This window comes from Macaca thibetana, chromosome 15, assembly GCF_024542745.1.
Source record: "Macaca thibetana thibetana isolate TM-01 chromosome 15, ASM2454274v1, whole genome shotgun sequence".
In the NCBI taxonomy this organism is placed as follows: Eukaryota; Metazoa; Chordata; class Mammalia; order Primates; family Cercopithecidae; genus Macaca; species Macaca thibetana.
In genome coordinates this window covers 18,937,140-19,145,792 of record NC_065592.1, presented here as the reverse complement: position 1 = coordinate 19,145,792, position 208,653 = coordinate 18,937,140, and the positions used below count along the sequence as shown (strand labels likewise).

General features: G+C 40.4%; 3 protein-coding genes and 1 pseudogene across 6 annotated transcripts; 2 read left to right on the top strand and 2 right to left on the bottom strand.

Annotated features, from left to right (window-relative positions):
* Nucleotides 1–8,923: 8,923 nt before the first annotated feature.
* On the bottom strand, nt 8,924–123,548 carry MEGF9 (multiple EGF like domains 9). The gene is made up of 6 exons (XM_050761210.1): nt 122,812–123,548; nt 67,144–67,345; nt 30,930–31,069; nt 20,644–20,784; nt 16,092–16,361; nt 8,924–13,998 (listed from the first exon to the last, which is right to left on the bottom strand). The coding sequence occupies exons 1-6, from the start codon at nt 123,416–123,418 to the stop codon at nt 13,547–13,549; spliced, it is 1,812 nt and encodes a 603-aa protein (XP_050617167.1). The 5' UTR covers nt 123,419–123,548; the 3' UTR covers nt 8,924–13,546.
* A 6,160-nt stretch (nt 123,549–129,708) lies between these two features.
* On the top strand, nt 129,709–132,356 carry LOC126937639 (adenosylhomocysteinase-like; annotated as a pseudogene).
* A 34,325-nt stretch (nt 132,357–166,681) lies between these two features.
* On the bottom strand, nt 166,682–200,670 carry FBXW2 (F-box and WD repeat domain containing 2). 3 transcript variants are annotated; one of them, XM_050761218.1, is made up of 8 exons: nt 200,584–200,670; nt 200,379–200,487; nt 195,009–195,518; nt 184,966–185,160; nt 182,713–182,846; nt 178,942–179,028; nt 177,560–177,729; nt 166,682–172,287 (listed from the first exon to the last, which is right to left on the bottom strand). In XM_050761218.1, exons 3-8 carry the CDS (start codon nt 195,496–195,498, stop codon nt 171,999–172,001), a joined length of 1,365 nt encoding a protein of 454 aa, XP_050617175.1. In that variant the 5' UTR covers nt 195,499–195,518; nt 200,379–200,487; nt 200,584–200,670; the 3' UTR covers nt 166,682–171,998. The 3 variants fall into 3 exon arrangements, with proteins under 3 accessions (XP_050617175.1, XP_050617177.1, XP_050617178.1); XM_050761220.1 differs by having other exon boundaries at nt 195,009–195,426; XM_050761221.1 differs by lacking the exons at nt 200,379–200,487; nt 200,584–200,670 and adding an exon at nt 200,117–200,372.
* Nucleotides 200,671–200,732: 62 nt separating this feature from the next.
* Nucleotides 200,733–207,837, top strand: B3GALT9 (beta-1,3-galactosyltransferase 9). Of its 2 annotated transcripts, none has more exons than XM_050761223.1 (3): nt 200,733–200,884; nt 204,042–204,208; nt 206,505–207,837. In XM_050761223.1, the coding sequence occupies exons 2-3, from the start codon at nt 204,134–204,136 to the stop codon at nt 207,606–207,608; spliced, it is 1,179 nt and encodes a 392-aa protein (XP_050617180.1). In that variant the 5' UTR covers nt 200,733–200,884; nt 204,042–204,133; the 3' UTR covers nt 207,609–207,837. The 2 variants fall into 2 exon arrangements, with proteins under 2 accessions (XP_050617180.1, XP_050617179.1); XM_050761222.1 differs by having other exon boundaries at nt 200,733–201,177.
* Nucleotides 207,838–208,653: the final 816 nt, after the last annotated feature.

The following is a 208,653-nucleotide window of genomic DNA, read 5'->3' as shown; positions in this document are numbered from 1 at the left end:
CAAAGCTGATGCTTTTTGTACTCTAAGCTATTATCTTTTAGAACCAAGAAAAATAGATTTTCTGTTGATGTTCTAGTATGCACCTTTTACTTAGACAGTAATACAGGAAAATAATCTATGTTGTTGGTTGCTGGGCAGCTCATAGCTAAACTGGGTGCCAATTGCTAACTCACCCTTTAGCCTAGGTGTTCTGGTATGTTTCTGCTTCCTCCTTAGTATACTTAACTGATACTTTAACTCTTAATTTAAAGGTTTAATGATCTCTACCTTTTAATACAAAAAGTTGAGATACAGATTATAAGTAAATAAAATTCTTTACCCAGGACAGTACCTGTTAACATTGAAACCTTTTCATTTCAACTGAAGGAAATTCAAAATGTAACTGTTGCCAAATTCCTTGTTTTCAAATTTAAAGGCCTCTCCATTTCAGACAATTCCATTGGGGATTAATGGCCCATTGGAGTCTATACAATTTGCTTAATTACCCTAAAATTATTATCTTGACTAAAGCAGAATCTTAATAGACAACATTAATGTCTTTATCCTTGTCTGGAAGAATCTCATCTCTTTGCAAAAAATAGCTTCTTCAAATGAGGCTGGATAATCCCCCTAGCCGTGGTGATTAAAGATAACAATGGCTCATTTAGAAAATGTTTTGGGGAAATTAAAAAGCTGAGATGAAGCCTGTTGGTTCTGCACGCTAGTGAAAGTAAAGGCAGGAAGGGGAGGGCACCAAAAGCATCCATGTATTGGACTATATTTGCTTCCTACTCAGTCAGCACAGGCCGCAGTGTTGGAGGACACGCAGTCAGGTCTGTGGGTGTGATCTCTCTCTGCACCAAAGGAATGAGCTTCATCAGCACCATTCCATTGAAGGGAATTTTGTGCTGTATGTTCCCGGGGTCACTCACAAACATCCCTACTTACAAGTGACTTGTTGCTTTCCAAAATAACAGTTTATTGGGATTTCAGTTTAAGTTTGCACTAATTCAAAGCCTACAGACTGCAGTATACTTACACACCTTTACTGTACTGACGAGTGTAGAAACTGATACGGCTGATTCACTTATTCATTTACTAACATATAGTGAGGTGTGTGTGTGTGAGAGAGAGAGAGAGAGAGACAGGGCCTCACTCTGTTGCCAAGGGCGAGTGCAGTGACAAGATCATGACTCACTGCAGCCTGGACCTTCTGGCCTTAGCTGGGCATTATATATATAGGCTCATGCCTATAATCCCAGCACTTTGGGAGGCCAAGGCAGGAGGATCGCTTGAGCTCAGGAGTTCAAGACCAGCCCTGGCAGCATAGCAAGACTCTGTCTCTAAAAAAAATTTAAAATTATTTGGATGTACTGGTGTCCACTTACTTTTTTTTTTTTTTTTTTTTTTTTGAGACGGAGTCTCGCTGTGTCTCCCAGGCTGGGGTGCAGTGGCGTGATCTCGGCTCACTGCAAGCTCTGCCTCCCGGGTTCACGCCATTCTCCCGCCTCAGCCTCCCAAGTAGCTGAGACTACAGGCGCCCGCCACCACGCCCGGCTAGTTTTTTGTATTTTTAGTAGAGACGGGGTTTCACCATGTTAGCCAGGATAGTCTCGATCTCCTGACCTCGTGATCCACCCGCCTCGGCCTCCCAAAGTGCTGGGATTACAGGCTTGAGCCACCGCGCCCGGCCATGGTGTCCACTTATAATCTGCCCACTTGTAGTCCCAGCTACTCAGGAAGCTGAGGTGGGGGGAACATTTGTGCCTGGGAGGTCAAGGCTGCAGTGAGCCAAGGTCCCACCATTGTGCTCCTGCCTGGGCAACAGAGTGAGACCCTGTCTCAAAACAAACAAACAAAACCCTCCTGAGCTAAACGTTTCAATCTTCTTTTTTTTTTTTTTTTTTGAGACGGAGTCTCGCTCTGTCGCCCAGGCTGGAGTGCAGTGGCCGGATCTCAGTTCACTGCAAGCTCCGCCTCCCGGGTTCCTGCCATTCTCCTGCCTCAGCCTCCCGAGTAGCTGGGACTACAGGCGCCCGCCACCTTGCCCGACTAGTTTTTTGTATTTTTTTAGTAGAGACGGGGTTTCACCGTGTTAGCCCGGATGGTCTCAATCTCCTGACCTCGTGATCCGCCCGTCTCAGCCTCCCAAAGTGCTGGGATTACAGGCTTGAGCCACCACGCCCGGCCAACGTTTCAATCTTCTAAACATACAGTTGATTCCTCTGGCAACCAGCACCCTCATCTTGAGGGGCTTTTCCAAAGTCACTTCATTAACTCAGGTGTGGTCAACAGGGGTTTACTATAAGTAACAAAAGTTGTTCCTTTCACCTTTATCACCCTGGACATATTATAAGAGCCAGGGACAAAAACCAAATATAACATAAGATGCTACTACAGCTCTTATCATTTAGAAACTTGTACAAAAGTTTAAAAGCTCTGGTTAGGAGATAGACAAAGACCAAAATACATATTTCTTTTTTTGTTTTTGTTTTTGTTTTTTTTTTTTGGAGACAGGGTTTCGCTCTGTTGCCCAGGCTAGAGTGCAGCGGCACAATCTCAGCTCACTGCAGCCTCCATCTCCTGGGTTCAAATGATTCTCCTGCCTCAGCCTCCCAAGTAGCTGGGATCACAGGCGTTCACCACCATGCCAGGCCGTTTCTTTTTTTTGTAATTTTAGTGGAGACAGGGTTTCGCCATGTTGGGCCGTGCTGTTCTCAAACTCCTGGCCACAAGTGATCCACCCACCTCGGCCTCCCAAAGTGCTGGGATTACAGGCATGAGCCACTGTGCCCAGCCTATATTTCTTATTATATCACAATATCACAAGAAAGTATCATCATCATCATCATCACTTTTATCATGAATGAATACTGGATTTTGTCAAATGCCTTTTGTACAGCTATTGAGGTAATCATTATATTATTTTTCTTTCTCAGCCTTTGTGAATTACACTGATTGATTTTTGAATGTTATACCAGACTTACATTTATGTGATAAACCCCCAGTTGGTAATGAAGTACTATTTGTGTGTGTGTGTGTGTGATACAGAGTCTTGCTCTGTCGCTCAGGCCGGAGTGCAGTAGTGCAGCCTCCACCTCCTGGGATCAAGCAGTTCTCCTGCCTCAGCCTCCCAAGTAGCTGGGATTACAGGCATGCGCCACCACGCCTGGCTAATTTTTGTATTTTTTATAGTAGAGACGGGGTTTTGCCATGTTGGCCAGGCTGGTCTCAAAGTCCTGACCTCAGGTGATCTGCCCGCCTTGGCCTCCCAAAGTGCTAAGATTACAGACGGGAGTCACCGCGCCCAGCCTTGAAGTACTATTTTTTAAATTGTATTGTCGTACTTAAATTTGCTTGAATTTTCTTAGAAATGTTTGTGTCTATATTCATGAGAGACATTGGTCTGTAGTTTTCTTGTTATGTTTTCTTTTTTTATTTGAGTAATGCTGATTTCATAGAATGAACTGAGAAATAATTGCTGCTTCTTTAGTTTTTCTGGAAGGGTTTGTGTAGAATTGGTAATATTTCTTTAAATATTTCTAGAGTTCACCAGTGAAGCTATCTGGACCTGGAGTTTTCTTTGTGAAAGGTTTATTTTTTGTTTATTTGGAGACAGAGTCTTACTCTGTTGCCTAGGCTAGAGTGCAGTGGTGCAATCATGGCTCACTGCAGCCTCAAAATCCTGGGTTCAAGTGATCCTCCCACCTCAGCTTCCCAAATAGCTGGGACTACAGGCATGTGCCACCACACATGGCTAATTTTCCTTTTTTTTTTTTTTTCTGTAGAGACGGGGTCTCACTTTGTTGCCCAGGCTGGCCTCAAACTCCTGGGCTCAAGCAGTCCTCTTGCCTTAGCCTCTCAATGTGTTAGTATTATAGGTGTGAGCCACCACACATGGCCTGTGAAAGGTTTATAACTACAGGCCAGGCACGGTGGCTCATGACTGTAATCCCAACACTTTGATAGGCCAAGGAGGGCAGATTACGAGGTCAGGAGTTCGAGACCAGCCTGGCCAGCATGGTGAAACCGCATCTCTACTAAAAATACCAAAATTAGCCAAGCACTGTGGTGCACACCTGTAATCCTACTACTTGGGAGACTGAGGCAGGAGAATTGCTTGAACCCAGGAGGCAGAGGTTGCAGGGAGCTGAGATCACACCATTGCACTCCAGCCTGGGCAATAGGGCGAGACTCCGTCTCAAAAATAAATAAATAAATAAATAAATACATACATAAATGGTTAACTACAAATTAAATTAAAGGTAACATGGCTACTTAGGTTATCTATTTCTTTTTGAGTGAGCATGGTTTGTGTCTTTTTTTTTTTTTTTTTGAGACGGAGTCTCGCTTTGTAGCCCAGGCTGGAGTACAGTGGCCTAGTCTCAGCTCATTGCAAGCTCCGCCTCCCGGGTTCACGCCATTCTCCTGCCTCAGCCTCTTAACTACCTGGGACTACAGGCGCCCACCACCACGCTCAGCTAATTTTTTGTATTTTTAGTAGAGACGGGCTTTCACTGTGTTAGCCAGGATGATCTCGATCTCCTGACCTCGTGATCTGCCCACCTTGGCCTCCCAAAGTGCTGGAATTACAGGCATGAGCCACTGCACCTGGCCGGGTTTGTGTCTTTTAAGGAATATGTACATTTCACATAAGTCATCAAATTGCTTGGCATAAACTTCCTTTATTATCCTTTTTTTTTTTAGAAGGGGTCTCACTCTGTTCTGTCGCCCAGACTGGAGTGAAGTGGAGCAATCTTGGCTCACTGCAACCTTGGCCACCCAGGTTCAAGCGAATTCTCATGCCTCAGTCTCTCGTGTAGCTGGGACTACAGGTGCTACGCCTGGTTACTTTTTGTATTTTTTTAGGAGAGTCGGAGTTTCACCATGTTGGCCAGGCCGGTCTTTCAAACTGCTGACCTCAAGTGATGCCTTGAGGTCACCCAAAGTGCGGGGATTACAGGCAAGAGCCACCACGCCTGGCCCCTTTATTATCCTTTTAATATTTATGGGATGTATAGTGATTTCCCCTTTCTCATTCCTGATACTGTTTTTTTGTGTTTTCTCCCTCTCTTAATTTTTCTGATCATCTGGCTGGAAGTCTATACATTTTATTGAATTTCTCAAAGATCTAGCTTTTAGCTCCATTTTTTATTTTATGCTTTCTATTTTATTTTTGCTCTTGTCTTTGTTATCTCCTATCTGCACACTTTGGGTTTATTTTGCTCTTCGTTTTCTAGCTTTTTAAGATAGATGCTTACATCATTAATTTGAAGTCTTTTTTCTAATATACACATTTAGTACTCCGAGCTTTTCTCTAAGTACTGCTTTAGCTGCATTCCACAATTGTGAAATGTTGTTTCATTTTCATTCAGTTCAAAATGCTAATTTTTCTTTCTTTCTTTTTTTTTTTTTGAGACAGAGTGTCACTCTGTCACCCAGGCTGGAGTGCAGTGGCGTGATCTCGGTTCACTGCAACCTTCGCCTTCCAGGTTCAAGCAATTCTCCTGCCTCAGCCTCCTGAGTAGCTGGGATCACAGGTGCCGCCACCACGCCTGGCTAATTTTGGTATTTTTAGTAGAGACGGGTTTTACCATGTTGGCCAGGCTGGTCTCGAACTCCTGACCTCAAGTGATCTGCCCACCTCGGCCTCCCAAAGTGCTGAGATTATATACCTGGTCTCTATGACTTACTTTTTTTGCTCATGTATATAACTGTATATAGCTGTAATTCATTCATTTTCCATGACTGCATAAAATTCTGTTCAAAGTATATGGATAGACTACAGTTCTTCTACTGACAGATATTTGTATTGTTTCCAAATATTTTGCTATAGTAAATAATGCTGCAATGAAGAATTTGAAATGCAGCTTCTGGTGCACATATATGAGTTTCTCTAAACTATATACCAGGAGTGAAATTACATGCACATCTTCAAAACATATAATTTTTCTTCATTTAACTTTGATTCTGTTTTTAATAATTCTCCCTAATCCCTCTTAGTAACTGTATGTTATCTTATCAAGTATATGCACTAAACTATATCTCTATTCTTTTTTTTTTTTTGAGGAGTCTCACTCTGTCTCCCAGGCTGGAGTGCAATGGCGTAATCTCGGCTCACTGCAACCTCCGCTTGCCAGGTTCAAGCCATTCTCCTGCCTCAGCCTCCCAAGTAGCTAGGATTACAAGCATGTGCCACAGCATCCGGCTAATATTTGTATTTTTAGTAGAGACGGGGTTTCGCCATCTCGGCCAGGCTGGTCTTGAACTCCTGACCTCAGGTGATCCGCCCGCCTCAGCCTCCCAAAGTGCTGGGACTACAGGTGTTAGCCATCGTGCCAGCCCACATCTCTGTTCTTGAACATCTAGAATTTATCACCAATTTTTGAAACTTCATACACCAGTCTGAAAAAAATTTGTGAAGTTTCTGCTTTTTAGGTCATTTCCTTATGAAGAATTCCTAGAAGTGGACTTATTGAAATAAAGACCAATTTACCAATTGTGCCAATTTACATTCAGTGGGAGGATTTTTATTGCTGAAAAATGAATAATCCTTCAATTAGTTGTTTATCCTTTGGGGGTCATGGATCCTTTGGTTTTTTTTTTGGAGATGGAGTCTTGCTCTGTCAGCCAGGCTGGAGTGCACTGGCACGAACTCGGCTCACTGCAAATTCCGCCTCCCAGGTTCAAGCAATTCTCCTGCCTCAGCCCCCTGAGTAAGTGAGATCACAGGCGCCTGCCACCACACCCGGCTAATTTTTGTATTTTAGTAGAGATGGGGTTTCACCATGTTGGCCAGGCTGGTCTCGAACTCCTCACCTCAGGTGATCCACCCACTTTGGCCTCCCAAAATGCTGGGATTACAGGCGTGAGCCACTGCGCCAGGCAGATCATGGATCCTTTTGAGACAATGATTAAAGTATGGGTCTTCTCTCCAGAAAAAAAGAAACACAATTGCATCAATAAACAAAACAGCATGAAATTTCAAGGGTTTCTCAGAACCTCTGAAGCCCATGTAAACTGACACCTCTCTTGAATAAGGAATATTATCCTATCCACTGAATAGAATTTTTCTTGCCATACTTCAACAAATAAGTTCACATACAAACTCTTGTATTGTCAACTACCTTTTGTACATAAATCATCACTTACTGAGCACCCACAATGTACCAGCAACATGCCAGATGCCAGAGGCAGAAGAATAAATGCTACTGATTTCAAGGAATACAGAGTCCACTGGGAAAGGCACAAACTAACAAGTATTTATAATAAAATATGTGCAGTAGTAAAAGTATTCATTAGGCAAAATGGAGGTACAAATTTAAGAATTGATCAACTTTTCTTTATCAAAGGTTTGCAAAGAATGAATGAGCATTCTCAAGGATATTATAGGTAGGGGAAGCAGTACCGGCAAAGGGAGGAAGACATCATATAACCTGGCATATATAGGAAATTGTATGAGTTTAACATGGTTAAATTGGAACAGTAATTAACATTGGAAGAGCTGAGACTTTTCCTTCCTTGGGTCAAAGACTAAAAGAACCAATACTGACATATACAATTTTAGCAGTTTGTCTGACAACACAAAGGAAACCACAAAAGAAGATTTCCTCCCAAACACTTCTTTTATTACCCAAACCTACTCTTATTACATACAAAGAAAACATTTTGCCTGTTTTCTTTTGCAACTGTTTGAAGTGCAGTGTTCCATTCAACAGACAAGGTTTAAAATCTACTTATTATTAATACAAACAAGCAGCACATTGTGAATTTAACATTGTCTGATGGCTTTCATTTTGTACATAGAAGTACTAGAAAGCCTGTACAATTACTACAATAATTCCTCATAAAATTGCCTTGAAAGACTAACTTATAGGTAAAACTACAATTTTAACATTGATTTAGATAGAATGTTGATTTTCAGCCTGTCAATTAACACTCCTAATGCTATCATCTCATGAAAAACATTGTTTTTAATTCAGCTTAACTTTTAAAATATAAGTAAGCACACTGTTACTTTGAAGTTACTGACTTAATTATAATGGAGCATGTGGAACTTTAAAAAACATAGGTGTCTTATACGCCTATGGAAAATGAATACAACCAGTTTTGATAATGCAACCTTGCAAATGTCTTTACTTGTTTGTATATATATATACTTTCTCTTCAAAATGTAATTTGATTAGATTTCTGCCATGCTTATTCTTTTCCCTTAATAACCAATTCATATACATCACAGAACCACATGTATAAACATAAGGTGTTGTTATAAAGTAATAAAACCTGTTTTCTTGTGTGGCTAGAAAAGAAAGAAAATATAAGAGTTTAAAAATTTAAATCTCAACCAACTGAAGTTGAACAAAACAATTTAAGTTTATAAAGCTCTCAGCACAAAGAAGTGCCTGACTTGTTTTTTTTTTTTTTTTTTTTTCAAATAAAGGAATCTCTCAGATGGCATCCCATTAAACACCATATAGCTTTGTCAAAATAAAGGTTCTTCAAGAGTAGCTTAAAATATTAAAAAGATGTACTCTTATTACAAGTTACCTAATAAATACGTAGAATATGGTTTCTCTTCAGATTTCTACCAAAGAAAGGAAATTCTTCATATGTGTGACAAAGAAATCCAAAGTGAGCAAGTTTTCTCTATAAAATCCAATGGATCTCAGAGGGAACAGGCAAAAGCACAAACAAAAATGTATGTTAATATATTTTCTTCTCAGGTTTTGTTTTGTTTTCCTCTAAGAGAAGGAATCTTCTTCATGGATTTTTTTTTCCCCCAAGTAGAAAACATTCTTTAAATGAACTTAAACAAAATGCATGGCCAATAAATGAAGGGTTCAAAGATTTTTATGAAGTGGGCTGAAAATAAATGATCCTTGGCATGTATTTGAAGATATCAAACAACTCTGACCACAAAAAAAGTAAACAACAAATCTACAATAGGTACAAATTATATACATTTATTTTTAATAATTTTAAATAACACTCTTGTATAAATTCTTTCATATATTCAAATCATACACAAATTTAGAAATGCATGATGAAGCCTAGTACAGCATATGTATGAGACATGTTTTTAAAGTTTGTGTTAGAATTTTAGTGACATAAATACAAGTTTAATGTTTCAGAAACATTCCCTAATTGCTCGGGCTATAATTTAATGTATTATAGAGTGCTTATGCCTAGCATTACAACTTGACTTTAAATCATTTAGCTTTTGGACTTAGATCTGAAGCCCTGGGCTCACTTTCTAGGGCTGCTGCTGCAGTTATTGCATATGCATAAGTAACAAGAAAGATTCCCATATTGCCTTTGAGCAAACATCATTCAACCACTGACATTTTAATGATCCATAACCTTTAGTCCGTTTGATATTATTTGACTTCTTCAGATATATGAGTGTATTCTTCCTGCCTTTCCCTTTGGCATAGACACTGGCTCAGGGTTAAACAGAAAAATGCACTAACCTTCCCTTACTCCCCCGCACACACCAAATTCATTTAAGCTCCCAAACTCCTTACTATCAAGAAGAGTATAACAGACCAAAGATTCTTTGTGGATGAAGCCAGAAATGCTTTTCTTGCTGTAACAGGTTACGCTGGGTTGCCTTTTACTTCTCTGAACTTTTTGTCAGAGACCTTGCCTTGAGCTGTGGAAATTCAATTCCTACCCACCTAGCCCAAAATATAAGAACCAGGTATGTTCATTTTAAGTGGTGTTACGTTCACCAAGCGTCCTAAAAAGTGTAGGACAAAAGTGAATGATCTAATAACCCTGTTCCAATCAAAGCTGTCAAGAGGATTCTCTACTCCCAAAACAGCACTTAAAGGGCTAAAGATCCTGATGGCACTCAGCTGACCAAAATAAACTAGTAGGTCAGTGAGTATTGCTTTAATGGTCAATTTACCTGGGAATATTGGCGCTAGAGAATAGTGATATAATTTGAGGTGTCTACAAATGTTGTCTAAAAAACCTCTCTCCTCTCATCCCATGTTTCATCTGTTCTCTACTCTTAAAATCTAGGTATCACTGGGAAGAGTAATGCACTAGGCCCACAGGACCTTAGTATTAATATAAATGAGCTTTAGTTTTCAAGTGTCATTTTTTTCTCTGTAACTGCAGAAATTCCATTAATAAAAGAACCCTGGGGGACAGAGGGTAGAGGGAGTGAGAGGGGAGTAAGGGAAGACAAGGACATACTTAACACTACCTACGGCACCTAACCATCAGAAATGCATAGGCATTAATGAAGATAAAAGCATCGCTTAATGGCAGTATCTGTAATTTCCAAATAAGATTCACATCAGTGCTATCTTATTTAAAAATAAACACATTTCCAATCCTTACACAAACATTCTCCCAATATTAGGCTTTCTTTTTCTTTTTTCTTTTTTTTTTTTGAGATGGTGTCTTGCTCTGTCGCCCAGGCTGGAGTGAAATGGCGCCGTCTCGGCTCACTGTAACTTCTGCCTCCTGGGTTCAAGTGCTTCTCCTGCCTCAGCCTCCCGAGTAGCTGAGACTACAGGCACGCACCACCACACCCAGCTAATTTTTGTATTTTTAGTAGAGACAGGATTTCGCCATGTTGACCAGGCTGGTCTCGAACTCCTGACCTCGTGATCCACCCGCCTCAGCCTACCAAAGTGCTGGGATCACAGGCGTGAGCCACTACACCTGGCCCAATATTAGGCTTTCTGAAGGACAGATGGCATCCTGCTGCTGGATGCCACAGTTTATGGGGCTCATGCCTTTAGAGGAAAGAACATTGTGCAGTGCATCCCATACTAGTTTCCTAGACTGATTTCAGTGGTAGATAACTTCGTGATTGGTTTATATTTTAAAGCAAATTATTTCCAGAAGCAAAAAGCTGGAGACATTAGAGGATATTATTTAAAACAAATGTTAAGACTTTTTTTCCCATTGAGAAAAATTATAACCATAACCTAGGAGCCATTAACAAATATTTAAAGGTAAACTTCCTTTGTGATTCAATTTTTCAATACTTTTTAAGGCCTGTTTCAAGGAATTTCTACATGGTCAAAATCCTCTTAGATTCCAACAAACCTCCTTTCTCTATTGGTTTAACTTCTGTTTAATAAATGTTCACTTCTCACTACCTTTAATCCTGACCTTTTTTGGGGGGTGGGGGGCGGTGTAACTGGGAGAAAGTCGGGTATGCCATTTTGCATAATTTCTTAGAATTGTGCAGTCTGTACACACATATGCAGCAACTGCTAGGGAAAGCAAGTTTTCCCTCCCTGCGTGAAAGATGAGTTCACCTTAATGAAGCACAAAACTGGCAGTTTTGTTTTCTAATCACTAACACTAGCTTCAGAGAGTAAATCTTCCTGTGTTCATTTCGCTAAGTGCTTCATGGTTGTATGGCCCTGGATTGCTCCTGATATTTAAAAAAAATAAAAAACATCCACAAGTAGAACTCTTCCTCCTAGCTTTCTTGTGTCCATGGTTGGCAATTTCTGCATATAGTTGAAAAAACATGTGCTTTAGAGTTAGAAGCCCTGATTCCAAGCCTAATAATGACACACATTGTATAGCCGTGAACAAGACATTTAGCTCCTCTGTGCCTCAGTCTTTTCATCTATAAAATGGGGAGAACAATTACTTCCTCAGGGGGCTATGGTGTGGAAGAGAGGACACACATATGGAAAAGTGCTTTGCAAACTACAAAGGGCTATAGAAAAACTAAATAATTTTCATATAATGTAATATAATGTAACCTCTATTCTTCTGAGCAATGGCCAAATATGCAAAGCACCCTCAGATTACCAGAAGTAGATTATCTGCTTGTACTCCCTCCAGAACATCATCTCCAAACCCTGAGAGCAACTTAGGGGTCTCCTATAAAGGGATGACCAAGTTCTAGTTTTTTCTCTAGGGAAGTTAGGCAAAGGGGTCAGCTTGGATTTCCTAGGTCTAATCTAATAAGTTTTTATTTTTTTTTCTAACCACTTCACAGTTCACTGTTCCTCCTAATAAGTTATATTTGACTTCTGACCACCTTTCCCACCCACCTTGCTTAACCCAAAATGTCAATATCATAATAAATGAGAGCAACAGTAGTTAGCCTCTAGGAAAAAACTGCATCAAAAAGCAAGAACTAACTATACACACCCATCTACAAAGCTACCCACTAACCAGACAAGAAGACGATGGGAGAACTATAGCACTGCAGGGAGATGGCACATACCTCATGGCAAATGAGTGACAGGCTATGTTCACATTTAGGAGATTTTTTATTTGGGGTGAGGGAGAGATTATAAATATTTCACAGGCATGAAAACTACAGATCCCAAGTAATATGATGGCTTTTCTCTTGGAACTAAAATATTTCTATCCTTTGGAAGACTATCTTTTACATTCAAGAAAAACATTTTTTAATGAGGATATGTTTTATATTAATCTATGTAAAATATATAGGGTAGCTAGTGTCTACTTAGATTAATGTTTTTGGAGAATGCATCCTATGTCCCAGCTTAATGATTATTGACTTCAAAATCTATTGCTTGAATCATAGTAAGTCAAAGAGCATGTAACTCTACTTTTAGACTGAGAAAGGAAAGAAAGATTAGAAACATTCGACCTCTTATAAATTTCAGCAATGTCCTCAAGAGGGACTAAAAATGACTGATGCTCACCAGAGTCCCAGCTCTAGCAATATTGCCATCTATTTTACAGTATTTTAAGCAATCCCCATATTTTTCTTTTTACAACACCATTAACTGCTGTACAAATAAATTCCAGATGATAAAATATGACATGATTTTTTTTTACAAATAGATACAAATACAATGTTGACCAGATATGCTACATTAACTATGTACACCTTATTTCTCTAGAGGCAGGAATATTCCTTACTTTTAGACAATTGATCATTTACACTGAGACCCTGAGGAGGACCATCAGCCTCCTGCTCCCCAATGCTGCCTTCCTCCATTAGAAGCTTATCCTGTGCTTTCATCTCATCACTGAGCAAGAATCCTAGGAGGAAAAAACCAAGCCCTTCTGAAGATCTTGGGACTTTTCTATCCCTCTTCTAGAAACTATCAAGATTATTTATTGTGATACAGCCTAGAAACCAGCTTTTCCTCAATGATGTCCTTTTGTATAGTAAAATGAATATAATCCCTGACACTGTTTTTAAAAAAATGTTTCAGGAATGAAGATGAAGTCTTTCAGCAGTCTTTTCCCCCTCCACATCCATCATCTTGTTACCACTGGCTTGGTGAACACTTCCCCAGGAGTCTATCTGGAGGTCAAAGTGGTTTTGGGCTGCACAATGGGGTTTAGCCTTTCCATACTCCCACGTGGTTTAGTACAAAAATATACTTTACTTCAAGTCCTAATGACAATGAACACTTCAGATCTTCATGGGAAAACTAAGAGCAATAGATAGGCTAAGCGCATTACAAATTTGTACCTGAAAATTTCAGATGCACTATTTGCCTTTGCTTTCTCAGCAAACTCTAGCCAGGCTTTGTCTGGCCCAGGGGCTGATGCTTATAAGCACTGTGGTTTAACAATTCAGGAGAATATTTCTAGCTCCTTAGGCTTTGTAGTTATGTATGGGCGTCGTCAGGGTCAGTTGCCCATTGGGAGCCACTTCATTGCCATCATCTTCTAACAATCCCGAAACATCTGCATTGGGAATGCTGTCATGGTAGCTGCTGAAACTGATATTGTCTTCTTTCAGCTCGATGGTCCAAAAGGGGGCATTGAGTTTCCGGTTTTGGTACTCACGGTACATATATACAGCCCCCACAAATCCCATTAGCAGCACCACAACAATGATGATGACTGTCAAAATGATGATGTTAAACTGGGTCCATGATACATCAGCTAAAGCTGAAGTGCTGTTTTCAGAAGTGCTTACTGAAAAGACAGTCTGCAGGGTTGTAGGGGTAAAAGTACTATTTATAACAGGGGTGGGCACTGATGTGGTCAAAGAGGCATTGGAAACCAAAATGGTAGAACCTTCAGGTGTTGGAACAATAACTTCTGAAAATAAAAACAGAGAATGAAATGTAAAAGACAAAATTATCTAGTTTTGAGAAACAATAAAAGAAATGCACATGGGAGTGAATGTTGATGTAGGATGTTGACATGATATTCTGCTTTAAGATAATGCAAGTTAAAAATAATTTTTAAAGAAATATAGTGATAAGGGTAAGAATCAGGGTCTATAAAGCTAGATTATTACATCTATGGCTGTTTTCCAATATGTATAATATCTACATTAAAATCTTTGAGTCGGGTGTGGTGGCTCACACCTGTAATCCCAGCACTTTAGGAGGCCGAGGCGGATGGATCACGAGTTCAGGAGTTCAAGACCAGCCTGGCCAAGATGGTGAAACTCTGTCTCTACTGAAAATACAAAAATTAGCTGGGCGTGGTGGCGGGCACCTGTAATCCCAGCTATTCAAGAGGCTGAGGCAGAGAATTTTTTGAACCCGGGAGGCGGAGGTTGCAGTGAGCTGAGATTGTGCCACTGCACTCCAGCCTGGGTGGCAGAGCAAGACTCTGTCTCAAAAAAAAAAAAAAAAATTGGGAAAATTCCAGTGGAGTTGTCCATTCTTACTCTTAGATAAAATCATACAAATTCCTGCAAAGGCAGTAAATTTGTCACTACTGAGTTCTAAATCACATAGTTAAAAGTGACAGGGGTATATGGCAATCATTTGAACAAAAATGTCTAACAAGTCTGATGGCATTTCATAAAGGTAAAATAATTATCTGCAAAGGAGGTGTAGGCAAAACTGTACCTCGAGTTATGTCTGAAAAACAAATTTTAAATGTCCGAGGCTGACGTCAGCCAAGAGAGAAAACAGCTTTCCTTAATTCCATGTGTAGGAATTCTTCCTTTGTGTAGATTACAACTACTTTATAATTTAGGTACTATACTTTGTATGTCTAATGGCAGCATAGTTTGGTGGAAGGACTAAAGGCTTTGGAATCAAATAGAAGTGTGTGGCTATAGATAAGTAAATTTTTTTAAAGCTCAATTTCCTTATCTGTAGAATGTGAATAACATCAACTTTGCAGAGTTCTTGGGAAGGATTAAATGAAATAATGTACCACACGCATTATCACATTTAATGCTTGGCATATAGCAGATACTCAATAAAATTATTACTATTATTATTATAATTCTTCACCACAAAAGCCATATCAACTTATTCTAAAAAGAGGCAAAGTTTGTACATATTACTTAATAGCTAATAAGAAAAACCATCAGTCCTGTCAGTTAAGTATGGACAAAGTGTGCCTCCCAAGTAGGTAACAGAATTGAGTAGTGGGATCTCTAGCTAGTAATAGGGTTCAATCTGAATCTTTTTGTCTTAATCACAACAGTATCAAGATACCAAGAAAATGGCAGAAAGATGGCACTTGCCACAGACCAACTGCTCATCAGCCTCGTGTTCACAATGTTAGAATATCAAAGAGTGGTTTGTAGAACAGCATGGTCCAATCTCTCTGTGACCTATTAAACCCTCAATATCCCTAACTTATCCTGAATTTATAATCATTAATTTTTAAAATTAATCTTTACTGAGCTTTCCAGTAAGAAATATTTTGCCATGTGAATAAGTTTGCTTTTAAAAATCAAAGGGAATATTATTATTTCCTCCTTTGTACGTGGGGGAAACTTAGGCCCAAAGTTAGGACAGATGCTAGAATGAACTCCAGCTTCTCAGCTAGAACTTCTAACCAGATTAGATGTCCCTACTTCAAAAGACCTTTGATGATCCCTCAAAGTGATGAGAATAAAGGAAGCAAAGAATAAAAGAAATGATAGGATTCTTAAATTATTAACATAAAAATAAAAATAGATGAGAAAAATGTGAGAACATTTTGTCTCACTCTCGCAACGACTTTGTCTTGGTCCTCAAATTTCTGGAGTTGACTGTGGAGTGTCAGAAGAGCAGCAGGAATGGAAAGAAACCTCTTTAGGCAAATATCTATCAAAATCTATTTCCAAAAACTCCTCTGGTAGGGTTGGAAGGTTTTACAAAGCCTTCCATTTTTCACTGCTGAAATTTTCACTGCTAGGTTTAGATATTAAATTTACAATCACTTAGGTGAAGTTTTACCTTTCTTGATGCAATTTCCCTCGAGGTCTTGAACATAACCTTCTAGGCAGTTCTCACACCAAAACCCAGTGGTGTTATGGAGGCAGTTGATGCACTCACCACTCTCAGGCTTACAAATCTTTGGAGTTTTAACTGGGTCCACATGGCCGTGACATTGGCACTTTCTACAGATGCTGTCAAAATTGTAATAACCATTTTCACATTTATTGCAGTTCGGGCCCATGTAACCATCTTTACACTGGTCACATTCAGGTTCCAATTCACTCGATTCTAAAAGAGAGAATGCCAGAATAGTTTAGTACAGTCGGAAGCTACAATTAAAAATGCAAAACAACAACTAGTCCTTAGAAAGATTTATAACCCCAGAACTTTGGAGGCCAAGTGGAAGGATTGCTTGAGCCCAGGAGTTTGAGACCAGCCTGGGCAACATAGTGAGACCCTGTCTCTAATTTTAAAAAAAAGTTTTATAAACCTTCCCTACTGTCTCCTCTCTAGAGACATATAATAATCTCTATTAATTAATTAAACTAAGAATCTATAATCTATTTACTAATTTTCCAGCTTATTGTAGGAATGATGGGGCCATTCAGAGAACCTATTCAGGTGGAGAGCAAAACAAATAGGCTTACAAAAGAAGTCTGACTGATTATGATGAGTTGGCACTCTCGTAACTGTGTTATTCCCTTCTTTTTATAGATGACAGATTGGATAAAATATTGTTTTAACAAAAACTTCCTCCATCCCTCTCATACTTAAATGTTGGTACTCTGCAGACTTCTACTCTTAGTTTCTTTCTCTTCTCTGCTCATTTTCCATGGGTGGACTCATCCACTGACATCATCAACAATTCCAACATGTGTATCTCTAGTCTGTATCTCTGTCCTAAATTCCAAACTATATACTAACTTCCTGTACACCTGGATCCACAAACAGCTCAAACTTAACATGTACAACACTGTCCTCAGTATCTTCCCTTCCTGAGTCCTGTCTTCCTCCAGTGTTCCCTATATCTCAGTGAATGGTACCAACATCTACCCACTTGCATAAGCCAAAACACTGAGAATCATCTCTCAATCCTCCTTCTCCCTGTGTCCCTTCTAAGCAGTTATCAATTCATATCAATTGTACCTGATTAAAGTCTTTCCAATCCACAGATGTCTCTTTTCATTCCCACTGGAGTGATCTTAGATTAAGCCTTCATCATTTCTCACCTAAATTATTGTAGCTACTTCCTCATGGTTCTTTTTATCACAATGCACCCCTACATTCACTTTGAACCTCAAAGTAAATAAGAACATGTTACTTCTCCAGAGAAATCTCTTCAATGGCTCCCTGACTCCTTCAGGATTAAGTGAAAATGTAATAGAATTTTTAGTACCTTTCATAATCTGACCTCTGCCTACTTCTCTCAACTTTTCTCTCTTCACTTCACACTCCACCACCCCCTAAGGTTCAGGCACATTAAATGGCTTAAGAGAACTCCCAAAAACTGCCTGCTTTCTTTTCTCTGAGATTTTGTACATACTGCTTTCTCTGCATGGGACATCCTCTTGTCTCTCTATTTCTAGTTCAGTTAGCAAATTCAATCTGTAGAAATTAACTCAGATATTATTTCTTCTCAGAAGCACAAAAGTTTTCCTTGATTTCCTCAGTTTGGGATAGGGTTAGTCTATGCTTAACTGTAACACATGTCATTTGAAATTGTAATTACCTAATTACTTGTGTGTCTCTCCCATTAAACTATGAGCTACTTGACATTTTTCTGTCTTTATTGCTAATGTTTAGCACAGTGCCTAAAACACAGCATGTGTTCAATATATATATACTGAGTAATTTCACCTTAGGCAGTAGGAACATAACAACTCATACCTATCTGCTTCTTTTTAATTCTTCATAGGATTTCAATTCTGGATTCTTCATTATATTTAATAAATAATTTTTAATAATGAACAAATCATCTTTTAAATCTGCTAGATAGATCTTTTCTTAGAATTTACTATTATAATTACACTAAGAGGATCACTCTGTTATCTAAACACAGACTAATGTTATTATAGCAGGAATACTTTACAGTGGTCATAGAACTTGTGGCAATGAATCATATTTCTGATGCTCTTTATGAAAAATAAATTCCTTTCATCTTTCACTTTTACTTTTTAAAATGGCTTTTGATATAATTTATATACTGTAACATTCATTAAAAGCATACAATTCAATGGTTTGTATATTCCCAGAGTGTGCAATTGATAAAGAATTCTAACTTACCACTTACAATCCTAGTTGGTAGTGTGACCTCAAGTAAGTTACTAAACTCTGAGCCTCAGCTTTCCATATTTCAAATAAGGGAATTAAACCAGAAATACTTAGGTTACTTTTAGCAATAAAAGGTGGCAGCTGAATTATTCATAACCCATGCAAACAACAATATACAGGAAAAAAATAATTAGTGAAAAGGCATATACTCCTTGTTCTCAATGAAGTTATAGCTTACAACAGTACCATATTTTACAGCATTTTTGTACTTCAACAACTATAGCAACAATAACTAATCTAAAGAATTCCTGATGAAATAGATTGAAGGACTGAAATTAAGGTTTGTGAAAGTCTTTCATGCCTGTCATGGGCAGACCAACTGGACCTCAAACATGACATTCAATGTGCCTGCCTCATGTTTCACTCCTTCTGTCTTATACTTTGTTTCTGCCATTCCTAAGTAGTTTCTTGATCAAATCGGCTGTTTTAAGATTTCTGTACCATTGTTCCTATTGATCTTTTTATCTGAAATGACCTTCCTTCTCCTGTCTACCTGCTAAATGCAGACTCCCATCACAAGGCTCAGCTTTTATGTCACATCCTCCCTGAAGCCATTGCTGATATTCCCCCACTTCAGGTAAAGTAATTATTCCCTCTTGGTGCATCCACTGTACATAAATGCATGATATTGCACTGCAGTACGAGAGTTTGAGGGAGAGGATAATTTCCTACTGGGAGATACAGAAAAGTCTTTATGAAGCAGGTAACATTTGAACTGGGCCTTGCTGGGAAGGTCACCAAAAAGCAAGCAAAAAATTAAACTACAAAATAGAAAAAATATTTATAAATCTGTTAAGGGACTTGTATCTAGAACATATAAAGAATTATTTCAACTCAATGATAACAAGATAAGTAATCCAAACTTTAAATGGGCAAAGGATCTGAACAGACATTTCTCTAAATATATAAATGACCAATAAGTACATAACTAGCCATCAGGAACATGCAACTTAAAATCACAGTGGAATATCACTTCATATCTACTAGAATGGCTATAATTATATAAAGGCAGATAGTAAGTGTTGGTGAAGCTGTGGAAAATTTGGAACCCACATACAGGGCTGGTAAGAATGAGAATGTAAAATGGTGTACTCATTTTGGAAAACAGCCTGACAGTTCCTCAAATGGATAAACATAGTTACTACATGACCCAGGAATTCCACTCCTAGGTATATACTGAAGATAAATGAAAATGTATGTACACACAAAAACCTGTATACAAATGTTCACAGCAGCATTATTTGTAATAGCCAGAAATTGGAAACAACACGAATGTCTATCAATTGAAGAACAGATAAATGAAATGGGGTATAACACAATAAAATATTATTTAGTAACAAAAAGGAATGAAGTATTGGACATGTTATAACATGAATGAACCGAAAATACTACGCTAAGTGAAAAAAGCCAGAGACACAAGGCCATACATTGTATGACTTCATTTATATGAAATGTTCAGAATGGGCAAATCCATAGAGCAGAAAAAGCAGGTTAGTGGTTGCCTAAGGCCAGACAAAAAGGGAGTAATTGCTAATGATTATAGGATTGTTTTTTAGGTCCTTTTGATGGGGGAGGTGATGAAAATTTCTAAAATTGATTGTGGTCATGGTTGCACAACTTTGAGACTATGTACTAAAAAAACTGAATTTTGCATCTTAAATTGTATGAAATGTGAATTATAGCTCAAGAAAGCTATTATTTAAACGGACAGGGAGAAAGAAAGGAAGGGAGGAAAGAATTCAAACCAGCACCACCCAGCTAAGCTGCTTTGAAAGTCCTAGTGAAAATATGTGAAATAATGAATGCTTATTGTTTTAAGTCACTAAATTTTAAGGTAATTGGTTATTTAGCAATAGATAACTAATACATACATCAGTATTAAATGATTCAACTATATTTATTAGATTGCCATATATACGCAATTAGTCAACATTATTTGGTATCTAGGAGGAACTAATTAGTAAATGTTACCTTGAAATAGGTGAGCAAAAGTTGCTCAGTCTTGAAGTTCCTGTATTAACTCATTGTGCAGGTTTTTAGACACTTTAAGTCTCATTCACATATATATATTTGAATTAGATTATAAATTCCTGGAAAGGAAAACTTTTGCTGTTTTTTTAACTCCCTTTCACCTATGGCATCCAGAACTTTATTCATTAATGCAATTTATACCTATTGATAACTGATTCACTGATTTTTTTTTTCCCCTCTAAAATGAAGAGTTAGAGAAAAGCCTTACTTATAGAGCAGCTGCCTGTAGATGTCACTGCTGAACAAGGGCAGCGAAGACATTCTTTAGTGGCATCAGGACTCTGATAAAATCCTTCTTTACACTCTTCACAGTGATTTCCTTTGCTATTCTGGCAGTTTAAACAAGCACCTAAAAGAAGTAAATTAATTTTAAAAGTTAAAGATTTACCTTGAAAGCCAAGTAACTTTCAAAAATCATGCCTGCAACAAAAAGATCGTAAGAAAAAGAAAAACTAATAGGGGTTGATAGAGTTAATTTCTACCCCACCTGATTTCTATACTGCCCATGCCTCTGAATTGTGTCCCCTACTAGTTTGTAAACTCCTTAGGAAAAGGTGGGATACAGGATTAGTGGCTCAGGAAACCCTTGCTGGTTGATCTGATTATATACCAAAAGTAGGCCAAGTATACACCAAGGAAAAAATAAAAACAATCCAAATACATATTAATAGAAGAAACTGTGGCATTTTCATAAGTGAACTAATCATACATGCATGAACATGCATAAATCTTTTATTTTTTTTTTTTTTTTTTTTTTTTTAAGAGATGGGGCCTCCCAAGTGGCTGGGACTATAGGAGCATGCCATTACACCCGGCTAATTTTTAAATTATTTGTAGAAACAGGATTTCATTGTGTTGCCCAGGCTGATATTGAACTCCCAGCCTCCAATGCTTCTCCTGCCATCAGCCTCCCAAAGTTTTGGGATTACAGGCGTGAGCCATTAGATTAGCCACCCAGCTTAAATCTTATAGAGAATGTAGGCTGAAAAGCAAATTGGAGAATAACACATACAGAAAGAGAATACTTATTAAAATTTAAAAACCACACTAAGCACGCTAAGCAAATGGATACTAACCAGATGGACATAAATATGAGGTAAAAATTCAAATGTGGATTGCCAGGGTATAGGGGAATTTTATACTCCACTTGTCTCTGTGGAGGGAGGGGGGTAAGACAGGACTAGGGAGGAAAAGAGGACCTCAACTTTATTTGAAATTTTCTATTTCAAACATGTAACTATATACATATGTGTATAAATATGAAGTAAAATGTCAAAATGTTAATCTTTATTATTAATAATTCTGGGTGTGAGTGCATAAGTATTTGCTATATTATTCTCCATAGCTTTATATATTTAAAAATTTAAAGTAAAAATAAAAACAATTAATAAAAAAAAGAAAAAAAAGCAGCAAAGTTAGGTTTTGTAATAATACTCCCTTGGCACTCTATGAATAAGGATGTTCTACAGACATGGAAGCAGCATAACATTTGAAAACAGGAAATGAGAAAGTGTAGCATAATTTACATTCCTTCCTTATGGGGCCACCAAGATTCAAAAGGACACTTAGAACTACTACTATGGAAATTAGTGAGTAAACTCAACATAGAGATCTAGGAAGATAATGACATTTTACAAAGTAAACTAACTACAGTTCAATGCTAAAACTATTCATAAAGTCTTGATTTCTTTTCCTTACTAGTAGAAATATTTTTAAAAAGGGATAGAGAATAAGGCTGTGAAATAAAATGGTCTCACAACTGAAGCAAAACTTGAAAAAAACAAAATAATGAAAATGTCATCAACCTACATGTTAAAAATCTCAATTTTTTTTTTTTTTTTTTTTTTTTTTTTTTTGAGACATAGCTCGCTCTGTGGCTCAGGTTAGAGTGCAGTGGCATGATTTCTGCTCACCGCTCACTGCAACCTCTGCCTTCAGGTTCAAGTGATTCTCCTGCCTCAACTTCCCGAGTACCTGGGATTACAGGAGCGTGTCACTACGCCCGGCTAATTTTTGTATTTTAGTAGAGACAGGGTTTCACTATGTTGGCCAGGCTGGTCTCGAGCTTCTGACCTCAAGTCAACAATTTTAAAAGTTAAATTGTTCCTCAGGTTGGACACGTCAAAACCTGCATTATGTGTGAAATCTGTCTACCTACTCTCCCCCTATTAAAAATGTTCAATACAAAGAATTTTTAAGAGAAAAAGTTCTGATAAAGTGCTAAGCTTTAATATAAAAATACCTGGAAAAAAAAAAAAAAGTTAACAGTTCTGTAATAAAATTTGCATGTTCAAGGTAAGATGCAGTCCAATAATAAGTCCTTTGTGTATAACTGATGTGATAAGAAAAGGTCATGTTGCGACCCTTTATATATATATATAAATATATATAAAGGGTATATATATATATGCCAGGCCTGGTGGCTCACGCCTGTAATCCCAGCACTTTAGGAGGCCGAGGCAGGCGGATTACCTGAAGTCAGGAGTTCGAGACCAGCCTGACCAATATGGTGAAACCCTGTCTCTATTAAAAATACAAAATTAGTCAGGTGTGGTGGTACATGCCTGTAATCCCAGCTACTCAGAAGGATGAGACAGGAGAATCACTTGAACCTGGAAAGCAGAGGTTGCAATGAGCCGAGATTGCACAATTGCACTCCAGCCTGGGCAACAGAGTAAAACTCCTTCTCAAAAAAAAAAAAAAAAAAAAAAAAATATATATATATATATATATATATATATAAATAAGTCACATACTTGTAGCACTTTACTCCTACAGTGCTACTGGGCTTACATGCTTATTATTTTGGGGCTTTTTACTATTCTAAATAAGACTCCACATGTCTGTGACTACCACAATATAATTCTACTCTCTTAAGCCATTTATACCAGAATATTTTTTCCAGAAGAATTTTTTATTTCTGTTTGTTTTTTGCCATACCCTGCAATGAGAAATCAATGAGTAAAAAAAAACCTTACGTGGTAAACAATGCTATCTCAAAAGTAAAAATGAAAGCAAGTATAAGTATAAAATGTAGCCCAACACAGTGGCTCAAACCTGTAATCCCAGCACTTTGGGAGGTCAACACAGGTAGATCGCTTGAGCCCCGGAGTTTGGGACCAGCCCGGGCAACAGGGAAAAACCTTGTCTCTACAAAAAATACAAAAATTAGCTGGGTGTGGTGGTGCATGCCTGTAGTCCTAGCTACTCGGGAGGCTGAGGTGGGAGGATCGCTTGAGTCTGGAAGGTTGAGGCTGTAGTGAGCTATGATCATGCCACTGCACTCCAGCCTGGGAAACAGAGTGAGACCCTGTCTCAGAAGAAAAATAAATAAATTTAAAAAAGGATAAAATTCATTGATTCTTAAATATTCATCACTGTTTACATTGCTTTACGGTGCATGTACCTTAAGTACAACTATAGAGAAAGAAAACTAATAAAGATAGACCAGCCATAAATAACCAAAGTGTTAACAACTGTTGTGAGAGGCAATAGCCCTTTCAGTGTTTTCCCCCTCTAGTCTTCAAATTATCTCTAGTATACATGCATCACTTTTATTTTTTGTTACCTTGATTTTTCTTATTGTAAAATAACACACTGTAAAATATATCACAAACACATTGTAAAATATTTCAAGAACTCAAGCAATTTGAAACACTTCCTATATATATTTAAGAATTATTTATTTTTACAATAAAAATAAAGACCATAACGTTTAAAACCTATATACGGTAGAAACTAATGATGTGAATTTGCTTTTTTAATAGCTTACAACTCTTCTGTGAGAGGCAACATAGCATTTAAAAAATGGTATGGGATTTAATGTCAAATTTGTGTTCCATTTCCAGCTGAATTTCTCACAAACTATGTTACCTCAAGCAAATAGCTTCTCTGATTTTCACTTTTCTAATCTGTAAAATGGGATAATAATTCTTTGGCTAATGATTTAATATAATGTGAGCATTTCAAAGGGTGAAAGACTACTGCATAGGACAAAATGTTTTCTCTTTATGTCTTAATTTCCTCATCTGTAAATTTTAAAAGCTGAACTAGATGAAATCTAAGGTTTCCTTTAAATCTAAAATCTAAGGGTCTTTCTTTTACGATAAATGATATATAAAAATAAACTGAAGTTTAACATTGTTCATTGTGCTCTGCCTGGAACCCCCAAAATATAACAATACTGCCCTAAAACTCACATTCTCACATTCTCATTGCTGAAAGATGGCCAAAGGGTGGATCAAAAGAAAAAGGAATGTTTCCTGAAGATGATTTTTTTCATGCTCCTTGACTAAGCATCTCAAAAATCTTTGTAGAGATAACCAAGAAAATAACTAGTCAAAGAAAGGAAGGTAGGGCTCCTTTCCAGCCAAATTCAGGGACAAAACATTGAAAACATACCTGCAAAAATTGTTACCTGCAAAAAGACCTTTCCTTATTCCTTTATTTATTTTACCATTTCATCATTTATATATAAACCTGTCAGAAATACAGTAATGTGCTTTGTCGTAGGAAGAAATGCCTTACCCTCTTTATAGAACAAAAGGCAAGCTTCAACCTGTCCAACTGAAAGAAGGCCACTATGGAGCCCAGCTTAACAAGGGAGAGAGTAATAGGGCATAAGGTCAGAGAGAAACGCAGGACCCAGAAAATGTAAAACCAGATAGGCCAGGGACAGATGTTTGAATTTTGTTTATTCCAAAAGGGATGAGAACCCATTGGAGGGTTTAAGCATGAAAATGACATGATCTGGTTTTACATTTTAAAAAGATTGCTCTGGGCCGGGCGCAGTGGCTCAAGCCTGTAATCCCAGCACTTTGGGAGGCCGAGACGGGCGGATCACGAGGTCAGGAGATCGAGACCATCCTGGCTAACACGGTGAAATCCCGTCTCTACTAAAAAATACAAAAAACTAGCCGGGCGAGGTGGCGGGCGCCTGTAGTCCCAGCTACTCGGGAGGCTGAGGCAGGAGAATGGTCTAAACCCGGGGGGCGGAGCTTGCAGTGAGCTGAGATCCGGCCACTGCACCCCAGCCTGGGCGACAGAGCAAGACTCTGTCTCAAAAAAAAAAAAAAAAAAAAAAGATTGCTCTGGTTGTTATATGGAGACTAACTGTGGTGGGGTGGGGATCAGGTAAGAGGGAGAGAAGAGAGGAGGCTGAAAGACCAGATGAGACTGTGCCAAAGTAGTTCAAAGGGATGACAGTGGCTTGGGCAAGGATGATGCAATAAAAGTCATGAGCAGTGGTCAGATTCAGAGTATGTTTTGAAGATAGGGCTGATGGAATATACTGATAAGCTGGATATTTGCAGTAAGAAAAAGGAGAAAAATCAAATATGACTACTAGGCTTTGGGACTCAGTAACTTGGTGAAATGGATAGAGCAGGCTTAACTTATAAAGTTGAAAAAAAGTTGTTTTGCATGTGTTGGGTTTATAATGCCAACTAAAACATTCAAGTGAAGATGTCAAGTGGATATTTGACTGTTGGATATTTGAGTGTGGAGATCAAGGGAGAAATATAAATCTGATAATAAGCACATATATAGATGGCATTTAAATTAAATCCAGGGTTAAGGGAGAAAATGAGCTAAAACAAACAAACAAACAAATACAAATTAAATCCAGGGGACTGAATGAGACCACTTAGGGAGAAAGTTTAAATGGCAAAGACAAACGTGACAAGCTCTGAGCCCTGAGGCACTCCAATGCTTGTAGTTGAACTGAGGAAGATGTAGTAGAACTAATAAGAAGGAAAAGCTGGTTAGGTAGCACAAAAACCAGGAAAGCATGATACCCTGAAGTAAGTATCACTGGGGAGTAGATTAGTCAACTCAGTCAAGCTACTCAGGTCAAGTTACTCATCATAGGACACTATGAATACATAAAGGTACACTGGATTTTCAAAGGAAGTATATTATATGAACATAAAGCTCCAGTTTTAAAAATAATATCCCCCCACCTCCATTTTAAGGGAAACATGCTTAATAAAGAAAATCTGGAAAAATACAGGAGTAGAAAGGGGTAAAAAATAATCCTAGGAAATCTCTCATTAAGATTTTTAGGCTGGGCTCCATGGCTCAAGCCTGTAATCCTAGGACTTTGGGAGGCCGAGATGGGTGAATCACCTAAGGTCAGGAGTTCAAGACCAGCCTGGCCACCATGGTGAAACCCCATGTCTACTAAAAATACAAAAATTAGCCAGGCATGTGATGGTGGGGGCCTGTAATCCCAGCTACTTGGGAGGCTGAAGCAGGAGAATCATTTGAACCTGGGAGGCAGAGGTTGCAGTGAGCCAAGATCGTGCCATGCACTCTAGCCTGAGTGACAGAGCAAGACTCAGTCTCAAAAAAAGAAAGAAAAAAAAAAAAACCACACAGATTTTTAGTACTTCTCTTTGTAATCTTTCGTCATTTATAGGGGTTTGGCTTTTGTTTTTTAACTAGTCTAATTATATGGCATATGTCATTTTATACCTTGCTTCTTTTACTTTCTCATATTGCTATACATCATTCTTTAAAACATTTTATCAGCCAGGCACAGTGGCTCATACCTGTAACCCCACCACTTTAGGAGGCTGAGGCAGGCGGATCACCTGAGGTCAGGAGTTTGAGACCAGCCTGCCCAACATGGCAAAACCCCGTCTCTACTAAAAATACCAAAAAAAATTAGCTGGGCATGATGGTGGGCGCCTGTAATCCCAGCTACTCAGGAGGCTGAGGCAGGAGAATCACTTGAACCCAGGAGGTGGAGGTTGCAGTGAGCCAAGATCGTGTCATGCACTCCAGCCTAAGTGACAGAGCAACTGTACTCCAGCCTGGACAACAAGAGTGAAACTCCGTCTCAGAAAAAAACAAAATAAAACATTTTATCGAGAATGTAATAACAGTTACCATTTACTGATTACTTGTGATGCGTCAGACACTATATGAAGGCTCTACTAATGTACTGCATTTAATCTTCACAACATCCCACTAGGCAGTTACTGCTATTATATCAAATTTATAGGTGAAGAAACAGATTAAGTAACTTGCCCAATGTAAGATCAACATTTGGTTTTCTGTGTTTTTAATAACACACTGCCTAGATAACAGTATTTATTTCATACCCTATTGTGAGAAATTGGGGTGTCTAGCTTTTTAAAATTGTAACTACCACTTTGGTGAGCATCTTTGAACATAAGCTTCTTATGAATTTAGAATTCTTTCCTTAGAATAGATTCCTGGAAATAGAATTACCGGATCAAAGAAGAATTTTTAAGATTTCTAACACTTACTATCAAATTGCTTTCCAAAATGTTTATCCAAATATATTTTACCACAAAAAAAAGAGTACTTTGAAAATCTACTTCAATCTAAAACAGAAGGAATAGAAAAACAGTAGAGGGGGTGAAAATAGGACTGTAAAAACGTAGTAAGTGGCCACCAGAGGGCAACCTTATCACAGCACTGTTGAAAATAGACACTTGACGAGTGGTTTTATATAAAGCTTGTAATTTTAAATAAAGTATTTGCACTCCTTCATGTTGGATTCCACTTTTATTATAATTCCAAACAAAGAAACCATTTATTTCTCTCACTACTAGCTGCTTTTAGAAACCATAACCATGAAAAAGAATTATTTTGCCTTAAATTATCTCCAGATCAAGGACAGGTCAGCACTTACATGACAGCAAAGAGAGTGGCCTCATTGCTGTAAGAAAAATTAAAACTGAGAATCAGCAATGTAGACTGCTTTTTGGTACTGTAAAAGATCTAGGGAGTAATTTTAATCAGCTCAATATAATGAAGTATTCCTATTGTTACCCAGTACTGAAAATCATTTTTCCTAGGCTGGGCACGGTGGCTCAAGCCTGTAATCCCAGCACTTTGGGAGGCCGAGACAGGCAGATCACGAGGTCAGGAGATCGAGACCATCCTGCCTAACCCAGTGAAACTCCGTCTCTACTAAAAAATACAAAAAACTAGCCGGGCGAGGTGGCAGGTGCCTGTAGTCCCAGCTACTCGGGAGGCTGAGGCAGGAGAATGGCGTAAACCTGGGAGGCGGAGCTTGCAGTAAGCCGAGATCCGGCCACTGCACTCCAGCCTGGGAGACAGAGCGAGACTCCGTCTCAAAAAAAAAAAAAAAAAAAAAAAAAAAAATCATTTTTCCTCTGTATGTCTTTCCATTCATTTGTTCATTTATTTGATAAAAATTTAGTGAGTGGTTACTGTATGCTAAAGCTCCATGCTAGAGATTGTGTATACAATGTTGAAAAAAAAACTGTTCTTGCCCTCATGAGTGAGCCATATATGACTCAGAACCACAAATAAATATATAATTACAAACTGTGAAAAGTGCTATGAAAAAAATACAAGTATATGTGAGAGCATATAATAGGGACATTACCATTAAAAGCCTAGAGCATCAGGAAATGCTTCCTGATGAAGTGGCCTTTAATTGATGACCCGAGGGAAGAATATGATTTAATAAGGCAGAGAGGTCAAGGATGGAGGTACAGGTGGATTAGAAAAACCATTCTTGGCAGAGGAAAGATCATATATGAGAACCCTGGAAGCAGGGAACATGCCTTGTTTTAGAAATCAGTGTGACTGGATCACAGATGTAAAGAAAAAGAACACCAGAAGATAAAACTGGCAAATAGGCAGGGACAAGATCACATAAAAGAAAAAAAAAAATACACTTTCTTCTAAATCAATTTGTTTCACTATAGAGTATTTGAATGAAGAATAAACTTTCAACCGATTTTTCCAGGGTACTTTCAACTTCAAATATTTTGCCACCCTGTTCTCTTAAAAACACTTGTCAGACTAGTGTGTCCTGATTTTTTTGTTTGCTTGGGAAAAAAAAAAATGTTTCCAAGGAAGGATACTTAATCCTCACATTTAGGAAAACTAAGATCAGAAGTTAATTGGCTTTAGTTTTTAATAGTTTGACTAAGTTTGCCTAAATGTGGTTTTCTTTGTTTTTATACTGCTTAGGGTTTGCTGAGCTTTCTGAATCTGTGGGTTGATACCTTTAATCAATTTGGAAAATTCCTGGCCATTTTCTCTTCAGATATTACTGTGACCCAATATCTCTTTCCTCTCTTTTTAGCTCTCCAATTACATTTATGCTAAACCTTTTGGCTGTGTCCCACATCTTCCCTGCTCTGTTCTTCCCATTATATTTTCTCGAAATGCTTCAGTTTGGATGTTTTTAACTGTACTGTATTCAAGTCTACTAACTTTGTCTTCACTGTGTATAATTTACTGTTAGATTAATGCAATGAGTTATTAATTCACATGTTGTATTTTTCAGTTCTAGTTTGTTCATTTGATTTTTTAGATTCCAATTTCTATTGAAATTTTGCCTCTCTTCACCTATTTTGTCTGATTTTCCCTCTGTTGCATGAAAATACGAATTTTAGTTAAGTCTTTCCATGCTAACTCTAACATCTAGATCACCTGCTTCCATTGTTCATTTTTTTCTCTTTGGTACTGGTCACATTTTTCTGTCTTTGCATTGTCTAGTATTGTCTAGTATTTTTTACTGTATGCCGGACACAGTATATAAAAGAACCAGAGAGGGCTCCCCTTTTATCGATTAGGCAGATATAATAAGAGAATTACTTCAATCCAATCGGAAATTGAGGCGGCCTGAAGGTGGACTACAATTTTAATATGAGTGAATCAACTTCTGATTCCTTACTATTTCTTGGTCATGGCCCTCTAAAGCTTTTGATTGAGAGCCCAGCAAGCCTGTGTCTCCTTGGCCCTAAAAGACTGTGAGAGATCTGTATCGGCCTTTGGTAATTTGAGCCTAGGTCCCACTGCATGCACCTTCAGAGTCTGAGAATATCTTGAGGGGGAGATAATTGAACGTCATAGCAGGCCCTCTCTTTCTAAAGGGATTTTGTCTCCTCAGCACAAGACTGAAAGAGAAAGAGATTTTTTTCTACCTTTCTGGCCCAGCCTTCCATCTTCTGCATAGTCAGCTAATATCCTGTGGAAAAGCTGGCCTTGTGTTTAGGGATCCTCTTGTGTCCAACCATTATGCAAGCCTTAAATGACTGCCAAAAACATTTCTTGTATCTCTTTCCTAAAGAAGAATTCCTTTGCTTGGATCTAGCTCATTCTTTGCCTTTGCTCGGAATCAGCAAATGTCCCCTGGAAAGACAATGGCTGGTGATCATCAGTTTACCTAGGCAGAGTTCCAACCTTTCTGGAATTGTAGTTCCTATAGTTCTCCTTGTCTCCATAGGTGTGTGTATACATACATATATATACACATATATACACATATATATATATATATATTTTTTTTTTTTTTTTGAAATTTACATACTTTTTCAAGTTTGTTGTAGCAGGAGTTTGGCTTGCTGTGATCTATTACATCCTACTTAGAAGATAAAGGCCCTTCCAAACTATTTCAGAAGAATCAACCTATAGCTGAAAGATTTCCAAATGAAAAGAACAGTGGAATAATTATATGACAAAGTTAAGGAAAGTATGTACCTGTGAGGGCATCACAACTGGCAGACCGATTATTGCACTGGCAGGGCAAGCAGCCATTCTTACTAAAGCCATAATATCCATCTTGGCATCGGTCACATGTAGAGCCAATGACACCCACTTTGCACTGGCATTTCCCAGAACTGCAAATAAAAGCAAAGACAATGAATAAAAGTAAATCAGTTTAAAAGTTGTATTGCCTAACATCCCAGAAGGGAAAGAAAGCCCAGCTCATGTAAATCATATATACTTACCATATCTCAAAGCCTTGTGTCCAAAGAAATCACCTTTCAAATTCTGTATTGCTATTAAAAGCTGCCTAGTGTATTGCATAATGCCATTTCTTAGCTAACAATTTTACAGAAAATTTAAAATGGAGGCATTTGAAAGCAGGAGTAATAATTATGATGATGATCATGATAAAAACAATGAGCTATCACTTATTGAGGGCTTATGTAAATAAATATATTTTTTCTCTAATCCTCAAGGTAGTTCTACTTGGTGAGGGTCATAATACTTATTTTACTACCGAGAGAATTCAGATAAAGTTACTGTCCTCAGCTAGTAAGTCAAGTCTATTCACACAAAGCCAGACTTTTCCCTACCATACTATCTATTCCTAAGATTGACTCTAAATTGGTACAAGAAATTTGTCTGCCAAATAACTTGATATTCCTTAGGTATCAAGCTTCATTCTGTAGATCCAAAGCATTACAGTTCACCGTCTATATAGGTCCTGACTGTAGTGATGGTGTTTATGCTCTGTCCAGAATAAATCTTGGTCTCTTTTCTCACTGCAAGTAAATTTCAGGTCTTTAACAAAAGCTGAGAAATCTTATTGCTTAAAGAGAAGCTGCAGCCTAACAAAGTCAGAGGTTCTCAGAGATATAAGCCCAAATATTTTGATGTTTAAAGCTTAATTAAAATTTGTACTGATCATAGTATAGATGTTTTTAAAAATGCAACAAAAATTTACATTATCTAATTTACACTATCAAACATAAATCTATGAATCTTAAGTAATTTAGCAAAGAAAAAAGAAAAGAAGCCACACACATATACACAGTCTTACACAAGAATATCCCAAGGCACTTAAAGATCTAGCAAATAAAATCTGTATTCATAAAAAATAAAATTCAGGAATATTTTATGACTCAATAAGAAGGAACCAATCAATCGAAGCCCCTCTACACTATCAGAAAATTATAAAGAACATAAAGTACCTTTCAAAGAATGGCTTACAACACTTCATTATTTCCAAGGCTTTTAAAATGTTAATCAAAATATGCTTACTCCTCATTCCTCTAAATACATTTATTCAGTATACAAAAGGATAAACAGTTACTTTCAATGATGGTGTCTGCCTAACCCACAACCTATAAAAAGAAAAAGGTATTCCTTTTGAACACAAAATCACTTAATAATATTGTGTAACCATAATATAGCCAATGTTCCCAAAGCAGTCGCTATTTCTAAAGTGAGTTTTCCCTTCATAATTCTTGGGACACTAAAAGACTTTCTACCTGGAGGATCTGCTCCTTAATTGCTGATTTAAAAAAAAATCATGCGTGACTTAATGAATCCTGATAAAGTAGTTGTCTGAGTGTATATATCATGCTTTATTTTTTCCTGGGTGGTTTTTTTTTTTTTTTTGGTTTTTGTTTTTCGCTTTTTTTTTTTTTTTTTTGAGAGGGTCTCATTTAGTCCCCTAGGCAGCAGTGGTGCGATTTCGGCTCACTGCGGCCTCAACCTCCTGGGTTCAGGTGGTCCTTCTGCCTCAGCCCCCCAAGTAGCTGGGACTACAGGTATGCGCCACTATATCCGGCTAATTTTTGTATTTTTTGTGGAGACAGGGTTTTCCCATGTTGCCCGGGCTGGTCTCAAACTCTGGAGCTCAAGCAATCCACCTGCCTCGGCCTCCCAAAGTGCTGGCATTACAGGTATGACACATCACACATGGCCAGATTTTAAAACAAGGAAAAAAAAAAGGTGCTTTTCTCTCTTTTAAAAGAAAATATAGGTCAGGCGTGGTGACTCATAGCCTTTATCCCAGCACTTTGGGAGGCTGAGGCAGGTGGATCACTTGAGGTCAGGAGTTCAAGACCAGTGACCAGCCTGGCCAACATGGTGAAACCCCATCTCTACTAAAAATACAAAAATTAGTCAGTGTGGTGGCGTGTGCCTGTAGTTCCAGCTACCCGGGAGGCTGAAGCAGAAGAATTGCTTGAACTCGGGAGATGGAAGGTGCAGTGAGCCAAGATCATATCACTGCACTCCAGCTTGGGTGACAGAGTGAGACTCCGTCTCAAAAAAAAAAAAAAAAAAAAATGAAGTGAGGAATTTTGGTTGTGAGGCTGCACTACTAGTGCTTTTGCATCATGTTATTCATGGTCCAAGGCCAATTTCTGCATGTATAAGAATTAAATTTGGCCGGGCGCGGTGGCTCAAGCCTGTAATCCCAGCACTTTGGGAGGCCGAGACGGGCGGATCACGAGGTCAGGAGATCGAGACCATCCTGGCTAACACGGTGAAACCCGTCTCTACTAAAAATACATGAAAATTAGCTGGGCGAGGTGGCGGGCGCCTGTAGTCCCAGCTACTCGGGAGGCTGAGGCAGGAGAATGGCGTGAACCCGGGGAGGCGGAGCTTGCAATGAGCCGAGATCACGCCACTGCACTCCAGCCTGGGGCACAGAGCAAGACTCCGTCTCAAAAAAAAAAAAAAAAAAAAAAAAAGAATTAAATTTATCAAGCATGGTGGCACATGCCTATAGTGCCAGCTACTCAGGAGGCTGAGGCAGCAAGCTGAGGCAGGAAGATCACTTGACACCAGGAGTTCTAGGCTGCACGAACTACTCCAACTGCAGTTAAACAGGAATAAACAGCTGGGTCCACTATTCTCAAATTAAACCTATCTCTCATAAAGTCCCATAGGCCAACGAAACACAGGAGACTAATCCTGCAACCACCCAATGGGTTCACCTTGCCCACTGCCTAGACAGAGCTGATTTATCAAGATGGGGGAATTGCAATAGAGAAAGAGTAATTCATGCAGAGCCAGCTGTGCAGGAGACCGGAGCTTTATTATTACTCAAATCAGTTTCCCTAAGTATTCAGGGATTAGAGTTTTTAAGGACGACTTGGTGGGGTGAAGTCAGGGAGCCAGAAGTGCTGACTGGTTAGGCAGGAGATGACATAGGGAATTGAAGCCATCCTCTTGAGCTGAGTGTGCCATGATTGTGCCTGTGACGATCCAGCCTGAGCGACATAAGGAGACTCTTCTCTCAAAAAAAGATTTAAATCAGCTGGGCACAGTGGCTCATGCCTGTAATCCCAGCACTTTGGGAGGCCAAGGCAAGTGGATCACGAGGTCAGGAGTTCGAGATCAGCCTGGCCAACATAGTGAAACCTCGTCTCTACTAAAAATACGAAAATTAGCAGGGCATGGTGGCACACGCCCGTAGTCCCAGCTACTCGGGAGGATGAGGCAGGAGAATTGCTTGAACCTGTGAGGTAGAGGTTGTGGTGAGCCAAGACTGCACCACTGAACTCCAGCCTGGGTGACAGCGAGACTCTGTCTCACAAAAAAAAAAAAAAGAAAAAAGAAAGAAAAGAAATCACTCAGCAAATATAAAGCTTTGCCTGTGTGGCTTCTTTCATAGAATAAAGACTTTACAACACTCCCTTTCATGGTCTCTGTTAAAGACTTGAATGCTTTCTGAAGCAAAGGTCAATGATATAAATGCAATGAAACCAAAAAAAGAAAAAAAAAAGGCTATTAACAGACCACTTATGCTTATCCATAGATTTGAAATGAAAGAACCAAATCCCACAGCTTCATAACTGGAGAATAAAGGTATAGAACTGGATTTTAAATAGAAATCAGACATCTATACTATTGAGATCAGCTAACAATTAATTTAAGATAAAATTAGCTAATCTGGTCTTAATGACATGTTGCTAGTAAAGATAGCACAAAAATTATATCAGAAAAAAAGAATATAGAATTATTCATAAAGGAAGCATAAGCACTGTGGAGTTATGTTGCATTAACTATGCAATACTACACATTTCTTAAATTATCCCAAAAGGGATTCTCAGATTTTCTTGTGGTAGTAATGCTCAATTATGGAATTTACATACTCATGGGTGTGAACAACTCCTGCAAGGTTTTAACACTTTAGAAAAAAGCATTTTTTTTTTTTTTTTTTTTTTTTTTGAGACGGAGTCTCGCTCTGTCGCCAGGGCTGGAGCGCAGTGGCCGGATCTCAGCTCACTGCAAGCTCCGCCTCCCGGGTTTACGCCATTCTCCTGCCTCAGCCTCCTGTGTAGCTGGGACTACAGGCGCCCGCCACCTCGCCCGGCTAGTTTTTTGTATTTTTTTTAGTAGAGACGGGGTTTCACCGTGTTCGCCAGGATGGTCTCGATCTCCTGACCTCGTGATCCGCCCGTCTTGGCCTCCCAAAGTGCTGGGATTACAGGCTTGAGCCACCGCGCCCGGCCGAAAAAAGCATTTTTTAAGTGTATATAAATAATAATATATTTTACAACACTAATAGTCATTACTTTTTCAAAAGAAAATTCTATGTATATTTTTAGGTATCACATTATCAATTTTAACTCAAGCAGTTACAGAATAACTTAAAAATTATACATAGTTCTTCCCTTTTTCTTTTTTTTGAGATGGAGTCTTGCTCTGTCGCCCAGGCTGGAGTGGTGCAGTGGCACGATCTTGGCTTACTGCAACCTCCGCCTCCCAGGTTCAAGCGATTCTCCTGCCTCAGCCTCCCAAGTAGCTGGGACTACAACAGGCAACCACTACCACGCCCGGCTAATTTTTGTATTTTTAGTAGAGACAGAGTTTTGTCATGTTGGCCAGGCTGGTCTTAAACTCGTGACCTCCAGTGATCCACCCACCTGGGCCTCCCGAAGTGCTGGAATTACAGGCATAAGACACTATGGCCAGCCCATAATTAATTAGAGAAAATTAATTCATTTGTGGTCATTTGGGAACTTTGCTTTTCCCCTTTCCTTCTTCCTCAGACAGCATGCATGTTGACACTCTGACATGAAGAGAATAAGAAACACAATAAAGAGATAATGAAATGTATCAATTTTCTTCTTCCTCTACTTTTAAAAATGAACTTAAAAATAACTTTTTAAAGCTATTTTTAAATAACTAAAAAACAATTTAGTTTGGGAGGAGACTCAAACTACTAATTAAAATAGTCTGAAATCAGTAATAGCAAACTGCTGATTATAAACTCTCTCAATATATTAAAATCAAACTTTAAAAGGTAGCTAGAAAAAGTTTTTCCAGGCCGGGCGCGGTGGCTCAAGCCTGTAATCCCAGCACTTTGGGAGGCCGAGACTGGTGGATCACGAGGTCAGGAGATCGAGACCATCCGGGCTAACATGGTGAAACTCCGTCTCTACTAAAAAATACAAAAAACTAGCCGGGCGAGGTGGCGGGCGCCTGTAGTCCCAGCTACTCGGGAGGCTGAGGCAGGAGAATGGCGGGAACCCGGGAGGCGGAGCTTGCAGTGAGCTGAGATCCGGCCACAGCACTCCAGCCTGGGCGACAGAGCGAGACTCAGTCTCAAGAAAAAAAAAAAAAAAAAAAAAAAAAAAAAAAAACAGAAAAAGTTTTTCCGACTAGAAAAAGGAAAAATAAAATGAAAAGTTATTAAAAATTATTAATTTCATGTCTGGGTCACGGTTTTGTAGAGGTAAGAAAATAATAGTTTCTCCTCTTTTGTTAAAAGAAATTTAACAATTGGACTTTCCGGCAAAAGATTATCTGAATTTAGTGTTCTTCTGTCTTTCCACAGTTATGGAAAAGATCATTATGCAGTAAGCGAGGCTTCTGGAGGAAAAAAAGGATAGCTTTATTGCTGAAAACATTGGGCTATTATGCTAAACATTCCTTGTATTTTTGAGGGCAAATAGTCTAAAATATGTTTAGAGGAAATCCATATTCAGACAGAAATTCTTGTGGGTTTTTTTTTTCCAGAGACAGAGGACAGTTTATTCCTCCCAACAAAAGCAGTAGCTAGAGTAGAGTATCAGCATTTGCACCATGTCCCCAAACCTCAATTCCCAACGGTCATGCAAAGAGGGCCAGTGATGCCTGCATATGAGATGGGTTGTTACAGAACAAGAACCCCAAACTCAGAGAATTCAGATCTTTTATAATGGACAGTGAGCTTACCTGATCTTTGCCCAGGAGGGAGACTTTATTTTTATTATATTGGACAGTGGCAAATCTATCCTTTACCCAGAGGAAGATATTAGCTCTATTTTCCAAGGCAGTTTGCTATGCAAATATCCTTGAATAAATAGTCCAGAACAAGGCAGGGCCTCTGCTTGCAAAAGCACAAGAGACCTTTAGAGAATTGTCTTGAAACAATAACCACCTCTCAATGATACAATCGCTTAGTCTCTGTAAACTTTTCTCATGAGTACAACACTCCAGTCATGATGACTTTGTTTTGTTTTTTGTTTGTTTTTTGAGACAGGGTCTCACTGTGTTGCCCAGGCTGGAGTGTAGTGGTGCAATCACAGCTCATTGCAGCCTCAACCTCCTTGGCTCAAGAAATCCTCCCACCTCATTCTCTTGAGTGTGAAACTACAGGCATGTACCACCATGCCTGGGTAACTTTTTGAAATTTATTTTTTTGTAGAGACAGGATCTCATTATATTGTCCAGGCTGGTCTCAAATTCCTGGGCTCAAGCAATCCTTCAGCCTCGTTCTCCCAAAGTACTGGGATTACAGGTGTGAGCCACTGTACCTGGCCCAGTCATGATGATTAATCTGAACAACTGAGCCAAATCCTGCCTGTGACACATTTTAAATAATGTTTTATTGGAACACAGGCTGGGTGCAGTGGTTCATGCCTGTAATCCCAGCATTTTGGGAGGCCAAGGCAGGCGGATCACTTGAAGCTAGGAGTTCGAGACCAGCCTGGCTAACAGGGCGAAACACTGTCTCTACTAAAAATACAAAAATTAACTGGGCATGGTGGTGCACAGCTGTAATTCCAGCTACTCGAGAGGCTGAGGTACGAGACTCACTTGAACCTGGGAAGTGGAGGTTGTTACAGTGAGGTGAGATTGTGCCACTGCACTCCAGCCTGGGTGACAGACTGAGACTCTGTCTCAAAAAAAAATTTTGGCCGGGCACCTGTAATCCCAGCACTTTGGGAGGCCGAGAAGGATGGATCACCTGAGGTCAGGAGTTCAAGACCGGCCTGGCCAACATGGTGAAACCCCGTCTCTTCTAAAAATACAAAATTAGCCGGGCGTGTTGGCACGTGCTTGTAGTCCCAGCTACAAGAGAGTCCAAGGCAGGAGAATCACTTGAACCCAGGAGGCGGAGGTTGCAGTGAGCCGAGATGGTGCCACTGCACTCCAGCCTGGGCAACAGAGCGAGACTCTGTCTCAAAAAAAAAAAAAAAAAAAGGAAAAGTTTTATTGGAACACAGTCATTAATTTACATATTGTCTATGGCTATTTTCACTCTTTAATGTTACAGTTCAGTATACCTTGACTATCCTCCCATTGCTGAGTGGCCTTTTTTGCTATTATTTTTAATTGACAAATGGTAATTGTACATATTTATAGGGTACAGTGTGGTATGTCAATACAAGGCCTATACATATAGTTTTGTATCTGTTAACCAACCTTTGGCTATCCTCCCCCTCCCCCTTTTTCTACCTTTAGTAACCACTATTCTACTTTCTACTTCTGTAAGATGAACATTTTTAGTTACCACATGAGTAAGAACATGCAGTATTTCTGCATAACAACAACAACAAAAAAAAGATAGTGTTCTTCAAGTACATCCATGGTGCCATGAATGATAGAATTTCATTCTTTTTTTATCACTAACTAGTGTTCCATCGCATACATTTCTTTATCCACTCTTCTGGTGATGGACACTGAGATTGATTCTGTATCTTGGTTATTGCAAAGTGCTGCAATAAACATGGGCAGGCAAATATCTCTTTGGCAAACTGATTTCCTTTTCTGTAGATACACACCCAGTAGAGGGATTGTTGGATCATATGATAGTTCTATTTTTAGTTTTCTGAGGAAACTCCGTACTGTTTTTCATAATGGCTGTGCTAATTTACATTTCCACTAGAACAGCATATAAGAGTACCCTTTTTTCTGCATCTTTGCCAGCATTTATTCTTTGTTGTATTTTTGATAACAGACATTCTAATGGCGGTGAGATGACATCTCACTGTAGTTTTGATTTGTACTTCTCTGATGACTAGTGATGTTGAGTACTTTTCATTTGTATGCTTTTGTTTGAGAAACGTTAATTCAGCTCCTTCGCCCATTTTAAAAATTATTTGTTTACTGGTTGTTGAGGTGTTTGAAGTTATCTGGATGTTAGTCTCTTTCAGATGAATAGTTTGCAAATATCTTCTCCCATTCTGCAGATTGTCTTTTCTCTCTGTTGATTGTTGCCTTTCCTGTGCAAAAGTTTTTTAACTGGATCCGATCCCATTTATCTATTTTTGCTTTTATTGCCTGTGCTGATAACGTCTTCATAAAATCATTGCCCAGACCACTGCCCTGAAACATTTCTTCTATGTTTTCTACCAGTAGTTTCATAGTTTTTGGTCTTGCATTTAGTTCTTTAGTCAATTTTGAAATGATTTTTGTACATGGTGAGAGATAAAGGGGTCTAGTTTCATTTTTCTGCATATGGATATCCAGTTTTCCCAGCACCACTTATTGAAGAGACTTTCCCATTCCCAATGAATGTTTTTGGCACCTCTGCTGAGAATCAAGTTGGCTGTAAATACATGGATTCATTTCTAAATTCTTTATTCTGTTCCATTCTTCTATGTGTCTGTTTTTATGCCAGTACCATGTTGTTTTGGTTACTATAGTTTTGTACTATATTTTGAAGTCCAGCAGTGTGTTGCCTCCAGCTTTGTTCTTTTCTTTTTTTTTTTTTTTTTTTTTTTTGAGACGGAGTCTCGCTCTGCCGCCCAGGCTGGAGTGCAGTGGCCGGATCTCAGCTCACTGCAAGCTCCGCCTCCTGGGTTCACGCCATTCTCCTGCCTCAGCCTCCCGAGTAGTTGGGACTACAGGCGCCCGCCACCGCGCCCGGCTAGTTTTTTGTATTTTTTAGTAGAGACGGGGTTTCACCGTGTTAGCCAGGATGGTCTCGATCTCCTGACCTCGTGATCCGCCCGTCTCGGCCTCCCAAAGTGCTGGGATTACAGGCTTGAGCCACCGCGCCCGGCCCAGCTTTGTTCTTTTTGTTCAGAATATTTGAGGTCCTTTGTGGTTCCACATGAATTTAAGGATTGTATTTTCTTTTTCTTTTTCTTTTCTGAGATGGAGTCTTGCTCTGTTACCCGGGCTAGAGTGCAATGGTGCAATCTCAACTCACTGCACCCTCCACCTCCCAGGTTCAAGCAATTCTCCTGCCTCAGCCTCCTGAGTAGCTGGGATTACAGGTGCATACCACCATGCCCAGGTAATTTTTGTATTTTTAGTAGAGATGGGGTTTTGTCACATTGGCCAGGCTGGTCTTGAACTCCTGACCTTAAGTGATCTGCCAGCCTCAGCCTCCCAAAGTGCTGGGATTATAGGTATGAGCCACTGTGCCCGGCCCTGTATTTTCTATTTCTGTGAAGAATGCCATAGATATTTTGATAGGGATAGCATTAAACCTGTAGATCACTTTTGGTAGTATGGTTATTTTCACAATATTAATCATTCTTCTCCTTCTCCTCCTTTTTTTTTTTCTTTTTTTTTCTTTTTTTGAGACGGAGTCTCGCTCTGTTGCCAGGCTAAAGTGCAGTAATGCGATCTCAGCTCACTGCAACCTCTGCATCCCAGGTTCAAGCAATTTGCCTGCCTCAGCCTCCCGAGTAGCTGGAAATACAGGTGTGTGCCACCACACCGAGCTAATTTTTGTATATTTAGTAGAGACAGGTTTTACCATGTTGGCCAGGATGGTCTTGATCTCTTTACCTGGTGATCTACCTACCTCAGCCTCCCAAGTACCCAGCCCACAATATTAATTCTTCCAACCCATAAACATAGAATATCTTTCAATTTTTTAAATGTCCTAATCAATTTCCTTTCATCAGTGTTTTATAGTTTTCCTTGTATAAATCTTTCACATTCTTGGATAAATTTATTCCTAGGTGTTGTTTTTTAGGGGGGAGAGGAAGCTATTTTAAATAGGATTGGTTTTTTAAATTTCTTTTTCCACTATTTCATTGTTGCTGTGTAAAAAAAAAAAAAAAAAACAACTGATTTTTTATGTTGATTTTCTATCCTCCAACTTTACTGAATTAATTTATCAGTTCTAAGAGCTTTTTGGTGGAGCTTTTAGGGTTTTCTATATAAAAGATCATGTCATCTGCAAACAGAAAATTTGATTTCCTCCTTTCAATTTGGATGCCCTTTATTTCTTTCTCTTACCTTATTGCTCTGGCTAGGACTTCTGGTATTATGTTGAACAGGAGTGGTGAAAGTGGGCATCCTTGTCTTTTTCCAGTTCTTAGGGGAAAGACATTCACCTTTTCTCCACTCTGTATGATGTTGGTTGTTGGTCTGTCATATTGGCCTTTATTATTCTGAGGTATGTTTCTTCTATGTCTATTTTTTTGAGTGTTTTTATCATGAAGAAATGTTGAATTTCATCAAATGCTTTTTCTGCATCCATTGAGATGATCATATGGTTGCTGTCCTTCATTCTGTTGATTGATGTATCATGTTTATTGACTTGCATGTGTTGAACCATCCTTGCATCCCTGGTATAAATCCCACTTGATCATGGTGTATTTTCTTTTTAATGTGTTATTAGATTTGGTTTGCAAGTATTCTGTTGGGGATTTTTGAGCCTATGTTCTTTAGGGATATTGGCCTGTAGTTTTTTTGTGTGTTGTGTCCTTGTCTGGTTTTGGTATCAGGATGATGCTAGCCTTATAGAATGAGTTAGGGAGAAGTCCCTCCTCTTTGATTTTTTGGAATAGTTTCAGGAGGATTAGTATTAGTTCTTCTTTGTATGTTTGGTAGAATTTGGCTATGAATGCAACCAGTCGGCTTTCCTTTATTGGTAGGCTTTTTATTGCTGATTCAATCTCATTACCTGTTACTGGTCTGTTCAGGTTTTCCATTTCTTTCTGATTCAGTCTTGGTAGCTTGCATGTTTCCAAACAAGTAGAATTTATCCATTTCCACTAGGTTTTCAGATTTCTTAGCATACAGTTGTTTGTAATAGCCTCTAATGATCCTTTGTACTTCTGTGGCATCAGTTGTAATGTCTGCTTTTTCATTTCTGGTTGTATTTATTTAGGTTTTTTTCTCTTTTTTTCTTGGTTAGTCTAGATGATGGTTTCTCAATTTTGTTTATCTTTTCAAAGCCAACTTTTCATTTAGTTGATTTTTTGTAATGCTTTTTAGTCTCAATTTTAAAATTTTTGCCCTGGTCTTTATTGTGTCTTTCCTTCTGCTAATTTTCAGTTTTGTTTGTTCTGGCTTTTCTAATTCCTTAAGCTGGATCATTAGGTTGTTTATTTGAAATTTTGCTAGTTTTTTAATATAAGTGTTTAGTGCTATAAAGTTTCCTTTTGATACTGTGTTTGCTCTATCCCATAGCATGTTATGGGATGCTGTGTTTCTATATTCATTTGCTCCAAGAAATTTTAAAATTTCCTCATTGATCCAGTGGTCATTCAGGAGTATATTGTTTAATTTTTGTGTATTTGTATAACTTTCCAAAGTTCCTCTAATTGTTGATTTCTAGTTTGATTCCATTACAGTCAGAAAAGATACCTGATATAATTTTAATTCTTTTAAATTTGTTAAGACTTGTTTTGTAGTCTAACAGGTGGTCTATCCTGGAACATGTTCTATGTGCTATTGAAAAGAAAGGATGTACATTTTATAGCTTTTGGATTAAATGTTCTGTCAATGTCTGTTAGGTCCATTTGGTCTCAAGTGCAGTTTAAGTCAAATGTTTCCTTGTTGCTTTTCTGTCTAGATGATCTGTCCAGTGTTGAGACATTAGATATTGGGTATTGAAATCTCCAACTATTATTGTATTGGAGTCTAACTCTCCCTTTGGATCTAATATTATGTATATATGTGGGTGCTCAAGTGTTGGGTACATATATATTTACAATTATTATATCCTCTTGCTAAATTAATTCCTTTATCGCTATATAATGACCTTTTTGTCTCTTTTTACAGTTTTTGACTCAGTTTGTTTTATCTGTTTTAACTCAAAGTTGTGTTTTAGGCATAGCTATTTCTGCTCACTTTTGGTTTCCATATGTGTGGAATATCTTTTTCCATAACTTTACATTCAGTCTATGCATGTCTTTACAAGTGAAGACAATTTCTTGTAGGCAGCACACCGTTAGGTCATATCTTTTTATCCATTCGGCCAGTCCACATCTTTTAAGTGGGGGATTTAATCTGTTTACACTCAAGGTTATTACTGATAGGTAAGGACTTACTGCTGTCAGTTTATTAATTGTTTTCTGGTTGTTTTGTATATCCTTATTTCCTTTCTTCTGCCTTTATTGTTTATCATTGATGTTTGCTGGTTTTTTTGTAGTGATAAGGTTTGATTCTTTTCTCTTTCTCCTTTGTCCATCTTTTCTACCAGTGAATGTTACACTTTTGTGTTTTTTCATAATAATTATTATTGTCCTTTCACTTACAGATGTAGGACTCCCTTGAGCCTTTCATGTGAGGCTGGTCTAGTGGTGATGAATTCTCTCAGTTTTTGCTTGTCTGGGAAAGACTTTATTCCTCCCTTATTTCTGAAGGATAGCTTTTCTGGGTATAGTATTCTTGGTTCACTTTTTTTTTCCTTTTAGCACCTTGAATATATCAACCCACTCTTTCCTGGCCTGCAAGATTTCTACAGAGAAATCTGCTGTTAGGTTAATGAAGATTCCCTTATACATGACTTGACACTTTTCTCTTGCTGTGTTTAGAATTCTCTCTTTGTCTTTGACTTTTGATAATTTGACTATTAAGTGCCTTGCGTGGGACCTTTTCATGTTAAAACTATTTGGGGACCCTGAGCTTCCTGAAACTGAATTTCCATATTTCTCCCCAGACTTGGGAATTTTTTAGCTATTATTTCATTAAATAGGTTTTCTATGCCTTTTCCCTTCTCTAGAACTCTCACAATACAAATACTTGTTCACTTAATGGTGTCCCATAAGTCTTGTAAGCTTTCTTCACTCTTTTTCATTCATATTTCTTTTTTTTCCCTTTGACTGGGTAATTTCAAATGACCTATCTTCAAGTTCAGGGATTCTTTCTTTTGCTGGATCAAGTCAGCTGTTGAATCTCTTGTATTTTTTAATTTAATTCAATGAATTCTTCAGTTGCAGGATTTCTGGTTGGTTCTTTTTTCATGATTTCTATCTCTTTGTTGAATTTGTCATTCACATCATAAATTCTTTTCTGATTGACTGAACTACCTGTATTTCCTGATACCTGTATATCATTGAATTTCCTTTAAAATCAATATTTTGAATTCCTTTTCTGGCAATTAGTTGATTTCCTTTTCATGGGGGTCTGTTACTAGAAAGTGACATTCCTTTGGTGGTGTCATATTTCCATGCTTTTTCCTGCTTCTCGTGTCCCTGTGTTGATGTCTGTGCACCTGGTGGAACAATCGCCTCTTCCTCTTTTTTGAGATGGAGTCTCCCTCTGTCACCTGTGCTGGAGTACAGTGGCACAATCTCGGCTCACTGCAACCTCTGCCTCCCAAGTTCAGGTGATTCTCTTGCCTCAGCCTCCCAAGTAGCTGGAATTACAGGTGTCCATCACCACGCCTGGCTAATTTTTTTGGTATTTTTGTAGAGATGAGGTTTCACCATATTGGCCAGGCTGGTCTTGAACTCAGAGCTCAAGTAATCCACCCATCTTGGCCTCCCAAAGTGCTGGGATTACAGATGTGAGCCACTGTGTCCAGCCTACCTCTTCCTAACTTTCTGGAGTGACTTCCATAGATAAGGACTTTCATCTGCAGTTGGGTTTTAGTTTGCTGGTTGAAAAGGAGGTGGTGATTCTGTTTCCAATTGGTTGCGGTGGTAGAGTCTTCATGCAGATTCTTCATCTTTATTCAATGTCAGCAATAACTGTAAGCATCTCAGTGGCATAGGCTATATACATTTGTGGCAGTGGTGGCCAGAAATTCATAATACTCAAAAAGAGAACTGTTTAAGTGCAAAAATATTTTGTGATAACTGATCTTATCAAAATAAAATTTAAAAATTCAAAAACTCAGAAGTAAAACTTAAAGGCATAAAAATCAAATGTGAAACATTTGCACAACTTGCAACAGTTAACTTAATTCAACTAGGACAGTGATTTTTCACTTCCTTCACTGTTTTCTTTTTAAACAGAAAAAATACAAGCATAAAAATGGTGCTCCAGGCTGGGCGTGGTGGCTCATGCCTGTAATCCCAGCACTTTGGGAGGCCAAGGCGTGTGGATGATGAGGTCAGGAGTTCAAGACCAGCTTAGACAAGATGGTGTTACCCCATCTCTACTAAAAATACAAAAATTAGCTGGGCATGGTGGTGGGCGCCTGTAATCCCAGCTACTCAGGAGGCTGAGGCAGAGAATTGCTTGAACCTGGGAGGTGGAGGTTGCAGGGAGGTGAGATCATGCCACAGCACTCTAGCCTGGGCAACAGAGTAAGACTCTGTCTCAAAAAAAAAACAGCACTACATTATTTGATAGACTTTCTGCATTTCAAAAGTCATTCTGAAAAGAGAAAGTATAGAGACAAATATAGGGTCAGGTATCTTGCAAAGAAGTTGCTTCTCAAATATGTTAATATTTGTATTCTTTTGTAACCACTGTAAAAGAGCTGTTTAGTGAAAGGGTAAATTTTTTTTTAACTTTTTTCTTTTCTTTCTTTCTTTCTTTCTTTCTTTGAGACAGGGTCTCACTCTGTCACCCACACTGAAGTACAGTAATGTGATCACAGCTCACGGCAGCCTTGACCTTCTGAGCTCAAATAATCATCTTGCCTCAGCCCCTCTGAGTTGCTGGGACAATAGGTGCACGCTGCCACACCTGGCTAATTTTCTGATTTTGTAGAGACAGGGTCTCACTATGTTACCCAAGTTGATCTTTAACTCCTGGCTTCAAGTGATTCTCCCACACTGGCCTCCCAAAGTGCTAGGATTACAGGCATGGGCCACCACACCCAGCTGAAAAATTATTAATACCTAATTTTTGAACTTGCTGTATTCTAAGAACTTGTAGTGCCTATAATTTAGAACTCATTTTCTCAGAGAAACAATTGCATAAATGGTGGCTTAGTTTTCAGATCAGCAAACAAAAACCTGCTTAACTTGAAACATTACTGACAGGGTTGAAGCCTAAGTCCTTTATACCCAAGTTCTACGTCTTTGAGTTTTGAATCCTATAGGGGGTAGAGTGGTCAGTAGGCAATATTTGGGCATGATCAATTTTACTGGGCAATGCCTATTTTCCAACAGGGTGGTAACAATTTATACTCCCATCATTAATGGAACAATGGTCTCACTGCTCTATATCCTCGTCAACACTTGACATTATCAGCTTTTACATTTTTGCCAATCTGATGGCTTGAAGTGGCATCACAACATGATTTTAAATTGCATTCTTCGATTATTAATGAGATGGAACATCTTTTCACCCTTATTAGCCATCTGAGTTTCCTCTTTTATAAGGAATCTGCCCAAGTATTTTTTGTTTGTTTTTAGAGATGGGGTCTCACTCTGTCACCCGAGCTGGAGTATAGTGGCACAATCATAGCTCTCTGCAGCCTTGAACTCCTGGGCTCAAGTAAGTCTTCTGCCTCAGTATCCTGAGTAGCTTGGGCTTAGGTGTGCACCACCATGCCCAGTTTGTCCAAGTATTTTTGACACTGATTTGTAAAAATTCTTTATATATTTCTGTAAAAGTAATTATCTGTCAGTTTCATGTGCTGTAATTATCTTCTCCCAGTTCGTGGCTTGTCTTTTCATTTCATTTATAAAGTCTCTCGACAAACAGAAGTTCTCACTTTTAATCCAGTTGAATGTATAAATATTTCCCATATGTTTTTTATATTTTGGAGAGATTTTAGTGAAATAATTAAGAGTAGGAACTCTGGGCCGGGCACGGTGCTCATGCCTGTAATCATAGCACTTTGGGAGGCCAAGGTGGATGGATAATTTGAGGTCAGGAGTTTGAGACTAGCTTGGCCAATATGGTGAGAACTTGTCTCCACTAAAAATACCAAAATAAGCCGGGCATGGTGGCATGTGTTTGTAATCCCAGCTACTCGGAAGGCTGAGGCAGGAGAATCACTTGAATCCAGGAAGCAGAGGTTGCACTGAGCCGAGATCATGCCACTGCACTCCAGCCTGAGCGACAGAATGAGACTCCGTCTTTAAAAAAAAAAGAAAGTAGGAACTGTGGAGCTAGAATACCTGGATTAAAATCCTGGCCACTAGTCATATGACCTTAAATAAATTACTTAATCTCTTTATGCCTCAGGTCCTCATTTGTCAAATAGAGGACTTAGCTCACAGGTTTGTTAAGATTAACTTAGTTAATATGTGTTAAGCACATATATAGAACAGTGCCTGACTCAGAGTAAAAACTACCTAAGTGTTGCTATTATTTTAGTATTATTGTAGAAGAAATCCCTCCCTACCCCAACATCATTAAGTTTTACATTTTGTCTTTCACATTTAGGTCTTTGATCTACCTGAAATTTATTTTTGCATAACATATAAGTGAAAGCTCCGAACTCATTTTCTTCCTAATAGAGAGCCAAAACTCTAGTATGATTCATTGATAAGTCCACCCTTTATGCCCCTAAGCTTGAGTACCTCCTCTGCCACATATCAAATGTCTTTATACATATGATTTACTTCTGGGCTTTCTTTCTTTATCTATTTGTTTATCCCGAACCAATACCACCCTGTCTAGATTACTATAGCTTTATCTATCTACAATGTTTCTGTATAAAAACTTTTGAAAATATAGATAAATCAAAAGAATCGTATTCTGGATATCTGTGTATATATTATGCTTTACATACTACCCCCCTAACTCCTGTTCCCAATTTATATCACTTCAGCCACAATGACTTTGCTGTTGCTCAAATACATCAGGCATCTTCCTGTATTAGGGACTCTACTTGCTGTTCTCTCTATTGGCAATACTTTTCCACAGGGGATCCACATGGCATGCTCTATTACTTCTTTTTGTTCCTTATTCTAATGTCATATTCTCAACATACCTTGCCTAGCCATACTATCTGAAATTGTAATGTCTCTTATTATTTAATATACTATAAATTTTATTTTCTTGCTTATTATCTCTCTTCCCATCTAGAATGTCAGTTCTGTGAAATCAGGGGGGTTTATGTGTTTTTTCCACTGCTATATTCCCAGTGCCTAGCACAGCGCCTGGCATGTGATAGACATGCAAACTTTGTTTAATGATTGCATAATCTGGCTCCAAAGTCTATGTGTGCTGTCTTCATTAACTCTTGATGACTTCTAAGTGCAATATTTGTTTTCATTTCAGTTCATTTAACATTTTCCATGTACTTAATCTTTTTAAAAATTTTATTATTGTTCTTTTGACTTTTATGCAGGTTTGTTACATGAGTAAACTGTGTTGCTAAGGTCTGGTATACGAATGATCCCCTCACCCAGGTAGTACCAAATAGTTAGTTTTTCAACCCTTTACCCCTGCCCACCCTCCCACTTCCAGTAGTACCCAGTGTTTACTGTTCCCATCTTTATGTCCATGTGTACTCAATGTTTAGATCCCACTTATAAGTGAGAACATGTGGTATTTGGTTTTCTGTTCCTGCATTAACTTGCTGAGGATAATGGCCTCCATCTGTATCCATGTTGCTGCAAAGGATATGATTTTGTTCTTTTTTACAGCCGCGTAGTATTCCATGGTGTATATGTACCACATTTTCTTTATCCATTCTACAATTTATGGACATCAGTATTAATTCCATGTCTTTGCTACTGTGAATAGCATGCACTTAATCTTGACACTTTATGACACATTTAAATAAACCTCTTAGAATCTTGGAAATAGAATATTCACTCCAGGTGAGCAAAATGAGACATTTAATGACTAGCCCACAATAGGTCAATCAACCTTGTAAGACAGTGATACCTCAGGTTTGTTCTTTAAAGCATGATAAGTAGATAGGAAAAAAAAGTCCCAGCCCTCAAAGAAAAATCCATTTTGCTCGGCCCCAATATTCCATCATGACCCTACTGAATAGGACCTCTTTAGCTTATACAATTCTCACATAAACAAAGAATAGAGGTTGAAATGCCTCAAACAAATCCCTTCTTTCTTAGTTCTAGTTTGCATCTGCATAAGATGACCTTAGGTTTTGGGGAGAACATACTCAAGGCCACTGACATAGATCAGTGGCTCTGAAACTTTAGCATGCTGATTCTTAGGCCCTATCCCAGATGTTTTTATTCAATATGTCTGGTGTTGGGCCTAGGAATTTGCATTTCTAAGCAATTTCCAGGTTATACTGATACTGCTGGCCTGGGGACCATAATTGGAGAACCACTCTACTAAATTAACTGTACTTATTTCAGTCTATTTTTTATATCCCTATCCCTGACTGGTAAAACTGCTTACTTTCTACTTCCAGGCATAGTGATGAACCCTGAATTTGGTATCAATCCTAACCTAAGAGGAAGGTCCTTAAGGCAATCAACCTCAGTGGTCTGTCAAGTCCTGTTTGCTACTGGTTCCTTTGTCCTCAGTCCCCTATATTCCTAATGATTAATTACAACTATTGTTCCTAGTTTCTCAATGCCTGGCTCCTGGTCTCAGTTGCCCTGCCTCTCCACTTTCCACCCCAATGACTAGGTCCATGACACTTGCTTTCAGACTTCTCACATATCAAATGCCTGCCTTTTAACTTAAACCCAAGCAAGTCAGATGTTCTGACACCCAAACCACAGACCTAGCTTTAAATATTTATAATGCCCTAATTCCTGCCTTTTCCTTTCAAATGATTCTGTATGTATAGTCTCAACAATTTTTATTGTTGCCTTCTATTTAGTATTTATTTTCTTGTAGCCTAGTTCTGATTTCTAGATTTATATTTCCATAGGCCAATATCTAAACTGATGAGTCATACTCACCCACAGCTAGCCTTGCATTTACACTGAGATGCTCACACTGCCATATCTAATCTTGCCTATTCTATTTCAGGGTACAGTGGGAAGAGACTTGGAGCCAGACAGATCTGGGCTCAAAACTAAGTTCTGCCATTTATTAGTTATGCCATGTCGCTAAGTAACTTAGCTGCTAAGAACAAAACGGATGAGTTGTCTGAGAAGTCAGAGAGGTTTTATGTGTAAAATATCAAGAATGGAGGTTTAAAGTGTTCAATGAATCTTAATTTCCTTCTGTTCCTCCTGCTGCCTCTCCTGGATTATGCAGCTTCTTTAGGTGAACATGTTAGTGAAGAAAGCTAATATATTTCTCTGTAAAAATGTTTCCTTCAAATATCCACAATACCTGTTTTATTGGACATTCTATTCAATTGCAGAACCCTTTGAAAATCAATTCAAGGCCAGCAAAAGTAAAACTTAATTAAAGAAATGGTCATGGTATATGTGTTGGAAACTGGCAGAAGAGAAGGAAGAGATTTTGTTATTGACAATATAAGCCATATTTGCATTACTGCTTTTGGCAATGTGAGAAACATGCCTATGTTCTTTCTGTAGTGTATGTAGAAAACCCCAAACTGAAAAACGAAATTGAAAACCCCAAATTGTTGAAACACACAAAATATATCACACCAGAACATTCATTTAATCTACACAGAGCCATAATAATGGAATTCATAGTTTTAAAACTAGCCCTATATACTATGTCAAAATAATCATGGCTGAAGTATTTGTGTCCCTTTTTATGGAAAATCTAAAGAAACTTCAAGTCCAAGTCTCCCTCTAGGATCCACAAATTTAGGTATTTTGAGAAGAAATCACATCCACGGAGGAAAAAACATTGAACAGTCCCATATTTATCTCCATCCTCTAGGAAACATACTTCTTGCTATGAAAAAAAAAAATCTGAGCTGGAAAAAGTCATGATGATTTAATTTTCTTTCAGGGAATAGAGAGGAAGACAAAGCCTTCTCTGTGGGAACAAGAGGCCTTCTATTTTAGCCTAAGTCTACTAACATGTGTCTTAGAAGCTATTCATTTTAAACTGCAGAAAAAAAAAGAATATTAAAATAGGCTATGAATTTGATTGTACATTCTAACCACAATGTCATATATCTAAAATGGCAGGTCAACAAAGTAAGTTTATTTCCTTATCCTAATTTCTCTTCTGGACTTAAGGCTAAGAATTACCATAAGGACCAACTTTGCCCTCAAATAAATAATATTATCTATATTCCCTTGAATGACTGCTTCAAATAACAATTCTATTAACTTTTTATTTTGTAATAATATTAGATTTCAAGAGGAGTTGCAAAGATAGTACAGAAAGTTCTAATATACCATTCACCCAGCTTCCACTGATGTTTCTTTTTTTTTTTTTTTTTTTTTTTGAGACAGGATCTAGCTGTGTTGCCCAGGCTGGAGTGCAGTGGTGCCATCATGGCTCACTAAAGCCTTGACCTCCTGGGCTCAACTGATCCTCATACTTCAGCCTCCCAAGTAGCTGGGACTACTTGCATGTGCCACCAAGTAGCTGGGACTACAAGCATGCTTGACTAATTTGTAATCTTTTGTAGAGGCAGGGTCTCCTTATGTTGCCCAGGCTAGTCTCAAACTCATGGGCTCAAGCGATCCTCCCGCCTTGGCCTCCCAAAGTGCTGGGATAACAGGTGTGAGGCACCAAGAGGCTCAGCCTGTTTAACTTCATATGTAACCAGGACATATTTGTCAAAAAGGAGATATTAACGATGGCACAATACTATTAACTACTCAGATCTCCCTAATTTTTCCACAGTTATCTTTTGGATCCAGAATCTAATCTAGGATATTGTCTTGCATTTACTCATCATGTCTCCATAGCCTCTTCCAATCTGATAGTTTCTCAGTCTTTTGTTGTCTCTTATGACCTTGAAGCTTTTAAGGGAACTTGTCAAGTTATTTGTGAAATATCCCTCAATTTGGGTGTGTCTGATCTCTTGTCACAATTAGAATGAGGTTATGAATTTTGAGGAAGACTGTCACAGAGGTAATGTATCTTTCTCATCTCATCACACTAGGGATATATACTATTCATGACATATTGCTAATGATGTTATCTTGATCACACAGAAGATAATTTTTAATGCTAGGAATCTGTTTGTATGATAGCTAAACTTAAAGGATGGCTATCAGGCTTACTGAAAATAAGCATTGGTTCAGCCAACCAATTAACAAACACTAGGACCTACTGAAGGCAGGATAGTCAGACAGATGTTAATTTGAGCCAGTTTCTGCCACTTATTAGTTGTCTGTTTTGGGGCAAATTAAGTCTCAGTTTCTTCGTCTGCAAAACAGAATATACCACCTTCAATTAATTGTTATTTTATCCTTACAAGACAGTAAATATAAAGCACTTACCCTGGCACATAGTAAACAGTCAGTAAATGTTAGTGTTGTTCATTCTGGAGTTGATAGTGGTAGTAATAATGTCAGGAGCATTTGCCAAGTTGTGTGGTATTTTTGTCTCAGAAGGAAGTCAAACTACAGACAGGAAAACACTACATGTTTGTAAGACTTTAAAACATATTAGGTATAGTAAAATGCCCTATAAGAGAGATGTTTATAAAGATTAAATTTGTAGTTTCTTTCTTCTTTAGCAAGAGAAGTGTGCAACTGCTTTGCCATTTGGGCAGAGGTAGGAAAATAACCTTGAAGCAGATCCTCCTGACTGTGAAAAATCATTTAAGTTGTGTTTCCTTTAGTTACATAAGTATAGCGTGAACAGGCCCTACTGTCCTGAGAGAAGGGTTTAACAAGACTCTGTATATTTTGAGTGATTAAAGAAATGCGCTTAAGCCCTGGGAAGCGAAGAAGGTTTGAGGTTTGTTAGTGAAAATATTCTACAAAATGTCCTCAAAAAGTACTCTTGGGACTGGCTTACACAATGAGATGTGGCTGCACATATAAACTGAAGGAGTTGATTGTTAAGATCTAGAACCTGGGAGACCCAATTTAGAGCATTCTTGAAAGAATGTGGCATTAAGGGAGTGGGTTCATCCTCCCTTAAAGAATCATTGCTGCGTCTGCAAGGATCTGGACCAGTTAAAGCATCATCACAGTTGTGAGCAAGCATCATCCATCCATTAGGTTGTTCAGGGACCAGGCTTCACCCCAGCAATTCCATGTAGCAGTGAGAAACAGTAGGATTAGTGAACTGATCAGAATCACATTCCTTTTATACCTAGCATCACAGAAGGACAGACCCCTAGAGTTATTGGACAATTAGTTACCTGTTGGATAATGTGTTGCCTCAAGAGGAGAGAGTACTTGACTTTATGCTATTTAGGCATATGAGGGCCAGAGTAATTAATTGGAAAAATAAAATAAGTAAAGTTTGTCAATTATATAAGCTTTCAACTTTCCAATATCTATTATGTTTGCTACCCTCAAAGGCCTCCTTATAAAGATTAACAGTTTTAAAAACTCTTAAAAGGTAAAGGGCCTTTGGGTTTCTTTTCAGTAATGCAGAAAGAATATGGGTATGGGGACACGGCTTGACACTCAGCAGCAAGGCTTATGCAGGAATAAAAATCCCATGGGATACAGTGGGTGGTAGCAACTGCTGGAGCATAGGAAAGCAGATTCAATTTCTGCAGCCGGCAACAAAAGAAGAATGGTAAGCACAGGGAGAGGGTGTGGGCCTGAGAAGGAACCTTGTGCCTAAGCATTTCCATAAATTCAACTTAGAAATACAAACTACCTTTAGATTTGTATGTATTAATGCAAAAATCACAAAATTTCCACAGAATTATGCACTGAAACACGGCTGTCATGGCATATCACCCTTCTGATTACTCTCCATATTTTCAATATTCTACCCATTCTCACTAATATGACCCTAAAATATTAGCCAAATTTTGGCCCTTGTTAGTTTTCACTCTGCCTCTAATCTCTCCCTATTTACATCTACTCATTCTCCTACTGCTACAATCCAGTGTTGATCTTTCTCCTGCTTAAAAACTGCTTTGTGAATAAAACCCAAATCATCTGTCTGGCCCTAAAGGCTCCCTGTGACCTGACCCCAACAGGACTTACTAGACTCATCTCCTGCCCCCACTCCTCTTCCACTTGACATCTTCAGTAAGCCCATCTCTGAGACTTTAATCTTGCTGTTTCCTGTCCGTAAAGTCCTTTCTCATCTTTTTTCACTTCTGTATGTCTAAATTCTTTCCTTCCTTCAAAGTTGGGATCAAAAGCTACCTCCTCAATGAATTCAGCTCTGAGTTTTCCAGCTATAAGTGATGTCTCCCAGCTTCTTAATCCCCTTAACATTTTATCTTTATACTGTATTTTGTGATGTGGGTCAATTTTTACTTTGTATTGTAACTATTTACATATATTTAATAGTGTCCTTACTAGACCAGAAGCTCCTTTTGAATGAGACCTATTATCTTATTTATCTTTTATCTCTCACAAGGCTTATTAAATTGCCTGCAGATAAATGCAGTATTTGGTATAAGGTATTTATTTTATTCAACAGAAACCATAATACCAAATACTGCATTTATACAAACTTAATTATTTAAACTATTAGCATATATTCAACTACAGATTTAGAGGGGAGCTTCTCAGAAAAATGAAATAAATGATCTAACACTATAAAGAACAAAATTAATAAGATATTTCTTTAAAAAATTATAAACTGGCCTAAAACTAGCTTAATAAAATGAAATAAGTAAAGGAGTCTGCAACATGGCTTAGGGACAGTAACATGTTTAATTAACGGCAATATCAACAAACTGTGACATGTTAATGTTCACAAAGGTCACCGAGACCTGGAAAGAAGTTTTTTTTTGCTTTTTTTTTTATTCATTTAACTACAGCTGATATCCAGTTAACAATTAGACTAGGAGGGCAGATTATGCCCTGTATTGAATGGAGACTTTAAGACAAAAGTCCACTGAAAAAAACATAGAGCTTTCCAGACTGTATTAGATATGTATTATTTACACCCAAATCCCAACATACTCAGTGCCTTTTTCTGAACAAGCTCTTCTCTGACCATTTATTAACATTCAAACTTAATTTGTTTTTCCATGAACTTAACATACTTGATATCTTCTAAGACATAAGCCATTTGGTCCTGTACAAGCATTTATTGAATCAAATGAATCACAATAAAATCAAGGCTAAGGGCAGTTACCTACTTTTGATCAAGATGGCTACCTTTAAAAAGTCGACTTTCAAGGAAAAAAATATTCAAGTGTACCAAAAAGATAATTTAGAGATTGGTATAACTGCAGGAATAATTGGGGTACAGAGTAAAGTCATCTTAAAATAAAAAAAGAATGAAGTATTGTTCTGCTTTTCTACAAAATAGCATAAGAATATGCTAGATTAGATTTTCAGTTTGACACACAAAGAATATGCAAATGTTTACTTTCAAGTGTCTACCCAGACATCTCTACCTGAATGTCCCACAGTCACTTCAAAATCAACATTTTTGAAACCTAACATCATCATCTTCCTCCAACTTGCTTATCTATCTGTACTCTTTAGTTAGTTATTAATAATAGAATAGCTCTTCACTTATGTGCTCAAGCCAGAAACATGGGAGTCATCTCTCTCTTTCTCTCTCTTGCTTTCTCTCTCTCTCCATAGACAAGCAACCATTTAGTACTGTATATTTTATTTTCCAAATATCTCTTAAATTCTCTCCTTTCCAGCACCATTGTCAATGCCAATATTATCTTAAGTCAGGCCTTTAAGTTCTCTTGCTTAGATTGTTACAACAGTTTTCTCAATCTGGTTTCCTTGCCTGAGCCCACTCTCTCGAACCACCAGACTTCTGGCAGAGTAATTTTTCCAAAAAACAAATCTGATGTCACCTCTTGTTAAATATTCTTCAATGGATAAATGTATTTACAAGGCACATCAGGGCCTTCATGGCTTGGCCCCGTTTAGTCTTCATTCATTCATTCATTCATTCACTCTGTTCATTCATCAAGTATGTATTGAGTATCTAGTATGTGCCAGTCACTGTTGTAGGTGTTGGAGATATAACAGTAGACAAATAGACAAAAATGTCATCCTGTCATTGCCTACTCCCTTTCAACCCTTCTTCCCCACTACTACCAAGCTTTGTCTTCAAGAAATAGTGAACCACTTGCAATCAGTGAAGATGTCTTTTTCTTTTATACAAATTTCTACTCTCTTCAATATCAATCCAAATGCAACTGCCTCTCTTAAGACCTCCCTGACTTGCAAGTCTATCTCTGCAAGTCCACTAGCCAGTAAGTTCCTTGAGAACAGAGATAACATCTTTTGACGTATAGTTGGCAAATGCAATGTCTTTTTAAAAATAAAACATGAATGAAATGACTTTTTTCTAAATTGTTGATTGTTTCTAGCGATCAAATAACCTTTATCTTAATCTTCCAGAATTATAGGCAAAGTAGTAAATAAGAGTTTGCAAAAGCAGCTGTTACTGTCTCATATTACACAAGAGATGATCTTCAGAGCCTTATACAAATGTAAGCCTCCAAGGTGTTTTGTCATCTTTCCATTTGAAATTTATTTTGGCATCAGTTTACCTCATAAGTTTGCCTTCTAACCTGGGGCACATTCCCATAATTAAAATGCAAAAGAGTAAAGACAGTTGTCCCTGAGCATGGGATGGGGGGTTGGTTCCAGGACCTTCCCACCATACCAAAATCTTCAGATGCTCAAGCCCCTTCCATAAAATGGCACACTATTTGTATATGCACATCCTCCCAGATACTTCAAGGTTACTTATAATACCTAATACAATGTAAATGCAATGTAAATAATTATTGTTTTATATTTTCTTAAATTTTCATTTTTTATTGTTGTACTGTTATTTTTAATTGTTTTTTAAAAAAATACTTTCAACCTGCATTGCTTGAATCTGCAGATGCGGAACTCACAGATAAGGAAAGCTGACTGTAAATTTTAAGATACACTATAGAGCTAGTCCTCAAATAATGTAGTTCCAGTACAACATTGTTGAAGAAAAATGATTCCCAGTGGAAGCTACTATCTGTGTGGGGTTTGCACGTTCTCCCCATGTCGGTCTAGGTTTTCTCTGGGTACTCTGGTTTCCTCTCACATCCCAAAGATGTGCATATCAGGCTCACTGGCAGTCAAAATCATCCTAGGATGACTGAGTGTGGCGGGGTGTGTGAATGCACTCTGTGACGGAATGGTGTCCTGTCCAGGGGTGGTTCTGCCTTCAGCTGCTGGGACAGACTCCAGTCACCCATGACCCTAAACTAGAATAACTAGGTAAATAATTTTCTTAGTTGTTATTAAATTTTCTTACATATATATATAGCTCACATTTATTTCAATGTTTGTTATTAGAAGTGTCTTTTGTCTTTTTTTTAGTAGTTTAGTGATGTTTCTGTGACCAGAAACATGCCGTATGCACTTAAACTCTTGTTTATATCTATTAGCCTATGGTAAAATTGGTTTTGTTGTACCTTGTTTTGCTTAAAGTTGCAGTTTCCAAGAACCTATGATGATGAGGAGGACTTACTGTGGAGCAGCAATGACAGATTTTATGGAAAAGGATATTAGACCAATACAGAATTACTTTGTTATCTAAGACAGTCTAAAATGATGCACCTTGTACGCTAACCTACCGTGAATATATTTTAAAAATCTCAAATTAGGCCAGGCACGGTGGCTCACGCCTGTAATTCCAGCCCTTTGGGAGGCCGAGGTCAGGAATTCAAGACCAGCCTGGCCAAGATGGTGAAATTCTGTCTCTACTAAAAATACAAAAATATATTAGCCGGGCATGGTGGCAGGCGCCTATAATCCCAGTTACTCGGGAGGCTGAGGCAGAGAATTGCTTGAACCTGGGAGGCAGAGGTTGTAGTGGCAAAAAAGTCTCAAATCAATATGTAATTGTTTACATATAAAGTCATTCCTGATAACATTTTAAGAGCTATATTGAGATTCACACTTTCACTAAGCATATTGTTTTTTGAGATAAAATGCTACCGGATTTCTCTATTCATTTATTAAGCACATGTCAAAATATAAATCAGGAAAAACATTTGAAATGTGTTCCAAAAGCAAAACTGAAAGGTTCAGATATTGTAGACCAGTTCCTTCTAATTAAACAGGTTGGAACACCAATGGTGATGTGAGGGGGTGGACATCTGTCAGTACAAAAAGAACTTTGTGTTTGCACACAAAGACATTGCTCAACCCACATCTGACTCCTGCAGCCAAAATCTACCCTCACTGGGGCGACTCCCACTAAAATATATGGGCATAAAGAATAGGGAAATGAATTTTTTAAAAGCGAATTGTTAGTTCCACAGACTTCAAATAGATGAGGGAATCAGGATAGAATTGAATCCACTTTTCTACTCTTATTTTTTAAAAGAGAACAGAGAGGTCACAACAGAAGAGAATTTGGTGTTAGGATATCAGATTTCTCATGTCATTGTATAATCTTAGGAAATTCACTGGAATTTTCATGTTTTTTTTTCTCCTGATAGGTCTTCTCATCTCTCTGCCTCTCTAAATCATAACTTGTAAGACCCCCTTTCCTATTTTCCTGTAATAGGAAAAGCCATTCCTATTACACTTCAATTTACTTACTCCTGTTCTTTTTCTACTCTAAACTACTATACTTACAAATTAAGCATATATTCATAAACTATTTTGTATTGTATGTGTTTCATAGTTTTGCACAGATTAGATTATAAATTTCTTGACAAGAGCAAAAGCAATGTTCCAAAGTGCCTAACAAAAAGGAAGGGCAATACAATAGATATTGCAATTGATATTTGTTCATCAAAGGGCTGGTCCTTTCATGTTCTAATTTCTACTAAGCCAAAACTAGGATTAGTCCTTACAAAGAAGAGTTATTATTTACGTAACATGTTATTATTTACAAAGAGTTATTATTTACAAAGAGTTATTATTTATGTAACATGAGCTACATCACACCAGGGTCAGTGTCTGATTACCAAAAGACAATTAGAAGAAATTTCTAGAAAATATCAAGAAGTCTGCACCATAGCATCAAATTTCTTACAATACTCACTCTCTTTGCTCAATATCTGAGATTTTGAGAAAGGCTGTACCAGCATAGCGGATATGGATATACTCTAGATCCAGACTGCAAATGTATTAATTCCAACTCTTTTACTTACTGGCTGTTATGCAGCAAATTAGGCAAATTACCTAATTTGCCTTTTTTTTCCTGTACAAATGAGAATAGTAATAATAGTGCCTACATTATATGGTTGCTATGAGAATTACATAAATTAATAACTGCAAAGGGCTTAGGATAATGCCTAGCAAGTATTCAGTTTAAGCTATTATTATTCCAAAATATATAACATTCCATTTTAAAAGGTATAATAGGTTTTTAAATAAAAATTGAAGAAAATAAGAGAATTTTTTCTGTTATAATGAACAATTTCTTCTCTAGCATACCAACAAAAAACAAATACCCCAATATCTTCTCATACTCAAGGGCGGTTGATTTAATCCTCCTTTTTGGTATAACACTAATTCTATTCCTCACTTAAAAAAAACAAGCAAAAATAAATAAATAAACAAACAAACAAACAAACAGGTCAGGCATGGTGGCTCCTGCCTGTAATCCCAGAACTTTGGGAGGCCAAGGCAAGTGGATCACTTGAGCCCAGGAGTTGAAGACCAACCTGGGCAACATGGTAAAACCCTGTCTCTACAAAAAATACAAAAATTAGGCAGGCGTGGTGGTACATGCCATTGGGTCCAGCTACTTGGGAGGCTGAGGTGGGAGGATCCATTGAGTCCAGGAGGTTGAGGCTGCAGTGCGCTATGATTGAGTCACATTGCACTCCAGCCTGGGTGACAGAGTGAGATCTTGTCTAAAAAAAGAAACAAAAACCAAAAAGAGATTCAACTACTAGAGAGTTATTGAGCTGAATCTATGTGCCAGTCTAAGTAGACACACACACACACCTATGCGCACAATTTAGTTTTCTTCTTTTAAACTTTTTTAATTTTTATGGATATATAATAGTCACATATATTTGTAGAGGACATGTGGTTTTTATATAAGCATGCCATGGGTTGATTTGTGTTGGAAACATTCCAAATCTACTCTTTTAGCTTTCTGAAATATACAAAATACATTGTTAACTATAGTCACCTTATTGTGTTACCGAGCACTAGATCTTTATTCTCCTATCTAACTGTATTTTTGTACTAATTATCAGAAAAATCCTTCATGTTAGATGTATTACAGATAAAAGCACTGAGGTTCAGAGAGGTCAAACAGCCATTTTAATCAACATCACACAGTAAGCCAGTGGCTGAACCAAGAATAGAAACCAAGTTTACCAATTTCAAATTCTACTCCTTTCTATTACACATCATCACACTATTGTCCACAATTTCCTTTCTCCATTTACCCACTCACATATAATTTCTAGCAGAGCAGAACAGAGCTGTTTCCTCATAGTTCATTCATTCATATCTTCTTGCAAAGTACATAGTCCCACAACTTTCCATTTCTGTTCTAGTTTCACGTCAATTTAACTTCCCACTAAGAAATTCAGTGCTTAGGGCTATGTGGATTTAGACCTCCTAAGCCTCCTTGTAAAGACTTCCTTTAAATACAGGCTTTTAAACTACTTTTGTGATACACTACTTGTTCTGACAAATTGCCTGACATTCTGAAATAATATTTTATTTGTTTTATTTTATTTTTTTGATACAGCCCAGACTAGAGTGCAATAGTACTATCTCAACTCACTGCAACTTCTAACTCCCAGGTTCAGGCAATTCTCCCACCTCAGCCTCCCAAGCAGCTGGGATTACAGGCGCATGCTACCATACCCAGCTAATTTTTGTACTTTTAGTAGAGACATGGTTTCACTATGTTGGCTAGGCTGGTCTTAAACGCCTGACCTCAGGTGATCCACCCACCTCGGCTTCCCAAAGTGCCGGGATTACAGGCGTGGGCCACCGCGCCTGGCCTTTATTTTTTAATAATATTTTTTAAAACTAAAAAAATTACTCTGTTGTGACCAACAGAAGTATAAATTTATCTCGGAAGTTTGATATGCCAAAGACAAACAAGAAATAGGGCAAGTAAAGAAACAAAGACTGGAAGGCGCATGGAGGAAAACTTACTGGAAGTAAGTTTCAAGAAACTGAGAAGCCCAAGTATTGTTAGGCTTATCTATAGATACTGCAGTCATCTAAAACTATGGCAAGCGTAGTGTCAGAGATAACAGTGAGCCAAGTGTAAGAAATAAAGCCTGGTGCCCAGGAGTAGAAACAGCAACAAGGAGGTGTGACAGCACAGTCAGCTGCCATGAGCTTCAAAGGAGTTTTTAGGAAGGAGGCTGGGAAGAGCACTCTGAGAGCAGCAATGAAGAGCAAGAGAGAGATCTATTGCAACTCCAGGTCCAGAAGTAAGAGTGTGAGACAGAAAACAGTCATTACTTGCATGGGCTGCAGGGGAAGCAAGGTCCTTCCAGATTTCACTTAGAAGAAGATGATACAGGATTTGAGAAATCAATACACTTTGATGCTATGAGGATAATATAAAATCATGTGTTACCTCATTAAAAAAAAGAAACCTACTAAGGATAACAGAAGCTATCAGGTAGGTACACACAGAAAATAGTCCATATAGAATGGAAAAATAATATAGTCAGGTGCCACATAATGACATTTCCGTCAATGATGTATAGAATATATCATGATGGTCCTTTAAGATTATAATGAAGCTGAAAAATTCCCATCACCTAGTGAGATCATAGCTGTGGTAACACAGTGCAACATATTATTCATGTGTTCATGGTGATGTTGGTGTAAACAAACCTACTGCACTGCCAATCACATAAAAGTATAGCATGTACAATTATACACAGTACATAATACTTAATAATGAAAATAAATGACTGTTACTGGTTTATGTATTTACTATACTACAGTTTTTATTGTTATGTTGGAGTGTACATCTGCATATTTGTTAAACTAAAATTTTTTAACTAAAACAGCCTCAGGCAGTTTCTTCAGGAGGTATCCCAAAAGAAGGCACCATTATCATAGATGACAGCTCCATGCATGTTATTCCCCCTGAAGACCTTCTAGTGGGATGAGATGTGGAGGTGGAAGACAGTACTTACTATTGGTCGTGACTTTGTGTAGGCCTAGGCTAATGTGTATGTTTTTAACACAAAAGTTTAATAAGTAAAAAATAAAATTTTTAAATAGAAAAAAGCTTATAGAATAAGGATATAAAAGAGAAAATATTTTTGTACGACTGTACAGTGGGCTTATGTTTAAGCTAAGTGTTATCAGAAAGAGTCAAAAAGTTTTAAAAATCAGAGATTATAATGTTAAAAAGCTACAGTAAGCTAAGATTAATTTATTATTGAAGAAAACTTTTTAAAAATAAATTTAGTGTAGCCTAAGTGTGCAGACTTTATAAATTCTACAGTAGTGTACAATAATATCCTAGGCCTTCACTTTCACTCATGACTCAATCACTGACTCACCCACACCAACTATCAGTCCTGCAAACTCCATTCATAGTAAGTACCCTAGACAGGCATGCCGTTTTTATCTTTTATATGTTTAGATACAAAAATATTTACCATTGTACTAAAATTGCCTACAGTATTCAGTTCAGAAACATGCTGTACAGGTTTGTAGCCTAGGAGCAACAGGCCATACCATATAGTCTAGGTATACAGCAGGCTATACCATCTAGGTTTGTGTAAGTACATTCTATGATGCTGCGTGACAATGAAATTGCCTAATAACACATTTCTCACAACATATCTCCACCATTAAGTGAGGTAGTAATAATATTATTGTTCTCTTCCACCTCTTGCATGAATCGTCCATCACTGAATATCAGATATTCTACATGAGATACTAACAAAAAACCTATTTATCAATTTTAACTGAAAAAAATTACAGTTCATTTCATGTCAACCCCAAACAACTAACCAAGTTCCTAAAGTGTAACTAAAACACAGTAAAGCACCTATACAAAAGTAACAAATTCCTATGTTAGGATATAAAATGCTGAAAACATCACTTCCTGAGCAAAAACCATTCCTAAGGTTAACAGTGGCTACAAGTAGTAACATGCTACATATCCTCTTTGTTGATATTTGGTGCACCTTTCAAATTGTTGACATGTGATGCTGACAGTCTACCTATTTGGAATTTAACACAGACTTCTCACATATTATTTTGTTTAAAATGCAGTATTTGGCTTTATTTCTGGGACACAAATGTAAATATGTCCCATCTTTTTTTATAATCATCAGCCAAAACACACTGAATTGAGAGGTAATTAATTCTAGGACATTTGGGTGTTAAATATCAACAGGCTTTCTACTAGGAAAAACACGAACTTTGAAGTCATTCTGTGGACTCTGCTTACGTATTACATTTGTTTAAATGGGTTGAATGGCAGCTTTAGTGTATAAACTTAGTCAAGTTAACTTTAAACATCAAAATTCTCAGTCAAAATGGGAAAATAATAATGTTCTCGAGGGAGCTTTTGTAAAGATTAAATGAGATGGCCAGGTGTGGTGGCTCACACCTGTAATCCCAGCACTTCGAGAGGCCGAGGCGAGTGGATCATGAGGTCAGGAGATCCAGACCATCCTGGCTAACACAGTGAAACCCCGTCTCTACTAAAAATACAAAAACATTAGCCAGGCGTGGTGGCAGGTGCCTGTAGTCTCAGCTACTTGCGAGCCTGAGGCAGGAGAATGGCATGAACCCAGGAGGCAGAGCTTGCAGTGAGCCAAGATCGTGCCACTGTACTCCAGCCTGGGAGACAGAGTGAGATGTCGTCTCAAAAAAAAAAAAAAAGATTAAATGAGATAATGCACATCAAGTAGTTAGTAGAGTGTCCTAGCATATAGCATATGCTCAATAAATGGTTCCCAAAATTACTTGTATTATCTGTCTAGCAACTGCAGCTTAAAAGATTTATGCATGCATTATCTTGCTTGATTCTTAAGACAAACAACTTTATGCAGGACAGAGACAGGACATGGGTTATTATCTCCACTTCACAAATAAAAAGACAAACACTGAAAAGAATTCAGCCAGGCATGATGGCTCATGCCTGTAACCCCAGCTCTTTGGGAGGCCAAGGCAGGAGGATCGCTTGAGTCCAGGAGTTCAAGACCAGCCTGGGTACACAGTGAGACTCTGTCTCAAAATAAAATAAAATAATAAATAAAATAAAGGTTAAAGTGAACTGCCTAAAGTTACATGATTACCTAGAAATACCCACCATGATTGGATATAAACCACCATATAAACCAGGGGTTGGTAAACTTTTTACAAAAAGGCCAAATAGTAAATACTTTAGGTTTGTAGCCCATACAGTCTCTATCACAACCAGTCAATGCTGCCACTATAGCACAAAAGCAGCCATAGACAATACATAAATAAATGTGTGGAACTATGTTCCAATAAAACCTTACTTACAAAAACAGGCAGTGGGTTGGATTAGGTTCATAGGCCATAGTCTGCAGACCCCTGCCCTAGGCCTTTAGATTACTAGTCTAGTGTACTTTTCCATTACTTTATGGTTACCACCTATTTTCAGGATAGAGTTTCAGAATAAAACTTAGTAGCATTAACTGTCACAGAAAAGATAAATCAGGAATAATTTGCAGAAGAACTATGAATACAGTAAGACAGTACATAAATATTAGTACTATTGTTTTTTCCTCTTTTACAGCTTCTATTATAAAACTCTCTCTTAATCCTTCCTTTATTTCCTTCTCTTCTAATAAAGCTTTGGGCCTAGAAGTGAACACTTTTCTATTTCTCCAAAAGTACTCAAAGCAAATGTTTGCAGAATATTATTCCAAAGAAAGTAGTGGACATTCCATGAGACACCAGAATGAACAAACTTACATTATCTCATCTTTTAAAATGGTAAGCAATGCGAAACTTCTGAATCTAACTTGCATGAGCATGTTTTGGGGAGAGTGGAGGGAATAGCGTTAAGCTACTACTCTATTCTCAATCTCAAAGAACAGAGTGATTATCAGTTTTCTAACTATATAATCTATATTCTGTGGTATGCTACAGTGGTAAAGACACTGGACTTGGAATTGGAAGACCTAATATGAAATTCTTTCTCTGGCACTTACTATCTTTGTGATCTCGTAACCTACATATAAGGAGTTGCTGTGAAAATTAAGACAAATAACTATTTTAAAATACCAAGCATCAGAAGCATTGATTATTGCTGCATTTCAAATTATAAACTTCTTTTTTTTTTTTTTTTTTTTTGAGACGGAGTCTCGCTTTGTGGCCCAGGCTGGAGTGCAGTGGCCGGATCTCAGCTCACTGCAAGCTCTGCCTCCTGGCTTTATGCCATTCTCCTGCCTCAGCGTCCCGAGTAGCTGGGACTACAGGCGCCCGCCACCTCGCCCGGCTAGTTTTTTGTATTTTTTAGTAGAGATGGGGTTTCACCGTGTTAGCCAGGATGGTCTCGATCTCCTGACCTCGTGATCTGCCCGTCTCGGCCTCCCAAAGTGCTGGGATTACAGGCTTGAGCCACCGCGCCCAGCCTATAAACTTCTTAATGAAGTTCTCTTCTACCTTTTTTTTTTTTTGAGACAGAGTCTCCTCTGTCCCCAGGCTGGAGTGCAGCGGCGTGATCTCGGCTCACTGCAACCTCCTCCACCTCCCGGGTTCAAGCAATTCTCCTGCCTCAGCCTCCTGAGTAGCTGGGACTACAGGCATGCGCCACCACGCCCAGCTAATTTTTTTGTATTTTTAGTAGACACTAGGTTTCACCATGTTGGCCAGGATGGTCTTGATCTCTTGATCTCGTGATCCACCAGCCTTGGCCTCCCAAAGTGCTGGGATTACAGGCGTGAGCCACCACGCCCAGCCTCTTCTACATTTTTAATAAGCTACCATATGATACAATATTCCATAACAGTACAATATCATTTATAAAGCATCCAAAATATTTATTGCTAAAGTATAAAGCACTTCTTTGTCAAGGAGGTAAAAGTTCTTAAAACATGTTCTCTCATTTCAGCCCATAATATTCCTTTGAAATTAAAACAAACCAGAATTTATTGAGTGACATGTGTTAGGCGGTTTATATATATCAACTCATTTAATCTTCACAACAACCTTGAGAAGAAACAAGCTCAGTTCCTTGCCCAAGGAACCCAGTTCCTAAGTAGCAGCAGATCTTGGGTTACACCCCAGGTTACACTGAGTATAAGCTGTCATTATTTTTTTCATTATTTAATACTGTCTCTTCAGTTTTTTGACTTGGGGGTCCACAAAAAGTCAAGTGCCTCATATAAGGTCAAAGAATAATTACTTTCAGTGTGGTACAAGGCAAACGTTTAGATAACAGTACATTATTCCACTAGATTAAATCACCTCCAAATAACATACTATTTTAAAGATAATTCCTGCTTAATCTACTTTTGGTTTCAAAAATATACTGGTAAATAGAGTAAAACCAGTCTACTTACCACTAGTTAAATAAATTAGGGTATTCCCAAGTTAAGCTTTAGTTGTCCAAAGAAACAAATGTAGAATTTTGATTAGAGAGAAAAATAAACCAAAGAACAAATTTCCTCAAACTCCAATGGTATATTAATAAACATAAGAACATTTCTAAACCTCCTAGCAGGTTTCATGCCTGGAAGCCCTTCCAGAAAGCAGATTTCTTCTTCAATAATTTTTTTCCCATGAAATTTACAGAAATTATCCCAGAGAAAAATTGGCAACTCTAGTGCTTTTGAAGAATTAAATCAGTAAATTAGAAGTTTTTAAATCCTGACATTAAATATAACATATAAAGTAAGGGAATAAAAGTATATAAAATATTTTGTAAATCTATGACCCTCATCCCCCTTTGTTTAAACCAGTATGGTCCTTAAGAGTAGGACCCTTTTTTTTCCCTTGCTAACATAAAATAAACTTCAGTTCCACCCTCTGTTGCTTACCTGTTGCACAGTATGCTGAGAGCTCCATGTGGACTACAGTCACATGGCTGACAGAGCCCAGAAGTGTAATTTGGGTAGAAGCCCTCTTTGCAGGTTTCACAGTGAAGCCCCTGATAACCTGGCCGACACTCACACTGCCCTGTGGTCTGGTTGCAGTGATTCACATCCAGGCTTCCAACCACAGAGCAGTTACATACATACTCTGCAAAGGAAAGAAGGAAAGAGACATTACCAACCAAGATTTAAGGCCCTCTTAATAAAATGAACTCTATTTTGTTTTTCTTAATAAATTTTCATGACAACTTTGTAAGGACAGATAAAATTAACTCTAGTTCAAATTTACTTTCTATCCTGTTTAGTTTATTCAAATCAGGAAACATATAGGGTATATAAATTATGGTTTTTTTGTGTGTGTGTGTGTGTGTGTGTGTGTGTGTGTGTGTGTGTGTGTGTGTACTATGTTTTTCTGAATTAGAAGCCACCAAAGGCAGGCTTATCTACACGGCACTAAGGGCACATGTTGGAAATGACAACATGTTAAATAATAAATAATCCCATTGTATAGCAGCAAAAGCCTAAGGCTCAGATGATTAACTTTGGTAACCTTATTCAAGGTCATATTAGATTGTGCCATAGCTAGAATCATAAGTTAATGTGTTCTGCCCAGGAAGAAATTAATGAAGAATAGAAACTTTAAAGTAAGGAAATGATGAACAATAAAACCAGAAGAGAAAGTTTACAGGTTCATCCTGATCTGGGAGTTAAAACCAATCCCAATTTGAATGTCTTTCCCAAATTAAAATATTTGGAAAATAAACATTTCTTTTAAGTATATTTCAAACGGTTCTTTGTTATTTGCTTGTTTGTTTCACTTTTTTCACTTTTCAAAAGAAATATTTTAATTTTTAATTTTTGTGAGTACACAGGAGTATAAGGTGTGTATATTTATGGGGTACCTGAGATATTCTGACAGGCATGCAGTGTGTAATAATCACATCAGGGTAAATGGGGTATCCATCACCTTAAGCATTTATCCTTGTGTTACAAACAATCCAGTTCTACTCCTTTAGTTATTTTAACATGTACAATCAAATTACTGTCCATAAATTACTAAATTATTGACCACAGTCACTCTGTTGTGTTATCAAATACTAGGTCTTATTCATTCTTTCTATTTTTTTTGTACCCATTAACCATCCCCACTTCCTTCCCACCATATCCCTGTCAGATGGTTCTTTGGATAAAAATATTGAGAAGCCCTTAGTTTTAGACTTCTAGTGCAAAGACTCATTTAAAGGTCAGTTAGGATTTGATTTTGCTACTGCCTCTATTCATTTTATCAAAAGGAAAGTGTTTTCAACATAGCTTGACACAGTATTAACTGAGGACTTTGTATTAATATATATATCCTAGGAATAGGTCCCATTCCAAAATAGCCATGATGCTACCCTTAAAGGGTCCTGAGAAATCTATGGTACAAATTACAGTTCTAAATAGGTAAGGCACTATATAAAATGGCACTGTACCGATACAGTTTAGCTTGGAAAAAATAATCTTTGATATTATTTTTGATTACTTCAAAAAGCTACTAGACAACTACAAATCCAGAGTCTCAAATAGAGAGTTATAAAGGGGTTTGCTTCTCCATTCTAGAAAAGGAAATTAAGCTTCAAAATTCTTTATGTAATCACAAGCAGCTTATTTATCCACACAAGTAAAAACAAAAGATTCCTCAAAGAAATTCCCACTTGGCCAACTCTATACCTCCCACACTTCTGCAATTCCTAAACTTTGGTGTCACTTTTTCCCTGCTCTTCACAGCTCTTCTAGTTTGTAAAGATAACAAATAACGAATAAATAGGCCAGGCGCAGTGGCTCATGCGTGTAATCCTAGCACTTTGGGAGGCCGAGGTGGGCAGATCACTTGAGCTCAGGAGTTTGAGACCAGCCTGGGCAACATGGTGAAATTCCATCTCTACAAAAAAAAAAAAAAAAAAAAAAAAAGTATAAAAATTAGCCGAGCATCCTGGCATGCGCCTGTAGTCCTGGCTACTCAGGAGGCTGAGGTGGGAGGATCGCTTGAGCCTGGAAGGCTGAGGTTACAGTGAACCAAGATCTCACCACTGCACCCCCACCTGGGTGACAAAGTAAGACCTGTCTCAAAAAAAATAACTAAAGTAAATAAATAAATATTGGCAACTTATTTGTTTATTTTATGTGTATTTCAAACTTGAGTGGTGCACAAAACCCAAAGGAAAATTCAGATTTCTTCAGCCTCAAGCTTAGGAAAGGAATGAGCTTCCTATTACTTCCCATTTCTTATTTTCACTAGGCTACATAAACATGACATTTCTTTGACAGAGTTACATGTTTTCACATGATATTTACTTTCTGTGTAGGTGTGTTGTGGTTTTTGTAACTAACAAAGCCACGTTCAGTGGTCTGTAAAACTGCCAATGACAACTTCATGACAGGACCTTCACTCCACCAGAAACGACCAGAACACTTAAAATAACATTTTTCTTCTGAAATCGGGCAGAAATTCAACTTACATTCAACTCCTCCTGCTGGACCTATTTTATTACAAGTTAAAGTAATTAAAGTATGTTGATGTCAGTAGAACTAGCTCAAGAAAAAATGAAAATACTAAAAAAAAATTTTCTATAATAAAGACTATGAATTTTATTTCATTATTTCCTTACTAATGTATTTCCATCTGAAAACTGAGTCAATGTTCCCAATGAGTAAGATTAGCAGTATTTTCTAAAGAATCCAATTGAATTTAAGAACTCAGATATAAACACTCAATATTTTTTTCAGTTAAGTTCTAATGGATAAACTTTCAATACTAACCAAGTTCACTGGTTATTTATTATTTCTATAGTCAGTCTAATATCCTCATTATTCCCTGAACATACTCTGGTTAGTCCTGTCTCTGAACCTTTGCTTATTCTGTGCATCTTAGAGTGCTCTTTTTCACATAGTCAAACTTATTCCCTATTTTAAGAATCAGCTGAAACTCACTTCTCCATAAACTCTAACTGTACTGTCCCTATTATAAATCCGTAACAACACCTACTACCTAAACCTCTCAAATGACAATAATTTGAAGAGGCAGTAAAGCAAAGAGTTATGAGCACAGATTGTAGAGGTAGATGGCTAAGATTAAATCCTGCTCTCTCACTAACTTTATACCCTTAGGCAAGTTAATTAAGCTCTGTGTGCCTTCATTTTTTTCTCCTGTAAACAGGGCATAATAGTAGCTATACCACTCAGTGCCAATACTTAAGCTGGAAGTGGTCTGGAGTATTGCAATAATTAATACAACAGCTGGAAAAAAAGTAGAAAGTGTTATCAGATAAAATAATAAATGCAATTCGGATGTTAGATTCACAGGCTATAGCTTCGTTATACCCTGAGGATAAGATCTAAAAGCCTGACAATGGGTTTAGTACCATAGCAGCTTTGAATAATGTCTGGGAAACAGAATTAGTTTCCTATTACGCAGAAATCCATGTTATGGCTCATCTAGGTAGAGAATAAGATGATATTCTACTTATACTAGGCTCCACTCATTAACAATATGCGTGCCTTAAAATACACAGTGGTAAAAACAAGGATTTAGGATGCGGCTTCAGAGAAGATGAAAAATGAGCATTTATTTATTATACATCCTTGGTACTAATCAATTTAACAGTAGCAGCGTGAATGGCAAATGTTTCAGCAAGAGAGACCACCCCAGGGATAAGAAGGGGGCTGACACATCAAGACAAAAAGGCACTATCATGTTAATACTTCTCCCCAAAATAACAAAAGGAAAGGAAGAGAATACAAAGTAAACCAAGTGCCAGGGAGCATGGGCATCTTTTCTGTTTGTAACTCAGAATTTAAGGCCCGTCCCAGTGACTGACCTTAAATGAAATGACGCAAGTTAAATGAATAGTATAAGCAACAGTAATAAATGTAAAACACTCCGGGTATTCATTAAATTGTGCCAGGATAATTTGTTAGCTTGTAAGTAAAGTAAAATCTCAGACCCTTCACAGGTCTAGACATTTGTGCGGAACCAGACAGGAGTTAATGCAGAAATAATGCAGTCCCCTTAGTAAAAATGTGGCAATATGAAAAAGAAGGAAGTTTCAATTGATAGAAGCAATGAGAAGGACCAAAGACAAGAGGAAGTGCTGACTTTTTAATGAGTTAGAATCTTAGACATCAGAACAGCACAAAGGAGTCTGCAACATGATTAATGGAAAGTCACCAGTGTGGATGTTAATGGGAATGAAACAATATGAAGAGGACACCAAAAACTAATTACAGACAAGTATGAATAAGATGCCGAACAGCTCATTCAATTGCCTAAAAGTAAATACGGAATAAACTCTGTCATGTGAGTAGCAGGCTTCCTTTCAGCCCTTTAATTCTTTGGAAAACTCTATAGAGAAATGATTAGAGAAGGGTAATGTAAATGTTCTCAGAGAGAGCAAAATCTTGGCAACATTTTTTCCTTTTGTTGTCTGGCTTCTGAAGAACAATAAAATATAGTGATTTTCACCCTGAAGAAGAATAAGAAACTAAACTCTTTGCCAAACTGCTTTAAGTATTTGAAAATAGACACATAAAGTCCCAGAGAAAATCAAATTCTGCACTTTTTCAAACATTCGAAAAGCCAAGAGTTGAAGTTTTTTAGCCCTAAAAAAATAAGAGTATTTTGTTTACAAATCCCATAAGTTCCCTTGCCACCTACCTCCACCTGCCCTGCCCTTTGTGCACAAACATTTGCCCTGGTAAAAGATTATCTACTTGAACATACTGAAGACCTTTTCTAGGCCTTTCATAAACCTTGTAGGCTCTCTCTTCATCCAACTTTTAACCATCTCACAGAGAATATTTGGTGTGTTCTGGTATTCAGCTTGTTTGCATTTATGATGGGAGTTTTTTAAAAATACTAATTGTGATTGTATGTCCTAATGAATGTGTCCTCTCTGTGTCTCTTTTTGAAGTCATTTCTAAGTGCTAGAATTAACTGTAATGCTCAAGCAGTTTGGTACAATTGTGTATTAAACCTTTGCAGATAAAAATCCATAAAAACAGTAAATGAAAAATTTGCATAACAAAATTTAAAAATTATGTCCTCAGTCATGATGGAAATCTCCTAAACAAATAAATGTTACCCTGACAACAATACTGTTGGTAAACTAAAATGATTACAAAATTATTGCATTTAAGCATAGATACTAGAAGACTACTAGTGGCTATAACTAATACAGAGCACTCACAGGAATCTGGTTCAGGAAGACAGCCTGAAATTCAATTTACAGCCTTTTGCAAAACTGCATAAACACCTTTGCAAAACTCAATTTCTGACTCCTTTTCATTCATTGAACAACAATTTCACCCCTTTTATTGTTAGTTGACGTGTAATAATAATACCTATTTATGCAATACAGAGTGATATTTCAATACATGCATACAATGTGTAATGATCAGACTAAATAGCATATCCATTACCTCAAACATGGATCATTTCATTGTACTATGAACATTCAAAATCTCTCTTCTAGCTTTTTGAAAATATAGAGTAAATTACAGTTAACTATATTTATTTACCCTATTGTGCTACAGAACACCAGTACTCATTTAGTACTATACAGCTATAATTTTGTATCCATTAACCAATCTCTTCCCATCCTTCCTTCTCACCTACCCTTCATGGCTTCCAATACCTCCAATTCTACTCTTTTTTTTTTTTTGAGACGGAGCCTCACTCTGCAGCCTAGGCTAGAGTGTGGTGGTGCAATCTCGGCTCACTGCAACCTCTGCCTCCCGAGTTCAAGCAATTCTCCTGCCTCACCTTCTGAGTAGCTGGGATTACAGGCGCACACCACCACACTCAGCTAATTTTTGTATTTTTAGTAGAGACGGGGTTTCACCATGTTGGTCAAGCTGGTCTTGAACTCCTGACCTCACGATCCGCCCTCCTCAGACTCCCAAAGTGCTGGGATTACAGGCATGAGCCACCGCGCCCGGCTCCAATTCTACTCTTTACTTTCATGAGCTCGATTTTTTTTTAATCTCCCACATATGAGTAAGAACATGCAGTATTTAACTTTCTGTGCCTTATTTTACTTAACATAATAACCTCCAGCTTCATCCACATTTCCATAAATAGCAGGATTTCATTCTTTTTCATGGCTGTATAGGACTAATATTCTAAAGCATTTCCCCTGTGTTTTCTTCTAGTAGTTTTATAGTTTCAGATCTTACTTTTAAGTCTTTAATCCATTTTGAGTTAATTTTTGTATAAGATGAAAGAAGGGAGGTCTAGTTTTATTCTTCTGCATATAGATATCCAGTTTCCCCAGCATGATTTATTGAAGAATATATCCTTTCCCCCAATGTATGTTCTGGGCACCTTTATTGAAAATCAGTTGGCTGTAAATACATGGATTTATTTCTGGATTCTCTGTTCTGTTCCACTGACTTATGTGTCTGTTTTCATACCTATGCCATGTTGTTTTGGTTACCATAGTTTTGTAGTATATTTTGAAGTCAGGTAGTGTGATGCCTCCAGCTTTGTTCTTTTTGCTCAGGATTGCTTTGTCTTCTGTGATTCCATATGAATTTCAGGGTTTTTTTTTTTAAATTTCTGTGAAGAATATCACTGATATTTTGATAGGGATTGCATTAAATCTATAAATTTCTTTAGGTAGTACACTCTTGCTTTTTAATATCTTCAAATACTGTTATCTATTAAGAATACAAAAAACCTGTATTAAGCTATTCCTAAACTTACAATATTTATCAGAGCACTGGCCATTCAAGTTCTAAGTCCCAAAGATATATCATCATTTTAGACAGTTGGAACTACAGTCTGACTTGCAAAAGTAGATGGAAATAGTTCTATTCTCAGCACACACAATGCAAACATTATAGGAACATCCACTCAATGGAAGTCAAAAAGCAAAACTGTACTTTGAAAGGCAATGAGTATCCATCTATTTGAATAGCTAAAGTACACAAACAAAAAAAATTTGACAATACTAATTCCTGGCAAGCATGCAGGACTTTCAAAAATTACTGGTGTAAGTACAAAATAGTAGAGACACTTTGGAAAACAGTTTGACAGTTTCTTATAAAGTTAAATATACCTTTACTATATGACCCAGCAATTCCACTCCTAGGTATGTATCTGAGGGAAATGAAAAGTTATAGTCACACAAAAACTTGTACAGAAATATTTATAAGTGATATTAATAATCACCAAAACCTGGAAATCAACCAAATGTCCTTCAACTAGTGAATGGATACAGTATGGTACATTCTCATAATGGAATGCCATTCAACAATAAAAAGGAATAAACCACTGACATCCAAGAACATGGATGAATCTTAAATGCATTATGCATGAAAGGAGCCAGGGGCAGAGAATAGATCAGGGATTTGCCAAGAGGTGGGGGCAGAAGGGAAGGGCTGACTACAAAGGAGCAATACAGGGGAATTTTGAGGGGGTAATAAAACCATTTTGCATCTTGATTATGCACATATCAAAACTAATAGAACTATTGCACATCAAATGAGTAAATTTCATTGGATATAAATTTTTAAATATGCAAAAAAATTTTTTTAAGCAATGAAGTTTTACTAGATTCAATTTTTAAAATGTTGCTGGAAGGATGCCTTGGTGTCCCACAAGCAACTATTTCAACTGAACTGTGGCACCAGCGTCCACAGGAGATCCAACTAATGATTGAGGCTTTCTCAAAGTGACTGTTACATTTAAGATAGCAGGAAGTTATTAATGCTCCAGCTGATTATTGCATAAGGAGTTGCGGAACATTTTAGTATTTAAAATGCTATTTCACTAAAAGGAGTACAATCTTTTCTTTTCCCTTTGGCTCCAACTTAAGTCTTAGGCTGCAACTGTTCCCATGTACAATGAGAGACAAGAGGAAAAAAATGAAAGATAAAGATGTATAGGATTACCATCCTTTTTTCATACGCAATTGTTTGTTTCCTTTTGAGATTCATCATTAAAAACCCTACTCTGTTTAAACAAAGACCAGGAAAATGCATGTAAATATAACTTTCAATCTATCTAACCTATTCAACAAAGAACGTCACCCATTTTCACAAGCCTAGGATTGGATCCACAAAAATTACATCATTCCTGATTTTCGAATTGAAAAGAAAAGGAAAAATATTGTCAAAATCAAGAGTAGGAATACACAACTCAAACCTCTGCATGTACATCAAATGATTCTTTAAAAAAATCCAACAAACTGGCCAGGTGCGGTGGCTCACATCTGTAATCCCAGCACTTTGGGAGGCCAAGGTGGGCAGATCACTGAAGGTCAGGAGTTCAAGCCCAGCCTGGCCAACATGGCAAAACCCCATCTCTACTAAAATACAAAAATTAGTTAGGCATGGTGGCATGTGCCTGTAATCCCACCTACTCTGGAGGCTGAGGCAAGAGAATCGCTTGAACCCGGGAGGCGGAGGTTGGCAGTGAGATGAGATCGTGCCACTGCACTTCAGCCTGGATTACAGAGCGAAACCCTGTCTCAAAACAAACAAACAAACAAAACCAACAAAACTATATTATCTTGACTACAGGCCTGATTTCCTAAGTATATGGTGTATTTCAAAATGTACTTTTTATTAGGACCATAGTTTATGTTTTAGGTTTGAAGAAAAGGAATCTCAGAAAAGCCTCATTCTAGGGAAAAGGAATTATCAACACAAGAATTTTTGTTTTGAGAGTCTTACTCTAGAGTAACATTAATACTCAAATTACATTTGACTATTGCCAAGGTATTGCCACAAATCTTTGAAAACTTGGGAAACTTAATATTAAAGCTGATGAATTTCTTTAGTTAAACTAGACTTTGTAGAGATGTGTAGTATTAAAGTCACTACTTTTAAAGAAAAGTTTTTTTTTTTTTTTTTTTTTTTTGAGACGGAGTCTCGCTCTGTCGCCCAGGCTGGGGTACAATGGCCGGATCTCAGCTCACTGCAAGCTCCACCTCCTGGGTTTACGCCATTCTCCTGCCTCAGCCTCCTGAGCAGCTGGGACTACAGGCGCCCGCCACCTCGCTCGGCTAGTTTTTTGTATTTTTTAGTAGAGATGGGGTTTCACCGTGTTAGCCAGGATGGTCTCGATCTCCTGACCTCGTGATCCACCCGCCTCGGCCTCCCAAAGTGCTGGGATTACAGGCTTGAGCCACCGCGCCCGGCAAAGAAAAGTTTTAAGCTTTGTTTGAAAATAAAAATGTATCAATTAAAATTCCCAGTCACAATTTACTAGAGCAAAACATTTCTTCAACTTCATGGTAGACATATGAAATAAATGGGGCAACATAATCCAGGTTTTGTAGAAAATTTTCTGTCTCACATTTTAAAATCATGTTGTTAGTGCTTGTCCCTGGCTCACTGCCAGTTTTCCACAATTCAGAGATAATTCATCTAATTAATGAGACAAGATGACAAGTTCTGGAAAAGGCTGTAAAGGCTAGTTTTTACTTCTAATAACAATGATGATATTACCAGCTATTAAGCATATCCTACACATATATCAGATATCACACTAGAAACTGGACACAAATGGCCTCCTTTAGTGTTCACCATAATCCTGTGATGCAGGTACCTTAAGCGAGGAATCTGAGTCTCAGATAGATGAAACAAATCACAGAACTAATCAGTACAGAAGAAGAGACTAAAGCCCAAAATGAGTAACTCCAAAGTCCATGTCTTTTCACTCTGAGAAGCCAAACAATCAGACAGACCCAGAACACCTTAAAATCAAACTTTGCTGCTAATTAACCAGCTCTAGGACAGTTAGTGAATCTAACTGCTCTGAGATTCAGTGTCTCAATGTACAAACTGTGGCTAATTCTTTTCATCTATCATGAAAAACAATTAAAGGTCAAATTATATATGGCCACGTATATTGTTTTTAGTTTACAAAAACTTTCGTTTAATTGAGCCACTGGTGTATCTAATAATCTGAATAAGTAAATCAGAAGGCAATTTCCTTTGAAAATTTTGAATGTATATACTATGTTTTAAGGGAAAATCATAGGTTTTAAATTGCTCAGTGGTGGCAAATTTTCTCATATCTCTACATTTCTCATAGTGGTTTAGCACAGTAGTGATCAATAAATAGCTATAAATGTCAGTTCAAATCAGATTCCATTTTATAAATTAAAATTAGAGCTGGTCAATTTAAAAGACAAAGGTCTTCAAGATTCAATGAAAACCCACAAAATCCAGCTACAAACACATTACAAAAGACATAAAACAGAATTATACATTAAGGTTAAAAGTAACTGAAAGGAAAAAGATGAAGCAGGTAAATATTAACTAAAAGAAAACTAGTATTCCATCCTGGCTAACACGGTGAAACCCCGTCTCTACTAAAAAATACAAAAAACTAGTCAGGCGAGGTGGTGGGCGTCTGTAGTCCCAGCTACTCGGGAGGCTGAGGCAGGAGAATGGCGTAAACCCAGGAGGCGGAGCTTGCAGTGAGCTGAGATCCGGCCACTGCACTCCAGCCTGGGCGACAGAGCGAGACTCCGTCTCAAAAAAAAAAAAAAAAAAAAAGAAAACTAGTATAGATAGCTATATTAATTAATGTAAGACAAAATAGATGTTTAAGCAAAAAAAAAAAAAAAAGCAATATAAGGGGACAAGAGGTCTGGTCACTATATAAAAAAATGTACAATTCATTAAAAATATGTAGTTCTAAATTAGATGTGTATCTAATACCATAGTCTCAAAATACATGAGGCAAAATGACAGCAAATATATTTAATATGGTTATTTGAGGATGAAGTGAGATAAAAATGTGACAGTACCAGAATAGGATATTTACTGTTTTATCTCCCCAGATGTCCCACTTTTCTTGAAATGTAGAAAATACTCTCAGAAATATATATCAGAAACAAGATATGACAATAAATGCTCTAAAATAAGGGATTGGGGAAGATTAGGAATTAGAGTTGGTTAAACTACAGCATTCTACAATGTTCTGGCAGAAGGGACTTTCTTTTAATCCAGAATTAGAATAATTCAACAAATTCCCTGAAGTCATAAAAAAGGTAGAAGAGAGAAGTCTAGTCTAGACTATAGAAAAATATTTACTATACAGGATCATGTACTCAAATACTTTCCTCATTAGCATTCTAAACACCCTTATTCTCCAAAAGTTCTTTTATTTTTTGAGACGGAATCTCTGTCACCCAGGCTAGAGTGCCACGGCACACTCTCAGCTCACTGCAACCTCTGACTCCCGGATTCAAGTGATTCTCCTGTCTCAGCCTCCCGAGTAGCTGGGACTACAGGCAAACGCCACCATGCCCGGCTAATTTTTGTGTTTTTATGTAGAGAAGGGGTTTCACCAGGTTGGTCAGGCTGGTCTCAAACTCCTGACCTCAAATAATCTGCCCACCTCAGCCTCCCAAAGTGCTGGGATTACAGGCATAAGCTACCATGCCCGGCCTCTAAAAGTTCTTTGTACCTTCCACTATGTATCCTCTACCGTGTTCCTAGAGCACTGTTAGAGACAGTTACAATATAAAGACCTGGCCTGTTAAAGGTTTTACTTTCACTAAGTCCCTAGAACTGCTTCTAAATCCTTAGATTTATCTTATTGTTTCCACATATCCATTGCCGGCATTGGCTATTCCAAGCTTCTCTTTAAGTCTTCCATCCCACTATACAACCAGCAAATGGGTGCAACTTCATGGAAACTGAGACCTTATTTTTCTCTCTTCCTCCTTTTTCCCACCAACCTAACCTTCTCTCCAGTTTCAGGCTAGACAGCTCCTTCCAAGACCAAACAATCCCTCCAACTGCACTCTTTATCACATCCTCTCCCAAAGCTCTTTCCAGGACTCTACTCTGCCCACTCCCATTGTCCCCCTCCTTCAGCCTTTTCAAACTTTCACTTTTTACAGAATTCGCCTTCAAATATGCATTGGGTCTCTCACGATTCTCTGTTCAGTCTCCTGTTCCATTTAACTAGCATTTATTTTCTAAATAAAATTTCTCAGACAAAAATACAGACTGCCTCCTTTTCTTCACCACATGTTTTCTTCTTAATGCTCTGCAATCTTTTCTAAACTCTACTAAAAATGCTCTCTCAAAAGTTACTAACCCAAAACAAAACAATAGCCTTCTCAGGCCATATTCTGCTTAACCATTTTGCAGCATTTGACATACTGATACCCCTTCCACTTTGAAACTCTTTCTTTGGTCTCCATGTCATTGGATAAATCCATGAGCACTTATTGAGGATTTTACTATGATCAAGTCCTCTCCTTATGCTTCCACTTCCACATGGCAGACAGATCATTATGGTTTCCAATGAATCCATGGAGAGAGACAAGTCTCAGCTACTCCAGTCATCCCTATCAAGGCCCCAAACATATGGGAGAGGCCATTTTAGATCCTCCAGCTGTAGCCAATCTACCAATACAGCCAGGGTAAGCCCAAGAGAGACCAGGAGAAGAATCATCAGAATGAGAAATAAATCATTGTTATTGTTTTCAGACACTAATATCAAGAATGATATTACTATGGGGAATATTATGCACAACTCTATACATATAAATTCAACAACTTTGATGAAATGGACCAATCTCTTGGAAACCAAGCTATCAAAACCTAATTCAGATTACCTAAATGGTCCTATACCTATTAAAGAAATAGAATTTATAGTTTAAAACCTTCCAAAAGAGAAATTTCCAGGCCCATATGGCATCACTGGAGAATACTACTAAGCATTTCAATAAGAAGTAACATCAATTCTATAAGACGTCTTCCAGATAATAGAAGAGGTAGGAATCCTTTCCAATTAATTCTATACGGACAGCATTATTTTGATACCAAAACCAGATAAAAACATTACAAGAAAACTACAGAACAATATTCCTTGTGAACATCTTGGATCAAAAACCTCTCAACAAAATAACCAGTAATATATAAAAAACAAATTGAACCCTGCAATATATAAAAAGATTAAATGAGATTTATTCCAGAAATACTGGTTCAACACTTGAAAATTAATCAGTGCAATCCATCCTGTTAGCAGGCTAAAGAAAAATGCCATCTCATCTCAACTGATGCAAAAAAAGATTTAAAAAAATTAACATCCATTCATAGGAGAAGTGCCCAGAAAACTACGAATAGAAGGAAACTTTCTCAGCCTAATAAAGGGTATCTATGGAGAAACAACATTTAACATTATACTTCATAGTGAGAGACTAATTACTTTCTCCCAAGATCAGGAACAAGGCAAGAATGTCCCCTCTTGCCACTCCTGTTCAAAATCATATTAGAAGTCCTAGACAGTGGAATAAAGCAAGGAAAAGAAAGAAATGGTCTTCAGATCAAAAAAAGAAACAAAACTGGGCCGCAGTAGTAGCTCAACATGTATAAAATCCCAGTACTTTGGGAGGCCAAAGTGGGAGGATTACATGAACCCAGGATTTCAAGACCAGTCTAGGCAACATAGTGAGACCCCATCTCTACAGAAAAATAAATAAATAAATAAATAAAAGCCAGGAAGGGTGGCCAGGAATGCCTGTAGTCTCAGCTATTCCTGGGGCTGAGATGGAAGGATCACTTGAGCCCACGAGGTCGAGGCAGTAGTGAGCCACGATCATACCACTCTATGCCAGCCTCTATAACAGAATGAGACCCTGTCTCAATAAATACATAAATAAATAAATACTGTCTCTATTCACAGATAACATGAACGTTTATGCAGACAAAAAGTTTAATCTATTACAAAAATTCCTAGAACTAATAAATGACATTAATAAGCTTGCAAGGGCTGGGTCTGGTGGCTCACGCCTGTAATCCCAGCACTTTGGGAGGCCAAGGTGGGCAGATCACCTAAGGTCAGGAGTTCGAGACCAGCCTGACCAACATGGAGAAACCCTATCTCTACTAAAAATACAAAATTAGTCAGGCATGGTGGTGCATGCCTGTAATCCCAGCTACTCGGGAGACTGAGGCAGGAGAATCGCTTGAACCCAGAAGGCAGATGTTGCGGTGAACCGAGATCGCACCATTGCACTCCAGCCTGGGCAAGAAGAGCGAAACTCCGTCTCAAAAAAATAAAAAATAAGGTTGCAAGACACAAAATTAACAAACAAAAATCAACTGTATTTCTATGTGTTATGAATGAACAGATGGAATTTTTAAAATTTTAATACCACTTGACTAGCTCCAAAAATATGAAATACTTACATACAAAATTAACGCGTATGACCTTTATGCTAAAAACTATGAAACATGATAAAAGAAACAAAAAGACCTAAAAATATGGAGAGACATAATGTAAACAATTAGATCTATAGATTTAATAAATCCCAACCAAAATCCCAGAAGGATTTTTTTGTAGATATTAACAAATTGATTCTAAAATATATATGAAAAAGCAAAGAAACCTCAATAGCCAAATAACAAAGCTGGAGGACTCACAATAATTGATTTCAAGACTTACTATAAAGCTATGGTAATCAAGACATGGTGTTATTGGTAAAAAGAAAAAAGAAAAAAACCGACACAAAGGCCAATGGAATAGAGAGCCCAGAAGTAAACCCTCAGAAATATCTAATTTAATTTTTGACAAGATGAAAAGGCAATTCAATGGAGAAAGGATGCTTTTTTTTTTCTCAAATAAATGGTGTTGGTACAGTTGGACATCCATAAACAAAAGATTAAAACTCGACATTAACTCACACCTTATATAAAAATTAACTCAACATGGATCATAGCCCTAAATGTAAAATGTAAAACTATAACACTTCTAGAAGAAAACACAGGAGAAAATATGATTGACCTTGCATTAGGCAAATAGCTTACAAATAAAATACCAAAAGTAAAATCCATAAAAGAAAAATGTATAAGTTGGACTTTACTAAAATGAAATACTTTGTTCTTCAAAAGACTGCTAACAAAATTAAAACACAGCCATAGACTGGGAGAAAATACTTACAAATCACATTTCTGTCAAAGCACTTGCATAAAGAATATACGAAGAACTCTCAAAACTCAACAATAAGGAAATAATGCAATTTAAAAATGGAGAAAAGATCTAGAAACTTTACCAAAGAAGATATACGTACAACAAATAAGCACTTGAAAAGGTACCCACTATCTTTCATTAGGAAAATACAAATTAAAGCCAGAATGACATACTACTACACATCTTAAAAAATGGCAAATTTCAAAAAACTGTCAATACCAAATACCACAATGCTGAGGAAGTAGAACTCCAGTACATTGTTGATGGGAATGCTTGAAAAATAATTTGACAGTTTCTATTTTTCTTCTCTCTCCCTCTTTTTTTTAAGAGACAGGTTCTCAATTTGTCACCTAGGCTGGAGTGCAGTAGCATGGCCATAGCTCACTGTAACCTCAAACACCTGAGCTCAAGAGACCCTCCTGCCTCAGCCTCCAAAGAAGCTAGGGTTACAAGCACACACCATCATGCTTGGCTAATTTTTAAATTTTGTGCAGAGACAGGGTGTTGCTATGTTGGCCAGGCTGGTCTCAAACTCCTGGCCTCAAGTGATCCTCCCTCCTCAGCCTCTCAAAGTGCTAGGATTACAGGTGTGACCACCACACCGGCCAGCAGTTTCCTTTCCTTTCTTTTCTTTTCTTTTCTTTTTTTTTTTTTTTTTTTTTTTTTTTTTTTTGAGATGGAGTCTTGCTCTGTCACCCAGGCTGGAGTGCAGTGGTGCGATCTCAGCTCACTGCAAGCTCCACTTCCCAGGTTCACGCCATTCTCCTGCCTCAGCCTCCTGAGTAGCTGGGACTACAGGCGCCCACCACCAAGCCCGGCTAATTTTTATAAAATTAAATATATACCTACCATATGATCCAATAACTCTGCTCCCAGGTATGAGTTCACACATACATGTAACTGAATGTTTATAGCAGCTTTATTCATAATCACCAAATATTGGAAATAACCCAAATGTCCTTCAACTGGTGAATGGCTAAACCAACTGTGGTCCTTTTTATATTATATATGAGAATATTTCTACACGTCAGAATCTATGTCGGATCTATTAAGTTGATCTAGTCTGGCTAGGTGCAGTGGGTCACACCTGTAATCCCGGCACTTGGGTGGCCGAGGCAGGAGGATCCCTTGAGCCCAGGAGTTCAATACCAGCCTGGGCAACATAGTGAAACCCCATCTTTACAATATAAAAAAACATAAAAAATTACTCGAGCATGGTGGCTCAGACCTGTGGTTCCAGCTATTCAGGAGGTTAAAGTGAGAGGATGGCTTAAGCCTGGGAGGTCAAGGCTGCAGTGAGCTGTGATCACTGTACTCCAGCCTGGGCAACAGAGTGAGACCCTGTCTCAAAAAAAAAAAAAAAAAAAGAGTGGCCAGACACGGTGGCTCACGCCTGTAATCCCAGCACTTTGGGAGGCTGAGGTGGGTGGATCACAAGTTCAGGAGTTCAAGACCAGCCTGGTCAACACAGTAAAACCCTAAATATACAAAAAATTAGCCAGGTGTGGTGGTGGGTGCCTATAATCCCTGCTACTGTGGAGGCTGAGGCAGGAGAATCGCTTGAACCTCAGAGGCAGAAGTTGCAACGAGCTGAGGTCGCGCCACTGCACTTCGGCCTGGGTGACAGAGAGACTCCATCTCAAAAAAAACCAAAAAAACAAAACAAAAAAAAACCTATTCTTATATCAGCACACAGAAAAGTTTTAATAACTGCAGCTTTATAATGTGTTTCACTAATGTATTATCCTTCTTTACATTTTTTTAGTTGTTCATAGTTACCAATGTTTCCACCCAAACTTTATTGCCACATTCCCTCCAAAAATATTCCTATTGTAATTTCCCCAGTAATTCCACTTATCCTAAAAATTAATGTATCAAGAACTGGCAGCTTTACAATATTCAATTTTCAGCCAGGCACACTGGCTCTGGCTTGCATTCCCAGCACTTTGGGAGGCCAAAGGAAGGCAGATCATTTGAGTCCACAAGTTCAGCCTGGGCAACATGGCAAAATCGGTTCCATCTCTACAAAAAATAATTTCAATTTTCCCATCTATGAGCACTGACATGTGTCTCCACTTATTCAGTCTACTTTTATATCAGTGAAATTTTACAACTTAAAAAATATATATATGAGTTTCATACATATCTTGTTATGATGATTTCTAAACTTTTTATCATTAGTGGTGGTGGTGGCAGTAGTGGTTAAAACTTCTATCTTCTAATCAATATTAGTAATAATCATTCAATTAGATTTTTTGAGATATCCACACAGGCATTTTTATGAACTCCTTATTGTTTCTAATGGTATCCCCCCTTGATTTTCTTGAGTAAGATTTCTATTTTTAAGTTACATGATATGAGATCTTCCATTAAAGGTCATATCTTACCTGGCTAACAATAGATATAATTCTCCGCTTCCTCCACAACAGCTTGTGATAAAATACAGGAAACTATTTCACACAACTGCTTATCTTAATCCCTAGGTAGGCCTTATTACTATTAATTATAACAAAAATAATTATCATTTACTATGACCTGCAATGTCCCAGACTTTGTTGCACATTTTACTTGCACGAACACTTAGCTTTACAACAACCTTGCAAGTGTAGAGACTGCAAGTCCCAGTTTATTAATAGGAAAACTAAAACTTAGAGAACCTAAGTGCTTGCCCAAGACCAGAGTTAGTGGGTAATGGGTTGAGACAACATTCACATCCAGGTTTACCTTACATCAATACCCTTCCTCATTTCACTTCACCTCACGACTTCTTCCTTTACAAGAAGGGGAGGAGATAAGGAGCAAAAAGAAGAAGAAATTCTACCTAGTACTATTAAATGTAGTTGTGTTTTCTTTTCTTTTCATGTGTGTGAGTGTGTGAGTGTGTGTGTGTGACCGGATCTCCCTCGGTCACCCAGGCTGGAGTGCAGTGGCGCGATCACAGCTCACTGCAGCCTCAACCTCCCTGCCTCAGGTTATCCTCCCACCTAAGCTTCCCAAGTAGCTGGGACTACAGGCGTGCACCACCATGCTGGCTTAATTAAAAAAAAAAAAAATTTTTTTTTTTATACAGATGGGGTGTCATCATGTTGCCCAGGCTGGTTTTGAACTCCTATGCTCAAGCAATCTGCCCACCTCAGCCCCCAAAGTGCTGGTTCACAGGTCAGAGCCACTGCGTCTGGCATTTTTTTCCAATCTGTTTTTCTGTAAGCAAGTGACATCAAATCAAATGATTACCAAATGGTGTGGGGTAGGAGGGAAGCAGTTGCTCAAGCTACAAAATAAATTCTCAGTTGGCAACACCTTGCATTTGTTTTCAGCTGGTACACCTTAACATACTGTTCAAAGCCAAAGACACAATCATGAGTTAGTATTTGTCATCTGTTTATTTTATTTAAATGCACTCTCATAACTAAAACAATACTGATAATTAGTATTTCAAGTATCTCTCCAAAAGAAACGTGCTAATTTGGGATCAAGAGTTCTGGATAGGGACTATACTAAGCTACCAAACTGCTACTTGAACCTAGGCAAAACACTTATCTTTTTGTGCCACCGCTTTTCCATTAGTATACATTTTTCAAAGTTTTGAGAAAACTAATTTTGCCACTTAATAAGAGTTAATCGTTTATGTTTTGAGAGTATATTTTATTTTTTGTACCCATTAACCATCCCCACTTCCCCTCCACGCAACCCCCGACTACTCTTCCCAGACCCTAGTAAATATCTTTCTATTTTCTATCTCCATGAGTTCAATTTTTTTAATTTTTAGGTCCCACAAATAAGTGAGAACATGCAATATTTGACTTTCTGTGCCTTATTTCCCTTAATGTAATGACCTCTAGTTGTTGTTGTTGCAAAACCATGTTGTTGCAAATGACAGGATCTTATTCTGTTTTATGGATGAATAGTAGTGTATATGCACCACATTTTCTTTATCTATTTGTCTGTTGATAGATACTTAGGTTGCTTCCAAATCTTGGCTATTATGAACGGTGCTGCAACAAACATGGGAATGCAAATATTCTTCGATATACTGATTTCCTTTCTTTTGAGTATATATCCAGCAGTGAGATTGATGGATTGTATTGTAGCTCTAATTTTAGTTTACTGAGGAACCTCTAAACTGTTCTCCATAGTGGTTGTACTAATTTACCCTCCCACCAACACTATACAAGATTTCCCTTTCTCCACATCCTCACCAGCATTTATTATTGTCTGACTTTTGTGGGGGATTTTTTTGTTTGTTTTCCTGAGACAGAGTCTCACTCTGTCACGCAGGGTGAAGGGCAGTGGCATGATCTCGGCTCACTGCAACCTCTGCCTCCCGGGTTCAAGGAATTCTCATGCCTCAGCATCCTGAATAGTTGGAATTACAGGTGTGCACCACCATACCTGGCTAATTTTTTTGCATTTCAGTAGAGATGGGGTTTTGCCATGTTGGCCATGCTGGTCTTGAACTCCTGCCTGAAGTGATCCACCTGCCTTGGCCTCCCAAAGTGCTGGGACTACAGGTGTGAGCCACTGAACTTAGCCTGATTTTGTATTTTTAAATAGCCTGTCTTCATGTTCATTAGTTCTTCTGCTTAATCAATTCTACTATTAAGAGACTTTGGTCGAACAGACACACAAAAAAATGCTCATCATCACTGGCTATCAGGGAAATGAAAATCGAAACCACAATGAGATACCATCTCACATCAGTTAGAATGGCGATCATTAAAAAGTCAGGAAACAACAGGTGCTGGAGAGGATGTGGAGAAACAAGAACACTTTTATACTGTTGGTGGGAATGTAAACTAGTTCAACCATTGTGGAAGACAGTGTGGCAATTCCTCAAGGATCTAGAACTAGAAATACCATTTGACCCAGTCATCCCATTACTGGGTATATACCCAAAGGATTATAAATCATGCTGCTATAAAGACACATGTACACGCATGTTTATTGCAGCACTATTCACAATAGCAAAGACTTGAAACCAACCCAAATGTCCATCAATGATAGACTGGATTAAGAAAATGTGGCACATATACACCATGGAATACTATGCAGCCATAAAAAGGGATGAGTTCATGTCCTTTGTAGGGACATGGATGAAGCTGGAAACCATCGTTCTAAGCAAACTATCACAAGGACAGAAAACCAAACACCACATGTACTCACTCACAAGTGGGAATTAAACAATGAGAACACTTGGACACAAGATGGGAAACATCACACACTGGAGCATGTCGTGGGGTCGGGGGAGGGGAGAGGGATAGCATTAGGAGCTATACCTAATGTAAATGACAAGTTAATGGGTGCAGCACAGCAACATGGCACACATATACATATGTAACAAACCTGCACATTGTGCACATGTACCCTAGAACTTAAAGCATAATTTAAAAAAAAGAGAGAGAGAGACTCTGGCCAGGCGCAGTGGCTCACGTCTATAATCCCAGCACTTTGGGAGGCTGAGGCAGGCAGATCACCTGAGGCCAGGAGTTTAACACCAGCCTGGCCAACATGGTGAAACCCCATCTCTACTAAAAATACAAAATTAGCTGAGTGTGGTGGCAAGCGCTCATAATCTCAGCTACTCGGGAGGCTGAGGCAGGAGAATCACCTGAACCCGGGAGGCGGAGGTTGCACTGAGCCAAGATTATGCCACTACACTCCAGCCTGGGTGACAAAGTGAGACTCCGTCTCAAAAAAAAAAGAGACTCTGATGCATTCTTCAGCATGTCAGTTGCATTTCCAACTCCAGAATTTCTGTTGATTATTTTTACTTATTTCAATTTCTGTTAAACTTCTCTAATAGAATTCTGACTTCGTTCTCTGTTTTATCTTGAATTTATTTGAGTTTCCTCAAAACAGCTCTTTTGAATTCTCTGTTTGAAAGGTCATATATTTCTGTTTCTCCAAGATTGGTCCCTGGTGCCTTATTCAGTTCATTTGATGAGGTCATGTTTTCCTGGATGGTGTTGATACATGTAGATATTCAGCGGTGTCTAGGCATTGAATAGTTAGTTATTTATTGTAGTCTTCACAGCCTGGGCTTGTGTGTGCCTCTCCTTCTTCGGAAGGCTTTCCAGGTATTGGAAGGGACTTGGGCCCCAAATGCAGCAACACTGGTTTTTGCAGACTTATACAGGTACCGCCTTGGTGATCCTGGATAAGATCTGGAAGAATTCTGTGGACTACCAGGCAGAAACTCTTATTCTTTACCCTTGCCATCTCCCAAATAAATGAAGTCTCTCCCTGTGCTGAGCCACCTGAAACTGGGGGTGTGGTAACGCATGCACCCCTGTGGCCACCACCACTGGGACTGCACTGGGTCAGACCTGAAGCCACCACAGCACTGAATCTCTCCCAAGGCCCTTCCCTTCAGGGCGGCAAGCTCCCCTAGACCCTGGATGTATCCAGAGATGCTGTCTGGGAGCCACGGATAGAAGTAAAAAATCTTAGTAGTTTACCTGATGTTTTTCTACTCTACTGTGGCTAAGCTGGCACTCACACCACAATGCAAAGTCCTTCTCCCTCTTCCCCCCTCTTTCCTGAGGCCAACAGCACTGGTTCTGCCAGGCCACTGCCGATGTTCATTTAAAGCCCAAGGGCTCTTCCATCAGCTTGTGGTGAATGCTGCCAGGCCTGGGACTCTATTTTCAGGGCAGCAGGTTCCCCTGTGGCCAAGGGCAGGTCCAGAAATGCTGCCTAAGAGTCTAGGCCTAGGCTCCTTAGAGTTAGGGACTCCAAAAGCCCAATTACTGCTCTATCCTACCATAGATGAGCTGGTACCTAAGGTGCCAAAATGCCCTTTACTTTTCCCCCTGCTTTTCTCAAACAGAAGGAGTCTTTCACCATAGCCACCACAGCTGGGAATGTGCTGGATCACCTCTGAAGCCAGCACATCTCAGAGCCCACGGCCCCACAGTATCCTCCCTGGCTACTGCTGCTGGTTATTCAGGGCCCAAGGGCTCTTTAGTCAGTAGGTGATGAATGCTGCCAGGACTGGGTCCTTCCCTTGAAGGAGCCAGATTCCCTTTTGGCATAGGGTGTGTCTAGAAATGTTGTCCGGGAGCTAGGTCCTGGAATGGGGGCCTCACAGCTCTGCTTGATGCCCTATACTACTGTGGCTGAGCTGGTATTCAAGATGCGAGACAAAGTCCTCTTTACTCTTTGCCTCCTCTCCTTAAACAAAAAGAAGGAGTCACTTTTGTTGCTGCGAGATGCATTGCCTTGGGGTTGGGGGAGGGATGGCACAAGACAAGAATGCATTTGACTCTATCAGGCCACTATCAAATTTAGAATGTGTAATACTAAAATAATTAACCAAGTACTGCCTAAAAGGCTTGAAAGAGTATTCTATCTTAGTTACCATATACCTGTTAATATAGAGTAGCTATTATCTTGGTAATTATTCTTGAATTTATATGGACTTTTTGATTTACAGCATTATCACAATATCCTGAGTCCAAGGGGAGGTAGAGACAGCAAGAGCAAACACAGAAACTGAATTTGAATAACTTGAAATCTGGCTCCAGGCCACAGTAGAAGAAAATCCGTTTATGAAGTAAAGGGACTTGGGTGCAAACCTGAATCCATTGTTTACAGCTCTGCAATCTCAAATGTCATGTCCTCTTTGTAAAGACTTTTCTTAAAATTAGAGTAATGAACCTTACAGGGATGTTTTCAGAATTAGAAGATACAAGCAAAACCAAAACAACAAGCAACAACAACAAAAAACACCTATGACAGTGGCCTTTCCCTACCCTACATTTTTTTTTTTTTTTTTTTTTTTTTTTTTTTTGAGACGGAGTCTCACGCTGTTGCCCAGGCTGGAGTACAGTGGCGCGATCTCGGCTCACTGCAAGCTCCGCCTCCCGGGTTCCCGCCATTCTCCTGCCTCAGCCTCCTGAGTAGCTGGGACTACAGGCACCCGCCACCGCGCCCGGCTAATTTTTTGTATTTTTAGTAGAGACGGGGTTTCACTGTGGTCTCGATCTCCTGACCTTGTGATCCGCCCGCCTCGGACTCCCAAAGTGCTGGGATTACAGGCTTGAGCCACCGCGCCCGGCCTACCCTACATTTTTATTATAAGCAATCTGTTTGGCAAAGTAGCATCCTTAGATGTTACTACAGACTGCAAAAATTAAAAACTAAAAGGGATCATCAGAGGTCTATTAATGAATTCAAAATACCCAAATTCATTAATGCCTGATGAAGGCTTAATCTTATAGGCAATATAACAGAAAGCATAAGAAGAAAATAACTTCAATTTCAAGTACTGCCAATTGCTTCAGAGGTTGGGACCAGATTTGCCTTACTGTCTCTGTTTACAGAGAGGCCAGCTGAGCAACTTAAAGGCTAGAACTATTTGCTCATTGTAATGCCTGGAAAATTTATTCAGAGAAAAGTAGTAGAAAGAGAACAAAAGGAAAGGTCAGTTTAAAAATGCTGTCCTAAGGTGTGCAGTGGTAGGAACTGTTTACCAATATTCAAAAAAGGGAAGGGAAGATTGGTTCTACATTTTGTAGTTTCACATTCATCCCCAACCAATCCTTACACACACACATACGCACACACATATATTTGAAACAGGGCCTTGCTCTGCCACCCAGGCTGCAGTGCAGGGGCATGATTATGGTCTACTGTAGATCACCCAGGCTTAGGCCATCCTCCTAACTCAGTGTCCCAAGTAGCTGGGACTACAGGAGCAAGCCACCATGCCCAGCTAATGCTTTTATTTTTTGCAGAGACAGGATCTTGCTGTGTTAACCAGACTAGTCTCAAATTCCTGGGCCCAAGTGATCCTCCCACCTCAGCTTCCAGAGTGCTGGGATTATAGGCCTGAGCCACCTCACCCAGCCCTTACACATATTATTAAATGAATATTTTGTAGATAACTAGGAATAAATATATATTTGCTTACAAAGTTATGCCATACTATCTTGGGAAAATACATGGGGCATATGGGGAAGAGTGAGTAGAGGAAATGTACTTGTTAGGGTTGCAGCAAAGACTAATATGGAGGAACAGGAGAATATACATATTAGAAAGGTATATTAGAGCCCTGAACTCCAGTCTAAAGGGTCTGCATTTCATCCTACATGGAATGATTCCCCAACGAAGGTTCCAGTACCACCAGCCTCAAAATCACCTGGAGAGCACAGTAACACACTGATTCCTGGGTCCCATCCTAGGCCAACTGAATAGAAATCTCTGGTGGGGGTACTAAGGAATATGCATTTTTACACAGTTCAAAATTCATTCTGATTTACCCAAAAAGTTGGCCATAAGCCAAAGGGAACGAAATGGTTTGGCTCTGTGTCCCCACCCAAATCTCATCTCGAATTGTAATCCTCATAATCTCCATGTGTTGAGGGAGGGACCCGATGGGAGGTGATTGGATCATAGGGGCAGTTTCCCTCATGCCGTTCTAGTGACAGTGAGTGAGTTCTAACAAGATCTGATGGTTTTATAAGGCAGTTTTCCCTGCTCTTGCTAGCTCTCTTTCCTGCCACCATGTGAAGAAGGTCTTTGCTTCCCCTTCAGCTTCTGCCATGATTGTAAGTTTCCTGAGGCCTCCCCAGGTATGTGGAACTGTAAGTCAATTAAACCTCATTTATTTATAAATTACCCAGTCTCAAGCAGTTCTTTATAGCAGTGTGAAAACTGGCAGTGTGAAGCCTGGGCAACATGGTAAAACCCTGTCTCTACTTAAAATACAAAAAATTAGCCAGGTGTGGTGGCACACACCTGTAGTCCCAGCCACTCAGGAGGCTGAGGTGTAAGCCTGGGAAGTTGAGGCTGCAGTGAGCCATGATCATACCACTGCACTCCAGCATGGGCAACAGGAGTGAGACCCTGCTTCAAAAAACAAAAACAAAAACAAAAACAAAAAACTTACAAGGAAAAAAAATTAAAAATAAAATAAAATCCAGGTACAAATACAAATAAAAATGTACAAGGAACCTATAAGATAGTTACAACCTTTACCATAGAGAGGATAAAATAAGAAAATAGAGGCACAGAGAAATTAATTTCGCCAAGGTCAGATGGTCATGACCATCTTTAAGAGCAGTGTGAAGAAAGGACTAGAGAAGGGAGACTAGTGCAACAGGTTTACTGATGAACTACTGTAGCAATTTGACAGGAGAACCTGAATTTGGGCAGTCACTAGTAAAGGCTGCTTCTTCAAACATACAGAGGGAACGGTAAGTAGGGTCTATCTGTATATTATACACTGAAATTAAGTCTGCTTCTTTTTGAATAAACACTCCAAGTTCAAAAATATACCTGTCTGCAGTTGTCTACAGTGTTAGAAGTTTAATAGATTTGCAGTTAAGAAGCAAGTAAAATAGCTGAGCCTTGAGTCATTCCAAAGGACATTTTTAAATAACTACTTTTTCCTTTCAGAAGTAGAAGGAGGTTATCTTACTTTGTGTTCCCTATCTAATCCTCTTAATCCTCAAAACTTGTTGACAAATTCTTCCCACTCTCCTACCACACTTCACTATTATCAAATACTTATACAGTATAAACACTGTTCCACACTGCAAGCTGTGAAGTTCTTTGCTTTATCATCATGACTAAGCATTTGAGTAACACTTCATATTCAAAAGGAAGGGCACAGTAGAGAAGAAATCCCTCTTCTAACTCTGCTAATCATTCCTGCTCTTGCACACACCATTAGTGGAACTCAACCACCTCCCTGCCAAAACATATATGCCATGTATACACTAAGAGCCTCAAAAGAAAACTGATGTTGACAACTCACAATACTAAAACAGATTGGGAGGCTTCATTTTTTAAATGCAATTTTGGAAGCATCAAGATGTTGAAGACTTTGTTCAAGGCTGCAAGCAATGCAGACACAGAATTGCATTCCATGTTCCTGACATACTCCTAACCTGCTAATCACAATGTTTACATCAACATCATACTATTGCACGCTCCTTCAGAGAAAAATACAAAACACAGTTCTCAAACTTCCTCTAATAATTTCCAAGGCACTATTAGATGTTAACAATCTCAGATATTCCCAAGGACCAATGGTCAATAAAATATCAAAAAAGAAATAATTGGGCTTCCTCCTCCCCTCCTGAAGTAATAGTCTTGGAGAAGCAGGCAATGTTAGATAAAATATCTAAGGGAAACAGACTATGGCTAAGTGATATCTATATCCATACTAGCAGAATTTGCCAATTCTTTCTACTTCACTTCTGATTTCATATATCCCATTCACTACTTTCTGTACCATTAAAAGCTATCACCATAGTCTTGGTGGAACTGTAAAATGGTACAGCCACTATGAAAAACAGTATGGCAGTTTCCCAAAATATTAAAACTAGAATTACCATATATGATCCAACAATCTCATTAATGGGTTTATATCCAAAAGAACTAAGCAATGCCTCAAAGAGACACTTGCACAACCACGTTCATAGCAGCACTATTCACAATACTCAAGAGATGGAAGCAAATCACATGTCTATTGATGGATAAAAAAATAAAATGTGGCATCTGTATACAATGGAATATTATTCAGCCCTAAAAATGAAGGAAATCCTGTCACATGCTACAGCATGGAGAAACCTTGAGGTCATTGTGTTAAGTGAAATAAACTAGTCACAAAACAAGAAATACTCTATGATTCCACTTATGAAGAATCTAAAGTAGTCAAATTCACAGAAACAGAATAGAATGATAGTTGCCAAAGCCTTGGGGGAAGGGGAAAAGGGAGTTGAGGGAATTCTTTTTTTTTTTTTTTTTTTTGGAGACGGAGTCTCGCTCTGTCGCCTGGGCTGGAGTGCAGTGGCCGGATCTCAGCTCACTGCAAGCTCCTCCTCCCGGGTTTATGCCATTCTCCTGCCTCAGCCTCCCAAGTAGCTATAGGCGCCCGCCACCTCGCCCGGCTAGATTTTTTTTTTTTTTTTTTTAGTAGACACGGGGTTTCACCGTGTTAGCCAGGATGGTCTCGATCTCCTGACCCTGTGATCCGCCCATCTCGGCCTCCCAAAGTGCTGGGATTACAGGCTTGAGCCACCGCGCCCGGCAGGAATTCTTATTTAATGGATACAGAGTTTCAAATTTGCAAGATGAAAAAGTTCTGGAAATCTGTTTTGCAACAATGTGAATATACTTAACAAACTGTTACACTTAAAAATGGTTACAGTGGGCCAGGAGCAGTGGCTCATGCCTGTAATCCCAGCACTTTGGGAGGCCGAGGCAGGCGGATCACGAGGTCACAAGATCGAGACCATCCTGTGAATAGTGAAACCCCGTCTCTACTAAAAATACAAAAAAATTATCCGGGCACGGTGGCGGGCACCTGTAGTCCCAGCTAATCGAGAGGCTGAGGCGGGAGAATGGCGTGAACCCGGGAGGCGGAGCTTGCAGTGAGCCAAGATCGTGCCACTGCACTCCAGCCTGGGCGACAGAGCAAGACTCTGTCTCCAAAAAAAAAAAAAAAGTTTACAATGGTCAGCTTTATATGTTTTTTAAGCCACAATTTGAAAAGCAGGGAGGGAGCTATCACCATACAGTATGCTGGTAGGCATTCCTTACTTCCCTAACTAGAAGCTAGTGAATCTTAAAGTGCTGGAAGTTAGGGATCTGATTATCTGCTCTGCTACTACCTCCTTTTTACAGATAACTAAAGCTAGGCGTAGTACACCAGTCTTTAAAGTCAGGTGGACTAGAATCCAAACACTGGCTCTAACACTTTGCTGTGAGCCTCAGCTCCCTCCCCTGTACAAATGTGGGTATTAAATGAAACAATGTAGCATAGTACTTGGCACACAGTTTTCCTTCCCTTTCAACTCTCTGAGATGGTTCATTTTGTAGCCAAAGCCCTGTCTTGGTTGGCAATGGTAAACAGAGTAACTATTTGAACGAAAAGGAAACAGGTGAATTTTTAATAAAATAGTGTGTGTGTGTATATATATATATATAGAGAGAGAGAGAGATCAATTCCTGAGAAATGCTGAAATTAAGCCAACTATCCACTGAAGTGATTCTGCTGTATGTTTTAATGCTTTCCCTCCAAAAAAACTATCTAGTTTTAAGGAGAGAATGGTTACATATTAAACTTATATAATCATCTAAAAGAGGCTACTCCTGGAACAGCCAAATCTCTCATACATTCCTAGTTGAAATATAAACTTGCATAACCTCTTCAGAGAAGAATGTGCATATTCTAGAACCTAGCAGTCCCTTGCAACTCCAAGTGTGGTCCATGGATCTGCATCACCTGGGAACTTGTGAGAACTATAGATTCTCAGGCCCACCTGAGAACAACTGAACCGGAACCTGCAGTATCATAAGGTACTCAAGTGATTCCTATGCACATTAATTGAGAAGGACTGCTCTAGAGAAACTCTCCTACATGTGAAGAAGAAAACAAGTGCAATGTTGTTCATTGCAGCATTACTTGAAAAAGCAAAAAATGTATAATCAGCTCAAATGATTATCAATAAAAAAATGAGATATTGTAGACTATTCATACAGTAGGAAACTATACAGCAGACTTGATACAGTAGAAGTACATGGAACAATATAGATAAATCTCAAAAAAATGGTAAGTTTAAAAAAAGCATGGTAAGAGTTCATTATGCAAAATTTGAAACATGAACACGACACTGTGTGTGTGTGTGTGTTTGTGTGTGTGAACATTTTTAAATGCATGGCACCAAATTCAGGATAGTGGTTACATCTGAGTAGGGAAGGAAGAAAAAGAGATTTAAAAAAAAGAACACCTAGAGGCTATGATCATATTTAATATTTTATCTCAAAAATGAAAACAATCCAAAGCAAATACAGGAGAAAATTCAGATATTACAAAGTTGACAGGTATACAGAGGATGTTCACTATAATACTTTTTATACTTTTCAGAAAACTTAATATATTTCATAATTTTTAAAATGAAGAATAAGTTTCTCCCCATTTGTTAGCACTTCTCATAAACAAATATCACCATACTCAAACTTGTACTATACAAATAATCATCTGTTTGTCCTATCTAGGTTTGAAAAGAACAAGTTATGCATCTGACTTATCTCTGAATGCATCATCTCCCCTCCACAACACACACACACACACACACACACACACGCACACACACATACGACTTCTCTTTGGGTTTCAGTTATCAAGTTAGGAGATGTGAAGGTCAGATTCAAGTGAAGATATGGTTACCTGAGCCAATCAACATGGAAAAACAGAATCTCTGCCTGGGGTAGCCAAGATTATGGCCCCTAAATAGGACAAAACGTAAAGTCTGCAAAATGAAGGAAGGAAAAGAAACAGTACAGTGCTAACAGCAGGGCTGAATCAGGTGCACCAAAATCAACTGAAAAAGAAAAAGACATACATCCAAGGGCATGAATATGTTCATTCATTCAGCAAATACATATTGCCTCATATATACCGGCTAAACATTATTTCAGATGCTAGGGATGCGGCAGTAAACAAAACAGGCCAAAATTAATGCCCTCATGGACCTTACATCTTAGAAAGTGGACACACAATTAGTTACTTAAATAAGTTAAATATTTAGTATGTTAGAAGGTAGTTAAATCCTAAGGAGGAAAAACAGCAGGAAAGGGAGACAAGGGAGGATGGTAGTGGGGAGTAACTACATGTGTGTTGTGGGAGTGCAGTTTTAGATAGGATGGACATAGGAAGCATATAGTAAGTATATGCAGGAGCTTTTCATTTTGCATGTTCTTTACACATGCTTCTGGGCAAGGTATAGAGGTTTAAAACGTTCAAAGCAATGTTCTGTTGATGACTGAATTAATATGAATAGAAGATAGAGAGGAAAATATGAAGAGCACAAAACCAGAGAACTGTAATTCTTCTCTGAGGTTTCTAGAGAAAAGATTCCTGGCAAAGCACATGAATCACTGGTTCAATTATCAACAAACTACTGTTATGCCAGAAATACAGACTACAATTTCTAGGTGCTAAAGATACAATAATGAGAAAGACAGAACATGGTCATTGTTCTCATACAGCTTAATGTCTTATAGCAGAGAGAAAAACAAAGAAGCAATATCGTGTGATAAGTACTGAAACAGAAATATGAATAGAGCATTATGGTATGTGTGTTTGCACATGGAGAACCACCTAATCCAGACTTCGTAGAGGAAGCTTGGACATGAAGAATGAGGAGTTATAGCTAAGCTAAGGGTGGAGGAGAGGAGTATCCCCAAGGTAAGGAGCAGCATGTGTAACAACATAGAGGCAAAAGAGAGCACAGTACTACAGAGAACTGGAAAAAGTGCATTTTGGCTGGGACACAGAATGGGGTCAGAAGTGGTGACAGGTGGTCAGGCGTGGTGGCTCAAGCCTGTAATCCCAGCACTTTGGGAGGCCGAGACGGGCGGATCACGAGGTCAGGAGATCGAGACCATCCTGGCTAACACGTGAAACCCCATCTCTACTAAAAGATACAAAAAACTAGCCAGGCGAGGTGGTGGGCGCCTGTAGTCCCAGCTACACGGGAGGCTGAGGCAGGAGAATGGCGTAAACCTGGGAGACGGAGCTTGCAGTGAGCTGAGATCCGGCCACTGCACTCCAGCCTGGGCAACAGAGCGAGACTCCGTCTCAAAAAAAAAAAAAAAAAAAAAAAAAAAAAAGGAAGTGGTGACAGGTGAAGGCCTTTCCTAAGAGCAACTGGATAGCCATGGAAGAATTTTACACAAGAGAGGAGGAATAATCAGATCTACATCTTAGAAACATAATTCTGGCTACAGTGTGAAAATGGACCAGGGAAAGAATGAATGCAAAGAGACTTTTTAGCAGCCTGCTAAAAAAAATCCAATTGAAAGATGAAGATAGCCAGAAAAATAAATGCCAAGAGCATGTGCATGTTGTTATGACCACAGGATATTTATCATTACCTGTGCACCAGATGGTATGCTAATATCCTAAAAACCTAGTTTTTCCCCTATTGTAGTAAAAATGAATCATGTGTGCCAATGAATTATCATTGTCTCTTACCCACAAGGTAGGAGAATTGCATAAAAATCAAAGACCCTAATAAACTAGGCCCATAAAAATGTTGCCCGAGTTGTGCTTTATAACCACCTGAAGTCATTATGCTCTTCTCTAAAAGAGCACCTTTACTTGCACATTATGTCAATACCTGATAACAATTTTCATCCTCTCCCTTCCCATAACAATTTTTCTACCCGTTTTAACAGCTTCTGAGACTCTAAGATTCATGACTGGCTGTGTAAGAGGCAAGTACTTGCTTTTCAGCTGAATAAACAAAGACAGACAATGAGGGTAATGTGGCAAATGGGTCTGCCCACTCAGATATTTTCCAAAGTAGGAGTTCATGCTGGGCTCCCTCAGTTGGAAAGCCCAGGGGAATAAACATACCCGATATATAACTAAACTAATATCGAAGTCATACTTCATCAAGTACTATTACTTCTGCTGTTGAGGGAACGGCACACAAAACTTTGGGGAAATTATGAGGTCCAAGGACATAAAAATTAAAGAATGGGAATAAAGAAGGTAGGTACACTGGGGTATTTTGTTGACAAAATCAAACCTGACATATTAAGGCAACTTTACTCACCCAGAGACCAAGAAAGCAATGAACTTTCATCAATGCCCTGGAGTCAGTGTATGTGTGCGTATATATTAAAGGATATGTGGCTATAGTCAAAGATGGCAACATTCAAAATGAAAACTATTTGTATTTTAGGGTATACTCTAAAAGACTTACGTTTTGTATCAACGATACATCAGATGTAGAATGTTTGGCAATGCTTGGGGCAGCTTCTCTATCCTTTTTATTTATTTCATTAAAAATGAGCAGTACATTCCTAACCAGGTCTGCTCAGACACCCAGGGTGCTATTGAATGGTAGTACAGACTCTTCAGTGACCAAGCAACCAATATCCTGGAATTTGAAAAGAACTTTTTATAATGAAAAGTTCCACTATCAATAGACCATTTGCCTGAGTTGTTTTCATAGTTGCAACTGACCCTCTGCTGGAGACCAAAATTTCCTCTGTATTATCCCTAAAGTCACTCTACTAGCTAAGAATTAGGATAGGACAGAGGAGAAGGGAAGTACTTTAAATTCTAATGTAATAAAAGAAGAAATTAGGTGATCAAAATAAAAATGCCCTTGTTATAAACATAATTTTGGCCATAGACATTTAAAAAGAAATATTTTATTGAACTCAATAAATATTTATGGAATGAGCATGGTTCCAATGACAAATTTTAGCACAAGTTGTTTGTAGCTAATATGACCATTGATAAGAATTTGAGTCATAGTTTCTTCACATGTAGAAACTGGGTAATAATCTGTATCCTACCCTACCCAAACAATTCCAGGAGTACTTACGTTGCAAGTTTTCATCCTCAGTTGGGCTACTAGGTATTTAACAATGCCAGAAATAATAACAACAAAAAAGCCACCATTTTTCATTACTTCTCTCAAAAAATGATCAATCAATCAAGTCTCTAGATTTAGCTTTAGCAACATAAATGGATAGGGGTGTGGATGAGGCAGGACTGGCCATGGAGTGATAGTTGGTTGTGCAGGTGGGTGAGAGATATGAGAAAGGTCAAAACCCTACTCTGTTAATTTTGGTATATATTCAAAATTTTCCATAATACAAAAGTTTTTAAGTATCTTTATGTTACTCTTACAGGCACATTTTCCTAGATATTTTTGGGGCATCTTTGCCACAGGTCACTGATGCCCTGAACAAGAAGTCAGATTTCAAATATGCACACGAGGCAAAAGCTCTTCACCAAGATTAACTTCAATAAAGTTGGATAGTTTAAATGCATTTTATTAAAATTTCCTGAATGTTTGGAAAGTAGATGAATTGCTATTCCAATGACAATTTTAGGTAACATCAATTGAATTCTTTCCCTGTGCTTTCACTGTTTTAAGTGCTTTACCGACATCATCTCCTAATTCTATGATGTAGGCTGACAGACAGGGAGCAAGAGATGGAGCTGGGATTGGAATCCAGACAACCTGACTTCAGAGCCTGCACTTTTAACCAACAATGACTGGATACTTCAAGGCTGAACATTACTGGTTTGGGTAGCATTAGAAAGAACTAAGAAAAGAGAGGAAGAAAACTACTTCAGGCTCAAAAGTATATATGCATTGCCTCGTCAAGAGAAGCAGTACAATATGGCATGGAAAAAATTGAGTTAGGTACTTTGAATACTGAATCGTGCCTATTTACCACTCATTATTACATGACCTTGAGTAAGTTAAATACTTCTTATCTTCAGTTTCCTCATCCATACTTAAGTTTAAGGTAAGGACTGAAAGTGAAAATGTACATTAAGGAAGCTAATACGTAAGTATTCTAGAGCACTTGCATTCGTGTATGAATCTGTCTCTCCACTAGATTGTGAATGCCCAAGTCATTTGCCATTCTCTCTTCAGTTCCTAGCACACTGCCTGGCACACAAAAGGCACTTACGTTTGTTTAACCTAACACCAGATCCATCAGGAGGTCCAGCACCAATTGGTAGCTTTGTCAAGTCTCTAATTTTAATTATCTAAGTCTATGTATTATACCAACAAGCAAAATAGGTTTCAAATGTTTGCTTAATAACAGAAGACAGGAAACTCACTCATAAACCCTCTATTATTATGTTATCTAGCATTTAATCCAAAATTAATGATGGAAAAGATTTAAAGAGACAATAAGTGCCCTCTAATTATCTTTGCTGATGATCATTTGCGCTTACAGAAGTATGTTGCAGTTTCTAGACTGATCTTTCCAAACACAAATCTCATCATGTCACTTCCTGGCTTATACTTCTTCATGGCTCTTAGAATACATTTTTGAGCATGACATGGAGAACACGTCATGATCTGGCAACTTTGGACCATCCCAGCCTCAAATCTCTTCATTCTCTGTTCCACTTTCATGTATCTTTTCCTCCCCTACTCGAGCCACTCAGGACTTTGGTTCCCTAAATGGGCCATGTATGTGCTCTCTTACCTCTGTACTTTTTCAACATGCTGCTGTTTCCTCTTCCTACAGTGTCCTCCCCCTCTTCTACCTGAATAATTCCTATTTGTTCTCAAGACTCAGCTCAGAGAAAACTTCCCTCAGAAAGCCTTTCCTGACATTGTCCTTCATCCCCTAAAAGTCTGGGTAAGGAGTCCTCTCTCTGCTTCTGTAGTACATACCACTATGATAGAACTTACCATTCTGTAGTCTAATTTTCTATATCCTTCGCTATGTTCTCAATGACAGAAACCAGGTCTTATTTGTCTTTCCAGTATCTATCTAGCCCAGCTAGGTGCACAGTGGGTGATGAACAAAGATCTGATGAATGTAAAAGAACCTTATTTTGTATAACAGAAAGCCCAGTGTAAACTTGATAAAAGCACACCCTTTTCTTTATTACTTAAATAAATGTAAAGTCAAACAGAAGCACTTTAGTGAAGCATTGTTAAAGACCAATTTGAGCATGGCAAGAAAAAATAAAGAGGATCTGAAATTTGGTCTGGTTAACCAAAAAAAAAAAAGAACAAGAAGAAGGAAAAAGAGGATGACACCATTGCAGATTGGTTAAGCAATAAGGAAACAGAATGCAACAGCAACAGCATCCTGCTGCTTGTGGCTTTAGTCCCTGAAGACCATTTAAACATTGATTTTAAGTGTGTATATTTCTAAATGAGTGCCCTATTACACAAGATCATCAACTAAAAGAAATACAGCAAAGAGAAATGCTTACATTCTGATAAACTGTTAAAAGGCTTGCTATGAACAAGAAAGACCATATGCTAAGAAAAATAATTCTCTAAAACAGCAAGTTTAAGTAAATTTTTGGTTTGCAATAAATGTCTGGAATCCATTTGGAATTTTTCAGTATTATGCACAAGTTAAAAATAATTGATACACATAAAAGTACATTACTAGGCTGCAAAGCATTTGTAGCAACTCAATATCATTACTTGCTATTGTCTCTATTTCTGACCAACTTGTGTTTCATCTTTTACACTGGCTAAAATGACTCTTAGTTTGGGGATGTACGCTATTAGCCCTTAAATGTCATCCTGGCTAATGTATAAGTTTACTCATCTGACTCATAATAGATATCCAAGTCTTCCCTCTGGAAACCAATCCACTGTACAAATGAATTAGGCTAACAAAAAAATAAAGGCAAAAGTAAAATGGACAGAGCAGTATGTAAGGATGTGCTTTTTCTTTTGGGTAAAATGTATACTTTCTACTCCGAAGAATCAGGAGACAAACTGAAGAGAGTAGTAAACAAATTTATGACATGGAGAGTAAAATAATGACTACAAATCAGAAAAGAGAAGCAAAGGTGGCGGGGGCAAAAGATGTATTAAAACTAACAGTGGTTAGAAGGATATAATAGAACACATTAAACTCAACCTACATTTAGCATGTTATTTTGTCATGCTAGAAAGAGCTTAAAAAATAAGATAGATCTGCGTTTGAATCCCAGCCAAATAGCACTTCTCAGCTGTGTAACCTTTGGGCAAACAACCTCATCTTAGATTCAGGTTCTTTATTTGTAAACTAGGGTAACACTGTTTATCAACAGAATTGAGAGGATTACAGGTAATGAATTTAAAAGGACTGGAAGCAGTGAAGTAAAAAGTCTGAAATACTAAGTTTTCAATATACAATAAAAAGTACAGCTAATATTTAGAAGGCCAATTTATGCCAGGAATTCTAAGTATTTTACATTTATATGAATCATTTCACAATTATGGACCTCCATTTCTTCATTTCTTCAAAGTGAGATGCTACTGCCCTAGGTTATTCTACTTTTTTAAACATAAGTACAAGACAGTTTGCCCAACAGCCTTTTCTTCCCAGAGTAGATGCAATCTCACGATACAACTGGTTACATACAAAAGGAGACCAAAAAGAATGTTTCATGTTTAGCAGGTATGGTAGGTACTTCAGTCAATTTTTGAGGATAGTGACTATCATGGTAGGTCTAGGAAAGAATTTCAAATTGCCCTTTTCTGTATGTTTCTGGATAGGAACACGAGGTAACCAAAGATGAATAACGCAGTTTCTGTCCTCACTGTTTGTGGTCTAGTTGTATATTATAATATAGTGCTTTGAATTTCCCATTCACATTCAAAGGCCTTTTTGACAGCACCACTCCCAGAGATAAATAATTTACTATTTAGGAGTATTCATTAACAAATATTTACCACAGACCTACCACATGCTGGGAATTAATCTAGGTGCTGGCCATATGGTGGTTTAAAAGACAGAGAGAGAGAGAGAGAGACAAAGACAAAAACCCCTGCCTGTTATGGACCTTACATTCTAGTGCTAGTGGTGAGTAGGGACAATTTATGCACTAATGCTGTTCAATCATTTATTTAGTATTTACTACATGCTGAACACTATCCTATGTACATGTTAGGGAGTACCAACATCAATAAGACATAGCCTACAGCCTACTTGAGAAAAGGTATAGAGGAGTCAGTTACATAGACAAGTAATACTTAAGAGTCCTTAAAAAGCAAGTAATCAAAAGGCCGGACGCGGTAGCTCACGCCTGTAATCCCAGCACTTTGGGAGGCCGAGGTGGGCAAATCATGAGGTCAGGAGTTCAAGAGCAGCCTGGCTAAAATGGTGAAACCCCGTCTCTACTAAAAATACAAAAAATTAGCTAGGAGTGGTGGCGGGTGCCTGTAATCCCAGTTACTCAGGAGGCTGAGGTAGGAGAATCGCTTGAATCTGGGAGGTGGAGGTTGCAGTGAGCAAAGATCACACCACTGCACCCCAGTCGGGTGACAGCGCAAGACTCCATCTCAAAAAAGAAAAAAAAACAAGTAATCAAAAATGATGTAATGTTAGAAAGTATAAGTTATAATAGGAGACTGCAAGGATGTTTTTAAAGGACAAATAAGTTTGCAGGTAGCCAAAGAAACGGTGTGGGTAGACATGTGTCATTCTTTCTGGCAGCCTAGTATCATAGTATAATTTCTCACCATTCTCAGGATCCCTTCCTATTTGGAGGAATTCTCCATATTTTAAGGCTTGATACCCCATCACACAGGTTCATAATGTCAGATTCCTGTTTTCCTGGCCTTCCCTGCAGCCAGGCCATGGGCCAGTCATTGAGGTTCCAACAATCAGATGCACCTTTACCTGGCTTGGAATTAGAAACTAACGATTCAAAGGAATGAACAGGAGGCCCTCTCTCTGGTGGCAAACAGGGAGATGGATGGAGTATGATAAGTGGCAGTAGCACTTGTTCTAACATCCAGTACCCAAGGTTAGCAGTGTGAGTGGTGATGTCAGTGGCATAATATATTCAATGGACAAAATTGACTATTACCTCTAACTCCATGGCCTGAATTTGGTACCTCTGGAGATTGTGTGAACTCCTCAATATCCTTTTAAAAAATTTCAATCCTAATTGAATCAATAAATGATTTCTATTGCTTAGAATTAAGACCCCTATTGAAACTGAAGAGTAGGGCGTCCCAGGTAGAGGGAACAGCATATGCAAAACAAGGAGAGTCTAGTTAACTTAGTGATTAGGATAGGCAGCTCTAAAGCTAAACAGATCTGAATTTGAATCAAGGTTCTACATTGTACTAGCTATGAAACCCTGCTTTGTGTATTTAAACTCTCAAAACCTCAATTCCTGCTTAGTAGAGTGGGGATAATAATACAAATTTTTTATTAGGTTCTTTTGGTAATTAAATGAGGTCATGGAAATTCATTTAACGCTTTTAGTATCTGACAAAGAGTAAGACCACAGATGATTGCTTTATTAATAATGATAATGAACATAAGCATAGTACTTGAAGGAAAATATAAGCCATTTGAGTCTGCTAGAGTTTAAAGCACAAGGGGAAGAGTACAGGAAATGAGGATGGCAGACATCTTGGAGTTTTAAATCATACCAAAGAACTTGAGTTGTGTGGGCTGGGCTCACTTTAATAGTGAGTAATAAGACAAGTATAGTGAAACAAATACTATATTAAATGACTAACTAGGCAAGTATGATTAGGTTTTGCATTATATGTATATTCTCCACATCTGTATAGTATGATCTGACCACTATACTTATGTAGCCGTAGGATGTAGTATTATTGTTATTGTTCAGTATGCATACCAAACTGAAGCTATTTCATTTTTTCTAATAAACATAAATCCTCCAAAATTTTGCATATCATCTGTCAATATGTTTTCCAACTAGATTAAATGAGGTCGGGTCTAGAGTTGAATAACAGCTGCTCCTTTGTCTCATCTGAGAGATAACTAACCTTTGAGTAAGGAGGGAAGTTTACAAAATAGGGAAGGGGAGGCCGGGCGCGGTGGCTCAAGCCTGTAATCCCAGCACTTTGGGAGGCCGAGACGGGTGGATCACAAGGTCAGGAGATCGAGACCATCCTGGCTAACATGGTGAAACCCCGTCTCTAATAAAAATACAAAAAACTAGCCGGGCGAGGTGGTGGGCGCCTGTAGTCCCAGCTACTCGGGAGGCTGAGGCAGGAGAATGGCGTAAACCCGGGAGGCAGAGCTTGCAGTGAGCTGAGATCCGGCCACTGCACTCCAGCCTGGGCGACAGAGCGAGACTCCGTCTCAAAAAAAAAAAAAATAGGGAAGGGGAATGCACCCTGAAATGAATGGCAGAGTATGAATCACATTTGCAAGTCTGATATTCTATGACCTTTCTTTCTTTTTTTGAAGACAGGGTCTCACTCTGTCACCCAGGCTGGAGTACAGTGGGATGATCTTGGCTCACTGCAACCTCTGCCTCCTGGGCACAAGCAATCCTCCCACCTCAGCATCCCAAGTAGCTGGGACTACAGGCGCAAGCCACTATACCCAGCTAGTTTTTGCATTTTTTGTAGAGAAGGATTTTCACCATGTTGCCCGGGTGGGTCTCAAACTTCTGGGCTCAAGTGATCTGGTCCTCTCAGCCTCACAAAGTGCTGGGATTACAGGCATGAGCCACCGCACCCAGCCTATTCTATGACTTTTATATAATTGAATGTCACCTGCTTTTTTTTTTTTTTTTTTTTTACAAAATATTGTTATGCATTAGCATCTTCGTCTAGAGTCCATATTATGTTAAAGATGAAAGGTTTTATTGTCAAGTCACAAACAATCAATACTACCATTTCACAGTATGTGGTATTATTGCTAAATGCTGATAAGCATTACATTGTCTCTTGTTACCACCAATCCTCTTTGTGCTGAATAGACAATCACATAGTTACTATTCAGTTCTGCTTTATATTTGCCATGCTTTTCTACCTGCTTACCCTCATTTAATTTCCACCATTATCTCCTCTCCCAACCTCCACGCCTCACCCATATCTGCCTTCAAGAAACACTCTTTGATCTAATTTTGATTTTCACAGTAGCTACTGAAAGCAAACCTGGATCACTGTGTACATCTCAGAACCAGCGCTGAGAGAGAAAATGTATGAGTTTGCTGGAGGAGGATAGGGGAGGTAAAAAAAAAAACAGAACCCAAAATGTGCTCTGTAACTACTAAATGCTTTACTTCATTTTCTGCTACTCCCATCTGCTTTGGCAATGTAGCACAGTTTCATCAAAGGAAAAAAGGGGCACAGATTTGAGTCAGAGGGCTAGTTTTGAATTCTAGGCCCAACACCCAAGAACCTTATTTGGTAGGTTACTATTATACTCATGTTTCAGAAGATAGTATAGAAGCCCAAGAAGATTATGTGACTTGCACCTGTATGCAACTATGTAAGGTTAGAAAGTATAAGTTTTAATAGGTTATAATAGGTGTATATCAATGTGCTACCAACATAAAACTGAGTGGTCACATCTTTCTATAGCCCAATTTTATTTTTACTTTACTAGGTCATTTGTAGCTAGGGCCTACATAAGATCCCAAGGAGTATATACCCACTGGACAATGGCTGTTTTGGGGATTCCCATCTTTGCATTTGCCTTTTTAAAATGTCTTCCATTTAGTCCAGTTCTGAGCAGTATCATTACTGTTGTATCTGGCAACATGACACAGGATAATTCTAGCTTGACCTGGGCCATTCTGGAAGGATAGGAGGTAGCCTTTGCCTCAAGCATATTGCTCCTACCCTCCATCTTAGAACCACCTATTAGAGAGTTGATATGCAAGTATTTCTGATTACCAACGTGTTACCAGTCTACGGATTATATGATAGAAGTCGGTAAATTAATTAATCTAGAATTAACAAAGTTCTACTGCTGTCTTTGAAAAATCCCTGCTTTTCAAAAACTGTTTTGAGTGTTTACTATGTGCTGATGATTAATGTATGTGCTGGTTGTTAAGCACTGCTGAATTAAGGGTTTTGCATGCATTGATCAATTTAATCCTCTCTCAATAACACTATGATTCATTACTGCTTGGATTTCAAAGTTCAAAATTCAGAGAAGAGTAATCATTACCAGTTTCCTAAAGTCCAGAGTTATTCTCTGGCATATTCTTTAGGGTAGCACCTAGGCCTTTTGGCAATGCACAAGCCAGGCAGATGGGTACCTTGTCTTCTCTCACCACAGTACTGAAAAATACCAAATGCCTGGCTTTGTTCCAGGCTGCTTTGGGCTTCGGGGGCCACGTGAACCAAAGACAAATCATGTCTGTGCTGGAGCAGACACAAGAAAAACAGTCACTGACTTGATTCTGTCAAGGAGTACCAAGTCTCGAGTAAAGCATCATATGGAGTCTTAGATCAAAATAGATTTACGTTCTTTTTGGTGACATGACAAATAATTTAAATGTGGTGAATTTTTTCACATTTTGATCTGTCTTATATTTGTCTTCAGAAGAGTGTTAAATCCTACTTGCACCTCTGTTTTCACAACAAGTAAGTGATCTCATTTATTATTGTGAGAAATGAAGCAATATATGCAGTAATAAAATATTAAACTCAATCAGTGATTTTAAAAAAGCTTTATGGGACAGCTTTTTTCTCTATTAAGATACCTAACATAGTAAATTGAACATAGTAAGCACTTAAAGTTTGATAATTTAAATAACAGAAATAGTACCAACAGTACTACTTTCATTTCCATTTGAAAGATGTCCCACTTCAAAACATTAAAATGTTTCAAATACATTAAAGAGCGGTTTCAAAGCAATACTTCCAAACAGAATTATCTCAATGGCAGGGAGGGGGTTAAAATATTGATGTTAAAAATATTCCATAGTTACCACTAAATAATTACTTTTAGTTATCTCTGGGTTCATGTTCTGTTTTCACATTTATGTTTTCTACAATAAACATTGTAGAAAATGAACATCGATTATTTTTATAATTGTAAAAAAACTGGCCAGGTGCAGTGGCTCACACCTGTAATGCCAACACTTTGTGAGGCTGTGGTGGGAAGACTGCTTGAAGCCAGGAGTTTAATACCAGCCTGGGCAATATAGCGAGACCCCATGTCTACAATCTTTTTTTTTTTAATTAGCTGAGCATGGTGGCACATGCCTGTAGTCCCAACTACTCAGGAGGCTGATATAGGAGGATCACCTGAGCCCAGGAGTTCGAGGCTGCAGTAAGCTACAATCACACTACTGTACTCCAACCTGGGTGAAAGAGTGAGACCTTGTTTCTTAAAAAAACAAACAAACAAAAGTAAGTAGAATCCATTCTAAACAGATCAACCAAAAATAATGTTACATAAAGCACAACTTATGTATGTTGTGAGTTTAATATGAGATAAAGATTATTTTGTTTTCTCAAGGTAGTGGGGAAGAAAAATAATACTAAAGGACCCCAAACCTTTGGAAAATACCATAATTTTTAAATTATACAAATATGTCAACTACAAAATAGCATAAAAATATATTTTGTGTAAAGAAGCCACATATAAATGCATGTGTTTATTTCTTTGTTGTGTTTAATCATAGCTATCTTGATCACATTATATTATAAGCTAATATAAACCATGTAATCTGGAAAGAATATTAAAGCCTTTATGTCTGAGAAAGTCAAAAGTAGTTTACATGTGTTACTTCTCAAAAACCACTGGTGACTAGAATTAAGTTTCATTTTATAGTCTGGGAAACTAAGTCATAGAGTCATCAAAAAATGTATTCAATAACTCAAAAAGTGAATAGAAAGACTACAATTTAGTTCTTCTGACTTCAATTCACTGATTAGCTGGACCTTCCAGCCCTGCCTTTGTGGACAAGTTGAAGCAACAAAGTAACTTAAAAACTAAAACCAGTTGAACAGGATAGGTTTGCAGGCAATACACCAACAATTTAGTATAATAATACACAATAGCTAGATTGCTTTGGGTTTTTGGTACACTTTATCACTACTCAATAACCCACACAACATCAATAGATGGTGGGACTATACTGTTAGTGCTATTCATATAGAACGGATAAAACACACTCTAGGATTACAATAAATATAAAATCACAGAAAAATCTACACTGGAAAAAGTCCAATGCCTTCCTCTCATCAAGACTCAATAAACAAACACAGCAGGATAAATATATTGGAAAGCAAGTCCTTTCCCCCCATTATTTCCAATAACTCTTCCTGATCCCTATAATGATTAATAGGACTTAAGAGAATATAAAAACCTATTCAAGTTATCCAATTTCCTTCAGAGTGAATAACATCTGAACTTTTCCTAGAATATTTTTAAAGAAATTTTATCTTTAAAGACCATTTCCAGGCCAGGCACAGTGGTTCACGCCTGTAATCTCAACACCAAAGAATGAGGTGGGCTGATCGCTTGAGCCCAGGAATTTGAGACTAGCCTGGGCAACGTGGTGAAACCCTGTCTCTACAAAAAAAAAAAAAGGAAGAAATTAATGTTTACAAAAAATTAGTCAGGCATGGTGGTGCATGCCTGTAGTCCCAGCTACTTGGGAGGCTGAGGTGAGACGATCATTTGAACCCAGGAGGTCAAGGCTACAGTGAGCCACAATCACACCATTGCATTCCAGGCTGGGTGACAGAGTACAACCCTGTCTCAAGAAAAAGAAAAAAAATTCCAAATTTAAAAAGGAGTAGGAAATATGATATCCTCCTTGTAGTTAACAACACTACTACTTCTCATCTCTTCCTTTTGCTCACATAAAGTAAAAGCACTAGATTATTAAAAAATAAATGATAAAAATCTAATAAGATCTGTGATAATATGCCAGTTTCTTGGAAGCATGCAAGACTGAAATAAGTTTTCAGACTCAGTTATCTAAAGGGTCTAATATTTAGTAAATAAAGGTTATTTAACATTCTCCAGCCAGGTTGACAACATTCCTACTCCTTATCACTTTCCCTGTGAGTAGGCAGAATGCATTCCTTTTTCCAAATGAATAAATTTCCCCTTCCCTTAGAGCTTAGCTGTCTCCCTGGTGAGGTATCATATAGAACAGCTGTTATATTACCAGTATAACAGCAATCCCATCTGATCTAATTGGAAAACATATGGACAGACTGAAACCAAACTTTTGGGGGCTCAGTAACTTTAAGGAAGAAATAATCAAATATATTGATAAAGACTATGAACAATGCCATGAATTCAAATTTTGCACAATCTAAACAAGATCGATTTCAAAAAGCTACTTTAGGTAACGTTAAAGTGCATGCTTTAAATTACCTAGACAAGGCGGGACACGGTGGCTCACGCCTGTAATCCTAGCACTTTGGGAGGCCGAGCAGGTGGATCACAAGGTTAGGAGATTGAGACCATCCTGGCTAACACGCTGAAACCCCATCTCTACTAAAAATATAAAAATTAGCCAGGCTTGGTGGTGGGCGCCTGTAGTTCCAGCTACTCGGGAGGCTAAGGCAGGAGAATGGCGTGAACCCGGGAGGCAGAGCTTGCAGTGAGCCGAGATCATGCCACTGCACTCCAGCCTGGGCGACAGAGCGAGACGCTGTCTCTAAAAATAAATAAATAAATTATTTAATTAATTAAAAAATTATCTAGACAAAATGAAATGGAGAAAGAGCCAGCTCTCAATTTTCAGCCTCTGCTGAAGATCTCAGTTAAACTTTGCCTAAAGGCACCAAATCTTAGATATGTCATTCCCACTCTATGTTTAAGATTTGTCAGCCCTCAAGAATAGTTTCCTTTCTTCAAAACCCTGACTCACTTAAACAAATACCCTGATATAGATCAAACTTGCTTAGTCAATGACAGAAATTATAAGTTGCCCTGGGTAATATCATCTGACTTGATCTTATATAAGTAAAGACTTACCAAGCTTATCAAAACTTTTTATTCATTTTTAAATGTTATTCATTTATTTTTAAGACTATAAAATTAGAATTGGATATAGTCATTGAAAAAACTTTAAAAATTCAGAAAAACACAAAGAAGATAATTAAAATTACCCATAATCCCATTACTTAGATTTAACCAATTATTATTTTGGTATATTTCTCTCCTTTTATGCATATTGCTACTTAATATAATGTAAACATTTTAGTGTAAGTTTATAAATTACCAAATTTAGCATAAAATGTGAGAGTAGGAGAATTCCTCTTTCAAAAATCTTCACTGAAAGGGCAAATCCAAAATATAAGCCAAACGAGAGAAGAGCTGATGTAAGTGTGGGTGGTGATGTGGAGGTGAGAGGTGAGAGTTGGGCGTGAAAGGTCCAGAAGTAAACCTGTTGGCCTCTCCACTCCCTATAATGGTTCCCAAACACATCTGAGGAACCCTAAGTCCCCAAATAATACTGTTTAAAAATCACAAATCTAGTCTAACTCATTTAACAGATGAAACTACTTGCTTTTACTAGATAGAGAACTAGTAAAAGAACTAATGAAAGAACTTAGGATCCCACATCTTACAGACAAGTGCTCAGCTTTTGCAACTTGGCTACCCTTTCTACAAAAGTCATCAAATGTTCATTTATCCACTGTTGTTCTTCCTTTAAGAAAAATACAAGGGAAAAAGTTACATAACAAAAAATGAATAATTAATATAATAAGCTAGATCTCAAGGAGTTCCACTTGCCCTAAGCAGGTTCTCATACTATTCCTCATATTACTATGAGTGAGAGAAATGTTCATTTCGAAACTAAAGAGAAAGGCATGATTACATTATTTTCCTCAAGAATACACTGCATGTCCAGTATACCTACAAACTGTTCCTTCTTTTTCACTAATTCAACACTAAATATTTATTAAGACTGTATCTGGGCTGGACAGCAGAGGTATAATTGTGAACAAAACAAACAGAAGTCCTGCCTTCATGGAGTCTGTAAGCCTGACAGGCTTGAGCAAACTGCTTTAACTTTCTGAATCCCAGTGTTTGCCAGTCATAAAGTAAGGCTAATAAGATTTAACTACTGCATTGTTTAAGAATTAAATGACATGATGTAAGTAAAAAAATCCTTTTAGGTAATCAGGCATATAATACGTGTTCAGTTAACATTAGTTACCTTTCCTGCCAAAGTGTTAAATATCAGATTAAAAATGAGAGGTGAGAGTGTAAGTCTCTTTGCTATTAAAACACTGATTTGAGGCAGTACAACTGAAATAGCAGGTTAAGATAACTCCAAAGAGATTCTGGGCCAGGCGCAGTGGCTCATGCCTGTAATCCCAGCACTTTGGGAGGCCGAGAGGGGTGGATCACCTAAGGTCAGGAGTTTGAGACCAGCCTAGCCAATATGGTGAAACCCCATCTCCACTAAAAATACAAAAATTAGCTGGGAGTGGTGATGGGTACCTGTAATCCCAGCTACTTGGGAGGCTGAGGGAGAAGAGTCACTTGAACCTAAGAGGCAGAGGTTGCAGTGAGCCGAGATGGCACCACTGCACTCCAGCCTGGGAGACAGAGTGAGACTTTCTTAAAAAAAAAAAAAAAAAAAAAAAAAAAGATAATTCCAAAGACATTTTTACACTAGGAAAGAAGTAAATATTTCAATACAAAGAAATGAAATTCAGGCCAGGCACAGTGGCTCACACCTGTAATCCCAGCACTTTGGGCGGCCAAGGCGGGAAGATCACTTGAGGTCAGCAGACCAACCTGGCCAACATGGCAAAACCCCACCTCTTCTAAAAATACAAAAATTAGCTAGACATGGTGCCAGGCACCTGTAATCCCAGCTACTAGGAAGGCTGAGGCAGGAGAACTGCTAGAACCCAGGAGGCAGAGGTTGCAGTGAGCTGAGATCGCGCCACTGCATTACAGCCTGGGCAACAGAGCAAGACTGCGTCTCAAAAAAAAAAAAAAAAGAAAGAAAGAAATGAAATTCACATGAGCCCTCCCAGTCAAATTCTGTAATTCACCTTGTTTCCTCTGTCACCATTTACTTTCAGTTACTTCTGGACTCTTTCCACAACATTCAGCCCTGTATAGTGTTTAGGAAAGAAAATATAAAGCAAGCAGTCCTCTTCTCCAAATACCATTTATTCATCATATAAATATGGGCAGCTAAACAAGCTAAGATTTAAACTTAACAAAATCAACTTAAAAGACAATGGTTTAAAATACAAAATATCAAATCTGAAACCCACCAAAATCTATAAAGGTTTGATCACTATTCACCAATAAGAGTACAAACAGAGGACATAAGCCCTTTTCATTAATATAATATGCAGAAATCAACAAAATGTGAATTGCAAGGTCTTAGACATTCTAAGAGCACCTTGTAAGCCATAGTGCACTGCACACTTGTTAATTATTAATATTAAAGGCACTCTGTTCACTACTAACTTTAATTATATTTCTAATGGGGAAATTCTGTCATTCAAAAGATCAAACATTTGTTTCTTAACCAAATTAATTATACTGGTATGCATCTCAAAACCACCTACCAACAAAAACAGCTCATGTTATTCATAAATAGGAAAATAAATTTGCTACTTATTCAAAGTACTTAATTTTTTTTTAGAGCCAGATAACTTCTGTTTTGAAAGTTTTTTCTTTATGGTTCCTCAGAAGAAGGTGGCAGGGGATGGGAAGGTGTAAGTTGGACAATAAAGAAGACCCCAGCGAAAAAAGAAAATATTTTCTCCATTTTTTTCCAAAAAGAGAGAATACCATGTTCTGAATATGGTACAAATGATGACATTTTCATAATAAGAAGGCTTCATAATCTAAATTAGACTAAAAACAAATCAATAGGAAAAAAGTCAAAGTCACAGAGAAAGACAGATTTTGTTCTCAGTGCAAACTGTTCAACGCCATGCATGCTGACACTAACACATCTTCAAGGACTTTTTGTTCATCTAGAAAGATGTCTTGGAAGAATTAGGCTTTGAGGAAGCACTGAAGGAGGACAAAGTGGTAAATTGTTAAACAGAGAGGGTAATTTGGTTCCTTAAAGATCATGGAAAGAATAGATGGGGCTAAAAATAAAAGATATGAGTGAGAGGAACAGATAGAAGACTTTAAATTGAAAAAAAATGAGCAAGGAGAATGGAAGAAAGGTTGTTTTTGGTTTTTTTTCCAATGAAGACAAAATAATAGGGAAAGACTTTTTCTGACAATAATTATCTGTAGAACAGTGATATTATGAGAGAGATTATTTTGATACAAATTTATCACAGGTACTCACATAGATACACCCAAAAGGATAATCACTTTAAGTAAACCTTTACTATGATTCAAACGTAGGCATCCAGACATAATCTGTATCTTCTTCATCACATTTTTAGAAATCCTCCTTTAAAGTTACCAGGGCATTCAGGGTAGTCATTTCTAGTCAAAAATAGATGAATCAAAATGTATACTTGAAAAAAAAACTAAGTGATCAAGAAGCGGTCCCTATAATACACTGTCAATATTACTAATAAGGATTTTTGTATCACACCTAAAAAAAAAAACACACAAAAATCAAGATAAAGGCAAAAATCAAGGATTAAAGCTATTTATAACTTAAAATATCATCTAACACTGTCTTTCAGCTAAACAAGGTCTTACATTTTTATTTTCTTCTGATCTATTAAGTACCCTACAGCAGAACTCTCTCCACCCATAATTGACTCATCAGTAAAAACAGCACTGCAATACTTTTCTTCCATTCTTTTTATAAGGGTGCCAGAACATCTGGAAGTTAATATACACATTTAGAAATGCTAAGATGAAAAGTTACACACACTTTAATTTTAGGGGTCTTTTAAAAAAATAAAGATAAAAAGTCCTAGTCAGACTATATCAATGTGTACATTTTCAACTAGGCAGGAGGCTTCCTGGGGACATAATTCAGAAGATTTGAAACTAATGTTCTGGAGTTTATGCTGCTCCAGAAACTAATCAGACTAAGGAATTTCTACAGAAACTTCAGCACTTAGGCCAGGCATAAGGTATGATAAATTTAGAAGTCCCTGGGCTGGGCCCCACAAAAAATATAAACAAATCTCTCCATCACAGAGAAACTTAGAACCTAATTAATGAAACAATAAGAGCTACAATTTAATATAACAATTGTAAAACATTGTCAAACAGAAAATTCAGGGAGGTGGCTGGGCGCGGTGGCTCACACCTGTAATCCCAGTACTTTGGAAGGCCAAGGTGGGTGGATTGCTTGAGTTCAGGAGTTCCAGACTAGCTTGGGCAACATGGCAAAATCCCATCTCTACTAAAAATACAAAAACCAGCTGGGTGCGGTGGTGCATGCCTGCAGTCCCAACTACTCTGGAGGTTGAGGTGAGAGAATCATTTGAGCCCAGGAGGTTGAGGCTGCAGTGAGCCATGATCGTGCTGCAGCACTCCAGCCTGGGAGACAGAGTGAGACCCTGTCTCAAAAAAACAAAAACAAAAACAAAAACAAAACAGAAAGAAAGAAAATTCGGGGAGATGAATGAATAGCACACAGTGGAACGAACACATTAAAAGCCAAGGAAGAGTAGAAATTTTCCCAGATTAATATCTAAGGACCAATTATTTTTAGCAAAATGGTTTCCTACTCTTCTAGACAGTTGGTTTCTTTAAATGCCAATAATATGGATTCTGGAGCTAGACCCACTAGGTTTGAATGTAGGTTCTGCCAGAGCTGGGCTTCTACAGAACTCAATTTCCTTATCTATAAAATGAGGATAATAACAGTAACTAACTCAGTAGTTCCTGTTTTGGAGATTAAATGACTTAATATACATAAGGCACGTAGAACAGTGCCAGGAACATAGTGTGTTTGTAATTACTATTACAATAGTCCACAATCCCTCAAATCTGATGCTCAATACCAGAAGCTGTGAAACTACAAATTTTCCTGTAACTCATTTGGTGGCAAATATCTGACCTACCCTGAATACATTTGGCAACAAAACCTGACCTGAGCAAATGCAAATAAAACCTGACCTGAGCAAAGGCTACTGGTAGTCTTTATCCCACTTAGTATAAAGATATGTGCATTTTGCTGCAGATATCTTAATGTGTTTGATTACAAGATGCTGCCCCCAATTCACTGGAATGTATTTATGAAAAAATGAAAAAATCTAAATTCTGAAACACATCCAACCCAGAGGTTTTAGATAAAAGACTGTGGGTCTATGTTAACTTTGAAGCCTAGACAGTTTGTATTTCCTTAAAATAAATGGCATCTTCTTAAAGAAACACAAGTAAGTAAGATCCTGAATCTAGTATTAGAGAATATTAGGATGAGGAAAACATTTCCCAGTACAGTTAGAAGGGTCCTATATTCCTAGGTCCTACATTTCCAGGATGTTCTTTTCAAATATAATCCATCTTTGCCGGGCGCGGTGGCTCACACCTGTAATCCCAGCACTTTGGGAAGCTGAGGCAGGCAGATCATCTGACGTCAGGAGTTCAAGACCAGCCTGACCAACATGGTGAAACCCCATCTGTACTAAAAATACAAGAAAGTTAGTTGGGTGTAATGGCACATGCCTGTAGTCCCAGCTACTCAGGAGGATGAAACAGGAGAATTGCTTGAACCTGGGACGTGGAGGCTGCAGCGAGCCAAGATGGTGCCACTGCACTCCAGCCTGGGCAACTGAGACTCTGTCTCAAAAAAAAAAAAAAAAAACCAGGCTGGGCGTGGTGGCTCATGCCTGTGATCCTAGCACTTTGGGAGGCCGAGGTGGGAGGATTGCCTGAGCTCAGGAGTTTGAGACCAGCCTAGGCAACATGGTGAAACCCCGTTTCTACTAAAATACAAGAAATAAATAAATTAGCTGGGTGTGGCGGCAAGGGCCTGTAGTCCCAGCTACTCAGGAGGCTAAGGCAGGAGAATCACTTGAACCGGAGAGGCGGAGGTTGTAGCGATCCAAGATGGTGCCACTGCACTCCAGCCTGGTGACAGAGCAAGACTCCGTCTCCAAAAAAAAAACAAACAAACAAACAAACAAAAATAAATAATCCATCTGTAATATTTTGTTTACATGTCACGGTAGTCAGAGTTTTCAAGTTCTAAATTCTAGGGCTTGCTTAAACAAAGTCTATTCTCATCACTTAGATAACAAAGAAATAATTAAGGTTCTTTGTGGGGCATAAATATGCCTTGAATCATGCAGACCAAACCATCACAGAACTTTAGAGCTGAAAGAAACCCTTCAAAACTAATCTAAATTACTATCCTTTACCTTCCAAATTGTTTTATCATCTGTAAATTCACTCTTCCCTATGAGGTAAGAATAATCTGCCCTAACTTGTCCATAGACTCTGTCTATAGGAACACCCTGTAGGTAAATGCAAATAAACTGGGTGGAGTACACTGACAAACTTGGGATCTAAAAGGATAATTGAATTTAACACAATCAATCTTATAAATTTAGTAAAGTCTCAGATCATACTTTAGAAAATTATAAGAATTTCCAAGTCCAGAATGAAAGGAGACTCACCTAGCACATATTTAAAAATAAATAAATTTTAATAGACCTTAGCAATCTTAATGGGCTCAATGAGTCAACAACATAATGTGGCTGCCAAAAAGCTCCTGTGATTAGGAACTAACCACACCAACATCAGTATCCCATCCAGAAGGAATGAGGTAACTGCCCTCTCTGCTACAAGCTGGTTAGAGCACATCTGGAGTATTATATTCAGCTCTGTTCCACATTTTGGGAGAGACACAGAAAGACTGAAAAAGACTAGAAGAGGGCCAGGCACAGTGGCTCATGCCTGTAATCCCAGTATTTTCGGAGGCTCAGGCGGATCACTTGAGGTCAGGAGTTCCAGACCAGCCTGCCCAACATGGTGAAATCCCGTCTCTACTAAAAATACAAAAAGTAGCCAGGCGTGGTGGCATGCACTATAATTCCAGCTACTCAGGAGGCTGAGGCAGGAGAATTGCCTGAAACCATGACACGGAGGTTGCAATGAGCTGAGACGGCGCCACTGCATTCCAGCCTGGGCAACAGAGTGGAACTCCATCTCAAAACAAAAAACAAAAAAACTATAAGAGAAGTAACCAAGATAGTGAGAAAATTTGAAAACATGTCACATAAAGACCAGTTGAAGGAGCTGAAGTTATTTAGCCCAGACTGAGAGGGATTATGATCCCTGTCCCCAAATCTATAAGAGCTGTCAAGGCACAGAGACAGCCAACTTTTTCTGCATGGTCCCAACAGGCAGAGCCAGATCAATCAGTTAACTAAAAGAAGAAATTTCAGCTAAGCCTATGGAAATATTTCTTCAAATGTAGAGTCACATTAGGAAGTAGTGGCATTTAAAGTCCTGTCTAACCCTAAGGGTCCATAATTTTAAAAATCAAACATTTGGGCCAGCCCGCGGTGGCTCTTGCCTATAATCTCAGCACTTTGGGAGACTGAGGTGGGAGGATAACCTGAGGACAGAAGTTCGAGACCAGCCTGGCCAACGTGGTGAAACCCCATCTCTACTAAAAATACAAAAACTAGGCGGGCATGGTGGTGTGCACCTGTGATCCCAGCAACTGAGGAAGCTGAGGCAGGAGAATCGCTTGAACCCAGGAGGCAGAGATGGCAGTGAGCCGAAATCGCCCCACTGCACTCTAGCCTGGGCAACAAGAGCGAAACTCCGTCTCAAAAACAAACAAACAAACAAACAAACAAACATCTGTCATTACCTCAGTGTCTTACTGATTATTATTACTTCTAGTATCACAGCATCTCTCTTCACCCTGCTTAAAATGTTCTACCCAGGACCAGGTGCTGTGGCTCACAACCTGTAATTCCAGCACTTTGGGAGGCCAAGGTGGGCGGATCACCTGAGGTCAGGAGCCCAAGACCAGCCTGACCAACATGGAGAAACCCTGTCTCTACTAAAAATACAAAATTAGCTGGGCTTTGTGGCTCATGCCTGTAATCCCAGCTACTCGGGAGACTGGGGCAGGAGAATCGCTTGAACCCGGCAGACGGAGCTTGTGGAGAGCCGAGATCGCGCCACTGCACTCCAGCCTGGGCAACAGGAGTGAAACTCCGTCTCAAAAAAGAAAAAAAAGTCCTACCCAGCCAACCAATCAGCTGAATGTTTTGCTGGGTTTGTGGGAGAAAAAGTGCCTGCTTGCTGGGCAATTAGTTTCAGTTTGCAGATCAGTGTCCATGTAAATAAAAAAGGGTCCTAATTGAGGGGCAGGCAAGAGCTCTCAGCTAGATCTCCATGAAAGAAATTATTATTAATTCAAAAAGCATCTATAAGACCTATCCAATCAAATAATATATTATCAATGGCACTTAGTTCTTACAGGAACATTGAAATTAAAAAATACTGTATGTACAACCATCTTCTCAAATGCCAGGGAATCCAACTTTGCAAGCCAAACCAGTTGTCTCAAATTCAATTATAAGTTTTCCTTCTGCCAAAGAGATACGTTTTCTGTTTAAAGCAAACTGGAGCCCATGCTCCATACTTGATCAGATCATGGTAAAGTCAGTTTAGCCGCTGAGAACTAGATACTGGCAATCCAGACTGAATTCACAGAGAAGTACAAACTACCTAATATTTAAAACACAGGAAAGTTATCGAAACTGGACATCCTTCTAAAAATTTTTCACCCAAAGACTACCACAGACGTAAGTATAATGTTCGTTCATGAAAATTACCAAAAGCCTTGAACAGTTCAGATGACAAATATTTTTCAATCCGGCTTTACTGCAGTTTAAATTGAATTGGATTCTAAGCAACTCCAGTGAAAGTATTAGAGAATATAGTAAATATATGATGGACTTAGCAAAAATACTCTGTGCTGCTTCCTCTCTGTGCTTTTTAAAGTGAAGCCTAGAAGCAATCTAAGTGTCCATAAATAAGGGCTTGGTTAAATAAATTATGATACATTCTTACCCTGGAAAATGCAACTATTAAAAAGAATAAAGTAGGCCCTAGATACTGACATTTTTTTTTAAAGTCCATGATACCTAGTTAAGTGAATACCACAAGTGGCAAAACATGTAGAGAATTATTCCATTTTGATTTTTTAAAATCTATTTTTAAATACCCTGTGTGTATGTTCATATATGCCCAGCAAAAACAGTTGAAAAAGATCTGACAAATTGCTAACAGTAGTAACCTCCAGGGACTGACTGAAACTAGGAGGCAGTGAAGGAGTGACTTTCCCTTTTTCCTTTGTGGACTTCTGGTTGTTTGTATTTTTTTGCCAGTGGGGGTAACCTCTGTGGTTGAAAAATAACAACATAAAAATAGTAAAAGTAAAATAAGATGAATTACACAGATCTACGTATCAGATACTAACCAAAGTGATCTTTCTTCTTAAATGCTACTGTATGCTTAAAACTCCAGAGAATCTAATTCGTTCTTTTTCTATTATATTTTACTAAAACAAATAAAAATCACCACAAGTCCCTAATAGTTTTCTCAAATGCTTTCTATACACACACACACACACACACACACACACACACACACACCCCCACAGGCCTGGTCATAAGCATAGCTAACACACATGGAGCTTATTCTACACTAGGAACTGTTGTAAACACAGTAAGTGTTAACTTATTTAATCTTCCCAGCAGGCCTGGTGCAGTGAATCATGCCTGAAATCCTCGAAGTTTGGGAGGCCAAGGCAGGAGGATTGCTTGAGTTCAGGAATTCAAGACTAGCCTGGGCAATATAGTGAGCCCTCATCTCTACAAAAAATACAAAAAATTAGCTGGGCGTGGTGACTCACGCCTATAGTCTCAGCTACTCAGGAAGCTGAGGTGGGAGGATCGCTTGAGCCTAGGCAGCAGAGGTTGCAGTGAGCCAAGATTGCGCCACTGCACTTCAGCCTGGGCAACAGAGCCAGACCCTGTCTCAAAAAACAAAAACAAAAACAAAACAGTCTTCACAGCAACCTTATGAAGTAAGTACTACTATAATATTATCTTCATTTCACAATCGAAGAAACTGAGTCCAAAGAACTTCAGTGAGCCGCCTAAGCTTACACAGCTAACAAGGAGAAGAGCTAGGATTCAAACCTAAGAATAAACTCCAGAGTCCATACTCTCAACCACTATGCTTCCTGTCTCTCAGTAATGTCAGTCTTTCTATATGAAAGCCAAAAGGGGTTACAGGTAAAACCCAGCTAGCTAATGTGCTCCTTGACGCTGGAAGAGATGCACACTTGGCTTTTTATGGGTGAATAATCCTACTTATGTCATTGCCAAGCTCCAACCCAAGGCTCAAGACTGTATTAAGGCTCATAACCACGTGGGAAAATTCTCTACACACTCCATTATAGTCCAAAGTCCATACCTGACTCCACAGTAAATCACTAAGCCTAAGATTTAGGTCAGAGATTCAGCTAGACAAACGATTTGGACAAATCTCTACCCCAACTCAAAGCAAGAGAACTCAAACTTTTGCCCAACATCTTGACAAGGTAGGTTTTCGTTTTGTTTTGTTTTAGTTCTAGGCCCACTTTAGATTTAAACGGGGAAAGAATAGGAGTTGTCTCTAACTTTGGTTGAAGACTTCAGCAAGAAAAGCTTTTTCTACATGGGCTCAAACAGAAATTGGCATTTATCAGCATCAGCAAAGTTGAACATCCTGGCTTAAGGAGACAAAAATAGGCATCCTTGCTTAAATTGTGTATTTGTCCAAACATGTTGACCTTATAATTGTGGAAGAAAAAAATGGTGCGAGGAAGAGATTTAACCTAATTTGTAAATGTGCTCAGCCTAGATACACACCTGTCCCAAATGACCTACTGAATCCACTTATGTGCAGGGACAACATGAATTACAATGCCTTTTTTGTTTTTTTGTTTTGCCCTCAAGTGGTCCTTACTACTGTTTGTAAACAAAATCCTCTCACTACCTTTCCTCCACCTGTCATACACACACATCTGATATTTACATAAACAAGAAGAAATGAACGGGGAAACTGGAGCTCTGGGAGGAATTCCTTACCCTCAGCTTTTGACCCAGTGGTTGAAGGAGGTACTATGCGGGCTTTCAAACTTCCCCAAATAACCCAGGCAGAGAGGCTGGGTGCGCGAACCCAACCCAAAAGTTGGCGCCCATTCTGGGTCTCTGAAAAAGGCCAGAAAGCCCTGTTGGGAAGAAGATGAGATGCCTTCCACCCAGCAGCCACCCCCTCCCGAGGGAGCACAGCCCACGGGGGACAAAAGACTTTCCAGATTGATCGGGGGCGGGAGGAGGACTAGCTGGAGCTGGGATCCCCCCTCCGGAGCCAGAACCTGAGAAGTCTTTGGGGCAAGAAACGATAAATTATAGGCAAGAGCCCAACCCCAGATGCCGGGGCTGGGGTGAGGACGGGTCCTGCCCGAGAGGGAGCGCCGGACTCACCTGGAGAAGGCGAAGAGGGGGCCTCGGTGGCAGGTGGGGTTGGGGGGACGCTGCTGCTGCTGCTGCTGCTGCTGCTGCTGCTGCTGGGGAGATCGAGGGTCGGGGTCCGGGGAGTCGTGGGCGCCGGTACGGTGGTCGCTACAGGGGTGGTCGGCACGGGGCCAGTGATCGTCGAAAGGGTGGTCGGCGGGGGTCTGGTCGGCGCCTGAGAGGTGGTCGAAGCGCGTTCCGCCGCCGGAGGGGTAGTCGGCGAGGGGCCGAGCGGCGCCTGAAAGGTGGTGGAAGCGGGTCTGGCTGTCGCCCGAGGAGGGGTGGTCTCCGGGGACTGGGCTGGAGAAGTCGCAGCCAGGGGTCGGTGGACGGTGGCGCGCAGGGGCCCGGTCCTCGGGGCCTGGGCCGTAGGAGCCGTCGCCCTAGGGAAGGGGTGGCTGGGCTCGCCCCGCAACCCAGGGCCCGGCGACGCGTCCACCTGCCCTGCGGCCCCGCTGCCACCGGTGACATTCCCCGCCGAGGCGGCTGAGGCGGCGGCGGCGGCGGCGCAGCACAACAGGGCGAGGCCGCCCAGGCTCGGCAGGCTCCTCATGGCGCGCTCGGCTCCGCCATTCATTCATTCAGCCAGTCGGTTGGTCAGTCATCTTCTCCTCGCTGCAATCCTACCGAGGAAGCTTCCGCAGCCGCCGCCGCCACCGGGCGCACCATCGCCACCTCCCTCTGACAGGCGGCCGGCCCCGCGGGCGGGCCCCAGCGCGGAGGGAGCGACCGGACCAAGCACGGACCGCCCGCCCTCCTCGATTGGCAGCCCCGCCTAACCAATGGGAGGCAAGGGTCGCGCACGTGATCCTCCCGCTTCCCGGCCTCTTTGTGGGCCCGTGGGCCAATCAGAGGACGTCCAGGAGAGGAGGCGGTCCGTTAGGCGGGAGAAGGGTGGTGAGAGCCCAGCTCCAGCCCGCCGGGCTCGCGGCGGCCCCGGCTTTGTCTGCCCAAGGAGTGGGGCGCGGGCCTGGGGCACCGGGCGCCGCGGAGCAGACAAAGGATGCGCCCCGCGCGGCCGACGCCGGGCCTAGTCATCTGCTCCACCGGACTGCGAGCACGACCCGGGGGTGGATCAGCACTCGGGAGCGTCTCCGCCCTCCTGAACAATGGGGCGCCGGCGCCGTACCCCGGCTCGGGCGGGGACCACGCGGGAACCCCGCGATGGGAGAGGGCGGCGGCAGCGACGATGTAGAGCTTAACATGCCCTCTGCTGCTCCAGAGAGCCTGGTCGCAGCCTTGCGAGGTCTCTGCCGCCATTCCCATTTCAGAGATGGAGAAACTGAGGCCCTTGTTGAGGCCCTCTCTGAACCGAGACCCACGCCGTCACCAGAAACCTGCTGTGGGCCAGGTTGTGTGTCAGGCTGGACGAGGGGGCGGGACCGGGCGGTGGAGACCCCTCAGGGCAGAAGGTGCAGGCCTCCTGCGTGGAGGAGACAGTCTCGCAAGCACACTTCCCTAAACCGCAGGAAGAATAGGATCAGACAGGGTTGAACCTCAACTTGATGTCTCTTGCTGAATGGTTTTGTCGCTTGAGCGCGGTTTTTTCACCACTAAAATGGAGACGATAGGACCCCCCTCACCCCGCTCACAGAGCTGTTGTGAGAATTAAGTCATGGACATAAAGGGTTTAGCCCAGCCCCTGGCCCACTGTTGTAACCCTCATTATTGCTAACTATTCTCAGCATTCTGCGCCAGGGCAAGCCTAGGATTAGAAAGCAGCCCCAGGCCACAGCCCTTCAGTGCCCCCAGAGCCTCCGGCTGATTGCAGGGATTGGGGTGGGGCTAATAGCCGAGCTTGACCCTGGGTGACATTAAACCCTGGATCAAGCTGGAATTCGGACACGCAGCCTCGCATCATCCGCCCAGGATCCGAGCTAGGTCAGGCGCTGCTGCTTCGGCTCAGCAGCTTCCAGGGGGAGCCAGGCAGGGCGGGTTTGTCATCTGATGGGGCTTAATCCAAGCCCCACTGCTAACCCAATCGCGGCCTCCCCTACGTGATGTTTGGCTTTGTGCATGGTTTCCCATTAGTCACTGGTCTTCAACCAGACCGGCAGGATGAGATTTTTATGTGTGAACTTGTATATGTTAATGAAAGCATGCATTTATTTTCCTGCATGAACAGTGGGTGGGGGAGGCTGTGTATGAATGCATAAACATGTTTGTGAGTCTTGTGTGTATGAGTATTGTATGTATCTGCGTGAGTTTATGAGTATGGGAGATTGTATCTATTTTCATACATTGTGTCTTAATAATCTGTGCATGTGTACTGGTGTGTGTTTTTGTGTATTTTCTGTGTTTTTGCATTTGTGGTTATGTATGGGTGTGTCTTGATAGGTCTGTGTATATAAGACAGCGGGAATGAGGGAGAAGGTGAGTGTTCTGTCTTCAGGACCAATATTTAGCAAGCACTAACCAAGGTTCTATTTTTACTTTGCTTTGGAAGTATTCCCTTGCTGATCCTCCCTGGCCCTTCAAACCCCAACCAAAATGCCACATTCTCTAAAAGACATTCCTGGATTTGAGTGGGAATTAATCTCTCCCCTCTTATATCCCCACCACCCCTTGTTTATGCATTGATTACAGCCCTGATCTACCAATTTACCTCATCCTTGCCTCTTCCTAAAAGGATTAAGGATGGCTTTCAGAAATATATACAACAGGATAAATCGAATTGCCCACATGGCTTTATTACTTCTCATAGGCATGCATCAGCCTTAATACTAGAACTTGTTATTTATGTGTCTGTCTCTTATATCGGCTGTTCTCCCTGTTCTCAGTACCTAGCAGGGGTAACACATGTAAGTGCTAACCCATGCTGGTTAAATTGAATTAATTGAAGTCTTGTGGTGCTTGTGGGAGGAGCTTGTGTCTTTAGAGTCAGACAGACTTGGTTCGTGACTGCCAACTCTGTGACCTTGGAGGAAACCTTTCACCTCTCTGAGCCTCAGTTTTCTCTTTTTTTTTTTTTTTTTTTTAATTTGAGACAGAGTTTCACCCTTGTCACCCAGGCTGAAGTGCAATGGCGCCATCTTGGCTCACTGCAACCTCCGCTTCCCAGGTTAAATCCATTCTCCTGCCTCAGCCTCCCGAGTAGCTGGGATTACAGGCACCCACCACCAGGCCCAGTTTATTCCTGTATTTTTAGTAGAGACGGGGTTTCATCATGTTGGCCAGGCTGATCTCGAACACCTGAGATCAGGTGATCCTCCCGCCTAGACCTCCCAAAGTGCTGGGATTACAGACATGAGCTGCCGCGCCAGGCCAGTTTTCTCAACTATTAAATGGGGCCAATAAATCGTCTCTCATTTGTTGAGCTAAGGATTGAGGAGAATGGTTTTACAGAGCCTAGCACACAGACAGTGCTCAAGGTGTGTAGGTTCATATTTTTGTTATACTATTGCTAACTTTGAGCCTTGTTGGCTGAAGGACCAGAGCAGAAACCCCTGCCCCGTAAGTTCCCCATCAGGTGACATGGCCTGACAGTTGCCCTACCTGATATTTCCAAATGATATCTGAAAAGTGCTGGGTTGGCCCTGAGCTTTGCTGTATCAGAGGTTCTCTGGCAAGGGGGAAAAAGCTGATGCAGCTTCTTGGCCAGGAGAGACACAGAGCAAATGACTAGAAGACCTTGTCTAGTGATTCAGGTCAGCTCTCTGCCTTAGGCAAGGATCATCCATGCCAGGGCTTTTAAGATGGGATAATTAGCCTGTAATATGTATAGAAAATATTGAATTTTTTGAAAGATTTTAGTAATTTAAATGTATTAATGTCCATTCAACATTTAATTCTTAAATTTCCTTAATCTTAAATCTTCCTTAATCTCTAAACTACAAGATGACTTTCTTAGGAATTATGTTTGTGTTTAAAAATTGGAAACACCTTACATATCTGCCATCAGACAAAGGTATTATTATACCAGTTAAACTTAATCATATAAAGTCATTGTACGTGTAGCTATGAGGACAGTGTAGCAAATATTAATAGTAAATAATTGAGCTCATAGCCTGTGCTAGACACTATACCAAGAGCTACATATGAATTATTTTGTTTAATCCTAAGAACCCCAGGAAGTAGGTACTACTGTGTCTTAGTCCATTCGGGCTGCTGCAACAAAGTACTGTAGATTGTAGCTTGTAGACAACAAAAAATATATATCTCTCAGTTCTGGTGCCTGGGAAGTCCAAGATCAGGGTACCAGCAGATTCAGTGAGTTCCCTGGGTGTCCTTTAAAAGGACACTAATTCCATTCATGATGGCTCTGCCCTCATAACCTAATCACCTCCCAAAGGCTTCCAAATACTTTCACATGGGGTGTTAGGATTTCAACGTATAAATTTTAGAGGGACACAAACATTCAGTATATAGTCTATTATTATCTGCATTTTACAGATAAGGAAACTAGGACGCAGGTTAAGCAACTTGCCCATGGTCACTTAGTAAATAATAGAGCTAGAAATCAAACTGAGGCTGGCTGGCTCCCACTGACACCCTTAACTATAAAGGGAAAATACTTATAATGGTAAGAAGAAAAGAAAAAAATTACAGCTGTGACACTCTGTGTAACAGAACATCAACTGGCACTTTTTCTGTTGCCCCAGAACTGTAGCTAAGGCCCATGAGACCTGGAGCCAAAGGCTTAGGGAAGGACCACAGAACAGCAGGAGTCAGAGAGGGCCTTGTTGGAGCCAATGTGCAGCCTGACTTTTCTCCTAGGCAAAGGAGATGCTGTAAAGGGCCCCATCTGATTTCTCACTTTATAGTCAGCACCTAGCACAGTGTCAAATACGCAGAAATGGCTCAAGAATTGTCTGTGAGCCAGGCGCGGTGGCTTACGCCTGTAATCACAGCACTTTGGGAGGCCAAGGTGGATGGATCACAAGGTCAGGAGTTCAAGACTAGCCTGGCCAGGCTGGGCACGGTGGCTCACGCCTGTAATCCCAGCACTCTGGGAGGCCAAGGCGGGCAGATCAGGAGGTCCGGCGATTGAGACCATCCTGGCTAACATGGTGAAATCCCGTCTTCACTAAAAATAGAGAACATTAGCGGGGTGTGGTGGCGGGCGCCTGTAGTCCCAGCTACTCGGGAGGCTGAAGTAGGAGAATGGCGTGAACCTGGGAGGCAGAGCTTGCAGTGAGCCGAGATCATGCCACTACACTCCAGCCTGGGCGACACAGCAAGACTCCGTCTCAAAAAAAAAAAAAAAAAGAAGACTAGCCTGGCCAACATAGTGAAACCCCATCTCTACTAAAAATACAAAAAAGTTAGCCAGGTGTGGTGGTGAACGCCTGTAATCCCAGCTACTCGGGAGGCTGAGGCAGGAGAATTGCTTGAACCTGGGAAGCAGAGGTTGCGGTGAGCTGAGATTGTGCACTCAAGCCTGGGCAACAGAGCAAGATTCCATCTTGAAAAAAAATTTTTTTTAATTGTCTATGAAGTCTTATGATGTGGCAGATGCTGTTCCAGGAGTTTTACATTCATAACACATTTATTCCTCAAAGACAGGCTATCATCTGCACTTCGAAGAAGAGGAAACTGAGCCTCCAAGAGCTTAAGGGACTTACTTGCCGAAGGCCCTTGTGACTCAAAAGCCCAGGCTCTTCTCTATCACTACAGTCCATTAATGTGGCCGCTATGCGTTGCACATAGTAGGAGGTCAGTGAACACATACTAAAAGAAAGGCTACACATGCACCAAATTTAACCCTTCTGCTAGAAAAGAGAAGCTTTGGGAGTGAGAAAATAAAATAAAGCATAATAATATGATAGATATGGCTCAGCAAAATAACTTCATCTCCCAGACTCCAATAAAACACAGACACCTTTCCCCTTTCTTGTTTCATTGAAACAGCAATGCTGACATGGACTATTTCTAATCCTGCCGGAGGCTGGCCTCCTATCAGATGTGGCTAAATGCAAGGTTTGGCATCTTCTGCAGACAACTGTGGGATTATGGGGCCACTGTTCACAAAGTCGGCCCAGCAAAGGACACTAACAGACAAGTCACAGAAAGGAATACAAATGACTAAGAAATATGAAATACTGCATATGCAACTTGAATAATTAAAGAATTGCAAGTTGAGATAAGGAGTTGCCATTTTTTTAACCTATGATTTGGCAACAATTTTTACAAACTGGTAATATTTGTTATGGTCTCTCACGTTGATAGAAATATAAAGTGAAACAACCTTTCCAGGAAGCCTTAAAAGTGTTTATACTCTTTGACCCATTATTTCCACTTTTTTTTTTTTGAGTCGGAGTCTCGCTGTTTTTGCCCAGGCTGGAGTGCAATGGTGTGATCTTGGCTCACCGCAGTCTCCACCTCCTGGGTTCAAGCGATTCTCCTGCCTCAGCCTCTCAAGTAGCTGAGATTACAGGCATGCGCCACCATGCCCAGCTAATTTTGTATTTTCAGTAGAGATGGGGTTTCTCCATGTTGCTCAGGCTGATCTCGAATTCCCGACCTCAGGTGATCCGCCTGCCTCGGGCTCCCAAAGTGCTGGGATTACAGGCGTGAGCCAGTGCACCTGGCCCATTATTTCTGCTTTTAATAATCTATCCAAAGGTCAGGCACAGCGGATTATGCCTGTGATCCCAACACTTTGGGAAGCTGAGGTGGGCAGATCACTTGAGCCCAGGAGTTCAAGACCAGCCTGGGCAATGTGGTGAAACCCCATCTCTACTAAAAAAAAAAAAAAAATACTAAAAATTAACTGGGCATGGTGGTGTGCACCTGTAGTCCCAGCTACCTGGGAGGCTGAGGTGGGAGATCACCTGAGCTTGGGAAGTCGAGGCTGCAGTGAGCCATGATCATGCCACTGTACTCCAACCTGGGCAACAGAGGGAGCCCCTGTCCCAAAAAGAAAAAGAAAAAAAATCTACCCAAGGGAAATAAATAATCAGATGTAAATATATATGTACAAAAATGTTCACCAGTGTTATATAATTATAAAAATTAAAAAAATCTAAACAGTTAACAAAGGATTAGTTGAGTACTTTGTGCTCTATGATGTTTCTATGTAGAAATACTATACATCTATAAAAAATGATACTCACCTGCCCAGCGCTGCCTGCCCAGCACTGCCCACCCAGTGCCTGTCCCCAGACCGAGGCCCAGTCCCCTTTGCCCTTGTCCATCAAAGGTGCCGCCAGCGTGTCTGACAAACTGCCCTACAAAGTTGCTGACATCGGCCTGACCACCTGGGGACACAAGGCCCTAGACATTATGGAGAAGGAGATGCCGGGCCTGATGGGCATGCAGGAGCTGTACTTGGCCTCCAGGCCACTGAAGGGCGCCTGCATTGCTGGCTGCCTGCAAGTCACTGTGGAGATGGCCATCCTCATTGAGACCCTCATTTCCCTGAGCGTTCAGGAGCAGTGGTCTAGCTGCAACATCTTCTCCACCCAGGACCATGCAGTGGCTATCTTTGCCAAGGCTGGCATGCCAGTGTTCATCTGGAAGGGCAAAACAGATGAGAGGCACCCATGGTGCATTGAACAGACACTGTACTTCAAGGACGGGCCCCTCAACATGATTCTGGATGATGGGTGTGACCTTACCAGCCTCGTCCACACCAAGTACATACCCACAGCTCATGTCGGGCATCTGAGGCATCTCTGAGGAGACCAAAACCGGGGTCCATAACCTATACAAGATGATGGCCAATGGAATCCTGAAGGAGCTTGCCATCAAGTCAATGACTCCATCACCAAGAGGAAAATTGACAGCCTCCATGGCTGCCCGGGAGTCCCTCATAGATGGCATCAAGTGGGCCAAGATGTGATGATTGCCAGCAAGGCAGCAGTGGTAGCAGGCTATGACGATGTGGGCAAGGGCTGTGCCCAGGCCTTGCAGGGTTTTGGGGCTCATGTAATCATCACTGAGATTGACCCAATCAGCACACTGCAGGCTGCCATGGAAGACTATAAGGTGACCACCATGGACGAGGCCTGTCAGGAGGGCAACATCTTTGTCATCACCACAGCCTGTATCAATATCATCCTTGGCCGGCACTTTGAGCAGATGAAGGATGATGCCATCTTGTGTAACACTGGACACTTTGACGTGGAGATCGATGTCAGGTGGCTCAACAAGAATGTTGTGGAGAAGGTAAACATCAAGCCCCAGGTGGACTGGTACTGGCTGAAGAATGGGTGCCACATCATCCTGTTGGCTGAGGGTTGGCTGGTCAACCTGGGTTGTGCCATGGGCTGCCCCAGCTTTGTGGGGTGTAACTCCTTCATCAACCAGGTGATGGTGTAGATTGAGCTGTGGACCCACCCAGACAAGTACCCCATTGGGGTTCACTTCCTGCTCAAGAAGCTGGATGAGGCAGTGGCTGAAGCCCCGGCTGGGCGAGCTGAATGTGAAATTGACCAAGCTAACTGAGAAGCAAGCCCAGTAGCTGAGCACATCCCGCGATGGCCCCTTCAGGCTGGATCACTACTGCTGCTGAGAGTCCGGCCTGCCCTTCACCTTCCAGCTGCTGTCCTTGCTCAGGCCCCATCTCTTCTCCCTAAGAGCAAATGGCACCAACTTTGCAATTGATTTGTCAGTGTCTCCCATTGATGGGGCTGGTCACTCAGTTTTTGGCCTCTGCAGCATCCCTCACACTATATCAAGTGTGGCAGGGGGAACTGAGAGGCCTCTCCTCAAGCCCTGGTCATGATGGAGGTACAAGGGAGGCATCCACAGGGAACCATGAGTTGAATGGTCTTGGAACTGCTCACTAAGTCAGTCCTTCCTTAGTCTGGAAGTTGGTAGTGGAGTCACAAAGCCCGTGTACCTTACCATTCAGGTAAGGTTCCGGGTCTGTGGACTTATATCCGTGTGCTTGGTTTATAGATTCAGTGGTTCCTCAGCCCATGGCAGATGAGAAGGAGCTACATTGAAGGGCAAAGAGGAACTGTTGTTTGACTTTTCCTGAGAGCCTGGCTTAGGGCTGGGCCTTCTCTTAAACCTTATAACAATGAGGTTGGTACTTTTAGTCCCTGTTTTACAGGGGTCAGAATAGACTTTAAAGTGATAACTGAGAAAGGACAGAGAAGTGACAGCCAGAGGGGCCATAAAAACATAAAAGCAGGCATAGATCTGCTACCACTTTGTAATAAGATGGTTCCTATCACAACCCTGGGTCAAAAAGATAATAATTTGGTTTATAATGTTAAAAGAAAGCAGGAAAGTGGGTAAATAAAAATCTTGGTAACTGAAAAAAAAAAAAAAAAGATGATACTCAGGCACAGTGGCTCATGCCTGTAATCCCAACACTTTGGGAGGCCCAGGCGGGCGGATTGCTTGAGCTCAGGAGTTCGAGACCAGCCTGGGCAAAATGGTGAAACCCCATCTCTACCAAAAATACAGAAAAATTCGCCTGGCATGGTGGTTGCACCTGTAGTTCCAGCTATTCTAGAGGCTGAATTGGGAGGATCACTTAAACCCCAGAGGTGGAGGTTGCAGTGAGTGGAGATGGTGCCACTGTACTCCAGCCTGGGTGACAGAGTGAAACCCTGTCTCAAAAAAAAATAAATAAAAAGATACTTATGAAGGAAATTCTTACGATATAAAATTGTGGAAAAAATCGTTAATATAACTATTTATGCCATGACCCCCAATTATGTAAATGATAATATATGCAGAGAATAAAATACCAAAAGGAAATACACCAAAATGTTAACATTCTTTTCTTCTGAGTGACTGCATTATGGATATTTAACTTTTTTCTCCTTCATAGTTTTCTGCATTTTCCAATTTTTTTATAGTGAGCACTTATTACTCTCAAAAATCAATAACAATCAACAATAGCATTAATTTGAATCTGCAGATATGTCTCTGCCAACCACATCCCTGACCTGCCCTCATGGTATCTCAAGAGGATGAGAGGAAGAAAGGCTCAAGTTGTAAACCCACATTAAATGCAAGGCACCATCCCCAAACAATGAAGCTAAATGTTGAAATCCTGCTTCAAAGGTCCTCTGATGCTAAAATAAGCCCAGAAAGGCATTTGCTACAGTTCTTGGAGATCTATTGAAGGACGTCATTCACAGTGGGCACCAAGTCAAACCCTCACTCGTCATCAGTGTTGGCTGCAATACAAAGAATTTGAACCAATTTGGGGAGGAATAGGGTTGGAGCTTCACAAATAACTCTATCCCTTAGGTTGCTATCATTGTAATAAAGGGGATTACTGACAGGTGCACAGCACAGAGCTTTCCCAGCCATCATCTCATTTGAACTTGACAACAACCTGGAGAAAAGATGTTGATAGTAACAACAACAACAATAACAACGATGACGGAGACGTAAGATTTACTGAATACTTATTATGTGCCAGGAATCAATTCTAAACACTTCACATACATTGTGCCTTTTAATTAAAAAGCAAAAACAAAACAAAACCAGGGGCTTGCTCTGTCACCCAGGCTAGAATGCAGTGATATAATCATAGCTCACTGCAGCCTCAAACTCCTAGGCTCAAGTGATCCTCCTGCCTCAGCCTCCCGAGTAGCTGGGACTACAGGTGCACATTACCTTTTAAAAATTTTTTGTAGAGGTGGGGTCTTGCTATCTTGCCCAGGCTGGTCTTCAACTCCTGGTCTCAAGCAGTCTTCCCCTCAGCCTCCCAAAGTGTTGGGATTTCAGGCTTGAACCACTGTGCATTCCCCTTTTAATCTTTTTAGCCTTATCTGTGAAGTAGAAAGAGTGATTACCCCCACTTTAAAAGCTAGTATGTTGTCACTCAAAGTAGTCAAATGACTTGTCCCAGATCACCATGCTTACAAATGAAAGCATAGAATTTGTAGTCATTTCTTTAGACCTCAGGTCCAGAATTCCACAACTGCCTACTGTTGTTCTTCAGCTTTGAGGTTTTTTTTTCATTGCTGTATTATTAGAGGAGACAGTAGTTTAGCAGTAAAGAATGCCGGGTTCAAATCTGGTGTTTCTAGCTGTATAATCTTGGACAAGTTACTTTAGCTCTGTGTCTCAATTTCCTCCTCTGTAAAATGGGGATCATAATATTTATCTCATAGGCCTCAAAGTCAAATGAATATAAAGCTTTGAGCCAAAGTCTGCCCTGAAATGAACACTCAGAAGACCTTGGTATGTGTCTGATTTTCCTATACCTTGCCTTCTCACATAGACAGTCAAGGTCAGGAGGGTACAATGTCCTTGGGTTCAATGCCCAGAACTTCTAGATTTTCAGAAGAGTCATACTCTCTGACTTCCATGGCCTCGGCCCTCTTGAAGAGCCTCCTTTGCTGGAGCATGTGCCTGTCCGAGGGTAGCTTCTAGGACTGAGAGAGTACTTGGAGGAATGAGCACTTGACTCCTTCTCAGAAATCCTTAGGCCTTTAGGACTATGATGCCCTTTGTTGAACTATTTGAGGTAGCTGTGTTGATTTCTTGCTGGCTTCTGGGGGCTGGATAATAAGGAAATCCACTTCTGGAAGAGCAACTGTTTCCCTGAAAAGACCACAAAAATGGCAACTATCACAGCTGGAAGGGGACTTGGCATCAGTCCTTTCAAACATGTCCTTGTACAGATAATTAACCAAGAACCGCAGAAGTAAAGCATCTTGATAAGATCCCACACTGTCAAGAGCCAGGGTCATATTCATCATCAGACTCAAATCAGTCCATACAAAGGAGGCAGCTGAGGGCCAGTGAGAGGCCTAGAGTCTACTGGCTGGACACCGATGGATCTTCCCACCTTCTGACTCTGGCCCAAGGCTCTCTTTATGTCCCCAAGCTCCCTCTCTAGGAACTTCCTTCCTAGAATCACAGAAATGGCACCCCACTGCCAGCTTCTTAACAATGGCCAAGGCAAGATTTTAAATAATGACAATACCAAGGTGGGAGGATCACCTGAGGTCAGGAGTTCAAGACCAGCCTGGCCAACATGGTGAAACCCCGTCTCTACAAAAATACAAAAAGTAGCCAGGCATGATGGCAGGTGCCTGTAATCCCAGCTACTCGGGAGGCTGGGGCAGAAGAATCTCTTGAACCCAGGAGGCAGAGGTTGCAGTGAGCCGAGATTGTGCCATTGCACTCCAGCCTGGACAACAGAGCGGGACTCCATCTCAAATAATAATAAAATGATAGCAATAATGAGGATCTGCTCTCAGGCGGCAGTTGGGAGGTTAGGAATTATAAAATCTTCCAAATTAGGTCACATTCGTGTAAAGGAATTAGAAACATCTTTCCCATTTCTTCAGGCCCAAATTAGAACAGGCTCTGCAGAGGGTCCTGGTAGATCAGTCCTCCTCTCAGGCCCATGGGTCTGATTTCCTTTCTCAAACAGCCACTGAACTTTTCTTATGATTATGGAGTGTTTATTGGGTGTGTGCAACGCCTCAAGTGCAGTCTGGAATTTGGAACTGTCACATACTGGCAGCACGACCTCTTTAAGAGGCAGGAACTGGTTATCTCTGCCATCCGGTCCCATGTTGGGGAACTGTCTATGAATCAGCTAAGATGGGTTCCCAGCCCTCCGTCTATCTCCCTTCAAGGTAAAATGGGCTAGTGGGAAAAAAAGTCCATGATCTAGCAAGCCTGGCTGGTCTACTTCCAGCCTATGTTACTTAGAGCAAGAATCGACCTTTTTAAGCTTCAGTTTTGTCATCTGTATAATAAGCATACAATACCTGGTCTACCTATTGTGTTGCTAGGAGGATTCATTCATTCATTCATTCATTCATTCATTCATTCAGCAGAAATGTATTAAACACTGATATAGAGATACCCTAGTGAACAAGACAACAAAAAAAGGTGCATACAACATAGTAAGATAATCAATTAACAAATAAATGGGTAAATAATCAAGATATTTACAGGTTAAGCAAGTGCTACGAGGGAGATAAAAATGGTGCTGTGACACAGAATAATATCCCCTTAGAGTGATCAAGGAAAGCCTTGCTGAGATGTGACATTCAACCTGAAAGCAAAAGGAGACAACTCTGTCAAAACTGGAAGGAACAGCAAGTGCAAGACTTTGAAGCTGGAAAGGAACAGAAAGGAAACCAGAATGGGTGAAGCATATTAAGTGAAGGAGAGAGTGGTACAAGCTAGAGTGCAGGACTCTGTAGCCAGGGAAGAAGACTGGGCTTCATTCTAGGAGCAAAGAGAAGTCAGGGAGTGTTTTAAGCAGGAGATGAGGGCAGATTATAGAGCAGCAGGGACAGAAGCACAGATGGCAGTCAGAAGGCCGAGTTATCCAGGCTTGAGAAGATGGTGGCCTGGACTGGCTTAGAGGCAGATTCAGAATCTGTTTTAGAAGTGGAATTGTCAAGACTTGCTGTTGGTTTGGGTGTGGGGTGAAGGAAAGACAGAAATACAAAGTTACTCCTAGATTTTGGAATCCACAGGATCACTCACTCACTCATTCATTCAACAAACATCAATTAAACACATATATCTGCCTGTCTCTAGGCATGGTGTTGGGGATAAAGATGGAGATGAAGATCACAGCTTTGTAAGGGAAATGGACCAGAAAATAGGCAAATATAATACATTTAAGTAAGTGCAGTAAGTATTAGAGAACATCGAACTCTGCTGAGGGGACAGAATCAAAGAAAAGTCTTCCTAGGGGAGGGAAGTTTGAGCTAAGCCTTGAAGGAGCAACAGGAATAGCAGAAGGGCTTTGGGGTTATAGAACAGAGCTCTGAAATAATAACAATAGTAGTAGTAGTAGTAGTAGTAGTAGTAGCAGTAGCAGCTACTACTTGTTGTTAAGCCCTAACAATGTGCTAGGTCCTGTTGTAAGCATAAATGAATCATTTAATCCTCACATAAGAATCCTATAAAATAGATCCTATTGCTATCATCCCCACTTTACAGATGAGGAAGCTGAGGCATAGTTAACTTCTGTTACATAACTTGCCCCAGATCACGCAACTCATAATGACAGAGCCCGGCTTTAATCACATGCATTTTGGTGCTGGAAGCTATGCTCCAAACACCACAAGAAACTGCCTCACTGTGGGACGTCACTGCACATTTAGGGGCTGAGAACAAGTGAAGGACGCATAGGATGTAGGAAGATAGGAACTGATGGGAGGTCAGATAAATGACATGAAGATATTTTGCAAACTATAAAGTACTGTCCCCAAGCAGATCGTCATCACTACTATTATAATAAATAACTACCTTTCCTCCCTGTGAAAAATGAAGGCTTCTCAGCAGTATCTCTGGATTATTGGCCTTGGAAAAAAGTGGCTGCTTGGAGGGCCTGTCCAGACAGAGTGAATCCCAGGAAAGGTTGGGCTGATGTGAATCTGACCCTGAGTTGGGAAGCAGCAGATATGGGCTCCAGTCCCAGCTCTGCACCTAACTTATGATGTGGTCTTGGGTGGGTTACCTCCCCAGCCTGTCTTTAGTTTCCCCATCTCTAAGATAGAAGAAGGAAAGAGTGGGGATTTTTTTTTTTTTCCAGATGGAGTCTCACTCTGTCACCCAGGCTGGAGTGTGGTGGTACGATCTCGGCCCACTGTAACCTCTGCCTCCAGGTACAAGCAAATCTCCTGCCTCAGCCTCCTGAGTAGCTGGGACTACAGGCCCATGCCACCACGACCAGCTGATTTTTGTATTGTTTTTAGTAGATGTGGGGTTTTGCCATGTTGGCCAGGCTGGTCTTGAACTCCTGAACTCAAGTGATCTGACTGCCTTGGCCTCCCAACGTGCTGGGATTACAGGTGTAAGCCACTGCACTTGGCCAAGAGTGGGGATTCTAAGGCCTTTTTCAGCCTTCACATTTTGAACAATCGCTGCTACTGTTGGTGTTCCGCTTCTCCGAGCTGGACAGTGACCAAAAAGGAATGTCAGCTTGGGGCCCTTTACCAAAACAAAGGCTTGGTGGCAACCTCTGATGGGAGTGGCACCTTCCAGAAAGCAGGACCCATGCTGGATGGGAAGCCTATTGCTTATGTCCCCTGAGTCCACAGATCTCCAGTTCAAACGCTGCTCATCACTCCTGTCCCTGCCAGGACACTTGCTGGTTTCAGGCTCCTTGAACCAGGCCCATTCCTGTTCCTTTTAATGCTCCAGTGGGAGTCTGAGTAATGACAGCATTCTGGACACCATCCTTTTGAGGATGTGGCCAGAAAACGTAGATGTAGTTTACATCCTAAGGGGTCCTGTTTTGATTTTTCTGTGAGCCAAAACCCCCAGGGCTTTCTCACATGCGCTGCTCCAGGCTCCATCTTTTGCCATTGAGGGTTTTGTATTCACTGTCCTGGAATTAAAAGTGTTCTTGAGGGATGCAGCATTGAGCCTTTCTCCTCATGTCTCAGGATCTTCATCATGAGAATAGAATCATACACCTGCAAGAGATCCCCTTACATCAAGTCATTCCATCCAAACCCTTCTCGCTGACACAGAACTCCATAAACTGTAAAGCACTGTTGTACATCATTAATTCACGTATTATTCCTTCTGTACCTTATAAAAAGTACTAGTTTGGGTAGGGCTAGGATTATCAGATAAAATGCAAGATGCCCAGTTAAATTTAAAATTCATATTTAACTAGGCATCTTGTGATTTGATCCATTAAATCTGGCAGCCTCCCATTTTGCAGAACTGAAGCTCAAAGGGGTGAAAGGATTTTATCCAAACTGCTTGAGAGCAGGGACTATGTCCCAGAGCTGTGAATAAACATAGACTTTCTGAGAAGACTTGAGCTGCCGATGACAGAGGTCAGGGTTCTTTGTTCCTTTTAAATATTTTTTTCAAACATGAGAAGTATATTCCCTTAAAGCTAATGTATCAGTCCATTTAGCAGTGATCTAAAAGATTTATGTTTTGTGAAAAGCCTATACAGAATCTATGTCCTGTGTCTGTGTAGGTATATATGTTGCACAGAACATTAAAAAGTTAATAAATTCATTTTTAATCCTCAGTTCCCAAGTTGGGGTTAGCTCAGAGAAGATGCTTGAGAAATGTTTACTCAACTGGTGGGCTTTCTGAATATTTCATTCCTACAAGAACCCTACAGAATGAAAACAAAATTGCTGACTCAGGACCGAAATGGCCCCAGAATGCAGTGTCAGGCTTCCCTGATCTTCCTACATGGCTGTGCCAAAGATGAGTTGAGTTTCAGGAAAGCTCAGTGAAACCATCACATCATGAAATAGTCATGGGCCTCATGAAAGGGCTTCTTGTCATTACACTCCCTTCCTGCTCCAGGTTTAGGACCACAGGGAGGCTTCCCTAAGGCTGCCACTTGCAGGGAGGTCTTGGTCATAAATGTTGCCCAAGGAGTCCTTACACCATCAAAGGCAGAGGCACAAAGTCCCTTTCCTGCCCTTTGGATGAGTAGACCTGTTGGGGGTGCTGGTGGGACAGCCCCCAGGTGGCTTCTAGACTTAGCTCATCTCCCTCATGATGGACAGCTCAGGATCTGTCCACTGACAGACCATGTACTTTTCTCAGCTGCCTAGCCAGAGCTGTGAATAAACATAGATTCTCTGAGAAGACTTGAGCTGCCAATGACAGAGGTCAGGGGTCTTGGTTCCTTTCCAGGCTGTCAGCTAAGAAAGAGGATCTGCTGAAGAATTGAAGCCTGGGCACGAGCTCTTGCCACGGATGGAACTTTTTTCATGTGTGAGGTTCACTAGTAGAATCCTAAAATGTTAGAGTTAGAAGAGATGGCCTTAAAAAGCACCTAGGTCAGGCTGCGCACAGTGGCTCATGCCTGTAATCCCAGCACTTTGGGAGGCCGAGGCCGGTGGATCACCTGAGGTCAGCAGTTCGAGACCAGCCTGACCAACATGGAGAAACCCCATCTGTACTAAAAATACAAAATTAGCTGGGCATGGTGGCACATTTCTGTAATCCCAGCTACTTGGGAGGCTGAGGCAGGAGAATCGCTTGAACCCGGGAGGCGGAGGTTGCGGTGAGCCAAGATCACATCATTGCACTCCAGCCTGGGAAACAAGAGCAAAACACCATTTAAAAAAAAAAAAAAAAGCATCTAGGTCTAATCCAAACATTCTTCCAGAAAGACACACCAAGGCTCAGAGCAGGAAAGGACTTATTCAAGCTCACATGATAACTTGGCAGCAGAACCAGGCCTGGAACGCATATTTCTTTTTGGTGCTGCATTCCTGATTCAGATGAGCAGCTCGCCCTGCTAAGCAAACAGCAGGTGGGCAGATGTGGTCACTAATCAGTGCACTGGCACTGTGGGTCATTGAGCTTTAACCCCAGGGCACTATTAACAGCTTAACTCAGTCTGTCACCCTCTCCTCCCTGGAGGCCCTGCAGTCCTCAGGATTAGAAATAAACTGCTCTCAGCCGAGCCCCTGAAATGGGAGATGAAATGGCCCACAGAGACCATCCAATTTAGTTCTCCCAGTGATGCCGAATCCCCACCCTCTGTGCTGGGAAGCGGTTCCAGTGACCAATGAGCTCCGTGAGCTTGCAGGTGGGTGGGCAGGCTGCACAGAAGCAGAAGTTTGTGAGCGGACCATGGCGGGATGGACCCGCATGGAGCTGGTGCAGTTTAGCAGCGGCGTCCCCATTCTGTCTCCTGTCAGCTCTGTTCTCAAGTCCTTTTGCTATTACACTAAAGTCCATCTCTGCGAACTTCTGTCCACTGGGTCCAGCTCAGATCCCTGGAGCCCAGGCCTCACCCCTTGTGAAGCTGCTAAGTTAAGCGGGAACCCTGGTCTCCATGCAGGGTTGGCTGCCTGGCTCTATTCACTGCCAAGCCAATATCTGTATACCACTTAGGAGGAAAACTATAAAGCCGAATGAGGAAAGGCAAGGACGGCTCTGCCTGCGATCTTTGGATGGATCCCCTGTCTGTGCCAGCACTGTTCTCAGCTCTTAGCAGAGAACAGAAAGGCCCTGTCGCTGTTCTCATGGAGTTTATGTTCTGGTTAGGGAGCCAGACAGCATATGGGTACATAAATAAATCAGATAATTTCAGAAAACGACAGTGCTAAGAAGGAGATACAGACTAATAACGGGATAGGAAATGACTCCAGGGTGGCATGTCACCTTCACAAGCATGGTCAAGGAAGCGCTCTGGGAAAAGGTGCACATTGAGCTGAGGCCTGAATGAGAACGAGGAGGCAGGCTTGGGAAGACGAGGGAGAGAGAATGGGAAATGCAGAGTCTCATAGACAGACACAAGCTTTGTGTGTGTTTGAGGAGGAGAAAACCCAGAATAGGTAGAATATAGCAAATGAGAGAGATAGAATCTGAAAGGAAGTTTTGGTCTGAGCCACAGTCTAGTGCGCTGAGCTGGGCTAAAGGTTAAATCATGGTGATGATTCTGCTTCTAGAGAACCAGAGCCACAGCAAAGCAGAAATCACAGCATCATCATGGTGCTAACTGTGAAGGCCAGGTGCCCACTGGGGCAAATCCACTGCAACTGCAGCTCAGTCAGTTCTCCAATCCAACAGGAAACGCCCATCCCAGGTTTCTTTCTGGGCTGAATGACCTCGGAGGTGGGGGAGCTTGTCTGCTGCTCCCCCAAAGCACATTGTTCTTCTCAGGGAGCCCCCTGGGGCAGAGGTAACTAGAGAAGGAAGCCTAGGTTTTAAGAGTTTTTGTGAACTATAGTAGGCTAGACCATGAGCTTAGCCTCCTTCACGGGGCGCCTTTTCTTGCTTTCAGGATCTTTCCTTTCTTCCTTCCTTCCTTCCTTCTTCTTTCTTTCCTTCCTTCCTTCCTTCCTTCCTTCCTTCCTTCCTTCCTTCCTTCCTTCCTTCCTTCCTTCCTTCCTTCTTTCCTTCCTTCCTTCATTTCTTCCTTCCTTTCTTCCATCCTTTCTTCCTTTCTCTCTCTCTCTCTCCTTTTTTTAATAAAAACTCTCACTGTGTCCCAGGCTGGAGTGCAGCGGCGTGATCTCAGCTCCCTGCAACCTTCACCTCCCAAGTTCAAGTGATCCTCCTGCCTCAGCCTCTTGAGTAGCTGGGACTACAGTCTTGTGTCACCACATCCGACTAATTTTTGTATTTTTAGTAGAGATGAGGTTTCACCATGTTGGGCAGGCTGGTCTTGAACTCCTGACCTCAAGTGATCTGCCTGCCTTGGCCACCCAAACTGCTGGGATTACAGGCGTGAGCCACGATGCCCTGCCTTGCTTTCAGGATCTTCGTGGGGCCTCTTCACCTCCTTCCCCAACCAGGCCTGTTCTTAGAGTCAGCTTTGGTAAAATAGTTCACTCTGGGATAAAAATGGCACTGTGCCCTCTCCCAGGAGTCCTATATTTTATCAAGAGTCAAAGTCCTGGCAGGGTGTAGTGGCTCACACCTATAATCCCAACACTTTGGGAGGTCAAAGCCAGTAGATCACTTGAGGTCAAGACCAGCCTAGCCAATACGGTAAAACCCTGTCTCTACTAAAAATACAAAAATTAGCTGGGCATGGTGGTGCGCACCTGTAGTCCCAGCTACTTGGGAGGCCGAGGCAGGAGAATTGCTTGAACCCAGGAGGTGGAGGTTGCAGTGAGCCAAGATGGTGCCACTGCACTCCAGCCTGGGTGACAGAGTGAGACTGTATATTTAAAAAAAAAAAAAAAAAAGGAATCAAAGTCCTAGGCCAAATAAATGCATCTATAGTTGTGTAAATTAAGAAATCTGCCATCCAGGTGGGGAGGGGGTACCTGTTGCATAAGCAGGTTGACAGCGGGGCCCTGCCTGGTCAGTGTGGTTCTCCATCTCCCAGGTCATGCCACCTTGTTCAGGTAGGACACTATTCCTGACCACCACAGGCATTTGACTCTCCAGAATTCATGGGCGGTTCTAGAGCGCGTCCGGCTCTGTGTCAACTGCCACTGTACAATTCCTGCAAAGGCATTTGAGGCGGGGGCGGAGTAGTCCTGCACAAACTGACAGTCTGAGGACTGGGATATCAGCTGAGAACGTTCCCATGGAAAAGAAAAGTCCAGCCCCTTCCAGCAAATGCTGCCTGGCTCTGCGAAAATTGCCTTGTCATCTCCTTGGCATTGCTTCTGTATTTTTTTCCTATTTCAGACCAGAAGTGAGTGCATGGAGGATCTCTGTGAGCTGGTTTTCTCTATCTTCAAGATAATCCAACCTTTAGTAACAAAAGCAGAAAAACCTATTCCTATCCTTTGGCTCCTGAGTCCACATCTAAGTGATTCATCCTAAAGAAGTATTTCCAAAATTGTTTTAAAATCTTGTTTTAGGCCAGGAGTGGTGGCTCACGCCTGTAATTCCTGCACTTTGGGAGGCCGAGGCGGGTGGATCACCTGAGGTCAGCAGTTTGAGACCAACCTGGCCAACATGGCAAAACCCCGTCTCTACTAAAAATACAAAATGTAGCCATGCGTGGTGGTGGACACCTGTAATCCCACCTACTTGGGAGGCTGTGCCAGGAGAATTCCTTGAACCCAGAAGGTGGAGGTTGCAGTGAGCCAAGATGATGCCATTGCACTCCAGCCTGGGCAACAGAGTGTGACTGTCTCAAAAAATAAGTAAATAAATAAATCTTTTTAAAAATAAAGGTTGCTAGTATTGTGCATGATTACATAAAGTGGGGCCTACCCAGGTCCCAAATGACAGGTGGATGGGCAAACTTTGGCCCCCATTTGAAAGAATATTATGACAAACTTTAAAATGACGAAATGAAATCCATCAAAATATAGAAAAGTATATATGAAAGAATGTCCAGGGAAAATACTGGAAACTCAGACTGCACAAGTCAATCAGTTTCTCCCTGGAGCCCTGTTGATGAAAACTGGAAGAGTTCAAGAAATAATTGTGTAAAATTTCAATAAAGCCCATGTTCTTTTTTGTGGGTATTTGTGTGCTTAAGTAATGTAAGTATCATAAACCCTAAGAAAATACTTTCTAACTTTTAAATATTGTTCACTATAAAATTATTATTCACTTTCTTCAAAAAATAATAAATTAGTTTAATAATTGTTAATTGCTCCGTCTAGAGGTAGGTGGTTGGGATACAGAAGTAATTGCTTCCTGGCATTCAGGAAAGTACAGGTCTTGCTTTGACCAGGCCTCTGCCTTCCCAGGAATTGGGATCTAGAACAGCATATGTTCACACCCAAAGGTGGGAGATCACTTTCTCAGGCAGGACTGGTCCTGGACTGGGGAAAACTACTCTAGCTGAAACAACCTGTCCTTCCAAAGAAACTATTCTGCTCCCCCAACTAATATTAGCCATATCAGGATTCTTAACTGCAAACAAGAAAAAATTTGCCATGGACAGTTGCGATAACAATTATCATCATTGTTATCATCATTTGTGGTGGGGTTGTTGTATGCAGGCCCTGTGCCAGGCTCAATGGAAGGGTTTTATGTGCATTATCTCTTTTAATCAACAGCCTAGAAAAGGAGGCAATTACTTCCTGTTATGGATGAGGGAATTGAGGCTAAGAAAGGTTGAGAAACTTGCCCAGAGACCACAGATTTAGTAAGTGGTAGAGGAGATTTTCAAAGCTAGAGCTGACTGCCAAGCTTGAGGTCTTAACAAGCTTAGTTTCTGCAGTGAAAATCCTGCTGGGCTTCAGTGAGAATCCAGCAAGCTGGTGATGCAGCCTCCATCCTTGGTGGGCCTCTACTAGCCTTAATATTTCAGGGCAATTTCCAGGAGAGCTGGCTGGAGTCAGTGGTTGGCATCCACACGCAGCAGAGCCATGAAGCTGGCTTTCCCAGCAGCTCACATTAACTGGCAGTGGCAACCAAGGCAGCTCAGAAGCAGAAATGCTCTCAGGTCCTCAGGAAACATCTGCAAGTCCTCAAGGAGGCAAGACCTGCCCCCTTATCACCTCCACGGGAGGAGACAGTGGGCCTATCCCATTTGCAGGGAAAGGACAAACACATTGCTTTTATTTTCCAAGCTGTGTTTCTGCAAATGAAACAATTCACTGCTATGGAACTTTTAGGATTGCCACATGAGAGTAGGCCTTGTACTGGACAATGGGGTGGCAGTCCTGAAATCAGAGCCACCACCTGCCTACTAGGGCTTGCGGGGCAATGGTGAAGATGGTGACAAGTGACAAGCAGTATTTGCAATTCAAAGTGAACGGTGCAAGGAAAAGGGGATGTGGTGTAAGGGGAAAGTACGAACTTTGGGGTCAGAAAGATCTGTTTCTTCATGTCCTGGTTGTGAGACTTTGGGCAAATTTCCTAACATCTCGAGGTTGTTTCCTCATTTGGAAGAAATGTAAATAGTTATACTTGTATTGCATAATTACCATGAACATTAAAAGGAACAAGTATATCAATACTTAAAATTGCCTAACGGATAATGGGAGCTCAATATGTGATAACATTACCAGTGTTATTAAAAAGGCTCTAGTTGGAGGATCTATAAATGGTGTTGTTAAAAAGAAAACAGAAGGGACATATTAGCTGGGTTTTGATGGGGAAGTAGGAGTTTGTTGACCAGCTGGTAGGCAGGAAGGCTTTTTTAGTTAGTAACCTAGCAAGGACAGCTTTGTGAAGGTGCATAGAACATCCAGGCAACATGCGTGGACCAGTTAGGAGCTACTGAAATATTTCCACCAAAATGTAGGGCGTCGGCCGGGTACGGTGGCTCACACCTGTAATCCCAGCACTTTGGGAGGCGAGACAGGTGGATCACGAGGTCAGGAGATCGAGACCATCCTGGCTAACACGGTGAAACTCCGTCTCTACTAAAATACCAAAAAAAAGTAGCTGGGGGTGGTGGCGGGCACCTGTAGTCCCAGCTACTCGGGAGGCTGAGGCAGGAGAATGGCGTTAACCCGGGAGGCGGAGCTTGCAGTGAGCCGAGATCGCGCCACTGTACTCCAGCCCGGGCAACAAGAGCAAAACTCTGTCTCAAAAAAAAAAAAAAAAAAAAAAAAAAAAATATATATATATATATATATATATATATATATATATATATATGGCATACCCCTGGGGCAAGATGAGTCTCTGACGTCCACTTGCTACCATTCTCAAATAAAGGACCATGAACAACGTCTCAGTGTAAATTCATAAACCAGCATTCTTGTAAGCTGTGCTTCCTGAAGTGGAGCAGCCTCCAGGTCCTTGGCCTGACAATCCACAAGGAACAAACAAAGCTGAGAATTAGGTTCCAAGAGCCCAAGCTCTTCCTTCTCTGGAGTTAGACAGGCTTGAGTTTTCATTCCTGTCCTTGCCGTGTAAACTTGGCAAGTCACTCATCTCTCTTACCTTACAGTTTTGCCATGTGAAAAATTGGAATAATTATACATTACACATAAATTGTTATACATTATCACAGTGCCTGGTGCATGGCAGGTGCTCTCTACTCTTTAGAGAAAGGAGCTGCTCTCTTGCCTGAACTTATGGCAGAGTGAAGGCAAGACTGACATATTCTAGAAGAAGCCCTACAATCTCGACCATGAAATACAGAAAAAAGACTTTCACAAAAATGGCATAGGATAGATGTTATTCTGTACTTTGCTTTTTTCAATGAGTAATACATGGTGTGAATACATTTATATCTTTCTCATTTGTTTTTTGTTGTTGTTATTGGTTTTTGTTTTTGTTTTTTTGTTTTGTTTTTTTGAGACAGAGTTTTGCTCTTGTCACCCAGGCTGGAGTTCAATGGCACAATCTTGGCTCACTGAAACTTTCACCTCCCGGGTTCAAGAGGTTCTCCAGCCTCAGCCTCCCAAGTAGCTGGGATTACCAGTGCCTGCCACCACACCCAGCTAATTTTTGTATTTTTAGTAGAGACGGGGTTTCACCATGTTGGCCAGGCTGGTCTCGAACTACTGACCTCAGGTGATCTGCCCGCCTCGGCCTCCCAAAGTGCTGGGATTACAGGCATGAGCTACCGTGCCCGACCCTCCTCTTTTTTTAAAATTGAGAATTTTACTGTATTATTACAGTATAAAGCTCACCCTTTTAAAGTGTACAAGTCAGTAGTTTTTAGCATATTCATGAGGTCTTTCTTGCAGTCATCACTATTACCTAATTCAGGACAATTTCATCATCCCAAAAAGAAACCCTGTATCTGTTAGCAATCATGCCCCATTGACCCCTTCCCCTGGCCCCCAGGGACTGCTTATCTTATTTTCTGTCTCTATGATTTGCCTATTCTAGCCATTTCATACAAATGGAATCATATTATATGTGGCCTTCTGTGTCTAATTTATCTTATGTAGCGTAATGCTTTCAAGGTTCATCCATGTTGTAGGATGTATCTCATTCCTTTTTATGGCTGAGTAATATTCCACTGTATGGATATAATACCATATTTTGTCTATTTATTAGTTGATGAACATCTAAATTGCTTCCATTTTTGGCTATTATAAAGTAATCCTAATTTCTTTAAATAGTTGCCTAGTATTTCATTAATTAGAGGTAGCATAGTTTAGTTAAGCATTTCTTCCCGAAGGATAGTTCTGGTCTTCTTCATTGTTTGCTAAGCCAAAAAGGATATTGTTACCACAATATCCTTCTCGTCTAAGAGGTAGTCAAAACTCACCCCATTTCCTGAGGGAATTATCCAACAGAAGCAAAAAGTCATATTGCAAAAGATATTAATTGCAGCAATTTTTGTGGTAACACAAAATTGGGAACTACTTAAAGAGTCCACAGTAAGGAGCTTTTTACGTAAACTCTATTGTTCAGTCAAATAATGTACAATTACTAAAATGATAATTACGAAGGCAATGTAGCAACAAGTGAATTGCAAATGGTGATGTTAAGTGGAGGAAAAACCATGACAACATGCAAAATGGCATCCCTTGCCCACACTGGTTCTCGCGATAGTAAGCAGTGGGGCTGGAAAGCACATCCATGCCCTCTGGCCTTGAAATTCCTGTCTCTGCCATGTCACAATGAGAAACAGAAGCCAGGCTTCCTCACTAAGGAGCAGGCTGGGGATCACTGACATCCTACATCTACTGCGGGTTCTAGGAGAGGGCCCACTCGGGAGAAAGGAAGGGTCCCCTCCCACGTGACGAGGGGAAGCTGAAGTCACTGTTGCCTTCCCTAGATTTTGAAGGTCCTGACTCCCTGGGTCCCCAGGGGGTGGGTCATAGCTGGGCTATATAATGGTGATGAGAATCGTGGACCCAAGTCATCCTGGTGGCTGTGGAACCAGTTGTTCATGAAGATAGTGGGTGAACCGTTGTGATGAGTACCTTCCAAACTTCCTGTGTATGGTGCTGGAGTCTCTTGCCAACATCCGGTATCTGGGACAAATGCTGACTTCTCAGAGTGCCACCTGGCACTGTACTTTCCAGAGTAGTGACTGCAAATACATTCAACAGCAGTAATTGTGAATCCATTCAATTGAACCAATAATGTGAAACTGTTATTTTATTTATTTATTTATTTATTTATTTAAAGACAGAGTCTCACTCTGTTGCCCAGGCTGGAGTGCAGTGGTGACATATTGGCTCATTGAAACCTGGGTTTTGAGCAATTCTTCTGCCTCAGCCTCCCAAGTAATTGGGATTACAGGTGCCTACCACGATGCTCAGCTTATTTTTGTATTTTTAGTAGAGACGGGGTTTCATCATGTTGGCCAGGCTGGTCTCCAACTCCTGACCTCAAGTGATCCATCTTCCTTGGCCTCCCAAACTGCTAGGATAAAGGTGAAAGCCACCATGCCCAGCCTGGAACTGTTTTTACAAGCTTCTTGCTTGTAATCCCAGCACTTTGGGAGACCAAGGGGGTGGATCACATGAGACCAGGAGTTTGAGACCAGCTTGGCCAATATGGTGAAACCATGTCTCCACTAATAATACAAAATTAGCTGGGCGTAGTGGCGTGCACCTGTAGTCCCAGCTACTTGGGAGGTTGAGGCAGGAGAATCACTTGGACCCGGCAGGCAGAGGTTTCAGTGAGCCAAGATCGCACTACTGCTCTCCAGCCTAGGCAACAGAGTGAGACCCTATCTTAAAAAATAGAATAAAAATGGCCAGGCGTGGTGGCTCATGCCTGTAATCCCAGCACTTTGGGAGGCCGAGGCAGGCAGATGACGGGTCAGGAGATCGAGATCAACCTGGCTAACACGGTGAAATCCCATCTCTACTAAAAATACAAAACAAAACAAAAATTAGCCAGGCATGGTTGCAGGCGCCTGTAGTCCTAGTTGCTCGGGAGGCTGAGGCAGGAGAACGGCGTGAACCCAGGAGGCAGAGCTTGCAGTGAGCCGAGATGGCGCCACTGCACTCCAGTCTGGGCGACAGAGCGAGACTCGGTCTCAAAAAAAAAAAAAAGTATGCTTCTTATTGTCATGATCATGAAAACCACAACCATTGCTATTAAAAGCACACAGTGTAGCAGAACCACTGATAACCTGTAGCCTTAAAAGTATCAATAAGAAATTTATCCTCAATGGAGTATGTTGGTTGGCAGCTTGTTTTTTTGGATACTTATAGTGTGATTTTTACATTATGATTTTGTATTTTGTATCGACCATTAATTATATTTATTTCCAAACCTTGTAAACAAAAAATATACTAACACAGAATTTTGTTAAAATTTATATGAAGGAATATAAAAAAACCAATATTTTCTAGTATTCAGGAAAGTACACAGTAGCTTCCCAGTCCTCTGCTACCAGCTTCCAAACAGCTCCACAAACTGTGAAATGGTCCCCAAAATGTCCACAATCTTAGGGAGAAATTTGAGATTATTAGGGTCACAGCTACACTGCTGTAACAGAGGCCCCAAAATATCGTGGGTGCAAACAACATCAAAATTATTATTATTATTATTTTTTGAGACGGAGTCTCACTCTGATGCCCAGCTGGAATGCAGTGGCATGATCTCGGCTCGCTGCAAGCTCTGCCTCCCGCCTCCATTCTCCTGCCTCGGCCTCCCAAGTAGCTGGGACTACACGCACCCACCACCACGCTCGGCTAATTTTTTGTGTTTTTAGTAGAGATGGGGTTTCACTGTGTTAGCCAGGATGGTCTCTATCTTCTGACCTCGTGATCCGCCCACCTTGGCCTCCCAAAGTGCTAGGATTACAGGTGTGAGCCATCAAGCCCGGCCCAAAATTAATTTTTCTCTTACAAAACAAAACAACCAGGCTGGGTTGTTCAGGTGATGCTGCTATAAACAGATACAGTTTCAGCCAGGCGCGGTGGCACATGGCCTGTAATCCCACCACTTTGGGAGGCCGAGGCAGATGGATCACTTGAGGTCAGGAGTTCAAGACCAGCCTGGCTAATGTGACAAAACTCCGTCTCTACTAAAAAATACAAAAATTAGCGGGCGTGGTGGTGGACACCTGTAATCCCAGTTACTCGGGAGGCTGAGGCAGGGAGAATTGCTTGAACCCAGGAGGCGGAGGTTGCAATGAGTCAAGATGATGCCACCGGGCCACAGAGCAAGACTCTGTCAAAAAAAAAAAAAAAAAAAAAAAAAAGCCAGGTACGGTTTCCCTGTTGCTCTCCATCCCCTAAGGTGTCATTATTTGCTTAATCAAGGCTGGGTTGCTCACTCTGGGAAAGGAGGAAGAACCAACACTCCAGATAAGGAGCTTAAATCTGGAGGTGACCCAGAAAATGTTCACATCACTTCCTTTCAATATTTGGTTAGTCCACACTTAACCACATGGTCACATCCAGCTGCACAGGAGGCTAGGAAATGTAGCCTCTAGCTGGGCAACTGTGCCCAGGAAGAGGGGAGGAATTTGGAGGAACAAGTAGCCATCTGCTACAGAGATTCTTTTTAATTAAAAAAATTTACAACATAAAAGAATTATATCACAATCCCATCATAGAACTACTGACATTTTTCTATTGTTCTTTCCACACTTGATACATGTGTGTTCCATGTATTTTTACAAAGTTGTAAAAATAGTGTGTATGCAATTTTACATTCTACCAGAAATAATACAGTATAATGAAAATAACATTAGGTTCAAACAATGATATGCTATTTTTTTACCCATGACATTGGCAAGATCTTTTAAAAAACCACAATAACCAATGTTGGAGAGATCATGGGGAAACAGCCACTCAAATGTTACTAATGAGAGTGTACATATGTGTAATTTCACTTGGAGGGCAATTTGGTGATATATTTAAAAGTTTTGGCCAGGTTTGATGGTGTGCACCTGTATCCCCAGCTACACGGGGAGGCTAAAGTGGAGGATGGTTTGAGCCCAGGAGTTTGAGGCTACAGTGAGCTATGATCACCCCATTGCACTCCAGCCTGGGCGATAGAGGGAGACCCTGTCTCATTTAAAAAAAAAAAAAAAAAAAAAAAAAAAAAAAAAAAAAAAAGTTTTACAATTTAACCTAAGGGGAAAAATTTAGAGATGTGGGTACAGATTTGTATAAAGGCTAGTTGTCAAAGCCTTACTTATGCTAAAAAGTAGAACTAACCTAAATATCCAACAGGGATTGTTTAAATGAATTATGATTCAACCATCCACAGAGATTAGAATCATGCTCTTGAAGAACACTGACGATGTAAAAATTCTGCTAACATATTAAGTGAGCACATTACAAAATGGAATGTATGTTCTGATAATTTTTGGTAAAAACTATCCATAGCTATAAAGAGGACTAGAAGAATATTCACCCAAATGTCAACAGTGGTTCTTCTGTGTGAGTGCTATTGACAGTGGTTTTTACTTCCTTATTTACTCCTTTTGGTATTTTTCAAATATTTGGCAATAGACATATATTAGTTTTATGATAAAGGGATTATTTAAGACACTGAACTAGACATACAGAATCTTAACACATTAGAAATGATCCTCAAACTCCCTCATGTTCCAAATGGGGAAACTGAGGCCCAGAGTGGGTGAGCGACTTGCTAAAGTAACACAACTAGTTAGAACTGAGATTTGAACTGAGGTAGTTTGTCTCCAAGGCTGGTGTTCTTATCACTAGATAACTAAAACAAACAAACAAAAAAAAAACTCTTTTTTTTTTCTTTTTCTTTTTGTAGTCAGTGTTCTACTGAACAAAAAGAACTTTTCTAAAAACAGCTTGACTCCTGGCAGCTTAGTCAGTGTTGAGATACACAAAAAACAAGTGTCTGCAAGTCCTTGGAGAACTTAAAACAAAACAACTTAAAACACACACACACACACACACACACACACCCCCCAAATTTCTGGTACATCCAGTGCTTATAAAGAAATATACATTGGGAAAACAAACATTCACACTGATAGAAACAGGATGTGAGTGCCTCATTCATTCATTCAAAAAATATTTGTTGCGCACCTACCGCATGCTGTTTTTAACACCCTAGATCCTGGTAATCAATGGTAAGCAGACATGATTCTCACTCTTCTGGTGGCTTACAGTATTTAAATTCTGCTAATGTTCGTTGGACATCTATTATACACTTCACATATTTTTAAAGTTTTTTTCAGTATAGAGATGGGGTCTCACTATGTTGCCCACGCTGGTCTCAAATTCCTGGGCTCAAGTGATCCTCCTGCCTTGGCCTCCCAAAGTGCTGGGATTACAGGCATGAGCCACCACACCTGGCCAATGCTATACATTTTTATGAACCTTTGTCATTGTGCTATACCAATAATGTTAACCTCCACTTAATGAGTTATAATTTAGCTACTAAGCATTGTAACTAGGCACTATTTCTAATCTTACAACAGCCCTATGAGATAGGTACCATTAATTCTGTTTCACAGATGAGAGAACTAGAATCACAGATATTAAGTGGATTTCCCATGGTTACACAGACTAAGTGACAGATCTGTTTTCTAAAGCTCATCTCACTGCCCTTAAACATAGGGTCCTCTTCCCACAACTGTAGCCTCAACCTCGAGCACCCACTCATTACAGAGGTTGAATAAAGGGCTAGGACTTAGTGAATTTAGACTTTTTCAGACTTATTGAACTTACTGAGATAGAGCCCAGGAATCTGCTATTCTTTATTTATTTATTTATTTTGAGACAGAGTCTCTCTCTGTCACCAGGCTGGAGTGCAGTGGCGGATCTCGGCTCACTGCAACCTCCACTTCCCGGGTTCAAGCGATTCTCCTGCCTCAGCCTCCTGAGTAGCTGGGATTACAGGCACGTGCCACCATGCCCAGCTAATTTTTGTATTTTTAGTAGAGACGGGGTTTCACTATGTTGGCCAGGATGGTCTCGATCTCTTGACCTCATGATCTGCCTGCTTCGGCCTCCCAAAGTGCTGGGATTACAGGTGTGAGCCACTGCGCCCGGCCGAATCTGCCATTCTTAATAAGATCACTCTATAACTTGTATCTGTGCTAAAGTTCAGGGGCCACTGCCCTTATCTGTAACCTGGATTCCTACAATTCAATCTCCCATTAGAGAATGTATCCCAGGTCTCAGGTGGGATGTACCAATCCTCAAATTCCACTAGGGGACAGTATAGGCCAATATGTCTAGAGAAGTGGCACATTGTTGAAGACTGTGGAATCAATCCCTGATGACATTCATTCATCACCGGACCAGCAGCGAGGGCTTGTTGGCTGCCAGGCACTGGGCTGAGCAAAGGCGGATGATCTCTTTAATGCTATTTACAAACTAGGAAAACTGCTTTGGGGCCAGGCGCAGTGGCTCACGTCTATAATCCCAGCACTTTGGGAGGCCGAGGTGGGTGGATCACCTGAAGTCAGGAGTTTGAGATGAGCCTGGCCAACATAGTGAGACCCCATCTCTATACTGAAAAAACTTTTTAAAAATGTATAATGTATGGTAGATGTCCAACAAACATTAGCAGAATTTAAATACTGTAAACACCAGAAGAGTGAGAATCATGTCTGTTTACCATTAATTACCAGGATCTAGTGTGTTGAAAACAGCATGTAGCAGATGTGCAACAAATATTTTTTGAATGAATGAATCAATGAAGCACTCATATCCTGTTTCTATCAATGAGCGGAGATTGTGCCACTGCACTCCAGCCTGGACAACAGAGTGAGACTGTATCAGAAAGAAAAGAAAGGGAAGGGAAGGGGAGGGGAGGGGAGGGGAGGGGAGGGAAAAAGAAGGAAAGAAAGCAGGCTGCTGTGGAGTAATGTGGTATGTTGAAAAGCAGGGTCATGGTGTTTTGCAGTTTCTCCCATCAAAAGGTAGATCTATTTCCTCACCCCTTGATTCTGGACTTGCTTTGACCAAGAGAACGTGGTAGAAGTGACTTGCCGAGTTCCGGAGCCTAGACCTCGAGGTCTCACTGCTTCTCCCTTTGCTTTCTTGGGAGGCTTCTGGCATTGAGTTCAGAAGCCTAGGTTGAAAGACCATGCAGAGAAGCCCAGCTATCCCAGCTGATGCCCCAGCCTTGTGGATAAAGCTGTCTTAGCCCACATATTCCTGGACCAGCCACCAGTGATTGTAAGCTGCCTGGTGAGCCCAGCAGACCCAGTCAACCCACCAAATTGTGAAAAATAACAAATCATTATTTTAAGCCACTAAGTTTCAGAGTAGATTATTACACAGCAATAGATAACTGACAGACGTGGCAATGCACAGGGGATTTTTTAAATTAATCTAGCAGTTCTTTAACTGAGTGTCTGCTTTGTACCAAGTATTGTATTATCCCATGTGTTGGAGAACTGTGCCTTGTGGAACAAGATGGAAGAAGCCCCAAGCCTCAGATGGGCGAAGACGTGCAATCAATTAGTAAATGGATAGATATATGGGACAGTATAATCCCATATGGAGATAAGTGCTGTGAAGAAAAACAAAATATGGAGTTCAAGAATGATTGAGGGTGGAGATCAGATTCTTATAGAGTGGTCATGGAAATCTTCTCTACAAAGGTGAAATTTGAGGATAGCTCTGAGTACTGAGAAGTAGCAAAACCTGTGAAGATCCAGGAGAAACACTTCCATTTCAGGCAAATGGAACAATAGGTAAAAAACTCCAAAGCGGTAAACATCTTAGTATACTCAAAGAGTACAGCCTGGAGGCCAGTGGGATTTGTTGAATGCAATGTTAAATGCAAATTAATACAAATTTGTTAAATGCAACTGTCAAATGCAAATTAATATAGTTTAACTTGTTAGGCCGAGCACGATGGCTCTTGCCTGTAATCCCAGCACTTTGGGAGGCCGAGGAGGGCGGATCACGAGGTCAGGAGTTCGAGACCAGCCTGACCAACGTGGTGAAATCTCGTCTCTACTAAAAATACAAAAATTAGCCAAGCGTGGTGGTGCGCATCTGTAGTCCCAGCTACTCAGGAGGCTGAGGCAAGAGAGTCGCCTGAACCCGGGAGGTGGAGGTTGCAGTGAGCCAAGATAGTGCCACTGCACTCCAGACTGGGTGACAGAGTGAGACTTCATCGCCAAAAAAAAAAAAAAAAAAAAAAAGGTTAAAAACTGGTGCAAGATATCATTTTAACTTATTTAGGATTCCCTATACTTCAATTTTCTTTTTTTTTTTTTTTTTTTTTTTTTTTGAGACGGAGTCTCGCTCTGTCGCCCAAGCTGGAGTGCAGTGGCCGGATCTCAGCTCACTGCAAGCTCCGCCTCCCAGGTTTACGCCATTCTCCTGCTTCAGCCTCCCGAGTAGCTGGGACTACAGGTGCCTGCCACCTCGCCCGGCTAGTTTTTTGTATTTTTTAGTAGAGACGGGGTTTCACCGTGTTAGCCAGGATGGTCTTGATCTCCTGACCTCGTGATCTGCCCGTCTCGGCCTCCCAAAGTGCTGGGATTACAGGCTTGAGCCACCGCGCCCGGCCTATACTTCAATTTTCTTAACGCTAAGAACAGGGTCATGTCAGCCACTCACATTCACTGAATGCTAACTCGAATGAATATTATTCTAAAGTATTTGTCAAAATATGTTTAAAAGTTCTTTCTTTTTCTGGCTTTTGAATCAGTAAACTATTTTATACTTCTCTGAAGCTCTTGTTGCCTTTAGTGTTATGATGCTCAGAACCTAATTTTCAGATCTAGACTACCTCATCAAAGAATACTAATTGGTTTTACAGAGTAAACAGGCAGCTTACGGAATGGGAGAAAATATTTGCAAACTATACATCTGACAAAGGTCTAATATCCAGAATGTACAAAAAAACTTAAATAAATGTGCAAGCAAAAAATAACCCCATTAAAAAATGGGCAAAGAATATGAACAGACACTTTTCAAAAGAAGACATACATGTGGCCAACAGGCACATGAAAAAATGCTCAGTATCACTGATTGTTAGAGAAATGCAAATCAAAACCACAGCAAGATACCATGTCACACAGGTCAGAATGGCTATTACTAAAAAGTCAAGGCCAGGCGCAGTGGCTCACGCTTGTGATCCCAGCACTTTGGGAGGCCGAGGCAGGTGGATTACCTGAGGTCAGGAGTTCCAGACCAGCCTGGCCAAAGTGGTGAAACCCTGTCTCTACTAAAAATACAAAAATTAGCTGGGCGGGATGGCGGGCGCCTGTAATCCCAGCTACTGGGGAGGCTGAGGCAGGAGAATTGCTTGAACCTGGGAGGCAGAGGTTGCAGTGAGCTGACATAATGCCATTGCACTCAAGCCTGGGTGACAAGAGCAAAACGCTGTCTTAAAAAAAAAAAAAAAAAAAGTCAAAAAATAACAGATGCTGGCCAGGTTGCAGAGAAAAGGAAGCACTTACACACTGCTAGTGGGAGTGCAAATTAGTTCAACCACTGTGGAAAGCAGTGTGGCAATTCCTCAAGGAACTAAAACCACAGCTAGCATTTGACCTGGCAGTCCCACAGCTGGATAGATATCTAAAGGAATATAAATTGTTCTGCCATAAAGATAAATGCACATGTATGTTCATTACATCACTATTCATAATGGCAAATACATGGAATCAACCTAAATACCCATCAGTGGCAGATTGGGTACAGAAAATGTGGTACATATAGACCATAGAATACTATGCAGTCATAAAAAAGAACAAGATCAGCTGGGCATGGTGGCTCACCCCTGTAATCTTGGCACTTTGGGATGCCAAGGCGGATGGATTCCTGAAGTCAGGAGTTCAGGATCAGCCTGGTCAACATGGTAAAACTGTGTCTCTACTAAAAATACAAAAATTAGCTGGGTGTGGTGGCGGGCACCTGTAATCCCAGCTACTCAGGAGGCTGAGGCAGGAGAATTGCTTAAACCCAGGAGGCAGTGAGCCGAGATTGCACCACTGCACTCCAGCCTGGGCAACCGAGCGAGACTCCATCTCAAAAAAAAGAAGCAGCCGCCTTTGGGGTGACAGAATTCTGTCTGCAATGATTTCTATACTCACGGGCAAGGAGGGAAGTGCCGGCAGCCTGGGTTAAGGGCTGATGGAGGCGGTAGAGAGAAACTACAGGCCAGGAAGGTCGCTGTTGCTCACCCACGTGTTGTCTTGGGACAATCACTACCTACATCCTACTTCTTCCCTTTAGAAACCATCAGCATAGCCAGGCCACATGGATCAGCCTTCCAGGAAAGCAACATGCCCTAATAAGGAGAAAAGTTAAGTGAAATTAAGAGATTATTTCCCAGAAAGACGCCTCCTATCACTGCTGGCTGTTTAGTACAAATTTAAGGGCAAATCCCTGACCAGAGGATAACTCTCACCTAGAAAGATGTGATTAGACCAGAGGGATCAAGAGGGGTTTTGGACAGGTGTGGTGACTCACGCCTGTAATCCCAACATTTTGGGAGGCTGAGGTGGGAGGCTCATTTGAGGCTAGGACTTGAGACCAGCCTAGGCAACACAGTGAGACCCTATCTCTACAAAATAAAATAAAATAATTAGCCTGGTGTGGTGGCTCACACCTGTGGTCCTAACTACTCGGGTGGCTGAGGTGGGAGGATTGCTTGAGCCCAGGAGTTAAGGGTAGCAGTGTGCTGTGATCACACCATTGCACTCTGGCCTGGACGACAGAGACTCTATCTCTTAAAAAAAAAAAACTGGGGGGCACTCTGTGACCAGGGCTTATCTCCTCTCTCCTTAAACCCAGAGGGAGAGACAGACTGGTCCTCAGTCCTTCCCCTAGAAGTTGCCATGCAGAGTGGCTGATAACTTCAAGGGAACAGGAGCTCATTGATCAAACTAATTAGCCACCTGAGGAGTACAAACACAGTAAAAAGAGGACGACGAACATCTACCATCTGAAGCAAAATTATTGGAATAGACCAACCAAGAACATGCGCGGTAAATAAACTTAGGAAAATAAAGATAAAGCAAGAACAAGAAATCATTCTGTACCACTTTAATGAAGTATACTTAACATACAGTAAACTACACATATTTAAGACATTCAATTTGATGAGCTTTGACATAAGTATACACCTGTCAAACCATCACTATAATCAAGATAATGAACATCTCAATCACCCCTAAAGCTTCCTTGTACCCCTCTATCTTAGCCTGTTCAGGCTGTTATTAACAGAATATTATAGACTGGGTGGTTTATAAACAACAGAAATGTATTTATTTATTTATTTATATTTTATTTTATTTTTTGAGACAGAGTGTCATTCTGTCACTCAGGCTGGAATACAGTGGCGTGATCTCGGCTCGCTGCAACCTCTGCCTCCCGGGTTCAAGCAATTCTTGTGCCTCAGCCTCCCAAGTTGCTGGGATTACAGGCACCCACTACCACTCCCAGTTAACTTTTTTTTTTTTTTTAAGTAGAGACGGGGTTTCACCATGTTGGCCAGGCTGGTCTTGAACTGCTGACCTCAGGCCATTTGCCCACCTCGGCTTCCCAAAGTGCTGAGATGACAGGCGTGAGGCACTGCACCCAGCCAACAACAGAGATTTGTTTCTCACAGTTCTGGAGGCTGGAAGACCTTGATCAAGATGTCTGGTAAGGGTCAGCTTCTTCATAGACACCTGTCTTCTCACAGTAACCTCCCAGGCAGAAGAGGGAACAGACTCACTGAGTCTCTTTTATGAGGACACTAATCCTATTCATGGAGGCTCCGCCCTTATCACCTAATCACCTCCTGAAGGGCCACTTCCTAATACCATCACCTTGAAGGTTAAGATTTCAATATATGAATTGTGGGGGGACACAAACTCAGACCATAGCACCTTCGTGGTCATCCTTTCCTCCAGCTCCATCCCAGATAACCATTGATCTGCTTTCTGTCACTGGAGATTAATTTTATAGATAGAATTTTGTATAAATAGAAGCATATGGTGTGCATTCTTTTTATCAGGCTTATTTTACTCAGCATCATAATTCTGAGGTTCACTCATATCATTGCATATATTGATAATTTTTCCTTTGATTGTTGATTAGTATTTCATTGAACAAATAGATCTCAATTATACATCCATTTATCTGTTAATACATATTTGGGGGTGTTTCCAGTTTGGGGGCTATTACAAATGAAGCTGCTATAAATATCTAGGTACAAATCTTTGTGTTGATGTATGGGTTTGTTTGTTTGTTTGTTTTGAGACAGGGTCTCACTCTGTTGCCCAGGATGGAGTACAGTGACACAATCTCGGCTCACTGAAACCTCCTGAGTAAATGGGATTACAAGTGCGTGCCACCACTCCTGGCTAATTTTTGTATTTTTAGTAGAGATGGGTTTGTACCATGTTGGGCAGGCTGTGTGTTGATGTATGTTTCTATTTCTTTTGGATAAAAAAAAAGCTGAGAATGGAATGGCTGTGTCATATGGTAGGTGTCTATTAAACTTTAAGAAACTGCCACGTCTTTTTCCAAAGTGGTTGTGTCATTTTTCATTCCTGTTAGCAGTGTATGAGATCCCCAGTTGCTCCACGTCTTCTCTAGTACTTGGTTTGGTTGGTTTTTTAAATTTTAGCCATTCTATTTAGATGTTTCCCTGTTTACTAACGATGTTAAGCATCTTCTTAAGTTCTTATTCATGTATCTTTTTTTTTTTTTTTTTGAAACGGAGTTTTGCTCTTGTTGCCTGGGCTGGCGTGCAATGGTGTGATCTCGGCTCACCGCAACCTCCATCTCCCAGGTTCAAGCGATTCTCCTGCCTCAGTCTCCCGAGTAGCTGGGACTACAGGCATGTGCCACTACGCCCGGCTAATTTTTTTGTATTTTTAGTAGAGATGAGTTTCATCATTTTGACCAGGCTGGTCTCAAACTTCTGACCTCAGGTAATCCACCTGCCTCAGCCTCCCAAAGTGCTGGAATTACAGGCATGAGCCATCACACGTGGCCCTGCCTCTTTCAATTTATGGATTCTTCCTCCACCCCTTTCATTTCCTTACAATGTATCTGTTGAAAAACCCAGGCCATTTACTGCAGTTTCTTGCAGTCTGGATTTTGCTGATTTTATACTCCTGTTGCAGTTCAACATTTCTCTCTATCCTTGGCATTTCCTGCAAGTTGGTACCTAGGTTCAGAGAATGGTTCAAAACCACGTTTGGTCCCTTTGGCAAGACTACCAAGGGTATTTGGCATGACTATAGGAGACACATTATGATTCGTTGTTTCTTTGAGATCTTAGGAGTGGCTGATGCTCAATGCCTATCTATTTATTCAGAGGAGTTGCAAACTAGTTATATTCTATCTTTTTCCCATTTAGAGTTGGAATACTTTTATTAAGAGGAATTTTTCCTCATCAACTATTTGGATACCCAAATAATATTTGCTTTTTATTTAAAGTTTAACAAGTTTAATGGAATGTTTTAATGTTGGTCCCTCAGGGTGTATATTCTGTTGGTATACTTTCAATTTTAGTTTCAACCTTTTTTCAATTTCTGAAATGTTTTCTTGAATTATATCTTTTGGCATTTGTTCTGTTCCTCCCTTGCTTGGTTTTCTTCTTTTGGAACTCCTATTACCTGTATGTTTCATCTTTGCTGCTTTCAATATTTGTCAGTTTCCCTCAAATCTTGTTTATCTCTTCATTTCCTTTTTATTTAAACATATTTTTCTTTTTCACTGTCTTTTATCTCTTAAGTCATTATCTGTTTATCTGTTATTATTATTATTTTTTTTTTCTTGAGATGAGGTCTCACTCTGTTGTCCAGCCTGGAGTCACTGGCTCAACCATGGCTCACTGCAGCCTGGACCTCCCAGGCTCAAGTGATCTTTCCACCTCAGCTTCCTGAGTAGCTGGGGTTATAGGCACATGCCACCATCCCCAGCTAATTTTTTTTGTTTGTTTGTTTGTAGAGATGGGGTTTCACCATGTTGCTCAGGCTGGTCTTGAACTCTTGGGCTCAAGTGATCAGCCTGCCTCGGCCTCCCAAAGTGCTGGGATTACAGGTGTGAGCCACCATGCCCAGGCTGATGTATTTGTTTTTAAGTAAGTTAGTCTTGGTCTGTTTTATGGTGTGTTTTCATTGTGTGTAAGGATGTTAATCTGCTCCCTCTTTGCATTTTTTTTCTTAACAACTGTGTACAGAATTTAATCTTGATACTTTTATATTATTTTTATGTAAAATTTGTTTTCCTGACTTTTTGGAATGAGTGTTCAGGCAAGCTTTTCAATCTTCTTAGAGCAGCCCCTCTTCTCTTGTTTATGTGTGGAGTTCAAACATATTGCAACCTGCTTTCTGGATTTTCCTGCCTCTGTTTTTAATCCTTTCTTGAGTCTCGGCCATCTTCTACTTTCCTCTCTTGTCGCTGTCCTGCTCCCAGGAGTTTTAGCCCCAGTTTTCCCTGGTGTGGGGCCTTGTCTTAAAAGAGAGCCAATCAGCCTCAACTGTTTATAAGGGCTACAGTGCTCCAGCCCTTTCAGGCGTTCTTGCCTTAGGTCCTTGTTCTCATCCACTGTTGGAGAGGACAGCGCCTCTCCCAGCTTCAGCTGATGTTTTCAGATTGGCAGCCCAACTGTCCATTGATCAGCTGTTACCTATTTTGGATTCTCCTGTTCTCAGGCCTCTCATATACTATCTCTTTTCCTTCTTTCATTTTCCTCTTACAAAAATGTTCTTGTGGCAATAGGCATTTTGCCTCAACCACTTGTATTCAGGGGCTCATGAGGTTACCTTGTACCTAGCTTTGTTGAAAGTACTGTTTGGGTCCTTGGTTTTGCTATTCAGTTGCTGGTTTTTTGTTTGTTTTTTGAGACGAAGTTGCCCAGGATGGAGTGCAGTGGCCTAATCTCAGCTCACTGCAACCTCCGCCTCCTGGGTTAAAGCGATTCTCCTGCCTCAGCCTCCCAAGTAGCTGGGACTACAGGTGCACGCCACCACGGCCGGCTAATTTTTGTATTTTTAGTAGAGATGGGGTTTCACCATGTTGGCCAGGCTGGTCTTGAACTCCTGACCTCAGGTGATCCACCTGCCTCAGCCTCCCAAAGTGCTGGGATTACAAGCATGAGCCACTACACCCAGCAGACATGCATGTATCTTTATGGTAGAACGATTTATATTCCTTTGGGCATATACCCAGTAGTGGGATTGCTGGGTTGAATGGCAGTTCTGGTTTTTAAGCTCTTTGAGGAATCACCACACTGCTTTCCACAATGGTTGAACTAATTTACACTCCCTTTACACTCCCACCAACAGTGTATATGTATCCCTTTTCTCCACCTCTCCAAAGTTTTTTTTTTTTTTAGACGACAAACTGTCACTGTGTTGCCCAGGCAAGAGTGCAGTGGCATGATCTCGGCTCACTGTAACCTCCGCCTCTCGGGTTCAAGCTATTCTTCTAACTCAGCCTCCTGAGTAACGAGGATTACAGGCGCCCACCACCACGTCCGGCTTTTTCGTATTTTTAATAGAGATGGGTTTTCACCATGTTGGCCAGGCTGGTGTCAAACTCCTATCCTCAGGTGATCCACCCACCTCTGCCTCTCAAAGTGTTGGGATTAAAGCATGAGCCACCTGGCCTGGCCAACTTTTTTTTTTTGAAACGGAGTCCTGCTTTGTCACCCAGGCTGCAGTGCAGTAGCATAATCATGGCTCACTGCAACCTATGCCTTCCCGGCTCAAGCCATTTTCCCATCTTAGCCTCCCGAATGGCTGGGATTATGTGCGCATGTCGCCACGTCCCGCTAATTTTCGTATTTTCTGTAGAGATGCAGTTTCACCATGTTACCCAGGCTGGTCTCCAACTCCTGGGCTCAAGCAATCCACCAGCCTCAGACTCCCAAAGTCCTGAGATTACAGGTGTGAGTCACCACACCTGGCCATGTTGTTTTTTGACTTTTTAATAATAGCTATTCTGACTGGTGTGGTTTTGACTTGCATTTCTCTAATGATCAGTGATATTGAGCTTTAATATGCTTTTTTTGGACACAGGTATGTCTTCTTTTGAAAAGTGTTCATGTCCTTTGCCCACTTTTTAATGTTTTTTTTTTTTTTTTTCTGTAGATTTGCTTAGGATCCTTATAGATGCTGAATATTAGACCTTTGTCAGATACATAGTATGCAAATATTTTCTCCCATTCTGTAGATTGTCTATTTACTCTGTTGACAGTTCCTTCTGCTGCCTACTGATGTCTTGACATTACACGCCCTGTGATAACTGGAAATAAAGTAGAAGGCAAGTACAGTATTAGAACACATTCAGGCCGGGTGTGGTGGCTCACTCCTGTAATGCCAACACTTTGGGAGGCCGAGGTGGGCGGATCACCTGAGGTCAGGAGTTTGAGACCACCCTGGCCAACATGGTGAAACCCCATCTCTACTAAAAATAAAAATTAGCTGGGCATGGTGGTGTGCGCCTGTAATCCCAGCTACCTGGGAGGCTGAGGCAGGAGAATTGCTTGAACCTGGGAGGCAGAGGTCATGCCACTGCACTCCAGCCTGGGCAACAAGAACAAAACTCAGTCTCAGAATGTGCAGTAACCTTAAGTGCAAGAAAGTCCTTGGTATAATTAAATGTCTTCAACAGCAACAGAATCTGGCTCTCATCACCAGATGCAACTCCCAAACTTTCCACTAGGTGGCAGAACAGGCTAGATAATAGCTGGGGTTCTCACCCTTAGGGAGCATGGCCAACAGCTGTGGGTCTCCAGCCCCAAAGTTTGATTCATTAGGTCTGGGTGCGGCCTGATAATTAGCATTCCTAACAAGCTTCCAGGTGATACTGATGTTTCCAGGTGATACTGGTGGAAAGTTTCCAGGTAATGCTGGAAGGAAAGTACATTTTGTGAACACTGGATTACAGAAATGTAGACCAACCCAAGGCCCGTTCACCCATCAAGCCATTCATCCCTTCCTCCAGTTTACTTTGTAGTTCTAGGTGATGTAAGCACAAAGGATGAGACATGGTTCTTGTTCTCAAGACATAGTCGGGTGAGGGAGAAGAGGAAAACTAAAAAAGCAACTCTTAATTACTTCCACCTCTCCATTTCTTCCAACACACAGACTTCTTAAGTGTTGTTTTGCTGTTCGTCTGTCAAATACAGTTTAAGCCTTATGCCCTTAGAGTCTGCATGATGAACCAGTGCAAGAGCTGCCCTACATGGCTAGACCTGCCGAACGACAGTCTCAGGAACGTGTGCTGTCCTATGACAAGTTTCCGACGGAAAATCTCTGAACTTACAGAGGCTGAGATATAAAAGCACACCTGACACCCCCGAGTCTGCACTGAGTAAAAATAAAACACAGGATTACTACGTTCTTCGAATCTGTGCTTGGTTGCTTTCCAAAATGAATTCCTCATTTTAAACTTCAATATATATTATGGTTAATTTGTGGAAAAAATCTTTTGACTCATGATTGTCCATATTTTCCTTTAAATATTGTTGACTAGCTCTAATCTTTGGTACTGGGTCTTACTAGATCTACTTTTTGCATAATTTGTGATGTACCATATAAACCAATAGTATGTAAACAGATTGTGTATAGGTTCACTTGACACAAATCCTTTCTATGTAATCAAAGAACACTTCAACGCATGTCTTGGGTTGAACTATTATTTCTAAATCAGTGATAACTAGATTAGTGAAATTTTATTTATAGCCATAATTCATCTCGACCAATATTTTCACAAGTATTTGAAAGTGTAATAAAATAAATGGGTAAAAGATGCAGACAGAATTCAAGAGATACAAATAAGCACACATAAAAATATGTCATTTTCTCTCTAGTCTCCCCCCCCCATAAAAATATGTTGTCATGTGTTAAAGAAATGTCAGTTAAAGCAACCTTGAGATACTTCCTTTCTATCTATTAAATTGGCAAACATGTTTAGAAATGTTCTTTCTTGACTTGGGCAGTGGTTAGACAAGTGTTCACTTCATAACTATTCAACAAAACTGTGTGTTGTAAGCACTCTTCTGTACCTGTAACAGAAAATATTAAGAAAAATTTCCATTGTTTTTGCGAGTAAGTCTTCTACTGGAGCTTGTTCTAAGGAAATATGCACAAAGAAGTTCTCTGTAGTATTTTCTAAAAAGCAGAACTGGAAACTACCTAATTATCTACCAAAACATAAAAGATTTAGCAAATTACAGTAATGAAGGAAAATTACAAAATATTATGGTAGTTGTAAAAACCTAACGCGCATTTTTGAGAACGTATTACAAAACAATGATTTGCAGTACATAAATCCATACACATGCACATAAGGATTAGAAGAGAGTATTAAAAATCATAATGATAAAGGAACTCTGGGTAACTTTCTCCATAAGTTTTTATTACTGTTAGATTATCTTTACCACAGAGAGCACAGAACATGTGGTTAAAATGCAAAGGACAGGCACATCCTACTGGCAAGGACTACTCATGTCTAATCACAGTGTGATCATTAAATATTCTGTCCAAATGTACTCAGAACACTTTAGATGTTTACAGGATATGGCAGAAAAGGGAAGTCTGAGAGAGGAAGAGTTGTGTGGAATTGATCTTTCATTTTGCTTCTGATCTTTTATTTTCAATTTTAGATGCTTTGGAAGTTATTTTTCTTCCAAGTTTAGATAGCTCTTAAGACAATCCATGGAATTTGTTAAAATCTCACTGAGTTCCTACTCTCAATCTTACAATGTTGCTGGGGAAACCAGGTATTCACCTGTATTTTGAAAAAAAAATTGAGAATCAAGATGAAAGTTAATAGTTGTCTACTGCAAAAGGTACAACAGTATTTATTGCTAAATGAACTGCACCACTAACCTTACACAAAAATGCTCAGTGAGGCTGGAGTAGGGCATGCTGGTCAGCAGAGGCTTTAAAGATAGCGGGAGATCAACACCCAAAGTGCAAGGGTGGGAATAAATAGAAGAACAAGAACTGTTTGCTTGAAGAAATTAGCTAGGGCTCCATTATGTTAAGGAATCCAGATGTGCCCTGTTGGTAATGGCGAGTTACCAAGGTTGAACAAGAGCCAAGTAAATGCTCAAAGATGTGGCTGGGGAGACTCCCTGGAAGCAAAGCATAAGACAGGTTGAACCGTGCACACAGGTGGTGGAGGGAGAAGGCAGCAGTTGGGGTTTGAAGAGACTTGAAATACAGAAAGAACAGACAAGGAAACATGAAAACATGGAAAAAAATCCAGGTTTGTGGGGGCTGAAAATCAGGGCTTCGGCCTCACCACCTACTACAACTCCTCTAGGCAATGAATCACTTTACCAAGCCACAGCTTTCTCATCTGTAAAACAGGAATGACAATCTGCCCTTAATGATGCTGTCAGGGGATCAAAGGTGCAGGGCCATAGTATGCAAATGACAAGAAGCCCCGTAAGTTTAAGTGAGGAGGAAAGAACTCATGCAAAGATGTGCTGGATAGACACATCCTTGGGTAAGAGAGAAGAAGAGTATTCCAAGGTCTGGAACCTACAAAATGGGACGTTTACCCACCCCACCCCTTCACTTGCAACTATTCATGAAATTCACCAAAATTATTTCCTAGAGTTTTACTTCTATTTTTTTGCCTTTTGGATCACCTTCAGAAATGGTTATATTGTTGAGTTTATCTTCTAGAAGATGTAGAAACAGTAAAAGAACAGAGCCACCTCAGATCACTCAAGGGGTTGTTCCGTTTTCAAAAATACACTGACTTTTGAAAAGTCCCTCAATTGGTTGGATAAAATGTCTGAAGCCATTGTGGGGAAAAGCAAGACAAGTCTTAACTACAGAATATATTTTTAAGGAGATGCAGCTTTATTACTTTCAAGTACAAACAATAATTTGGACTTGGCTAACCAAATTTGCCTAATTGAGAGAATCTGCTTTAATGTACAGATATAAATGATTTATAGTTAGCACAATCACTTATGGGTAAAAAGAGTGCTTCTATGATGCAAGAAAATAGCTTCTCATCTTAGAGACATCTTGTTCCACAATCACTCCACCATTTGCTTAAGCAATCCCTTCTTCCGCCTACCCCACACAGTTCAAATATAAACTTTATCTCACGCCCTCTAAATCACAACATACATCAAATTAGTGAAATACGAGTTGATGACTTTTTCCGCATTGCTATAGATGTTGGATTGGTGACAGAACTCTCTCTTCAACCTGAGCATTTTCATCAAGTACACTAAGTCCAAATCAGTGAAATATGCCTGTTCACCATCTGAGTACAAAGACGCCAAAACATGATGAGCTTTTATCATCTGAATTAGTAATTTTCCAGGGTTGAATATTAAAAACACATCTTTACTTGGTTGGGCACATTTATGAAGAGTAGAAGTAGCTGAATTCTTTAGGCTGCAGTAATTAAGTGGGTTTACACTGGTCAGGATTGAATTACTAAATTTAAACAACTGAACTGTTCCAGGGAAGACCAGAAACACTGAAACATCTTGACAGCAAAACAGCTTTTTGCACTGAGCGTGACCGTTCAGTCGGATGAGGCTGATGGGAATGGTGCAAAGACTACTCAGTAATCCATCTGAGGATTTATTCCGAAAAAAGTTTACTTTCCTAGAGCAGGCATGGGGAACCTTCGATTAGAGACACTGCCAAAGATGGCTAATGCACATTTTGTCAAAAAAGTGAATCTGTTCTTTTCATCAGACACTCCATCTGAGGACAGGGTAATTCTCAAGGGTCTTGGTTGTCTTAAACCAAGCGAAAGCACCAGCATAACCTGGTAGGAGAGCTGTGTCAAGAAGACAGACCTAAAGGGCTTCTCCCCTATCCTGACAACTGTGTCCACAGGCAAAGGTGACAGTATGCCCTGCCCAGACTGCATCATGAGTAGTAATCTGATTCTGCTCACTTCCCTACAGAGAAAGGCAAGTGGCTTCATACACCAAGGCCCACAGAAGGAGGCACAGAAAGCTATAAAAGTGATGTTGGGGCTGGGCGCAGTGGCTCATGCCTGTAATCCCAGCACTTTGGGGGGCCGAGGCGGGCGGATCACGAGGTCAAGAGATTGAGACCATCCTGGCCAATGCAGTGAAACCTCGTCTCTACTAAAAATACAAAAATTAGCTGGGTGTGGTGGCACGCGCTTGTAGTCTCAGCTACTCGGGAGGCTGAGGCAGGAGAATCACTTGAACCCAAGAGGTGAAGGTTGCAGCGAGCTGAGATCGCGCCACTGAACTCCAGCCTGTGGACAGAGCAAGACTCTGTCTCAAAAAACAAACAAACAAAAAAAGTGATGTTGGTAGGATTCACCTCTAGGCAACCTGGAAGCCACACCATAACAACTTCAAGTTGCCAGCTGGGTTTGGTCAAAGAAATAAATGTGTAAAGCCAGGATCCACTATCCTTAGCTGATTCTGTTAGATCAAAATGCCTAACCTAATACAAACAATTTCTTCAGGTCTAAAATACTGTTTCCAAAAGTATTTCTTTTGTTTTACAAATGGAGAGCCATAATCATTTTCCTATGAATACTGGAATGATTATATAATCCTCATTCAAACCTCACCAAGTGTTTTCAACAGCCAGAACACAGCAATTTTTAAACTATGAAAAATGAAGTGCAAACCTTACAATTCAATAGCAATGTTGCCCACGTTTCACTATCCAATTGCATGCACCTTCCTGCAGAACTTCTTTCAAGTCCAGTCCTTCCACTGGAGGGGCTTTCTTCCTATTTCTCTAATAGGTCTAAAATGTCAGGTTAGAGTCAGATTTGGCAATGTGTTTTACTTCAAATAATGGAGCTGGAATGATGACAGAATCATCATTCCTTTGGAATGATGACAGAATCTACTAGAAACGTCACACATCCACTCAGCTCTCCTGGATCCCTGTCCCCACCATGAAGCCCGAAGTTGTTATGATGGCCTTTATGAACCTGAGAGAAGCCCCTTGCTTCCACCACACCACAGTGCCACCCAAGAAATCCAATCCTTGTAAGAAAGGATGGGGCTTATCTTCTCATGACTTAGAATTTTTCAAAAATGAGAATATTCACAAAAGAGGGAAAGGCAATTCCCTTCCCTATGCGCTAAGGAAGCCAAAGTCAGTGTGTGCATGAGCTAGTTCTCAAAGGCAATAAAAGGAGAGTAAATAATAGTTTTAGTTATCCCCTACCCACTTCTCACTCTGATTCCCCACTTTGCTTTCTTTTGCAAAAAGGATGAGCTAGTTTTCCATTTTTATAACTGGCGACAGTACGAATATATCCAGCATCTACAAAGCAGTTAAATAAAATCTCAGGCCAAATAAAGGCCTCCATAAGGAAGAATAGACATTAGGACTCCAATTACTGCCCAAAGTTCTGCTGTCAAAATCCAGCTGCATGATGATGCCACTGCACTCCACCCTACTGTATAACAGAGCAACACTGCCTAGGAAAAAAAAAATTCCAGCGGCACCAAGTACCACCTTGATGACTTCTATATTCACCACTAAAAACTGAAATAGAACACACTATATACAGCTTCAAGTTTGTCACTTTAATAAAACTTTTCCCACAAATAATTATAATTACTTGCTCTTTGAAGCTATTGGATAGATCTGAAAGTGAGGTGGGGTGGGGATGGGCATTAGATCAGTAATAGTTACCTGTTCAGGCTCGATAAAAAGTAAAAACTCAGCCAGGCGCGGTGGCTCACGCTTGTAATCGCAGCACTTTGGGAGGCCAAGGCGGGTGGATGACCTGTCAGGAGTTCGAGACCAGTCTGGCCAACATGGTAAAACCTTGTCTCTAATAAAAATATAAAAATTAGCTGGGTGTGGTGGTGGACGCTTGTAATCCCAGCTACTTGGAAGGCTGAGGCAAGAGAATCACTTGAACCCGGGAGGCGGAGGTTGCAGTGAGCTAAGACCGTGCCATTGCACTCCAGCCTGGACAATAAGAGCGAAACTCCATTTCAAAAAAAGTAGTAATAAAGTAAAAAGTAATTTACCCTCATCATTGCCCAAAGTCTCCTGGGGCTTCTGCAAAACAGATTCAGTTGCAATTCTGGTTCTATTTCTAGGAGTACTAAGCAGAGCTCATGCACAGAACTCAATGTGAGATGGATTAAACCCAGATTATGTGGGATGGGGGGAAGATATTGTCCCTTTGCTTAAACCCCACAGAGTTTCAACATGGATATTAATGATACCTGTCCTTGAAATCCACCATTAATTTCTATCAACTTCACAGCACTCAGAGGTCCACAGTCTGGCTCTATGCTAATGCAGATTCTGGAAGAGACAGGTCCCCACCCTAGAGTTTACATCATTCTCAGCTCTGCTAGCAACACTTTTTCTCACCTGTCAGATGGATATGCTTTATACTGGAGTCAGCAAGAAGCTCATGTTCCCAGACATAAGCTGTCACTGAGGTTCCAATTCTTATGTTCATCTTCAAACTACCTTCCTGTTGGTCTGTGAATGAAATACGTCCCTCCCCACCACCCTTGTAACACAAGGGAAGACAGCTGAAGAGTGGCTGAGATTTTTCTACTGCTTGCTCCCTCTACTCTCTCCCTGATTGTGGCCACTAACAAACATTACTACTGCTGAACCACAAAATTACCTACCTTTAGAGAGGGAGGACAACACAAACTGGCAGCCCAGGGACATGTTTTGTTTGGCTCACCTTATATTAAATTTTATCAGTTGTAACGTTTTAAAAATCCAGGATTTCAAATAAAAATCTGGATTTCTAGCTCCTCCTGAAACAATCTAAAGACCTGCCAACACTGGGCTTCTTTCTCCTAATGATAAAACAGAGCTGAATAACTGCCCTGTTATATCAACTTTCCAGGGGACGGCACAATCCTCCCCAGAACGTTTTACTCATTTATATTACCGGCATGGCTCCCTTAGGCATTTGGGTGTGTGAGCCCTAATCTAGGACAATTCCCTCATTTAAAAAATGAAGAAAATGATGGTATTAGAAGAGAAAGTTAATCTCCCTGAAGATGCAGATTAAGTTAGAGACAAAGAAGGAAGTTAAATTGGGTTCAGGTATCCTTCTAATATAGCATACTGTGTCCCTATTTAAACCATGGCTTCTATCAGCATTTCTTCAACCAATTACTTAAACTGTCTAAGTGAAATCAGTTATATTTTCTACATTTTCCTTTTATTCATCCTTTTCATATAATTGATGTTCTTATAGAAAACTTTTTATCAGTCATTTCATTTAAATATTATCCTGCCAGAAAGAAACCATGATCAGGGATCAGACAAAAATGCATTACCAACTTTTACACATTTCAGTAGGTAAAGGACCAGAAAGAATCTTAGAAATCACTGAGCTTAATACTTGGCTGTGCAGACAAGGAAGCTGGGACCCAGAGAGGCTGCAGAGTTCCTGGGTAACAGGCCCGGTCTCTAACCTTCCAGCTCACTGCTCTTTTCTGCTATACCAGGGCACTGCTGTGCAGTCATCCAGGCTGTCGGGGACTAGCTTCCCCAACATGGAAACAAAAACTACAGAACTTGCTCACATCTTAAACATGGCCAACCTTGACTCTGCCAAGACATAAGGTTTAGAATGAGTTGCTAACAATCAATTTACAGAATCAGATTTGCACTGGAAGACAGACTTTCTTTAGAACTGGTATTTGGTGGAAGTTTTAATAGTGGCTCTTATAAAAGCTAAACCCTGTGTAAGAAAAGTTGCTGTAACAACATCATAGCACCTTTGCTTCAACTTCAAAAGAAAAAAAGGCTATGGTAAAAAGCTTTAATAACACACAATGTGATTTCATAGGCAACCAATTAGCAGATTAATGGATCATTTAACTTTCTTTACTTAAAACCAATACTCCACTCAAGAAAGATGAACCCAAAATGCATCCTCTTACACTGACCAACTTAACTAAGTACAAATGAAGTCAATGGTGTACCCCATTAGCATGCTGCGTTGTATGTCAATAAAACAAGCCCTCCCCCACCCCGAGCCCTGGCCCCTGGCAAACATAGATAAATGATTGTGCACTGCGTGATGATACCATTAGGTGAGAACTTTGGTTCATGCAGTCGGCTGCCACAGAGGTTGCACCCAAAACCCGCAGCCCCGGCACCCAAAGTCAGTCAGCGGTGGTGGCTCATGGTGTCAGCCGTGCTCCTTCCACAACACCAGGTGAATACTGTGGTCAGGCATGCTGGTGGCAAAGACCAAGCCCGTGTCATTGTGCCCATCCAATCCATTCAGCCAGGATGCTTCGCCTGCCAGGAAGCTTGAGCCTCTCTTTGACTTCCTGTACTCTGGCAGAGGCCAGCGACTAATCAGGCTCTCTGTCCGCAAGTCCATGATGTACAGGTAGCGGTTGTCAAACAGCAGGGCAAAGATATCTCCAAAGCCAAGCAAGGCCAAGTTTGCTATCTCAGGTGTCTTGATGACCCTACAAGGATGAGAGTTAGGTACTGTGAAAGAAGGCAACTTTACTTCTGTTTATGCTACTATAATCTTTTCTGGAGATATTTAAAACCAGTATTAAATTCAAGCAAATTTAGAGTTAAATGTTTTTGATAAAAAGTAAAATATAAGGAGAAAAAGCTCAGCCCACTTATAAAAAAGCTGGGGGCGGGGGGTGGGGAGGTTCAGTCATTATATAATATTGGCATAAAAGGGAAAGGTGGTGTCTGATGAAAGTTGTTTTTTCTTGAGATAGGGTCTCACTCTGTTGCCCACACTGGAGTATAGTGGCGTGATCTTGGCTCACTGCACTTCCCAGGTTCAAGCGAATCTCCTGCCTCAGCCTCCCGAGTAGCTGGGATTACAGGTGCCCGCCACCACACCCAGCTAATTTTTGTGTTTTTTTTTTTTTTTTGAGACGGAGTCTTGCTCTGTCGCCCAAGCTGGAGTGCAGTGGCGCGATCTCGGCTCACTGCAAGCTCCGCCTCCCGGGTTCATGCCATTCTCCTGCCTCAGCCTCCCGAGTAGCTGGGACTACAGGCGCCCACCACCATGCCCGGCTAATTTTTTGTATTTTTAGTAGACACGGGGTTTCACCGTGTTAGCCAGGATGGTCTCGATCTCCTGACTTCATGATCCACCCACCTCAGCCTCCCAAAGTGCTGGGATTACAGGCGTGAGCCACCGCGCCCGGCAATTTTTGTATTTTTAGTAGAGACGGGGTTTCACCATATTGGCGAGATGGTCTCCATCTCTTGACCTCGTGATCCGCCCACCTCGGCCTCCCAAAGTGCTGGGATTACAGGCGTGAGCCACCGCGACCGGCAATTTTTGTATTTTTAGTAGAGACGGGGTTTCACCATATTGGTAAGATGGTCTCGATCTCTTGACCTCGTGATCCGCCCACCTTGGCCTCCCAAAGTGCTGGGATTACAGGCGTGAGCCACCAGGCCTGGCATGTTATCTCAATCCTCATAATGCAGTTAGGTAGAGGTATTCTCTCCACTATATTAGTAAATAAGACTAAAACATCTTGCTATGAGTCATATAGCTAACACGATGCAGGCCTAGCAAATGTTTTCCGAGTATCATAGGTGCTGAGTGCTGGCTGGGCCCTGGAAAGAGATAAGCAAGATAGTCTTTGCCCCTTAGAAGGGGAGGGCATAGCATATAACCGCCAGAGTATGTGAGAATATGCTGAGCACAAACACTCCAACGGATATAACGGGAGTATCAAGGAAGGAGCAAACCTTTCTGCCTTTTATCAGCTGGACCTGGAAGAATATTTTTTCTCTTTCTTGAAGAAGAAATGCAACTGGGCAATATGGATTGAGAGAATCCTGAAAGCCTGTCTAAATTTTACAAATTCTCTCTCATGCGCATGTGGTTCTCTTATAGTTAATATCTGAAAAAAAAAGTCTATGATACTAAGATACTAAGAATATCAACATACATCACTTCTATGAAACTAAGAAAATAGTTAACAGGTGCTGGCCCCTGCTTGAAAAGCAGTCAGAGAACGAGTTCACCCTCCTAGATTGAAAAAGGAAGAAACTTCTGCTAAAAGAGGTAGCCATTTAGATGACATGTTTGAGAACATCCAAAATCAATCACTGAACACTCCCTATGGCGTGAGCCTTTGTAAACAGGTTTACAAGATGGGAGTCTGATCCCAGGGAAAGCAGTAAGTTCAGATGACCTTGAAGCAAAGGGGAAACAAAGGTCCCAATATGTGTGCTCCAGTGAGTTACAACTGATAACTCATCCATCATTTTCTACTTAGATGACTCATGTTCATTCACTCAACAAATATTTACTAAGAGCCTAAAGTGAGCTAGCCAATGCTGGTACCAGGATTTCGGTAGCGAGTAAGACAAAGTTCCTCACACTCAAACTATCCAAAACTGAATTTCCTAGTCAAATCTGTTTTTTCTATTTCTTTACTTGCTCATTCACCCAGGTGCTCAAGCTAGGAAACGTGGCAACCATCCAATTCTCCTCCTCCTCAAATCACAAATTCAGTCACCAAGCTCTATGGATTATATGCCCTAAATTTTTCTAATTTATTCACTACTATCTGCACTACCACACCTCTAGTCCAAGACACCATCTTTTGCCTGCACTGTTGCCAACAGCTTTCTACTGATCTCCCCACATCTACTCACTCCCTTTGAATCAGTTAACCTCACATACAACCTGATCTGTTACCACCTTGCTTCAACTTCTAAACTCTTTGATGGTTCCTTATTGTGCCCCCATCTTTAGTCACACTGAGGCATTTAAGGAATTTCCTTCAATTTCTCAAATGTACCTGAGGCTCCTTTAACCTCAGGGCCTTTGAACGGACTAGTGTCTCAGTCTAAAATTCCTCACTGTACATCCACTCCTGGTACTTAGTTAAGGCATTTATACTCATCCTTTAGAGCTCAGCCCAAATGTCTCTTCCTCTTAGAAGCCTTCCCTTAGTCCACAAACTAGGCAGAGCCTCAAAGTACTCCATACTAGGCTCCTCTTAACCCAACCATTAAACAAACTGTTTGCAATTAGCTATTTAACATCAGTCTTCCCCCTCCTGCTGATCATTAATCTCCCTGAGTTTGGTAAGTACTTCTTATGCTTCCCAATGCATACCACAATGCCTGACACAAAGGTGGGTGCTCAATAAATATCTAAAGAATAAAGTAGTGGTGAAATAAACAGAGGCAAATGCAAATTCCTACAAAAGAGATCTAAAGGAGGCTAGGAAGCCAGGCATGGTGGCTCATGCCTGTAATCCCAGTACTTTGGGAGGCCGAGGTGGGTGGATCACTTGAGGTCAGGAGTTTGAGACCAGCCTGGCCAACAGGATGAAACCCCACCTCTACTAAAAAAAATACACAAAATTAGCTGGGCGTCGTGGCAAGTGCCTGTAATTCCAGCTACTCAGGAGGCTGAGGCAGGAGAATCGCTTGAACCTGGGAGGCGGAGGTTGCAGTGAGCCGAGATCACACCACTGCACTAGAGCCTGGGTGACAAAGTGAGACTCTGTCTCAAAAAAATAAAAACAAAAATAAAAATAAAAATAAAGGAGGCTAGGAAAAACAAATAGGAAGTCTGGTAGGTCCCCATCATAACAGAAACACAAAAAATAGGTGGCTACCGAGTTAGGGCTTAAAATCTGTGAAGATGAGCTGATTCCAAAGACTGAACCACAAATACATTGCAGAATAGAGCACAGGTCTTGACAGGTTTGTGGCTTTCACTTTGATCACTTTAGAAATGGAACCGGACATCCCTGCTGTGCAGAGTCTGGGTCCTTGAACCTAAGTAACCTTACATGCTGTAGAGATAACCTAACTCAAACAATCACATCATATCTCAGACTTATTGAGTAACATGCTGTTATTTGTGCTTTGCTTCTTTTCAATTAGCTTCAAAGCTAAGTAGCCCTACCTGGTCCTAGCAATAGAGGTCAGAGGATTTGTAGTAGGTTTCAATAGAGGTTGGTTTATTTGTGTTTGGGAGGAAAAAAGCAGACACAAGACAGATTCTTTTCGGAGAAAAAATCTGAACCTGGCAATTCCTACCAGCAAACAATCCTGCAGGTTTATTATTTAAAATTATTATTCAAACACTAAAAACAGAACTTTCATCTAGGACTCTAGATAGTCTCTATATGCCACTCCGAGTCAGAAGCATACATGAGAAAGCAGATGTGGGACCAAATTAAACCCTTTAGAGATGCTAAGCATTAAAACAACTATGACATCTCTAGCCCACCTTGCCTTTGCACCTTCCCTCCTAAAATTTTCATTAAAAATAAAAACAATATTAAACTACCAAAGATGTGATTTTCCCATGGTGATTACTTGAATATTTTGCTTTGCAAAATATCAAATTCTTTCAAAACTTTATTTTCCCCTGTTTCTGATGTCCCTGGCTTTCTGGTACCGTAAGTATATGCCTATTGGATAATCCAGCCATGCATGAATGGACGCATGTTGGAATAAAGTGAGAAGTGGAATGCTGGGCAAGGCCCCTACCCTGTCTCAGCTTCAGTGTCCCCATCTACAAGAGGAAAAGCTTAAACAGATGTTTTCTAGGAAAGGTTTCAGTCTTTTTTCTCAAAGCATAAATATCAATCATTTCTATAACTGATTCTGACACCTCTGAAACCTAACTGGTTAGAAATGTTGGTCTGACTCCAGGAAGGCATAAATGGGGTTGTAACTTTGTGATCAGAGAGATGCGGCCCACCAAAGTTTTGTAGTTACTGTGATCAGATCCACACAAGCTGACCTCAAATAGTCATGCATAAAAACAATTAAGAGAATGTTCAATTTTCTGTACTCCTCCAAGTCCTGAACCATGCTATGGGATGCTAACTTTGTGAGTTGTTATTAGTAAGTGTGTGCACAATAGGTGTGAAGTACAGTAGGTTAAACAAATTCAAACAGGTTTCTTCATATGGGGCCTCTCAGACTTAAATTATTAATAAAGATCTGCCAGGTGGTGTACTAGGTCCTCATCACAAGCATTTCATTTAATAGTCACTTTACAGATGACGAAATTGAGCTACAGAGGAGTTAAGAAAGTTACACAAAATCACACAGCCCATCAGAGATGGCACCATGTCTTAAACGAAGGTTTGTCTATCAGCAAAGTTCTCTTAATGACTACATGGCACTGGCTTCCATCAGCCCCAAACATGCTAACAGATATTGTCAATTTCCAAGAGGAGCCTATTGTATGCAGTGAATCACAAAATTATTTGTCTATGGACTGCTGCTTATTTATTTCTTTGGAGGGAAACCCTGCACATTTTATTTTTCTCTAAGTATCTCTGTCTTTCTACTAGTCAACAGAAGGTCACTTGATGCCTAGATGCCACTAAAGTTTAACCAAGTTTGTAAAACAATGCAGAATTTCAACTGAATATGAAGTAGAACTTAAAATATTAGAACTTACGGAGATCTGAAAGGTCTTTTCATCCACACCCCTCATTTTCCAGAAAAGCATGTTAAATATGAAAGAAGTGGCTCATGACTCACACAGTCAGGCAGGGGGCGTTCCAGTATGTAACTCTTTTTCATGTGCTTACTTCCTCTAAAATATTTTTCCTGAGATGTTCAGTATATATAACCTTGTTTACAAGTGATACAGTAAACATTTCATAAAAGCCAGCTACTGACTGGTAGATCCAAACATTTATTCTTGTCTTTCCTACCGAACTACAGCAGGCTTTCAAAGGTAAAGCGTGAGGTCAAAGTAAACATTACCTGAGAATATCATAACTAGCAAAGTCCCACTGGTAGAGACCAAGTGCTGAACTGCAGACAATGTATTTCCCATCAAAATGCAGTCTTGGCTGCAGGCAGATGCTTCTATCCTCAGAGACAGACAATGTCTTTAAGCACTTGCAGTTGATTTCTCTCCCAATTGGCCAAATCTACAGAAAAAAGAAAATGAGGAAAGATGAGAGATCACATCACTACAGAAAAGCTTGTCCTTAAAATGGTCTGTGTTTGCTGAAGTCAGATAGAAAGTGAAGTATACTGGAAAGACCACAGGCTTTATAGCCAAGAATCACAGGTTCAAGTCTTAATTATCCTGTGCAATCTTGGGTAAAATTATTTAATCTCTCTTAACTCCAGCTCCTGCAATGAAGATAATGCCTATCACATGGGACAGTTTAAAAGATCCAATAATGGGCCAGGCACGGTGGCTCACGCCTGTAATCCCAGCACTTTGGGAGGCCAAGGCAGGTGGATCACTTGAGGTCAGGAGTTCAAGATCAGCCTGGCCAATATGGTGAAACCGTGTCTCTACTAAAAATACAAAAATTAGCCAGGCGTGGTGGTGGGTGCCTGTAATCCCAGCTACTTGGGAGGCTGAGGCACGAGAATCACTTCAACCCGGGAGGCAGAGGTTGCAGTGAGCAAAGATTCCACCACTGCACTCCAGCCTGGGTGACAGAGCAAGACCCTATCTCAGAAAAAGAAAAAAAAAAAAAAAGAGAGAGAGATGCAATAAGAATGTGAGAGTGCTTTGTGAACTCTTTGCAATTCATTACAATAAATGAGTATTTATGTTTTCATAGTTCAGATCTAAGAATTAAGGACGGTAGGAGACATGTAAGAAAGTATTAAGAATGGGCTGGGCTTGGTGGCTCATGCCTGTAATCCCAGCACTTTGGGAGGCCAAGGCAGGTGGATCACAAGGTCAGGAGTTTGAGACCAGCCTGGCCAATATGGTGAAATCCCATCTCTACTAAAAATACAAAAATACCCAGCTACTCGGGAGGCTGAGGCGGGAGAATCGCTTGAACCCAGGAGGCAGAGGTTGCAGAGCGCCAAGATTACGCCACTGCACTCCAGCCTGGGCAATAGAGCAAGACTCTGTCTCGAAAGAAAAAAAGAATTAAGAATAAGCTGAACATAAATTTATGTGAATTTCTTTTTCATCTACAAATCCAAGTTAAGAAACTACATAGGACATAGAGCTAGCAAATCATCTCTTCTTCCAGTGGGTTTAAAATGGCTTGGACTAAGACATTCCCCCTCCTCTTCCCAGAATGTTTACCCTTTGCCATACCACTTTAACTTTCTTATGTTTTCCAGTTTTTCTTTAACGAAGCAAATTAATGGAGAAAAAAACTCACCTTAATCTCATATTTGTCTGCACTTAAGAGGATGTAGTCTCCAGGACTGTGCAAGAGAGACTTGACTTTGCACTTCTGCAAAACTACCTGCAAATGTAAACCATGTTACGGAAAGATCCTTTTAATGATTCTCCTACAACGATTTTATTCTTTAAATTAAAATATGAAAATGAGCTTAAAATATGCTAGAATAGCTAAGCCATAGCTCATTACCAAATTAACCTCTGCTAAACATTTTACTATTCTCTGTTATTAGCAGTATCTAAAAGTGTCTAATGTTAGCCAGATGAGGTGGCTCATGCCTATAATCCCAGTGAGTCGGAAGGCTGAGGTGGGAGGATTGCTTGAGCTCAGGAGTCGGAGGATGCAGTGAGCTATGATTGCACCACTGCACTCCAGCCTGGGCAACAGAGCAAGACCACAACGCTTTAAAAAAAAAAAAAAAAAAAAAAAAAAAAAACTGTCTAAACATTGGCAACATTTAATCTTAGCATTCATCTAGAAGCAAACATTAGGACTGATTTTTAAAAATTATAAAATGTTACTTAAGAGAAGGAACAGAAAAGAAAAAAGCCCATAGACACTGAAGTAGATGCAAATGATCTGCTTTCACAACCATGTGAATCATAAATGAAAAAGCCCTGGACTTGGCACCAGAATCTGTCACACACTGACTTTATTTATTTATTTATTTTGAGACGGAGTCTCACTCTGTCGCCCAGGTTGGAGTGCAGTGGCCGGATCTCAGCTCACTGCAAGCTCCGCCTCCCGGGTTCATGCCATTCTCCTGCCTCAGCCTCCCGAGTAGCTGGGACTCCAGGTGCCCACCACCTCACCCGGCTACTTTTTTGTATTTTTTTTTTTAGTAGAGATGGGGGTTCACCGTGTTAGCCAGGATGGTCTCGATCTCCTGACCTCGTGATCCGCCAGTCTCGGCCTCCCAAAGTGCTGGGATTACAGGCTTGAGCCACCGCGCCGGCTACATGCTGACTTTATAACCCTGGCCAAGACCATCTAAACTTGGCCAGTTACCTGATCTTTAAAATAGGAGACAAGCACCTATTATCCTACCTCATTTAATTACAGTAAAGATAAAATAACAATGTAAATTATAGTAGTAACATAATAAAAGCTAACATTCCGTTAGCACTTGAGGTAGTTTATAAACATCAGGTTCTAGCTAATTTTGTAATCAATTAGCCTAAGGTGAGAGGGGAAGCAGGGTTCATTCATTCAGAAGTCTGGATTGCAGACTCAACTGAAACAGACCAATTACTAAGTATCAGGCACCTTGCTGGGTGCTGTCCCAACATTTCATTTCATGTTCACAGGAACATTTAGCAGATGATACAACTCAGGTCCTGAAGGAGGAGTAACTTGTCCAAGACATCACCATCAGTATCCTAGCCCCAATCAACTGTGTTTTCCACAACACCAAACTGCCTTACACTATATAGCTTTTCTATGTAAAAAGTTAATGTGGGCTAGGCACAGTGTCTCATGCCTATAATCCCAGCACTTTGGGAGGCTGAGGAGGGAGGACTGCTTGAGGCCAGGAGTTCAAGACCAGCCTGGGCAACACAGCAAGAACCCATCTCTACAAAAAAAATTTTTAATTAGCTGCCAGGCACGGTGTCTCACGCCTGTAATCTCAGCATTCTGGGAGGCCGAGGTGGGTGAATCACCTGAGGTCAGGAGTTCAAGACCAGCCTGGCCAACACAGTGAAACCCCGTCCCTACTAAAAACAAAAAATGGTGGTGGGCGCCTGTAATTCCAGCTACTCGGGAGGCTGAAGCAGGAGAATCACTTGAACCCAGGAGGTGGATGTTGCAGTGAGCTGAGATCGTGCCATTGCACTCAGCCTGTATAACAAGAGCGAAACTCCATCTCAAAAAAAAAAAAAAATAGCTCGGTGTGGTGGCACATGGCTGTAGTGCTAGCTACTCAGGAGACTGACGTGGGAGGATCACTTAAGCCTGGGGATTTGAAGTTGCAAAGAGCTATGATCATGCCACTGTACTCCAGCCTGGGCAACAGAGTGAGACCCTGTCTGTATTACAACAACAAATGAAGAAAAAAAGAAAAAACTTAATGTGCCCAATACATAATAATGGTCTTACAAACTACTCTCCATTTAGCCCCATGTATTTCAAAACAAAGATATAATCATCCACCCCATCTAAAACCCACCAATCACCTCTGATTCTTCTTCATTTCCCACAGTGAATCTGCAAGTCCAGGTGGCTTTCCCTTAAAGACATATCCTTTATGGGTGTCCTTTTCATTACTGCCAGCCAAATCTAAGTTATGGGCATCTTTTGCTTAGACTACTGCCAAAGCCTAAATGGTCACCCTGTATCCACTTGTGCCCAACTCTAGTTCATTCTTCATTCAGCAGTTAATTTTCTTAAAACATAGATCGCATCAGACACTTGCTCAGAACTTGTAGATTGCTTCCTAGTACACTTCTGATGATATCCACCATACTTACTGTGGCCTCATAAATCATACAGGATGACCACCTCTCTGCCCATCTCCCCAACTACAGCATGGCTCCACTGGCTTATGTCCAGGTCATCAAATGTTCCAAGTTCTTTCCACTCCCTGGGCCTGTGCATATACTGCACCTTCTGAAACAATCTTTCAGCTACTCTTTCTACAGCTATCTCCTATTTATTCTTCATGTCTAACCCCCTTCTCAAAAAGCTTTCTCTGAACTAATTACTTTCCTAGACCGTTTTTTTTTTTTTTTAAAGAGTCTCACTTTGTCGCCTAAGCTGGAGTGCAGAGGCACGATCTTGGCTCACTGCAACCTCCGCCTCCCAAGCTTCAAGTTAATTCTCATGTCTCAGCCTCCTGAGTAGCTGGGATTACAGGCACTTACCACTACACCAGGCTAATTTTTGTACTTTTAGTAGTGACGGGGTTTCACCATGTTGGCCAGGCTGGCCTCGAACTCTTGGGCTCAGGAGATCCACCCACCTTGGCCTCCCAAAGTGCTAGGATTACAGGAGTCAGCCACCGTGCCCAGCCCCAGACTGTCTTACAGAACACTGTACTGATCCTTCACAAAACACCACAATTTGAAATGATATATTTACCCATGAAATTGTTTAAAAAAACTATTTCTCCTATTAGACTATCATCCACAGGGTAAGGCCTGGATCTATTTTGCTTACTGTTTCCTCAGCCCCCTCATAGAATGGCATAGTAAGCTCAAGAAAAGTGCTTCTGCATGGTATATCCATTATTAATACTGCATTTGATCCTCACAACAACCTTGTTTTAAAGAAAAAAGAAAACATTACAATATTTTACTAAAGATCCCGTACAGTTTTCTTTCTCCTACTTCTTGTAAGCATTATTTTTTCAAAATGAAAATTGCTTGCCTGATTAAAAAAGAAACATGTTTATTCGAAAGGGGAAAATGCACCCACAACCCCACCAGAAATACCAACCTTCAACATTTTGATGCATGAACACATTAAGAAACCAGTATCACACTCCACATACTTTTTTATATGTAACCTGTTTTATTTGCCCACTCTATCCACCTAATATATTGTGGGCATCTTTCCATGTCCGTAAGTCATTTATTTGTTAACTATTAAGTACCTTCCTACTTGCTGGTCACTGTTGTATACCATCATGCTTTGTAGCTACAGCAATTCCATCCTATGACTCACCTAACACTTACAAGGCAGTATCTACCATCCTCCACTCCCTCCCTCAAAAAGCCTGACAAGAAGATTTCTTCTAAGTCTTCCTACCTTGGTGACCCATTCCGTGTGCCCGGTGAGTGTGTTCAGGCATGTCCCAGCAGATAAAGCCCATACTTTCACAGTGAAGTCTGCAGAGCCGCTCACCAAGACATCCAGCTCATCATTGTAGTCCACGCTAAATACTAGTGCATATAATTACACAAAGTTAAAACATGTCTCTGTCAGTGGGTCTTTTATAAGAGAGTTCAATAATGTTTATTTTCCCTAGCTGCCCAATTAATTTCCCAACCAGAGACACTGTAAGAATGGTGCTATTCAACTAGCAATTTTATGATAAAAATATTTCAAAATTCTTACTATTATAGCTATTATTCTAAGGTGGAAAGTCCTAGGAATAATACAATCTCTTTTATTTGTGGTAGCTACAGTGAGAGGCAAAACAAGTGTTAGAGATAATGGCATTCCTTCTTAGGACTGCCTGCCTGATACTACATCGTACTTTATTTAATTTATGCAAGAAAACAAAAAGGACATGGTCCTACTCTAATACACACTAACAGTAAGACAAACTATAAAGAATGGAAGCTGCAAAACAGCACCCAGACTCAATAAAACCCAATGTAAAGAGAGAAAAAACAAAACAAAAACAAGGATCTCAAAGGTCAGATTAAGCCATTAACTCAAAAGTGTCTGAATTTCTTCACAGCTGTATCTCCAGCACCAAAAACAGTATTTGCAGTATCGTGAGTACTCAAATATTTGTTTTCAAATGTATACCAAGTTCTAAAGGAACATTAGGGACCCAGAAATGGAAGACACTGATTCTTCCTTTAAGGAACTCAGTCTAAGTAGGGAGTAGAGGAGGAAGCCCAGAAAATATAAATGTTTACCTCTTGCTAGGGAAACATCAAGGAGAAAGACTAACTCTGCCCAGGGGTATCAGGGAGGACTTCAGGGAAGAGGCGATATTGGAGATGGGCCCTGAAGGATGAGTAGAGTTTATCAAGGAAAGAAAAAAGAATACTGCAGGCAGAGGGAATAGTAAAGGTATGAAGTTAAGAAAAACCTCGGCAATGTCTAGGCAACAGTAATAAAAATTTTTAGAGCAGGGTTCTCAAAGTTGATCGGGAATAAAATCACCTGGAAGTCATGGTACATCTTAACATTGTGGAACATAACACTCCGTTTAACATATACTTCCATACATACATGCACCTTCGAATATTAATTTCTGAACAAGTTGTAGCAGACAGCAAAGACTGAAGAAGAGTATATAGGAGGACAAATAAAACGATGCAAAAAAATATGTGTTTTTATTAGCATAATGGCTACTTCTACTTCAAAGAATCACTAAGCACCAGGTACAGTGCAAGTAATTCCAGTCACATGGGTGAACAAGACAGATAAGATCACTGTCCTTATGGAGTTTAGTCTGGTGGGGAAGCAAGATCATATTTGTATAAGTGGTCTACAGTAGTACAAGTTACTGGGAAACAGAGGGACCCAACCTGTTAAGGGAGTTTTGGAAGGCTGCTCATAAACGTAATGCTTGACATTACAGACTATGACTCTCAGAGGCTAAAGCAGTGGGTAAATGGGGGAAAGGAAGAAGGGAGCTGCTACACAAGAGGCTGGGAAATAGCTCAATTTCTACACAAAGCCTCCCCGACCAAAAAAAGAACAGCAACAGAGAGAGAAGCTCAAATCTCAAGGCTATATTCAAATGACCAGTTTTTGCAAAATAAGGCTGCTGTACATTAGGAAACATTCAGGTATGTTTTTTTCACCTTATCTCTAGGTGGCAGCTTGCTTTAATCAACTGTCAACCAAGTTCCAACTGGATGTAATCTGCGTAGACCACACAATCTAGGAACCACCATCACACCAAAGAATTTTCAGCGCTAATGCTACAAATAAAGTGGAATTTACACGAGTAGGATTTACTCAATTTAGAGGTATGGAATCTGATAAAAGCAAAGGGACAGACTGTTCAACAGGATATAAATGAAACAGGAGTGGGGAAAGAGAGAATGAGAGAGAGCGAGACAGAATGAAAACTACCCTTCCCACCAGAAGGGTACATTCACAGAAGAAAGCAAGAAAAAGCAAAACTGGGTAAAACATTCCAAATAAGAGTAACTAGAATAAAGGGAAATGACTGCAGTGACTAAGAAAGAGGGTTGAAAAAAGCAGGTTAAATTAAAAAATAATAATAATAATAATAAAGCATTTCACATTCTTAGCTCCTGGCTTAAAAGGATGAGGCTAAGTTGTAAAAACCCTTGAAAAAGGGCAACCCACCCGCCCCCGTGTGCCCCCGAAAGTGCTGGGTCCTGGCTCCGGAACTCCATTCCCAGCAAGCCACAGTGTTGTCAAAGGAGCCTGTCACAAGCTTCTGTTCATCAAACTTCACCGCTGCACAAGTGTGGGTCTGGATGCCATAAACGCACTGCCCTGTGCTCACATCCCACAGCTTTGCAGACAAGTCATCTGACCCTTCAAGAGAAAAACAGGGAGGTTAATAAGAAAACAGACACACTAAAGAAGGAAAATCAATCCCAAAATCATGGTGTTCTTCAAGAACGTTAATGGTCCCCTCCTCTGGCACTCTACTGCTGAGGAAACCAAAGCATGGAGAGAGTAACACAACTTGCTCAGAGTCACCACAAAGGAGTCAAAAGCACTAGGACAGAATCCAAGCTTTTTGGGTGAGACACTTTCCCTTAACCCTCCAGGCTACAGAAGGGCATTAGACTAAAGCATCCCTTGGTGCTTCCACTTGAAAAATGTCATAAATCCTTGGCTATCATGAGCTCTCTGATTTGACTTCAGATAGATGGGTATTACACATGACTGCATGTTTACATTTGCATGCTTGTCCATTACCCAACAGTTCTGAACAAATAAGGATTGTTAAATAGTAAAGGTGTCTGGTGAAACACATTCCATTCTCAGGCAAGTCAAAGACAAACCTCAGAGCATGGGCTAACTTCTGCAAAAGCTAACTGCGAATTGCTCCAGCCATCTCGAAATATGTGAAGGAAGAAACCTCAAGGAAAACCTGGGATAAATTATCCCCGGACATTCACAACTCAACGAACAGTTTGTAAAGCCTCAAAATCCTGTAGGGAAAAGTTGGCCTTGTTTCTGCCTGATGAAAATTCTATACTAATCATGGTGACAATTCAGGACTTTAAGTTTAAAATCTTAATGATTAATTCATTCTCACAATGACCCTTTAATAAGGCTCAACAAATAAAGACATTTTTGAGAATCCACCAGTATAGTCACTATGATAATGGCACAGTATCCTAGGAAAGCACCAAATGACCAACTTTTAAAAAGCTGAAATGACTAAATAAAGCCAGCCACAATTCCACCTTTAGTCAAGAACCACTGTTTGAGACAACGGAAAAATAGCCATCACTTACGAAAAAGCTAGAGTATGAATTTTAACCTTGGAAAACTATGACAGCATACTGAAATAAAGACTGTATTTATTGTCACTTTGCTATTTAGACTGTTTCCTTCTGTATAAAAAGGGATAGGACTTGGTTCTCAATGGCCATGTGAGACAGCTGAATCATCTGGGAAGCTTCATCAAAACGCACAGGCAGGTCCCTATTTTCAGCGAGTCTAACTTGGGAACATCTGAGGCAGGGTCCAACAATCTTAAAACGTTTGCCAGGTGATTCTAACTCATTAGCAATATTTTGAGAGCCAATGGTCTAGAACGGTGCTATCCAACAGAAAATATAATGCAAATTGCATATATAATTTAAAATGTCCTAATAGTTACATTAAAAAAATAATGTTGGGCCAGGTGCAGTGGTTCACAACTGTAATCCCAGCACTTTGGGAGGCCAAGGCAGGCATACTGCCTGAGCTCAGGAGTTCAAGACCATTGTGAAACCCTGTCTCTACTAAAACACAAAAAATCAGCTGGGCATGATGGCATGTGCCTGTAGTCCCAGCTACTCAGGAGGCTGAGGCATGAGAATCGCTTGAGCTCGGGAGGCAGAGGTTGCAATGAGCTGAGATCACGCCACTGCACTCCAGCTTGGGCTACAGAGTGACTCCATCTCAAAAAAAAAAAAAAAAAGAAATGCTGGCCAACCTGGCAAAACCCCGTCTCCACTAAAAAAAATACAAATATTAGCCAGGCATGACGGCGTACGCGTGTGGTCCCTGCTACTCAGGAGGCTGAAGCAGGAGAATCACTTGAACCCGGGAGGAGGTTGTAGTGAGCCAAGATCACACCACTGCACTCCAGCCTCGGCCACAGAGCGAGACTGTCTCAAAAAAAAAAAAAAAAGAAATGTATTAAAATAATTGAATGTGTTTTATTTAACTCAGTATGTCAAAAAATGTCATTTGAACATGTAATCAATACAAATATTGAGATTTTTATATTCTTTTACATTGTAAGTCTTTGAAACCCAGTATTTCACACCTCCATCTGGACTAGCCACAGCTCAAGTACTGAAAAACTACATGGCGCTAGTAGCTACTGTACCAGAGAGCATAAGCCTGGATAGTCTTTAAGGCCTTCAGCTTAGGCATGTTATGACTGTATTCCTAAGGAGCTAGAGTAGGAAAGGAAATCATTTTAGGTCCTTTATAAGCTTGGTTTTGGTTGCCAGTATTCAAGTGGGGTCTCATTCATTCATTCAACATATATTTATAGAACTTCTGTGTCAGGCCGGACTCTTGTTCTCATGGCACTCAGTCTACTTGGGAAGACAAAAAGGCTAAACAAGCAATAATAATTCAGCATAGTAGGTGGTAGGCACTACAAAAGCCCATAGCAAATACAAGGAACAGAGCCTCCATTGAGTTTATGACCATGCTCTAACATGTAAGTGGACATGCCTTAGGAGCTGGCATGATTGGCTCTTCAACTACACTCTTCTTCTGTTTCTAAGCTGCGCTTTGGTATAAGACTATTTGAAGAAAGAATTTCATGGCTTTAAAAAAAAAAAAAAAAATGGCCGGGCGCGGTGGCTCAAGCCTGTAATCCCAGCACTTTGGGAGGCCGAGACGGGCGGATCACGAGGTCAGGAGTTCGAGACCATCCTGGCTAACACGGTGAAACCCCGTCTCTACTAAAAAATACAAAAAACTAGCCGGGCGAGGTGGCGGGCGCCTGTAGTCCCGGCTACTCGGGAGGCTGAGGCAGGAGAATGGCGTAAAAACCCGGGAGGCAGAGCTTGCAGTGAGCTGAGATCCGGCCACTGCACTCCAGCCTGGGTGACACAGCGAGACTCCGTCTCAAAAAAAAAAAAAAAAAAAAACCTTAAAGTTTTAACTAATTTAAATCTAAAGGATGAATAAGTTAGCCAGGACAAAACAAAAGGAATAGTATATACCAAAACTTATTCTGTAAAAGGCCTGATAGTAAGTATTTCAGACTTTGACCTATTGAGTTGTAATTACTCTCTTCTGCTGGATTTGGCCCACAGTCCACAGTTTGCCAATCCCTGGTATATACCTATTAAATCAACTATTAAATATCTCTGTATACAACACAAAAATTATTGAAAAGGAACTGGGATCAATTCATAAAGAACTATTTGGAATCACTCAAAAACCATCTAGGAGGTATGTACAATGCTTGTCAAAAAGCACAGCCTAAAACATGAACACTGATTATGAAAATAGTTCAGTCTGACTGCAAACAGTGGCAAGGTTTGGCTGCAGAACTGGGTTAGGAAGATGTTTAACTATGACCTTACTTGGATTTCAGAAAGATCACTATAGCTATATCATGGAAAAAGGTTTAAAGGGGGGAAAACTAGAGGCAAGAAGGCAGTTAAAAACCAGGAGAGAGGACAAACAAAATGTGACACATACAGGGAATACACACACACACACACACACACACACACACACACACACACACACACAATGGAATATTATTCGGCCTTAAAAAAGGAATAAAATTGGCCGGGTGTGGTGGCTCATGCCTGTAATCCCAACACCTTGGGAGGCTGAGATGGAAGGATCACCTGAGGTCGGGAGTTTGAGACCAGCCTGACCAACATGGAGAAACCCCGTCTCTACTAGAAATACAAAAATTAGCTGGGCGTGGTGGCGCATGCCTATAATCCCAGCTACTTGGGAGGCTGAGGCAGAAGGATCACTTGAACCCGGGAGGCAGAGATTGCGGCGAGCCAAGATGGCGCCACTGCACTCCAGCCTAGGCAAAAAGTGCAAAACTTCATCTCAAAAAAAAAAAAAAGGAATAAAATTCTGACACATTATGATATGAGGGAACCTTGAAGACATCATGCTAAGTGAACTAAGCTAGCCACAAAAGAACAAATACCGTATGATTCCACTAATATTAGGTTCCTAGAATAGTCAAATTCATAGAAAGTAGAATGGTGGGCTGGGCATGGTGGCTCACGCCTGTAATCCCAGAACTTTGGGAGGCCAAGGCTGGTGGATCACCTGAGGTCAGGAGTTCAAGACCAGCCTGGCCAATATGGTGAAACCTCGTCTGTACTAATCCCATACAAAAATCAGCCGGACACGGTGGTGCACGCCTATAATCCCAGCTACTCGGGAGGCTGAGGCAAGAGAATCACTTGAACCTGGGAGGTGAGGTTGCAGTGAGCCAAGATTGAGCCATTGCACTCCAGCCTGGGCGACAGATGGAGACTGTCAAAAAAAAAAAAAAAGAAAAAAAAAGAAAAAGAAAAGAAAGGTGGTTTTGCCACAGGTTGTAGGGGAAGGGGCATGGGCAATGTTTAGCTAATAGAGTTTAGGCTGGGCATGGTGGCTCATGCCTGTAATCCCAACACTTCGGGAGGCTGAGGTAGGAAGATCACTTGAGCCCAGGAGTTCAAGACCATCCTGGGAAACATGGTGAGGCCCCATCTCTACAAAAATACAAAAATTAGCTGGGCGTGGTGGCGCACACATGTAGTCCCAGCTACCTGGGAGGCCAAAGTGGGAGAATCGCTTGAGCCCAGGAGGTAGAAGTTGCAGTGAGCCAAGATTGTGTCACTGTACTCCAACCACTCCAATCTGGGGTACAGAGTGAGACCTCGTCTCAAAAGAAACCCCCCCAAAAACAAAAAAACTGGATACAGTTTAACTATATAGTGTATTATATACTGTTTATATAGTTAACACTGTATAGTGTTTAACTGATACTGTTTTAGTTTGGGAAGATGTAAAGTTCTGGAAATGGACAGTGGTGATGATTGCACAACAATGTAACGTACTTAATGGCACTCAACTGTATGCTTTAAAATGGTTAAAATGGTAAATTTTATGTTACGTATGTTTTAGCACAATTTGCAAAAAAAAAAAAAAAAAAAAAAAAAAAGATTATCCAAACTAATTATTTAAACTAGTTGTTATAGGAAAACATTGTGCCATTCAGTTTTACCCCCTAAAAAAAAATAAAAAAAGAATCAGGTTGAGTCAAGTTCCATTTTACAGTGATGCAAGTCTACTCCTGAGAATCCTTTAGGAACCACTGTTCTCTGCTCCTTTCTGGCTTTATGTCAGCCTCCCCTCTGGACTCCCATTTGCTGCACTGGCTAACCCAACATGTTTTCAAAGAGGTCACCAGTGATGCAGCATAGAGGTGAAAGAGGACTAAAGAAATGTAGACTCTTACACTGCATGAAAGAAAAAAAATCCCACCCCATTCAATATCTTAAAAATCTGAATAATACTTAAAAAAAAAAATCAGACTATTTCACAAAACTCTAGATTTCAGGTTTCTCTTGAAAAGTCAGATCTAACAACTCTTACCCTGAATCCCACCCACATGGCAAAAATTTATTACAACAGAGCAGCAGCTGCACTCTTCAGAAAGGCAAGTGTTCTTGATTTGCTATAGTCCACACAGAGACTTTTACCTCAGTCAGGTCATCTTCCTGGTCCCAGTGTGTATGTTCCACAAGAAAAGAACTGCTCTAATTCATCCATGTATGCCCTCACTTTGTTTTTCAAACAGTAGGCATCCCATAAGTAAATATCTACTTAACAGCACAAAGCATAATAGGTTCCCTTCTTACCATTTCAGAAATAAATTGTGAAAGAGAAGGATAACTATCTCAATGTCATTAGCCATCCATCTCTTTAATAAAACTGTCTATTGCGTACTCAAGGCACTAATGTGAGAGTCACTGTAAGTTTATTGCCAAATTCAGGGTTTCCCAATTCCACCACAGTGAAAATTCAATCTCTTAAGTAGCAAGATGACACGAACACATGTATAATTCTGTAACAAATACTTCTCTCACAGTTCCAGGGATGCTGCTGTTAGAAAAATTAAACTAATGCTTTGGATTATTTTCAACCACTGTACAACATAATTTTAAATATGCAAACCTGATGAATTGAATCAGAATAAAAATCCCATTAACATATAGACCCACCTAGAGAATAATCTTAAAATGCAGAATTGCAGGTATTAACTTTCCAGGTAGTTAGAGAATTCAGTGACTATTTCCCATTTACTTCCACTCCAAGTAACTGCAGTTTTTACTACATTTCAAAAATGAGGTTTGATAAGAGAAGAAAAAAACTTTTTAAAGCAAGGGGAGCTAGGCATGGTGGCTCACACCAGTAATCCTAGCATTTTGGGAGGCCGAGGCTGGCGGAGTGCTTGAGCCCAGGAGTTCGAGACCAGACTGGGCAACATGGTGAAATCCTGTCTCTACAAAAAGTACAAAAAGGAGCCAGGCATAGTGTTGCTCACTTGTAGTCCCAGTTAAACTCGGGAGGCTGACGTGGGAGGATCACCTGAGCCCAGGAGGTGGAGGTTGCAGTAAGCCAAGATCGCACCATCGTACTCCAGCATGAACTACCCTGTGAGAGGTTGTCTCCAAAAAAATTTTAAAAAAGGCAGCTGGGTGCAGTGGTTCACACCTGTAATCCCAGCACTTTGGGAGGCCGAGGCAGGCAGATCATCTGAGATCGGCAGTTTAAGACCAGCCTGACCAACATGGTGAAATCCGTCTCTACCAAAAATACAAAAATTAGCAGGGCTATATGGTGGTATGTGCCTGTAATGCCAGCTACTCAGGAGGCTGAGGCGAGAGAATCACTTGAACCCAGGAGGAGGAGGAGGTTGCAGTGAGTCGAGACTGCACCACTGTACTCTAGCCCAGGTGACAGAGGAGATCCTGTTTCAAAAAAAAAATGCTAGAGGTGGCATGAAAACAATGGTCAACTGCCAGTAGGAGCTCCAAGCTCCAAGGTGATACTGCATCTTAATCTTCTTTATTTATTTATTTTTTTTTTGAGACAGGGTCTTGCTCTGTTGCCCAGGCTGGAGTGCAGTGGCATAATCTTAGCTCACTGCAACCTCCACTTCCTGGACTCAAGCGATCGTCTCACCTCAGTCTCCCAAGTAGTTGGGACTACAGGTGTGAGCCAGCACACCCAGCTAATTTTTGTATTTTTTTGTAGAGATGAGGTTTTGCTATGTTGCCCAGGCTGGTCTCAAACTCCTGGGCTCACATAATCTACCTGCCTTGGCCTCCCAAAGTGTTGGGACTATAGGCATGAGCCCCCTCAACTTAATCTTAATCTTTTACAATCATGAGGCAAAATCTTTTAAAATCTTTTTAAATCATGAGGCAAAAGAGACATGGAAAAGCCATCACCGCAACAGAGAAAGTACATCAAAGCCTAGAAGAACTGGTGATGCTGTTCTAGTAATCAAGCTTGTAACACAAGTAAAATAAAGTGTGAAATAACATCAGGATGACAAACCAAACCATGAAAAATGCTTTAAATCAAATGTTTATTTTCTAAAATTAGTAGAGTGTCCAGCATTTCAGAGAAAATATCACCACATATTATATACCCTTAATGAATAAAGAAATGCAATTGTAAAATGGTCTTGAGAAATGATACATCTCGATATTAAATATTAATATTTAAATTGAGTCTGGTGAGACTCTTGAGGGAGAAGCAAGTTACTTAAGACTGTATTGTCATTGTATCAATTCAATCTATCTGGAAAGGGCACTAAGAAGAGCTATAAAACCAGGCCAGGCACGGTGGCTCACACCTGTAATCACAGCACTTTGGACAGCGGATCACCTGAGGGCAGGAGTTTGAGACCAGCCTGGGCAACAAGGTGAAACCCCACCTCTAATACAAATACAAAAAAATTAGCCAGGCGTGGTGGCATGTGCCTATAATCCCAGCTACTCCGGAGGCTGAGGCAGGAGAATCACTTGAACCCTGGAGACGAAGGCTGCAGTGAGCTGAGATCGTGCCACTGCACTCCAACCTGGGTGAGAGAGTGAGACTCCATCTCAAACAAACAAAAAAACATCTATAAAATCATTCAATCTTCTGTATCTGGTGATTCTACTTTTAGGCTTCTGTCCCAAATGAGCTCAAGGGAAAAAGAGGTAATACAAAGATACTAATAAAAACAGAAACAATCTGAATATGCATTGATATGTTTAAGCTTTGTGTCCTCACCCAAACCTCATCTTGAATTGCAATCCCCAGGTATTGAAGGAGAGACCTGGTGAGAGATGACTGGATCATGGGGGTGGTCCCCCATGCCGTTCTCATGATAGTGAGTTCGTTCTCTCAAAATCTGATGGTTTTATAAGGGCCTCTTCCCGCTTCACTCGCACACTCTCTCCTGCTGCCTTGTGAACAAGGTGCTTGCTTCCCCTTCACCTTCTGCCACGATCATATTGCCTTCTGCCATGACTGTAAGTTTCCTGAGGCCTTCCCAGCCATGTGGAACTATGAGTCAATTAAACCTCTTTTCTTCATAAATTACCCAGTCTTAAGCGGTTTTTTTTTTTTTAGCAGTCTGAGAATGGACTAATACATGCACTAATATGGAAATGGCTAAATAATGACTATTGATATATTTACACAAATGAACAGTTTATATTGTAACACACAAATGTTTATTAGAAGTTATCTTGGATGAAAAAGAACACCAAGTATTTCTATATATTATATACAATGTAAGGAAACAGGCATTGAATTATTAGTAAGAACTGCTTGGAGCTATTTTAAATGCTGCCTAATAATTATTTACATGCCTGTCAAAATGTATTATCTAACACATGGGCATTAGTTATAATCATATACAGAAACACATGCCCATTATAAATGGAAAATAACATATAATTTTAGATTTTTAATAACTATATTGTTTCATAAAATTACTTAATTGCCTAGTTTAAAACTATCCAACTCTCTCTGTTCCCAGGCCCAAACTCCAACTTCTACTACTTCTACTTAGAAGTAGTAGAATAATATAAATAGTATAATATACTAGTAGTATAATATAAATATATATATATATATATATTTTTTTTTTTTGAGACAGTCTCACTCTGTCGCCCAGGCTGGAGTGCAGTGGCGCAATCTCGGCTCACTGCAAGCTCCACCTCCCGGGTTCACACCATTCTCCTGCCTCAGCCTCCCAAGTAGCTGGGACTACAGGTGCCCACCACCACGCCCAGCTAATTTTTTTGTAATTTTAGTAGAGATGGGGTTTCACCATGTTAGCCAGGATGGTCTCAATCTCCTGACCTCATGATCCGCCCGCCTCGGCCTCCCAAAGTGCTGGGATTACAGGCGTGAGCCATCGCGCCTAGCCTTTTTTTTTTTTTTTTTGGAGATGGGAGCCTCACTCTGTCACCCAGGCCAGAGTGCAGTGGCACGATCTCAGCTCACTGCAACCTCCGCCTCCCGTGTTCAAGCGATTCTCCTGTCTCAGCCTCCTGAGTAGCTGGGATTATAGGTGCAAGCCGCCATGCCTGGCCTCTTTTTCGTATTTTAGTAGAGACGGGATTTCACCACATTGCCCAGTCTGGTCTCGAACTCCTGAGCTCAGACAATCCACCCGCCGCAGCTTCCCAAAGTGTTAGAATTACAGACGTGAACAACGGGGCCCGGCCTCCTTTCCCGTATGTTGAAGATACAGAGAGGTTAAGTAACTCAGCCAAAATGATCTAACTACTTGCGAGGAGTAGATACCAATTTTTCCACTGTTTTTCCTCAAATACAGTGCCAACAGAAAAAGAAACAGAATTTAACAACCTGGAGGACTATACATGGAGGAAACACAGAGAAAATGTAATCTACAGCTTTGTAATTTCGCATAATGTTTAAAAGACAGTCTGAAGCGTTTTTCTCATAAAATTTTATAAAAATGATTGTGTTCTCTACAAAGAAGGAAGAGGATAAGGGGGGGAATCCACTCAGGGATGGAGGAAAAAAAAGTCACTGTACATATCTCATATAATCAACACTTGTCATTCTCAAAGCTGAAGACTGGTTCAAGTTGAAATTCAAAACAAAACCCAAAAAACAGTTTCAACATCTCTTACCTGTACAGAGAAGTCCATCTTTGTAGTAAAGTGCATACACTCTGGCACTGTGTCCAATTAATGATGAGGTCTCAAAGGCTTCATGGTCCTCCAGTTGCTTCATTCTCAAAATAGCCTTCAAATAAACCTTCTTCCAGTGCAAAGCGTCCTGAACAGAATCATCTATCTGCCAGCCCAAATTTTTACATGCAGTCTGCCACACCTCTGTACAGGCACTTATCACCTTATTCCACTGTTTAGAGACGAGGCAGCATGTGAGTAAAGTCTGAGGATCGAGCCATTTTAACAAATAAAAACTGAGCTCCAGGGGAAGGAGTTTGAGGAAGTCCCGCTTGAGGAGAGTCTCTAGGTTATTGGAGAGATGCCTGAGCTGGACTGCCCCACTCAGACTAATCAGGTGATCCAGAGTTTCATTTTTCTGCAAGTCCGTCAGAGAAAGAAATGTAACAGAAATGTTATCAAGCCATGTCTCAAAGTCCTTTCTCTCCATAAGGTTATGGAAAATTTTACCTGTGGCACATCAAAATATTGTATTAGTTCTGCTCAAAAAGACTGTTCAAGCAAGACTGCTAACAAATGAAGTATTAAAAATTAGTGTAAAAAAATCTGCCATTACAACTTTATGCATAGTTACATTACAACTTTACAGTTAATACACTATATTTATCTGAACACTTTCCATGCACACAAAAGAAAACACATTTGAGAAAACATACTTTAACAAATCATGATCTCCAAAACATAAGTCAGTGAAACAGATTGGTGTGTGTGACTTATTCCTTTTGAAGTCCTTTTGCACATGCTACATGCATCTTCATAGTAATAGATTTACCAACAATTCATTATAAAACAGTATATTTTATAATACACCCCTCCCCCATCAAAACCATTATAAAACAATTTCCTTAATGAATTCCTTAATACATTCTATTTGAGTACTAAAATCACAAAAGCAAGCACCAGGATGTGACAATCAGAAACAAGTTTCCTGAGCAGTAACCTGAGACACTGATTATCATGGCAGGCACAACCTGTCACCAAAATCATAGAACTGACTACTTGGTTTTGCAACAGATGTTCAGATGAAAAGGTTTAGGGAAGAAAAGTAAGCAGGTGTAGTAAGTTATCTGCCTCAGAAATTCTGGTTCTTCCAACTTCTTTATGGCACTGCCTGTTTCTAACATGAATTACCAAAGATCTTATTTGGCTTTAGTTTGTTTTTATAAGCCTCGTATGAGCTAGTGACAACTCTTAACCATGTGCCCCAGGGAGCCATGAGGGTCCTGGAGGCCTGCACAAATAAAGCAAATTAATAATCCTTGTGTTTATAAAACACCAAAAAACAGACATTATAATCTTCACTTTGCAAATGAGGAAACCACAGGTTAGAGAAGGTATGTGATTTGCCTATGTTCACAGGGCTCTTAAATAGCCACAGAACAGACTGGATGCCAGTGTTCTCAAGATCAGGGTACCAAGCTCTCTCTCTGAAATAAGTGACAACCAGGAGAACCACGACCTAGTGGTAAGATCTGGGGGTAGCGTGTCTACCCATTAGACCATTTTCTCTTTTAGGAGAACGACAAATTGCTCCTGAGCTAACTGTAACAAACAATTTTTTTAAAGTATCCTGTATTAGTGTCAACTGGTATTAATTCACTCTTAATGAGGATTAAACTAATGAAAGATAACAAAAAAATAACCAGTAGAAACTATCTTTCTCAAGACTATGTGTTGATAGATGTTAATGCTGGGTGATGGGTACATTGGGATTTATTATTCTCTTTATTTCCATATATTCAAATATTTTCACGATTTAATAAAAACTTTCCTTCTGAATACTCAGTTTCTCACGAGACTGTCATATTAATTTTAAAAACATATGTCCAAATTAATGTGAAAAAGGAAAGTTAATTTCTTTCCAGACATATCACCTAGATCAGGTCTACACAAAAAGCAAGATCTCATCTTCCAACTTTGTTAATGTAAGGTGAGTAAAATCGTGAGTGTCCAATATCAAAATTGGCAATAACATTCTTAGACAAATAAGCAGTCCGATTTATTAGTAGAAGCAACCAAACCTTGCAATGACATATGTGCGAATACTTTTGATTTCTGGAACTGTGACTAGACTTCAAGCTAATACTTCTGAAGCCAAAGTTTGGGCTAGAGAGGATTTATTAATTTGTATTAAAAATGTACTTAGCTGACAAAAAATTATCAGATAGCTAAAAGTTTTATCGACTTATCACGCAATAACAAGCCCCCTCCTTCCTCTAAATCCTAACAATCCTCTTATCTATATAACATTTCTTCAAAATCTCTATTTTTAAAAAATAATTTGCAACAAGACAAAGCAATTATGTTCTGTGGGCATCTGCATACTGTCACAATAGCTAGTTAATTAATATTGGTCAATTAAAAACACACACCAAAACACCTGCTCCAGAAACATTTTTAACAGTGAAAAGTGTGGTGTGGGAAGCTTCCTCCATCACATCTACATATACACACATACACACACATGCTGACACACATCTATTGTAGAAATGCTTGTATTTAAGTGAGCTGAATTGTTACTCAAATAGCTACAAGGCAAATTTAGAATACTCATTAAAATCTTATCAGGTTCCCATCATTCACAAATATCTAAGAGACATACTATAACATGCCAAATTCACATGTATACCTATGTAACAAACCTACACGTTGTGCACAAGTATCCTAGAACTTAAAGTATAATTTTTTTAAAAAGTCAAATTAATGTGCCGATGACACCGCTAAAGATTATGGAAGAAGCTTTTTCAGAGAGCACCTCTAAAAAGCTCAGCCATATCTGAGATTTAAATATTCTCCTAACTCTTAATAAAAAAATTTTCCCAACTTTTAGATTGCCTTTTAAACCACTCAATCCCTTGTAGGATTGAGCAGTTCACCTCTGATTATTCTGAAAAAGGCATTTTTTTTCCCCTAAAAAAGCAAGTCTCACTAACCGCAGAATGTATTATTTAAAAACACCAATTTTTTACTTTTCCAAAAGGATCAACTAACTTTGGAGGGGGCTTTCTAAGGTAACAAGTCTAAACTGGACTCTTTTAGGCAGCCTCTAGAAATATCATATACTGGTTGCACAAACCTCAGGAAATGGGATTTCAATTCAACATGAGAAGCTTTTAAATCTCAGCGCTTTCCAACAATGGAATAGCTCCCTCCAGAGTAGTTAGTTTCCCATTACCACGAACAGTCAAGGACAGTTGCACACAGAGGCAGAATGTGATACATGAAAATGCTTTGGAGGTCAAATGTTTTACTGATTCAACCACTTCCTATGTGATTACGGGCATGTCCAACTAACTTTTAAGCTTCAGTTTTATCATCTGTAAAATGGAAGCTATCATCCAACTTGAAGGGTGAAACTTAGAAATATAGCAAGGACAAGCTTAGCACAGTGTACAGTCTAGGGGGTAAAAACTCAAATGGTACTTTTTGTTAGTTTTATTACTATGAATATCTGGCAGGAAAGATTTCTGTGACACTGAGGCTGGAATGGACATGACCACTAACATCTCTTTCGACCCCATCATCTTACCACAAAGTTTCTCTTCAAAATACCCGGAAGAAAAACTCAAGGGCTCAAACTTACTAGGGGTTTAACTTGATAATTAAGAGCACCTGTTGGCCGGGCACGGTGGCTCACGCCTGTAATCCCAGCACTTTGGGAGGCCGAGGCGGGCGGATCACGAGGTCAGGAGATCGAGACCATCCTGACTAACACAGTGAAACCCCGTCTCTACTAAAAATACAAAAAAAATTAGCCGGGTGTGGTAGCGGGCGCCTGTAGTCCCAGCTACTTGGGAGGCTGAGGTAGGAGAATGGCGTGAACCCGGGAGGCGGAGCTTGCAGTGAGCCGAGATCGCGCCACTGCACTCCAGCCTGGGCAACAAATCGAGACTCCGTCTCAAAAGAAAAGAAAAGAAAAGAAAAGAGCACCTGTTTATTGCAGGCTCTCGTTTCCCAGCAGGTGCCTTATTCTATCCACATTCCCTGCTGTTTGGCCCCCTTACCCCACACCTCTACCTCAGAGTTAACATTCAACTTGCCCTCTTGCATTCAGTATCAATAATCACAAAGTGGGTCATGTAACAAAAAGACTCCTAAATTGGAAAAAGAGAGCCCGGGTTTGGTCTCAGGTTCTGCCATTAACTCCCTATGTTACCTTAGGCAACTCACATATTTATATTGGTTTTAAAGAAAAAGTACCACTGGTAAACATCTCATTTGATCTTCATAACCTCATGGAAGGTATCAGTAATGCCGCCCTTAACTAACATGATAAGGAAATTTATGGCTCAAGAAGTGGAGTGGCTTTCCCAGAATGGCATAGGAAGTAGCAGGCTCAATATTTTGCCCAGTACCCACCCTCCCCAAACCTATACTCTGAGGTGTTAGAGACAGGACCTTCTGGAAAACAGTGTAAATGTGTTTTCCCCACCTCCTCCTCCATCAGAACCTGGCCTAGCCAAGAGTGAAAGCAACATAATTGTTAGTGTTAGAGGGAAGGAGGCTTCATTTCCCCCTCTTTTCTTATCAAGGAGTACAGAGGCGTTGAAAATGTATACACACCTATAAACTTACATATGCATAAAATGTATTCTGAATATTCAAGAAGCTGACAACCCTGGTTGCCTCCAGACAGAACTGGAGAAAAGGAATGAGAGGTCCCTTTTTATCGTATACCTTTTAAAACTGAAAACCATGTAAGTATGATATACTATCAAAAGACAGCCTTTAGTTTTAAGGTGAATTTTTTAAAGCTTTGAAAGAATACAAATGTTTATAAAAATGCGTTCTGCAACTCCACTTGTTGCTGGGTGACCTTGGGCAAAACACTTCACCTGTCTCACGCCCTGTTTCCTCACTTGTAAAATACAGCCACGAAGAGCATTACCTACAAGGGCTTTTATGAGGGTTAAACAAGATAGTGCACGTAAAGCGTTTAGCACAGTACCCGGCACGCTGTAAGCCTACAGTAAATGTCGGTTACCATTTTCACTCAGCATTAATATTGTTATCTTTGCTTTACTTCAAGCAGCAACCCCCACACACACCTGTTTTCACGGCATACCCACAATTATGGCGCAGCACAGCTCTTTGTACTTCATAAACCACCTCATCACACTTCATCATCTTTCAAACATTTGGTAGCCCTGGGACATCACTGTTAACTCATTTTGCAGCTAAGGAAATGGAGGCAGTAGGAGGCAGTAACTCCGAAACCCTGTTTTCCCATTTCTAAAATCCAGATCCCATCAACCCATTCGTCGCTCCCAGGTCCCTTGCTCTCGGAACCGTGTTCCGCGCGGCACTGACCTGAGCGAGCGCCCCGGGGCCCGGGACCTCGAGCCGGGTTCACAGCTACTAGGCACGCTCGGGCCGCCAGAGCCTCGCAGCGGCCGGGTCCGCTCCGCAGCCATGGCGCCTGCAGGGAGAGAAAAACAGCCAAGGCGCGGCAGGTCAGCAGCGGCGCGGGCGCCTGAAAGTCCCCTCCCCGACCGGCCCCGCCTCGCATACAGACCTGGACCTGCGGCCGCCGCTCCCGGTCCACAGCCTCACTGGGGAGCGGCTTCCGGTGCTGCCTGCGTCATCTCCGCGCGTCCCTCATGTCCGCGCGTCCCTCAGCTCCGCGGCGCCCGGCGGAAGTGGCTGCACTTCCGGTCCCCGCCCCGAGGTGGGTGGTGGGTGGTAGGAGGCTGGAGGCCAGGAGTAGGGATTGGGAGGAGAGCGTTCCGGGAAGTTGAACGCTCGCCGCGCGGCCCTGACGGTGCTTAGGCCGGATGCAACCTAGAACAGAGCTTCTTTTCGTACCGTACATCCAGGTTTGCACAGCGCTTTTGTGTCGCTCCTCCAATCCGATCTTGCACCAGCTCTGCAGTAGGCTTTCTTATTATCCTCATTTTCGGAGGAGAGGGAGCTGTGGCTCAGGGAAGTTGAGACGTGTCCAAATTCATACGACCTGTTGGGCCCCTCTTTATCCCGAACACTGTTCTAGGGGATAGGGTTCGTGAACAAAAAACGCAAAAATCCCTGACCGCCGGGGGCTTACATCTATTAGAAGGAGGAAGACAGATAGACTAAGTAAGGCATGTGAAAAGGAGAGAAATAAATCAAGGTAAGGAGGTTGTTGAATGAAAAAAGACAGTCAAGTGATGTAGATTTGAATGAATCACAACATTTACACTCTAGCTATGCCCTGGTTACTTCACCTCTCAGACTTTGCTTCATCTGCATGGAAGTTATAGTGAACTCCCCATCGGTAGGCTCTGAGGATTGAAGGAAATTAAGCATGCAAACCTTTTTGCTTCAAGAACTAAAACTGAGCTAAAAAATTCCACGCACTCTTTCTCAACACTTGTTGTGTACCATCTCACTCAGCTCCCACAACAACCGCACAAGCTGGTAACTATTATTAGGCCCATTTTTAGAGATCGGGAAACTGAAATCAAAAGAGGTTTAGGCATCTTGCCTAAGGTCATAGTAAATGGCTGTCGTTGGATTTCAACCCAAACTGACTTCAGAGCACAAGTTACCATTTTTTTTTTTTTTTTTTTTGAGGCAACGTATCACTCTGTGGCTCAGGCTGGAGTACAGTGACAACGATCTTGGCTCACTGCAGCCTCAACTTCTCCAGGCTCAAGCGATCCTCCCACCTCAGCCTCCTGAGTAGATGGGACCACAGATGCATGTCACCATGCCCAGCTAATTGTGTGTGTGTGTGTGTGTGTGTGTGTATTTTTGTAGAGGCAGGGTTTTGCTGTGTTGCCCGGGCTGGTCTTGTACTTCTAGGCTCAAGTGATCCACCTGCCTGGGCCTCCCAAAAAGTGCTCGGATTACAGGGGTGAACCATGATGCCCAGCACACAAGTTATCCTCGTTTCTCTGTAAGGGTTCCTAAACCATATATGCATACACGCACATTCACATGCATCTTATACCAACACTGTCCAATAGGCCTTTTGCCTATGATGGAGTTGTTCTCTTGGTGCTGTCCAATAAGGCAGTCACTAGAAACCCCATCTCTACTTGTGGCTACTGGCGTAAACCCGGGAACACTGAGATTGCACTCCAAAGAGCACTCCCTGATGTAACCTGATGTAAATGAACTAAATTCTTAATTTTAATTTTAATAGCCACATGTGGCTAATGGCTACCATGCTTGATAGCACAGTCCAATAATATAACATAAACAATGACAGAGACACATATCCAGTAGACAGTAGAGCATGGCCAAGGTTCCAAGCATCCTGACTTCATCTAGGCTACTTGAAACAAGGGAAATAAAAATTGATTATGTGGGGTGGAAGTCAACTACGGTGTCCTAAAAGTAAGGTCTCAAGAGAGCAAATTTGATTTGCTAAGCAACAAGATGTCACTCTAGACTTCTAAGTCAGAACATGACTGATGACAGCATTATAAGACATTTAGGAAGACATGGATAATACAGATTGGATACTTTCTATGAAAGGGAAGGCAGTAGCAGGGTAATCAAGAAAATCAAGCACCCGTATCTCTGGAGCAAACATTCTCAACCCCAGTACAGTTTGATGAATCAAATTGAAAAGTGCAGATGGAGCTGCCCCAGAGATAATATTGTTTGGACCTCTCATAACAAAGAAACCAAATTGTGCAAATTTAAGCCCAGAGGGGATCCAGGAGCAAAATTCATGACTATAAAACATGTTTTAAATTGCAAAATGGAAGTAATATTTAATGAAATACAAGACCTATTCAATTGTTAATTTCAGTATATGTAAAATTGTTAAATTCAATATATGTAAAATTCCTTTTTTTTTTTTTTTTTTTTTTTTTTTTTTGAGACGGAGTCTTGCTCTGTCGCCCAGGCTGGAGTGCAGTGGCCGGATCTCAGCTCACTGCAAGCTCCGCCTCCCGGGTTTACGCCATTCTCTTGCCTCAGCCTCCTGAGTAGCTGGGACTAGAGGCGCCCGCCACCGCACCCGGCTAGTTTTTTTTTTGTATTTTTTAGTAGAGACGGGGTTTCTCCGTGTTAGCCAGGATGGTCTTGATCTCCTGACCTCGTGATCCGCCCGTCTCGGCCTCCCACAGTGCTGGGATTACAGGCTTGAGCCACCGCGTCCGGCCTAAAATTCCCTTTCATTTGAAATTTTAGGTTAGATTTTTTCCCACCTTGTAAATATTTTCAAGATTGTGTAATGATTGCTGAGAAAACATAGCTTTAAATATAAGAAGTTATTCCTAGCCAAAGAATTACAAAAGCTGTTGTAAATGGCTATTGGATGTTGAAGGAAAGGATGAAATATAGTCTGATATGAGAACAGAATGCTCAGTATAATTGCTTGTGTGACAGGAACATGAAAATATGCTGAATGTTGTTTATTTTCTTGAAATAAACTTGCTGGTAAAAATGATGTTTGGGATAATTCCTACACATGCATGCTCCAGGAAAGGAGAAAACATCAAATGTTTAGTTTCTTCAATTCCGGCTAAAATGGACTATATGTTGTCTTCCATTTTGAGCTAAACTTGCCTGGGGGAGGTAGTTCAGATGACTTAAAATTGATTTAGTAAAGTGCTTGCATAGCCCATACTAGGGATTCTGAATCTTTCCCAATGAGCCGTACACCAGACCTCAGCATATGATGTTTCTTTGGGAGAAAATAACGCACCCACTACGGATGAAAAATATTCCTCTATGTCTAGCACAGTTTTTGCATGTGTATGTACCAGGGAGCAGGCATTACTCCAGCTGTTTAGTTTCTTGAGATGCACTCCAAAAATATAGGTTATATCTACTTGCGCAGCAATGCTGTGGAGAAGTGACCTGGGTAACTGTTCTTTGAACTTCCACACATACTTTACCAGGAACTCAGTATAAAGACATGGGGTCAGTTTCATGAAGTACACAGGGTTGGAAGCATTTGAAGAGGTTTGCTTTTTCTATTCTTTGTTCTGGATTCACTCTAGCTGTAACATGATCAGCACCCACTCTTCTGTGCAGTCAGCAGGTATTCTAGGATCAAAGCTCAGGTTGATTGGCAAGAAACCTTATCCTCTTTACCGCAATTGCTGTTGGACTGGAGTGATCCTGAGATGCGTTTGGGCATAACTTGGCATCTGAACTCAATAATTTCTAAGACCCTGAAATTGCTCACAGGCAACATGCAAGTAAGTTTCTTATAATCTTTAAAGCATTTGATATCTAGTAAAATAGGCTTTGAGGAAGCTGAAACTTTTTCTATGTGTAAATGAGAAAATGGAAAGGAGTTCAGGTTATCATTGCTGGTTTTTTTTGTTGTGTTGTGTTTTTTGACTATTTAAAGAACATAGGGGCCAGGCGCGGTGGCTCACGCCTGTCATCTCAGCTCTTTGGGAGGCCGAGGCAGGCGGATCACCTGAGGTCAGGAGTTCAAGACCACCCTAGCCAATGTGGTGAAACCCCGTCTCTACTAAAAGTACAAACATTACCTGGGAGTGGTCGTGCATGCCTGTAATCCCAGCTACTTGGGAGGCTGAGGCAGGAGAATCTCTTGAACCTGGGAGGTGGAGGTTGCAGTGAGCCAAGATTATGCCACTACACTCTAGCCTGGGCCACAGAGTAAGACTCTGTCTCAAAAATAAAGAGAAAGAAAGAAAGAGCGAGCAAGGGAAGAAGGGAGGGAGGGAGGGTGGGAGGGAGGGAAAGAAGGAAAGGGAAGGAAGGAAGGAAGGGGGGGGAAGGAAGGAAGGAAGGAAGGAAGGAAGGAAGGAAGGAGAGAGAAAAGAAAAGATAGGAGTTGTGATTCTCCAGTGGTTAAAAGTGAGCTTTGGAGCTGGGCACAGTGGCTCTCACCTGTAATCCCAGCACTTTGGAAGGCCGAGGTGGGCGAATCACCTGAGATCAGGAGTTTGAAACCAGCCTGGCCAACATTGCAAAACCCCATCTCTACTAAAAATAGCAAAATTAGCTGGGTGTGGTGGCAGACGCCTGAAATCCCAGCTACTCAGGAGGCTGAGGCATGAGAATCGCTTGAACCCAGAAGGCGGAGGTTGCAGTGAGCCAAGATCTGTAGCCTGGGAGAAAGAGCGAGACTCCGTCTCAAAAAAAAAAGAGTGAGCTTTGGAATCTGACCGATTTGAGTTCAAATCATGCCCTATCCTAACCTCTTACCCACTGTGTGATCTTGGGCAAATTACTAAGCTGCTCAGATGCTCAGCTTAATTATGAAAATAACCTATCTGAAAGGGATATTACCAGGGCTAAATGAGTTAAGACACATAAAATGCTTATCACAATGCCTGGCACAAAAGCAAGTGCATAATAGGAGGTAACAATTATTATGGGAGGCTTTATTGATTGAAGATCCAATGAAAAGGGATTTAATTCATTTAATATTCCCTGGCTCTGTTATATTACAATTCTGCACCTGTCCTTTCAAACAGAAAGTTTTCGTCTGCATTGATGAGGTAGAGTAAGCTTGGCCTAGATCTATCTTACATCTCTGAAGAGGTGCTATGCAGATAGCAGTAATCTGTCCATATCGATGGAAATGTGAGATAGATTAGGAGACGTTGTCTTTATTTATTTATATTTTTTTTGAGATGGAGTCTCGCTCTGTCGCCCGGGCTGGAGTGCAGTGGCCGGATCTCAGCTCACTGCAAGCTCCGCCTCCCAGGTTTACGCCATTCTCCTGCCTCAGCCTCCCGAGTAGCTGGGACTACAGGCGCCCGCCACCTCGCCTAACTAGTTTTTTGTTTGTTTGTTTTTTTTTCAGTAGAGACGGGGTTTCACCAGGTTAGCCAGGATGGTCTTGATCTCCTGACCTCGTGATCCGCCTGTCTTGGCCTCCCAAAGTGCTGGGATTACAGGCTTGAGCCACCGCGCCCGGCCAGGAGACATTGTCAAAACAAACTCAGTATTAGATTGAATTGGAAAGTCATACTAGAAGAATGTAAATATTTGATAGTAGCCAGGATGCCATGGCTAACAAAAGCAGCCACTTCATGGAAAAATAGCCCCTGACTTTTGTAATTAGAGAAGAAATGGATCCAGGTGCTCCCATTCAAGAAAGAACATCATGTATTTTCCTACAGGTTTTTATCACAATGATACCACTTGTTAAGTTATATCCATGTGTCTGTGTCCAATTCTTGGTAATCACAATGTCCAAGACAGTGCCTTGTATATAGTAAGTAAGCAAGCTTTTATCCAAACAAGCAAGAAAACAACCAACTAACACTTTACTCCGTGTTCACTTTGTGCCAAATGCTGGAATCAGCAGCACTGGAGAAGACAGAGACACGATGCCTGCTGTCCAGGAGACCATGATCTAGTGGAAGAAATAGATAATAACAATATATCACAATAAACACTTAAAGTAGAGTGTACTGCTAAATGCTGTGAGAGGTCCGTATAGGGCTCAGTGAGGGCAAAAACAGGAATAGAGATGAAGCCTGAGTGAACACTTGTCCTTTTCTTTTTTAGGTGACTTTCTGCAGACTTCGGACTCACCAGTGGTGTTTCATTCTTTTTAATGTCATCCTATTTCATGCCTTGCTTTTTGGGGCTGACTTTGTGGAGGAATACTTTCTGCATTCTTTGCCTTATATAGATATGAAAGTTCTTGAAATTAAGAATAAGGCAAGAAAATTGAACATAGAACCCCTAAGAAGTAATCTCTCCAAATATTATGTCCTGAGCCAGTCGGAAGTATGTAAAGGGAAGAACATTTTTCTGCTGTCTCTTGTCTTCAGTAGCCCAGGAAATGGAACAAGACGGGACCTCATTAGGAAAACTTGGGGCAATGTGACCAGTGTCCAAGGGCATCCCATTCTCACACTGTTTGCTTTGGGAATGCCTGTTTCAGTGACTACCCAGAAAGAGATCAACAAAGAGTCCCGTAAGAATAATGATATAATTGAAGGAATCTTCTTGGACAGTTCTGAGAACCAAACCCTGAAGATCATTGCAATGATACAGTGGGCTGTGGCTTTCTGCCCTAATGCCCTGTTCATTCTCAAGGTAGATGAGGAGATGTTTGTCAATCTACCAAGCTTGGTAGACTATCTTCTCAATCTGAAAGAACACCTAGAAGATATCTATATAGGAAGAGTTATTCATCAGGTTACACCCAATAGAGATCCTCAGAACAGAGACTTTGTCCCTCTTAGTGAGTACCCAGAAAAATACTACCCAGATTACTGCAGTGGCGAGGCCTTTATAATGTCCCAAGATGTGGCTCGAATGATGTATGTGGTTTTCAGAGAAGTACCCATGATGGTGCCAGCTGATGTGTTTGTAGGAATTTGTGCTAAGTCCGTTGGCCTTATACCCATCCACAGCTCAAGGTTTTCTGGGAAAAGGCACATTAGATACAACAGATGTTGCTATAAGTTCATTTTTACATCCTCAGAAATTGCGGATCCTGGAACGCCCCTGGCATGGAAGGAAATTAATGATGGAAAAGAATGTACACTGTTTGAGACATACTATGGGATCGTTTCCTGCAAACTTCTGACGTACCTTGACAGCTTTAAACGTTTTCACATGAAGACCATAAAAAACAATCCCACGTATTTTGGTGATTAGGATTTCTTTAATTTTCCTTACGAGTCGATTATTTTAAAGTTACCTTCTACCCTGTTATGGAAAGCATCCCTTCTTTCTGTGTTTTATGTAGGTTCTCTGAATCTTTAATTTTACTTGCAAAGGTACAAAATGTTTTCTGTGCTCTGGTGTACTCAATTACTGAGATCTCATTTTAAGAAATTTAAGTTGGTGTAGCATGATTCTTTTCAAAATAAAATATTTCTTTCAGAAGAGAAAACATTATGTTTCATTGTTTGTTTTGTTTTTTGGGTTTTTTTGTTTTGTTTTTTTGAGACAGGATCTGGCTCTGTTGCCCAGGCTGGAGTCAGTGGCGCAACATCGGCTTACTGCAACCTCCACCGCCTGGGCTCAAGGGTTCCTCCCACCTCAGCCTTTTGAGTAGTTGAGACTATAGGCGTGAGCCACCATGCCCGGCTAATCTTTTTTGTTTGTTTGTTTTTTGAGACAAGAGTCTCACTGTGTCACCCAGGCTGAAGTGCAGTGGCACCATCTTAGCTCACTACAACCTCTGACTCCCGATTCAAGCAGTTCTGCCTCAGCCTCCCAAGTAGCTGGGATTACAGGTGCCTGCCACCACGCCTGGCTAATTTTTTGTATTTTTAGTAGAGACAGGGTTTCACCATGTTGGCCAGGCTGGTCTCGAACTCCTGGCCTCAAGTGATCCACCCACTTCAGTCTCCCAAAGTGTTGGGATTACAGGTGTGGGGAACCACACCTGGCCAATATTACAATTTATTATAACTAAGTTTTTTTTATAAACTGACAAAAATTATGTATATTTATGTTGTACAACATGTTTTGATATATGTATATGCTATTGAATGGCTAAATCAAGCTATTTAACATATGCATCACTTGACATTTTTTTTTGTAGTGAGAACACTTAAAATCTACTAGCAATTATCAAATATTCATATATTGTTGTTAACTGTCATGACCATGATGTCATGACAGATCTCTTGAACTTACTCCTCATGTCTGACAAAAATATTGGCTCTCTTGGCCATATCTGCCAAGTTTTCCC

Excerpts from the sequence above, each read along its gene's own strand:
- FBXW2 (XM_050761221.1), bottom strand. The coding sequence starts at position 200,195 with ATGATGAAGTGTGATGAGGTGGTTTATGAAGTACAAAGAGCTGTGCTG. Across the intron at positions 195,519-200,116 it reads TGGGTATGCCGTGAAAACAG|GTAAAATTTTCCATAACCTT; the intron begins GTGTGTGTGGGG and ends GATGTGCCACAG. Across the intron at positions 185,161-195,008 it reads AGATGGACTTCTCTGTACAG|GGTCAGATGACTTGTCTGCA; the intron begins GTAAGAGATGTT and ends TTTCTCTTGAAG.
- B3GALT9 (XM_050761223.1), top strand. The coding sequence starts at position 204,134 with ATGCGTTTGGGCATAACTTGGCATCTGAACTCAATAATTTCTAAGACC. Across the intron at positions 204,209-206,504 it reads TGCTCACAGGCAACATGCAA|GTGACTTTCTGCAGACTTCG; the intron begins GTAAGTTTCTTA and ends TTTCTTTTTTAG.
- MEGF9 (XM_050761210.1), bottom strand. The coding sequence starts at position 123,418 with ATGAATGGCGGAGCCGAGCGCGCCATGAGGAGCCTGCCGAGCCTGGGC. Across the intron at positions 67,346-122,811 it reads CCCCTCTTCGCCTTCTCCAG|AGTATGTATGTAACTGCTCT; the intron begins GTGAGTCCGGCG and ends TTTCCTTTGCAG. Across the intron at positions 20,785-30,929 it reads CAGTTGTGATGCCCTCACAG|GTGCTTGTTTAAACTGCCAG; the intron begins GTACATACTTTC and ends TACTTCTTTTAG.